The sequence below is a fragment of the Neofelis nebulosa genome, chromosome 1, assembly GCF_028018385.1.
Source record: "Neofelis nebulosa isolate mNeoNeb1 chromosome 1, mNeoNeb1.pri, whole genome shotgun sequence".
Taxonomy (NCBI): Eukaryota; Metazoa; Chordata; class Mammalia; order Carnivora; family Felidae; genus Neofelis; species Neofelis nebulosa.
This window is the reverse complement of record NC_080782.1, coordinates 239981304-240269661: the sequence shown is the minus strand read 5'-3', so window position 1 is coordinate 240269661 and position 288358 is coordinate 239981304. Positions and strand designations below refer to the sequence as shown.

At 43.2% G+C, this 288358-nt stretch overlaps 2 protein-coding genes across 11 annotated transcripts; one reads left to right on the top strand and one right to left on the bottom strand.

The window, feature by feature from the left end:
• The first annotated feature begins 57005 nt into the window (after positions 1 to 57005).
• On the top strand, positions 57006 to 190271 carry SGCG (sarcoglycan gamma). Of its 6 annotated transcripts, none has more exons than XM_058690072.1 (8): positions 57006 to 57140; positions 109900 to 110094; positions 139744 to 139845; positions 144745 to 144832; positions 153130 to 153249; positions 171757 to 171829; positions 186412 to 186535; positions 189497 to 190271. In XM_058690072.1, the coding sequence occupies exons 2-8, from the start codon at positions 109900 to 109902 to the stop codon at positions 189668 to 189670; spliced, it is 876 nt and encodes a 291-aa protein (XP_058546055.1). In that variant the 5' UTR covers positions 57006 to 57140; the 3' UTR covers positions 189671 to 190271. The 6 variants fall into 6 exon arrangements, with proteins under 6 accessions (XP_058546055.1, XP_058546033.1, XP_058546023.1 ...); XM_058690050.1 differs by lacking the exons at positions 57006 to 57140; positions 189497 to 190271 and adding exons at positions 57550 to 57818; positions 187917 to 188154; XM_058690033.1 differs by lacking the exon at positions 57006 to 57140 and adding an exon at positions 57559 to 57818.
• Positions 190272 to 194091: 3820 nt separating this feature from the next.
• On the bottom strand, positions 194092 to 279957 carry SACS (sacsin molecular chaperone). Of its 5 annotated transcripts, none has more exons than XM_058689987.1 (11): positions 279838 to 279957; positions 265285 to 265816; positions 235945 to 236095; positions 231009 to 231096; positions 230034 to 230119; positions 226370 to 226481; positions 221736 to 221882; positions 217635 to 219117; positions 216923 to 217014; positions 211278 to 211304; positions 194092 to 207006 (listed from the first exon to the last, which is right to left on the bottom strand). In XM_058689987.1, the coding sequence occupies exons 2-11, from the start codon at positions 265302 to 265304 to the stop codon at positions 195449 to 195451; spliced, it is 13764 nt and encodes a 4587-aa protein (XP_058545970.1). In that variant the 5' UTR covers positions 265305 to 265816; positions 279838 to 279957; the 3' UTR covers positions 194092 to 195448. The 5 variants fall into 5 exon arrangements, with proteins under 5 accessions (XP_058545970.1, XP_058545980.1, XP_058545995.1 ...); XM_058689997.1 differs by lacking the exon at positions 279838 to 279957 and adding an exon at positions 279615 to 279716; XM_058690012.1 differs by lacking the exon at positions 211278 to 211304.
• Positions 279958 to 288358: the final 8401 nt, after the last annotated feature.

The following is a 288358-nucleotide window of genomic DNA, read 5'->3' as shown; positions in this document are numbered from 1 at the left end:
CATAAAGGCACTCTGTGAGCTCAAGAAAATAATACATGAATAAAACAGAAAGATCAACAAAGAGATAGAAAATATAAAAAAAGAAACAAACAGAGATTCTGGAGCTGAGCAATACTATAATATCCTTCAAAATGAAGGATAATTAAAGGTTTTCCCAGATTGGGGGAAAAAAAAAAAAAAGAAAGGCTAAGAAAGCTCATCACCAGTAGACCTGCCTTACAAGAAATGACAAAAGGAGTTAAAGGTAAATATATAGACAAATATGGACCACCAAAATACTGTAACGGTGGTGCATGCATCCTTTTTTTTTTTATTCCGGTATGTAAGTTAAAAGATAAAAGTATAAAAAATAACTTTAACTATAAAAATATTCTAATGGATATGCAAAACAAAAAGATGTAATTTGTGACATCAGTTACAAAGTGTGGAGAGAAGGAGAAGCGACGTGTGGACTATTTGTACATGGTTGAAGTTAAGTTGTCATCAGCTTCGACTAGATTGTTTTACGTGCAAGATACATAAGGCCCCAGGTAACCACAAAGAAAATATCTGTAGAAGATACAAATAAAGGAAACAAGAGGTAATCAAAGCATGTCACTACGAAAAAAATCAAAGAATCACACGGGAAGACAGAAGGAGGGGAAAGGATGGACAAAAAAGCTATAAGATCAAAAAAAAGCAATGAAGAAAATGGTAATAGTAAGTTCTTCCTATCAGTTATTACTCTAAATGTAAATAGATTAAACTCCCAAATCAGAAGAGTAGATGAATGGATTAAAAAAATGATCCAACTATAAGCTAGCTGTAAAAGACAGATTTTAGATTCAAGGACACACCCAGCTTAACAGTGAAAGGATAGAAAATTATATTCCATGGGGCGCCTGGTGGCTCAGTCAGTTGAGCGTCTGACTTTGGCTCAGGTCATGATCTCACGGTTTGTGAGTTCAAGCCCTGCGTCGGGCTTGGACTCTGTACTGTGTGCTGACAGCTCGGGACCTGGAGCCTGCTTTGGATTCTGTGTCTCCCTCTCTCTCTGCTCCTCCCCTGCTCACACTCTGTCTCTCTCTCAAAAATAAATAAAGATTAAAAAAAAATTTTTTTAAAGAAAATTATATTCCATGCAAATGTTAATCAAAAGAAAATAGGGGTGTCCATACTTATCCAGGACAAAATAGAATTTAAGTTAAAAACTGTCACAGGACACAAAGAAGGAGAATATAAAATGGCCAAAAGGTCAGTACATTAAGAAGATAAAAACAATTATATACTAACCTAACATCAGAGCACACACACATGAAGCAGACTTTGACAGAACTGAAGGAAGAGACAGCAACACCATAATAGTGGGAAAGTTGAATATCCCATTTTCAATAATAGATACAAGGTCCAGACAGAATATCAATAAGAAAACAGAAGACTAAACACTATAGACCAAAGGAATCTAGCCTGGTAGAAATCTACACCCGGTAGAAATACCAGGACATTCTACCCAACTATACTAAAATGTACACTCCTCTCAAATGCACACAGTGCATTCTCCAAACTCGACCAAATAGGCCTCAAATCAAGTCTTACAAATTTAAGAAGGTTAAAATCATACTGAATATCCTTTCTGACTACAATGAAACTAGAAATCACTGGCTGAAAGAAAGCTGGAAAATTCACAGACATGTCGAAATTAAATAATACCTTCTTGAACAATGAATCGGTCAAAGAATAAACCAAAAGAGAAATTAGAAAACATCTTGAGACACATGAAAATAAAAACAAAGTGCACTAAAACTACAGGATGCATCAAAAATTATAGGAAGAGGGAAGTTTACAGCAATAAAGTACACATCCAAAAAATAAGATCTCAACTGAATAGCCCAACTATATATCCCAAAGAAGTAAGAACAGCAACAAAAGAAAGCCAAAGTTGGCAAAAAAGGGCATAACTTAGAGCAGAAATAAGTGAAATAAAAACAGAAAAACAATAGAAAAAAACAATAATAAATGAAGAGTTGGCTTTCTGCAAAGATCAACAAATTTGACAGACCTTAGGAAAAAAGAGGGTAGACTAAAAAAATCAGAAATTAAAGAGAAGACATTACAACTGATACCACAGAAATTCAAAGATTACAGTAGACTAATAGACTACTAATTGGCAATTACATGCCAATGAACTGGATAACCTAGAAGAAATGGACACGTTTCTGGAAAGCTACAATCTACCAAGACTGAATCATTAGAAATAAAAATGTAAATAGACCTGTAACTAATAAAGAGATTTAATTAATAATAAAAAAAAAATCTCTCAATGAGGAAAAGCTCAGGACCAGATCGCTTTACTGGTGAATACAGTCAAACATTTGAGGAAGAATTAACACTAGTCCTTGTCAAACTCTTCCAAAAAAATTGAAGAGAAGGGAATACTTCCAAATTCATTTTATGAGGCAAGCATTAATTTGATAGCAGAGATAGCAAAGGAAAACAAGAAAAGAAAACTACAGGCAAATATCCCTCAATGTAAATGCAAAAATTCCCGGAAAATACTGGCAAACCAAATTCAACAGCCCATTAAATGAATCATACACCATGACTGATGGGAATTATCTCTGGGATGCAAAGATGGTTCAAGTAAGTAAAAAAAAAAAAAAAAAATCTGTTTGCAGATGACATGATCTTATATGCAGAAAACCCTAAAGATTTCAGCAAGAAAATAAAAGGTTAGAACTAAAAACAAAAACAAAAAAAATTGTAAAGTTACAGAATACAAAATCAACCTGCAGAAATCAACTGTAATAGTATACACAAAATAACTAATAATCTAACAAGGAAATGAAGAGAGCAGTCCCATTTACAAAAGAAAATGAATAAAATGCTCAGGTCTGAGTTCAACACTGGAGATGAAGGACTTGTGCACTGAAACTACAACATTACTGAAAGAAATTAAATACAATACAAATAAATGAAAGATATCCTATGGTCATGGATTGGAATACTTTATATTTTTTAAATGGCCCAGGGTTCCTGGGTGGCTCAGTAGGTTGAGCGTCTGACTTCGACTCAGGTCATGATCTTGCAGTTCGTGGGTTTGAGCCCCGCGTTGGGCTCTGTGCTGACAGCTCGGAGCCTGGAGCCTGCTTCGGATTCTGTGTCTCCCTGTCTCTCTGCCCCTCCCCTGTTCATGCTCTGCTGTCTCTCTCTCTCTCTCTCTCTCAAGAATAAAAATAAAAATTAAAAAAACTAATAAAATAAAAATAAAATAAAATGTCCATACCATCTAAAGTAATCTACAGAGTCAATGCAATTTTTATCCAATTCACAATAGAAATTTTTACAGAAATAGAAAAATAATTCTACAAATTATATGGAAGTACAGAGGACTCTGAATATACCAAAACCAATATTGAATAAGAAAAAGCTGGAGGCTTCATACTTCCTGGTTTTAAAATATATTACAAAGCTACAGTACTCAAAACGTTATGATACTGACATAAAAACAGACATATAAAACAATTAAACAGAATAGAGAATGAAGAAAACTCACGCATGTATGGTCAAATTATCTTTGACAAGGATGCCAAGGCTACACAATGACAAAAACAAATGATGTTGGGAAAACTGGATACCCACATGCAAAAGAATAAAATTAAACATATTTCTTATACTGTACACGAAAATGAACTCAAAATGGATTAGAGACCTGAAAATATAAAACTCCCAGAAGAAATCATAGGGGAAAATCTTCATAATATTGGTCTGGTAGTGATTTCTTGGCTGTGATACCAAAAGCAAGGGCAATAAAAGCAACAATAGACAAATGGGACGACATCAAACTAAAAAGCTTCTGCACGGCAAAGAAAACAATCAACAATGTGAAAGGGCAACCTATGAAATGGGGAAATATCCGTAAACCACATATCTGAAAAGGGAATTCATGTCCTAATATGTATGATTGTACAACTCCTACAATTTAATAGCAAATTTTTGATTTGCATGTCCCTGATGATTGGTGATGTTGAGCATCTTTTCATATACTTGTGAGCCATTCATATGTCTTCTCTGGACAAATGTTTAATCAACTCATTTACCTATTTTATTTTATTTTATTTTTAAATTTTTATTTATTTTACAGAGAGAGAGGCAGAGAGAGAGGGAGACAGAGGATCTCAAGCAAGCTCTGCACTGACAGCTTTCTGCCTGATGCGGGGCTCAGTTGGCTAAGTGCCAGCTCAGGTCATGATCTCACAGTTCGTGAGTTCGAGCCCACCCCATGAGGGACTCCAAATCACAAACCGTGAGATCGTGACCTGAGCCAGAGCCAGATGCTTCACCGACTGAGCCACCCGGTCACCCATCACCTCAAACCTTTTAAGATGGCTATTATCAAAAAGACAAGAGATGGGGCGCCTGGGTGGCTCGGTCGGTTGAGCGTCTGACTTCGGCTCAGGTCATGATCTCACGGTCTGTGAGTTCGAGCCCCGCGTCGGGCTCTGTGCTGACAGCTCAGAGCCTGGAGCCTGTTTCAGATTCTGTGTCTCCCTCTCTCTCTGCCCCTCCCCTGTTCATGCTCTGTCTCTCTCTGTCTCAAAAATAAATAAACGTTAAAAAAAAAAAATTAAAAAAAAAAAAAAAAAGACAAGAGATAACAAGTTTTAGTGTGGATATGAAGAAATCGGAACACTTATATGCTGTTAGTGGGAATGTGAAATGGTATAGATAGTTTAGAAAACAGTATGGACGTTCCTCAAAAAAATTAAAACAGAACTACCACGTGATCCAGCAATTCCATTTCTGGGTATACACTCCGAAGAATTAAAAGTTTGATCTTGAAGAGCAATTTGCACTCCGGTGTTCACCTCTCTCCGCAGTCAAGAGGTGGAAAAAACCTAAATGTCCATTGATGGATGAATGGATAAAGAAAATGTGATATATGCTTGTGGTGGAATAGTATTGAGCCACAAAAGAAAACATGAGGAAATCCTGTCATATGCCACAACATGGATAAACCTTGAAGGCATTATGTTAAGTGAAATAAGACAATCACCAAAAGAGAAATGCTGTATGATTTCACCCATGTTTGGCCTCGAAAGTGGTCAAACTCATAGGAACAGAAAATAGAATGGCTGTTGCCAGGAGCTGGGAGGAGAGGGAGAAATAGGGAATTCGTGTTCAATGGGTAAAGAGTTTCCATTGCACAACATGAAAAAATTCTAGAGATCTGTTCAACACGGTGCTTGCAGTTAACAATACTGTACGTTTGAATTTTTGCTACGAGGGTAGATCTTGTGTGTCTTTTACCCCAATAAGAAAAACTTGAAAATATTAGGTGTACTTTACTGCTAAAAATATAAAATAATTAAACTATGTATATCGAATTGCCCTTATCAACGCCCTGTGCTGAGAAAGTAAAAATACAGCTGCTACAATTCCTTTCATTTTTATATATTAGTTTTCTACCTTTTACTAAAGGACTTTCCATCTTGCTTAAAAAACACAAGAAACTCTATTGGACATTTAGAAAAGATTTCACTAAGTTATATTTTAATAATATGGAAACTGAGACTTATATGAGTGACACAAATTTCCCAAGAATGTGCCACCCACTGGGGCGCCTGGGTGGCTCAGTCGGTTAAATGTCCGATTTTGGCTCAGGTCATGATCTTGTGGTTTGTGAGTTCGAGCCCCGCATTGGGCTCTGTGCTGACAGCTCAGAGCCTGGAGCCGGCTTCGGATTCTGTGTCTCCCTCTCTACCTCTGCCCCCCCCCCCCCCCCACTCATTCTCTCTCTCTCTCTCAATAATAAATAAACGTTAAAATAATTAAAAAAAAAAAAAAGAATGTGCAACCCATTATGGGCAGAGCACAGACTAAACCACAATCTTCTTGATTCCAAATCCTGAAAACTCATAATCAAAGCACAACATGTTGTGCATCCAGATCTTTAAAGAAATACACTTGTAAAAGAAGCTACCGTGTACAAATCATTCTTTAGCACGATAGAAGTTAAGGACAATTCTCCTCTTCAAGATAATATCTCCCCTGATTTAGTTTGATTGATGTTCTCTCAGAACAAATTCCTCTCCCCCTTCCATTGTGCTGTGATACATTACTCCAAGCCACCTTTGCGTAAACACATCAAGAGCCATTTTGGCTGGTGTGGGAAATTGTTAGGGCTGATAGGAACAGAAACACTTGCTGTGGTTCTCTCTAATGGGCCCTAAATTAAGACTGTTGGAATCTTGCGTCAGGTGAAATTAGACAGGAGAAAATGTTCCAACGAATCCAATCGGGAAGACTGTCAACTGGTAATAGGTGAAAATTGTACCTTACATCTGGACGAGTCGGACATCTTAATGAAGGTACTTTCCCAAATCTGCCGCGACGGCATCATCATGCCCCCTCAACATATGGTTGACATCCTATAGCTTCACAGGCCTGTGGTTAATGTAGTGAATAATGTAAATGTTTCTATCAAGAAAGGGTTCAATTTTATTCCAGATTTCGAGTATTGAAAGCTTCTCAAGTGAAATAAGTCAGTGACGCTGTTCTCCTGATTTTAAAAATAATATCAGCATTGCCAATTTAGTAAAGGAGATAACCAGATGGCGAATTATTTTCCTGAGCATTTTATTTCAAGAGGGTTAATACATCAGCGTAACTCTTCCGTGTGTTCTGCCCGTAGATTTGAATCCAAGAAACACACAAAAATTCTTTTTTAATGTATTAATCTAAATAATTGCCCGGTGATTTGATAGTTAGGGTGATCTTAAAAATATTTGTCAATAACCTAAAATTCAAGAAATACAGCCTTACAGGTGCTTAAAAGGTCACACTCTTAGAACCTTTTCGGGAAAGTTTCGTCAACATTCAGATGGACAGCGGACAAGGCGCAAGACCAACACCAAGTGGCTACGATGGTGTGAAAAGAGACAAGAATTAAATGACAGGAGAAATCCGAATCCACATCCACATAAGAACATCAAGGTAGATTTAAATTCAGGTAATCTCTTCTTCCCTTGGCACAGTCGTTTTACATAATAATTTTGTTTTCAATGCACGCTATGCTTGGATCCATATATAATGCCTAAGGTATTATAAAATGCAATGAAATCAAATTATTATCTTGCTAAATGTTAGGGACAATTAAACAAAACCTGTTATTCTAAGATTTAAGAGGAAAATTTTCATTTTTGTTGGGACTGTCTGGGAAAATGGGAACGTGGTACTCATTTGCTTTATCTTCCACCTGAACAAACCACTAAACCACTTTTTGATTCAAAAAGGAGTCGAGGGGCACCTGGGTGGCTGAGTCGGTTAAGCGTCTGACCTCAGCTCAGGTCATGATCTCGCGATCTGTGAGTTCGAGCCCCGTGTCAGGCTCTGTGCTGACGGCTCAGAGCCTGGAGTCTGCTTCAGATTCTGTGTCCTCCTCTCTCTCTGCCCCTCCCCTGCTCGCACTCTGTGGGTCTCTCTCTCTCTCTCTCTCTCTCTCAAAAATAATAAACATAAAAAAAATTACAAAGGAGTCAAAATGGGGAAGAAAACACCATCCAAACTGAAAATAGGATACGATCGTAACTCCACGGTGCAAAATCAGAGAACATTTGCCAAATTCTGCAGTTTGGATGAAAACAAAAGAGGAAATTTAGGGTCAACCTATATGTGAGCACAGAACAGTGGGCAGAAGACTGGAATGTTCTAAAACACTGTCAAATAGGGGCGCCTGGGTGGCTCAGTCGGTTGGGTGTCCGACTTCGGCTCAGGTCATGATCTCACGGTTCTTGAGTTCGAGCCCCGCATCGGGCTCTGTGCTGAACACTTGCCCAGAGCCTGGGGCCTGCTTCGGGTTCTGTGTCTCCTTCTCTCTCTGCCCCTTCTCTGCTAGTGCTCTGTCTCACTCTGTCTCTCAAAAATAAATAAATGTAAAAAAAAATTTTAAAGCACTGTCAAGTAGAACTAATTGGAAAGGTAAAAGAGAGAGAGGGAGATTTGTGGGGTTTTTTTCTTGTAGCCATTTCGATTTTATTTTGTTTTAATAAACTTTATTAACTATGATACATATATATATACATATATATATAACTGACCCATTTCAAGTGAACAGTTTGATGAGATTAGACAAATGTATGCATCTATGTAACCACGAACACACTCAAGATACAGAACATTTCCATCACCCCCAAAAGCTTCTTCAGACAAATTAGCATTAGTTTCCTCCCCCCCCTTATCCTTGGCCCCAGGAACCACTGATCTTTCTAGAATCTCATATGAATGAAATGCTGCGATATGCACCCTATTGTGCCCACTTTCGCTCAGTCTAATGTCGTTGTGATTCCTCCTTCACTCACTTTGCTCCTTTTATCACTGAGTTCTTTTTCTTTGCCCAGATGAACCACATTTTTCAAAATCCATTTACTATCTGATATACATTTTGACTTGTTTCTAGATTTTGACTGTTATGAATAAAGTTTCTACGAATATTCATATGCCAGCCTTTGTATGCCATCTATTTTTATTTTTATTTAGTAAATACCTAAGAGTGGAATTGTTGGGTCACATGGTAAGTGTATGTTTAACTTTATAAGAAACTTCTAATACATTTTCCAAATCAGTTATACCTTATACGTTTCTCAGCAATTTACAAGTATCCCAGTTGTCCCACGTGCAATTCAAAACGTGTTAGCGCCGGCATTTTAAATTGTACCCATCCTAGTAGATGTGTGGCAGCATTTTAGATATTTCATTGGTGACTAATGATGTTGAACATCTTTCATATGTCTCCTTCGTGTAAGGTCTGCTCAACTCTTTTGGCAATTTTTAAAGTAGCTTGTTTTCTTATAATTGAGCTGCGAAACTACTTTTTATATTCTGAATATAAGTGTTTGTCAGATAAAATATAATATTTTACAATTGCTGCTGTAACAAATTACCAAAAACCCAGAGGCAACACAAAGTACTGAAAGTCAGAATTCCGAAATTTCTTACAAGGCTGAAACCAAGGTGTTGGCAAGGCTCCGTTCCTTTCCGGAAGCTCTAGGAGGGACGCCATCTCCTTGCTTTCTTCCGTTATCTAAAGACCACCCGTACCTGCACCCCTGGCCGTGGACCCTCCTTCCATCTTCACAGCCAGCAGTGTAGCATCTTTAAATCTCTCCTAGCGTCTCATCACCTACCCTCACATGAGGACTTTTGCGTTCACATCAAGTTTACTCAGTCGGAGATAACTTCCCCATCTCAAGATCTTTAACTTAGTTACGTCACAAAGCCCTCTTAACCACTGAAGGGAACACAGGTTCTGGGGATTAGGACACGGACATCCTTTGGGGCCAAGATTCAGCCTACCATATTATATCACAAATATTTTCTCCCAGCAATGGCTTCCCTTTTCCTTGTAATTTTTAAAAAATGTTTATATTGCTTGCTTCGGCAGCACATATACTAAAAATTTTTATATCTACTTGTTTTTTGAGAAAGAGAGCATGAGCTCAAGTGGGGGAGGAGCAGAGAGAGAGGGAGAGAGAGAGAATCCCAAGCAGGCCCATCCTAGTCCCAGTGGTGTCAGTGCAGAGCCCAACATGGGGCTCGAACTCACGAACTAGGAGATCATGACATGAGCCAAAACAAGAGTTGGATGCTTAACCTACTGAGCTACCCAGGCGCCCCTTCCCTTTTTCTTTTCTTTTTTTTTTTAAATTTTTTTTCCAACGTTTTTTATTTATTTTTGGGACAGCGAGAGACAGAGCATGAACGGGGGAGGGGCAGAGAGAGAGGGAGACACAGAATCGGAAACAGGCTCCAGGCTCCGAGCCATCGGCCCGGAGCCTGACGCGCGGCTCGAACTCACGGACCGCGAGATCGAGACCTGGCTGAAGTCGGACGCTTAACCGACTGCACCACCCAGGCGCCCTGAAGCCATTTGATTTATTTTCTTAAGTGTGCATTTAGAAGAAGAAACATTTTGATTACTTTTGATAATTTTGATAAAGTCTGATTTATTACTTTTCCTTTATGGTTTGTGCATTAGGGAATATTGTAAAATATTCGCCTCCAAGTTTAAAGCTATAAATTGCTTTCTATGTAAAGCTTTACATGAATCACACAAATTGGAATTTGTTGTTCTCCCCAATTATCTTTTTTCATTATCATTCAGTTCAAAATATTTTATCATTTCCCTTTTGATATCTGCTTTGACCCACATGTTATTTTAAATTGTGCTGTTTAATTTTCAAACATTTGGACATTTTAGATATCCTGTACTTTTCTATTTTTAATATAATTCCATTGTGATCAGAGATTATACTCTATAATTTCAATTTCTTTTAACTATTGAGACTCGTTTCATGGCCTATTGTCTATAACCATGTGCATTTATAAAAAATGTATACTACGGTTCTCTTGAATACAGTCATCCATAAATGTCAATTTGATCAACTTGGTTGATAGCTTTGTTCAATTAATTTATGGTTTATTAATTATATGTGTTCTTGTTTTATTAATTTCTGAGATAGAAGTATTTATTCCTCTCTATAATTACATATGTTTGCTCTTCAAGTATTTTTTTACTTTCTATATTAGTTATATACACATTTTAAATAGTTATGTCTTCTTTTTGGATTGACCTTTTTGTCTTTTTCAAATGTTTTTCTTTATGCCTGGCAGTCTTCCTTGCTGTGAATGCTACTTTTTCAAATTTTAATATAGCCACTCCAGTTTTCTTATGATTTGTCTTTGCATGATATATATTAATCAGTGTTCTTGGCTTTCACCCATCTGTTTCTTTTTTTTTTTTTTAACGTTTATTTATTTTTGAGACAGAGAGAGACAAAGCATGAACGGGGGAGGGTCAGAGAGAGGGAGATACAGAATCCGAAACAGGCTCCAGGCTCCGAGCTGTCAGCACAGAGCCCGACGCGGGGCTCGAACTCACGGACCGCAAGATCATGACCTGAGCCGAAGTCGGCTGCTCAACCGACTGAGCCACCCAGGCGCCCCCCCCATCTGTTTCTTTAGAAAAACAAGGTTTTTAAAAACATAGATATGTTGGAATATTTAAATACACACACGCAAACACTTGGGTTTAAATCTGCCTTATTTTTTGTTTTCCATTTGCCTTATCTTTTTTGTTGTTGTTCCTTTTTTCTTGACTTATTTTACTAATTTTTTTTTAAGGTTTATTTGAGTGAAAGAGAGAGAGAGAGAGTTGGGGGAGGCGCAGAGAAAGGGGTGAGACACAGAATCTGAAACAGGCTCGTCTCTGAGTTGTCAGGACAGAGCCCGACGCGGGGTCGAACCCATGACCGGAGAGATTAGACCTGAGCCGAAGTTGGACACTTCAACGACTGGGCCACTCAGGTGCCCCTTTTCTTGCCCTTTTTTTTTTTTTTTTTGGATTGAATATTTTTATAATTTCACTTGATTTCTACTATTGGCTTAGTATACCTCTTATTTTTATTTTCCATTGGTTGCTGTAAAGATAACAGTATGGATCTCTAACTTATTGCCGTCTATCAATAGTATTGTATCACTGCGTAAGGTAAGAACCAGACCGCAGTATGCTTCTTCCCACATCCTGTCCTTTGTGCTGTTCTCACCCTTTTCATTTCCACACGTTATAAACTCCACTACGTAGTGTTATCATTTTTATTAACAATCAGCTACCTTGGGACTTGGGGGTGGCTCCGTCTGTTAAGTGTCAGACTCTCGGTTTCTGCTCAGGTCGTGATCTCACAGTTCGTGTGTTCGAGCCCCACATCAGGCTCTGGGGTGACAGTGCAGAGCCTGCGTAGGGTTCTCTCTCTCCCCATCTCTCTTTGCCCCGGCTCGTGCTAGCTCTCTCTCTCTCTCTCTCTCTCAAAACTAATAAATAAACTTAAAAAGAAATCAACTATGTTCTGAAGACATTTTTAATGAGAGAAAAATGTCTTTTACATTTCCCTACATACTTAGTCATTTCCTGTACTCTTCCATTTCTTTGTGTACATTCAGGTTACCGTACTGTATTATTTCCTTTAAAACGAAAGAAGTTTCTTTCACATTTCTTGCAATACAGATCGGCAGCTAATAATTCTGTTTTTGATTGAGAAAATCCTTATGTTTCCTTCATTCTTTTTGTGTTAAGTTTTTTTTTTTAATTCCAGTTAGTTAACATACAATGTAGTGTTAGTTTGAAGTTGTAGTTTGTTTGTAGTTTGTAGTTTGAAGTTGAAGTTAGTTTGTAGTGTTAGTATGTAGTTGAACACAGCGATTCAACACCTCCATACATCACCGGGTGCTCAGCAGAGCAAGGGACTCCTTAATCCCCATCACCTGTGTAACCCATCCCCCCACCCACCTCCCCTCTGGAAACCATCAGTTTGTTCCCCATAGTTCATCTGGTTCGTGGTTTGCCTCTTTCTATTTTTACCCCTTGTTCATTTGTTGTGTTTCTTAAATTCCACATACGAGTGAGATCATATGGCATTTGTCTTTCTCTCACTGCCACGTTTTGTTTACCTTAACACCCTCTAGCTCTATCCACGTTGCTGCAAGTGGCAAGATTTCCTTCTTTTGTATTGTTGCCTTCGTGCTTAGAAAAATACGTTCACGGGGTATAAAATCAGAATGGGGCTTTCTTCTTCCTTTCAGCACGTTACAGACACTGTATTATCTCCTGCCGGGCGTGGTGTCTGACTGGAGTTTCTCGTCACTCTTAGTTTCACGCCTCTGCGTGGGGTACGGTCTTTTTTTACTGTAACTCTGAAAATTTTTCCCTTCATGCCTATTTTACAACAACCTACTTGCGCCAATGACGGTGTGGCCTTCTTTTTGCTTGGTGCGTATTAAGGTTCCTGGATCTACAGACTTCTGGTATTTTACAAATTTGGAAAACACTTTGGCGATTATTTCTTCCGTCTCTTTCTTTGGCCACTCCTCTCTTGAGGTCTCTAAGTAAATGCATGTTAGATTGCTTTGCGTTGTCCCACAGGTCACTGGTCACTGGGGCTCTAGTTTTACTTGTTTATTTTGTTTCATTTTCCTGTCTCTTTTCATTGTTTCAGTTTGGACAGTTCCTACCATTTTTGAGTTTATGAGTTTTTCTTCCATAGCAATCTAGTCTGGCGTTTATATCATCCAGTGAATTTTTTTTATTTCAGATTGTTTCTTAGTTCTAGAATTTCCATTTGGTTCTTTTTATATATTTTATTTCTCTGGGTATTATATTCATGTTTTCATTTAATCTAAAGCATATTTTAAGAACTAATTTAAAGACCTTGTAGCCAACATTGTTACATGTTTTATTTCTGGATTTGTTTCTACTATTTCTTTCCTGTTTATAAGTGACATGTTCCTGTTCTTGCAATGTCTAAATCTTTTTGGAAAGTAGACATTTTGTCTATTGGTTAACAAATGCTAAATTCTTTATTTCTTTACAGAATGTTGGAGTTCATTGCGGCAAGCAATGCTATTATTTACACCAGTTAATCGCTTGACATTGATCAAGCTTTTAAAGGCAGGTTTAGAAGGCTCTTGGGTGGCTCCGTTGGTTGAGCGTCTAACTCTTGACTTCAGCTCAGGTCATGATCCCAGGGTAATGGAATCAAGCCCTGCATCAGATTCTGTGCTGAGCACAGAGCCTGCTTAAGATTCTGTCTCTCTCCACCCTTCTCCCCCACTCCTGCTTTCTCTCTTTATCTCTAAAATCAAAAAAACACAGGCGGGTGTAGAATATTACTCTAATATCTCCCCTGAGTATCCCAGGTGTTCACTCTGACCTTTTAGAAATTAAAGGTATTCCCACCTTATGTTAACTCTGATAATTATTCAGCTTACAACTCCCCAGTCGTTCTTGGAACTTCACCCTACACGTACACGGCTTAGTACTCAGTAACACGATGCAATATACAGGATACGTGGTTGAAGACTCCATTTTTGGTTTGTCAAGAAGAGAACTTATTTGTAGCTATAAGTGGCCCGTGGAGCTATCGAGAGGACTGTAGAAAAAGACTCTAGGGTGAGTTTCCAGGAACAAGTCCTTAAAATACCCTTTGGCCGCCCTCCCCGTCAGAAGGACAATTCCTCAAGGCTGACGTGCTCAATCTGAACGTGCATTTTTAATGGTGCGACATCATCTTCAAAGAGGCAAAAATCGGTTCTTGCGGGGATGGAGTAAAACAAACCTTAGACTTTATAATGTCTGTGGTTCTGCAAAGCTCAAACCTACCCAACAAATCTTATCCCTTAGTATTTCATTTGTCTTAGCTGAATTTTTCTCCATAAAAAGTCATAGAAAGGACTTAGAAAAACTGACTTAGCGTGAATGCTGTAAGTGCCATGGCGTTATGTAACGTCTCATTAGATGATGAGTCAGGGGTGGCCACAAGAAGGTGCACAGGAGAGGCACAGGGAAACAACAGTGTCCTATACATAAAGGTCCCAAGCAATATGATGTAATGTGTAGCTAAAGTAACACACTGTGTGCAAAACAAGAGGTATGGTGAGAAACATAGTATTCAGCAGATATAAACGTACATGAGTACAAACTCTAGGATTGGCTTTGGGAGTCACGGAATAAGAAATTAAATAGAACGACACATAAAAATAGGACAAAAGTCTGTCAAACACCTTAGACTTTAGATAGGCTTTCAAAATAATTTTTTTTAAGTTCATTTATTTGTTTTGAGAGAGACAGAGACAACCCAGGTGGGGGAGGGGCAGAGAGAGGGGAAGCCAGAGAATCCCAAGCAGCCTCCTCACTGTCAGTGCGGAACCCGACGTGGGGCTCAAACTCACGAAACCAGTGAGACTGTGACCTGAGCCAAAACCAAGAGTGGGACGTTTATCCGACTGAGCAATCCAGCGCCCCTGAATCGGTTTTAATAAGCTTTTTTGCTGTGTCTTTACTGAAAGAGGAAGGAATATGCTGCAAAAATGTTTAAGTCCAGCAACGAGCACATTCCCCAAGAGATGTTCTGGCAAGGGGAAGAAGGTCTCAATAACAAGCTTGGGGAGATAAGCAGGGGCCAGATTAGAAAGGATATTATAGGCCATGCTTAAAATGTTTATCTCTATCAGAAAAGCAACGGGAACATATTGAAGAGCTTTAAGCAGAGGAGTGGCGTATTATATTTGCATATTTTAAAAGTTCCTTCTGACTAATCTTGGAGAGTCGATCAGAGGGTGACAGGAATAAATGCCAGAGAATTCTTCCGAGGTTTTTTAAACAAAAAACGATAAAAACTTGGGTTAAGGTGGTTAACAGTGCAGGTGACAGAAATAAGCATTTAAATATTCAGCGAAAGGACTGTGTTTTGGAATGTAACCGTGAGCACCACTCACATGTCAGAGGTCACTAAAGCCACAGTAATAGATGAAACCGTCAAGATTGTGTGATGTGTAGAATGGGTTGGAGCTCAGGACAAGCCTCCACTATTCAGAATGGCAGAGGGGCATGGGAGGCACGGTGGGGACCCAGGCAGATAACCAGGTGAGTGCCATGTCCTGTTTACTAAGGAAAAGTTGTTTCTAGAACGTTCAGTAGTCAGAATGCTACTGATAAGACAGCAGGAGAAAACAAAAGCTAAATTCTTGCATTTTTTCCTTTTTCCTTTTTCTTACTAAATAGTGAAAACCGTTTAAGCCATACATTTTCCTTACGGTTTTTCATTTCTTCATTTTCAATTTTGCTCTATCCTATAAAATTTTACGTGCACTATTCTCCTTTGATCTTATAAATTACCAATGACTATAGTAACTTCCTCTCTACCGAATTGTTATTTTAGAGAATGTTATTTTCATTTTCAAGTGCTTATATTTTTGTTGCGGTAGCAATGTACAGAAGGAGGATTTGTGAAATTCACTTGCGGTCCCGTGATTACTTGGTTAGTTTCCCTTCCTATAGCATTGTTAATTGGGTTGCCTTTATTCCACGCTGACCCCACCCAGATCTTAAGTTGAAGAAACTTGATCAAATCCAACGTCCAGTTCCCCCTCTCTCTAGTTTCCAGCACTACTGTGGGGGTTTCTTTACTCTCCAAACTTCTTTCATCGCTTCAGTAGGAATCTGGAAATAATTAGGTGTGTGCCCAGACTGTAGAACCTGGCCCAGAAGCCAATCACAGATAATAGTTGAGTTGCTACAGCTCTCTTTCCTTCCACTGTAAACCACTGTATGATTTTTGTTCTCTCCAACACAATCAGTGTTTTTGTGACTAGAACAATGTCGATGTCGGCAACACTTTAAATTCCTTTTGAAGTCACTATCTGCTTAGAATTGAAGTTGAAAACCAACAGCAAATCTCCATTTGATTGAGCCATGATTTTTTTTTCTACACAACGTGATTACTGCACCCTCTGGCAACAATAACTCAACAGTAACTTGAGGATATATCTGTGTAATTGCTTTATACTCAAGAGTCACATAGCCGATAATAACACTGCAAGAGATGTGAGAGATCTTGTAATTAGTATACCCCCTTGCTTTGTAAATGAGGAAAATGAGTCATGGCTAAGACTTTGCACACCACGATTTAGTGCAAAATATGCCTTCACATTTACACAAAGAGCAATGTCTTACCTAATAGAAAACTAACAACTTAGGAAATAGAATTTTTAAAGGGGCTACACATAACCTCAGGTCCTTTCCAAACTAGGTAGAATAGAAATATCTTTTTGTCAGCCTTTAAAAACAGCTATTAATTTACTATTCTAAATGTCAGCAGGTAAGTTACTCAACAGAGGAGAGCATGAATTGCACCCAAAAGATATTAGAAGGTTTATGGCTGAGATTTTGCCTTTTAAGCTAATTGGAATTTCTTGACTATGAAGACATGTGATATTTGTAAAACATCCACTTATCATTTAAAGGCAGATATATCCTGACTTAGTATGTCTATTAATGCAGCCTCCACATGAATAATTGTCATTTACTGTGGCCTCACCCAGTTTTGCTGTAATTTCTGGTCTCTTCTTTCTTTCTTCATCTTCAAAATGTACACATGGGGTGTCACTGATGGGCTTAAAGGCAGCCCAGTGACAGTTCTAATACAAATTCTCATGCTATTTTTATCCTCATCCCAATTCTAGTTTTCTTATTTCATTTTATTTTTTAAAAATTTATTTATTTATGGGGCATCTGGGTGGAGCAGTTGGTTGGGCAGCCAACTTCCGCTCAGGTCATGATCTCGTGGTCCGTGGGTTTGAGCCCCGCGTCAGGCTCTGTGTTGACAGCTCAGAGTCTGGAGCCTGCTTCAGATTCTGTGACTACCCACCCCCCCTTGCTGCCCCTCCCCGACTCGTGCTCTGTCTCACCTTGTCTCTCAACAATAAACGTTAAAAAATTTTTTTAAACATTTATTTATTTATTTTGAGAGAGAGAGAGAGAGAGAGAGGAGTAGAGAGAGAGGGAGAGAGAAACTCCCAAGCAGACTCCACACTGTCAACACAGACCCCGACGCAGGGCTCGAACTCACAAACCGGCCATTCTTGACCTGAGCTGAAATCAAGAGTCGGAAGCTTGACTGACAGAGCCACCCAGGCTCCCCATCCAATTTTAATTCTGATACTAATATCAGCTAAAGCTTGTTGAGTGCTCACGAAATATCAAGCTCCTTCCTAAATGCTTTACATGGATTATCTCTTTTAACACAAATAATAACTATAACTATTTCCATTTTACAGATTAGGAAACTGAGGGACAGAGTGTTAAGTAACGTTTCCAAGGGGCAGAACTGTTCCATCCACCCAGGCAGTCTGGTTCCAGAGCCTGGAGTCTGGCTTTTAAACCCTTAAACGCTACTGCTCCATCCAGGGGCTCATGCAGATATTCAGGTCACGTCCAGGTTAAAAGGGGAATTTGGAGACCCTTCCCCAGCTACAAATGGACAGCGTCCATGGAACTTGTTCTTTTTTGCACAGACTGTAGGTAACCCGCCCGCACTTGACCATGCTTGGTGCAGCAGCCTGATGACAGTCACACACATGAGCAGAAGGCAGAAATGGGGTAAGTAAATCATACCCTTGGGAGAAGGAGAAAAGACCCAGAAGGAAAAGCAGACTGTTGAGATGTTGTACAAACATTTAAATAGTGCACATAACCCCAGAGATGACGGGCAGGACCAAACCCACACGTGTTTTTTGTAGATGGCCATTTCTCAGAGGAAAATGATGGATCTTACTTGGAAGTCCTTTCTTCTCGATCTCATAAGCTTCTCTTACCTTCAGGTCAGCAGTTTTTGATGGGGTTATTCCCACGGGTGTCAGAGAAAGACTGAAAAACTCATTGAATTCAACAGCTAGAAGAAGGTCATGAATGGGGATGGTTGCAGCGAATGAGCGAAGGTTGAAGCGGGTGTCGGTGGACTCGCGAAAAGAACACTCTCAGACTCCCATTTATAGGAGAGGGAGACAAATAGCTCTTAGCTAACTTTAAGAGCTAAGCGAGGAATTAGATTAGCAACAGATGTTTTTAAATTCTTGAATATAAATAGCATGACAAAGGCTGTAAAGAGGGAGAAGATGAAATAATAAAGAGGGCTGAAGCTCGAGGAATCAAGGGCACATGGATGGCCCAGGGAGAAGCCATTTCCCCCACTGACACTGACGAGAAGGGGTTGGCCAGGAATAACATGGGTAAGAGGCCGAGGTATTGTCCACCCACAGCTTTTATTTTCCCCGCGACGTCTGCAGGGCTCAGGCAGTACTCACTGATTTCAATGGTATTCATTGGAGGCTGAAATACTATTTTGAATTTCAAATGAGGTATCCTGAAATAAGTACGGGGGGAGACAAAGTTGGCCAAGACGTTGTCCAGGACAGGAAGGGACAGAAAAGACCAGTAAAATGGCGCCATTTAAGATCATTTATGTTCAATACTTTGTTAAGAGAAACACAATTTGAAAATCTCAACGTGGGGCGCCTGGGTGGCGCAGTCGGTTAAGCGTCCGACTTCAGCCAGGTCACGATCTCGCGGTCCGTGAGTTCGAGCCCCGCGTCAGGCTCTGGGCCGATGGCTCGGAGCCTGGAGCCTGCTTCCGATTCTGTGTCTCCCTCTCTCTCTGCCCCTCCCCCGTTCATACTCTGTCTCTCTCTGTCCCAAAAATAAATAAAAAACGTTGGGAAAAAAAAAATTAAAAGAAAAAAAAAAAAAGAAAATCTCAACGTTGCTTCACATTCTGCACCTATCTGAATAGCCATGTCAGATCATTGCTACCATCTATAAATTATTTTTGCCATTTAAATGATTTTGCCAAATTCAGATGAAAAAAGAGATATTCCTTCGGTTCCTACGTCCTGCAGTCTGGTGATCTGAGTTGAAAGGCATGCACAGATAAAAGAATATAAACATTTACAAAGAAACAAAAACGAAGGAAATAAGGAAGGGAGGGAGGGAGGGAGGGAGAAACTGAAAAGCAGCGTTCCTTAAAAAAATAAACATAGACATTTATAGGATGTTTGTGATGTTTGAGATCAATATATCAATGTCAATATATTTGATATTAATATTTTTGCCTCATTGTGGCATTCAAACCTTTTGACATCCATCTGACAGATGAAAATAACACTTTTGAAGGGCTGACTGTGTTTTTTTCAAACATCAGAAGCAACGGAATTTAATGGTGAAGCGCGAACTGATTGAGGCTATAAGACAGTTTTCGTTTTCAACCCTCACACTGAGCCTGTATCCAAAGCCAGAACAGCTGCTTTGATGAGAGTAACTGCAAACATCTTAGGTTGCAGGATCATCAAACAGGGAAATCTTAATCATGCGAACAAATCAATCGTAACTGCAGCTCTGACACGTTCATTTCAAAATACTCACAATGAAGTCCCTCTAAGTGAGAGGCAATAAATAAATCTCTGTTTGACTTGAACGAAGTCTTGCTCATGACACACGCTCCTTTTCTGCTGAGTAACTTTCCAGATTATAAAAAGGTTTCAAAGATGCCGACTCAACCAAAGCCGACATACATTCATAGCTTAAAATAGATGTTACATTTTTTACGCCTCTAAGTTAAAGCTTTAATGGATAATAAACACTGTCCCTTTTCAGTTGTTTTTTTGCAGTTTTTATGCACATGCTATTCCAAGAGTCCTTGAAATTATAGTGTCCTAATAACTATTAGCTTTATCAACCCTCGCACCATGTATGTTTGAACAGATCCGATTTCCGCCAAACCTCCCCGGTTACTCGCTTCACTACGATCAACACCGATGCTCATGCCCCTTCCTCAGGCCTGGTTTATACTGTGATGTGAAGTTACAGAGCTTCCTCCTCAATGATGGTGAAGATGAGGCTGCCTGTTTATAAGAGACAAAAATTATCAGCATTTGTTGCCTGATTCTGTGCTAAGAACTGAGCTAACTTTTTTACACAGATTAGCAGTCCTGACGACAACCATTAGTAGGATCTCCATTTCACAGATTAGGAAATTGAGACTTGGGTTAGTTACCTGCTTCTTGAGAGACACTCCTACAGAGGCTGTATCCTCTCTCATACCTGATGACCCCACTGAAGAAATGAAACCAACGAACCAACCAAACCGTAAGGTCTGTTCTCATTCCACCCGATATCTGCACACATATGCTCAGTCCTTCTCTGGATACAAAGAGAGACGTTTCTCTGATCCTTTTGAAACCCAGTCTTTCCACTTAAGCCCTGGATCCTTAGCCCTCTCGCTTTCTCAAGAAATATATGCAGCCATTAAATTCTCTTCTGCATTATTTTATTTTATTTTATTTTATTTTAGAGAGAGAGAACATGCAATGCACATGAGCAGGGGAGAGGGGCAGACTCAACTCGTTTTCAACTCTCACACTGAGCCTGTATCCAAAGCCGGAACAGCTGCTTTGATGAGAGTAACTCCAAAAATCTTAGGATCTCAGCACAGATCCCAATGCAGGGCTCGATCCCATGACCCTGGGATCATGACCTGATCTGAAGGCAAGAGTCAGACACTCAACTGACTGAGCCACCCAGGTGCCCCATCTTTTCTGCACCCGTGTTTACTGGATCATTCCCATCAGCATACAGACCTGCTCTCTTACCTCCCAACTTTGCAGAAATCTTCCTTGGCCTCTTATTCCCCTCTGGCGATACCATCCCAAACTTCTGTTCTTTCCTATATCAAATTCTCCAATGAGTTGTCTATATTGAACACCTCAGTTTCCCCTCTTTCATTCACTCTAGTCTGGCTTATCACCTTGCAGCTTCTCAGACTCACTTATCTATAGTCTCCATGTAGCCCAAGTGCAATGGGTCTCTCGTGATCTCAATCTACTTGGCCTCTGGACCTGCCTTAGAAGTTAGCCAACAGCAGGATTCTGGAGGATTCTATGTCCCCAGGAAAAGCCTCAGCATCACGTGTAGTGGCTATGAACATAAACACGAAATCTTTCCACATAGAATATATTTTATAACTCTGTCCAGTCATAGATCCTGATTTCCTTTTATGCCTTTGTGAAAAGCTCAATCTAAAATCTACTAACCCAAGAACCTATGCACCATAAGAGATTCTTGCTTTAAAACCTCTCTCAAAGACACTCAACATGTTGCATACATTCAATCTGAAAACCATGATCATGTTAAATTCTGCCAACCCTCTTCCCCCACAGAGGCCGTTGTGTTTTTACATCTGGAGACAGAGGAGGGTATATATACATTCTGCAATCGAATTGCACTTGGGTAACTACCCAGTCGTAGAATTGTTGGGTCACATGGCATTTCTTCTTTCAATTTTTTCGAGGAACCTCCACACCGTTTTCCACAGTGGCTGCACCAACTTACAGTTCCCAACAACAGTACATGAGAGTTTCTTTTTCTCCTCATTCTCAGCAACAATTGTTATTTCTTGCCTTTTAAGGTTTAGACATTCTGACAGGGGCAAAGTGATATCTCACAGGGGCAAAGTGATATCTCACTGTGGTTTGGATTTGCATTTCTTTGATGATTAGCGAGATTGAACATCTTCTCATGTGTCCGTTGGCCATCAGGATGTCCTCTTTGGAAAAATGTCTATTCAGGTCTTCTGCCCTGAATTTTAAAATCAGATCGTTTGTGTTTTGGTGTTGAGTGGTACAAGTTCTTTATATATTTTGGATACCAACCTCTTATCGGCATGAAGGAGTCCTGGGAATAAAAGTTACAGCATTAGGGAATATAGCCAATGATATTTTAATAATGTTGTATGGGAACAGATGGCAGCTAAACTTATGGTGAGCGTAACATAATGTGTAGAGAAGTTGAATCACTGTTACATACCTGAAACCAATGTCACACGTGCCAACTACGTTCACATTTAAAAACTGAAAAACAAAATCTCAGCTGGGACAAAAATTATACTACCCACCGGGAGCTTTGAAATACCCTATTTTACTTGTAAAAAGCAAGGCAAAAATATTTACCATTGGGGTCAAGATCTCCACGCAATGAACTCTTTTGGATTGTCTTGTATTCTGGTTGTGCCTAGACTGGCTTTTGCTTTTTGGTGCATTCCTCCCTTGCCAGCCACTCCTATTTGTGTAGTTATATGGTAAGGTCTCCAAGCAATTCAGCCCAGACACTGAGATTCTCTTGTGCTCACAAATTCTTAAAGGAATATTGTGTGTCCAGCTACTCTGTCCTTACACAATATGTCAATATGAGAATGTATGTTGTCTTTAAACATGGCTAATTTTTCCTCCAGTTTCCCCTGCAATTGGCACATGGAACAGAACATTGCCGCTAGAAAATAATCTTCATACTTTCTACCAGAAGAGTTGGGGGAAACTGTCTTCCTCCTTCCTGGAGTTGTTAATTAGGATAATGTAGATCCTGCCCAGAATAGGAAGACGCGTGTATTTTATCTTTCCTAACAGATAAAACCTATACAAGGAAACAAACCAAGCAGATGGAGACACCAGTAAAAATCCTTTCCCTTATGGAACTTCTAGGGAAGCTCCTAGTGAAACATAAAATAAAGACAAGTAAATCTCTATGGGCATATATAGCACTAAGTGGTAAAGAAAAAACACAAGCAGGGAAGAGTTGGGTGAGAGCAGCGTGCATATTTGATAGAATTCCCTGGGAAACTGCATTTGAGAAAGACCTCAGTGAAGTGAGGGATGACTTGCGTGGATATCCCTCACTTTTCAGGGAGAAGAAATGCAAGTGCAAAGGCCCTGGGAGGGAGGGAGCCTGGTATGATCAAGGAATAGCAAGCCGGCCAGTGTGGCCACGGCACAATAAACAAGGGAAGCAAGGCAGGCATGGGGTTGGAGAGGTCATATGACATAAGGTTGATGCAGGGCCTCATAGCCCGATTGGAATGACCCGGCTTCACTCTGAACACGGTGGGAAGCCAATGTCCTGATTTAAATACAAAGATGGCAGTGATGTGACTTACGATTTTCAAGGATCACACAGGCTACCATGTTACGAGCAGACCACAAGGAGACGAGAGCAGAACCGACTGGTGAGGAAGCAATTTTAATAATCCTGGCAAAGGAGGGAAAGGAACTTTACAGTAGCAGGAGGGAAGAAGGGAAGGGATGGAATTCTGCGATATATGCTGAGGGTAGAACCAATTCGATTTGCACCTAATAACCATTGGGTTGGATGTGAAGCATGAGCTAAAAACGAAGGCTCGGGATGACTCCAGCGTTTTGCTGGTGACACCGGCTTTTGGTCCGTTGACTTGCTTGTTTGTCCTGTTTGAATGGCTGGAGGGATGGCGTTATAATTCATTGAAAATGGCAAAGTATTCAGAAGGAAAAATACATTGCTAAATGTGTTGGTGTAGTCCTATTCCATTTCATTAACTCAACCAATAAAAATGTTACCAATTATCCTATGCTCTACAGGGAAAAACAAGAAATACATGCTGTCCTTTTCCTTGAGGAATTCATGATCTAATGGAAGACTGGACATGTAAGAGTGTGTTTCAAATAATTTATCCTCTATCAGCAGGAGGAAATTTGTTACCAAGAAGAGAAGTGAATTTATTACCCCACAGACTATGACTAAACAAAATCATCCCCCTGTCCCCACTTACTAGGACGAAGTAATGTAATGAGGTTCTATAATAGTAAGTGAAAAGTCTAAAATGTCATCATCCTGGGGCGCCTGGGTGGCGCAGTCGGTTAAGCGTCCGACTTCAGCCAGGTCACGATCTCGCGGTCCGTGAGTTCGAGCCCCGCGTCAGGCTCTGGGCCGATGGCTCGGAGCCTGGAGCCTGTTTCCGATTCTGTGTCTCCCTCTCTCTCTGCCCCTCCCCCGTTCATGCTCTGTCTCTCTCTGTCCCAAAAATAAATTAAAAACGTTGAAAAAAAAATTTTAAAAATAAAATAAAATAAAATAAAATAAAATAAAATAAAATGTCATCATCCTGAGCAGGTCCTGAAGTTAAATTCTAAGTTTGGGTCAGTGTGGTCACATCACCTCCACCCCAAAGCAGGTAAGCAGATGAACGTTCGTGAAGAGAGCTGGGTTGACAGAATAATTCTATCGTTATTTGTTCAAAATTCTCCTTTGTCTTGAAGCATCAACTCACTGCGAGAACCCAGGCAGGCAAAAGATCTAGCAGTAAATCAATTTAGAATAAATGGACATGTTCTCCTGAACACGGTGGTTCGGCAAACTGGAGGAAAAGTGTTGACCATAAAACTCAAATACCTTATCATCACTCTGCATGCACTGTTGGTTTTGGAATCTTTCCCTAAAATGTTAAGAATTTAGATTCAAGGAGAACATGAGAAGTATGATCACATACTGAATTTCGAATCATCTCTGTGTGGCATCTTTTTAAAGTGGTACATATAATGTCATACAGTGTAGACATTCTAAGCTTTACCCACAGTTTTCAGAAATATAAAACTTTTCTTTCCAGTGTATATAGACTTCAGTTTACTCATCTTCAATCCGAGCTGAGTGGTTTTGTGTGGATTATGCAAATACTTTGCATCTTTAATTTCCTCCTGTTGCTAAATTTGGTCGGTTCTAAAATTTGTGATATCTCTACATGCACACTATAGAGAACAGGATCAAATTCAACTTATAAATGTTCTCAGCAAAATGGCTTAGCAGGTGGAAAGCTGAAAGAATTGCGCAATTACAGATTTTTTAAACTACACGAGTTCCTGATGCAGTCCCCAGGCACACAGATCAAACTGGAATTTACCGAGTCCTGCCTACCTGTGGTAAAGGAAGAAAGCTTGATAGGGAAAAAAAGTGTTGAGGATGCTAGTGAAGTTCCGAGGGGCAAAGGTACCATGCGGGTGGCAGGAAGGATAGACAGATTGCAACGTGATCTGAGTTGTAATCCATTTGCATTATTACCTAGCAGTGTAAACTTAAGGAACTTCCGTAAGCTTTCTGAGCCTTAACCTTACAGATAATGAAATGGATTGCTGTATTGAAGGTAATGGTTATAAAGACCCTAGAAATACAGACACAGCAATCGGTAGTTATTGTCAACATTTTGGTATAAACGTTGGCACAATCATGGCAGCCTCTGGTCAAGAAAACTGTTAAGTGAGGAATGTGGTTTTGGGGGGCTAAGTAATTCTAGAGGAACGAGAGAGATTTCATGTTTGTCAAGGACTCTGCCTTTCTCCTTTCTATTTTCCAGATGCAAGCACTCTTTAAATCCAGACGCTTAAGAGCACAGTCAGTGGTTCACTAATTACTTCCGCCTACTACGTGATTTTTCTTTCACATACAAATGTGAGTAGAATAATAAATCTATGTTCTAAATGACAGGTGTCCCTGTCTGGAGGTGTCCCTGTCTGGAGGCCACCGTATTCATACTCACTCCGTTGCCTCACCTTAGGTCCGGAAATCTCAGTCTCTATCCAGAAGGCAGTGCTCTCAGCAGAAATCCAAGTTCACTCAATCCCTGCACTCCGTTTAGTTTTCATCCTAGCATTTGTCATGCTTTGAAATTACGGTCTCGCCCGTTCAGTTGTCTGTCTCCTACCCACTAGCATGTAACTCTAGGAGAACGGGGGCTTTACTGTCTAGCGAACTACCAGATTTCTAGAACCTGATGCAAGATGGGCATCATGCCACTATCAGTGCCATCACCTGCAGTGTGACACTTACAGACACTCCTCCCTTAGTGGTGATGAGAAACCACAGCAAAGACAGAGACCGATTGACCTGCAGATGCTCGGGATGTGCTATTGATTCATGATGCACGTCAGAATCACAGGCATTAGGTGAGATGATGTCTCAAGTTCAGCTCACAGGATTAACGCAGCCGAACCCTATCTTATTGAAACATCACTCACGGTTCTCTCTCATTTTTCTCTCTCACATCACTATAGTAACCATATCCCATAACAATGGCGGGGGGGGGGTGGGTAAACTAGGAGGGAAGGAGAAATGGGCGTTCCTAGTTGTCTCAGTGAGGGGTCTCCTCTCTTGATCTCTGGGTTTCTTGCGGTGTGGAGGTGTATAGGGTCAGAAAGTCAGCTCTGAAGGCCCAGATGGCGCATGGAGCACTAGACACATGGGCACAACTTATAGACCCTACACGGAGACATGAACACGGTGAAGAATTCCACGACGTCCCTTCCTTGATTGCTATTTATCTAAGTAGAGGCCAATTCATCCTGGCTTCAGCGCATGTGCTGGCTCAGGATTTCAGATATTGTCTGACCCCTCGCCCTCCTCCAGAAGTATTTCTGGGAATTACTGGGATGTTCCACCTTCTCTCAGAACTGGGCGGCCACCAAAACCATCTTCTGCTGTTCTGCCCGGCCAGGCGCCGCACCCGGCGCGGAGGGGGTGGTGGCCCCCATAGCAGCAGCCTGCCCCCCACACCCACCTGCCTTGGACCCTGACATTCTTTGCCAGAGGCCACTGTGGCTCTGACTGGCTCTGTGGCCACCGGATGTATAGATGACCACTAGATGTACGGGAGTGGGCGCAGACACCTCTTGGCGACCCGCCCTCGAACTTGTCCTTAGGATCCTCCTCCCGCTACTGCTCCGGGTGCTCCCCCGCCTGCACCTGCCTTGGCTGGAACCGTGGGATGGCCAGCGTGCAACTGCCAGACCGTAGCTAGTGCCCTGTCCCCTTCTCACTCATACATCCCAGAGCAGGAATCCTGTGCCTCCGAGCTCCTGAGGTCAGTACTTCAGTCCTTTCCATTTTTTAACAGCCCTCACCATCCCCCTAATCCCAGACCTGCATTCAGCTGGCGCGGGGACATGTTCAAGCAACCACCACCACTGTCAGACTTCTTACTCCTCCCACCAGTGAAGCTGGACAGCATCAGTCTCACAAGCCTGGGTCATTCTTGGCTGGGTTCTCTCCTGAAAGGTCCTACAGCCATACCCTCCCGGCCCACAAACAGATTCTTGGCAGGCAACCCCCCACAAACTCAATGACCCTCAGCAATGGACATGGCTTGAATTCTTTCTCAGGTGGCTCCGCGGGGCTTCCACAGAGTCTTCTCCCAGAGACGATTGTGCTGCCATTTTGGCAAAAATGTTCAAGAATTCCTGAACTCTAGTAGTGGGAGTCAAGAGGTTGCGTTCCAACCTGGGAAACTCACTAGGGAGACTGGAGGAAATCTGGCTGCACAGAGCGTGTGGGATCAGTGTCCCATACCACCGGACAGACAGCCTCCCAATAACTCGGACATATTTGAGAGTATGCTTCTGAAAGTCACCCTCTGTCTCTAAACAGCTTGATGGAAAATAACTTATAACTTGCAGGACATTAAAGGAAGAGAGACTCAGGGGAAAGGAATTCTGAGGTGTGTGTCTTACCAAGATATGGCAGACTAAAAGGGAAGGAGGCAGGGGAAGGGGGCCAGAGTCAAGGGGTTTTTGAGGACAAAGACAATAAGCTACATGCACGCCAAATGTTGCAATAGGATTAGTCTGGAAGTAACATTATATTTAAAACACCTCTGATAAATAAAAGAGCAGATAAAAGCAATAATTACAGGGCGCCTGGGTGGATCAGTTGGTTAAGCGTCCAACTCTTGGTTTGGGCTCAGGTCATGATCTCGCGGTGTTGTGAGTTCGGGCCCCAGGCTGGGCTCTGCTCTGGCCGCGTGGAGCCTGCTTGGGATTCTCTGTCTTCTCTCTCTCTGCCCCTCCCCTACTCACACTCTCTCTGTCTCTCTCAAAAATAAATAAATAAACTTAAAAATAATAATAATAATTAAACTTACTGTTGTCATTCTATAATATTACCTAGCATTAAATAATTATTCTATTTTGAAAAAATCTTTAGTTGTTCATGGTATAATTATCTTGAATCGGGTGTCCTAAAGCTTCCCTGGCTTGAGCTGACCATGTTTCATTTCTAGGGAATAATTAGAAACAAATTGTAAGAGCAAACCTGTGGTAAGAGCAAATTTACAAGCCGATAGCCCATTTCCGGTCCACTTCCTTTTTATGCTAACATTCCTCTTGCGCTCCTGAAAATGAGTGTGGCTAATTCCAGCTGATGCACAGTTTTTGGACTAAGAAAATCCAAGCCCCTCATTCTACTGAAAGTATAAGGAAAAGAGAGGAATTGATTCTACCGAAGAGTAGAGGGGGCTCTACTTTGAGGGGGGCTACTTGTATCCTAGAACAGATATTCTTTAACTGTACCTACCCCACCATGGTTTTGAAACGGATGTGGCTATATGTTTATGAAATGGTTTTAAATAAGCAAATAAAGAAAAAGCATCGAGGAACATGTGAAACAGTATAAATGCCCTCCCTCAACTTGACGTTTGCATCTGACCCTGCTAGAAACAGAAAGCATCACTCTCGGACGGAGGCAAAGCTTCAAGCAAAAATGTGTTCCTTTCTCTTGAATCTATTCAAAACCTAGAAGCTGCTCCCTGTCCTCAGGGGCAAAGTTCAAGAGGGCGAGAACCATAATGATTCATTTTTGTATCCTAGTGCATAATACATAGATCTGTAACAAATGTTTGCAGATGAATAAAGGCACTAGCCATGTCATTATTTTCAGTATGATAATTGAATAATCTATAGCGGAAAGGATTTTCAAACAAGTTAAAGAATGACCGCCTGATGTATGAATGAAGCGAGAGAGATCGAAGGCATAACAGTCTTGGGTAGAGGAAATTCTCAGAACTTCTGAGAAAGTTCTTTGGCCGATAATTACTCTCATACATACATATCAGAGAATAATGTGGTGAAATCTAAACTTCTCTGGCAGTGGAGTAAAATATTTTGAGATGCCATTTAAGAGAGATTCACAAAAGAACCTGTAATTATAAAATGGATAGAACTGTGTTACAGAAAATCAGAGTACCTCATGTCATATGGTGTTTTGAGAGTTGTAAAACCTTAAAATAGTCACTGAGTCCCAGTAGGTGTTTTGGATATGTTGAGTGATAGTAATAGTAAAGAGAATACTATAAGCACTTAAATTCAGCAAACCTTGAGAAGTACCCGTTTGAAACCGTAATGGATTAAAGAAACATTTACCAATCACCTGCGACGTGCCCACTCTGTATAAAATACTGGAAATCGAGAGATGAATGAAACATGGTTTCTGCCTCCAAATGTAGTGGTGAGGTAATTATAAATAATTAAATGGCAACACGGGAGGAGGCAGAGTGGAGGTGCTTTCAAAGCATGATGGGGACAGAGGAGGATGAACTACTTTACTACTGACTTCTAGGCTCTAACTCCCTCTAGAGAACATAAGGTTTTCCTAGAGCTTTGAAGAGCAGGGGAGGAGTGGTTTTGCAAGCAGAGAAAACAGATGATAAAAAAAAACCCTGGAAGCAGTGTGTATACAGTGGACTCATTGTATAAATTCCAGTTTAGAACACACAGGGCGATGGCCTCGGGTAAGATGAGGAAGATGACTGTGAACGGCCCCGTGCGTTAGAATTTTTCCTGTAGGTGATGTAGAACCATCAAAATTTTGAAGTATGCCATAGCCTAAAATATAAGATGCTTTATTTTATTTACTTATTCGTATTTTTTTAAGTTTCTTTATTTTGAGAGGGGGGCGGGCAGAGAGATGGAGAGAGAGAGAGAATTTCAGGCAGGCTCCGTGCCGTTAGCGCGGAACCCGACGCAGGGCTCCAACTCACCAAGTGCGAGATCATGACCTGAGCCAAAAACAGGAGTCAGACGCTCAACCGACAGAGTCACCGAGGCACCCTTATCTTATTTTATTTTATTTCTAGAGAGAGGGAGTGCGTGCTCACGTGCACGCAAGTGGGGGAAGGGCAGAGGAGAGAGAGAGAGAGAGAGAGAGAGAGAGAGAGAGAGTCTTAAGCAGGCTCTGCACTCAGCTTGGAGCCCCGTCCCACAACCCTGGGCTCATGACCTGAGCTGAAATCAAGAGTCGGACCAGGTGTCCCTGCAATATGATGTTTTAAAATAGCTTTTTATTAAACACTGTACTTTGGAAACCTTATGAGAACTGAACCGTTGAAAAAAATATAGAAGGTAGAGGTCTGAAATGTTTCAGCAGCCCTGCCTCTGTCACTCCCTGGGAGGCACTTGGAGAAGCTGTAATGTTATCAGTTGCACTCCGGCGAATTTTAAGAACTTAATTTAGTATCAGGGATTAATTAAGGCATTGGAAGGAATCTGGCTCACTGCCCCTGACCAAGGTCATCAAACAATGCTGTTTTTGCATGTGTTCTATACAAAGCTGAGATTAATCCCGATCTTCTTCTATTTTAATGTTTCATCCCATAATTGCACACGCAGAGGCAAGAGGAAAATGGAGCAAACTCCAAGGCAATTAACTAGAAATAGGAAAAATTCTCCTGATTTCTTTCTTTCAGTGCTCTCCGGAAGCTCTACTGACAAAATGTGTGATGGTGTTCATGTGTGAACCCTTCTCTTTAGAAATGAAAGGACCTATTAAAAGTTTAAAAGTATGGACTATTATGAATATAAATGGGATTTCAAATACTATGGGCTTCAAAATGATTCTATCCTATGTGTCCTATCCTCCGAGTCCAAAAATTATGTTTCAGAGGCAAGCATTTTACACTTTCTATATCCATTATTATATTTTATTATGGGAGGAAGTCTTCTTGGAATAATGCAACTCTATGTCCTACATTTGGGAAAGAGCTGTATCTAGATATTAATAGGGAGTTGTTTCAATAGATCTTTATTATTACAGATTTTCACGACACCTACTCTTGAGTTCATTCCAGATTCTCTCTATGACGTTCAAATTCGGGGACTCGGATGGTCGTGGCATTAAATGTGTCTCCCCTTTTCCTCAAGAAGATTTGCACACGTTTCGATGGACCCTTAGTGTCCTGCTGAAAAATAAATGGTCTTTATTTTTCCTCTCCAGCGTCAACAGTTGGGGATGATTATATCCCTTCTGAAATAGCTGTTGTGCTGTGGTTGTTTTCAAGGTCCACTTAAGTACCTAAATCTACTCACATTTTTACCCCTGGTATTGCAGTTTGGAAACACATAAAACATCACACAGCAAAATGAAGGCCATCTTTAAAGGAAGATGGCAATATTTACCTCCATTTAAAGGACAGTTATGGAGGTTTTATGCAGCCCAGAAGCCTAGAGAAGTTAAATAATTTATCCGAGGTCACATAACTCGCGAGTGGCAGTTCTTCCAGACTCCAAATCAGACTCTGCTGATGTCTCAGGGTCTGTCTTCATGCAAGTGTGAAGCAACTGATGTTTCAACGTGTGTTTCCTGAGCACCGGCACTCAGGCAGATGAGGAATTAAATACTGTACCTCTTTATGGTTATTCATTCAAAAACCTTTTTCAGGCACCTGGTGCCGGGCCTTCTGTTTGCAAAAATAACTGAAAAACTGTTCTCGGACAGAGAAATGCTTAGCCTAATTAGGGAGGAAATCTCATGCGTTGAAGAAAGAACAGGAAAAAACACCAGGAAGTCTCATGTGTTGAAGAAAGAAAGGAAAAAACACCACTATTATGTTAATTGCTGTGAAAAAGGAAGTGGGAGCAGGGTGCCTGGGTGGCTCTGGTTAAGTGACCGACTCTTGAATTCAGTTTAGGTGATCTCAAGGTCATGAGGTTGGGCCCTGAGTAGGGGCTTAAGATGCTCTCTCTCTGTCTCTCCTTCTCTCTCTGCCCCTCCCCCATGCGCTCTCTCTCTCTCTCTCTCTCTCTAATTAAAAAAATAATAAATGAATAAATAAGTAAAATAAAATTTTTAAAAAGGAAGGTGGAAAAAGAGAGTGGAAGGAAGGAAATCTGTGCCATGATAACAAGGTGTAGGGCAGAGGAGGGGGTCCGGGACCAGGCTGCTCCCAGAAGATTTATGGAGGAAGCAGGCAGACAGGGAAAGAAGTGTCCACTATGGTCAAGCGTGCGACAAAATTGAAACTTTTCTTTTCACCTCAAATCCTGGAGAGAGCTCAGTCCCCTGATCTTCATCTGACTACTCACATCCAATAAGGTACCCAGTGCTACCCACATTTCTCCAATCCCACCTTCTGTTTCAATTCTCATTTTCACCTTCCTAGCAAAGCCACCACGACCCTAATAACGGATTGCAAGGGAAGAAACTTACCTGGTCTCCTGGCTTCCCGTCTTAAACCCTACTCCTAACTAGTGGAGCTCTTTTTAGAATACCTACCTGGCCATGATATTCTCAAAACTTTTTGATGGCTTCCTGTGACCGAAATAATTGGTTTCCAAAATGGAACTTAGGTCACCCGACCGAAATCACTCCCCTTTATCTATTTCCCTTGCCATAGCAATCGCTCCAGCCCAGAAATATTTTCTAAACATTTATTCATAAATAGTAAGGAATCCGGAGTCCCTGATCCCTGAAAGCTTTCAATCTGGTCGGAAAGAAAACAAAAAGCAAATTAGCTGAATAACAGAACATAGAATACTCATTGTATGGGAGTGACACGGAGCTAAGGAGCTACACACGAGCTACGGGGTCTCAAGAGGCGAGATTTTTGCAATCCACCCCATTTTTTTTTTCAAGTAAAATCTTAACCTTAGAACCCCAGGAACTAAGGCAGATTAAAATGTAATTTATTTGCATAAGAATTACTCCCAACCCCAGGGCGCCTCAGGGATCTGGGAAACCTAGTTTAAGGACACTTAAAAGATCAAGAAGCAGGCATCCTGACTACTGATTAGAAATTGGAGTCTTGCCATGGACCACAGCATCCTATCACCCGGGAGCACGGGAGAAATGCTGAATTTCAGACCTACCCTGGAGCCGGAAGCAGTACTCTTGGTAGTAACTCATATGCACATTAAAGTTTGAGAAGCACCGTAGCCTTTTGCAGCTTTTGCCTGCTGATCCCGTCCTCTCCCTCATCTTACAGAGGTGGACATCTAACAACAGCGACTTCATGCCTCCCGTCCCCAGGTGTATCGGACCCCTTGTCACACCACGTTGTGTGTGCCCTTCTCACTCTGTTCCGTTGCCATCTGGGTTTAGCCGCTGGGCCTGTTTCCCACCTTCAACCTCCAATGGTCAGGCAACAGCCCATCCTTAAAGACGGGACCCTAGCCCACCCCCCACCCCAGACCCGCTGTGGCCTTTCCCACCCCGCAAACAGGACGTGGTCTACCCTCTTGAGAACGTGTAGCACTCAGTACCATTTCTATACAGTGAATATTCCACGCTTTGTTTTTCAGCTAACCTGATTGTTGTCTTCTCTAATAGCAGACTGCAAGCTATCGGGGATGGGGAATTCTGGGTTCCTTCACATTCACGTATACATGCTAACAAAATATGTCTGGGGCGGACTGATTGTTATGGTAAGGGGCACAGATAAAGGGGAGGTGAGTTCAGTCGAACGACCTAAGTTCCATTTTCACCCTGCTGGCAACCAATGTACCCTAGTCGAGTCACTTAGGCTCTGCAATTCAGATTTCCCTTCTGCTATCAGACAACTCCGGTCCAACTCTCGGATTCTATTGTCTGTGGGCGGTCGTGGTGGTCGTGTGTGAAACGTCTGCCGGGACTATAAATTTCAAATTATAGTCATTGGAATTACAAAACTGAAACCCATTATACACGTAGCCTTCTTTAATTCCTAGCATTCAACAAGTACATCCTATACTTGCCAAACAAATGCGGAAAATACAAATACAGGAAGTGAGCACTCCCCACAAAATTCCATGGAGTTATTAGATTTCAGAGGACAAAAATTTTTTTAAAGAAAGAAAATTTAGGGGCGCCTGGGTGGCGCAGTCGGTTAAACGTCCGACTTCAGCCAGGTCACGATCTCGCGGTCTGTGAGTTCGAGCCCCGCGTCAGGCTCTGGGCTGACGGCTCGGAGCCTGGAGCCTGTTTCCGATTCTGTGTCTTCCTCTCTCTCTGCCCCTCCCCGTTCATGCTCTGTCTCTCTCTGTCCCAAAAATAAATAAAAAACGTTGAAAAAAAAAATTAAAAAAAAAAAAAAAAAAAAAAAAAGAAAGAATTTAATCATGAGGTCGGGACTTAAATTACTTTATTTTATTTATTCTCTTAAAAATCTCATTGCAGATGGGTTATGAGGAGTTTACAATGAAAGGTTTAAAATACCACAAAATGATGAACCAAAGGAAAGAAAAATAAGCGTAGGAATGGGAAATGCAACAGAATGAGGCCCAAAGGTGGGGTAAACTTTGAAGACATTTGCTTAGCCTCTTTCCTAATACATAAGCAGACAATGGAGATCCGAAAGTTATACTGGGCTAAACTTTTAGCAGCCAACACAAAGAGGGACATTTTCCCAGTTGAAGACTCATATCTATCACATAAGATGGGCTGTATCATTTTTGCAATCAAGATTTGTTGAATATTAGAAATACAGTTAGAAAACATTCTTCCAAGGAGCGCCTGGGTGGCTCAGTCTATTGAGCGTCTGACTCTTGATTTCGGCTCAGGTCATGATGGGATCCAGCCCCTGAGTGTGGAGTTTGCTTGGGATTCTCTCTCTTCCTCTGCCCCTCTCTCCTGCTTGTGTGCTCTCTCTCTCTCTCCCTCTCAAAAATAAAATTTAAAATATTTTTTTAAAAAGAAAACAGTCTTCCAATAAATATTTGGAAGGTGCCTACTTTGTAGTTTTTTTTTTTCTTAAATTCAGCTTTGAGGTATAATTGACATAGAAAATTATACAATATTTAAAGTATACATAGTGGTGATTTTGATGTATAGCTACATTGTGAAAAGATTCCTTCAATCTATTTAATTAACACATCCATCACCTCACTTTTATGGGTGTGTGAGAGAGAACATTTGAGCTCTACTCTCTTAGCAAATTTCAATCACACAATTCCATTCAGTGTTGACAGTTGAATGAAGACACGTATGTCTTAAGAGACAACAGAACTGTGGTTGGGTTGGCCAACTTTTGTGAAAGGCAAAGATTCTATTAGGACACAGTAACTTGCACAAAGATCAAGCCAAAATTGTATGAAGACAATTACTTTGCATCTTTTCTAAGGCACAGACTATAGAGTGAGAACCTCAAAGTTATTATTCCCTGTGTGAGTCCAATAATTTTAACCTTGACAAGTGCAAAGGGAAATAACATACACAAGCACTGAGCACAAAGGGAAAAAGAAATGTCTCAAGACACGTGGGGAATAAAAGGATTTTACTGTACCTGGGTTTCACTTTAATACATGCTTTTTAACAGTCTCCACAATGACATTGGTCATTTGATTAGATGGAATGCTGAATGGAAAATTTTAAGAGAGATAATTTAATTTTTTTTAACATGTATTCGTTTTTGAGAGACAGAGAGAGACAGAGTGTGAGTCAGGGAGGGGCAGAGAAAGAGGGAGACACAGAATCCAAAGCAGGCTCCAGGCTGCGAGCTGTCAGCACAGAGTCCGACGCGGGGCCCAAACTCATGAACCACGAGATCACGACCTGAGCTGAAGTCAGATGCTCAACCAACTGAGCCACCCCGGGGGGCCCCATAAGTACATGAAAACGTTGGTGATGCTGAGGTTGTAGCTGATGTTAAGTTTTCTGTATACTGTGTTTTTCACAATTTTTAGAATGTATGTGAATTAGAATGACAGTCATAAATAATGATAGAAATACAAAGAAAGAGGCATGCTCTTCCGTGGCAAGGTGAATGAGGACTGCTTTCAAAAGAGTTTCCAGATGTACAATTCTGCAGTCGGCAGGGAGTCTGAATCTCCCAGCCAAAATATTCTGGCTATTTTCAAAGAAAAACATCACAAATTAATAAAGATAAATTGCCTAGAGATAGATTTTAATGAAACTGAACATACAACAGCAGCATATTTATTACCTTGAATTTGTGATTTAACAGAGGCACATCTGGGATACATAGTGTTTAAACCATCTCAGCACATCTGGGCTTATCCTATTAAACAAGTAATGCAAATCCAGGTATAATTTAGGACCTCCTCCTATTCGTGCGAATCATGATTTTAAAAAAGCTTTCCAAATAGCAAAACGTATGCAGGGAGCCGCAACAGCACCTACAGAAAAGCACGTGTTAATACTAGAGTTAAATCACGTATGGGTCAGACCACGGTTACATCTTGAAAATGGCACGCACGATTCAAGGCATACTTTGCTTCAGGAAAACGACCGAACTTTAAAATGAAAGAGAGAAAAATAAATGTCCAAGTACACTCTAAAAAGCAAATTATAAATTACGGGGCACGCCGGATCATACGTTGCATCCCATTCATTAGTTAAAATTCTGTACACACGTTAACGTGCCAGCTTCTGATGGGGCACTGGTGGGTGGTCCAGGCCTGACTCCGACAAGCACAGAGCTTTGAGTCAAATGGGTGGCAGACAGCACACATAAGCGGAAGAGAAGCCCCTAGAGGGAGAGAGAGAGAGAGAGAGAGAGAGAGATCAGGCTGTGAGTAATGTCTAATTTTAGACTTCACCTGCAACTGAGCCGCTAATAACCCAGAATGCAGCCCCCATCAATAAAATCACTCCATTGTGCACTCTCCGCTACATTAGCAATTAAGCAGAGGGGTGTTCGCGTAAGGTTTACTAAATGATTGAGTTGACATTGAGGCCTGAACCTTCTCCAGCCTGTTCGTCGCTCTATCTGGCCCACTTCAACATGCAATAAATAATTGCCAAGTGAAGGAATTAACCGTTCAGTAACTTAATTCACTGTTTCTCTTTAAGAGAGGCACGACAAAATTTCCGTATGCTCGGGGAGCGACAAAAAATGTCTAAAATTTGTCTTGGAAATGACCATGAATTGTGCAGTTTGGAATCACACAAAAATCATTACAAGATGTCATTGAACAATCTAAGTCATTGAAATTACAACTCCTGTAAACACCAACGGGCGTGCGGACCCAGACCCCACGACTCCAGCCACCACTCCATTTTGCCATGTCATCTTTCGTTTGACTCTGTAACCTATTTCCAGAATAAGAGGATACTCTAATTACTAGGAATGTTGTGCTCACGTTGGTCAGGACAGTTCTTCCTCTCTCAAGGGTAATTTTCTTTTGTAAAGCAACAAAACTTTTCCAGTAAAACACATCTCTAGTTTAATGTTTATCGTTTCTCTTTAAAAGATTGCTTCTGAAAAGTGCTGAAACAAATTATTCCTCAGAGCAAAGAATGATCTGTACGGTTTATTTTAGAGGTGTTTGTCTATTTCACGTAACCAAAATATCCAACCAAAGCTCTGACCATTTCTGGTCTCAATGTTTTTAAGAACAAAAAATAAGGGCATGGTTACTGCTCTCAGTGAATTCACAACATAGCCAGGTAAACACATCAAAAGAAACAATACACCAAAAGTGACGAACCCTTAGTGAAATATACATTAAGGTATATAATAACAAAATCATACGATGCAAATAATTAATAAGTAGCTCAGACAGAAGGCCCTCAGGAAGGGCTAGAGGAATCCAAAATGATGTCATAGAGGCGGTTAGATCTGAGAAGAGCTTGAAGGGGAGGGATTTTGTGTGGACAATCTTCAAAGTCATTTCAGCATAGTGGATGGAAATTTCTCAGGAAACTCTTATTGCCCCTTCCAGCTCTGTCTAATCAGACTAAACATTGGGAGCTATTCTATGCAAAAATGGAGTTCTAGGGAGACCTATATATAGATATACATACATACATATATATATATATATGCATATATAAAGTATATAAAGATATACAAAAATATTAGATGGCTATAATCATATCTGAGGAATATATATTGTAGCATATATAATATAGTGTATCATATCAAGGAGACCCAAGTCTTATCTATGAACAGAGACTGCCCTAAGACCTAAATTCCTGGGTTGCCTGGGTGGCTCAGTCAGTTAAGTGTCCTACTTCGGCACAGGTCATGACCTCACGGTCCGTGAGTTCGGGCCCCACATCAGGCTCTGTGCTGACCACTCAGAGCCTGGAGCCTGCTTCGGATTCTGTGTCTCCCTCTCTGTCTGTCCCTCCCCCACTTGTGCTCTGTCTCTCTCTCAAAAATAAATAAACATTAAGAAAAAAAAAAAAGACCTAAATTCCTGACCCTGACCCTCAAAGTTTGCTTTTCTGAAAAAGCTCTTCAAAGAAACTGGCATCTATCTTTCAGATCCACAGATTTCAATCCCAGTAAATAAAATCGTCCCACAACTAGCCAATCAGGAAACTCCAGGATATAGCTTCTTCCATGATGGGTTAATCTGACCCTTTAGGGCTCAAGCCACTGTCACCTCTCACCTGGACTATTTTCTTTTTTCACCTGGACTATCTGCCACATTGCCCCTGTTACTGCGATCTATTCAATGGGTGGAGGGAACAACAGAAATTTATTCTCACGGTCCTGGAGGCTGGAAGTCTAGGAACAAGTGGTCGGCACGTTTGGTATCTCCTGAGGCCTCCCTTGTTAGCTTGCAGATGGCTGCCTGCTCCCTGTGTCCTCACATGGCTTTTCTTCTTTTCCTCACATGCCTCATGGCTGTCATATGTCCTAATCTCTTCATTTTAGGAGGACACCCACTAGATTGGATTAGGGCTCCACCCTTAAGACAATTGCCTCCTTAAAGGCCAAATCTCCAAATACAGTCACCTTGGAGGTTAGGGTTTCAACATGCGAATGTGGTGGGGGGTGATGGGGGGAGACACAATTCAGTCCATCACAGTATCGCTCAATGGCTTTGTCATCACACATAGAGAACAAGCCAATGTCTTCTTGGTGGCCAGCAAATGGTACCTGATGTGGCCACCTTCATTTCCACACCCTCCCTAGATTTGCTCAAGTAAATTGGCCTCTTGGATCTTTCTAGAACTAACAGGCACCCTCTTGTTCTTGCTTGTCTTTCTCTTTACAATAATCTTTCCTGCAGGTCTTTACTAAAAGGCCGCTTCTCCAAGAGACCTCCCTACCGAATTTATGGTCTCGACCCTAGGCGCCCATCTGCATATCATAACCCCCTTTCCTGCTTTACATATCAAGGCACTTATCACCATCTCTCCCAGTATTGACGTGACATATATTTTATATATTTATGTGTTTATTGTCTGTCACTATGCTTCATGGTGGCTGAGGTCTTTGTTTTATTCAATGCTGTCCTCCATCATCTTGAACAGGAACAAGTATTCCCTGATCAAGGTGACAGAAATTCATGACCGTTTTCAAGGGTATACTACTGATGGGGAGTTATAAACTATTTCTAGACCAGACTTGGTCTCAGCCAACAAATGACCTCCGCTTTCCCCTACTTATTAATAAACTTTTACTGGCTCTTGGACATCTTTCTGGCTGCTGACTTTGCACAGCTACTCAAAATCCATTATTATTTCTTGTGTCTTTGCTTGTATACTTAGAACGCGCTGAAATCAGCACATACAAATTCATAAATTCAGACCTCAAGGGCTTTCCTATGAAAGCCCATGGTTTTATTGAGGTGTTAACATAAACAATAATACTGCGAACAGAGATTTTAGATTAAAGAAGAGAACATTTATTTATTGAGCGCCTCCCCATCATGCACCAGACCTTTAATAAATACACACTTTCACTGATTGTCTCCTTTCCAACACAATATCCTGTGCTATTCCTTTAACATAAGAACATCTCCATGTTTTCTTCCGAGTGTGCAAAATTTATTTACAAGCCTTGAAAATTTGATACGACAACTCTGTGTTTTCTCAAGCAAGCTAACGTTCTCCTGCCTGGACACCCCTCTATTCTCACACATGGACACCCGAAGACACCTGGATCTAGAGGCTCACCACCAGCCGGAGCTCACGAAGGGAAGGACAGGCACGTGCCCTCATCCACCCACCTCTGGGGGCAGATGTCTGCAAGTGGAGAATTCCTTGGGGGTCTTCAACAATTTTCAAAACGCAGCCTAAAGGAGTCGTTAAGAATATGGACTGCTGAGTTCAAATCTCCTCTCTCCCATTCACCAGCTGTACGTTTTGGGAAACGACTCCCCTTCTCTGGAAAACAGGAAGGATGGGGACGATGGGGACGGTTGTACTCACGGTGGTGTTGGGACGCCTGAAATGAAACGGTTCGTGGAAACACTTAGCACCGAACCCACGACCTATGAGAGCCTTTCACAAATAATAAGCTAGTATGCTGCAACTTGCTTTGCTCCTTCACACAAACTCATCACAAATTTTTCTTTCTCCTGACGGCAAGCATTTAGCTGATTTCCAATCTTTTGCTTTAATAAGCTTTTGCCAGGCTACACATTCTTACACGTTTCCACCGACTTACGTGGAAACTAGGCTAGAGTGTATACGTAGAACAGAGTCAGCTGTCTGGGAGATGTTCACATGCAACGCGTCTGGATGCTCCAGCAAGGGGTCTCTAATGTGTCTGTACCAAGCTTTATTGACCCCAACAGTGACACCTGCACCGTCGTCTGCTATTGTCAGGCTTTCTAAACATGCTTCTCTGGTGTGTGTGAAATGACATTGTCTTTTCATATCTGTGATTATAATAAGCAAGGTTAAACATGTCTCATTGTCTCGGATGTTCAGACTTCCTTTTCTCTCAATTGCTTATTCACCATGATTTCTTGCATCTTATTGGTCAAGGAAATTCATTGAACCAGCCTGGATTCAGGAAAAACCGAGAAAACATCTCTAAATGGGTAAAGAGCCACACACACACACACACACACACACACACACACACACAGAGGGAAGGACGGGATGGACGGCAGCCACCTTTGAAAACCATCTGTCACAGTCTGTATGGGCCTTTGTCAGTTTGTACTGTTTTGCCTCTTGTAAGTTTTTGAGCTCATTTCATAGGAGTCATCCCGTCTCTTGCAAATAACCATTCTCCGTAGGTTGTGCGTCACAAATATCACTTCCCTCTGTGTGGCTGTTCCCGCCACACTTTCCAGTGTCTTTTTGACTCAGAAGTTTTCAGCGTCACTGCCAGCGCACCATCTTTTAACTATCTTTCTTTTTTTTTTTTAATTTTTTTTTTAACGTTTTTATTTATTTTTGAGACAGAGAGAGACAGAGCATGAACGGGGGAGGGTCAGAGAGAGGGAGACACAGAATCTGAAACAGGCTCCAGGCTCTGAGCGGTCAGTACAGAGCCCGACGCGGGGCTCGAACTCACGGACCGCAAGATCGTGACCTGAGCCGAAGTCAGACGCTTAACCGACCGAGCCACCCAGGCACCCCTAACTATCTTTCTTAAAGAGAAAGTGAGCGCGTTCAAGTTCAGTCTCAAAACGCTTGTGCAATTCTCGCAGCGTCTTCTAGAGCAAGCTGAGTGACACCAAACCGTTTCAGGACCACGTCCCAGTGAACAACACGCATTTACCTCTAATCTGTGATCTGCTCCAAATCTGACCCATCCAGTAACTAAACCTAATCATACTCGATATGCTTCTTACTCTACTTTTTCTCAGCGCATAGAATCCCACCGATATTCTCTTAAAAACTCCTTGTAGGAAACCTGACACCACTTCTCTTTTCCTCATGCTCCAAAGTGAGCTGTTAAATTCGGTTTAAGAAGTCCCTTGGGCAGAATGTCTTTCTCTTTGTTTGTCTTCTCCCAGCTGGCACATTTCCTGACATAAAGTCGGCACAACTTGACTGTTGGCTTACCTGTACTTAATTAAAGGGACAAAACCAAGGTGAAAATGGTAACGAAAGTTTATGAAGGACTTTTTTCATCACTAAAGTTGAAGCCAATGAAGTGAGAGTGAAGACTATAAGACATCTATTTTATCCTGTCTAAAAACGTCCTAATTATTGTTACAGATTATTGCAAAGCATTTCGAATTATTTGAAAAACCAGCAAAGAGCACAAGGGTAAAATTTTTAAATATAGATAAGGGGTTTGAGCCAATTCAGATTTTATTTCTTCACTAAAGTTAATGAACCTTTCAGACTGTAGTTTCAATAGGAACTTATGACACTATTCTTGAAATCTGTTCATGACTATTCATGGTGAAGAAGTTTTAGGTTCACTGAATTTACATGTTGCAGAAAGTCACAGCTTGAAACCCCAGAGCTAAGAAACCTTGTGACTTCTAATTCAAGTTAATTTATGTCATGAATTTCGAGATATGTAAATTTGTAATAGGAGTGACAACTGTTTGTTTTCTACATGTTTGGTGCCATTTCTGGCTGAGAACATTCAATCACGTTTTTTATACATTCACAAGATAGTTTAGGGCCTCTTGTATGTTTGTCCCGGGGTACCAAGCCACGGCTTCTTAAATTTCTAGCACAGTCCACAGGCTCCAAAGACTTTAATATACTTTTTATAAGTGATTATTAGAATGATGTGTCTGAAACATAAGCTGACACCACAGATATGAAGTTACTGTAATCAAGGAAACTTTTTGAGAATCTTATAAAGGTTTAGACACTGTCCAAACAAATGCACACTTACACGAAATTTTCTTTATAAATTTAAGAATTTCAGAGAATACTGAGGTCTAATTCTTAGCATCCAGGTTAAGAACGTTAACTTCGTCCAACCCCCTTATTGGGAACCAAAGCCCAGAGAGGGACAGGACCCAACACTTTAGTGGTGGAGCTGGACTGAAATCCAGCTTCGCTGCCCAAAGTCAATACTCTTTTTTTCTGCACTGCACTCAGACTTAAAGGAGGTGACCAGAAGCAAGTCACAGGATTAGAATTTAAAGGTATCATTAGATATGAAACGAACTCTGAACAAGATAAGAAGTATAGGGGCACCTGAGAGTGTCTGACTCAATATCAGCTCAGGCCACGATCTCACAGTTCGTGAGATCGAGCCCTGTGTTAGGTAGGCTCTGTGCTGTCAGCAACCTGCTTGGGATTCTCTCTCTCTCTCTCTCTCTCTCTCTGACCTCCTCAAAATAAGTATATAAAATTAAAAAAAAACTATAGGTATAATAATTATAGCATATATTTAGAAACGGAAGATGACCAAAACAATCAAAAGTGATATCCTAACCATGAGTGGCCAAAACAAATCTCATCAACTGAGCAGGGGTCATCAGTATAGGGTGATGACTGATGGGAGGGAGGAAGGAAAAGGGTAGGTTAAGAAAGGGGAGGGAAGAGAAGAGAAGGAGAGGGGAGTGGGTGGGAAGGAAGAGGAGGGGAGAGAGAGGGAGGGCAGAAATAGAGAAAAAGAGGAAGAGTACATGGGGTGCCAGGGAGGTGGCATAAGGACTAGGCTTCTGGTAGTTCTTTCTTCCTCAGAACCTCCAAATCCGGAGATGGGTCTAAAACTCATAGAATGTTTAATGTGGCTGATTGATTTAGGGAAACCATTGAATGGACTAAATACCTTTTTTGGAATGATGTAGTCGTCAAAACAAAGCTGTTAGTTCTAAGGAAACCCTTTCTGACGACAGCACATCGTGTAGTCCCCCCTTATCCATGAGGATACACTCCAAGACATCCAATGGATGCCTGAAACCATGGAGAGTACCCAACCCTACATATACTATGTTTATTCCAGTACATGCCTACGATGAAGTTTAATTTTTAAATTGAGGATTGTAAAAGATTAATAGCAATAATAATAATACAATAGAGCAATTATAACAATATACTGTAGTAAAAGTAACATGGACCTGGTCTCTCTCTCTCTCTCCTTCTCAAAATGTCTTGTTGTACCATAGTCACTCTTCTTCTTGTGACGATGTGAGATGATAAAATGCCCGTGCGATGAGATGAAGTGAGGTGAATAATGTAGGCATCATGACACTACTATTGACCTTGTGATGATAAGTCAGAAGGAGGACTGTCTGCTCCCGGACCAAGTTTGACTGGGGGTAACTGAAACCGTGGAAAGCAAAACCACAGAGAAAGGGAGACAACTGGGTTTCCGAAGAAAGTTACGGAATCGTGTCTGGCAACGTTAAGATTAAATTAGCCATCCAAGAGATTGAAACGATGTAGGAATACAACCGACCGAAGCCATCAAAATCTGCTAAATATCTTCTTCAATATCTTTTTACCTGTGGTTCATAGGATTTTATTTGTTTTTTCTTCAATAGCCTTCATGTTTTAAAATAATAAACACCATTAGAAACAAGACTTTCAGGTACCGGATTTAAATATATCTGTGAAATTCACTCATGCACAAGGATTTCATTAAGTTCAGTGAAGCAAATAAAATCTGTTGTTATGAAAGGGACCTTTGACAGCTCATAATTACATAAAAATAAATGCATCACTTGAAGAGTAGAACAAAATTAAGATGTCAGCATTGACGGATCTCATAACTAAAATTTTCAAAAAGCACATTAAATCTCGGTAATTTCTTCCTGTTTTGTGTAGTTCTATTAAAATGGTAACAATTTTGCAGCAACTTGACAGTATTTAATTCTTAACACATCATGAAAGTTAATTTTTAGAAATGATAGACTAAAATATATTATATTGAAATCTACTCAGTTAATTAAACCATGAAAGACTAAGATGGCAATCGCAATAGGAAATCAACTTAAATCAAAACCTGGGCTAAATGTATAGAATATAAATAAATGATTGGCTGTAACACTTATAAGGAGAGATTACAACCTTAAAACTAAAAGCGTCATTATATAAGTTAAAATTTTGTAAAACAAAAAGGGGAAATTGGTATTTTCTAGTGAGCTGTTCAAGTGGGTCAGTCAAGTTTGGGCGGGAAACTCGACAAAGAACTTGAAGGCTTGGTGCTGTCATGTTAGTGCAATGTCTCAACAATTGTAATGCAACAGTTCAACTCCTACCACCAAAGAATATTGTTCCAGAATAGAGGTAGTGCTTGGGGTTGATTTAAAAAATCACTTGTTAGGGGCGCCTGGGTGGCTCGGTCGGTTGAGCATCCGACTTCGGCTCAGGTCATGATCTCACGGTCCGTGAGTTCGAGCCCTGCGTCAGGCTCTGTGCTGACAGCTCAGAGCCTGGAGCCTGTTTCAGATTCTGTGTCTCCCTCTCTCTCTGCCCCTCCCTTGCTCATGCTCTATCTCTCTCTGTCTCAAAAATAAATAAACGTTAAAAAAAAAAATTTAAAAAAAAAATCACTTGTTAGCCTTTTCTCCCGTCTCTCCCCTCCCTGTGCACCTTCCCCGCACCCACAGCTTTCCTGTTCAGAAGGCCCTCTTCCATTCTTCGGTGTCTAACTTGTCTGCCCTTGTCAATCAGCTGTCAGGAGGATTAACTGGGAGATAAATTAATTTCTGATCTATAAATAACTCTACCAAAACCCAGCACATTCCCCCCTGGCTCCCCACAGCTGTATCTCAGAATGTCACAGACCCCAGAACAGTCTGATGATGCTGGAACTTAATTGAAACCTCTGTGGAAATAATGATCTGAAAAACAATTCATTTTCACGGAATGAAACTTGCTGAAGTCACATTCTAAAAATGACTCCTATAACATTTCTAGATTTTCATTCTCAGAAACCAATACCCGATACCTATAAGGTGATGCTAAGCAACTTCACATTTCTGGTAAGGTTTTGTAAACATCGATTCTTTACATAGTTTGTTTAGCGTGATGCTGATTAGGTTAGATTGACTGCATATAAATTTGGAATGTATATTTTACTATCTAATCTTTACGACATCTTTACCAATATCTTCATTGGAAACACTGATTAGTGGTCTTTGTTGTTTTTGTTACAAGTCTTCTTTCATAATATGTCTTTTGGGTAGCTTGAAGTAGGATTTTCCCAGATCAAGAAGGTAGTGAAGGCCACCCTCAGTAGTGATCGTAGCAAGAGTGTTTTTGGTAAGTTATCAGTCGCCAGCAATAGTTAGGGCTGGTAAGTATCACAGACTTCATTTAAAACCTAAATCTCAGATCGAAATCTGTCACACATACATTCGTTACAAAATAGACACGGAACAGTTCTATGGCCAGTTCTGCAAGTTACCTCAAGTCCACAGCACCTTCCACAAAGTTCCACCCAAAACAAATGTGACAATATTCCCTTTGTAGAACTGTGCTCATCATATAGCTCATGGATTATCTTCCAAATCAGTGACTGAACATGAGACCACTTAGCCACCCCTTCCAGGCTACTTGACGCTCACCATTCTAGTGTCCTCATGTGCTTACGCAAGTGTGCTCAACACGTTCCTAGCCAATTTATAGATCTTAAACGTTGTGAAGTTCACTGGTCAACGCGATTTCCGTAACCATTCTGCTTACCAACAAGCCACACTCTTCATCAACGAAACCCATTTCTAACACCCATGATGCTCACTTACTGGCTGCATATGGAGACAGTGGAAGCCCTACGGTAGCTACTTCTCAAACGTGGTGCTTCAGGGAGGGAAGGAACACAGTGTAGGGGACCGGGGGAAAAAGCCAGACTTCTCTAATTACCCCTTGATTTATAGGCCTGACACTGAAATTGTGACACTGACTGACATATTCGGTAAAAAACACAAAAAAAGGACCTGCCAAGCAACCTTCACTTGTTCTCAGTAACCATGGTGCTGATAACACAATTGGTGTAGCACCCTGGAACTGCCATTATCCTGTGTGAGCCAACGATGCCAGTCTTCAGTACACATCCAACAGGAACGTTTGCACAGTGTACCACCAGTCGTGTACCAGACTACTCACGGAGTCGAAAGGGGGAAACAAGACAAAAGTCCATCAGCGGTAAAACAAACTGTGTTCTAACTCTTCAATTGTGACCCAAAGCAACAAAAATGAACTGCCGCTGAATGCAACAACAGAAATGAGGTTCATAAACAATAATGTTCAGGGGAAGCCACACACAAATCTGTGTATCTCTGTATCTATATCTCTAAGCAGCTATCTATCTATCCATCCACCTATCTATCTATCATTTGTCCATCACAGGATTTCATTTAAAGTCCCCAAGACAGGAGAACCTAAACTTTTTTTCTTGTTAGGAATCAAGACAGGGGTTGGCACCGAGTAAGAAGGAGGGAGCCAGACCGAGAGGGAGCACGAATGAGTTCACTTGAGTGCTGATAAATTTCTGTTTTTTTGGTCTGAATGTTGGGTATGTGGACATTCACAAAGTGACAACTCACTGAGTTTTTACATTTATGCCCTGTGCTCTTTTCTGTATTTTGTTTTATTTAAAATTCCTTTTAAGGAAATGGCTGCATTCATTTACACTTGAAAACGTTCAAGTTTGATTTAAAATTTTATTTAAAAGAGACGTTTGATTTTAAAACCAAATTATTCGAGATTTTAAGACAAAATCCACAATATTATCAATCCGTGCCCCAGCTTCACAATGCACTGTGTTACACTTCTGGATGTCTACTTAGATAATATGATTATTTAATTTAATAACTTGATAATAACAGTAATGTGCAAAATTTGCCATAGCTTACAGCCAATACAGAATAGAAAAATGAAAGAGATAGCAAACAATAAAATAGGAAGAATGAACTTTGGCTGAGTTTACTGTTGGAAAAGTAAGCTGTAGGAGTCTGGTTCACTTAAAGGGTGTTCTACCCTGGGCCTGTAACTCGTAGACGTATCTTGGCAATTTTACCCTTTATTCCTAGGAAAATAAACGAATAAAATACTAAGAATGTTAAGAGAAAGGACTTTCTTTTTTTTTTTTCCAACGTTTTTAATTTATTTTTGGGACAGCGAGAGACAGAGCGTGAACGGGGGAGGGGCAGAGAGAGAGGGAGACACAGAATTGGAAACAGGCTCCAGGCTCCGAGCCATCAGCCCAGAGCCTGACGCGGGGCTCGAACTCACGGACCGCGAGATCGTGACCTGGCTGAAGTCGGACGCTTAACCGACTGCGCCACCCAGGTGCCCCAGAGAAAGGACTTTCCAAGTGTCCATTAAACGGAGCAAAGACGCTGCTCAGAGACTCTGAGGCACCGGGTGTCCCATTTTTCCCTTGATGAAAATGCCACCTTTCTGACTTTAGGTTTGGTTCAAGAAGCGGAAAACTTTATTTACCCTAGAAGGTAAATGTCACGTAGACAGCGGCCATCAGTTCTTCCTGAATAGTGCAGAAAACCCACGTTGAAAGGATCACGGTACAGCTCAGAATGAAGTTTCGCCATTCCAGCAACATCCCACCTCTCCCAGATGTCCAGTCCCTCGCATCTGTGCTGCCACCTCTATTCCAAACATGGCTCCTGGCACCTGGGCAGTGACCGTCAGGAGAAGGTGTGCTGAGCCACAGTGCAGATGCCCCCAGTCAGCCATGACCACAACAAACCGAGCCTTGACCAAAACTCACACAGCAGAGAATGTGTATTGACAAGGCCTTATCATCTTGCTGTTGCTCTAAGGGACCCACGGAAACAAAACACGGTATTTGGCCAGTTGTTCATGACCTGGTTGACCACCAAGTATTTCTTACATGGGTTCATGTGGTAGCTCTTCTTCCATCATAGACGAACACGGTTCCTACTCACAGTGACAATTACCCAGGGAATCCCAAGTTGAGGGAGTAAGGTCAAGCTCATTGTCAGCTCAATGATGGACTACGAAACACACACCACCCCATATGCAGACAGTAGTGGGCACTTCAGCAATTGTTTTCTCTTTGCATTGTTAAGAAATGCTACTGATGAAATTACCTATAATTGTGATCTTTGTAGTTATGGAAATTTCAATGCAAATGAAGGGTGGAATTATTGCCTAAACCCTGCCAATGCATTTCTTTTTTTTCCTGGCTGATCCAAGGCTCTGGTACAATTGCTTTCTGAGATGAATGGTGGCACAGGATACCAAGGTGAAGGGTACTCACACCTTGACATAATACAGTGTTAATCAGTGTGGGAAAAGGAAAGACATTTCTTTGTTTTAAATTATCTTGAATGGTTGGAAAATTGGTTTCATAATAATAGACATGCACACTAACATTAGTACTCTGGAGAAGTCTATGCAGATGAACTGACTAGAATGAAACTCTGAAAATGCTAACAGTGGTTGTATTAGGTTAGTGGATATTGAAATTTGTTTCTATGTCTGTATTTTCCAAATGCGTTATAAGATTAACTTATTTTAATGATTTAAAAAGTAAATATGTTAGTAGGTATTATATATAAAAATATATTCTAAGAATAATGGAATCAAAATGACACGTATATCTATACACCCACATATGTAAATATAAAAATATATAGTTAGATAATTAGTAGGTTATGATCTTTTCACCTGAATGGTAGAAAAGTAGGCAACCTTTTATACATGAACAAATAGAATTAGTATCTTAATTTTAATGATATCTTTCTGAGAGTCATTTTAGTTTTTGTTTCAATTATTATTCAATTTTGTTCAATTATTTATATGAATATAATTGCTTCACATATCCATCTTCGAGGGATGGATATCTGCTAACATTATATTGGTGCTTCATGTTATGTCTGGTGAATTTTATTGAATTTAGTTGCATTTTTAAGTTTTACATTGTTTAAAAATATGTAGTAGAGTGATTTATTTCCCAATAATGTATAGATCGAATTCCAAAAATTCAAATTATATCTCACACAATGGTTTAATAGTAGGAAGTTGTTAACTAGTAATTTGCTTTTTCAAAAGTACTGGAAACCTATCCCCTTATTTAACATTCAGGAAGCAAAGCAGAGACTAAAAAAGAGAAATGCTTGACTTCACACACCCAAGGTAATATTTAGTCGCATATTCTTCAAACTTCCAACCTTTGCACTCACTGAGAGAGGCATACCTATTTTTTACGTAAAAGTTATTATTCTACAAGGCTGCTTAATATTTGTCTTTTTTTTTAAAAGTTTATTTATTTATTGAGAGAGAGAGAGAGAGAGAGAGGAAGAGAGAGAGAAAAGCAGGGGAGGGGCAGAGAGAGAGAGAATCCCAAGCAGATTCTGCACTGGCAGCACAGAGCCCAATGCAAGGCTCAAACTCACGAACCTTGGGATCATGTCCTGAGCCAAAACCAAGAGTTGGATGCTTAACCAACGGAGCCACCCTGGTACCCCTTTGTCTTTTTTATCAACAATACATCATGGACACATTTTTAAGTCAACATAAACTGACCTCATAGTTTTAATGACTGACTCATGTTCCACTGAACAGTTATAGAATAATTTATTTAACCAATGCCTTATTGATTAAAAATTACAGTCCTTTACTAATTTTCACTACAACTCACAACATTATGACAATCTCGAAGTTCATCTGTGCAACACTGTCTAAATGTTATTTTAAGAAAAATTTGTAGTAGCAGAATCATTGTTCCAAATGAGCCTATAGTGCTTAAAAGTTTCTGATGGATAGTTTAATTTGTCTTCCAAAAATCTTGTGCCAAAAGAAAACTCTCATTAGCAGTTTATGAGATTGTCATTTATCAAAAACCTTTATAACGTCGAATGCTATATGTTTTTTTAAATATTTGCCAACCTGAAGAATAGATATCTTGTTTTTATCATCACTTTGTTATTTATTAAATGATGGAATATTTTCCTTACAGCTGTCGACCATTTATGTTTCTCTGTGTATGTATTGCCTATTTGTGTCCTTTACTGTCATATGAATAGCTTACAATTTAATTTAATTTAATTTAATTTAATTTAATTTAATTTCCATTAGTAGCTTCCTTCTTTAAAAATCCCAAGTTCATAGGACAGTGTTTCTCAGTGAGGCACCACTGGCATTCAGAAAAAGACAAGTCTTCATTCAGAAGAATCATCTATATACTTCAGGATATTAATTGCACAAGGACCCTAAATGCCACCAGTGCTCCAGGCTGCCTAACAACCAAAACGTCCCCACTTATTTCCAGATACTCCCCCAAGAAAGCAACAGTACTGCCCCTTTGGTTGAAAATTATTTAACTGGATATCTCTGCTTTCCTTTTACTCCTAATTTCTAGTATCATCCCAGGTGTACTGACCATTGTAAACAGTATTCTTATCATTACCTTTTAGCTGCCTGTGAACATTTGGGTACATTATCAAATTTCACCTTATGGCTCAGTACAAAAATAAACTCAAATTACATTAAAGACCTAAATGTGAGACCTAAATCCATAAACCTCCTAGGAGACAGCACAGGCAGCAATTACTCTGACATTGGCCATAGTAACTGTTTCCAGATATGTCTCCTGAGAAACAAAAGCAAAAACTCAACTATTGGAATTGCATCAACATAAGGAGCTTTTGCACAGCAAAGGAAACCATCAACAAAACAAAATAGCAACCTACTGAAGGGGAGAAGATATTGGCAAATGATCTATCCAGTAAGGGGTTAAGATCCAAAATATATAAAGAGCTTTAAAAACACAACACCAAAAAACAAAAAAGAAATCAATCTGCTTAAAAAATGGGCAGTGGAACTGAACATTCTTCCAAAGACCAACAGACACACGAAAACATGCTCAACATCACTAATCATCAGGGAAACGCAAATCAAAATGGCAATGGGCTATCACTTTACACATGTTAGGATGGCTGAAATGAACAAGCCAAGAAATAGTAAATGTTGGCGAGGCCTTGGAGAAAGAGAAATCCTGGCGCACTGTTGATGGGAATGTAGACTGGTGCAACTACTGTGGAAAACGGTATAGAGTTTCCTCAAAAAATTAAAAATAGAAACGCCAGATGATCCAAAGACAAGAAGTACCATACGATCCGGTCATTCCAAATTTCCCCAAGAAAAGAAATCCCCCCCCTTTTTAGGATCCACGAGCACTCAAAAGCATGTGAGTATCATGGAATACCATCACGCATCACTTCACCATTACTCAGATCCCCCGTCATGATCCACGACGACAGAACAAGCAGCCTGAGTCCGGATTCCTTCCTCAAGTGGATGACTCAGCCCCACACCACGGATTCCATGGATGTCTGCACACACGTGATTAGAGCAACCTACTCACATTGAGACACCAGCCCCAGCACAGTTTGCAGCTTCCCGGAGTCTCTATGAGAGAAGAGGATGGGAAAATAATGTGAGTTTGCCAATCCAGGGTCCATCGTATCGTCATTATACTTTGTCTGTGTGGTTCTCTTAAATTTTCTTTCTCTTCTAAAATTCAAAACACGTCTCATGTTTTCTTTGTTCCTTTATTTCCTTCATTTTGTCCTTCAAACAGCCAAGACTGGGGCGCCTGGGTGGCGCAGTCGGTTACGCGTCCGACTTCAGCCAGGTCACAATCTCGCGGTCCGTGAGTTCGAGCCCCGCGTCAGGCTCTGGGCTGATGGCTCGGAGCCTGGAGCCTGTTTCCGATTCTGTGTCTCCCTCTCTCTCTGCCCCTCCCCCATTCATGCTCTGTCTCTCTCTGTCCCAAAAATAAATAAAAAACGTTGAAAAAAAAAATTTAAAAAAAAAAAAAAAAAAACAGCCAAGACTAATTTACTTTGGGCAATTTAGGATTTTGAAGTTATACAGCTAACTTTATTCTATAACTCTGTCACTATAAAATATTTAAAACTTACATTCTTCTGTCAACATAAGGACCAAGCTAGTCTTTGTAGGCTCTCCCATAAGAAACAGAACCTTATCATATTTTTATTCCTTTCACCACTCGCTCTCAATGTATAATAGGTTTCTTAAATATTCAATAATATTTCTAGAGATAATACATGGTGGTATAGTTTGGGAGTCTTCACGCATTTGAAAATATCCCTTTTGCTGTTTGGCATAAATGTTGTATTAGCTGAAGTCAAATCCTACTAAGTCATAAACTGAAAATGTGTTCATCATCTTCCAATATTTAATATTAACACAAAAATTCTAAAGTAAAGCTGATTCCATCTCCTTACTAACCATTTATTTTTTCTTTCTAGATACTGTCAGTAATTTTTTTTTTTTTTTAATGGGGCTCTTGGGTGGCTCGGTCCATTAAGCATTTGAGTCTTGATTTCTGAACAGGTCATTATCTCACAGTCATGAGATCGAACCCCAGTGGGTTTCATGCTGACAGCCGGGAGCCTGCTTGGGATTCTCTCTCTCTGCCCCCCGTTGGACTTGATCCCATAAACAGTGAGATCATGAGTCTGACACCCAACCAACTGAGCCACCCAGGAGCCCCAGTAAATTCTCTTTTTTATTGAAGTATAGTTGACATACAGTATTATATTAGTTTCAGGTGCAACAACACATTGATTTGTCATTTATATACATTATGAAATGCTCACCACAATAAACGTAGTTACCATCTGTTGCCAACCAGCATTATTACAATACTATTGACTGTATTCTGTATCCTATACTTCACACCCACGTGGCTTACTTAGTTTATAATCAGAAGCTTGTTTTTGCTATTCAAGTTTTTAAATTACCATCTCTTTAATTCTGCTTAAACATGGTGAAATTTTAAGTAAATATCCATATCTTTCTTCATTTTAAGAGAAATTTTCTCATTTTTTCCCCCACTGCCACATCTCCTCCTGCATTAGGTCCATTCTTCTTCTCCCTCTTAACTGCCATTATGTACTAATTGTATCTTCACAATCTATCACCCAGGTAGTTTGTCTTTTCTCCCCTAATTACCATTTGTTTCCTTTACTTGCACGTTAGGAGAAGAATTTTTCTCTTACTCAGTCTTACATAGATTTTTTTTTCTTTTTTTACTTAAGTGCTGGTAATACTTGGACTCGTCACCTTTCAAAGACTTTAGGCTCTCTTTTGGTCTGTTAAATCTTATTTTTATCAGAGAGGCATAATAGAGACCCGTTAATTTTCAAAAAATCCCTCATGCTAGGTGACACAACAGAGATTTTAATGAATCACTTTGTGGTATAATAGTGAATAATTAAGGAACGAGAAAAAAGAGAAGATAATTTTAGAAGTGAAAGCATCAAATAAAGAAAATCTGAAATGAAATAAGACACATTTGTCCGGTTTTTTCATTTGTTGCTTATGACTGCCCCACCCAAGGTTAGTTACAAGGATTGACTCTGATATTTTCTTCTAGGAGTCTTTTCTTTAAGCTCCTGCAGGAGGCCTGTGACCCATTTTAAGTTAACTTTTGTGCGTGGTTGAAGGAAGGGAACACATTTCCTTCTTTTGCATTTGTTTGCATATATCATGTAAATTACATAATTTGTCAGTACAGGGTTGTTCGCAGTATTCCTTGAAAATCCTTTTCTCTAAGGTTGATATTGATGGTCCCTCTTTCACTCCTGGCTTGAAGAATTTGAGTCTTTCCTCTTTTCTTTCTTGGTCAGTTTAGCCTCTGAGACTCCTGTCCCCAAAGTCCCTGTTGAGCTTCTGGCTGGTTTGCCTCTGTGCATATCACACTCAGTTCTGAGCCTCCACTAATTGCTGACTGGTTTCCCTGTTATTTTCAACAACACCTAGACATAAACTGTTCCTCAGTTGGATCCAATTACAGCCCAGTCCCTTTGCAGGAGTAATCTTTGAGGCCAGTCTCTGAGGTTTCCTCCACCCTGGTGGTGGGGCGGCGGGGGGAGCTCTTTTCTTTTTCTTGGGTTTCTCTGTTAAATTCCTAGCGGGTCCACCATTTAGCTTTTGGCTATCACGGAGCTTCCAACGTCCTCTTAAATACTCATTACCAAGATCTCCACTGGGTCCTTAGGTATGAGCTTCCCCAGACCCTCTTCGAAATAAAATCCGTCTTCTCAGGGAGAGCTGTGGGGCCATGTTACAGCCTGTGTTTCCCACTGCCCAGAACCTCTGCCCCACTGCCCCAGAGCTGGAGGCAGGCAGCAGCCTTTTCCTTCACAGTGACCCTTGTGCTCTATGGGCAGGGCACTGATTGGGGTCTGTAGCCCTTGCTATTTATTTTCAGTTTTCCTCTCCCAAGGAGGAACCTCCACCCTATGAGTAAGCTATGGTGGGGTCATTAGAAGCCCAATATTCTTACCCCGCTATACCTGGCGTAGAGCTTCCACACCTCCCCCCACCCCCCCGACCCCCAGTGGTGGCTGGATAGGTGGAAAGCCCCACACCCCTCGGCCACGTCTGCACACAGCTTGGGGACTGGGGCTGAGAAGGGTGGAGGCCTGCCCCTCCCAGGGAGAAGCCGATATCCTAGACCAGGAACTAGGGGAGAGAGGCCATCTTCTCCATCCACTTTCCTCCAGAGCAGAGTTTCCATGGCGTTGACCAGATGCCCACATTCTTGCTCTTCTTACCAAGATTTAGTAGATTTTCATGAACAAATGTTCCTTCATTGCCTGTATGCCCTTGGGACAATTTCCAGACACTTTAAATGATTGTTTTTAAAACTTTGCACCCCTATGGTTGTTCCATTGGGGAGCCGGTGTGCAGAGATCCTCCTTCATTCCGATACTTTTCTCCTGTGTACATCTATCTTTCCTTTTTAAATTTCTATTTGTTTTCCAATGTAGTATGTTAACTTCAGGCATGTAACATACTGTATCTTCACAAATGCATATAATTTACAAATAAATATACATGTACCGGGTCGCTCAAAATATTTTTTACTGATACGGTGCTCAAACTGGAGCCGTCATGCCCTTGTACACACGACTGGGGTTTTTCCATACACTGCTTTGGCCGTATTTAGCTTTCCTGCCAGGACAATTATGGCAAGTGCTCTGAATCCTCTGTGTTCTCACCCTCCACAGCATCAAACTGTTGCCAGTTATTTCTTTCTAAGGCAACAGAAAAGAAGTCCTGACTCTGAGATCGCATTAGTTTGGGCAGTGAAAATGAATTAATAACTTTTGAATTCTTTGACACAAACGTACACCCTGCAACCTTTGCTGGATAGTAAGGACATTTTTAGAGCAACAGTTCGCAATTCTTTTCACTATGCTACCTGCAAAACAGATAGAAAATGATTCATATGTCCTTAATAATACAGCGCAACCTATATCTTATTTATCCTTGTGAGAGTGAAGTTTTTGAAAGAAATGGTTGTCACTATCACCTATGAGGTGATACGAAACCTTTCGTTGGACTTCTCTTATTGGACACTGACTTATCCCTTCCATTTCTACTTTTGAAAAAGTTTGCTTTAATGTAATCTGAGCATTAGAAACATTTCCGCCTCGGGACTATTTATTTTGTTACATGAAAGACATGTTTAAATTCTCCAGGATCTTTATGTTTCCATCTGGTTCCCGATGCGGTAGCATAACTCCATTAAAAAAAATCAGAAACTAGGGGCAACCGGGGTGGCTCAGTTGGTTAAACCTGACTCTCGATTTCGGCTCAGGTCCTGATCTCCCAGTCCTGAGATCCAGCCTGGCTAAGGGCTCCGCGTTGGGCAAGGAGCCTGCTCGGGCTTCTCTTTCCTTCTCCCTCCACCCCTCTGCTGCTCACGCTTTCTCTCTAAATAAATAAACAGTAATAAATCAGAAAACACACCAAAATGATCCTTGCAGGAAGGAGAGAATTTACCTCCCGAGCACATTCACCAAACGTCTTCAGATACCCAAACCATTCTCCAGACACAAAAATGCTAAAACCAAGTTCACTCTCCTGTGCAGACAAAGGGGCGCAACTGTCTGTGTGGACGCAACCAGAAAATCCACGATTGAGGTACATCAGCACTCACAGGATACCTAGAGGCCATGGAAACACAGTGGGGCGCACCTCTCCAGGCCTGAGAAAACCAGAGTAAAAGCGGCTTCGTAAAAGTCATGGATCAGCGCTCGCTGCGAAGGAGCCCTACGCAGGGAGCTGGCGGTGCCCGGCGGCATTTCTGCCGGCACCAGGCTTCCGCCCTTCCCGCGGGGTGCCTCCTCGCGGCGGGGGCCGGCCCTTGCTTTGCAGGAGTGTCGACGAGGAAAGGGCGCCGCTTCCGGAGCCCCAGTGGTGGTCGGCAAGGCTCTCGAGCCCCCTGCAAGGGACCATGCCCCCGGCGGGGACGCCCTAAATTAGGAAATGCGCTGGCTGTTGCAGCGGGCGGCCCGGAGCCCAGGTGGGAAGAGGGGTGGTTGCGCGAGCCCCAGGCCCGGGATGCCCGAGGCGGGCGCCCGGGGGCCGGAGGGGAGCAGGAGGGCGCCCCCCGCGGGCAGCCTGGAGGAGCCGGCTGGGAGCGGGGGGGGGGGGGGGGGGTCTGCGAGCGCCCTGCTCAGCGACACGCGCGCGTGCGCGCCCGTGGGGGGCGAGCGGAGGGCGGGAGGGGGCGCCGGGGTGCTGTCGGGGCTCGCGGCGGCGGGACGGGCGGCACGCGGGGGGCGCGGTCGTGCGGGGCGCGCGGCGCTGGGGCCGGCAGGGGGCGCGGCGGAGGGAGCCGGGGGGCGCGTCCCGCCGGCGGCGCCCCCTGCTGGGTCCGGCGAGCGCGCGCGCGCGGGGCCGCCCCGGGGCGGTGCGGGGGGCCGGGCCGAGTCTCACCCCCCCCCCCCCGAGGGGAACGGCCCCCGCCTCCCCTCGCGCCCGGCCGGTGGCGCCGGGAGCCCGGGCGGGGATGGGGGCCCCCGCGGCTCGGGGGGAGCGGTGCCCCCGCCCAGGAGCAGAGCTGTCGCTGCGGTCGCCGAGGAAGGAGGACGGAGCCCAGGCCCGCGCGGTCCGGGGAGAAGCCGGGGGTCTCATCCCGTCGGGAATGAAGGGAAGTGCGGTGGCCGTTTGCTCGCCCGGACCGCCAGGAGGACCGCAGGTAGAGAGAATGGTCACGGACCACCACTCCGCTCTCCGTTGCCCGGATGTGCTTCCTTCCTTCTCTTGCAGCCCCTGAACGAACTCCTCCGAGGTTGGGGCCGCCTGGTTCCTCCGCAGCCCTTCCCCGAGACCCCGGAGCTACCTTCCCACCCCGCCCCCTCTCCCTCGCCACCCCCTGTGTCCCACGCAGCGTGGGACGTCCTCCGCCAGGCTCTGAGGGCTCTGGCACAGGTGGGAAACGTAGCTGGGACAGGTGGCCTTTCTTTGCGCGAGAAAACTTTGCTAACTGATGTGCGCTCTGCCACAGCCCTTAAGTAACTTTGTCGGGGCCGGGGTGGGGGAGGGGAAGAGTAGGGGGGAGGGAGAGGGAGGCCGGCGTGGGCGGGGGGGGGGGGGTGCGGGGATGAGACGGAATGGAGATGAGAGTGATTTGTTTGCTGCAGATTGATTTTGCCAAAAAACATTGCCCTGGATTGGCGACTAGCCCATCCACGGACACTGAGTAAGCAGAGTAAATGCACCGAGTACAGAGTTGCCCAGGGTTAGTTGGGGCGTTTTCGCGGAGACACAGAGATGCTTAAAATCACAGGTGGCTCACCCGCTCTTCGGTGGGATTATAACTTGATGATCCAACCCCCTTGTACCCATTATCCCTCGTTAAGTTCCCATGGTTGGCATTTATGTATTTGCATGTTCTCGTTTGCTTAAACCAGAGTTAGCGAGTTGATAATTTTTAAGTCGTTACTGGGTGGTCTGGGGTTTATAAATACTGACACAATCACACGCAGTTTTTTTGTGAAACAACTCATCGAGTGATGCCGAATGCTGTGCAGGTCGATTGTTAGCGACGGCGCTCTGTGTGTTAATGCCGCTGGGTGGGCTTTAAAACAGGTAGATCTGTGTTTGTAAAGCAATGGAATCGTGTTTAGTTTTCTTTTAAAGCAAATATTTTCCTATGGCTCTTCCTGTGCTTTTCTTTCTTGAATACGAGCAGGCTATTAACCCCCCCCCCCAAAAAATACAATAGATATCACAATATTTTTCAAAAATTTCCAGGAGCTGACCTCCTGGTTTTGGTGATGGAATGTTTCACTAAAAGGTTCAGTGTCTCTGGTAGGAGAACTTCCTCTCTAGAAAAGAGGTGTCTCCAAAGTGACATCTATTCCGCGTGTGTAAAAATATGCAGAGTAGACTTTTAAATTTATTGAGTTACCGTGTTTTCAAGTATTTCGTTTTGCTTAAGTCCTATGCTTTTTTGATGTTTAATGTATGTTATTACTGAACCAGACATTAAACACAATTTTTAGTAGATATTACACCTAAATCATTCATGTACAGTGTGGGCTTAAAAGTGTAGAAAACCTGGCCTGTAAAACAATTACATCTATAAGATAAATATCGGAAGAAATACAGTGATGAAAATCCATTTAGCAAGTGCAAATCATTAGATATACATAGCAGCCTATGAAAGAAATCAGGAAACTTTGATGTTTAACAAATAATGTATTTGCTTTTTTAAACTATCCTGATACCTCTTTCAGAGAGAATGAGGATCATATGACTCATTTCATTTGTAAAGAATCATTTTAATTGTGTCTAGAGGATATTTTAGATAGATTATATTAAATATATATGTACACTATTACATTTCAATCAGCATCATTGTATTATCTTGGGTATGACTTTTTAAAAGTTATTAGGCCCTCATTGAGATGTTCAGTTCTTTCGAGTGTGTCCTAAAAGAGCTTCTAATGCCCTTTGGGCAACATAGGCAACTATCTATGGACGTACAGTTAAGCAAAGAGTTAATGTGAATTTTACTTCTTTCTCTAGAATTGCACTCTTAGAAAGTGATTTATAGGGACATGCTTATTGTAATATAATAACCCTTCTAATTTCCTAACGGCTTAGGTGATGTTGCTTTGTGATTTTTCAAAAAGTGCCCATTTCGTTGTATCTTTGGTAGTTAAATTTATGTGAAGTCAACACAACTGGTTACATGGCGTGAGTGGTACAAATACAGGGTTATCTGTGTGAAGTATTCCTTGTTTGAAGTTGTATTTGCCTGTAACTTTCCCATCCTGACACCTTCTAAATTCGGAAACAAAATAGCTACCTATAACGGCCTGACTGTTTAGTGTATCATTTTGTTACACATGACGGAGATACTCGTGCTGGAATAGGAGACATCAGGAAAAGGAAGGATATAGTCAGTAAATTAATGCTTCCTAACTATTTTAAGGTCATGGATTCCTTTGAAAACCTGGCGATAGTTAGACGTCTTCTCTTCGGACTGGGTTTCAAAAGGTTAACTGTTCTTGTAGGCAGTTCTGGATCCCTGGCTGAGATCACTCAGATTAAGTTCTCAGCATGTAGGTGGGCTTGGTTGCGGCACCTGCAAACCCTTGAGTCAGTCCGTTATAATGAAGTGTAATTACATGAATACTTACGTTAATCATAAAACAATGAACACTTAATTGGATAAGTAACAGGAACCTGGTATTAATTTATAGAAATGTGCCTGGAATATTTTGTCTTAGTAGACTTTTCTGTTTGGTGCTAAACTCCTTTTTCAAAAATAACATACGGTAAATGACCTGAATGATAAAAGGGGAAGTTGAAAAACTAGGAAATCTTAACTACAGTCATATTGCATTGAAGACAGGGGCCTCAGTAGCAACCAGGTATAAAAAGACTAAGGCTGAGGCACCTGGGTGGCTCAGGAGGTTCAGCCTCTGACTCTGGATTTCGGCATCAAGGTGAGATGATTGTCACCGTCTCAGGGTTGGTGAGATCGAGCCCTGTGTCAGGCTCTGAGCTGACAGCACAGGGCCTACTTGGGAGTCTCTCTCTGCCTTTCCCCTATTCACACTCTGTGTCTTGAAATAAACAAACACTGAAAAAAAAAAAAGGCTAAGGCTGTATAAAAGTTGTTTTTATAAAAATGTCTTTAGGAGTCACCAGATTATTTACATGAAATTCTGTGGGTTGGATTATAACCGAGGTTGCTTTGCCTTTCAAAGGCTTGGTTCCCAGATGCTCCAATCCCCAGCCAGTCCACGCCTGCCACGCCTGCCCCATGGCTGCTCTTGGAAGCCATGGTTCCTCTTCCGTATCCTTGGTATCCTTCTCCCTTAAGATTCTTGACTCTGTTTGTTTATAATCGCTTATACTCTGAAATGATTTCAGGTAAATACCCAGTAAATCTTTCTCCAAAGACTTTGCCTCTAACATGTAGAGCTTGCTGCTGTCCCTCTGACTTCTAGCACTTGCTGTAAAAAGAAAAGCGCTGGGACGCCCGGGGGGCTCGGTCGATTGAGCGTCCGACTTCAGCTCAGGCCATGATTTCGAGGTTGGTGAGTTCGAGCCCCACGTCGGGCTCTGTGCTGACAGCTCAGAGCCTGGAGCCTGCTTCCGATTCGGTGTCTCCCTCTCTCTCTCTCTGCCCCTCCCTCACTCATGCTCTGTCTCAAAAATAAATAAACATCAAAAAAAATTTTTTAATTAAAAAAAAAAAGAAAAGTGCTGTGCTCCTCCCCTTGAGCAAGCTCCTCCTTTAGGCCTGGCACGGTGGGCATTCATTACATTCATCCGTCTTCACAAGCACCCTGTGAGGAGGGCCCCACTTAACACAGACAGAAACCAGGCCCAGAGAGGCTGTGGTTTGCCAAGGTGATTGCTCAGCAGGGTTGAGGAATAACACAGACCTTACACCCTGCTCGCCCCACACTCCCTCCCCACCCCCACTGCCCCGGCCCCAGCACAGAGACAAGAGGAAAGAAAACTTTCACAAGTTCTTCTTGTGAATGCCAGCTAGCTCAAATGTCTAGTCGACAAAACTATTGTTAGTAACGCTTTGAATCAAGGAAGAAGACTCATCTTTAAGGTGAACGTTCGCTAGCATAGAGAGTCAGCACCAGTAACCGCGGTGCCCTGACAGCCTCGGATTCTTCCTTCGAAACCCTGCAGAAGTTTAGAGGGGACTCCAGTGCCTTCATTTTCTAATTAAATAGTTTTCTCTGATTTTTTCAATAAATTAGGAAATACAGAAGGCCTGTACAGTACATAAGATAGCATCTCATTGGCACGGCGTTCCGTTAGCAAGTCTTGAGACGTGTCGAGCAGGGCGCGATGGTGTCCAGCCCGCTGTTCTCACCTTTTTTATGAAAGCTTTTCGTGTTAGTATACTTATCTGAAGCAACAGTTGTATCACCCTTCACATATCATCCTATTTTGCGGCCTAAGTTTGGCTTTCCGGCCTCTTTTCCCCTTTCCTTTCCATAATCCAAACTTTGGTGAGAATGACCCAGCTGGAATAACAAAAGAATGATATTCCAGTCCCTTCCTTTGACCCGTCTCACGCCCAGGCGGCTGTCCTGCGGTGTATGTTTCTTTAAGAAATACCACACGGTGCTTAGGGTTCCACTGAGAACCTTTCTACGAGTCTGGAAAGGTGGACATCACTATCTCTTTGAAAAATGCTTCTCTCTTGTATTTTTTTTTTTCCCACCTCCTTCTTGAATCCTCACTAGATGCATTTTGGCCCTTCTCGTTTCCGTCTTCCGTCTCTGCTCAGGCTGCTGATGCCCTCCTTCCACATCATGATGGTTTAATTGCTGCAGTGATTTGTAATTCTTTTGTGTGAGCTCATCTACACTGAGAGTTATTCTTAGATAGGAATCTCAACTGCAGCAGGTGTGAAAGTCTCCCTAGTGGTGTTTCTTCTCATGTATCTGCTGGGATGCAGAGGTTTTATGGGTCTCAGAGCAGCTCTTATGTAAATTCCATGGCTTGGGGTGATAGCAGCACATATCTTTTGTAAATTTGGACACATTCACACCTATAAATGGTACAGGCTCGTAGTTGGTACAAGCTTATGACTTTGCTTTCTTTCTACCCAGTGGTTCATCTTTCTATCACAAGCCTTAGAGAGGGAGGGATCTCTTCTTGTACTTTCTTTCATGGTGGGAGCTCCGGCCTTCTTCTGGACAGAGGCCAACTCTCCCATCTTTGTTGAGCGTTAGGATTCAGGCTCAGTATCTAGGCCCTAGATCCATAAGTGGATCTAATAACCTGCATCTCTGCCTCTGATTTCCATTCTTTTTTCTAGCCTTGAGAATGTTCCATTCTTTCCTATTTGACTATATATTTGTAAAGTATTACCTTTTGTGAAGAATTTCCGTGTCTTGGTGGTACAAATGGTGCTCTCTCTTGTCTTCTCAGTCCATTATATTGGAAGAACTCTGTAGGTGTAATAAATTTCATTATTTGGGGGGAATACTTCCTATGCAACCACTTCTGAAGATAATTATGATATTACGAAAAATAAGCTGTACTGGCTAGATTCTGAGCTAGATTCACAAAAGGGCTCCATGACATTCATTATCTAAATTTTATTTTTGGGGTACCTGGGTGGCTCAATCGGCTGAACATCCGACTTCGGCTCAGGTCGTGATCTCGCAGTTTGTGAGTTTGAGCCCCGCGTCGGGCTCTGTGCTGACAGCTCGGAGCCTGGAGCCTGCTTCGGATTCTGTGTCTCGCTCTCTCTCTGTCCCTCCCCTGCTCATGCTCTGTCTCTCTCTGTCTCAAAAATGAATAAAACATTAAAAAAATTAAATTTTATTTTTTTCAAAGTGTTTTTTTAAATGTATTTATTCTGAGAGAGAGAGAGAACAAGCAGAGGAATGGCAGAGAGAGAGGGAGACAGAGAATCCCAAGCAGGATCTGCTCTGGCAGCACAGAGCCCAATCTCGTGAATTGTGAGGTTGTGATCTGAACCCAAATCAAGAGTCAGATGCTTAACTGATGGAGCCAGCCAGGCGCCCCTAATTAAATCTTAAATAAACCAAATTTTAACTGACCTCTGGGATTTTCAAATTAGCAATAAAGTTAAATGGTATATTAAATGATATTGAATGATTAGATGTATAATAAGAGTAATTCTCATTTATGTTCACCTGTGGATTAAGTTGGTTGTCTAACCTGTTGTTTATTTTTGAGCTGTCTACACCTTTACTACGAAATTTTGTTTTTATTTATTAATATTTCTTCCAAATATTCATTGGAAAGTGAGGACAGACATCAGGACAGTTTTGTTACCGATTAGGGTTTGAGCATTCGGTTGCTTGGAACTAGTAAATTGAGGTTTGGGTATTTTATTTACCTTGCGACGTAAAACTGAGACCTGAAGTATGAATTTGTAGTCAGGACAGGTACTCAAGTAAGTACCGGTTGATTTTAGATTTTTACTTTGCAGGGAGAGTGAAGGGGACATAAGAATGTAATACAATCATCAGATTCACCTCTTGGATTAACCATGATAATGAGACAATAAATTTATTTTTAAAATAGTAAAACCCAACTAAAACATGACTTGTGTATCTACAATGAGAAGCATCAGAAGTAGGTAGGCAAGCTTTTTCTGTAAAGGGCCCGATAATAAATATTTTAGGCTCTGCGGGCCGTAAGATTTCTGTCACAAGTACACAACTCTGCAGTGGTAGGGTTGGAAATACATAAACAAGTAAGCATGGCTGTGGCCTGGGAAGACTGTCCTTAACAAAAACGGGTGGCCGGTCTTCTTTGACACACAGGCCATCATTGACCAAACCCTGATCTGTACTAATGAAAACACTCAATTCCAAAGGAATCAAAACTTCCGTCGTGAAATAGTTTTCAACATAGACTGATATTGTCAACGTTAAAAATTAAACAGCAAAGGCTGTCAAGCAGCAAATTGGTTTATTGGGGCACAGCAGAGAAGTTGCGAGTTAGGACGCACAAACTACGGGGAACCCCAGGCAAGTCCAGAGAACAAAAACATCCTTTTGTTTGTTTTTAAGTATAATTAATTGTCAAGTTGGCTAACATACAGTGGAGATACAGTGTGCTCTTGGTTTTGGGGGTAGATTCCCATGATTCATCACTTACGTACAACACCCAGAGCTTGTCCCAACAGGTGCCCTCCTCCATGCCCATCGCCCACTTTCCCCTCTCCCCCACCCCCCATCCACCCTCAGTTTGTTCTCAGTATTTAAGAGTCTCTTATGGTTGGCCTCCCTCCCTCTCTGTTTGTAACTATTTTTCCCTCCCCCATGGTCTTCTGTTAAGCTTCTCAAGATCCACATATGAGTGAAAACATATGGTATCCATCTTTCTCTGACTGACTTATTTCACTCAGCCTAATACCTTCCAGTTCCATCCACGTGGCTGCACGTGGCAGGATTTCATTCTTTCTCATGGCCAAGCAGTGTTCCATCGTGTATATAAACCACACCTTCTTTATCCATTCATCAGTTGATGGACATTCAGGCTCTTTCCAGAATTTAGCTGTTGTTCAAAGATCTGGAAGAGCAGCCTTTCGTACAGGGAAGAAGGAAGTTGGGAGGGGTCGTTCTGAACAGATGTTCAGTAGGGGAAAATAGGCTCCAAGTGGCGACTGCAGGTGACTGAGGTGGTGACAGCTTGTCTTTGGCCGCAGGCAAGGGCAGCGTGCGGTCGCCAGACTGAAAGGAAATCGTGCCTCTTCCTGCTGGACTGGGTAGGCCGCGAGGAGTGTCTCCTCCGCCATGACTCCCAACTCCGTTTTCAGGGAGGTTTCCTTTATTCCTTTTCACAGGAGATTCGTAAACGTGATTTTCTGAGGAGATCACTTCATACAAAATCCTAATACAGTCATACTCAAAAGGCTTAGGAAAGAAAGAATTGCCCCTGTTTATTTTTTCTTCACCTTGTTTTCTCACTTCTTGCTTCAGACAGTGAAATAATTCGCAAAATTTTAAAAAAGCCAAAAACCATATTGCTTTCCTCTCAGGAGGAAAGTTAGGAGCTGAAACTTCAAACTGTTTGTAAGTTCATGGTTGTAAACTACCTCTAATTTATAAATGATACCTTAATATATGATACCTTATGATGTGATATGATATATGATACCTTAATAATGATACCAAAAAAATGATACCTTAATATATGCATCACTATGAATTTGCTATACGTGTTACGTAACATTAAGGATCATCCTTGGGCGCCTGGGTGGCTCAGCTGGTTAAGCATCCGACTTCAGCTCAGGTCATGATCTCACAGTTCCTGGATTCGAGCCCTGTGTTGGGCTCTGTGCTGACAGCTCAGAGCCTGGAATCCGCTTCGGATTCTGTGTCTCCCTCTCTCTCTCTGCCCCTCCCCCGCTAGCGCACTCGCGCGCTCTCTCGCTCTCTGTCTAAAATGAACATTAAAAAACAAAAAAACAAACAAAAAGGATCATCCTTGAATTTCATCACTATATGAAACTGTTGCAACAGGCCAAAATATAAAAAACTAGAGAAATGTATTTATGTAATCCATATTTAAAAGTGGATATTGTATTGTACCTTTCAGTAAGCCATGATCATCTGCATATTTGGTTTATGACTTAGTTTCTACATATAGTAATCAAATGGAGGTGAGCCAGAAGAGTCATTTTCCTTTAAGAGATAAGAATTTATGTAAATTGGAAGCAAGGAGGAAAAAAACCCTAAAAATTATTTTATCATGTTTGCCTCTTTTGACATTTAAAAGATTTTACAGTTTCATTAAACTATTTAGTTTCATAAAGTCTTCTTAGATTCATAGTGGGAAGGGCTCCAGATTTTTCTGTGTTGCCCGATTTAAAAATATTAACTACTTACTGGCAAGTGATGTTAATCCTTTATTTGCTACACATTAAACACTTGGAAGACGTTTTTCCAACTCATAGATTTTGGTTATTTGTAGATTGTGTTTTCAAATAAAGTCAACAAAAGGTGGTAATCATTTTGCAGTACATAAATGTATCAAATCAACACATTGTACACCTTATGCCTTTAAAATGTTGTATGTCAAATATACCCAGTATAGCTGGAAAGAAAATAAATGAATGGAACCCTACTCCCCCATTTCAAAAAAGAAAATACTGTTATATTATATAGTGATGGTTATATATCATTATATATGTGTCCAAACCTATAGAGCATACACACCAAGAGTGAACTCTAGGGTAAAATATGGACTTTCAGTGATTATGATGTGTCAGTATAATTCAGCTTTGGTAAAAAATGTACCATTCCGGTGAGTGGTATTGAAAATGGAGGAGTCTGTGCACGTGTGGAGGCAGGAGGTATATGGCAAATCTCTGTACCTCCCTCTCAGTTCTGTTGTAAACCTGAAACTGCTCTGAAAAATAGTCTCTAAAAAATGAGCCGTGCATACATACACCACATTTTCTTTGTCCGTTCATGTGTTGATGGACACTTAGGTTGTTTCCATATCTTGGCTGTTGTGTGAATGAGGTCGCAGCGGACTCAGAAGTGAAGCTACGTCTTCAATATCGTGACTTACTTCCTTTGGATATATACCCACAAGTGGCATTGCTGGATCATGTGATAGTTCTATTTTTAACCTTTTGAGGAACCTCCACGCTGTTTTCCATAATGGCTGCGCCATTTTACGTTCTCGTCAACAGTGTGTAAGAGTTCCGGTTCCTGTACGTCCTCGCCAACACTTGTTATCTCCTGTCGTTTTTGATAATAACCGTTATAACATCTCATACTATACCGTACAGTGGAATTTGGTTAAGGTGATAGCGTTTAAGTGTTCTGACCAGGGAAGAAAGGCAGGAAGGAAGGAGAGAAGGGGAGGGGGAGGGAAGGAGAGCAGGAACCGGTAAGTACTTGAGGTGATAGGTGTGTTAATTAGCTTGATGGCGGGGATCATTTCACATCACGTTGTACACCTACAATTTTGAGGCGCTTGGGTGGCTCAGTCAGTTAAGCGTCCAACTTGGCCCGAGGTCCTGATCTCTGGTCCAGTCCATGAGTTTGAGTCCCATTGGGCTCTGTGCTCGCAGCTCAGAGCCTGGATCTTGCTTCGGATTCTATGTGTGTCTGCCTCTCCCCTGCTCATGTGCGTGCTCTCTCTCTCTCTCTCTCTTTCTCTCTCTCTCTCAAAAGTAGATAGCCATTAAAAAATTTTTTTAATATATGCAGTTTGTATTTGCCAATTATATCTCAGTCTGGGGGTGGAAATTTTCCACAGGATATGCTTTCGACGTGATTTCTATATTATATCCAAAGTGTGGCTGTCAACTCCTGCCCCAGTCAAACAAACAGATATCTAAAAGTTAATCTGCTGCATTCAGAAAAGGGAGGGGGAAGATTGAAAGGCCAGACTTCCATTAGCAATGGCTTGTGTTGTAGCGCCTCAGAGCTCCTCTGGCTCGCCTGCCCTGATCGCAGACCGCAGACTGTGTGTCTCCATCCAGCAATCCGCTCGTCCCGCATCTTTGTCCAAGATGGGATGCCTCATTATTCACTTCAAACCATTCCTGCTCTGCTGGTTAACCTTGCCTTTCGTTCCACTTACGCTCCCGCACAGCCACGTTAAAACCTTCCGCTTGCCCATCCAGCTGGGTGCTAAGTTCCATTAAAGCCTCGCTCTACACGGCCTCCCAGTTTCCTGCATTTGGGTCCAGTGGCCTCTGCTTCCATGATGCTTGGCAGCTTGGTACCTGCTACCATCTTGGATTGCTCGGCAAATTGTTGTGGAGTCGGGCTTAATGTTTTCCAGCCTCTCAAGTCTGAGCACGGAAACCTGCCCCGAACGTCCTTTGCACGTAGGAACTGTCATGAAGAAGCCGAGGCCCTGCCCCTGTCACCTTCTTGGACTGCTGTCCACCGGCCTCCTCGTCCTCCCCCCCGTCGCCATTTCCCTTCCCGTGTAGCCGGGCCCATGTTGGTTCCTGAGCTGCCTTGGCCTGGCCAGCACCGTCCGCTTCCACCTGTCCACGTGTATCTCCTCCATCCCCTGAGAAAAGTCCTGCCATAGGTTAGTCCCGTGCGGTGATTTTCCTGTTCTTCTCCCCCACATGTCTTTAAAATCCCATAAACGTTCAGCGGCCAGTGCTGGCCACTCACAGCCTCCGGCTGCAGCTGGAAGGACCCTTTAGCATCACGCTGCTGTCCTTCGCTTGTGCTTGACTCGTTCCCTCTCCATCCCGTCGGGAGTCATCCCAGACCTCCTCCCTGGTCCTCACCACCCTTCGCTGCTGACCTCCCTCCTCTCAGCTGGGACGATGCCCTGCCTCAACTTCCTGTTCTCCCCAACCGTAACCCTAACCATGCCTGCATCTGTCCTTTCCTCTTCAGAGCTGCTTCCCCGGGTCCTCCCCTCTTGCTTTTCCTTCACCTTCTTTAGGCCATTACACTTCTGTGACCCTCCCCTCCATGGTGCTTTCCCGTATTTATGAATTAGTGCAAGATTAGACATGTATTTGAGGTTTACATAAAAGACTTTAGCGAGAGAGAGAGTGGCTGCATGTATGACTGGTTTATTAAAGACAGAAAATAAATTATTATCAGCCTAGCTTTGAGCTGTGTAAAGCAATCTTATCCTGTGCCTATCTTGATATAGTTTGTATTTGAAAATTTTAGTCAACTTACTCCATTAAAAAAATTGGGGCAAAAAAATGATTTAAGACAGTTTTTTTTTTTTTTTAATTTTTTTTCAACGCTTTTTATTTATTTTTGGGACAGAGAGAGACAGAGCATGAACAGGGGAGGGGCAGAGAGAGAGGGAGACACAGAATCGGAAACAGGCTCCAGGCTCCGAGCCATCAGCCCAGAGCCTGACGCGGGGCTCGAACTCACGGACCGCGAGATCGTGACCTGGCTGAAGTCGGACGCTCAACCGACTGCGCCACCCAGGCACCCGACAGTTTTTGAACAATGAAAGGGATACATCGCATCATCCTCAAATCAGTAATTATGTGACATACTCAGTTCCACAAGTAAATGACCGGTATTTCTTGAACAAAATTTTGACGTACAATTGTTGTATTTAAAAAAGGAGCAAAACAATATGGGATGAAAGGTAAACAATTTTAAAGACTTTGGGGAGAGAGGAGAGTTGTAGGTCCACAGCAAAATTTAGAAGAAGGTACAACGATTTCCCATATTCCTCCTGCCCCTCCAGTCTCCCCAATATCAACATCTCATCCTACATTTGTTACAGTTGATGAGCCTACCGGTGGCAACTATTATCACCCAAAGCTCAGAGTTTGCAATTAGAGTTCACTCTTGGTGTTGTATATTCCATAGGTTTGGACAAGTGTATAATGACATGCATCCACCATTATAGCACCATAGAGAATAGTTTCACTGCCCTAGAAGTTCCCTGTGTTCTGTGTATTTAGCCCTTTCTCCCCACAGTTTTCTGGTGACCAGTGATTTTTTTTTTTTTAACTTTACTGTGTGTGTGTGTGTGTGTGTGTGTGTGTGTGTGTGTGTGTGAAAGAGAGAGAGAGGGAGGGAGAAGGACAGAGAGAGAGAGGGGAGCGGCAGAGTGAGAAGGAGAGAAAGAATCCCAAGCTGACAGTGCAGAGCCCGGCAGGGGGCTCGAACTCGCTAACTGTGAGATCACGACCTGAGCCAAGACCAAGAGGCGGACGCTTAACCAACTGAACCACCCAGGTGCCCCACCACTCATCTTCTTACTGTCTTCGTAGTTTTGCCTTTTGCAGGACGTCATATGCTAGGAGTCATACAGTAGGTAGCCTCGTCAGACTAGCTCTTTGTACCTAGTAGCATGCATTTAAGTTCCCGTACATCTTCTCAGGGCGTGAGAGCTCATTTCCTTACATTGCTGAATAATATTTCATCGCCTGTTTGCTCCACAGTTTGCTTATCCATTCACCTACTGAAGGACATCAGGTTTGTGTGAAATCTTTTTAAATGCAAAGCTTATTTGACTTTTCTTTCCTGAAAACATTCCTAAAACTATTTCTTTCAGTGTGAGTCCATTTAAAAAAAAACAGTTGTTTATACTGTGGGAAGAAAAAGGCCTGGGATGATCTTCCTCATAAGGTACACTACCATTTGTGTCCAGATAATTGGCTGCGTTCTAGATGTTTGTTGGTAAATCTAAATATATTTTCTCAGGGGCGCCTGGGTGGCTCAGTCAGTTAAGAGACTTCGGCTCAGGTCTTGATCTTCCGGTTCGGGAGTTCGAGCCCCGAGTCGGGTTGTGTGCTGACAGCTCGGAGCCTGGAGCCTGCTTTGGATTCTGTGTCTCCCTCTCTCTCTGCCCCTTCCCTGCTCATGCCCCCCCCCAAAATAAATAAACATTACAAAGAATTTAATATATATACATTTTTTTCTCAGGAATGTATTGTATATCTGTTATGTTGGAAGGACATTTTTGCAAATGCTTCTTCAAGTGTTAATGTTGTTAAATAATAATGTTTCCGTTGCACAAAGCCTAAGTATTATTCAGAGTATCACCTCTGTGTTTCAGTAATTAAAATCAAGAATATATCAGAATAGATGATGCTCACCATTGGCCTAAAGAATAAGGATTCAAATGGGATAAGTTTACAGTGACAGTTTGGTAGAAAGGGACTGAGTGTGGCCCAGGGAGAGAAGGAGGATTCTGCACACACAGTGGGGACAAGCTCACAGCCGCTTGGCGATACACAGCCGTGTGAACCTGAGCAGAGGGTTTTACCAGCCATATCGATAAACCAGTAGTGGGCTTAATGTCCACATAGTGTAGCCTAGAGGTGAAAAAAAGCTTAACTGCTTCTTTCAAATATACAGAAGGAAGGAAGGAAGGAAGGAAGGAAGGAAGGAAGGAAGGAAGGAAGGAAGGAAAAAGGAAAGAAAAAAAGAAGAAAGAGAAAGAACAAAAGAAAGAAAAAAAAGGAAAAGAAAAAAATCTCACTTTGGGAGCTAAAGTAATTACTTCATGCTATTGAGTTGAAATGAACTGTCAAAAATGACTAAGCTTTCAGTTATACTCCAAGGCATAAAGGTGAACTGAACAGAATCATGTTCCAAAAGGGAGCACGCACGTTGCCAGGGATCGAAAGTGGGATACGATCTACAGAGGAATCGGGAATCCTGAAAGTCTGGCTCGAACCAAAGCCACAAACTGTCCTCAAGTCTGGGCTCCGTTTAAGCTTTTACTGAAACTGAAGTATGCTATTTTCCTTTTGTCTGGTCATCTAGGGTTTTGTGAGAGACCAGAGTTCTTTCAGGAGTCAGATTCACGGAAGGGAACACCATGGTGGCCACCAACAGTTGTCACGCGTAGCTAAGGACCCTCGTAGCCCCATGATGAACACGTCGGTGACCGATTTCCATCTTGAAGATGACAGTGTGAGGTTAATAGTTACACAGTGCCCTCCCGAAAGCATTCAGGAGCAACAAGGAGAGAGAAACCCATTCACACTCTAGTTGAGGCAAAAGTAGGAGACAGCTAAAACCCAAACACAGAATTAGTAGAAAGTTGCCCCAAAGAGTGGGAATCGAACAGGGGTATGTCTGAAAGAATAGCGAGAGAGGCCACTGGAGCTGCAGACTCAGAAACCAGGGTGTGTCCTGCGTGGTGCAAAGTGTGCACGTCTCGCAGGGAGGACAGGAAGTGCACACGCGGACGGCAGGTGGGCAGACAGAGTCGCACAGGTCAGTCACACGTCCAGGAGGCAACCTGTTGAAGCTGAGCATAGACGGACCTTGTATTAGGGAAGGGAAGGGGAGGGGAGGGGAGGGAGGAGGAGGGAAGGAGGAGAAGGGAGGAGGGGAGTAAGGAAGGGAGGGAGGGAGGGAGGGAGGGAGGGCTGACTGGGAAGCGAACATCGGACAAGCACAAAAACTCCGGATCGTGAAGAAAATTGCGGTCAGACCAGAACATCTCCCATCCCGGCACAGACCTTCTGAATGTAGCCACTCAGAAGAAGGGAGAGAGGAGAGGGACGGCTGTGTGGAGCGGGCTTGTTGGCGGAAGCGAGCAGCATTGCGCTGACCGTGTCCGTCCCCCTCATGTATTTCTGAGTCTGGCATCTGGAATAGCGTCTCCTCTTACACTGGGCTATAGCTACGTTGTTGTGCGGCTGTGGCTCCATCCTTGGTGACCCACGAGACTGGCCTAGGCATCTGGACTGATAGTGGGGCCCCTGTTGTGCCAAACACGTCAGAAGTTCTGCAGAGGATCCTGGAGAATGGTAGGTATTATGTTATACATCCCCTGCTTGGTTCTGTTATGTTGCCACGGCTGAGAACCACTGTTCTTCATGCCTCAGTCTCTCTGGCTTTATCTGTGCTTTTCCACGCACCATATTCCCACCCCGGGGCCTTGCTTGTGCCACCCCTTGCCCGTATCACACTTTGCCCTAGTATTTTCACGATTAGTTCTTTCTCATTATTCAGATCATCCCACAAAGGCCGGCCCTATGTATTTAAAATATTCTCCCCATCACCCTATTTCTTTTTTTTTAATGAAAAAAAAAATTTAAGTGTTTATTTTTGAGAGAGAGGCAGAGTGTGAACAGGGAAGGGGCAGAGAGAGATGGAGACACAGAATCTGGGCTGTCAGCACAGAGCCCGACGCGGGGCTCGAACTCATGAACCGTGAGATCATGAGCTGAGCCACAGTCAGACGCTCAACCGACTGAGCCACCCAGGGGCCCCCTTATTTCTTTTCTTTTTTTTTTTTTAAGTTTATTTATTATGGAGAGATAGAGGTAGACAGAGCATGAGCAGGGGAGGGGTAGAGAGAGGGGGAGACACAGAATCCGAAGCAGGCTCCAGGCTCTGAACTGTCAGCAGAGAGCCCGACATGGGGCTCAAACCCACGAACCGTGAGATCACGACCTGAGCCAAAGTCAGACGCTCAACCGACTGAGCCACCCAGGGGCCCCCTTATTTATTTTCTTAGTAAACTTGCCACTGTAAGAAACCTTCTTGCTCATTGTTTTCACATTTATTGACTGTTTCCTCTCAACTAGAATATAAGCTCTAAGAAGGCAAGGCCTCCTTTGTCCTGTGCACTCTGGTGTCCTTAGCATCTAGAGCAGTGTTTGGGACCAACGTCGTGCTCATTGGATCAAAAACAGCAGACGTGGCCTCAGCAGGATCCTGGTGGCCTTTAAGTATAACTGGTTCGTATAAGACAAACCAAGTCAGCATCCCAGAAAAATGGTTTTAGAGACTCAGTGATGAATTCCATTTAACAACCACCATATACAATGGGAAGCATTTCCATACAGCTACCTAAAAAGGCTTTACTTTTCTTAGATAATTACTGAGATGAGAACTGAATTTCTCCTTTATTCTAGCAGACAGACATAAAAACAAATCAACAAAAGCAACTCTTGTATGACAGAGACAACCCTTGATGAATATTATTTAAATAAATCACCAAATGACAGACAACTGCTGTTATCATTCAGTCTGTTGTGCTGTTATCATATTTTACCAAATCTAAAATGTCCATTTCTTACATTTTGATAGCTCTTACTTGCGATGCATATTATAATTAGTGTTATAGTTTAATTTGCAGAGGTACTTCCTTAGTGCTGAAAAACACCCGTGGTCTTAAAATCATCAGTCTTGGCTTTGATGAAATAATAGTCTGTGAGAAAGTTCAGAACTTTTGCATGAGGGTTTCTTGAATCGTTACTATGCCTATGGTTTTCTTTTTTTTAATTTAGAACTACCACCTTAAATTTTCCCATTCTTCTCTTGCCAAATCACGTGATGTCTTTTGGTCCTCATCCTTGACCGACCCAGAGCACGTGGGAGCACAGAATAGTCCCATCGTTTGTGTATGCCACCACAGAGGACATGGAATTCTGCACCCCCCAAGTTCTGTTTCATGACTGATGGCAGGGAGTTGTTCACATTTGTGTTCATCACCTCTCTTCATTGTTTGAAGTTTTACTCTTGCTACCATCGTCCCCTCCTTCTCCCACACCAGGTTCTTTGTTGCACTGATTTCACTAAAACTTAAGTTAGATTTCTACGTTGCAAATTATCAAATACCAACTCTATAGTTTTCGATGAAAAAAGGCAACGTACCGACTGACGCAGCCGAAAAAGTACGAGACTGCAGCTGATTTAGGCATGCCGTGATTCGTGGACTTGAAATTACCATGCATTTTTCTCGTCGCCCAGCTCCAGCCCTCGTGCTGTCAGGTGGTCATGGCCGCTCACAAGCCAGGCTCGAATCGCTGTCAGCTTCAAGTCCAGCAGAAACCAAAGTGTGTCTTGTCAGTCACTGAAGCGAAAGTCGTGGGGCTGCTCTGACTGAGGCTGGTTGGCTTGGATGGACTCATCCTGAAAGCATCTCTGTGGCCAAGAGAGCGCCTTGCTCTGCGCAGCCCGGGCTGTCACATGACCTGCCACTCAACCTGGGAATGGCACTGATGTGACTTGACCGAACGTATAGACTAAAAGCAAGGTAGGGGTGGCTGCTCAAAAAGAAAACCCAGCGGTCGTTACCAGTGGTAGAGTTAATGGATGTTGAGAAATGAACAAAAAGCATGTATTTCTACGTTTTCTTGGAATGAACGTGTTCATTTTTGCCATTTTCAAGTTTTCAGTTTCTCATTTTTAAATGAGAAAAGTGTTTGTCTCCTTTTTGTATATTAGTGAACGAATGGGATTTTTGTCCCTTGCTGGAGAAACCAGCTTTTGTGCTCTAGTGGAGATGCCAGATTTTCTTGTTGCTGAAATTGTATACAATCTGGGGTGCCTGGGTGTCTCAGTCAGTTAAGTATCAGACTCTTGACTTTGGCTCAGGTCGTGATCTCATGGTTCGAGAGTTCAAGCCCTGCGTCGGGCTCTGTGCTGACAGCGCGGAGCCTGCTTGGGATTCTGTCTCCTTCTTCCTGTCTCTCTGCCCCTCCCCTGCTGCTGCTCTCTCTCTCTCAAAAGAAATCTTAAAAAACAAATAAACTTAAAAAAATTATGCTGAATCTCATGCTGGATATCAAACAGCTTTTTTTCTTTCATGGTGAACAACCAGACTGGGTCACGCATGGGATGTGCTTAGGCCAACATCCTTCATTTTTTCCCCTTTCATTGCAGTCTTCCTTCTCCAGTTAAAAATTAGCAAAAGAGCATTTGCTAACTGAGGAACAAATACACACAGTAGTTGAAATAATTTACATTAAGCTATGGATGATTTCCAGTGTGACCAACTGGCCAATGGCAATGCCATTAAGCTAAGGAGGAGAACAGAAGAGAAGGGTTGCAGAGAAGTGGGAGGGACGATTAAAATACGCTGAGTTGGGGGCGCCTGGGTGGCGCAGTCGGTTAAGCGTCCGACTTCAGCCAGGTCACGATCTCGCGGTCCGTGAGTTCGAGCCCCGCGTCAGGCTCTGGGCTGATGGCTCGGAGCCTGGAGCCTGTTTCCGATTCTGTGTCTCCCTCTCTCTCTGCCCCTCCCCCGTTCATGCTCTGTCTCTCTCTGTCCCAAAAATAAAAAATGTTGAAAAAAAATAAAATAAAATAAAATAAAATAAAATACGCTGAGTTTGCAACATGATGACTGAAATGTCCATGCCTATAGTAAGTCTTTAAACACAAAGGATCCAGGGCGCCTGGGTGGCCCAGTTGGTTAAGCGTCCAACTTCAGCTCAGGTCATGATCTCACGGTTCGTGGGTTCGAGCCCCATATCGGGCTCTGTGCCGACCACTCGGAGCCTGGAGCCTGCTTCGGATTCTGTGTCTCCCTCTCTCTCTGCCCCTCCCCTGCTCGCACTCTGTCTCTCTCTCTCTCTCTCTCAAGAATAAATAAACATTAAACACAAGGGATCCAAGCCAACTTCACCTCTCCATCTCATGTCTCGGTGTCATTCTCTTCACCACTGTCTTTTCTCCCGGGCCCCAGCAGCATAATCGTGCTGGCACTCCCATGACCTCACAACACAGCATTTCTGTTGTCAAGATCCCTCTAGTGTCCTGCTACACATTTTCAGTGGAAAAAGGGTTTTTGAAATAATAGGATCTTGAAGACTTTTCGGTAGATAGGATGAAGGTAGGAGGTCAGGAGCACAGGGCCCCTCAGCAGGAGCAAGTCGAGTGCAGCTGCGTGGGATTACCAGCATCTTTAGTTTTCAGACTATAAAGTATCCCTGTGTGTCTGCCAAGACTGTTCGACTATACGTATCGTATCAAGGCAAGTTGTTGACAAATGCTGTGGATTTGGATATCAGAAAGCTAAACGGTAAGGAAAAATAATTTGGTTTGATAAACTGTAAGAAAAAATAATTTGGTTTTCTGTTGTGTGGACTGCCTGTGAAGGTTCGTTACTAGCTGAGCTAATGAGTAGGCACAACATCAAGTCAAATCAAGTCTAAATGCTTTTTATCATGTTAGGTATACTATTAAGTAAGCCAAAATACCTTTGCTATAAAGGCTGAATTTGTCATAGTCTGCGATTCACATATTTTATTTCGTTTTGAAAAATTCGCTCACAGCATTGACAAAGAGTTGTAATAACATAGCTACCATTCATATGTGTTTTACTATGTCCCAAGAGCCTTTTGTGCATTGCCTCATTTAATTATTTTAAATAATTAAGTAGCTAATATTATCCCCAACATTAATGGCAGAAAACAAACCATTAAAGAAGGTAACTAAATTACCTAACACAAGCTATTACTTGTGAAAAAGCTGAATTTAAAACTCACTTGATCCGAAAGCCTGGAATTTGGGGCCATTGGTTTACATTATTTCTAGGGAAAGAATAAGTAAGGAAGATTTTTACATTAACGCTGTGTAGTGTGAATCATAATCAGACTACAGAATATAGGAGATCAGCCAAGCTGTCAAGCCATAGAGGCTATCAGGTATCTGAACCTGATTTTGGAGGGTTTAGGGGGTTCAACGAAAGTCATCGATACTGTAACAGTAACTTTTTGAAGGTTTTGGTTAGTGCTCTCCAAACCCACTCGTGAATCAATAGAAAACTTAGCACTTAGGTCAGCGACAGGCACATATGTCCATATGTGTTGACTCTCATGTTTTTACAAATTATGTTCACACGCTATCATGTCAACTTATCGAACGCGTCTGAAACATGCACAAGCATTAGAAATTTCAGCCGGCCGAGGTAATGATGATTTCTGCTGTTGGAGAACGCACTACCACTAGGTCTCTTCCAGAAAGAATTAACTTTTCGTTTATATGTCTCCGTAGCCTGTGCTACCTACCTAAACTGTTAGGCGAACCACACTATTGAGTGTTTAGCGGTCTGCCCTCTAAGCTGGAAAGAAAGCTGTATAAGCATAGGAATTGTGGTTCACTTACTAGAATGCATTCATTTAGCAGATACTTACTGAGTACGTAGAGGCTCAGGAAATACAGGGATCAAGACTCAGTCCCCGCCATGAAACTTAGGATCAAATAAAGGAATAACGGGATATAGGGAGGTAAATGAGCAGTGACGCATCGGTCTGCCGTGAATTCTGTGAGGACCACAGAGGTATCCAAGAGGGCACCGGCCTGGCAAAAAGAAGATGAAAGAGAAGAGTTAGATACAGAATAGCCCCCGCTATAAAAGTAGATCCTTAGCAGAGATGTGTGGTTGTTAGATGCTGATTTTGTTTGTTTGTTTGTTTGTTTTTAGTTTGAGAAGATTGAGAGAAATCCCTTCTGTGTTTACTGCCCGAGTTCTGAACCAATTGAGATGAGGCAAACGAAGGTCTAAATGTCATTTTTGTTGCAAAGAGAGCTGTCGGAGAACAGATTCTAGATGTGCAGCGACCATGGGCTCGCTAACGTTGCATTCCCAGCAAGGACTCACCCACCTCTTAGCTCTAGATGATCACAGGTCTCCCCCACCCTTTGCCCCCCGCCCCCGGGAAGGTTACAGTTGAAACTTACAGCCTGAAACTGTACTCCCTGCAGGCATGAAGGTCCCTGACGAGGGAGGGATTGCACCATACAGACCCCCTTTCTTATTGTAACTCATCAGGGAGAAGAATTAAACCACTTACCCTGGGAAGCAATGAGTGCAATTATAGAGAGAATCCAGAAGAACTATTACACTAGGAGAAACGTCCTCACAGAAGGAATAAGTGTTCTTTTTTGTAAGTGGCTATTCTCACAAATTTCAATGTCTGACATGCTTTCCATGGCCCTGGGAACAGATCTTAACTTTGCCTCCAAATGCAGATTTCCAATATTTTTTCAATTGTTCTTTTTTTCCCTCCAGTTTATTTTATATCACGTATTTCCTTTTCATAAATCCTACCATCATTTACTCTCTAGTTCTTGGTCAGAAATTTCTGATCAGAGCAGATTTTAAGAATATTCGTGAAATATAACTTGAGGGTCTTAATCATTACTTTTCAGTAAGAACAAATACACTTACATTTTATAAATGGACGCTACCTTCTCTTTGATGTATTCAGATATGTGAAATACCAGAGGAACATAACAGGACATAAACTAGGGAGAATATTAATTTTACCAACAAAAGATGCACACAGCTACCTTTAAATAGTAACGTACCTTACTCAAAATAAACTAGAAATGCCAATGACTAGAATTACATTTCTCTGCGGGAACTCTTTTTTTTTTTTTTTTCAACTTTTTTTTTTTAATTTATTTTTGGGACAGAGAGAGACAGAGCATGAACGGGGGAGGGGCAGAGAGAGAGGGAGACACAGAATCGGAAACAGGCTCCAGGCTCCGAGCCGTCAGCCCAGAGCCTGACGCGGGGCTCGAACTCACGGACCGCGAGATCGTGACCTGGCTGAAGTCGGACGCTTAACCGACTACGCCACCCAGGCGCCCCTCTCTGCGGGAACTCTTAAGGACAGATGTCAATGGAGCCAGGACTTCAAAGTTTAGTCTGAAATTATTTTAGTCCAGAATTTTATGCTAAATGAAAGTATTAACCAGTTTGGGAGCAGAATTGATACATTTCCCGACATAAAAGGACTCAGATAATCTACTTCCCCCAAACCCTTTCCGAATGCTCATTTGAGGGGACATCCCACCAAAGCAAGGGGGTAAATGAGGAGAGGACCTGAGAGCTGATTCAGGGAACTGTTCACGCAGCTTAGGAGCGCGGTGAGGAACACGACCACTGTGCGGGAGGCCAGCTCAGCCCCTTGGACTGGCACAGGACGAGGGAGAGTCTGGCATACAAGGATGCTGAGGAAAAATGCGATCGTATACAACGGGTTTTATTATCAGAAATTCGCCAGAAGTCGGACGATGGGGCAGAAGAAGAGAATAAAAGAAACACAAAGACCATCAAAAAGTGAGGAGGTGGCGGAGAGTCCTACAAGAAAACCATGGTACAAGCTACTTAAACTAGAAAGGAACATTTTTTTTCCTTCAAGAAGAAAAATGACATTGATTCCAAATAATAGGTTAAAGGAATAAAAAGTGAGAGACAAGTAGGAGATAAGCTGAGGGCGGCAAATTTAGCAAAACTTCTTGTACAACAATTAAGGTGGCATTCAGAAACCCCCGACCACAAAAGCTCTCTGGGAAAGGCACAGTGTCCGTACAAGGCAATTGAAATATTTGGAGAAATATTTCAAAAGTGGATCATTCGAACTGATGATAGAAGCTTTGAGGGGCACAGGTGCTTATCCCTGAAAGAAGCATGGTCGGATAGTCGGGTAGCTAGTCGTAAAATGTGAACACGGTGTATTGCATTAATTTTTAAATCAACTTGATCAAATCATAGGAGATGCAGAAGATTAGTTTCTTTTAAAAAAATTTTTTTCAATGTCTATTTTTGAGAGAGTGAGAGACAGAGTGCAAGCAGGGGAAGGGGCAGAGGGAGGGAGGGAGGGAGGGAGGGACGGAGGGAGACACAGAATCCGAAGCAGGTCCCAGGCTCTGAGCTGTCAGCACAGACCCCCACGCGGGACTTGAGCTCAAACCTTGAGATCATGACCTGAGCCGAAGTCGGACGCTCAACCGACTGAACCACCCGGGTGCCCCAGGAGATTAGTTTCAGTGTAGAAGGTGAATATGACCATTGTGAGCATGCACAAAAATAAAGGCAAGGACAGAAGTTTGGAGACAAGACTGGAAGGTACTGTGGGCAAGGGGCTGGGACATTCAGAATGCTAATGCCCTCCATCAGGCAGCAGGACCAATGGATACACGGTCATTATGGAACAGGAAGTGAATGTTTAAGTCGATTGTTTGAAATTGCAGAGGTGACCGCAGAAGAAAAGAACTGATGATCAAAGCACATAGGAAAAAGGAGACAAGGGCTCCCGGGTGATAATGTACATGAAGTTATAGACTAGGTCAAAAGTTCATAAACCCAGCTAGAGCCTTGTAAGGGTACTTGAAGGTCAGAGGTAGGTAGGAGAAGGAAGATCTAAGCGGTGACCTCTGACCGATGGAAGTGTGGATGGGGCGGGGGAAGCGGGAGACAGTGAGGTTTCCATTACAAGCCCTTCTGATAGATTTCCCCTTCGCGTGTGCAAGTTCGGCTTTGGTCATTACTCCTCGTGCATTTCCTGTGATTCTGCTATGTGCACGCCACATTTCCGTTTGCTGCCCGACCTGAGAGTCACCGCTCGAGTCTGCACCTAACGGAGTTGTGGAACCTGTTCCCTGTCAATTTAGGCAAAGTCCTGTGTCCATGGAATAAGACTTCAAACATACGATGACCCAGTGAAGTGATTACCAGCGGGTAACTTTTGAAATCTCAGGCCATGTTTCTCTCCTGAAATGTGAGTTTCCTTTTTTTTGTCTTTCTCACCTCTTATTTTTCCAGGATCCCACAGTTTTCTTTCCCATCATCCCTGACAACACTGAATTAGCTCTTTATACTAAAGAGTGACTCCCCAACTCTCCCAAAGTACCATAAGAAGCCACAAAATGCCTACATGCGGTAGTCTAGCGATCAATTTAATTTTTTATTGATACAGCAACTCCAAAAGAGAATGCGAATTATCTTTTTCAAATACGCACACATGGATGATCCCTATTTAAAAATAACCAGAGAATTTGGGTGAGAAGCATCCAGGTGATGATGTTAATTACATTCCAGATTTAAATTCATCGAGAGTTTTCATTTGTGTGCAGAATCATCTGCTCACTCCATTTTGCTAGTGCAAAAAGTCTGTGGCCATCTCTCCTGAGGAAGTGTGGCTTCGATTGGAGGGGCAGAGAACTGATGTGGTATTTTTTAATGCTTGAAAGTTTATCTCTTACAAAATAATTTAATTTGGTTTCACTGTCATTTGCCCTGAAAGCTAATATCTTTATTACTGTTATACTGACCTCTTCTGGAAAAGTCTTAGAATGTCATGCTGATCATATGTTAGCTCTTTTTTTTTTTTTTTTTTTTTTTTTTTTTTTTTTAATTACTGTGCACTGTGGAATTGGTATCGTAAAAAACACTGAAGTTTGGTGTCACTGTTCAGAGGCCAGTTGACTGAGGGCTCACTTTATGCAGGTGCTGAGCAAGGAGTTCATGGTCTAGTAGGGAGAACACGTATATAAGCCAATGATGGCAACGTGAATACAAAGAACTCTAAGTTTATAAACACATCTAGAAAGCCGATAGTGACGTGAACAGACTTTTAAAGGTTAGACAGTCATTCGTTTTCCCGCAGAAAAGGATGGGAGGTGACTCTAGTCAGAGGCTTGGCCAGGTACCCAAGGGCAGGGCAGGAGAGACAGACGCGCGGCCCAATCGTGAAGGTGTGTGTGCCCCGTGGAATACAGAATACTGCACCCTCAAGGCTCCCTGAAGGGCTTTGGGGTGGGGAGTGCTGTGGAGAGAATGACCTGTTCTTGGCGTCTCTCTGGCAGTTCCAGGAGAGTAAAGTGGAACATGGCAGGACCTGGAAGCAGGCAGCAGCACCCGGTGAGTCCTGATGTGACCCCCCGCCCCCCATCAGACGGGGATCTGGAGACGAGAGAGCAGGCAGAGCAGGCGATCCTGGGGCTTAGTGACCGACCGGCGGGCTGGTTGGGGAGGGATGTTCCTTTATGGGTCGTCCATGACTTTGGGGAGGATAGAGTCCTACACTGAGAAAGGACGGATGGACGAAAGAACGGGTTTGGGGAGATGGGTTTCGTTGCGGAGGCAAGCGTGTCTACAGTCAGTGTCCAAAGTCACAGGAAGTGTCAAAAATGGGACCGGTGGGTAGTGATCAACTCCGGCTGGGCCCTGAACACGATCTAGTATAGTTCACGAGTGAATTGACTTCCCTGCTCCTCACGACTGCCCTATTCTTTTCACACTTTGAATGATCCCATACCCCCGCACCCTGTGTCTTATCACAACTCACTTCATATCAAAACCAAAAATGAGTAGTCCAAAATGAACCATATCTCCACCAGAAACTCCTACTTTTCGCTAGATCTAAAAGTGGTCTCCCCAACCCAGTATCTTAAGCTACATGGCCAGCAGCAGGACTGTCTGCCCCCAGGCAGAAGCAAGGTAGGAGGGCAGGATTGCTAACTGACAACAGGAGGAAGGATGCGTTTAAAGCCCAGAAGGATCCTAGAGTTATGGAAGACCCTCTTAAGAATCCCAGAGAGATTCTAGAGTTATGGAAGACCCTCTTAAGAATCCCAAGAGATCCTAGACTTATGGAAGACCCTCTTAAGAATCCCAGAGAGATCCTAGACTTATGGAAGACCCTCTTAAGAATCCCAGAGAGGGGCACCTGGGTGGCTCAGTCGGTTGAGCGGCCGACTTCGGCTCAGGTCATGATCTCGTGGTCCGTGAGTTCAAGCCCCGCGTTGGGCTCTGTGCTGACAGCTCGGAGCCTGGAGCCTGCTTCTTGTTCTGTGTCTCCCTCTCTCTGCCCGTCCCCTGCTCATGCTTTGCCTGTCTCTCTCTCTCTCTCAAAAATAAATAAACATTTTAAAAAATTAAAAAAAAAAAAAAAAAAAGAATCCCAGAGAGATCCTAGAGTTATGTAAGACCCTCTTAACACGAGAGCCTAAGGACTTTCTTTTTTTTTTTTTTTTTAATTGAAGTGTAGTGGACACACAATGCTACGTTACTTTTTGGTGTGTAGTGATTCAACAATTCTGGACATTACACGGTGCCCACCAAGATGAGCGTAGTCACCATCTGGCAGCAAATGACATCATTGCAATATTACTGACTACATTCCCTATGCTGAACTTTCCATCTCCATGATTTATGTAGGACTGGCACTTTGTACTTCTTAATCCCCTGCACCCACCCCCCACCCTCTCCCCTCTGGCGACCACCGGTTTGTTCTCTCTGTAGGTAAGATTCCATCTCTGTGCCGGGCTACGGCCAAGCCAGCTCCGTAAGCCTGAGCTCCGTAACCTAACATCCGGTGGAATGTTAGACCTGGTTTCCTTTAAGGTCTCTTACAGCTTTAAAGTGTTAGGATTCCACTGAAAACATAGGAGATGTGTATTTGTGAGTTACAGAGTGAAGCCAGACCTGCATTAAAGACTTCGAAGGTGTTTTAATAATTTCAACTATTCTATAAAATGAAAGGTTTTTTTCCTCTAAGCCTTCCTACTGAAGGACCGAAAAGAGACGTTGGTAGTACTAAATGAATTTTTAGATGTGAATGCAGATCGAGTCCACAGCTTGGCTAACATTTGTACAAAGCAGTCCCCAAAACATTGAAAAGTTCATCGTTATAAAACCAATTTACTGATTGATGAAAAGGCCCCTCGATGCGTAACCTTTCGCCGTGTGACATTTCAACCAGAATACTGAGTTAGGAGTTGCCAATTTTGACTTTTTAGACACATACTGGTACAAAAATACATCTTATGTCATCATTGTTCAGTGTTCTATGTTTTTATTAAGAATTGATAGTTGTGCTATAATTTTATGTCCAACTAAATTGCCGTGATAGGGAAAACAGTAATGGGCAGAGAGTTCATGAAAGATTTTTTAAAGTCTTATGAATAAGTGTGTGATTAGTTGAAGCTGTATCAGCTCTTAATTTAAGGCCTGCAGCTGTTAGTATAAGAAGCATCAAATGTCAAAAGACGTTAGGGTTATGAATAAATAGAATAAGAGAAGAGGTCTCCTGAGAAGAAAAGAAAATAAATATTAAGCATATGGATTATAATTACACCACTTCTCCTTTTCAAGTTTTAGTGCTAAAATCCAAATTTCAAACAAACAATTTAGTCCATGTTAATTCAGGCGGCTCACCAGGCTATACAAAAATAGGACAAAATAAAAGATTATTAAAAAGCTCGATATTTATTTTCTTTACTTCTTATAAAAGTTTAATGATCTGACTTTTTCTTTTTCAATAAAGATAAAACATCAAGATTGCATTGTTACATTCGCATACTTTGTTAAACATTATAAGTTTAGTTTATTAGTAAAGAACGGTCATAATTTTAACATATAGAATGTATTTGCCTTCTCTTTATTACGATGGTAATTCCTCAAGGTTTTCTTCTCAAACATTAAAATTTTTCACTTAAAAAGAGACTTGAACGGATCTTTAAGGAGTGACTATTATAATATGCATTTCATTTGAATGAGGATAGTTTACACTTAATACTAATAAAGTCCTAAGTTCTAAATGCTGCCTGTTAATTTGAAATGATTTCTATGAGATTTTGTCAACATTAGCTTCTCCTGGAAACCAGTCTGCTTTTCTGCTATTCATTTAAGGTAAAGTTTATTTTAGAAAGTTATCATTACATAAGGCCATCGTGATTCAAGATTTAAATGTTGGTTTTATAAGAATTTTCTTTTCTTTTTTTTGGCCCACTTAGAGCTGTGTCCCAGAATTGGTGCCCAAACAATTTTAAGTGTGGTATGAGCTGTTTATGTCACTGAGTAAAATTAGACACGCCTGTTGCTAATACGAGGGAATGAAACATGACACAAGGCCAAAACACGTGAGAGCCTTCCCGGCACAGTGGGTGAAACCTCAACCCTTCACTCATTCTGCAGGGAAGGGGAAAGTTCGAAACATTTGAGTCCCCGCCTAACTCTGGACCTGGTACTACCCCCCCCCCCCCCCCCCCCCGCGCTTTCTGCAACGTCTAAGGTAAGGCCCAAGTTTTACCTTGGATTTTGTATCCTTGAACGTGGATTTTTTTAAAACCTCGCTACAATGTACAACTTAAAAACCCAGTAGGTACAAGATTTCTCCACTTGTTTTTCTTCATAGGTGACATAATAGTTGATAAGTTCCTTTTAAAGTGTTGAATAGCTCTCTCTGGAAATGATGATATGTAAGTATCAATAACATTTAGTATCATTTCTCATTTCAGCTCTTAAGTTACTCTGACTGCTAACACGCTACATGTTTTTTCACACGATCTGTGTTTCTAATATTTTTAATCTGTAGAACTCCATGGTAGCATTTCTGTATTTACCGGACATTAAGTTGTATACTGTAGCTAATCTAGATAAAATATGATCTTTAAGATTGCCTGATTCTAATTCTACCCTTCAGCTTTTGTGGTACAACTACGTTTGCCTTACCTTTTGTCCATAGCGCTGTTACAGACGTTAAAAAATAGAGTAAAGTTAATGAGAGCAAAATTTCAAGTCGTGAGATAAATCTGGGGAATAAGCAAAACAAGAGAAGAATACCAACCTCGGCTCCCCAAATATTCTTGGAGCAAAAACGGGGAAGAATAGTTCTCTCCTAAAACCTGGAAAACAACGTGTTGTTCAAAACACTTGTCAAAAAGTAAATATAAGTAAAGTAAGGTAACCATGTGCCAACGCTCGGGCCTCCTAAACTTGTCAGCTCTTTCTCTGTTTCCCGAGTTGATACAGGACAGATTGGAAAGCAAGTTGAAAGGAAGGCGTAGAGACAGAGGAGGGAAAATAGGACTCAGCCGGCAGAAAGACTGGCCAGCAGGATGGAGTAACTCACTAGCACGAAACGTCCTGTGTTTACTTTTTACTTATTTTCTTGGAAACATTTTGCTGAAATAGGTGCAAAGAGGCACACTCAGAGTTTCAAGACGAATGGTTCAAGTTGGTGTTAGTTTTATAGGTTCTAGAACTTAGACCTGAGATTTTCTTTCAAAGCCAAATGAAAAGTAAAATACTTCTGCATATGTAAATGTCCCATTCCTAAGACTGAAAAATCCAGGTTTCCAAAAGAGGCTGTAAGCTCGCGCTGGCAGGTGCCAAGGGCAGGCCACCCCAAAATGTAAAGGCCGGTTAAGAAACAGCCAGCGGAACACCCTGAGCCCCACCTCCCACACCTGTCTCCAGCCTCCCCTGTGAAAGGCGCCCTCCCTGTAGCAGGAGATAAAGAGACATCCTCATCACCTGAGGTGGAGAAGTTAGAGCCAAGAAGCCTATACAAGCAACCCTTGTTACTTTTTACTGATTTACGCCCCCAGCCAAAACTCCGCTTAGAATTCCTCACGAACGGGGGGTGCCTGGATGGCTCAGTCCGCTAAGGCGTCCGACTTTGGCTCAGGTCATGGTCTCGTGGCCCGTGAGCTCGAGCCCCGCACTGGGCTCTGTGCTGACGGCCTGGAGCCTGCTTGGGATCCTGTGTCTCCCCCTTTCTCGTGCTCTCCTCCACTCATGCTCTCTCTCTCCCTCTGTCTCAAAAATAAATAAATGTAAAAAAAAAAAAAATTCTTTACAAATGGGAGCTCCCAAAGCCAAGTTTTCTTTGTCAACTCCTCACCGACTTATGGCCGCTTTCTTCAAAAGGTATAAAAGCCACCCACCCCCGTCTTGTCCTCAAGCCTCAACCTCGTTACTGGGCCTCCACGTGCATGTGGTGAGCCTTTGGCTTGGTTTTGTTTGATTTGTTTTTTTTTAATTTTTTTTTTTTAATGTTTATTTTATTATTTTTGAGACAGAGAGAGACAGAGCATGAACGGGGGAGGGGCAGAGAGAGAGGGAGACACAGAATCGGAAGCAGGCTCCAGGCTCTGGGCCATTAGCCCAGAGCCCGATGCGGGGCTCAAACTCACGGACCGCGAGATCGTGACCTGAGCCGAAGTCGGACGCTTAACCGACCGAGCCACCCAGGCGCCCCTGTTTGATTTGTTTTTTTCCCCCTTTATTCTTACACCACCTAGAAGACCTTCAAGGGTGGAAGGAAAAATATTTCCTCCCCTACACAGTTAAAATGCTGAAAATAAAATGGTTCCATGTTGTCCTTCAAAATACTCACCTTCTAGTCGTATTGCTATCGAGTATGAAAATCCAGTAATAACTGTAAATGATGAACGGCCCTACTGTTGAACTTGGTGTATTTTGTAGGACCTCTGGTTCCCCCTTTGCTCCCCCTTTTACTTGGCTTCTTATAGACCCTTGTTTCTTCTCAAATGAGCCCAGCCCACCTGCTAAGCAACCCCGCCCCCCGCCAGGGGTTCCTAGTGGGAGGGGGAAAAACTCCAGTCAGAGCAGGATTCTGCTACTTTCCTACTCCTCAGAACCTGCCTCTACCCCTCCAGCCTTCCCTCCTCCTCTTCTTCTCAGCCTCAACAGCATCTGCCTAGCTCTGTGTGCTTCCGGACCCACTACGAGGCCAGATGTTTCCATGACGGCCCCACGAGTGTTGTTGAATTCCTCGCCCACGGGACCTGCCATTTTCAGGGCACAACCTCACTCAGTTTTATATGTGATTTTGCCCTAGAGAAACGTATGAAAAACTGACAACAGCAGTATCTGCAGAAGTCTCAAGACTTCTCTCAGGACCCCTCGAAATATTGAAGAGTGCTGGGCATGGGTCTGACTGGTGCACAGCCTTCCACCGATGAAAACCGAGCTGGGGTTGCAGGAGGGTTCGCTTGCCCCCAAAGGGGTCCACGCTTCCTCCGGAAGCAGTGGGGTGCCATTTAAGCATTTGCCACAGAAAAGCCACAGAGACCAGATTATTCCTTGGGATGCTCCCTCTGGTTGCCGTGCAGGATGGGTTGGGGGCAAGGGGGAGGGAGAAGAGAGGAGTTCTAGAAAGTCCAAGGCCGAGGACTGGGGAACGAAGGGAGAGCCAGCAGGAAGAGGTCATCGCTGTTGAGATGGATGCCGTGAAAGCTTGCCTCACCTTCGTGACTATTTCAGTTCTCTTCTGAACATTCTCAGTTAGTCTTATGTGTAGAACACCCCTGAAAAGCACACTATGCATGAAGAGGCAATCATTGCAAGTTCAGGCTGTGAAGTCAGGGGGCCACTCTCCCGCCGTGGGGCCTTGTTCGTGCGACTTGCTTAATTACCCTCAGCCTCAGTTTCCTCATTTGTAAAAATGGGAATAAAATCGCAGTATCTACCTCCTGAGGTTATAATGAGTGCCAAATGCAGTTGAGACAAAAGATTTAGACAGTGTCTGACTTCCTGGTGAAGAGTAGTCGTACTCCTCCCCCCTCCCGACCCCACCCCTCCTTGCCTTCACAGTCACTGTCAATAATGAGGAAACACATAACCTCTTAGTCTCAGTGACCAGGAGGTCAGGGAGGAGCCTCAGAATGGTGAGTGATCAGGATTTCTAACCTGCTTCTCCTGGATCCCCTAGGAAGGCACCGTGAGCCCCATATAGAAGGTGCTAGACTAAGGAATGCTCTCCACACGCAGTCTGGGCTGCTGAGGAGGAAATGCACATTCCAGAACACAAACAGAAAACCCTCTCTGGTATTCTCACTAACTTACTGGAAATCCCTATTGCCTTCAGGAAAAACAAAAACAAAAAACAAAACTCAAATGACTGGGTTTCCTATGAACATTTTCCCTTCATAAAACATTTTAGATCTTAATGAACATTTTTATATGAAACATTCTAGAATGTTAATCTTGGTGAAACATAGAGGTATGCTGTCCCCCTACCGGAATGCATTTGAATGTGTATTCTGTGCAACAGTTGAAAATCGCTTTAAATCCTCACATTTCAATCCTGAGGAAAAGGTGTCTATAAAGATAGAAGTGAATCGTGACCTTGAAGTTCCTGAAACTTCTTAATGAACTGTCAAAGCAATCACAAAATTGCATATACACTACATTTGATAAGAACCTTAATTATGCCTACCTCAAGAATTTCTTTTTGCCCTAAATCTTTCACATGGAGACTTGTAACTAAAAAGAAGCTCAGCTTGGTTGATACATTTAAATAACTTTTCTTTTCTTAAAGTTGGTCCTTAACTTTGTGTGGGTATTTCTCAGAGTTAGCATTTAGTTCAATGCTATTTTTAAGGACTAGGCAAATTGAGGTTTTGAGGGGAAGGGGTTATATAGTTGCTTTGCCTGAAAATTTCAGTTCGGTTAGAAAACTCCAAGGGCTTAATGACATAGATGACAGGCTTCTTTATTCCCTGGTTAAATGCAGTCTCCCTGTGTCACTCGAGGAACATTCTAAACTCTGTCTTCCTTTGTAAATAATGTCAAACGTCAGGGTCATGTCTATACAGGATGAATGGTACTAGGGCGGGCTCGGGTCCCCCTCACCAGGCTGGTACACGAACTGGCCACTGAACCGCCAGTAACGGTTAGGACAGTTCTCTAGGTACCCGTGTGTCACTAGACACATCTTTGTGTCTGGCTTCTCCTGCCCTGACCAGCTGTTCTCATTGCCTGACATATATGCCTCTTAGAGAACATTCCCTTCATGAATCATTTGTACGAGCGTCCTCACCTCACGTTCCGGAGAATCTGACCTGAGATAGACAAGGTGGAGCCGTGTGCTACTGAGAAATCCATCGATGTGTCTGACTGATCGCTTGTTAAAATCCCGATGTTTCCAACAGCCGTTGTTTAGACCAGTGTCCCCAGGAACCACCCTGAGCTGGAGATTTGCCTGCCGGTTTATTGGAGGGAAAACACCTGCACGTGACCGAAAGCAGCCCAGTTGGGCAGGAGGGTTGAATAGCAATGTAGACGTATCAGAGCCGGGATGGCCCTCCGAGTTGTCCTCAGATTGAGGGAGGGGCCTGGGCTTTTGCCCCCCTGCTGTGATCAAACAGTGGACCTGGGACATATGGTAGGTGGGGCGGCTCAGTGCCATCGAAGCCATTCCCATCCTCAGGTGTCACTCGTGGCAACTGGAAGAGTGAGGCCTGGGTTCTGAAGACTGACCAGGGTAATACGCCACTGCTGTTCACCCCTCGCGTCGTGCAGATTACTCCACGTACCTAATTTGGAGGTCGCCCCCTGCCCCCCACAAGGTTCTAATCAGTCTCTCCCTGAGGAAACCACTGAAGGAACATCAGTGGGATGAACTACAGGCCCTGTGGCTGCCGTCAGTCTCCAGAAGGCAACCGACACTCATCGTGTCTCCTTCCCACCCACCACCCCCGGCCACCCGTTCATTCCCACCTAATACCTTTGCTGGTCTAGGTGGCCAACCTGGGTGATGACCGTGACGTTCACCTCTGAGGGGTCTGAGCCGTTGGTCCCCGTGCCCTTATGTATCAGCCTTTGTGTGAACTCGTGTCCATTTGCCATCGCACGGTCAGAGGATACCGAGAAGTGCCCTTCCAGGCCTTCTGGGAGACAGACATTCTTCCCAGCCAGGAATGGCGCATCCTTTCCTTCCGACTGCTGTCTCGGTGCGAGGGCTCAACTGACTGGGTGGTGGCATGCACGTTAATGGGACTCACACTGCACTCCACAGACTTCTAGATCCACAGAGCCCATAGTCGTGGGGATGGGAGGCCCGGATTTCCCATCCAGGTCATTAAAAGCGATGGTAAGAATGACCACTCCTACTCTCACCCTTGGTTCCCAGGCCATGCGTTCTACCCATTGAGGACGGGATACGGTGCCACGTGGTGGTTCAGATGGCCGGTACGGACTGCATCCTGAGGCATCACCCATCCTCACAAGGAATCTCCACACTGGGGCCTCAACAGCAACCTCAAAAGGCTGTCCCATCCCGTTCTCAAGCCGGCAGCTCTGGGACATGCCATGGGCGTTGAGAACAGTAGGCCCATAGTCAAGTGCCACGGTGCCCTTTGTTATCAAGTGGATCGTTTGATTCACTGCAGTGTCGCAGGGAGTCCCACACCAGTGGATCCAACATCTGTAGGTCCTCAGAGAGTCATGGTGGCCAAGGCCATGCAGGCGAAAGAGAAAAGCCCATACCCGTCCCGTGTGTTCCAGTCAGAGTGATGCAGTTGTCTTGCCATTGAGTGGCTGCTTGGACGTGTTGGGCTGTGTCCAGCCTCAGCGTGGCTGTCTGTTGTTGGCAGTCTAGACATTCAGTAGTGGCAGTAGCTAGCTCAGCCTTGACGAGAGGGCACCCTCGTTGGGCCCACACGTGGCCTCCATCGCAGCCACTGTGGCCACTGTGCTGATGAACCCGCTGTGGGAGCACGGGGTGGGTGATGATGAGCTGGCTGCTGTCAACTGGCTGAGTCATTCTGGCCGTTTGGTGCCTCCTCCACAGTGGACACTCGGGAGGATGTTACTGTGTGAAGCAAAGGTCTTTGCCCTTGTGCCCCCGCAGGTCCACCCTCAGGCTCTTTCCCTCATCTCATTGTCGTCCCCCTTCCAGGTCCTGATGAAACAGCCAAGCCATTCACCCCTGTCAGTGAGACTGTCTGTATTCCAACCTCAGCTTGTCTCTGCTTCCACCAAAAGTGGATGTGCAGATGAACTGCCTGAAGCTTTGTGCTTTGGGAAGATTTCCTCTCAGCACCTTGACTGGGCCATGGTCCACAGCAAGACGTTTGTGGCTTGCACCAACATACTGAGCCAACCCAGCCTGAAGCCAGGTTTGGCCATTTTCTTCCTCTACAGGCTGGTCGTAAGGGACACCCCTCTGTGGCCAGAGGACTGAGATGAGGCTGAGGTGGTGGGTGACAGAACCATGAGTCACCTGTGCACGCAGCCTCTTGTGCCCTCTGCCTGCCCCGGGGCCTGGTATGCCACTTCTAACGTCCAGGAGATTACTGCTGGCCTCTGACCTCATGCCTCGGTGGAGGGCTAACAAAACTCAAGTTGTGATGGGAGATTCTGGCCGCGTGGCCAGATAGACGTCTCACGGTCGGGTGCCCTGTCTCCACAAAAGCCCGGGAGCGCTTAGGGAAATGTTTTACAAATGGCATGTACTTCCCTAGACGGCACCACCTTACTCCAGAATGCTAGAGGACTATACTGTGATTCTTCCACAGGGTTGCCCTTTGCTCGTTGTACCGCAGCCCAGTCACGCGGCCTCCGGTTCTGCCGGGCAGGGCTGGATGAGCCCTCGCACTGTGTGCTTGCTCCAGTGTCACAGGTGTTTCCTTCCGGGGACCTGGCTGGAAACTGAGCAGAGTTGTGATTTTTGAGGGGGCCAGGGGCCCTCAGCCCCCTGATCATCCGTCCTTGATGCGTCTTCTTGCACAAACGGAGAGAACTCCCTTGCTGGCTGCCCGTCTGTGTTTGTCCTCATCGACAACTAGCATGGAAGTTCCGGCCTTTGCCTTTCACCAGGTGTCATCCATTGCTTTCTCCAGGCCACCCGTTTCCCCGGGAAACAAACAAACAACAGGAGACTGAGATTTGCATGGAGGAGGTTCATTCGGAAGGGTTGCTAGGAGGAACAGCTCTGTGGGAGCGGAGGAAGCAGGAATGGGCAGAGGAAGAAGCTGGAGACAGAGGGCTCCATGATCCCACCGGACTGGCTGGGCAGAGAGGAGAGGTGGGGGGTGCTCTCTGGAGCCAGACTGACCCTTCAGAGAAGACATGAATGAAGACAACAAGGGCCAGGCCCTTGTGCCACCAGAGCGACCTGTCGTTAGCTGCCCTGGGAGGGGCGTCGCTTTGGATGGGGTGGGGGTGGGGGGGTGGGTAGCCCTCTTTGACCAACGACAGTTCCAGGACCTCAGGTGCACACTGTGAGCAACAGTATTCCTGGCGGCTGAGAGAATGAGCTCCTCGGTGACTCGGTGACGAGGGAAGAAGGTCTACCCGACACCACAGTATCTATGCAGTAGTCCTCAGGTTTGCTGCCTTTATGATTATTTGACCTTTGCGTGGATTTTTAGAAAATGATTTCTTTCGTGACTGTTTTACTTCTGTAAGTAGGACTCTTCGGTCATATAATCCAGTAGAACAGCAGTTTATAAAGAGCGTTTAATGGAGAATTGATCTCTGCATTATTTTCATCCATTTGTTCATCAAATATTGGCAGTGTTCTAGGGAGCGAGACTGGCCAAGAGCGTAACAGAAGAAAAAAATCCTGCCCTTGTGGGTATGGGGCAAACGATATGGGAACGTGGATGCAATATTTTTTGGATGTTGCGTAAGATAGGAAACTGGAGGCAGGAGAGAGAAATTAACGTTGCTTGGGTTCATAAGCAGGGGAGTAAGTTAAAGCTATCAACAGAAAGGCCAGCATAACTCCACCTTAAGTAGTGGTTAACTTCAACTAACTGATTATCCCTTTGCTCTCAGTATAGACAAATAGAGGTCATTATTATTTTGGTGATTACTTTGATTAAATCATATTCTGTTATCAAAGGGTTTTATTTTTTTAAAGTGTTTAAAGTTTATCTTAAGAGAGAGAGCACGTGCACATGCACACACGACTGAGGAAGGGGCAGAGAGAGAGAGAGAGAGAGAGAGAGGGAATCCCAAGCAGGCTCTGTGGTGTCAGCACAGAGCCTGTCACAGGGCCCGAAGCCATGAACCGTGAGATCACGGTCTGAGCTGAAATCACGAGTCAGATGCTCAATAGACTGAGCCACTCAGGTGCCCCTGTTATCAAAACATTTTAAAGGGACGAAAACAAAAAATAACTATTTAATTTTTTGATATGCTGAGAGGAATTGATCATGAAAATTTTTAACATAATGAGTCTATTTAAAATATGGAAAATATGTAAATATGTGAATCATTTATATAATTTAGTATATTGGCATTTGGGTTTTGATTGATTATATCAATGATATTGTAGAGCTTTTCTGATCTGGTATGAGTTGTATCTGTAATAATAGTTTCCAGAACTTTGTCAAGATGTCGCACCATCATCTTCTATAAATACGTATTCTTTGAAATACTAGTATGATCTAGCTTCAAAGTCAAAAGACCACAAATGTTGTACTTAGTATACAATAATAGCAAGTCTAACACTCTGTGCTAAACATTATTTTAGGAACAGTGCCCTTTCCCTTTGGAGCTAGGGTGGCATACTGGGGAAATACTGGCCTCCAAATATGTAAGACTTACGAATATACTTGGGCATATATCAGAGCATATGTTATAAGGTTAACTGGGTTGGTCGTGAATGTTTGGTGTCCGATGGTAATAAAAGGGCTTTGTTTGGAGTAATGAGAGTGATCAGAAGCATAATAACCTTTATGAAACTTATAATTCTCATGATGTGAAACACATGTAAGGCACCCATGAGTCTTCTATTCCACCTGGTGGGAGAAAGACACCAGCAGGTCAGGAGTTAGATGCACCCTCAGAACTCTGGGAATCCCAACTGTAAGCATTTGGGCACTTCGAAGAAAACGATTACATTACTCATGATAGTAGGAAAGCATTTATAAGTTATAATGCCAGTAAACAGCCCAGTGAAGGCTTCATGTGTTAAAAGAAATTCTTAAAAGACTGCATAATTAAACTCTATGTTTGGTGATCCTTTTTTTGTTGATAAAGCATTCAGGAAACACTATGCAATGAAATATTCCACATATTTGCAGATAGTTTCTGAGTAATTTGACAAAGCACAAAATCAACAACAAACACGTGGGGGAAAATGGTAACCATATACAGTTTCCTAAAAGACTCCATATTAAATCAGGAAATAAATAGTCTTGGTCATTTTGGACCATCGAAATCAGAGAAGTGGGTATTTTAAAGACAAGGCGAGAAGCCGAGACTGAATAACATCATATGCCTTCCGCCCCCACTTTCGTCTTCACTGTAAGAAACTGTGAGTCTCCAAGTAAATCTTGTGTACCGTTTGCCCAGAGCTTGAGTCGGATCACAGGTTGGAGTAGAATGTGAGAAAGGAATGACAGTCTGAAGAAGGAAAAGAAGATAAAACAGCAAGGGGGACCACATTCTCAAGGAAGCAGGTGCAGGGATCAGAAAGAAATGTGGCTCCGTGGGCCTTGTCTCGTGGACAGGGCCAGGTGGCAAAGCCACAAAGCCCTGCTGGAAAGCTCTTCAAACATATTCCACCAAAATTCAGGACGTGTCTTCGGACGAAGGAGTCTGCACTGTGAGGAGAAGGCTGTGGGGCTTTTTGACTTGATCGGTTGACAGAATCTATCACGGCATCACGAAGTTTTCATCATAGAGCTAAGTAAGGTTGTCTTTAGAAATCAGGCTGGTTTTATGTGAAAGCAACAGGGAAATACCTGAGATAAGACGGTTAAAAAGCAAAAGTAGGAACAGGGCTTTTCTGATGCTAATCTTCCTCCAAAATCAGACTCCTTTATCTTATCAGGGTAGAACTTTAAATGATCTTGACCCTTAAAATGTGCTCTTCGGACACAAAGAGAGCTCAGGATTCCCATTCATGCTAGAAAATGGAGTTGTGCGCAGGATGGCCGAGATGTGGAATGAGGGAAGTGTCAGCCTATGAATTATGACATACGCATCAATCATATCATTATGCCAATAAAAGGGTCTGGCAAACAATGATGTGTAAATCAATCATTTTCCCCTTTTGTTTGGTGTGTTCCCATTCTTTTCCGAGCTATTCATGGAGTTTCTATTGAAGGTGGTAGGCTCTCAGTTAAAGAATGGGTAGGAGAGATAATACGATCCTTGGGTGGAGATGGAATGACTTGCATTTTCACACGTAATGCCGTTTCGTAGACATGGAAATCTGTTCCACAAGTACATTTAATTTTTTCACGTTTGTTTTTGAGAGCCCACACGTGCGAGCGAGAGGGGGAGGGGCCGAGGGAGAGGGAGACCCAGAATCCGAAGCAGGCTCCCCGCTCCGAGCGGTCGGCACAGAGCCCGACGCGGGGCTCGAACCCACAAACTGTGAGATCATGGCCTGAGCCGAAGTCGGACGCTTAACCGACTGAGCCACCCAGGCGCCCTGTCCACAAGCACATTTGGATGCGAGTGTGTCTTCTGTGGCCTGCCTGCCTGTAACCAGTACATGTAATTGAGCCCCTACTCTGTTGGCAGGTCCTACTCTTGGTGCTGTGTGTGTGACAGTGAACAAAACATTCTTCCTGCCCTCGTGGAGATAAGAGTCTAAAGAGGAACAGACCAGAAAAAGTAAACAAATGAAGGCAGCATTATCCGTCCTGGAAAATGAGGGAAATAAGCAGGCCTCGGTTGTAAATGATGACGGGGCGGAAGGTACACGGAAGGGGTGCTGGTGGAAGTCCATCTAAGTCCCGGCTGAGGTGGCAGCCACGTGGCACAGACCACGTGATTCGGGCAGAAGGAACAACGTGTGAAGGCTACAAGATAGGAAAAGCTGGTTCTGTTTGAGGGATCGGAAGAAGTCAGCGCTGAGAAGGGCACAGTGGGACGGGATGGGATGGGACGGGATGGGATGGGGCTGGAGAGGCGGGATGCAGCCCCGGAGTGGAGCTTCGTCCCAGGGGCAAGGGAGGCCACTGAGTGACCTTCCCCAGGGCGACGCGGGGTTGCCTTAGGGCTTCTCGCGGCGCCTCAGTATACATTTTGTTAACTAACTTGGCTCTCACCGCAGCCAACCACTACTGGCCCTCTGCATTCGCTGTGCGCGCACAAAGTCACAGGTTAACGGTAGGTATGAGCCCCGCGAAGAAGCGGACCCTAGTTGGTACCAAGTAACACCTGGTTCTGGTTAAGAAGCTAGTTCTCCAGGGGCGCCCAGGGGGCTCAGTCGGTCGAGCGTCCGACTTCGGCTCAGGGAATGATCTTAACGTTCGTGGGCTCGAGCCCCGCGTCGGGCTCTGTGCCGACAGCTCAGAGTCTGGAGCCTGCTTGGGATTCTGTGTCTCTGCCCCTCCCCTGCTCACACTCTGCCTCTCTCTCTCTCTCTCTCTAAAAAATAAGTAAGAATTTTTTAAAAATTAAAGCAAAAAAAGCGAGGTGTCCAAATGTGGCAGCCTTTGTTATGACACTGTCACGGGCACACTTGTAACTGACGTCAGTGCTGTTGTTAATTACTCTGCCGTCTCTGAGCTCTGCCAGCTTTAGTTTCTGGCTGTTACTGTTACTCCTTAGATACTGTATCACGACACCTGAAAGCCTCGGGTTTCGGAGTTCATTTAATCAAAACAAGGACAAAATGCTAAGAAAAGTATATTTGAATTGCCCACCTTTATAAACCTAACGCTTTGAAAATAAGCCTCTATCTGAACCATGAAACGAAACATGACATTTAAAACCACAGTTTCTTGGGGTGCCTCAGTGGCTCAGTGGGTTAAGCATCCAATTTTGGCTCAGGTCATGATGTTGCGGTGACTTTGAGACCCGTGTTGGGCTCCGTGCTGATGGCTCGGCGCCTGGAGCCCACTTGGGATTCTGTGCCTCTTCGCCCTCTCTGCCCCTCCCCTGCTCATGCCCTGTCTCCCTCCCTCCCTCCTCCCTCCCTCTCTCTCTCTCTCTCTCTCTCTCTCTCTCTTTGTCTCTCTCACAAAAATAAACATTTAAAAAAACAGGGTTTTTTAGCTAACATTTGTATGACAGTGAGTTTGATGTTTTCTTTTTCCTTGTAGTCACTCGTTCATTTAAATAAAGGTTTCTTCCCATTTAGCTTTCTTAGCTACTTACAGGGCAGTTAATTCTCTTGGTTTGGTGTATTTTGTAAAGAGCTTTTTTTAAATGGCAATGTTTGCCGTTTTATTTTAAGAGTCAATCGTGGTGTAAGGACGAGAGGATAATTTGATGACCTTTTAATCTGAGTGTGCACTTGTGTATGTATGTAGAATATTGGGCATGTGTGATTGTAACTTTGGATGAAATTGATAATTACAATCCGCGTACTTTGCTCTATTTAGGTTTACAATGCTGAGCAATTTGATGAAAAGATAAAGCAGATCTATTCTTGAAATTGGTCATCCTAACTAGTGATAAAGTTGAAATGAGTATGGTAAATTAATTAGTAACTTTAGTATTATCAAAGGAATATATATGTATGCACACACACACATATCTCAAAAGATAGATTTGTATAAATTCTATAAATCTGACAACATTTGGGGGAGGCATTTAAAAATTTTATTTACATGTTTATTTATTTATTTTTTAATTTTTTTAAATGTTTTTATTTATTTTTGAGACAGAGAGAGGCAGAGCATGAGCAGGGGAGGGGCAGAGAGAGAGGGAGACACAGAATGTGAAGCAGGCTCCAGGCTCTGAGCTGTAGGCACAGAGCCCGATGCGGGGCTCGAACTCACAGACTGTGAGATCATGACCTGAGCCGAAGCTGGATGCTTAACTGACTGAGCCACCCAGGCGCCCCTACATGTTTATTTTTGAGAGAGACAGATACAGAGCTCTAGCAGGGGAGCCGCAGAGAGGGAGGGGGGATACAGAATCCCAAGCAGGCTCCAAGCTGTCAGCGCAGAGCCCGACGTGGGACTCAAACTCACCAACTGTGAGACCATGACCTGAGCCAAAGTGGATTGCTTAACCAACTGAGCCATCCAGGTGCCCCTAGGGAATGCAATTTTAAATGAAAAAAAAAAGAGTCTGAGGAAATTGTCTTAACAATTTTTAAATTTCATCATGTTTTTTTCTGTGGGTATACATTTTAATATGTTTTTCAAAATTCTATCTTTTCCACTTAACACACGGTCATTAGCATTTTCCTGGGACGTTTTTTTTTCATTTCAAGTCGTTAATTCTGTCATAGTGCGAGAATCCAGTGAACTCGTTAGTCTTCATTATTTATTTAGTGTCCGTTTTTCACCACCCTAGATAATGCTGCCGTAGATATCCTGAGACACAAATCTTTATTTTCATTCCTAATTGGTCCTTTGGACTAAGTTCCTAGAATTGAAATGCCTGTGCGTGTTTGAGGCTCTTGGTACTTGGTGCCAAGTATCTTTCTAGAAGGGTTATGTTCCCCCTCCCGCTCACCAGCAGAGGAGTACCGTGGTGATTTTTCAAACACTTTGCCGATGCTGGCTATTGTCAGTTTGTCAATCTCTCTCAGTCTTTGCAGACGGCTCTGGGGCTCGTGGTTATTTGAACTCCTTGGACTCACAGCGAAGCTGAATTTTTTTACCGCGTGTATTACTGGTCAGTTAAGTTTCTCTGATGTGCGTGCGTGGCCTTGCACGAGTGTTGCTGGATTACTTGTGGTTTTTAAGGGCATCAACCTTGCCTTTAAGGCACATGTTTCCCCCAGTTTACTACCAGCTCTTGAGTGTTTCTTGTTCTGACGTGCTTTCTGTCACACATCGGTGAGGGTGGGCTCGTCCCCGTACTCCTTGTTCTCCTAAACCGTGGCTCCCGTTCCGAGTGATGAGTTATATAATGCAAGCAGGGAGGCAGGAAGTTAGCTAATTACTGTGGGAAGCAGCTGTCTTTGAGAAGTCTGAAAGCAAACGGAGGTGCAACTCGGCCTGCGGCTCTCAGTGCTGTCACGACCTAGTCCGCTTTAACCGATAAGCGCACTATCTTCCTCCTTCCCCGGAAGAGTGGCCCACGCGTCCTGGATGCCTCTTGTTTCTCGCCTTCCATTTACTTATCGCTTCCATTTACTTATCCCTAAAGCGGGCTTGCTTTAGACGCTTCTAATCGTCTTTCCTGTCTCTGTCTGCCCTTTGTCATGATCTCATGTTTCATACTGAAGCACAAAACTATGCTTTGCCTCCTGTAAGTCCTACTGTCTATGCATTCATTTGTCCACCGCATACTCACCGATTGCCTGTCACGGGCGCATCACTCCTACTGGCCTCGGTGACACAGTCGCGCAGTTGACCCCCCCCCCCCCCGCCACGGTTACATAATCGTGCGATTGACCACTCACCTCAGTCCATGCCTTATCGTTTTAACAGATGATGTAACATGATAGCACAAGATGTGTAGTAAGAAATTACAAGGCGAGGGTGGCTCAGTCGGTTAGGTGTTCAACTCTTGGTTTCGGCTCAGGTCGCGATCTCACCACTCATGGGTTCGAGCCCCACGTCAGGCGCCAAGCTGATGGTGCGGAGTCTGCTTGGGATTCTCTCTCTCTCCCCCTCTCCCTCCGCCCCCTCCCCTCCTTGCTGTCTCACTCCGTCAGATAAATAAATTTAAAAAGTTACGCCACCTGGATATTAGAGCTGTGTTACATGGTATGAAAGGCAGTTTTTGAGAGTGTCAAAAATGACTTTCCTACAGTTTTTGGGTTGACGTGACGGGTGCTATTAGACGTGTGGTCCATCCCCGGTCAGCATGCCCTGTGGCCTGGCAGGACCTTACTCAAAGCGGTCAGAATTCCAACCCTAACACGTAGGTGACTCTCCCTTGGAGAGATGAGGTGGCTGAGGAGCTGGTGCCCACTGGACATCCTCCCCCCGCCTTGCCTTGTGGTTATGGCGGGAAAACACAGTCTGAATCATGTGTGTGTGTCTGAGTAAGCATGATCTCAAGCCTCAACCCCGTCCTCTTATCATATTTCAAAGACTTTGGTTTCTGTTTTATCCGTTAGTGTGCAGTGCAGTTCTGATTGTACTGTATTATCACCAGAGCAGAGAATTTGTCTGAAGCCGATGCACTGGCCCTTCTTCATACTTTCTTGTTGAACTAGCATGTTATCGGATTTTGCAAACGTTACCCGTATGCTTGAGGAAGATAAGCATTTCCCAGTCTCGGGGATAGGGCTCTATACGTGTCCATTTGAACACGTTTCAGTTGCGTCGTCTAGGTTTCGTGTAGTGCCACTCATTTTAGAGGGCTTGATCTATCCGTAGAGGTATGCTAAGATCACTGTGATGAGGGCTTCCTTCCCTGTTTCCTGAAGTTCTCCCATTTTTATTACATGTGCACAGATGAATAGATGTTTGTTAGACACATACAAGTCCAGCATTTCTACAGCTGCCCAGTATGTATTTTATATCTATAGTATTACAGCAATACCCCCCCCCCCCCCCAACGTGCCCTGTCATTATGGGCGTTCATGTATAACATAAATGACAGATGGCTCCTGTCCTCTGCTCCTGCCCCGTTGTCAAAGGAGGGGTGGCTGAAGTTTTCCTCTCCTTTTGGGGGCAAAGGATGTGTGGTGACATGTGCAGGCTGCAAATAAGCAGCACCAGTAAAGGGCGCCCCATTCACCAATAATCCAGATTACTCATCCCAGAACAGGTGAGCTGGGAGATTCTTGGAGTCACTGCTGCGTCCTCCTTCCCTTCCTTCTGGGGATCACTGTGCAGGCCAGAGTCTCAGCATCGCTCCCAGCAGTTGCCCTACCGAGAAGTGCTAGCTGGAAGGATGGATTTGAATTCTCTGCCGCCCTCTGGACTCTTAGCCCACAGCCTATAGACCGGCCCTCACTGGCGTGAGTTCATTAATTCTGCCGCAAGGCTACGTTTGCAAAGTCGAACGCTGTCGTGTTTTCTGAGATTTATCTTCTATACTGATTTTCTTTTCGGCTGGATGTGATCTGTTAGATACAGAGAAGACATATATTTTGTATGTCTTATAGCTTTAAGCTATATAACTCCTTTTCGAATTTTAAAATATAACTGAGTTTCTCGTTTCTAAAGGGTCTGTTTAGTTCTTTTCAAACCCATCTTTTTAAAAATCGCATCATAGCAGCTTCTTTTCAGCATCTTCCAGGGGTTTATGATCTCTGTGTCTCAAACTCCTGGCAACAGCCTGTCCAAATTAGGCGTGTCAATAAATGATGTTTGAAATTAAGAATGCCACTTAACAACATTTATTTAGTAGACACAATGCTCAGTTCACTACGTTATGTCCCATGACAAGAATCAAAGAATACAGAAGACAGAATTCCTGTCCATGATGTGGTTTTATTTTCAATAATAAATAGGGAACCATTAATGCAAAGCAGATAAAAACTGATACTTATGAAAAAATGTATTCTAATGCTTCATATTTGATTCTCTATCTATTAAAATGTTGATAACTGGGGCGCCTGGGTAGCTCAGTAGGTTAAGCATCTGACTTCAGCCCAGGTCATGATCTTGCAGTTCCTGAGTTCGAGCCCCGTGTGGGGCTCTGTGCTGACAGCTCAGAGCCTGCCTACTTCAGATTCTGTCTCCCTCTCTCTCTGCCCCTCCCCCACTTTCTCTCCTTTAAAAATAAATAAACATTAAAAAAAGTTTTAATAAAAACTAAAATGTTGATAACCACATTTGAGAGAAGCACTTAAAACCCATCAAAATTAAGTATACCACCATCAACATACTTTGAGGATTAGGTTAACAGGAAAAGAGGTGTAATTAAAAAAAAATTTTTTTTAATGTTTATTTACTTTTTTGAGAGACAGAGACAGAGTGCGAATGGGGGAGGGGCAGAGAGAGAGAGGGAGACACAGAATCCACAGTAGGCTCCGGGCTCTGAGCTTTCAGCACAGAGCCCGACGCGGGGCTCGAACCCACGGACCGCGAGATCATGACCCGAGCCGGAGTCAGACGCTTAACAGACTGAGCCACCCAGGCACCCCAGGGAATTCATTTTTGAATGATAACATAAGTTATTTAAAAAACTAAAGCGGTCTATGAAGGTAATTTTTATTCAAGATGTAGTAAAACTCAAAATTCCTTATCTTGGATTATAAATTTTAAGTTCTAAGATAAAGCATCATTTCATTAATGTTTTTGTGCAAGGCTTATAAATAGATCACAAAGTGCTCTGCCTTGTTGCAGTGCACTTTCCCGCCAACATGAATGCTACCTTGCTGTTGTCTGACTTCAGAGTCCTGAAGAATTGGTATCCTTCCCAATGCTGATTATAATAAATATCTGAAGGAAGCTAGCCAAAGCAGATAGCCTCTGAGAGTCTCTTCTGGCAAAAATTTAATACACGGTGTCAAATAAAAAATGAAAACCACTATGAGCTATGAGGACTGTAAGCTAATAATTTATTAAATAACAAAATCGACTCTTTAGAAGAAAATTTAAGTTGAGTGTTCCGCCTGGCCACTTACATCATGCCTGTCTAGAGTAAAGTCCTCGTTTTCTGCGTCATAGTCAGCACTGAGAAATAGCGATACCCGCTTGGCCAAAATACGTAAAGTGGGCAACGGCAAAACGCGATAGAGTAAGAACGACAACCGGGAAAACAAACAGATTCGAAAGGAGAAGTCGTGGCTTTGGTAAATACAGCTCGAGTCTGGAAGGACCAGAAAGCAGGTCACTGGCTTCTGAGAGTCAGCCTGGAGTCGGTATGGTCTGCTGAGGAAACGGGGTCCGGCCTCTTCCTTGGGCCGTCAGCAAAGCAGGGGTGCAAACGTGGGGTGACTCCTAGACTAAACAGAGCACTTTCCCCAGTTTCCTCTCTCCTGGGAGACCCTCCAGAGATTGTAGGGTAGAGCCCGCCTTCTCTCTCGCAGCAAACAGCTGGTCACACTAACCTAGTCCGTTGTGAGTGGGTTTCCACTTACTAAATATAAACAGTTAAGGGAACTCTGAAGTAACTCTCAACGTATTTTTGTTGTTGTTGTACATTTAAATTATCTGGGTATCTGTGCATTCAACGTTTATACTCAATTTATTGAGCAAATGTTTATCGAGGGCATACTACGTGCCAGGCACCGCTCTAGGCACCCAGGGATACAAGAAAATAACGAAACAATCGAGAGCCCTACCTTCTGGGGGCTTCTATGCGCTGAGGTGAGCCTTTACAGTAAAGTAAGTCAGTAAGGTATGTAGTATGTCATGTAGAGTTAAGTGCTATGGTAAAAAAAATAAAAATAAAGCAAGAAGGAGCGGAGAGAAATATGCAGTGGTGAGAGCGGAGGGTTATTTAAATCAGGTGACCAGGGAAGGCTGGTTGATAAATGCTCTTTGAGCAGGGAGTTGAGTGATGTGAGGGAGACGCCAGCCATTATCTGGGAAAAGACCTTCCCGGCTTCCAGGTAGAGGGCATCGCAACTCCAGAGTTCACGCTTGGAAGGCACGCGGGTGAGTAAGACCGGTGTGACTGAGCCAGGAGTTAAGGAGGAGAGCAGTAGAGGACGAGGTCAGGATGGGCCCTGCCAGTCAGGCTGAGGATGTTGGGGTTTACTCTGAGTGGAATGGAAAGCCGCAGGAGGATTTTATGGAGAGTTGGTCAGTGACCCAGTTGATGCTTTCATAGGACCTCTCTGGCCCCCACGTTGGAAATGGCCTGTGGGAGATTTGGGATAGAAGCAGAGAACTGTGAGGTGGCAGCTGCAGTCGGCCAGGTGACCGATGGTGAGACGCAGTCAGATCCGGATTATTGGCAGCACTTTGATTCACTGAGTCGTTGATGGATTGCATGTGGTATGGAGAAAGAAAGGGATTAAGAACAACTTAAAGATTTTTGACTTGAGCATCTTTTTTCTCAATTTGTTAAAGTTTATTTGTTTTGAGAGAGCGAGAAAGAGCACAAGCAGGGGGAGGGGCAGAGAGAGAGAGCGGGAGAGAGGATCCCAAGGAGGCTCTGCGCTGTCAGTGTAGAGCCCCACGCGAGGCTAGATCCCACGACTGGGAGATCATGACCTGAGTCAAAATCAAGAGTCAGATGCTTAACCAACTGAGCCACCCAGGTGCCCCTTGACTTGAGCACCTTGAAGAATGAATGAAGTTGCCACTCAGCGAGATGGGGACAGTTTTACAAGGAGCAGGTTGGGGAGATGAGGTCAGGACATGTGCAACTTGAGATTCCCAGTTGGGGAATCTTGAGTTCAAGGTGAGCCATAGCTAGGAACTAGGAGTCCTCAGCTTAAAGACGCATCCACAACTGGGGGTAAATTCAAATGAAGAGGGGAAGTAATCTCGGGGCTGAGCCTGTGGCTCAGAGATGACGAGGACACGGCAAATGAGAATGAGCGGCCATCGCCATTGCAAGTGGGGTTTCCAGAACCCTAGCGGAAGAGGAGGCAATGACTATTTGGCATGTGCTAACCCTGGGTCGTGTGAGCCCACTTTGCTTAGCAACATGGAGACCCTTGATGAGCTTACCAGAGCAAGTTCAACGGGTGGCCGGTGTGAAAGCCTGTCTGGAAGCGAGTTCTGGAGAGAAGGCAGGCACAGAATTAGAAAAACAGTGGGTATGGTCAACCCACTCAAGGAGTTTTGCCGGAGGGAGGAGTGGAGAAATGGAGCTGGGGCTGTAGATATTTGTGAAGCACCTGCCGTTGGCCAGAGCACACGGTGGTAAGACATCATCACTGTCCTCAGGAGCCCCAGGCTGGTGGCTCGCCCCTTCTGATAAGACCGTTTTTCCAGTCTTTCTGTTGTTTATCCTTGTTAGTATTCTTTCAGTAATAAAATCCTAGAGACCTCATATTAGAAGTCCTCTTTCCAACAGGTCTTTTCTGAAAATGCTTTAGCAGAGACTGCATGTTTTATTTTTACCTACTTAGCCTGGGTCCCCTTTGGAATTAGCTCCTCATCAACAATCGTTATTTTAGAAGAGTGTTAGACCGCAAGTGCCAACTCTTTTCTTAATGGATTCAGTGCGTGCATAAATCATAGAATGTTTTGTTTAGGATGTAATTCGGAGAAAACACTCCATCTATCTAGCCCCATTTACCAGCATCATCTCTGGCAGGTAGGTAGCCCAATTAGTGTTTGTCAGATTCAGTACTTCTATTTTTTTTAAATGTTTTGTTTTTAATTTTTTTTTAACATTTATTTATTTTTGAGACAGAGAGAGACAGAGCATGAACAGGGGAGGGGCAGAGAGAGAGGGAGACACAGAATCGGAAGCAGGCTCCAGGCTCTGAGCCATCAGCCCAGAGCCCGACGCAGGGCTCGAACTCACGGACCGTGAGATCGTGACCTGAGCCGAAGTCGGCCGCTTAACCGACTGAGCCACCCAGGTGCCCCTTTTTTAAATGTTTTAACGTTTATGTATTTTTGAGAGAGAGACAGAGCATGAGCAGGGAGGGACAGAGAGAGAGGGAGACTCAGAATCCAAAGCAGGCTCCAGGCTCTGAGCTGTCAGCACAGAGAGCCCGACTGAGGGCTCGAACCCACAAACCGTGATATCATGACCTGAGCCGAAGTCGGACGTTTAACCGACAGAGCCACCCGGGCGCCGTTCTTTCTTTCTATTTTTTCATCCATTCACTCATTCCCTTAAGGCTTCTATTGTGTCACTATTATTTGTCAGTTACCCTGTTTTAGGGGCACAGCAATGAAAAGGCTCACATAGAGTTTACGTTCTGAGGAGGGGGGAGTCAGTAAACAAGTGAATAATCAAATAAAACAGATTCCCAGGACGAGTAAGAGGGATTTAAGGGCTACCCTCGTAACAGAATTGCTATTGTCTGTCCCGTAAGCCACAGCAAAATTGTCTTAAATGGATATTAAAGTCTTCCCCATCTTATGTAAGTGGGAACAAAAGCTTCCTATGAGAGGCAGAATAATGACCCCCACATATGGCCATGTCCTAATCTCTGGAACCTTGCATGGTAAAAGGAATGGTTCAGTTGTGATTATGTTAAGGCCTTTGAGATGGGGAGATTATCTTGGATTACCGAGGTGGGCCCGCTGTAATCACAAAGGTCCTTAGGACGGAGAAGCAGAAGGGTCAGAGTCAGGAGCCACGGCAACATAAATAGAGGTTGTAGCCAAGGAGTGTGGGCAGCCCTGGAAGCTGGAAGGAGGAAGGAGCAGATTTTGCCTGGCTCCTCCGGAAGGATTACAGACCTCCCCACACTTGGATTTTTAGCCCCCACAGACCCATTTTCAGACTTCTGACCTCCCAAACCGTAAGATACTGAAATTGTGTTGGGTTAAGCCTCTAGGCTTGTGATAATGTGTTGCAGCAGCAATAGGAAACTATATATAGGAATAGAAACGTGTAGCAGTTGGAAACTCTGTGTGCGTACACACGTTCTTGGAAAGCTGCTCTTTTCACGGATCTGGAGCGATGGCGTAAAGTGGTACACTGGCTATAAATTCAGACACTCTGGCCACCCTTCCCGATCCACTTGCGGTCTGTTAGCCCACGCTTCACAGAAATTGTGGAGTTGCCACCATTATTTCGCATGATGGCAAACACTCCGAAAGAAGCGTAAGAGGGTAAGGCAATGGCAGGGGACTGCGTGCCCGGAGAAGGCTTCTTTGAGGAAATGACATGCGATCAAATGACTGAAGGCTCAGAAGGAGCCCGCACGCAGCGTGTTTCAGGTGGACGCGACGCCCGGGACGGAGGTCCTGGGGTGAGATGACCCAGTCTATTAAGGAGTAGCCGGAGAGGAGAAGGTAAAATGGTGGTGGATGATGTCGAAGAAGTACGCAGAGACCCTCACGCAGGGTCTGCCCGGTGATCGAGGAGTTCAGATGTTCTCAGTGCGGGGGGAAGGCCGTCTGAAGGTCTGGAACGACACAGCTTGCTTACATCTTGCACATTTGGCTTCTGGGTGGAGAATGGCTTCTGGAGGGAAACAGTGGTATAGACGAGAGAGTTTGTGGTGGCCCGACTAGGGTGGCCACCAGCCAGAGGGGTGGACGGATTCAGGATGGGGGTTAAGGCGGAGCTGAGGCAATGTGAGGTTTGGAGGGAAAAGAGAAGAAGCAAGCGTCGCTCCTGGGACTGGGGAGCAACGGCAGGGGTGGGGTGGGGTGGGCCCTGAGTCAGGAAGGCCCAGGAGCTCAAGCCAAGGAGCAGGGAAGTTACACCAGTGTGGAACCAGTAAGCCCTGAGGTTTCGAATAACGTAGACGGTCCGTCCTGCGGATCTGCAAATCCCGTGCGCTGAATAGCATAGTTTTATATAATCACAACACAGGAAAATGCCAGTTGTTGAGCGAGAAGGAGATTTAAAGAGTTATTTCAGACTGTGACTTACTTGAATAAGGACACCTCCAAACCATCCCTAAAAATAAACGTAAGACCGTTGCATGAAGAAAAAACAAAATCCCAGAGGAGAAGATTTTCTGTTCTGATTCGTCGTTTTACCGCATGTACAGTCAGGAAGGTCTTCATTATCTGTCCTCTTCCCTTCATGAATTAAAACCAAAAGTGGAAAGTGTGGAAAGTGGAATAATGGCTATTTTCCTAAATCTCCTCACGGAGTTGAAATGGTTATGAAAACTCTTGCGCGAACGTACGTAAAACAGCGGGTACTTGTAACCATTTGCATGCACGTGTACATGCTGATCGTTCTTGGAAGTAGGTGAATACCAGGGAAATTTATTATAGGCAAAAAATTACTGTGGTGGGTATCTTGACAAGAGCCTTTTTAATTCTGAGTAATTTAGCGACTGTAGAAAGACGTGGCTTAATAATTTGACTTAACAACTAAGTAATTGGATTTTAAAAAGACATACAGGTATCAGCTTGATTTTCCACCCACTGAGTCCTTTAAAAACTTGATTACTTGATTACTTTAGGTTAATGCTTCCATTCTAAGTTTAACTGTGCAGAATTTTGAAAGTTGTCTATATATCTATATCTATATCTATATCTATATAATTTATTGATTAAAATCTGAAAATATGGCCACTGGATTTCAGATGGATTTGCCATATCTAAACTATTTTGCATGCTTGAAACAGTGACATGCTTCAAAGTAATGTTCAGTTCTTTTTAAAAATCATTTTCATTTTAGAAATTTATTATTGGGGTAGAAGGTGTTATTTTGTTGGACTTTTAGTAAATCAGTATTGACAAACAAGTTCTCTGTTTCTGTCTGTCTCTCTCCCTCTCTCCCCCTCCTTCGTCTCCTCCCTCTCTCACTCCTTCTCTCCCCCTCCTTCCTCTCCTTCCTCTCTCTCCCTCTCTCCCCCTCCTTCCTCTCCTTCCTCTCTCACTCCTTCTCTCCCTTTCTCTCTCTCCTTCTCTGTCTCTCTCCCTCTCTCCCCCTCCTTCCTCTCCTTCCTCTCTCTCCCTCTCTCCCCCTCCTTCCTCTCCTTCCTCTCTCACTCCTTCTCTCCCTTTCTCTCTCTCCTTCTCTGTCTCTCTCCCTCTCTCCTCCTCCTTCCTCTCCTTCTGCTCTCTCCCTCTGTCCCCCTCCTTCGTCTCCTCCCTCTCTCACTCCTTCTCTCCCTTTCTCTCCTTCTCTCTCTCCCTCTCTCCCCCTCCTTTGTCTCCTCCCTCTCTCACTCCTTCTCTCCCTTTCTCTCCTTCCTCTCTCTCCCTCTCTCCCCCTCCTCCGTCTCCTCCCTCTCTCACTCCTTCTCTCCCTTTCTCTCCTTCTCTCTCTCCCTCTCTCCCCCTCCTTTGTCTCCTTCCTCTCTCTCCCTCTCTCCCCCTCCTTCGTCTCCTCCCTCTCTCACTCCTTCTCTCCCTTTCTCTCTCTCCTTCTCTGTCTGTCTCCCTCTCCCCCCGCCCCGTCCCGTCTCCCGCCTTCCCCCTACGGCATGGCAGATGGTCCGTGAACAGTACACTACAGCCACAGAAGGCACCCACGTGCAGAGGCCAGAGAACCCGTGTGTCTACAAAATTGGCATTTATGGCTGGAGAAAACGCTGCCTCTACTTGTTTGTTCTCCTTTTACTCATCATCCTCCTTGTGAATTTTGCTCTCACGATTTGGATTCTGAAAGTGATGTGGTTTTCCCCAGTAAGTATCGTCTTCCTTTCCTGGCGAGCATGTTCTTCTTCTGTTTGTCGGATCACTTTATCCGTTTTGTATTGGTAGAAGCCTCCTTTAGTGTCTTTGATGTTTGTTTCCGTCTGGATCAGGATGGTCTCGCGGCAAAATACTCGTCCTGTTTCTTTCTTTAATGTTCATGTTTGAGAGAGCGCAAGTGGGGGAGGGACAGAGAAGGGGGGGGCACAGGATTCGAAGTGGGCTCGGCGCTGACAGCAGCCAGCCCCGTTTGGGGCACCGGCTCACGAACCATGAGATCGCGACCTGAGCCGAAGTGAGATGCTGAACCCACTGAGCCGCCCGGGCGCCCCCATACTCTACGTTTTCTTAATTTCACTATGAACTATAGTGTGTTGGGTTTTTTGTTTTTCTGTTGCAATTTTTTTTTTTTTAATTTTTTTTCAACGTTTTTTATTTATTTTTGGGACAGAGAGAGACAGAGCATGAACGGGGGAGGGGCAGAGAGAGAGGGAGACACAGAATCGGAAACAGGCTCCAGGCTCCGAGCCATCAGCCCGGAGCCTGACACGGGGCTCGAACTCACGGACCGCGAGATCGTGACCTGGCTGAAGTCGGACGCTTAACCGACTGCGCCACCCAGGCGCCCCTGCAATTTTTTTTTTTATTAGTCATAATGTCTACACGTGAGAAAATTGTGCCGATCTTGGGTTTGAGTCAAAATTGCGTAATGATTATTCAATAATTTGTAAAATTTTATGAATCCTGTTTTCCTAATCTCATTAATCCATAAATAATAACCATCCAGATGCTACCTTCTCATTTGTTTAAAAAAACTTTACTTTAAAATACAATAAATTAATAAATTCATGCACAGCTTCATGCTTCAACACTTAGCAACACATTTAGTAGATGAAATACCAGCAGTCCTAAGGAATTCATATTCTAGTTTACACATCCTGATGTTTTCTAGATTGTTGGGTAATGTTGTATGCTCTGATGATATTTCTGTGTACTTTTTGAAAAAATATCCATTTAATATAGAATATCCAATTTTTGCTAGATAGTCATGGTGACAAAAATACTGCGATGACCGTCACCTGTAGGTGAATCTGTTCCTCGCATGCATCTTGAAGGTGTGATCCAGGCAAGGACTCTCTCCAAGAACAGTCGTTGTAGCTTGCAGTGTGAAATGCCTTCCACTGACGACTCTCTTTCTCTTTCTAGGCAAGTATTTCCTTCCTGCCACTGCTCTGTGGCCAGTAGGCACATTATTTATTTCGTTGACTTAAATAAATATTTACATTTTCATGTATTCAAAGAAGTAATATACCAACCCAATCAAACTATGCCTTAAGGGGCGCCTGGCTGGCTCAGTCGGTTGAGCGTCTGACTTCAGCTCAGGTCATGATCTCACGGTCCGTGAGTTCGAGCCCCGTGTCGGGCTCTGTGCCGACCGCTCAGAGCCTGGAGCCCGTTTTGGATTCTGTGTCTCCCTCTCTCTGACCCTCCCCCGTTCATGCTCTGTCTCTCTCTGTCTCAAAAATAAATAAACATTAAAAAAAATTTTTTTAAATGCCTTAAAATATGTTATTTAATATAAACATTATACATTGTTATTATAAATTATATTTAACTATTAAAAATGCCTAAATATATTTAAATTAGCCAAACAGAAGTAGTCATTTCTTCTTTAAAATTTACAAAAACAATATTTTTACGCTATCACAATAGTATTTGGTTCCATTGGACACCTTTATTAATGTGTCGTACATCATCTTCATTTTATCTATAAATTAAATTTTTTAATGTTTGTTTTTGAGAGAGAAAGAGAGAGACAGAGCACGAGTGGGGGGAGAGGCAGAGAGAGAGGGAGACACAGAATCCGAAGCAGGCTCCAGGCTCCAAGCTGTCAGCCCAGAGCCCGACGCGGGGCTCCAACTCACGAACCATGAGATCAAGACCTGAGCCGAAGTCAGATGCTTAACCGACTGAGCCAGCCAGGACCCCCTCTAAATTTAAATTTTTTATTTTAATATTTTGGGGACAGTTAGCTGAGGTTGGAGTCCTCAGATGATAAACTGTGGGATCTCTCGGATGCCTCCTGACTAGAGGGCCCTCCACTCACATGCAGTGCGCCCTTCAGTTATGCGGAATGTGGAGAGAAAATTTACTAGGGAGGCCAGATTTTAATAGTCCCTTGGCATCAGGGACCGTGAGTTCTGTCAATCATCTTGGCACATGCTTAACACTCAGTAAATATATCCTGAATGAATAAAGGTGTGCATTATATTAGAAATGTGTGTGAATTAATTTTATAGACTGTATGTGAATGTAAAGTGACAGTGTATCTACTTTGTGCTCTTGCCTTATATTGTAGCAATGAAAACAAGTTTTGGGCGTTATAGATTTTGATTACATTAACCCAAATTGTGCCAGCAGCTGAGGCCACTTCGAGTTAGGATGGCTAACCCCAGAGACCAGCAAATGTTTCCTTGCCATTGCTGCCCCTGTTCCTAGCCTGCACTTTCTCGCGAGATACGGTCAGCACGCATGGCATTTTCTTTGACATTCAGGAACCTGTTGCTAATTCAGGGTGCTTCAGTGCTGCCTTTCAACAAAATAAGGTGAACAAACACACGTTCATGGATCAAAAGGCAAGATGCACAAAAAGATTATTCTGCAGAAAGTGCCAGGGTTTGACCGAAAGACGATGGGTAGACTTTAGGTCATTCTCCTCAAAGTGAGATGCTGTAAATGATATAGTTCTCATCTGTGGGTGAGCTTAATCCCTTGCTTTGGAAATACTCCCTACATACTATAAGTTAATTTATCCTTTCATTTTTTTCCTAGTTTGAAAGATTTCTCTGTATAGAAGATTGCAGTTTTGTTTTTATTTTATTCATCTGTAAACTAATATCCTTCCTTGAATACATACATGCCAAGGAAGTAACAGGACTATAAAAGAACCCTTTCATGAGCTTTGGCACCAGAATGATAAAATCAGCTAGAGCTCTCAACATTTGCAGAAAGCTATAGAATTTTTAACATGCAACAGCTAGTTTCTAATTCTCTACCTGAATGCAGTCACCTACACAGTCATTAGTCTCAATAAACTGAAAACCATAACTTCCCAAATTAGCAAAGTTTGGAAGACTTTCTCTGCTTAGATCCCCAGTGGGTAGCAATGGAAGGTTTATTATCTTACACATACGATCATTCCAGTCCCCTTGTCCACTCTTCATACTTTAATATTTCTCTATAGAAAACAGTAAAATCAACTATGGGTAATATATTTAAGAATGCCAAGATCAAATTATGGGGGAAGACAAGTGAAACATTACAAAATGAAAACACAAGGATGTCAAAGAATATCGAGACATTAAACAGAAGTTAAGTGTTGACAAGGGAACTAATCTGAACTCCGTGAAACCAAGCCTTTAACAGCCTTTATGTGCCCGACACGCATCACAAAGACCCCAGATGGTGAGTATCTCACCAATGAGTTCCACTCTTAGCACTGTAACTTGGTGTAGGAGAATTTTACGTAATTGCCACGTATGACATCTGTTGAATATAAAGTAACATTAGGACATTGTAGCAACTGATGCTAACCATAAAGGTTCTAGAATATCTTGTGTTGGCCACGATCATAACTAAATCAGTTAGGAATGTGGACATTAAAAGAAATCAGTGCAATAAAGTGGCTAATTCCGTTTTTCCTTTTTATACTTTCTTTCCATAAAACTAATATACAATATTAGTTTTAGTTCTAGTGTGCATGGTTATAAAATGACATCCATGAGTCTTATCAGTAAGTATGTCAAAACAAGGCATCTTTAATTTTTAATGACCCGCATGGATTTTTTTAAACCTTTATGGTTATTTATTTATTTGTGTAGAAAATATTTTAGTGCATTCAATGAATGTAATTTTAACAAGATAAGATGAAAGAATCCAAGCTTAAAAAGAAAAAAAAAAACCACACTAACCCTGAAAGTTAAATTTCTTTAGGTACTTTTTATTTGGGGGTAAAAAAGGATATAAACAATCAGAGCAGAACTGTAGTATTGAATATCAGAATTAAGCTTAAAGTTCTATATTGGTTCTTGACCCTCTCAGGACGTCCCCGGGTGAATCTGAAATTGCCCCCAAACACGAAGGCAGGGGGAGACCAAAGAAAGAGGCAGGCTTCTCCAGGTTGGTAGGTGACAGTTTTTTGTGTTTTTTAAAAATTATTATTTAATTATTATTTTTTTAATTCCAGTATAAGTAACATACTGTGTTATATTAGTTTCAGATTACAATATAGTAACCTGTAAGTAACCTGTAAGGCCCTTTGCAGACTCAACAGTTATGCACATTACGCAGTGCTCATCACGTTGAGTGTATTCTGTCCCCTTCCTCCATTACACCCATCCCCCTGCCCACCTCCCCTCCGGTAACCGTCTGTTTGTTCTCTGTAGTTAAGAGCCTAGTTTTCGGTTAGTTTCTGTTTCTCTTTGTTCGTTTGTTTTGTTTCTTAAATTGCACGTATGCGTGATACTGTATGGTATTTGTCTTTCTCTGACTGACTTATTTCACTTAGCGTGGTACCCTCTGGATTCATCCATGTTGTTGCAAATGACAAGGTCCCGTTCTTTTTTATGCTGAATAATATTCCCTTGTATGTACCACATCTTCTTTGCTCTTTCATCCATCAGTGGACCCTTGGGCTGCTTCCATATCTTGACTATGATAAATAATGCTGCAATGAATGTAGGGGCACATATACCTTTTCAAATTAGCGTTTTCCTTTTCTTTGGGTGAACACCCAGTACTGGAATTGCTAGATCGTATGGTGGTTCTGTTTCCAATTTTTTGAGGAAACTCCATACTGTTTTCCACAGGGGCTGCACGATTTTGCATTCCCACCAACAGCGCAAGAGGGTTCCCCTTTTTCCACACCCTTGCCAACATCTGCTGTTTCCTGAGTTGTTAATTTTAGCCACTCTGATAGGTGTGAGGTAGTGTCTCACTGTGGTTTTGATTTGTATTTCCCTGCTGAGGAGTGACGTTGAGCATCTTTTCATGTGTCTGTCGGCCATCTGGATGTCTTCTTTAGAAAAACGTCTGCTCGTCTCTTCTGCCCATTTTGTGATCGGATTGTTTGTTTTTCAGTGTTGAGTTGCATAAGTTATTTACATACCTTGGATATTAACCCCTTATTTTGATGAAGTCCCAATAGTTTTGCTTTTGTTTCCCTTGCTTTGGGAGTCATGTCTAAAAGAACTTTTTCTTTAAAAAAAATTTTTAAGGTTGATTTTTGAGAGACAGAGACAGAGAGTGAGCAGGGGAGGGACAGAGAGAGAGGGGGAGACACAGAATCCAAAGCAGGCTCCAGGCTCCGAGCTGTCAACACAGAGCCCGACGCGGGGCTCGAACTCACAAACCGTTACATCATGACCTGAACCGAAGTCTGGATGCTTAACTGAGCCACTCAGGCATCCCTTTAGTGATATTTTCTAACGCCTCCATTTGTTAACTATGGCATTTTATAAACTCTTAAAATCTGAAGAAAATTTACCGGCACTCACTGCATATGAAAACTTGAATACGTTGTTCTCTCAATGACTTGTTTTCTTCATCTCTAAAATACTTGATGAATACTGGATGATACCTAAGTCCTTCCTGATGTAAACTTTGATGATGCTTTCTCAGGTGCTTTCCTCGTGGATTTTCAATAAGTACTATTGTCTCATTTTGGCGGATCAAGACTCGTGCTCTTGCTTTCCTTGCTTTGGATGGGTAGTGAATGTTGAATATGGCACACCGGCTCCATGGCAATCTAGACTGTGTTCGATTATGTATGAAAAGCTAATGAAGACAATCCCTACCATGGCTTTATATGGTTAAATATCTTTTTTTTTTTTTTTCAAACTACCTGGTTTATGCTTGTGGTGGGCAGAATTGTAAGAAGGCTCCCATGACCTCCAGCCCTGGTGTCGTGTTCTGTATAATCCCCTCCCCTTGACTGTGGGCAGGACCTGTGATTTGCTTCTAGGACCTGTGATTTCAATTGAATATGGCAGAAGTGGTGGAATTAAGTCACATTATGTAGCAAAGGTGAAGGCACTTTGCAGATACGATTAATGGCCCAAATCAGTGATTTTGAGTTAGTGAGGAGAGACATTATCCTGGGGAGGCCTGACTCAATCAGGTAAATGGCCTTAAAAGAAAGCCCTCTCGTGAGAGATTCTCCCGCTGGCCTTGAAGGCCTGAGCTGGCATGTTGAGAGGGTCTGTGAGGGGCCCCGTGGCGAGGAGGAGGGGCAGCCACTAGGGGCTGAGAGTGGCCCCTGGCAGCATGGAGACCTTGTTCCCTCTCCTGCAAGGAACTGAATGCTACCAACAACCCCACAGCTTGGAGGGGAACCCCAAGTCCAGAAAGGAACCCCGCCTAGCTGATCCCTCAGCCGCGATTGTGCGAGACCCTGAGCAGCGCCCAGAATCCTGACCCAGGGAAACTGAGACAGAAGAAACACACAGTGTTTTAAGCTGCTACATTCCCGATAGTTTGTTACATAGCAGTAGACAGTGAATACAGTGTTATCCACGATTCAGAGTGTTTCATTTCTCTTTTGCTAGATATTGACAACCAGAAAGAAAACCGAGAGAAAACTCTAAAAGTACCTAAATGAATTTTCCTGATGATTTGTATTCGTAACCACTTATTATTGAAGACATATTTAATTTTTGACTCTTTGTCTTGCTGAACATTGATATATCTTAAGTAACTGAGGACATAAGAAAAAGATAATAATATTTGAGCCTAATCTAATACTGTGCCTTTTAACCATTTACTACCTGAGAAATTCTTTATTCAGCAAGTAAATTTATTTCTTTTTGAAAATATTTTATTATGTATCCTCAGTTTTTCACTTTAATAACAAAAATGTTCTTATATGCATTATTAGGATAGATTGATTATTTCATTATAATCGAGGAAATTACTGAATCTATGTATTGGTATATTATTATCGTGAAAAGAGCTTATATTTAAGAGTCTCTTTTTTATTTTAATAACTCCTAGCTGATGCACACAGATTGCACAGTCCATTTATTCCCATTAACTCAGTTCATCCTCACAATTACCCTATGAATATGACTTTGACTGACTACACCATTATATATTTTATTTTGGTGATTTCAACGATAGGCGTACTTAACAAATACCAGTTTCCATGAAAATCAGGAACACCTAAGCCAGGTCGTCAGAGGTCTTCTGCACCCAGTTAGAAGGTAATAAGTACTATGAAGACGGTGTCCTCGGATTTGGGGTCCTCACACCGTGTCCCAAGGAGCCCTAGTGGGATCTTAGGGGACCCAGTAAATACCACTTTTTCCCCAGCCAAGTTCAGAACCAGTGAAAAGGAGAAAAAGGAGTCAGGTAGGGACAGCTCAAAATAACATCTGTATTCCTGATAAAAGCCAAGTGGAGGGTACAGTTTGGACCTGCCCAAACATCTTGTCCCTCAGAATTAGAGGAGTTACCCAGCAAGTCACAGATAGCATGGGAAACTTCAGACACCCCTCCAAGGGCAGGGACCTGACCACTGTGCCACACTTCCGATCTGCCTTACTGTACGGACAGCAAACTGGAAGTCTCAGGGCAGGTACATCCTCAGGGACGGAGGAGCAGAGCCAGTGGACTGCTTCTTCTCCCAACTCACCAGCCCTGCAGGGCGCTCCTCCTGGCCTGGGGTGCAGAGAGGGGCCAAACTGTTTCTCTGATGGCAGGGCCCTCCTGTGTACCCCACTTCAGTGGCCCAGTGTTGACTTTTCAGACTGCCAGAGAGGGGAAATCAGTCAGGATGTAAGTTAGAAATTGGGGGACCAGAAATGTGCAGGAAAGGGGAGCCCATCCAGCCACCTTGGAGACCTGGTGATCCCTGACCCTGGTTACCCCAGCCTGCCTCTTCAGCTGTTTTAAAAGCTCTGTCTGGAGCCGTCTGAGATGAGGAGATGACTCCATTGTGTACATCCAGTCCTGTTATGGAAAATCAATGAGTGGATTCCCTTCCCATTGGGCCCAAAACCACATTAGCTCTTAAAATTCTGCGGATAGTTCTCTTTCGACTCAGTGTTTCTGCACACGTTATTCCCTCTACCTAGAACAGTGACACGTGCACACACACACACACACACACACACACACAGAGTCTCAGCTCAAAGGGATGTTGACTGGGACTCAGCTCAAAGGGATGTTCCTTGACCATCCCCATCCACAGGCTAAGACAGGGTCCTCCTATCCTTCTATTTTCTAGGACTCCGATTTGTTTCCCCCGTCATAGCACACATCGTAATTTGAATTTGTATACCTTTCTATGGTTTAATGTCTTCTCACCCACTAGGATCGTGTCCGTTAAGCCCAGTAGACTCAACATCTAGCCCCTAGCATAAAATCAACACTCCCTAAATAGTCCTTGAATACATAACTGATTGAATGACTGAATGAGAGTATTTTCCTTATTTCGTTCAATTAAATTGTCGTTCTGTATTTTTAGCAAGGGAATAGAGAAGGAGCCAAGGCAACCCAGAATAGGCAAAGGCGATCGAAGAGCAGGATAATCCGGTTGCTAAAGTGCAGATTAGGGAGGAGGCTGGAGGGTAACATCACACGGGAATGAGGGCTGTCCCGCTCAGTGTGCATGACAGTTCCTGGAAAGGTTATTAGAAATAGATCTTGTGGGGGCGCCTGGGTGGCGCAGTCGGTTAAGCGTCCGACTTCAGCCAGGTCACAATCTCGCGGTCCGTGAGTTCGAGCCCCGCGTCAGGCTCTGGGCTGATGGCTCGGAGCCTGGAGCCTGTTTCCGATTCTGTGTCTCCCTCTCTCTCTCTGCCCGTCCCCCGTTCATGCTCTGTCTCTCTCTGTCCCAAAAATAAATAAATAAATAAATAAAAAAAAAAACGTTGAAAAAAAAATTAAAAAAATAAAAAAAAATAAAAAAAAAAAAAGAAATAGATCTTGTGAAGCCACTTCCCAAAAGATGCTGGTTAATGGCGTCTAGAGTGGGGCCCAGGGTTCTTCCAGGGACCCGAGTCCAGGTTGTAGACCAGGTTTGGGAACACATTACCTTACGGTCATCTAGAGTTCAGATTACTTTCAGGTAATACAGTGTTACTTACGTGGTGTCATTTGTCCAGATTTCATGTTGTTTCCTATATCCTGTCATTCTTAATGGTTGATGCTGAGATGTGTCGTAATGTAGAAGCATTCTGTTCCTTAACTGATGGAATGAAAACAAAAGGGGGAATACGCCTGAATGAGATCATGCAGAGCAAGACATCGCACTTTGTCTAAAGAGCAGTTGACTCATTACCCGTATCTCAGCCCTGGTCTTACTAGCAAATACGTCGAATAGCGTTTATCAAATAGAATTCATTCAAAAAGAAAAGATGACGCATAAGCTGTTGAGATGGAAAGAATTCTTATCTGTGTCAGGCCTTGCTCATTTATTGAAGAGATCAAGTTCAGTCAAAACAAAAGTTGCTTGTCCGAAAATACTTTCTGCTAGAGTATTTCAATATTTGACAAATGTTTCATTAGAATTGGGCAGAGATTTTATTTAAAAATATCTTACTGGGCACCTGGGTGGCTCAGTCAGTTCAGCGTCTGACCCTTGGTTTTGGCTCAGGTCACGATCCCAAGGTTATAAGATCAAGCCCCATGTCGGGCTCTGTGCAGGCAGCGTTAGGATTCTCTCTCCCTCTCTCTCTCTCTGCCCCTGCCCTGTGCATGCTTGCTTTCTCTCTCTCTCTAAACATAAATAAGTGTTTAAAATATATATCTTACTTACTGCAGTCTGAGTGGAAAAAAGAATTTCTATCATATGTTCAGTTACTGATACGACAGTATACATATTTTTTAATTAATTTATTTTTATTTTCATTTTTTTTAATATATGAAATTTATTGTCACGACAGTATATTTTAAGATGCCTCTGTTCAGTGACAAGACTTTGCCCACGGAAATCACGGGGGGGTTGGGGGCAGGCACCCACAGGTCCCCCGGGGCCTACCAGGTCTGCAGGTGACGTTGTGCTCAGCCTGGCCCTTTGTTTGCCAAAAGCAGTGTGGTCTCTGCCCACAGGAAGACAGCAGGTGTAAGGGTGAAGGCAGTGACGTCTCATCTGGCCCGTAGATCGTGGAAGAGATTTCCACTTCTTCGCTGTACCTGTCTACCATGCTGGACATCTCCCTCCACCTCACAGAGTTTTACCCTCTGACTCCCACCTGCCTTTACAGAGACCCGTGCTCGTGGGGCGAGAGCAGGTGGCCTCCTGTTCCCATCCCTGCCTTCCGGAGCCTGGCCTCCTGGTCATTCCATCGTCAGGGAGCCCATATTGGCTCCTTACACCGCCTCCCTCTTTCCCACTCATTTTTCACACCAACGGAAATTCGGATTAAAAGAAAACCATGACGCGGTGGCATTTTCAAGCAGCACCTTGACATTTTCTCAAATTATTTATAGCTCTCTAAGAAGAATTACACGACATCAGTGCTTACCAGTCTAAAAAGCAAATTGAAATGTTTGATTTGTGTCTTAGTCATAATCCCGTGGGATTGATCCAGAGGTCACAGGCAGTAAGAACGCGTACTAACTTAATGGCATTTTCTTTCCAAGAAGACAAGCTATTAGTGAGCCGGGGTGGAGGGGAGGGAGATACACCTAGAGCTGGTCCAACTACACAGGAATTTCACTGATACCACAGTGACACAAATCCCATTGTCACCGGTGTCTAGAGATATGCATAACACTGTAGTTTTCATTTTTATCTCAAGGATATTCCTTCAGTTTTTCTTTTTATTCTAATTTTTCCATGAGTGACTCAAGCATATTTTAACGATTGGGAAATAAAGAAAGCAAAAGCACCCAGTCTCACAAGCCTTAGGTTCTTGCCACGCTCAGTCATCCGCTTACCCCGGGCACCAGATCCACGTTCCCGTCATGGGGAGTATTCCAGCACAGTGAATGTGCTCTAGATGCAAATGTATCCACATGCTTCCCTTTTCCACTAATGATGTAAGACTGATCATGCCTTTGGGCAAATAGTTTGTTTTTTCTCATGAATGCTAATGAAGAGAATATCTTGTAATTAATAGACCAACCTAGTCTCACTCACTTCTTGAAGTGATACTTGTTTAAAAAAGAACAAACGCCCAATTTTTACCAGTACTGGAAGATGGAAAGAACATTAGCTTAGGAGCCAGACTGGATAAGAATCTTGGTTTTAATTAGGATTATGTTCATCTGTGATTTTCTGATGGTGCACACACACACAGTACTGTTTGCAAGTGTGTGTGTGTGTGTGTGTGTGTGTGTGTGTGTTTCAATATAATTTATTGTCAAGTCAGCTGACATACAATGTATACGGTGTGCTCTTGGCTTTGGGAGTAGATTCCCATGATTCATCGCTTACAAACAGCGCCCAGTGCTCATCCCAACAAGTGCCCTCCTCACCCACTTTTCCCCTCTCCCCCACCCCCCATCAAACCTTAGTTTGTTTTTTGTATTTAAGGGTCTCCTGTGGTTTGCCTCCCTCTCCATTTGAAACTATTTTTCCCCTCCCCCTCCCCCATGGTCTTCATTAAGTTTCTCAAATTCCGCATATGAGTGAAAACATATGATCTCTGTCTTTTTTGCCTGCCTAATTTCACTTAGCATAATACCCTCCAGTTCCATCCACGTTGTTACAAATGGCGAGATTTCATGCTTTCTCATTGCCAGATAGTATTCCATTGTATATATAAATCTCTTTTTTTAATTTTAATATTTATTATTTTTGAGAGAGAGACAGAGAGCAAGCAGGGGAGGGGCAGAGAGAGAATAGACACAGAATCCGAAGCAGGCTCCAGGCTCTGAGCCATCAGCACAGAGCCTGACACGGGGCTCAAGCTCACAAACCATGAGATCATGACCTGAGCCAAAGTTGGACGCTCAACCGACTGAGCCACCCAGGGACCCCTAAACCACATCCTCTTTATCCATTCATCAGTTGGTGGACATTTGGGCTCTTTCCATAATTTGGCTATTGTTGATAGTGCTGCTGTAAACACTGGGGTGCATGTGCCCCTACGGATCAACACTGCTGTGTCCTTTGGATAAATTCCTAGTAGTGCAATTGCTGGGTCGTAGGGTAGTTCTATTTTCAGTTGTTTGCTATTTATTATACTTAAATGCTTGGTTTAAATGTGGCACAAAATTATGAAATCCTTTGGCCAAAGTGTTTTTTACTTTATTCTGTGTTGAGCACAAAATAAATGTCATCCCGTTAAACTTCTTGCTGTAAAAATATGGGGAAAGTCACACTCAGACAATATTATCATTCCATTGGTCAAATATGGGTCTGAGCATGGATGATGTGGTTGATATTAGTACAAAGAGCAGGGGGTTAAAACCATCACTGAAACAAAGGTCTGTGTGGTCAGTAGTCACCATTGCGATAGAGCCATAATGCTTGAACTGTATGTGACTGTCAAATGTGAAAGTCCGACCAATTTCAGATATTCTGTCTACGGAGTTTGAGATAACAGAATTTCAAGGATGACCATACTCAAAAAAAAAAAAAAATGAGACACAGGGAGGGGGACCATTTATCTACTGTGTCTTAAGAATTAATAGGAGACTTTTCAGCATCCTCCTCCATAGCAATCTTTCTATGACAAAGTTCATTATTGCCATTCCATTAAGAACCCTTTAAAAGTGAACTTGAGTCTTTCTTATCTTTCTGTCTTGGCCCAGATTGAGTCCCACACGCTCCGAGAAATAGTCTCCAGTTTCTCTATTAATCATGCTTCGTTCTGAACTCTCAAAGTTGTCTGTACTACTGGTATATTTTTTCACGTCAGAGAAACTTTCTGAGGGGCCAGTAGAGGTTTTTGTTCTGTTTTATTTTAATCCCCAGTATCACAGTGCCTTGTACAGAATTTAGGTACCCAGTAAGTACTTGACGCTCCTAAAAAACGAGAAGAAATGAAAGATAATTTTCGCACATGTGTATGAAATTAGCAACGACCAAGAAAAAAACGGCACAAATTCAGTACTAGGTTGATTACACAAAATTACTATACGATTTGCAGATGGGTGGATGGATGCAAAACTACGAATCAAAAATTTGCTCATCTATTATGTATTTTGTTCATAGACTCTGATACTGAGTGGACCATGACATTCGCTCACAAATTCTCAATTTCTTTGCAAACGCACTTGGATAAATAATGTGTGTCCTTAAAGTTGTTTCCCCAAATTTTCTGAGATGTCAGCGTGGTGGTATAACATTGACTTCTCTTCGTTTCCAAATGTCCAGGTGAGTGGTAGCAAAAGCATCTGATCTCTAGGACACTTCCCAGCTGTGAGTTGTATAAAACAATATGGACTGATTGATTTAATGTAGACTCCTCCTGTTAGCAGCCTGGTACTCTGACTTTAATCCCCAAATCTATACTGCTTGAATCACCTGGTCTGAGTATTCCCACACTACCGGTAATATATGGAGAAGCACATTCAGATATTCTGGAAATCTGGTTTTAATGCCAGGATAGTAGAAAACGATGATGATTAGGATGCTAAATAACTTTGTGTAGTGCTTTAGAACGTATAAAGCACTTTCAAGTGTATACAGCATTATAAACATATCTGTATATAACGTCTCTGTATAATGCCACCTTTTCCAAGTAGCAAATTAAGGAACTACCATTCAGAGTATTCCTGATATGAGCAGTTTTAACTGGATTTCTCTCCCCAAACACCCGGTTTTATGAACACCATTTATAGAATGATCTGTTTTTTGCTTTTGACAACTTTTATTACTTTTAATGTTTGTGAATTTTGTATGCAGTTTTGAAAGAAAGAAGACTTGAGAAAGAAACAAGAAATTACTCCTAACAGAACTATCTAAAAAAAATTTTTAACATTTATTTATTTTTGAGAGACAGAGAGAGACAAAGCATGAGCGGGGCAAGGGCAGAGAGAGAGGGAGACACAGAATCCGAAGCAGGCTCCAGGCCCCGAGCCGTCAGCCCAGAGCCCGACGCGGGGCTCGAACTCATGAACCGGGAGGTCGTGACCTGAGCCAATGTCGGATGCTCAATCAAATGAGCCACCTAGGTGCCTCCGATTTTTAAAAAACCTTTTAACATTTATTTATTTTTGAGATAGACAAAGCATGAGGGGAGAGAAGCAGAGAGAGAGAGGGACCCTAACGGAACTATCTAGATATAGCTTGGTATATTTGCATAATGCTTCCTTTATCATATAATAGGCAGCTATGAAGAGAATCTGCTTTAGAGCTATATGCTTCCTCTACCTGTTTATTGCTTCTTTTGACAATGTTTTAGGACCCAATTTTCATTATGATAAACTTATTGTTTTCACATATAGATAAGAGGGCGAAGGCATTCCTCCTTCCTTTTAACTTTCCAGGTGTCCTTAGCACTATGACCTGATTATTTTTGTCTTTGCAGTATATGGTGAATAATTTCAAACATAGAGCCTGCAAATACAAAGTTCTCCATGAAGTTGTGTGTCGTCTTTACAAAGTACCACGCTGATCTTTTCTCATGTTTACAGTAGTGTTATCTATGCTACTCAGTGAACACACCATCCAATCATTCTTGGCTCTTTGATGTTCCTTCATTTTCTTCTCATCTCTCAAACTGCTCTGCTCTTACGGTGGCTTCTCTCCTGTTTCCTTCCCTGGGTCGCTTTATTAACTCTACGAGGTAGAAAAGAAGCCAGTCTATGTATTCTGTTCCTAATACCTTGTCTACTGCCACCACATGCGAGGCACCGCTCCGTAAACATAGGTGTTCCTTAACTTGAAGTGTCAGAAATTTAAAAATTGTCTGAGATCACCGGGTGAAGAAAATAAGAATTAGAATTTGCATCCATTTCATTTCATTTGAAATCCGCCCTTTTTTCACTGCACCACACACATGGGCTATCATAGATGGCGGCAATAAAAAGAAATAGTTGACCAGCATACTTCCCCTAACATGATAGCGAATATTTACTCGAACCAGCAGCCAGAAACATACTTGATACTGAAACCCTAGAGGCATTTCTGTTGAAGCCAAAAACGAGAGAAGTGTATTACTGTATGCTACCCTTTTATTTTTTTGAAATATTGTCAGTACAGCAAGGTGATCTGTTAAATAAGGCATTGAAATAGTTAAGCAGCAGATGATTTGAGGGAAAAGAATTATTGGAAATAATTACCATGTTGTCTTATAAAATCCAGAAGAATTAAATGCAAAACCCCCCAAACAAATACGAAAGTTTGATATGTTGAGTAATAAAATGAGGTACAAAATGTAGTGTCTAACACCCACTCATATTTTAGTCCAAACTAGTTAGAAAACAAACTAGAAGAATCACACTTCATATTGCAATAATTACGCAAATCCACAAGACTCTCAATTTGCGGGAATATACTTTCCCGACAGTCCCAAAAGGAACCCTGAGTAAAAGGGTCTGCACAGCTGGATGAAAAGACTTCATATTAGCTTTATTCATGACAAAGAATAACAAGGGAAAGCTTGCTCTAGCAAATACCAAAACATTCCATGAAACTAGAATGATCTGGCGCCTGGGTGGCTCTGTCGGTTAAGCGTCCGACTTCCGCTCAGGTGATGATCTCGCAGCTCTGTGAGTTCGAGCCCCACATCAGGCTCTCTGCTGTCAGCACGGAACCCGCTTCAGATCCTGTCTCTGCCCTTCGCCTGCTCGCGCTCTCGTTCTGTCTCAAAAGTCAATAAACATTAAAAAAAAAAAAAACCATCCAAATCATGTGGCTCATAAACACCAAAAAGACCCATGGAACATAAAGAGATTTTAGAGACAGAATATAAATTCGTAAATTCAGTACAATTATAATCTCACTTTTCTAAAACTTATACTTAATTAAAATGTTTCTGAAATACAAGTAAGCTCCATAATTTTAATGTAATAATGTAAATAATGTAATAAATTAAAACATTAAAAATTATGTAACTTCTTTGTGACGTTAATAATTATAAATTGATAAACTGATAAGCTGATAAATATAAAAACTGATAACTGATAAGTATAAACTGATAAATATATAAACTGATAAAAAATTAAAACTTGTTTGATGGGAAAGGGTGGTAAACGCAAATACATCCTACTAACTTCAAAATCATTGTCAGGCAGTAACCAATATTTTGTCATACACTGGGATAACTTTGCTGCTTAAACAAAGGTAGAGCATATCATACCTATTTGTCTTTATTTCCTTGTGAAAGATTCTGTGCTGCCTCTATTGTACAAATATGCCAATACATTTGAATAATGTAAGTTGATGGGGGGAAGGTGCATTGCTTCGTGAGTCTATGGAAAACTTAGGGAAACTACCCTGCATTTAAGTTTTGCAGTGATATAGTGGGAAAATTATGAGCCAAAAGAATATGTATGTTGTACTGCCAGAGTATTTGTATATTGTATATTTTCCTTTATAGGTTTTTATTAGGTGGCATTTTGTAGTTTGGATCATTCCTTGGATTGCTTTTAATGTCAAAATGAAATTATCCATTTTTCATCAGAAGACAACTTTACTAGCAAATAAGTTTTTTTCCAGGGGGTTTTTGCTTTTGTATAACTGTAATAATATTAAAGGGATTTTTCTTCTAGGAGAGGATATATTTTTAACTTGTTTTGGAAGTCAATAGAAGGTATAATTCAGTTGAAATTAAATTTGCTTCTATAGCAAGTTGCTGGGAAACATCAATTTCATTAAATGAAGTATACCCAGAACTGGTTTCTATATATATTTCTAGAGACTCTCAAAGTTTTACTGTTGACGAGTCAGCTGATCAACTTGACCAAACTTTATCCTTTCTTATGCTGAGCCAAAATGAAAATTCATTATCCAGTCTTCTGCATGGTTTAGAAGAAATAAACATCAAAACTTCCTAAGATATAAAGCATTGAGAAATGAGTCTCTTTATGGGTATTTGAAAATAGACAAGACAATCACTGATTATTCTGAGACTATTCCCCAAGGCCATCTTTACACAAAATATGCTCACTTTAATTTCTCATTAAATTCTAGGAACCCCTTGCCCACAATATGAAAAATCAGGATCACGATAAAATTGAGAGAAAATTGTATACAAATCATACCACTGAAGAATAAATTTATGTCTGTCCTTGATCTGTTGCAGTGCTTTAGAATATAGTCAGATAAAAAAAAACTGTAAACATTCATTCGTGAAATAATTCTTCCTGTTTCTAAGGGAAAAAAATCCTTATGAACTAGAAAAACTTACGTTTATTTGATGCCTAAAGTTTTTACTAGCGGCCTAGCAAGGAAGAAAAGTTGCGTAGAGAACTCCCAGAAGTGATTGAAAAAAACCCAAAAACCTGAGGTAAACAAATAATAGTTATGAGAATAATTAAAGGAGCCTCAGTTTGATTTTATGTCACCTCTCAACTGTCGGCATGAAGTTTATGAAAGCACAAGGTTAAAAACTTTAAAATCGCTACAACATCCCCCCAAATGCCAAATTCCTTGCTACACACCATGGGTCATCCTAAAGGTGCGAATTCTGAAGTAATACCAATTATCAACCTGTTCGTTTTTTAAATGTATGCTGAGCAGCTAACGTAAGGTATCATGGATCTCGCGGTTGCAAAGGCCAATCAGTGAACCCATTGTTGGGTCCTGCTGTGTGTAGGGTGCTAGCCCCCACAATACAGGCCGGGTTTACAAAAGTCTCAGTGCAGTAGAGGTCTAGATACATGTAACATAATGGGATAAGGTTTCTATGAGAGATGTGATCAAACTTTTGTAGAAATCTAGAAGAAGGAGTTATGGTGGCCTGAGGAGATCAGAAAAGCTTCAACAGGACTTCGATAGTTTGGGGATGCAATACAAGGATGAAGAAAGATTGTTGAGTGAGAAGTGTATTGTCATGAAGATGTAAGGTTCGAAGGAGAAGGGCAGGAGATAAACCTGTAGAAATAGGGACCATGTATAAGAGCCTTGTATGCCCGTAGGTCACTTGTGTGGTATTGTGTACCCCAGTTTTTAAAGAGGGAGAGTAAACGTTAGGTTAGTGTTTTAAGAAATTATCTGGAGAACACTTAGGAGGGGTACTCACGTGTAAGACGATGTGTGTGAGGGTTTAACATATATTCAGTATTTACATGGTGCCAAGGATGCAACTCCAAGAAACGCGGGCATTTCACAAAAAAGCCTAGGAGGACATTGTTGAGAAAAAGTGCCAAAGGAACAGTCGAAGCCAAAAGATAAACCAAACTGCCCGAAGCCTCAAGGGAAGGTAGAGTGCGAAGAATTATGGATTGGCCAACAGTCCCAAATGCTACAGAATTTTCCAGTAGAATGAGAATTGAGAAGGGGCGTTGGATTTTTTAATAACAAGGTTATTGGGGAGAGCAATTTCAGTAGAACGGTGATGGTGGAAGCCACATTGTCATGGGCCAAAGACCGAGTGGGACTTAAGGCAGTGTGAATTGAATGTGGACTCTGACAGAATGTGACTCATGCATTGTGGGTACATTCAGCTTTAATGGAAGCTGCCAGTGTTTAGGACAGATTGCGCCAACTCCCACCAGGACGTGAGAGTTCCAGAGCCTCCACATCCACTGCTTGCCACTGCCTCTTGACATTTTCTATAATTTTTTCAGCTTTATTGAAGTAGAGTTGACAAAATTGAAAGAGATTTGAAGCGTACCACATGATGATATGATAGACACACACATTGTGAAAGGACTTCCCTCAGGGAGTTCACACATCCATCACCTCCCATATTTACCTTTTGTGTGTGAGGGAGAATAAGTTCTACTCTATTAGCAAATTTAAACTACCCAAAACAGTGGTATCAGCTATAGTCACCATGTTGTTACACAATAGATCCTGAGACTCCATTCAGGTCTTTTAACTGAATGTTTGTACCTTTTTACCAACCTTTTCCTACTTCTCCCCACCCCACCCCACCCCACCCCCAGCCCCTGGCAACCACTTTTCTATCTGTTTCCATGAATTTGATTCCCCCCCTCTTTAGATTTCACATAAAGTTATACTATGCAGTATTTGTCTTTCTCTGTATGACCATTTCACCTGGCATAAGACCCTCCGTGTTCATCCAGGTTGTCACAAAAGACAGGATTTCCCTCTTTTTTTAAGGCTAAATAATATTCCATTGTCATTGTATACCACATGAGAATAATGTATAATCTGCTGCTGTTGGGCTGAATGTTTATCTGGTCTAACGTACAGTTTAACCACCTTGTTTCCTTAGTGATTTTCTGTCTGAGTGATGTATCCATTGTTGAAAGTGGAATATTGAAGTTTCCTGCTATTACTGTATTACTCTCTATTTCTCCCTTCAGTTCTTATACTCAAATGTTGGGTGCATATTTTCTGGTGTTACATTCTCTTGATGAATTGACCCTCTTAGCATTCTATAATGACCTTCTTCATCTCTTGCTATAGTCCTTGGTTTATAGTCTGTTTTTTCTGATATAAGAATAGCTACCCTTGATTCCTGTTGGTTTCCATTTTCATGGAATATCTTTTTCCATCACTTTCAGTCTATATGTGTCCGTAGAGATGAAATCAGTCTCTTATAGGCAGCATGTAGTTGACTCTTGTTTGGTTTTATTGTGTTATCTAGCCACCCTGTGTCTTTTGAGTGGAAAATTTAGTCCATTTACATTTCAAGTAATTTTTGGTAGGTATGAACTTATGACTGTCATTTTGTTGATTGTTTTCTGGTTGTTTTGTAATTCCTTGGTTCCCTTCTTCAAGTCTTGTTTCCTTCTTTTGTGATTTGATGATTTTTACATAGTGTTCTGCTTATGTTCTTTTCCCTTTATCTTTTGTGAATCTATAGGTTTTGGCTTTGGTTACCATAAGGCTTATATAAAACGCTCATAGTTATAACAGTCTATTTTTTTTAAGAAATAAAAGAGTTTTATTACAGCCCAAGTTAAAGAAAGCTGCCTGGGATGCACAATCTTTACAAAGAAGAGAGTGCTCTAGGGAAGGAACATTGGGTGCAGAGTTACAAATGTTTTTTACATCAAGAGTTACAAATCAACTTGATAAAGGACATCCAGAAAGTTACAGGTTTTATCTTATTTTTTAAAATTTTAATTCCAATACAGTTAACACACAGTGTTGTATTAGTTTCAGGTGTACAATATGGTGATTCAAAAATTCCATACATCCCCCAGCGTTTATCACAGAAGTGCACTCCTTAATCCCTATCATCTATTTCACCCATCTCAGAACCCACCTTCCTTCTAGTAACCATCAGTTTGTTCTCCATAGTCAAGAGAATGTTTCTTGGTTTGTGTGTGTGTGTCTCCCTCTGTTTTTACACTGGCTCATTGTTTTAGTTTTGAAATTCCACATATGAATGAAATCATATGGTATTTGTCTTTATCTGACTTATTTCACTTAGCATCATACTCTCTCACTCCATTTGTATTATTGCAAGTGGCAAGATTTCTCTATTTTTGTGGCTGAATAATATTCCATTGTATATACATACCACATCTCTTTTATCCATTCATCTATCGATGGACACTTGGGCTGCTTCCATAATTTGGCTATTGTAAATAATGCTGCTGTAAACATAGGGGTTCATGAATCACTTTGAATTAGTGCTTTTGCATTTTGGGGGTAAATACCCAGTAGTATGATTACTAGATCCTAGGGTAGTTCTATTTTTAATGTTTTAAGGAATCTCCATACCATTTTCCACAGTGGCTGCCCCAGTTTGCATTCAGCAAACTATCAGCAGTGAAAGTTCCTTTTTATCCACATCCTTACCAACACTTGTTGTTTCTTGTGTTTTTTATTTTAGCCACTCTGACAAGTGTAAGGGGGTATCTCATTATAGTTTTGATTTGTATTTCCTTCAAGGTGAGTGCTGTTGAGCATCCTTTCATGTGTCTGTTGACCATCTGGACGTCTTCTTTGGAGAAATGTCTGTCCATATCTTCTGCCCTTTTTTAAGTTGGGTTATTTGTTTTTTGGGTGTTGAGTTGTATCAGTTCTTTATATATTGTGGATACTAACTCTTTATTGGATATGTCATTTGAAAATATCTTCTCCCATTCAGCAGGTTGCCTTTTAGTCTTGTTGATTGTTTCCCTCTCCATGCAGAAGTGTTTTTTTTTTATTATTTAGGTGCAGTCTCAGTAGTTTATTTTTTACTTTATTTTCCTTGCCTTAGGAGACATATCTAGAAATGTTGCCATGGCCAATGTCAGAGACATTACTGCTTGTGCTCTCTTCTAGGATTTTTGTGGTTTCAGATCTCACATTTAGGTTGCTAATCCATTTCAAATTTATTTTTGTGTATGGTGGAAGAAGGTAGTCCAGTTTCATTGGAGTTTTCAGCCTTACACCCCATTCTCCAAAGAAAGGAGAGAGGCTGGAAATGATTGATCATGCCTACCTAAGGAAGCCCTCCATAAATCCCAGTCATAAGGGATAAGGGGAGCTTCTAGATTAGCAAACATATCCACACCAGGAGAGTGATATACCCCAACTCCATGGAGACAAATCCAAAGGTCCCTGCACGTGGGATTTTCCCAGACCATGCCCTATATAGCTCTTCGTCTGGCTGTATATCTGTGTCCTATACCATATTTTTTAATATACTGGTAATTATAAGTGTTTCCTTGAGTTTTGTGACCTGTTTTAGCAATTTAATCAGACCCAAGGAGGGGACCATTGGAACCTCCAATAAAGAGCTGGTTGGTCAGAAGCACAGGTGATAATCTTGGCTTATGACTGGCATCTAAAAGCGGTTGGGTGGGACTGAGCCCTTAGTCTGTGGAATTTGGTGATGTCTCTGGGAAGATATGTCTGAATTGAATTGAATTCTTGGACACTCTGCTGGGATCTGAGGATTTATAGTTGCGGGGAAAACTTCCACACATTTATTTGGTGACCAGAAATGTCAGAAATGAAGTGTCTATGTGAGGAACAGGATCCTCAACAGGAAGGAAAGACATAGTAGGGGAGAACTGAGTTTTTCCTACAGAGGAAGGAAAAAAACCCCAAGTGTTTCCTTACCATACCCAGCTGGCCTTTAGAAAATGTTGAATGGGGCAGTGCTGATCGGAGAAGGAAAGCGGAGGGTAATCTATTTCCTACAAGAAGGGAAAGTTATCAAAGGTAGTTATGTGAAACCAAATTGATGTAGTAAATTCAAAAGGATATGTAGGTTCATTTAACTTTAAGAGATGAGAGGAAATCCGAGAAGCCTGCAGAACTATCAAATATTTTGCAGTTTTTGACCTCCAGAATGAAGAAAGCCAACAACAATAGGAAATTGACCAGATGAATTTAGGGTTCCAGGGAAAGTTAACTAGATTGTGTTCTACTTGAGTTTGAGCTGTGAATGCTAAGCTTGCAACTAAGAAAATGATGATTAAGGGCCAGAGCAGCACCCCATCTGTGAGCTCCAGCTTTGGGAAGATGAAAAGTGGGGAAGGGTTTGTGCCACAGGTAAAGGTTAAAGTCATGGATGGGAAGAATTTGAGTCATGACACTGTTCTTGTTACATGGAAGGGGCTTTGCACTAAGAGTTCATTCACCCTTCTGGCGTTCTGTGTAAATTGCCTAAGGATTTAACCAAGGCATCATCCTGCAGGGACTGCTCTCCCTGCCCCCTGCTATTGCCCAGAAGTGTTGAGCCCACTCTGAACGAGTGGTGGGAGCAGGACAGAGTCAAAATCTGGCACTTGGTTGATTTTTGCCAAAACAATGAATGAGTCATGGTACAGTCACATTATGATTGACAGCAGCTGATGCACCAAAGGAAGGAAAGCCAGAGATGAGATGTCCCATACACGTGAAACTGACAGTGTGGTGCAATGTAGGATCTAAGTGACATCAAGCTTTATCAGCTTAACTGATGTTTTTCTGGACACGGATCGTTTAACAGCTCAACAACCACGTGCTGAGCACTTTTGTGCATCAGATATTAAACGAAGAGTTGAGAATAGATGTGGTTCATCCCTGCTCACAAGAAGTATCCTGGCTAATCTATTGCTACAAAACATGTTAGTCTAAAAACAAATGGGTTAAAACAAAAGCTATTTTATCATAACTCTTGATTTTGTAAGTCAGAAAATGGGGCAGGGCTCAGCGAGGCAATTCTGCCCGCCACCACCCCCCATGTCAATTGAGGTCACTCAGATATAATTAGCTGGTATTAGGGCTGGTTTGGAGGGTTTGGGATGACTTCATTCACATATCTGGTGCCAGTGCAGGGATGGCTGGAAAGCTGGGCTCAGCTGAAACTGACAACTGGAGAGTCTGCCCTTGGTCTCCCCAGCATGTGATCTCAAGGTCCCTGGACTTCTTACATGGTAAGACTAGTCAGGACTTCTAAAGTATTCCAGTAGGCCTGAGCAGAAGCCTCAAGACTTCTTTTGATGTCATAACTGCTGGTAGCCCAGATTCATGGGCAGAAGATTATACTCTACCTCTCGGAGGAATAACCAATATTTTGTGCAGAAACAAACAGGCTCTTATATTAGTAATGATATAAGTGCTACTACAGAGCTATGCACAGGGTGTTGTGGACAGGGAGAACTGAAACGTAGGATTAGTAAGAATTAGCTGTATAAATTAAAATAAGAAAGTTATTCGTCAACTCCATGAGCAAACACACGGATGCCGAAAGAGCGTGCTGCCACTCCTATGATACAAGGGAGTAGAAGTGAGGGAACCACAACGCCATCAGCAAGAGTCAGGAGAGACTGAGGGATCCAGAGCAAGTCTGTTCCACCTCAAGGGTCAAGAACGGACCTGGTGCCCAGAGCCTATGGCCACACGGCTCCAGACCCTCTCCTCATAAACAGGAGTCAGTGGGGAGCAGCAGGCACTCACCTCTTAATGCCCCTCCCCTTCCCGGATTTCCCTCCGCCATCGGCCTCCAGTGCGCTGCAGATGAGGCCCAACTCCCTTTCATCCCCATCGATGTTGGTCACCATAGGAAACCCTCGCCTCCCCACTGCTCATCTCTTGCACTCAAAGGCTCTGAGGTTCTGCTCACGCACTATCCTCTCCTACCCTCATCCTTCCCCAACTCTGGGAACCCTCTGTTCAACCCTCTGGAATTCAGGACTTCCATCAGCACGACGAATGTTTTACTTGGCCCATCACTTTAAGCACTTGATTAAAGGGCCAGGCTTCTTCCCTGTAAAATTACTGTTTTCCCATTTGCAAGTATAACTATTTGGTAAGGAGATAGGTTTAAACTATGTAAAGATACTGTTTTCGTCAACCCTTCCATTCATTTGTTTATTTTTACATGTCTGTATGGACTCATGATTTCTAATTCTATTCAGTGGGTTCTCATAATCCATTGCTGCCATTTCTTTCAGTGCTTATATTCAGTCTGATTTGGCCTCTGGGAGCCCCGTTTAGCCGGCTCTTCTGCCTTTTGGTCTATCCTCAGTATTCTCTGTATCCTTTCTTGTCTACCCACACAGGATCTTCCAGGCTCATCATGCTCTTTGCTTACTCTGGCCCTGAAATTAGCTGTCTCTCCAAGGAGCTGTAATCCCTCTTAGTGCGGAATGGTATTTAGAACCTGAGATTCAAGTGTCAGATGCACTCATTGCTGTCAGTGTGCTGCTAGCCCAGACCCACTCAGAGGACATGTAACTAACACCCCCGTACACGCATGCAGATGCGCGCGCACACACACACACACACACACACACCTTTATATGAACATTTATTTCTCTACCTATCCATCTACATGTGGAACACCATGGGTTCATACAAATGTTTAACTTCAGTGCAACAATATGGGGATTAACCCGATTTTCTCTCTTTTTGTATTTGTACCTCCCTTCCGTGACAACGAGGAACTTAGCTCCCTTGCTCTTTCTTCTACTTATAAACTCAATCCCTTGCATGTTTCCACCCTCCTACCTCTGCCACCACCCTCTCCCCGTTGCACTTGAGCTGGACACCCTTCCCCGGGGGAGCTTCGCCACTGAGGGGTTCCATTCACCCTTCTGGGACCTGACATCCAATGCTCGGTCATGCCTCTTCGTAGAAGCCCTCTTCACCCAGCTGGGGCATTTTATGTAACAAGAACACTTGGCCTTAATGGAATCGTACACCTTTTGTGTTCTTAAAACCACAGTGTTCTTACAGGGCTTTGCTATGGGGGTCAGAGCTCAAGGGGCCCGATGATTGTCAGGTCATGGGAGATAGTACTCAATAACCAGAGTGACTTTTCTTAGAGAAAAATAAGATAGTATAAATCCATCAGAATATTTCATTAATTTAAATGACTATGAACATTAAACTCTACTATTAATAAAGATTTTCAAGTTGTTTTTTAAAAGATCATCTATAATGTCCTTACAAGAGACATAAAAGAAAAAAATGAGAGAGTTTGAAAATAAAAGAAGGAAAAAGGATAAGCCAGAACAGTACTGACTAAATAGAAGCTGGTGTGAGATAAAAATAATATCCTTTATAATGGCACCAAGACACATGAAGTATTTATGTAAAAATCAAGCAAAATATGAATAAGATTTATATGCTGAGAACTACAAAACAATGATGAAAGAAATTTTTATGATTCAATGGGGAATTAGTGTTTGAACATTGGAAGACTCAATATTTTTAAGATGTTAGTTCTTCCCAAATTCATTCTTATATTCAATACATTTCTAGTCAAAAACCCAGCAGAAATTTTTGTAGAATAGATAAGCTGATTCTAAAACTTATATTTAAAGGCAAAATGCTAGGATAAAGTTAGAAAGAAAGACAAAAAATGTATATGATTCCACTTACTTTAGGCACATAGAATAATCAGATTTATAGAATCAAGAAGTAGAATAGGAGTTACCAGGGGCTGGGGGGGTGGGGAATAGGGAGCTGGGTTTAATGGGTACAGAGTTTCAGTTGGAAAAGATGAAAAAATTATGGAGAAGGATGGTGGTGATTGTGCAATGATATGAAGGTACTTAATACCACTGTACTATGCAATTAAAGATGGCTAAAATGGTGAATGTTATTAAGTATACTTTATCATAATAAAGATTTTTTTTAATTATTTGAATTGCCAAAATAATTTTGAACTCCCACTGGGTGATTTCAAACCTGACAGTAGGGTTAGAGTAATCAATACAGTATAGTAAGTACAGACACATAGGTCAACAGAACAGAATAGACAATCCAGAAATACAACCACATGTGGTTAATTTTTGACAAAAGTACAAAAGTAATTCAGTAGAGAAGGGATACAATTATCACCGTATGGTGCTGGAATAATTGAATATCCACCCATACGCAAAATAATCTTCATGTACGCCCCACACCATACACAAAAGTTAACTAAAAACTGGTCAGAGACCTAAATGTGTAATCTAAAACTATAAAAATTCTAGAAGAAAACATAGGAGAAAATATGTCCTTGGTTTAGGGAAAGTTGTCGCATAAAATATCAAAAGCATAATCATAAGAGAAAAGTGATAAATTAAACTTCTTGAAAATTGAAAACTTTTGCTCTGCAAAAGACACTAGTCAAGGAATAAAAAACCACAAACTTGGTAAGAATATTTGCAAATTACATATCGACAAAGATGTGGATAGTAAAAAGCTCACTGAAAAACACTTACTATCATTAGTCATTAGGAAAATACAAATTAAAACCACAATATGATACCATCACGCTCCTATTAGAATGAAAAAAAGTACTGACAGTACTAAGTGCTGACAAGAATACAGTGCAATCAGAATACTCATATATTGCTTATGGGAATGCAAAATGGTACAACCGTCTTGGAAAACTGAACAGTTTGGCGGTTTCTTGTTTCTTATAAGGTTAACCATAAACCTACCATACAACGCAGCAAATCCCCAGGCGTTTGCTCATCAGAAATGACCACTATGTGCGCACAGAAGCCCTTTATTCGTAATCATCAGAGCAAGCTAAATGTCTTTCAACTGACACATGTATAAACAAACCGTGGAATATTCTCCAGTGGAATAGTCTGCCTCTCTAAAAAGAAACAAACTCCTGACACACACAAAAGCATGGATGACTGCCAGACGCTTTATCCTAGGGAAAGAAGGCAGTCTGAAAAGGCTACATACTGTATGATTCCATTTAGATGACATTCTGGAAAGGGCAAGACTATTGCAACAGAAAGAAGTGGCTGCCAAGGAATGGGGGTTGGCTGTGACTGCGGGGGGTAGGGGGGGGCATTGTTTATTGTCTCCAGAACTGTTGTGTACCTTCACGGTGTTGGTGTGTTGTACTTTGATTGTGAAACCTGGCAAAAATATTCACTAAAAAAGGTGAATTTTATTATTTGTGAGTTGTAGCTCAACATGCCTGAGTTAAAAAAAAAAAAAACGAAAATAGGCATATTGTTTTGTTTTCAGACATTGAGTAGTGATGGATTGTTTGTAGAGGTTTGTAATTCATTTTGTTAAAACCATAGAATATGGGCTGAGGTCATCTCATGTCAATTTCCTCATTTTTCAATGAATGAAAAAGCCAGAGGAGGAAATGACACATGACAAAGAACAATCACCTTTTATGATGTGATTATATAAATAAGCTTCTTCAGAGGCTGGGATGTGCATTACTTTTTTGTTGTTTTCTGCCGATGTAGCGAAACAGAGTCCAGAAAAACTCCTGGCATCTGTTCGGTTGAACCCAGAAATCCACAGCAGATTTTCAGATTTGAATGTACAATGTTGGAACCTCACTTTGGCCAATTCTAGGACCAAAAGTTCCTGATGCAGTTGTCTGCTAAAAATTGGTTTATTATACACACATGATGGATCTTACAACATTGCTCATGTTGGCTTCATTTCATAAACTGTGTCTTACAACTGCACGGTTACATTTTGTGAGAAGTTGTACCATAGTGGCTGTCAACTTTTTAGATTTGGAGCCCCGCCTCCAAAGCTACACACTCAGTCACAAATGTAAGAGTGACTCGGGAAAGCTTCTCTGCGTGTGGTGTCGATTGACCCAAGCCCAGCAGCACTGAGGGACTTCCATTAATCACAGTGCAAAATCCACTGCTCCCACACCCACGTTTGGGAAGAGGGCCATAATGGTGGCTCACAGACAGCTAGCCAGGCCGAATGATTCCAGACTGAATCTGGTTCTTGTTAACAGGGCTTATCAGTCAGTGGAGTTCTTAAGAAGAGAAGTCTGTGGCATCAGTTCAGAGTAACAGATCTCTGTCCCAGAAGTCACCTCTCACTGTATAAAATTGTGCTTAATGTCATTGTTCCATTTTATCTGACCATTCTACTCTCCCTTTTTAAAATCTAACTCTAGACTCAGAAGAGAGGGGAGATCAGAATTCAGTTTGTTTTATTTAGGTGTTACCAAACTTTCGAAAGGGAAGGAGAGATGGAGAATTGTATATATGGGTCTGGAGCTCAGGAGAGAAAATGTAAACTGCAGATAAAAACAGGTGACAATTTCCACACTGAGATGGTACTGAGAGCTGAGGGTGTGGTCAGAGAAGGACAGGACGGGGCCTTCCTGTGGACAGGAAGGGGCCGGACTGCTGAGGAAGCCAGCAGTCCAGGGCTGGGCAGAGGAGGATGAATGTATATGGAGGCCAAGGAGAGAAGCTAAGAGAGCCTGGTGTCCTGGAAATCGAGTGAGGATAGGGTACCAATGAGAAAGAGGTCCAGTGTTAAATGCTGCTGAGAAAGCAAAGGGAATGAAGTTTAAAAATGTCCATGAGATTTAATAGCATGATGGTCACTAGTGATCTCCACAATTAAGTCTTTTATCCTTTGTGGTCATTCTTCATGATGAAAAATTCTTTGAGAACAGACCCTTTGAATAGAGCTTCACGTCCTCCTGTATGGTTTTGTGCTTAAGAAATGGCCACCGAACAGTTGCTATATTGTAAACTTACCTGATACACATGAAACCTCAAGAAGGTGTCATGGTGGCGGGGGTGGGGGGGCACCTGGGTGGTTCAGTCAGTTGAGTGTCCGACTTCAGCTCGGGTCATGATCTCACAGCTGATGAGTTCAAGCCCTGCGTCAGGCTCTGTGCTGACGGCTCAGAGCCTGGACCCTGCTTTAGATTCTCTCTCTCTCTCTCTCTCTCTCTCTCTCTCTCTCTCTCTCTGAAAAATTAAAAAATAATAAAAACATTAAACAAATTTTTTTTCAATGGTACCATGGGGGTGGGGGTGATGGAACTGTTATGTACCCTGGTTGTATCAGTGGCTACACGTGTTAAAACTCATAGAACGGTACACCTCAAAACAGCCCATTTTATTACATTTTAATTTTAAAAAAACAGTTTTAAATAGTAATGGTAAGAGTCTTTTTCTTACATGGTGGCGACTCTCGGGTGTTTATTGTGAAGTGACTCTTCCAATCTCATACGTATTTCCTAAATAGTCCTTTGTATTACGCAAGGGTTAATGAAATATTGACAATTTAATAAAAACAACTAACGTTTTAAGCAAAGTAAGAGAAATCCAGAAAAGTGCCAATAGAAGATTTATGAAAATGCATCTATAATTTTAGCTGATACTAAAAGAAGTGAAAAGGAAAGCAAAAACAAAATCTCTGTTGTCTCGTCTTTTTAACAGACAGGAATGGGTCACTTGCGTGTTACAAAGGATGGTCTTCGCCTGGAAGGGGAGTCAGAATTTTTATTCCCGTTGTACGCCAAGGAAATACACTCCAGAGTGGTAAGAAAATGATGAAACGTGTAAATATGTTGTGTTGTATGAAAAATTAATAATCGTTAAGCATAGAAATTCAGCTGTTTCGGAAGAGAGTTCTGAGAATGTATATATGTACACGCATTCATGTTACACGCTTTATAAAAGCTTGGTAGAAGATTGTAAAACTTATTTCTGATATTACATTATAAAAAGATGCCATTTTCATGTGCTTTAGCTCTGAACTCGGTGGCCTCAGAAATTTAAACCATAATTAAAAACGTTTGGTGATTAAAACCTTTATCAAAGGCAATCTAAACCTCTTTCCATTAGTGCAGGTAATTTAAAGACACTTTTCTCAAGGCAGTTAAAATTATCTGAGAAGTTTAGAAAGAAATTAGTTTCATTGTAGCATGTTCTGTACTAATTACGTTAATTATAGATTATGGTCCTGTGGGATTCTCCACAAGTAGATTAAACATATCTGTTAAATATTGTGTGACTTTAAAAATAAATCTGCCTCCGTATTATCTTCATTTACCTCCATGAAGTTTGTAACAAATAGAGCCAAGCGTGAAACACAGTCAAATAGCTTTTGTAATATGTTCTATTTTTCTTCATGTGATGCTATGGACTTCGTAGTAAAGGTAAACCTTTTGCTTAATTATTGGTTGGGTGTCATCTCAATGACATGTTGAGACTTCACCCAACTGTAACCTGCCGGTTGGATGAAGAGTGTACTCTTCGTTTTCCTCCCGTGTTTACACATGTGAAAGGAGGTGTCAGTACCTCCTACATGCTGAGGCTCTTCGAGTGACTCTAGGGCAGTCGGAAAGGATACAAAAGGCCAACCGCTGAGAAGCATGTGGTCTTATAGGAGGGGTAAAGCACACCCCCACACAGCCATCAGAACGGTCACCAAGCCCTACTACCAACCATAATGGAATGCCGTGTAAGACTTGCACATAAATACACTGCCAAGGAGTCTCAAGAGTGCAAGGCACATTAGTAGCTCTTAGGCACTATTGTATTACTTCTGATAGTGTCTCAGTTGACAGGAGGAACCCACAAATGACCTGGAATAGGACAAGCTGATACATGCGTGAGCCAGATGCCGTGAGCTTAGCTGAAGAGCTAAGACACGTGAATCGTGATGGCATTTCAGTGTATTAAATAGCCGTGTCATATGGAAACATGAGGAATAAACCCAAACTTATGTAAAGGGGGAAGTCAGATGTGAGCAAAGAATTTAAATATTAGAACCATTTCCCCCCCCAGAGTTATGTTGGCTAATTCCCTACCTATAGTTTTGAGGAGAGAAGACTGGTAAAATAGCCTGATGGCTGAAATCAGGTGATTAGTTCTAGCAAATTTAATATTCTGGAATTAATAGTACTTTTAGTTATATCTTATCAGATTTTTCATATCTCCATATACTTAAAAAAAATCAGGGAGCAAAATTATGTCAGTTATTTTAGATAATCATATATTAAACTCTTACAATGATGCATTGATGCAGTATGTCGATCGATACATAAAATTATAGAAACATTTGGAATGATATTATGTGATCACAGAGCTATAAAGTATCTGGTAACTAATATGGCTTTCCAATAATTGGATTAACTGAACAAAATTAGGTCTTATATATTCTGTGTGCACTGATGTATTAGTTATGTTTCCTTTTCAAAGATGAGTCTAGGAGGTAATTTTCCGTAAAATTACAGAAATGGATTTACAAAATTTGGCACATATTAATTTATGTATAATGCTGAGGTGAGAGAATTTCCTTATTCTAAATATAATTCAACATGGTACTCTGGCTTCTAACATGTGATTACTTGGTAACTCTTCAAAGCTAATACATGAGGTCCTGTGAAGATTGTGTCTGGAACTCATGATTTATAACCATCTACCCTGCCCATTATTAACCTAAGCACATAGCAATTATAACTGATAAAACAAAAAAGTTGTAGTTAGCAACATACAGACATCGTCAAAGATGAAATGAAACCAAAACACGCAATGGTAAAGCTTTACTTGGAATGATTGTCTTTGAAGTTCGCAGTCCTGGAAAGAGGCAGGGACAGCTACGGTCAAAGCCCACAGAGGCACAGGGACCAGAATGTTGCCTGATGGGACTGCTTGGGACTCTAGCCAGACCCACTGCATGAGACAGCAATGAAAGGCAGAAAATAGTTGCACCTACTGCCCAGACTTGAATAAAGATGCCAGACCAAGACCCAAATGTCATCCGAGGACACGAGCCCTGAGCCACCATGACAAGGCTGAGAAACCCAGGGGTCTCAATGAAAACAATGGGAAAGCCCTTAGGCAGGCTCGGTAAATCCAGAAATCAAAATACATCCACAGAGGGAAGCTTGAGACTGAGACTGGAAACCACATAAGGAAGCCTTCATCTAAGAAAAGGATTCCAACTAAACTCCCCAAAAAGAGAATTAACTTCCAACTAAGTAGAAATAATCATTCTGAAAATGACTGGAAAAGCACACGTAAGCATCTCACAGAGATAAAGCTGTTTTTGAGGAGCTTCTATGAAAAAGACAAGAAATGTAAAAATCAAAACAGGTAATACGAGACAAATAACAGGGAACGGACTCAACTGCTTTATTAAGCAACTAAAAAACTTGAAAATGTATCAGAAACCATGGTTTTTGCTGTGGCCTGGAAGTTCACATGTTGAAACCCTAACCCCCAGGGTGATGGTATTAGGAGGTGGGATTTTGGCGACTTCCTCATGAGGCAATCAGTGCCCTGATCAGGGAGGCCCCAGAGAGCTCCCTCACCCCTTCCACCAGGTGAGCTGGAGGCCGGGAGGCCCCTTCTATGAACCCGAAAGTGAGTCTCACTGGACACACCAAATCTGCCAGCACCATGACCTTGGACTTCCCAGTCTCCAGAACTGTGAGAAAGAAACCTTTGTTGTTTATAAGCCACCGAGTCTCTGGTATTCTGTTAGAGCACCAAAATGGAGTAGGACAGTTTTCAGACGTTGGACAGTGGCAGTCAGGACAGTTCTCTCTGAGAGGCAGAAACAAGAGGCGAGCCCCAGGACCGCCCCAGTTTGCTACTTGCAGAGAGTTTCGAAGGCCACGGTGAGGGAGGGGGGCCAACGAAGAGGCAGGGGTCCTCCCCGAGTTGAGAAGATATGGCTGGGAGTCCAAGGAAGAGCAGCCAACCTAAAGCTCACAGGCTAAAGCTCACCATTGAGGAGGCCACCACACAGGGAGAGCCCAGAGGCGGCGGGAGGTGAGCCCCTCCTCACACCCCTGCACGCCAAGGCTCTACATAAGAAACCGGTAAACCGTTAACTCTTACCGTGCTACTTATTTTTGAGCAATGTGAAGACAAGTATCAAGGTCACATCAGTGGATGAAACACGAGATGCCGATAGGTCATCTGCTTCCACAAAGCGATGGGGAGAATTTCGGACCTGCCAGAGTTCCAGAGCGTTCCTGAAACTTCTTTCCTTCTGAAAAATCACAGTACTCACTACAACTTTGGAAGACATTCGGTTCCCTCTGAATGGATCATAAACCCGCCTGAATCCAACAGCCAAATGGTTGCGTTCTTTTTTGAAGAAAATTGCTTATATAAAAGCAAACAATCTTCTGTAATGCAAAACCAGCCATTCGGAACTATGATGCCACAGGAGGCGCTTATGACATAAAGCCACCTTATCTTCCAACAAAAGTTTAAAAAATACAGATATCTGATAAATTTTAAAAAGCTCTTGTGAAGTTGTGAAAAGGCTTTACATTTTGAAAATAAGTAATGTGGTGTTTCTTACAGAAGAACTAACCATGCTCTGATTTATCTTCTAAAAATATGTCATGTCCTGGACATAGATATTAAAAAAATTTTAATATTTTAATATTTTATTAAGAAATTTTTATTCCTTGGAACAGGAAAAAACACTGATTAAAACTCGATTATTTTAGATCTTCACCCAGAGAGCTGACGTGGTACACTCTAGCCATTGCATGCGAGCAGTGCGAATCCATAAAAATATTATAATTTATGAAAAAAGGAGTTAGGACACCCTGTAGCAGCAAGGAAATGGATTTTGCCACCAACCACATGAGCTTAGAAGAAGCTCTTGAGTCTGGAATGAATCCTCAGCCCTTCAGTTCCCTTGAGACCCTGAACAGGGGACCAAGGTAGCCTGTGCCTAGACTCCTGACCCACAAAAGCAATAATATAATAAATACGTATTGTTTGAAACTGTTGGAGTAAAAAATTTTCATGTACTCTTTTAACATAGTATAATCCAAGATTTTAAAATACTGTGTAGGGCCACAGGATCTCTGACTATGGAAAAAGTATCTTATATAAATCCTAAATTTATATATGAATATAAATATACAGTCATTTTATTTTTTATTTAAAATTGTTAATGTTTGTTTATTTTGGAGAGAGAGAGAGAGACAGAGCGTGATTAGGAGGGGCAGAGAGAGGGAGACACAGAATCCCAAGCAGGCTCCAGACCCTGAGCTGTCAGCACACAGCCCGACGTGGGGCTCGAACCCACGAACCGCGAGATCGTGACCTGAGCTAAAATCGGACGCTTAACCGACCGAGCCACCCGGGTGCCCCACAGTCATTTTGAATACTATATATTCATTGGGGTGCCCGGGTGGCTCAGTCACTTGAGTGTTTGACTCTTGACTTTGGCTCAGGTCATGATCCCAGGATCGTGAGATCAAGCCCTGCGTTGGGCTCTACACCGATGCGCTGAGTGCGGAGCCTGCTGAAGATTCTCCCTCTCCATCCCTTTGGTTGTTCCTGCCCACGGGAACGCACATGTACACGCTAAAAATAAGTCGAAAAATATGTCTCTCTAAAAATAAGTGAGTAAATGAGTGCATAGCATGTATTTGTCACATTTTGTAAATGCCCTTCTAGGATTCATCTCTGCTTCTTCAGTCAACTCAGAATGTGACCGTCAACGCACGCAACTCTGAAGGGGAGGTCACAGGCAGGTTAAAAGTGGGTGAGTCTAACCTCTTCACAGTGCTTTGCATGTGAGTGGTCCGTGGATAGTTGTGCTGAATGGATACACGTCTCTCTTTTGAAGAATTCACAGTTACTCATGAACAATTACAGTACGAGTTTTCTAAATATCATGCTGTGTTGACTGCAGAGAATAGTTGGCATCACGAGGGAGACAGTCTGAGATATTTTAATTAAAGTTATTGCGATTCCAAGAAATAGAGGACCATTCAAGGTAGTAAAAGACACATGATTAGTACAGAACGCAAAGGAATCTCAGAGACCAAAGGAAAGGAGCCAAAGTATCTGGCCTCAAAAGAACAGAGACCAGGGGCTAAGAGCCAAAAGATTCTCTCTCTCTCTCTTCCTCTCCCCACCCCCTCCTTCACCTTCCCTTTCTCCTCGCCCATGTACCCCTCCTTTCTACAGCATCTCTGCCCATTATTTTCACTTGGCCACATCGGTTCTAACTCTGTAGGACGTACAGGACCTCTCTGGTTCTTCATCTGATAGGCTGTGCTTCTCAACACCAGCCAGCGTGGTCTTTAGTTTCATGAATTCTAAATTCACAAGAAAGTACTCTAATTGGCCCAAGTAATGTGTGTAACCAACTGCCCGGGGGCAGCTATGTATCCTATCCAACCAGCTAAGACCAGAGGGTAAGCTCACCCAGCAGTGAGATCACATGAACTCTTATACAGTGAGAAAAAAAGGATTACCGAGAAAGATCATAGGTGGAAGAAATGAAAGGAAGAAATTGCTTTCACCTAGTGAAAGGAATGTGTATCCTTTCTCTATACTATCAGCAGTCTATACATGTGCCAAATCTAAGAAACTGAGTGGCCTTCTGGGTTATGGGAGAACAGATGAAAAGTGTCCCGCCAGCACAAACTGGTAACTTTCAACGTCTCTTTTTTACGAAACAGAATAATGTTACATTGGAAACTGCAGCCGTATATTAGCCTGATGATTCCTTTTTATCATGTTGATACACAAGTTCCATATTATATGTTCTGCTTTAATCTTCATAACTTACTTCTCTTTTGCTTAGAAGTTTGTTTGGTCACTAAGTCCAGTGAGATTCTCAGTGGTTCCAGACATGAACCTGAGTTTATTCAGCGTACATGTTCTTGAAACGTGTCTAAGATCAAATCATATTTTCTTGAAAGATTATGTAGGATTATGATTTATCTTTACCATTATCTCACAGACTTCTTTGGCTCTAGCTTTTATATGTTTGAGGGATTTTTGCTCATCTTTTGTCATTCATTTGCCATTTGTTCGATGCCTACATGCAACTTTCTATATGCTGTCACATGTAAATAATATGTACGTACCCCTTAGGAGTTCCACAAGTAAAAGACTCCCTTTATATTCTTATAAAAATGATTTACTACAAATACTTATTTCCTCATTTAATTTTTTGTTGAATGTAGATTTTCATATATCGTACAAGAGAGTTAGGGGCACCCGGGTGGCTCAATCTGTTAAGTTTCCGACTTCGGTCATGATCTCACAGTTCGTGGGTCCAAACCCTGCATCAGGCTCTGTGCTGACAGCTCAGAGCCTGGAGCCTGCTTCCAATTCTGTGTCTCCCTCTCTCTCTGCCCCTCCCCCACTGATGCTCTCCCCCCCAAAAAAAATTAAACACTTTTTAAAATTTTTTAAAAATTTTAAAAAAAGAGAGTTATATGTGAAAAAAATCTGCCTCCAATTCCATGAATGAAAAAAAACTGAAGCAGTGAAAAGCGAATTTGCTCAAGAACACAGCTATTTAGCAGAACAAGCCAAACCAGGAGTCAGCAGGAATTAGTAGTTTAGCAGGAAAAGCAAACCCCAGGACTTCTCTCCCTCAGCCCGGAATGTACCACTCCCTCTCTCCAATCAGATTTCCTTAAATTATGGCACACCAGTTTCCTTAAATTATGGCCCTATTTCCTGCAAATATGGTTACCATTTTTGTCACCAAGGAACTTACTTAAAAAAAGTTAAAAAAAAAATTTTCCCATCAGAATTACATTGGTTTAAATTGTTCACCTTAAATCTTGAGTTTTAACCTGGGTGTTTCGTGCTTGATATAATGTTAAAGCTGGTGATTTTTCTTAAACCCTTGGTTGAAAAGCCTCTGCTACGTGGCGGACCCAGCTCACCGAGGGTATTTTCAACTAAACGACTTCCGCAATCACAGCCGTTCCGGCCTCACGTTTCCGGGAAGAAGTTAAATGTAGCCAACCTGGATATTAAAATGTAATTTATGTGAACTAGGCAAATTCATCCCATGTAATGAAATGAATACTTGGTCATTACTAAACCACTGAAAATAATGACAACCAGTACAGTCAAAACCAAAAGTCTTAAATCCCCAAAGAAGTCAAACACTGACATGAACAATAGCTAACACTTCAAATCTTTGAGCTGAAAGATACCAACTCATAGCAAAATAACGGGAAACTTACTGTGAGTACAGCTCTGGTTGCCTACCAGTCTTTTTCTTTTGATTTCAAATAACAGAGACAAATTCTGGTTAGCTTTAAAAAGTTTACACAGGAGGGCTGGTCGGGTTCAGCAGTACGGGTTTTCTGAGGACCGAGCCGGGCTGCAGCCAGTGGTTCCTGGGGAACCGCCAGCTTTCCGGCAACTGGCAGTCGGTATAGAGTTTGATCAAGCAGGGCCACTGGCCTCTCTGCCCTGCGATTTCTCTAGAGTTATGGTCACTACCAATCCAACTGGGGATTTTCAGCTAACAACCAAATAAACCCACTGGGGAGGCTGGTAATGTTTATGGCTCAATTTGGTCACCATCATGCAGACACCCAAATCATTTTCCTGGGTGCTGAAAGATGTCCTCTGTCACAATCACACTGTCTTAGATCCAGGTGTTCGAATAGCAAAGCTGAGAAGTAAGAATCTCATTAACCCATTAAGTTGGTTAGGGTTCTTGGAACTTATGCATAGCCATGGTAAGCTTCTGCAAAAGCCTTTGTATACCCAGAGCGTGACTAATATCAAGAATAGAAATGTAAAACAGAAGGATAAAGTGAATGTAGTATTGCAGAGTTGCATGAACCCTCTATTAAGGAACAGCAGTGCACCTGCAGCCAAGATATCTTTAGGTGTAATGATTGAACTCAGCAGAAGAAACATCAGAGATGAGGCCAAAAACACCAGTGTTATCCCAGCTGCATGTTTCTCTGAAGTTACCTAGATATTGCTGCTTTGCAATCCTTCCCAGGGAAAAGGAGACAGAGGACAGTGACTGCAAACCTGAAGACAGGGGACCTTCCTGTGCAGCACGCCCCAGGGAAGAGACGCTCCAAACACAGCACAGGGTTGCAACAGGCTGTGGATGTAAGAATATCCTCGAGAGACCAAAGCAGGACAGTGACAGACATGTTTGACATTTCAGCCACTTGATTAGTGACCCCTCCCCCCCCAGGTTAGCAAATAAATTACTAAAGCACACAGCAAGTTCTGACAAGAGATTTGAAGTAAAGGTGATGCTCAGGGACCTTTTCTCCAGACTGGTGGGAATTCATGCACTTTTTCTCTTTAGCTTCAATCCTTTGGGCAGGGGTTTCTGCAGCCCCGTCGAAGAGAAATAACCAAGAGCCTTCTGTTTGCTGCCCAAGCGTGCCATCATTGCTCAAAGCAGAGGCCAAGTTTGTAATTGACCAAAGGTCTAGGAAAGTCATGATAGTAGTAATCAACACTATTCCAAGACAGCAACTTGTCCTCTGTCTATGACCGAGACCCCTCCAAGATCTGGCCTTGTGTAAAACACACAAAAAGAAAACTGTGATGACATCGTCTGGAACTTTGGTTCAGCTCTCCTGAGCACCATATCCGCAGATGTTGCAGAAGAAATCCTGGAGTGAACCTATGGAGGCCTCGAAAGAAGCACGAGTGCAAGAATACGGAGAATTCGATGCTAGATTGCATCTCAGAAGCAGACATTCTAGAATTCAAAAGAAGAGGAAGAGAATGACAGATGGGTGGGGAAGTGCCAGTCTCAAGGAGGGGAGGATGTCAATGGTGAATGGGTTGACACGGACCACTCTTCCCTGTAGAACAGCAAGCATTTGCCAAGAATCTGACCGGCACGCTCTCAGAGGGGAAATCCAAAACTTGTGCCTTCAGCAGATTCTAACCCGGAAAGACTTCCAGAAACTCCACCTGGATTTTTCTCCAACTGAGGAACAAATAGTACTTCCCCCAGGAAACCCCAAAATTAAGTGTATTGAAATACCACCAGTGGGCCCAGAGACAAGTGATGCCCACTTAAGGATATCGAACGTTTTCATAAGAACCCAAGTCTAAAGAGGAGACAAAACCGGCAACTACAGTGGCTGAAAAGACAAACCAGAAACAGTAGATTCAGAAGAAAACCTAAATGAATCCACTTTCTGGTTCCACAAAAAAAGACAAAGGGGCAGGGGCGCCCGGGTGGCTCAACCTGACTTCGGCTCAGGTCACGATCTCCTGGCTCATGGGTTTGAGCCCCGCACTGGGCTCTGTGCTGACAGCCCAGAGCCCGCTTTGGATCCTCTGTCTTCCTCTCTCTCTGCCCCTCCCCGAATAGCATGCGCTCGCTCGCCCTCTCTCCCAAAAATAAACATTTTGAAAGAAACTTCAAAAACTACTTAAATATCCAGATGTACTGGTGAACTGTTGAATAACCAAAGTGCATCCACGTGAATACCATGCATCTGTTAAAAAGAATAAGGAAGACGTCTATGAATTGATTCGGAGTAACTCCCGGGGCATATTTGTAAGCGATAAAAGTAAAGTGCAGAAGCTTACCTATTGTAGGCTACCCTTCATGGAAGTAGGAAAGGGCTAGAAGGAAAGATACATGTGTTTGCTCATTTGTGGCCAAAAGAAATAGAGGAAGCATAAGGCCGAAATAGACTGGCTCCCTGCCCGGCTGCCTGGGAAGAGGCTGGGGGGCCGGGACTGAGGCAGAGGGGTGAGGAGGGAATCACACATGCAATCAAAGCTGTCAGGGATTCTGTATGTCAGGAAAAACTTGGTTGTATTTTCACCGGAGAAAACCCTTCGGCCAGTTTCACAAACTTAGTCAGGTCCTAAAACCGTCTTTTATTTATTTCTTTCATTTTTAATTTCCTTCTTTGTACCAAAGCCACTTGTTAAAAATTTTCCTTTACCAGATAGCTCTTGTTTTTTTTACCACCAAGGTAGAGTTTGAATTTCATCTCTTAGCTCCACTGCAGAAGAAGATTATTTGCTTGGCTCTAATCAGTGTTCAGTGAGGTTCATAAAAACAAGTAGAATATTAATAAAATTTAAAAGATTAATTAGAAACTCAGTTATTTTAAGAGATGATTATCCCTGTGGTTATGGGCTAGGGAATGATGTTTTCTGAAGTGGAAACGTGTTTAAAGTTAACATTCGATGCCTCCTTGTTTTTAATAAAATGAAGACGGAACTCTATTCACTTCTGAGCCTTTCCTCTAGTATTTCCCTCTACCTGGCATGCCTCATTCTCCCTTCATCAGGGAAATGGAAAGTCTTTCTTCAAGGTCAGCTCAGACATCATTTCCCCAGGGTGCCATTCCTGACCCATAAGGACAGACCATGGATTCCGGGTTCTCATTAAACACTGCCCATGCTTGTATCATAGCGCTTACCAATTTGTCCTGAAACTAGGTTTATATGCTTCGCTTTTCAGTGCACTAAGTTGTGAGCTATATCCCACTTGTTTATATATCCAGGGTTCTTAGCACAAAACCTTGAACATAAAAAAACATGCCATAAATATGTGCTGAGTGGTACACTCAGTTTTTTACATTTTTTAAAGTTTATTATTATTATTATTATTATTATTATTATTTTTAGTAATCTCTACACCCAACGTGGGGCTCAAACTCATGACCCTATGATCAAGAGTCATATTTTTGCATTTTCTTTTTCTTAAGTTTGTATCTTTATTTTTGAGAGAGAGAGAGAGAGAGAGAGAGAGAGAGAGAGAGAAGAGAATTCCAAATAGGCTCCACACTGTCAGTTCAGAGTCCGATGCGGGGCTTAAACTCAGAAACCATGGGATCATGACCTGAGCCAAAGTCAGACGCTTAACTGACTGAGCCACCCAGGCGCCCCTGCATTTACTTTGACTTGAGTAAGGGTTTATATGGTTTCCCTACTCATGAAAATTATGCAACTAAACTCGTTGAACATTTCGTCACCGTATATGAAACAATGGTTACAGAAAAAAAAATCATGTCGTTTAACCCTTTTTACTTAATCAAGCCCCCTAGAACTGTGATATGAGTCTCCAGTAAGCTAAACAGTGAAGTCTTACTGGAGAAATTATTCCAGGTTTTTTTCCCCCTCTCAATTTTAAATTCAGATAACTCAATATTCATCATTTAATGCAAATCAGTACTTATATGGCAAATGTCTAAGGCATATCCGTGATCCAGAAGAGATAAATGGTGCCACTGAACCCCTGAGTGACTGAGTCTGGGTGAAAGTGCAGATGAGCAAAAATACAGGCCACTATCCAAAAAATAAAGTCAGGTTTCCTTAAGAGAAAGAAGATTAAGACATAGAGGAAAGATAGAGAAATGTGGTCCACTTTATAACTGTCCTACACATACACACAGACATAGGTAAATGAAGGCTTTTGCAGTATTGATTAATGAAATAACGTAAGAATATGTTGGTGACCATACCCAAAACTGTTTAATGTATTCACTGAAGAGTTTCTATTTAATTTCTAGTTAGGTATCCCTCACCTTTAATGACTAGTGGGAGTGATACAGGAACACACACTCAAAGACTGTAAGATATCCATTTTCTCAGTACATTTACTCTCCCAGATAAGAATATAAAGCAAACCTACAAAAGGATTAGGGAATGCATGTAGTTCTTTAAGCGAATGCTCGGAGCTGTGTCCTGGAGAGATTAATCCGTTATGCTCCAGGGTTAGAAAGATTGGAAACACAAAGAATTAAGAGACATAAAATGGTGAATGCCTGAGTGTGGGCAATGGAAATGGAACAAGGTCGCATATGCTCTTGAGGGCACAGCATCCCCGGTCCCCGGGCACGTGGGAACACTCACCAAACCTTGTGAGTCTAAAGGGAGTCTAAAGCAGTGAGTCCACAGCTCACCTAAGGAGATGAAACTGGGACAGGAAAGTGTTGCTGTTGTCACTGAAATACAAAGAAGGAGGGAGTGAAGAGAATGACAAAAATGCCATAAGGGAATCTGAGTAGGATTCATCTTCTGGGCTGGCTTTGGCCATTAAAGTCAGCCATTCTTTTTTTTTTTTTTTTTTTCTTTTTTAGATCTCAAATTTATTTATTTTATTTTATTTTATTTTTATTTTATTTTTATTTTTATTTTATTTTATTTTATTTTATTTTATTTTATTTTATTTTATTTTAAATATGAAATTTATTGTCATATTGGTTTCCATACAACACCCAGGGCTCATCCCAAAAGGTGCCCTCCTCAATACCCTTCACCCACCCTCCCCTCCCTCCCACCCCCCATCAGCCCTCAGTTTGTTCTCTGTTTTTAAGAGTCTCTTATGCTTTGAAAGTGAGCCACTCTTAAAATGGTCATTCATGGGGCGCCTGGGTGGCTCAGTCGGTTGAGCGTCCAACTTTGGCTCAGGTCATGATCTTGCGGTTCCTGAGTTTGAGCCCCGCGTTGGGCTGGCTGCTGTCAGTGCAGAGCCCGCTTTGGATCCTCTGTCCCCCTCTCTCTGCCCTTCCCCCACTCACGCTCTCTAGAGCGTGAGTAAACATTAGATAAAAATGGTCTTTCGCAAACCTCACGTTTCAGAATACAAAATCCTTAGTTGGCTAATACTCAAAAGATTACAAATTTACATAAGCTGAGTAGACAAATTATGTTATTTTTGGCTAGTTTTAACTTGAAAAACTTCACTTTTAAATGACTTATTCTTTTATGTGACATAGATTAATGCTTTCTTGTTCTTTTTAATTTTTTTTTTTTTAATTTGAGTATAGTTGACAAACAGGGCTACCTTTGGGTCAGGTGTACAACCTAGTGAGTGATTCAGCACCTCCATACATTTGTGCTTTGTAGATTAGCATGTATTCGACATAAATTAATTTTAATAATATCATAGATTTAGGCTCAGAACGTAAAAAGTTTAATCACAAAATTTTTAAAAAATACTGTTGGTAACGGATTTTATATATTTAGTAATTTGGTATTGCTGGGTGATGTGGCCTGTGTAAAAAGAGATTTTGACACTACGTATAGTAAACACTTCTTAATAAACTGTTTTAATGACTCGTGCAGGTCCCAAAATGGTAGAGGTCCAGAGTCAACACTTCCAGATCAACTCCAAGGATGGCAAGCCACTCTTTACTGTCGATGAAAAGGAAGTTGTGGTTGGTACAGATAAACTTCGAGTAACAGGTGTGTGATAACTTTTTCCTTAATTGAGATATAATTCATAGATAACATTAGTTTCAGGTGAACAACATAATGATTTGATATCTGTATATATTGTGAAATGATCCCCTGGTAAGTCTAGTTAATGTCGATCACCACATGGAAGTTTTTTCTAGTGACAAGAACTTTTATTTTTTTATTTTAATTGCAGTGTAGTTAACATACAATGTTTCTGTGTGTGTGTGTGTGTGTGTGTGTGTGTGTGTATAGGTTCTTTAATGTAGTGCTCTTTATCTGTTTATTTTTTAAAAACGTTTAGTCAGTCACCATGTAGTGCAATAAATATTGGTAGTAAAATTCAGTGATTCGTGTTATGTTAGATTCAAGATCTATTCTCTTAGCAACTTTCAAATATCCAATATGGCATTGTTAACTCTAGTCACCATGCTGTACATCATATCCCTAGGACTTAGGGATATTTTATAACTAGAAGTTTGTCCCTTTTGATGCCCTTCACCCATCTTGCCCAACCCCATCTCCTGCCTCTGACAACCATCGGTATGTTCTCTGTATCTATGAGTTTGGTTTCTTTTTTAGATTCTACATGTACGTAAGATCACACAGTATTTGTCTTTCTCTGACTGACTTCACTTAGCATAATTCCCTCATGGTCCATCCATATTGTTGCAAATGGCAAGATTTCCTTCTTTTTATGGCTGAGTTATATTCCATTGCATATATAAATATCACATTTTCTTTATCCATTTATACGTAGGAACTCTTGAGAAAAACAAAATCCCGTAGAATACACTTCCACAAAAGCATATTTTACTTTTGGCAAGTTTACTCTGGAAATTGTCAGGCAGGTAAGAAAAAGTAGTTGAATTTGTTGACTCTTCTTCATAATGTTTGTTTTTTTAATTCTTGATACTCTCCTGGAAGAATGAAATCCTCCTCATAAATCTTTGCTTACTCTTTTCTTCCACCATATTGTTACCCTTTATCTCTTTCCAATTAGGGTAACCCAAAGACTTATAAATTCCTCTGTCGTCTGTATGATATTCAAGTATCTCTTTTCCATCTGGTTTTGCAAAAGAACCTTCTCCAGAGTTTCTTTTATTGTCATTGTATCAAGCACTTGGAGTCCTTCTATTGCTACAAAAAATTGTCTCTCTTGGAAAAAAAGATTGGGTGAGATTCTTATAAGAATCACTTTTAGGACTGAAAAAAAGCAATTTTGTGAAAAAAAAATGTCCAGAACGTGTGTGAAATTTACCTGCTGAGCTTCTATAAAAATGTAATGAGAAAGACGGTAGTTAAATTCATCCCAGCACTTTTCTGTACTATTCTGAAAAACAATGGCAACCTTATTCTCTCACACATTATTACCAATACTCATAAATGAAAACTGCCTTAAGAAGCAGACTCAGGAGGCACCCAAGATGGCAGAACAGCATGGAAGTTTTTTGTGTGTCTTGCGTCCATGAAACACAGCCAGACCAACACTAAACCATCCTGCACACCTAGAAAACTGATCTGAAGATTAACACAACAATATGTACAACCTAAACCAAGAATTCAGCAGGTATGCGGCGCGGAGAGGAGAACGTGGGGAGAGAGAAGCCACGGAGGGCAGAGAGCTGCTTTTGCATGTGGAGAGAGGACGGAGACAGTGGGGAGAATACGGTAAAAGCACTCCCTGCCAAAAACAGCTGGAGAGAAAGTGGAAAATTGGAAACAGCCACAGGGACTAAACTAAAAAGGGAGAAAGGAGAGGGTTTAAATTCCATTAAGACTGTAAACAAGGGGAACGCAAAGGCTGCACCTCCGCAGCTCCATACCTGGCGGTGCTTTGGTGGGAAGGACGAATCCCCAGGAGCAGAGTGGGATCCGAGAGTTTCTCAGGCCACATGGGGAAAAGCGGTTCCACTGCTGGAAGGACATTTGGTAGAGGCTGTGAGGCAACCTGGGCCCAGCAGACCCCAGAGAATGGCCACATTCACTGGTGCTGGAACAAGGTCGTTAAGGGTGAAGCCTGGTGCCAGGTGTGTGTTGTGATTGTCGGTAATCCCTGAAACACCTCTCGAACATTTTCTGGGGCGGGCTGGCACACAGCCGCAGTCTCTGGGCATCGGCAGCAGCAGGGTCCCGCAAACGTTCCTACCATTGCTCGGTGAGACCCTCCCACAGAGGGGCGGAATGGGTCAAAGCTGCAGTCCTTCGGAAGTAAGAGGCCAGGGAAAACAACCGCATCTGAGATAAAACTCGGAATAGAGGTACTGCCTGGGGCCTGGTCACAGACAGTGGAAAACCGGGGAGTGGACGAGAGCTGAAGACAGAGGATGGGTGTGTGACTGCTGATTGGGAAGAACAGACTTCCGATACTAGAGACTGGGTAGCTGGGTGATGCTATTTTCACCGCTTCTGTGCGTGTGCGTATGCACCTACAAGCGCCACAACAATCCACCCCAGTAGGCTAGCAGCGCCATCTAGTGGAGAACGGAGCCATTACACTAAGCCCTGCCCAACTGGGCCATCCTTGCTCTTCAAGACTAGAAGTCTCACTGCCTCCTTGGTTTATGGATTATAAAGTGCTTCATAGTCTGACTTCTAGGGGAAAACAAAGTAATTCCAGTCGTATTTCAGTCTGTTAGATCCATCTCTTCACTTTTCTTTATTTTTCTTTTTTTCTCTTTTTCATTTGTTTTCTTTTTATTGAATACAGAAAGAGAAAAAATTCATTTTTATTTTCAATTTTCATTTAAAATACTTTTCTTTGTTTTTACTATATTTTTTACTTTTGTGTAAATTTTTTCAAATTCTATTTTACTTCCATCATTTCATTTTAGTCTACTTCAGTGTATTCATTTTTTCAAATTTTCACGATTTCCTTTTTTTTTTCTTCTTTACCCCTTTTTCTCTAATATTTCAAGCCCCTTTCAACACCCAGACCAAAACACACCCAGTATGTAAAATCATTTATTCAGTTTGTGTGTGTGTGTGTGTGTTTAATTTTTTAATTTTAATTTTTTCTACCTCATTAATTCCTTTTCTGCCTTCAAAATGACAAAATGAAAGAATTCACCCCAAAAGAAAGAGCAGGAAGAAACAACAGCCAGGGACTTAACCAACGCAGATACAAGCAAGATGTCTGAACCAGAATTTAGAATCATGATAATAAGAATACTAGGTGGAGTCAAAAATAGATTATAATCCCTTTCTGTGGAGATAAAAGAAGTAAAAACTGGTCAGGATGAAATAAAAAATGCTATGACTGAGCTGCAATCACGAATGGATGCCACGGTGGCAAGGATGGATGAGGCAGAACAGAGAATCAGTGATATAGAGGACAAAGTTACGGAGAATAACGGAGCAGAAAAAAAGAGGGAGATTAAGACAAAAGAGCATGATTTAAGAATTAAAGAAATCAGTGACTCATTAAAAAGGAACATCAGAATCATAGGGGTCCCAGAAGAGGAAGAGAGAGAGATAGGTATAGAAGGGTTATGTGAGCAAATCATAGTGGAAAACTTTCCTAACCTGGGGAAAGACAGTCATCAAAATCCAGGAAGCACAGAGGACCCCCATTAGACTCAACAAAACCGACCATCAACAAGGCATATCATAGTCAAATTCACAAAATACTCAGGCAAAGAGAGAATCATGAAAGCAGCAAGGGGAAAAAAGTCCTTAATCTACAAGGGAAGACAGATCAGATTTGCAGCAGACCTAGCCACCGAAACTTGGCAGGTGAGAAAGGAGTGGCAGGATATATTCAATGTGCTGAATCAGAAAAATATGCAGCCAAGAGTTCTTTATCCAGCAAGGCTGTCATTCAAAACAGAAGGAGAGATAAAAACTTTCCCAGACAAACAAAAATTAAAGGAGTTTGTGACCACTAAACCAGCCCTGCAAGAAATTTTAAGGGGAATTCTCTGAGGGGAGAAAAGATGAAAAAATAAATGCATAAATAAATAAAGACCAAAAGAAATGAAGATTAGAAAGGACCAAAGAACACCACCAGAAACTCCAACTCTACAAGCAACATAATGGCAATAAATTCATACCTTTCAGTACTCACTCTAAACGTCAATGGACTCAGGGCTCCAATCAAAAGACATAGGGTAACAGAAAGGATAAAAAAACAAGATCCATCTATATGCTGTTTACAAGAGACCCACTTTAGACCTAAAGACACCTTCAGATTGAAAGTAAGGGGATGGAGAACCATCTATCATGCTAATGGTCAACAAAAGAAAACTGGAGTAGCCATACTTATATCAGACAATCTAGACTTTAAAATAAAGACTGTATCAAGAAATGCAGAAGAGCATTATATCAAAATCAAGGGGTCTATCCACCAAGAAGACCTAACAATTGTAAACATTTATGCGCCAAATGTGGCAGCACCCAAATATATAAATCACTTTATCACAAACATAAAGAAACTCGTTGATAGTAATACCATAATAGTAGGAGACTTCAACACCCCATTCATAGCAATAGACAGATCATCTAATCAAAATATCAAGAAGGAAACAATGGCTTGAATGACACACTGGACCAGATGGACTTAACAGATATATTCAGAACATTTAATCCTAAAGGAGCAGAATATACATTCTTCTCCAGTGCACATGGAACGTTCTCCAGAATAGACCATATACTGGGACACAAATCACCCTAAGTAAGTAAAAAATGATTGAGATCATATCGTGCAAATTTTCAGACCACAACGCTATGAAACTCAAAATCAACCACAAGAAAAAATTTGGAAAGGTAACAAATACTTGGAATCTGAAGAACATCCTACTAAAGAATGAATGGGCTAATCAAGATGTTAAAGAGGAAAGTAAAAAGTATATGGAAGCCAATGAAAATGATAACACCACAACACAAAACCTCTGGGATGCAGCAAAGACGGTCCTAAGAGGAAAGTATATAGCAATCCAGGCCTTCCTAAAGGAGGAAGAAAGATCTCAGATACACAACCTAACCTTATGCCTTAAGGAGCTAGAAAAAGAACAGCAAATAAAACCCAAAACCAGCAGAAGAGAGGAAATAATAAAGATTGGAACAGAAATTAATGCTATTGAAACCAAAAACCAGTAGAACAGATCAATGAAACCAGAAGCTGGTTCTTTGAAAGAATTAACAAAATTGATAAACCACTAGCCAGTTTGATCAAGAAGAAAAAGACCCAAATAAATAAAATCAAGAATGAAAGAGGAGAGATCACAACCAACACAGCAGAAATAAAAACATTAATAAGAGAATATTATGAGCAATTATATGCCAATAAAATGGGCAATCTGGAAGAAATGGACAAATTCCTAGAAACATATACACTACCAGAACTGAAAAAGGAAGAAATAGAAAATTTGAACAGACCCATAACCAGTAAGAAAATTGAATTAGTAATCAAAAATCTCCCAAAAAACAAGAGTCCAGGGCCAGATGGCTTTCCAGGGGAATTCTACCAAACATTTAAGTAAGAGTTAACACCTATTCTCTTGAAGCTGTTCCAAAAAATAGAAATGGAAGGAAAACTACCAAACTCATTCTATGAAGCCAACATTACCTTGATTCCAAAACCAGACAGAGACCCAACTAAAAAGGAGAACTATAGACCAATTTCCTGATGACCATGGATGCAAAAATCCTCAACAAGATAGTAGCCAACTGGCTCCAACAATACATTAAAAAAATTATTCACCACGACCAAGTAGGGTTTATACCTGGGATGCAGGGCTGGTTCAGTATCCACAAAACAATTAACATGATTCATCACATCAATAAAAGAAAGGACAAGAACCACATGATCCTCTCAATAGATGCAGAGAAAACATTTGACCAAATACAGTATCCTTTCTGGAAAAAAAAAAACCCTCAAGAAAGTAGGGATAGAACAATCATACTTAAAGATCATAAAAGCCATATATGAACAACCCAACTCTAATATCATCCTCAATGGGGAAAAACTGAGAGCTTTCCCTCTAAGGTCAGGAACAAGACAGGGATGTCCACTCTCCCCACTGTTATTCAACATAGTATTGGAAGTCTTAGCCTCTGCAATCAGACAACACAAAGAAACAAAAGGCATCCAGATCGGCCAGGAAGAGGTCAAACTTACACTCTTTGCAGATGACATGATATTCTATATGGAAAACCCTAAAGATTCCACCAAAAAAACTGCTAGAACTGATTCATGAATTCAGCAAAGTTGCAGGATATAAAATCAATGCACAGAAATCCATTGCATTCCTATACACCAACAGTGAAGCAACAGAAAGAGAAATCAAGGAATCGATCCCATTTACAGTTGCACAAAAAACTATAAAATACCTGGGAATAAATCTAACCAAAGAGGTGAAAAATCTATACACTGAAAACTGTAGAAAGCTTATGAAAGAAATTGAAGAAGACACACAAAAAAATGGGAAAAGATTCCATGCTCCTAGATAGGAAGAACAAATATTGTTAAAATGTTGATACTACCCAAATTAATCTACATATTCAATGCAATCCCTATCGAAATAACACCATCATTCTTCACAGAGCTAGAACACATAATCCTAAAATTTGTATGGAACCAGAAAAGACCCCGAATAGCCAAAGCGATCTTGACAAAGAAAACCAAAGCAGGAGGCATCACAATCCCAGACTTCAAGCTATACAATAAAGCTGTAATCATCAAGATAGTATGGTACTGGCACAAGAACAGACACTCAGATCAGTGGGACAGAATAGAGAACCCAGAAATGGACCCACAAACGTATGGCCAACTAATCTTTGACAAAGCAGGAAAGGGTATCCAATGGAAAAAAGATAGTCTCTTCAGCAAGTGGTGCCGAGAATACTGCACAGCGACATGCAGAAGTATGAACCTAGACCACTTTCTCACACCATACACAAAAATAAACTCAAAATGGATGAAATACTTAAATGTAAGACAGGAAGCCATCAAAATCCTCGAGTTGAAAGCAGGCAAAAACCTCTTTGATCTTGGCCGTAGCAACTTCTTACTCAACACGTCTCTGGAGGCAAGGGAAACAAAAGCAAAAAATGAACTATAGGGACCTCATCAAAATAAAAAGCTTCTGCACAGGGAAGGAAACAATCAGGAAACTAAAAGGCAACCAACAGAATGGGAGAAGATATTTGCAAACAACATATCAGATAAAGGGTTAGTATCCAAAATCTATAAAGAACTTATCAAGCTCAACACCCAAAAAACAATCCAGTGAAGAAATGGGCAAAACACATGAATAGACACTTCTCCAAAGAAGAAATCCAGATGGCCAACCGACACATGAAAAATGCTCAACATCACTCAGCATCAGGGAAATACAAATCAAAACCACAATAAGATATCACCTCACACCTGTCAGAATGGCTAACATTAACAACTCGGGCAACAACAGATGTTGGCGAGGATGTGGAGAAAGAGGATCTCTTTTGCATTGTTGGTGGGAACGCAAGCTGGTGCAGCCACTCTGGAAAACAGTATGGAAGTTCCTCAAAAAATTAAAAATAGAACTACTCTGTGACCCAGCAACTGCACTACTAGGTATTCATCCAAGGGGTACAAGTGTACTGTTTCGAAGGGACACATGAACCCCCATGTTTATAGCAACACTATCAACAATAGCCAAAGTATGGAAAGAACCCAAATGTCCATCGATAAATGAACGGATAAAGAAAGTGTGGTATATACATACATTCAATGGAGTATTACTCGGCAATCAAAAAGAATGAAATCTTGCCATTTGCAACCATGTGGATAGAACTGGAGGGTATTATGCTAAGCGAAATTAGTCAGAGAAAGACAAATATCTATAACTTAACTCATATGAGGACTTTAAGAGACAAAACGGAGGAACATAAGGGAAGGGAAACAAAAATAATATAAAAACAGGGAGGGGGACAAAGCATAAGAGACTCATAAATATGGAGAACAAACAGAGGGTTACTGGAGGGGTTGTGGGAGGAGGGGTGGGCTAAATGGGTAAGGGGCACTAAGGAATCTACTCCTGAAATAATTGTTGCACTCTATGCTAACTAATTTGGATATAAATTTAAAAAAATTAATTTTAAAAACTAACAAAGAAAACATAGAAGCAGACTCAACCCTAGTATAAAGTCTTGTGTAGTGTGTAACTCCTAACAAAACAAACTACAAGAATCATACCTATGTTGCAGCATATACTAAAGCAATAGGGTCTGTGGTTTTCTTACTAAAATAAAGGACGTTAGGAAATCTATTTAAAGGACATTGATTGTTTCCTAATAAAGAAATGGCTAGAAAGTCCAAGTGCCTCAGTCATCAGAAATCTATCTCAGGGGTGCTGGGTGGCTCAATCAGTTAAGTGTCTGACTCTTGATTTTGACTCAGGTCATGATCTCTTAGTTCATGAGTTCAAGCCCTGTGTCAGGCTCCAGGCTGACAGTGGGAAGCCTGCTTGAGATTCCCGCCCCTCCTCTGCCCTACCCTCAAAATACCCTCCCCTACCCTCAAAAATAAATAAATAAACTTCAAAAAAAAAAGAAAAAGAACTCTACTATTGCTAGTACAAAGCATATTGGCTTTTTAGATCTAGATTCTGTTCCTGTCTCAACAATTACTAGCCACATAACCTCAGGCAAGTTGATCTCTTTTGGCTGTTTCCTCATTTTTCAAAGTGGATTGATGATCCCTACCATACTAACATTGCTAAATTAAGTGGATCAGTATATACAGAGGACAGCAGAGGTCTTGATAAAGTATTATGGCACTGCAGGGCAATGAAATCTGTAGGGAAAACAGCCTAAAAAACAGGAGAGATTGCTACAACCCCAAGCCATCCTACACAGGGAATCCCTTAAGTGAAATTTTTCTTAGCGTAGGACTCCTTCCAGGCTTTGATGTTAATTTTAGTGGAAGAGGTGAAAAAAATTGATAAGCACCTATATTATTTATTACCTGCATACATGTATCAATCACCTGGAGGGCTTATTAAAATATATATTGTTGGGCTTCATTCCCCAAGTTTCTGATTCAGCAGGTGTGGAATGGGACATGAAAATCTGCATTTCCTATGAGTTTTCAGGTAATGCTGCTGTTCCAGGGACCACAGGCTGAGAACCACTCCCTACACTAATCTGACCGGAGTCAGTGGGAAAAACCTGTTGGTACCAGATAGATGCTCTCTCTGGCACACACATTTAAGTTAGCCTTTGTATTTATTTTTTAATTTCTTTAATTTCTTTTTATTATTTGGGGGTGGGGGGGGGAGTTCGCACACACAGGAGGGGCAGAGAGAGAGAATCCCAAGCAGGCTCCACGCTGCCCGCACAGACCCTGATGTGGGATTCGATCTCACAGACTGTGAGATCATGACCTGAGCTGAAACCAGGAGTCAGACACTTAACCCACTGACCCACTCAGGTGCCTTTAAGTTAGCCTTTTTAAAGATAAGTTATGTTCTTCTTCTTTTTCATAATTATTTTTGTCTTGTATGGTTTTCTTCTAAGCCCCTCTGCTCCCCAGTGAAACTAACTGGGGCAAATATACTGTACCTGTAATTTCTGAATACTTTCCTTGTCATTATGCCTTTAAAACAATATGGAGTTCTCCTCACCAGGGCAGCCAGGAGTGGTGACTGCATGAACAGTGACATTTCGACCCAGACCTTGACTCTTCTCAGCTTTTCAGTATGTTCTTAGCTTCCCTAAATTTGCAGTTAAAGCAATGCAAGGAGTCGTACAATTCTGACTTCTCTCCTTGTTTTTTTCTAAGGTCTGATTCCCTCTCTGTGTCATATAACTTAAACTTTCTCAGCCTCCACACTACTGACGTTTTGGGCTGGATAATATCTTTGGTATATGTGTGGGGGTATCTGTGCAGTGCAGCGTATTCAGCAGCGTCCCTGACCTTCAGCCATCAATCCAGCAGCATTCTTTCCCTGGGAGTTATGATAACCAAAATGTCTCCAAACATCGCCAAAACTTTTCGGAAGGATGACGGCGTTGCAAAATCACCTCTGGTTGAGGACCACCTGTCTAACTTAACCCTACGCCGTTTCTCTGGACTTACATTCACATTGCCTTCCTGTGTATTGCCAGCTAGAAATGAAGCTAAATGCCTGTAGTACAAAATAATTAAGACACACTTCCTTTCACATGATGTTTATATTTTAACTGGAGAGCCGTTACCACAAATTAATTGGTTGGACACAGTCTGCTAAGGATTGTAATAGATGTTTGGGCCAAGGGCTACAGAAGCAGCCTGGACAAGGACGTCAGTTGTGCCAGAGTGTGATGGGAAGAGACACAGAGTAGGTCAGACAGGGTTTCTCAAGGAAAGAGGGATTTGAGGTGGTCCTAGAGAAATCTCTAGAGGTTGTCCGGACGAAAAAGTAAGATTCATCGTTCTGAATAGAGTGTAGAGCGTGAAGGGCTATTAATAGACGATTGTTAAAAATAAGAGTGGATGACGCTCTGAGAGCCAGACCGAGCTGCAGTCCCGGCTGCTCACGGAACAGCCATGTGACCTGGCTCATGTCTCACCTGTCCGCACTTCACGATACATACAGCCGCACACATCTCTACCCCGGGTCTTCCGCTGACTGGAGGACAGTGGACAGAGCGCAACCAGGCAGAGACAGATTGGTCGTGAAATTCGATTGTGACTCTTGCAAAAGATGCAGGGCTCCAGAAGTCAAAAGTGGTACAGAAATACTGGAACCACTGACAAAACCAGTAGCAAAAGAAGACCTGGGAAGTCAGACTTGCCAGCCGCTGAAGAAGTGAAAGTGAACCAAGAAGGTGACCTGGCGGGTACTCCAAAGATCAATAATGTTACTAATGGTCAAAAGATGACATTATTCACCTTTGGGAAGCGTGGCAGTGCCATCGGTTTGACTGTCACGATGGTTTTACTGCCTCTGTAAACCTTGTGAACAATGTCATGTTGTGTCGCTGTGGTAGGCAAAATTCTAAGAATGAGACCCCCAGCGACCTTGCCCTTGTAAAATTCCCTCACCTCTGAGCGTGGGAGGAAGCTGTGAATATGATAAGATATCACTCCCGTAATTATGTTATTTCTGTGGCAAATGGGAGTGCGTCTATCTGAGGATCCATTCTCGACGGCCTACTCTAATCACATGGGTTCTTTATAAGCAGAGAGTTTTCTCTGACTGGTGGTAAACGGGGAAACCAGAGAATTTGAAGTGCTAAAAGGGTTCTCTGTTGCTATTATGAAGACGGAGAGGGCCATGTGACAGGAAATGTGGTGGCTTCTAGAATCTTAGGTGCTAGGCTGACAGTGGGAAAATAGGGCCTCACCCCTAAAACCACGTGGAACTCTCTTCTGCCAACAGCCTGACTGGGCTTGGAACAAGATTCTTACCCAGAGACTCCAGAAAAGAGCACTGCGTGGCTGACTCCTTGACTTTGCCCTCGTGATGCCTTGAGCATAAAATCCAACCAAGCCCACTGGGTAGGACTTCTGACCAAAGGACTGTAAGCTAACAAGTGGTTACTGTTCTAAGCAGTGAAGTCTGTCACAATTTGTGACACAGAAATAGAAAATTAATACAGCCATCATATAATTCCAACTGTGTTGGAAAAAGTGCACCGCAGGACAAAACTTGAGTTATTCTTTGTTTATTTTCTGTGAATTCGTAGTTATAGTTAGAACTAAGTTTTGTTAAATATAAAATACAATAAGCATATTTTTATAAACATTAATTTTTAAAGATCAGTTTCCATTAAAGCTTCCTTCCACTACTTACTATAAAAGTTTGGTCTTGTTTTAAATGGATCCACTCCAGGTAGCCTTTGGAGTTTCCTGGAGCAGAAGCAGCAGCGGCTGAGAGCCAAGGAAAGAGGACTGATAGGAGAGACAGAGCCAATTTCACTCTGGGGACTGGGAAAGAAAATTAAATGCTTTGCTTCACTTTTCTCTCTCCTGGTCACTTGCATGACTGCCCAAAGCATAGGATTAAAGAGGAGAGATCAAGTGGTTCTTTATTTAATGTAGTACACTCCAAATATCTGACTGGTGCTAAATCCTGATCTTGACTCTTGCATAAAGAAATGGTTTCTTTCCATTACCTTTGTCTTCAGTACTCCAAGAATAAAATGAAACCTCTTTAATTCTTAAGCAGATTCCATTTGCAGAAGATAAGACTTTTTATGTAGAAAATCTTCTAAGGATTCAACCAAAAAAGCTGCTGGAACTAAGCAGCAATTTCAGTAAAGTTTCAAGATGTAAAATCAACATACAGAAATCAGTTGCATCTCTATACACTTGACGATGAAACATCTGAAAAAGACGTAGAGAAAACCATCCCATTCACAATAGCATCAAAAACAGTAAAATATTTTGTTATGAATAAATTTATCCAAGGAAGTAAACGATCTGTACAATGCAAGTTACATGACTTTGTTGAAGACTGAAGAAGACACAAACCAATGGAAAGACATCCCATATTCATGAATCAAAAGAATCAATAATGTGGAGAAGTCTGTACTATCCAAATCCATCTGTAGATTCAACAGCATGCCCACCAATATGCCAATGACATTCTTCACAGAAATACAAAAAACAGTCCTAAAACTTGGAACCACAAAAGACCCCTAATAGCCAAAGCAATCCTGAGGGGGGGCAGAGTGACTAGAGGTATCACATTTCCTGATTAAAAACTGTACTGCAAAGCTATAGTAATAAAAACAGTATGGTACTGGCATAAAAATAGACCTGTAGACCAATGGAATAGATTGAGAGCCCAGAATTAACCCCCCACATATGCCCTCAATTAATATTCAGCAAGGGAGCCAAGAACACCCAATGGGGAAAGGATAGTCCCCTCAACAAATGGTGTTGGGAAAACTGGATAAACATGTACAAAACAATGAATTTGATCTCTGTCTTACACCGCTCACAAAATCTAACTCAAAATGGACCCAAGACTTGAACATCAGACCTGGTGCCCTAAACCTCCTTGGAGAAAACTTAGAGAAGATGCTCCTCGACATTGGTCTTGGCAAAGATTGTTTGGATGTGACACCAAAAGCACAAACAGACAAAAGAAAAACTCAACAGGAGGGACTGTACAAAGCTGAAAGCTTCTGTACAGCAAAATAAAAAATTAACAAAATGAAAATCAACATACAGAATGGGAGAAATTTTTGCAAACCGTATATCAGAGGAGGGGTTCATATCTGAAATATATAAAAACTCAACGATAAAATGTTCAAGTGCATAACTCCTACAAATCAATAAGAGCAAGAACAACAAAAAACTCACACAACTCAAAAACAAACAAACAAAAAAAGATTTTAAAATGGGCAAAGAAACTCAATAGACATTTTTCCAAGAAGACATTCAAATGTCCAACAGGTACATGAAAAAATGTTCAACGTAAATACTCATCCGGGAAATGCAAATCAAAACCATAATGCAATATCACGTCATACCTGTTAGAATGGCTTTCATCAAGAAAATAAGAGATAACACGTATCGGTGAGGATGTGGAGGAAAGGGAGTACGCTGTGGGTGGGAATGGAAATTGTCTCAACCACTGTCGAAAACAGTATGGAGGGTCCTGAAAAAACTCAACATGTATCTATATGATGCAGCAATCCTCCTTCTGGGTATACACCCAAAGGAAACGAAAGCAGGATATTGAAGACACGAAGGCACTCCCATATTTACTGCAGCAGTATTCACAGTAGCCAAGATACGGAAACAACTTAAGTGCCCGTCAACAGATGAATGGATAAAGAGGATGCTGTGTATACATACAATAGGGTATTATTATTCAGTCATGAGAAAGGACATCCTACCGTTTGCAACAACACAGACCTTGAACACATTATGCTAAGTGAGATAAGACAGAGGAAAACAACTGTCTGATGTCCTATGTGGAGTCTAAAAAAAGCAAAACTCATAAAAACCAAGAATAAAACCATAGTTGCCAGGGGACGGGGGAGAGGACAGATGTTGTGTAAGTGTACCAACTTGCAACAAGTAGTAAATAGAGTCTCATGCAGACTGGAATGAGCATAGAAAACATTATTGTGTTTAATCATCAAAACTGCTAAGAGACTAGAACTTGGTTATCACAGTCACTAAAAAGAAAGGACGACTAGGTAACATGACAGAGATGCTAATTATCGCTACAATGACAGTCATCTTACAATATATAAATGTATCAAATTAAGATGTTTTACCATTACATTTACACAACGTTTTGTGTTAAGCAATTTCCATTTAGGCTATAGTCAGCTGCGGAACTGAAGAATTGTTTTTAAATCAGATTTATGGAGGAGATTAAATAATTTCATGAACTCGGTTTGAAATTGATCACGGCCTTTAAACAGTCTTATTTTTCCCCCTAAGAATAGAATTGGTCACCAAGTGACCAAAGTTAGCATGCCCTTTTGTTAACCCAGTTATAGAACATATTACTGGAGCAGCATCAGAAGTTCATCTCAAAAAAATGTTTTATTAGGCTATTGCCAGAACTGACTTCTGGCAAAAAATCTACTTTGATTCCTTGGCAGCGATGTGCTTGGCTGGGCCCATTCCCCAACATTTAGTAAGAAAAACAAGGTCCTATAATGGTATCCAATTTCTCTTGAGGACAGCAAGATTCAGTGATAAGCCAGTTCCGTTTCTTTGCACCTGTTGTGGCTAAGCAGGATTACATGAAGTCAGAAGTGATGGTAGAGAAATACTGCGGTCACTCACAAAGCCACTGAGGATCTGGAGAATAAGATTTCAACAACTGAAAAAGTGGACGTAAACAAAGGTGATAAGTCCAGGTCCCTTAAAAAGACATGAAGACAGATTATCTACAAGATGCTAATAGATCACCATATCCTTTAAGAACATAACCAAGATCTCCAAACACTTGGTAATGAAGCTCTGTGGACATCGGATAACCTGGCCCATCAGTTGACGATCTTTCAGCTGAAAAGAACAAAAGACCCAATTAAATCTGGGTTAAGTGATAAGGACATGTATCATCTTACATGAGAAGTCTGCAGGTTGATTAATTCAGTGGTCCAATAATTTCTGCTCCCGCTTTGCTTTTCTTAGATGTGTTGATATTCCCCTTTTAATCACAGAATGATTCCATCAGTGCTAAACATCACTTCCCAGTACAATGACTTCTCTAAACTCCTGTAGGAAGTTGATGACCTCTTTAAATTACCCTTCCAACCTAAATCCTCATATTAAATGACTTACATTTCTCTTGAAAGTGGCATTTAGCTGAAATTTATTTTTTTAACCCATTCGAATAGACCTTGTGGGTTTTTTTTTGGGGGGGGGGGGAAGGGGGGTTGTTTGTTTTTATTTTTGCTTTAGAGAGAGAGAGAGAGAGCGAGCACCTAAGCAGGGGAGGGGGCAGAGGGATAGAGAAAGAGAATCCCAAGCAGGCTTCATGCTCAGTGCGGAGCCCGACTCAGGGCTCAGTCATGACCCTGGGATCAAAAACTCAGCCAAAATCAAGAGTTGGACACTCAACCAACTGAGCCACCCAGAAGACCCTAGACTTTGGTCTTTAATGAGGAGTTTTAAACATTTACATTTTGCGGCACCTGCGTGGCTCAGTCAGTTGGGCGTCCGACTTCGGCTCGGGTCATGATCTCGCGGTTTGTGAGTTCGAGCCCCATGTCGGACTCTGTGCTGACAGCTCGGAGCCTGGAGCCTGCTTCAGATTCTGTGTCTCCCTTTCTCTCTGCCCCTCCTCACTCATACTCTGTCTCTTAATAATAAACAACATTAAAAATTTTAAAAAAATAAAACATTTACATTTGTTTTGATAACTGTTCTATTTGGGGTTATCTGTGTGATATTATTTCATGATTTTTATATTTTGATCAACATTTGTTTGGATAACTGTTCTATTTGGGCGTATCTGTGTGATATTATTTCATGATTTTTATATTTTAGTCAACATTTGTTTGGATAACTGTTCTATTTGGGTGTATCTGTGTGATATTATTTCATGATTTTTATATTGTAATCATATGGAATTTCAGTCTGAAACAAGCCTGGTATAAGGCGAGATGCAGAGAAACCAGTTCATGCAAGTACTTTTTGGCCATTATAAAGACTTCGGATTTGTTTTTAATGCAGTGGAAAGACATTGAATTGTTTCAAACGGTGCTTTTTGATCTACACATTTTAAGATCAATATAACCTATTACAAGGGAAAATAGATTATTTGGAGGAAAGAGAGGAAATAGTAAGACCATTTAGGAGGATGTCAACTGAACAGGCAGTAGATGCTGGTGACCTGGCTGGGTGGCAGCATTGGCCACTGAAGGACACTAATGACTCCAAATTAGGAACTGACATACAAAGACGTGCCAATGGATCAAACGGGTGGCAGATATTAAGAGAGGGAATCAAAGACCAAAAGATTATATTTGTTTCTGGACGATGGCATTATTCTCTAGATACTGGAGAAGACTGAGGAGGAAAATACATTTTCAAAACAAAGACTAGACAATTAATGTTTTAGATGCATAAATGTATGGTATGTCTGAAACAGCCAAATGGATATGCCAAGTCAGCTCTTGGATATGTGAGCTATTTAGTGCTCAGAGTTCAAGTCTTGTCCAGAGATAGAAATGAGGGCATCATCGGCCAAGTGAGTTCTGAGAGATACCAACATTAGGGCCTGCCAGATAAAGGAAGCATAGCCAGCAAAGGACAGTGTGAAAAGGCAGAGAGTGTGGTGGGAGAAACGTCACAGGAGCCATTTTCTCGATGCCAAGAGAGGCTGTGTTCCCAGAATTTGCGTCGAGGAAAGATGACGATGGGAAACTGTCATTGAATATGTCATCATGGAGGTCATTATTATCTTACCAAGCATTTTCTTTGGAGTATTAAGGCAAAAGGCCGTTCACACTGGTGGCAGGATAGAATGGACCGGAGGCAGTAGAGACACCATGTGGGAGTCTGGCTGTGAAGCCAGTGGAAATCTTTCTTGTTTCTGCACCACTTGTAAAGCTCATTTCAGTCCATAAATACTCAGTGCACATGTGGAATCAATCTTAATAAATAGTTATCAGGGTAGACATAAAAACCTAACTGGTGTCTAGGCATATATCATCCACTGTTTGGGCAGTAGCATTCTTACTGAAATACGTCTGTATTTCTGAACCGAAGGAACCTACAGTAGCCACGGGTAGGGAAGGATGGGGCAGCCTAGAGCAATTTCCCCGTCAGTGTTGGGTTATGTCCATGAACTCTAGAGTTCATGGGTTCTGTGAACTCTTCACCACCATTCCAACTCCTTTTATACCACAGTCTTACTACAGATCTTCATATGAATATCCATTCATCATAAATTATTCTGTGTTCCAGGAGAGAAAGATGGAGTCATCCAAACTATTGACATTTTATAGTGGAAATGACCAGACCATTTACTACATCTAATCTTAGTGATACATTCTTTCTAAAAAAAAAAAAAAAAAAAAAAAAAGCGTTGTAAGACTAGGCTTTTTTTAATAAAAATTTTTTTTAATGTTTATTCATTTTTGAGACAGAGAGAGACAGAGCATGAATGGGGGAAGGTCAGAGAGCGAGGGAGACACAGAATCTGAAACAGGCTCCAGGCTCTGAGCTGTCAGCACAGAGCCCGACGCGGGCCTCGAACTCACGGACCGCGAGATCGTGACCTGAGCCGAAGTCGGACGCCAACCGACTGGGCCACCCAGGTGCCCCAAGACTAGGCTTTTTAAATTACTATGCTTCCCTTACACAAATGGTTATACAGGATCATACTATACAGAGTTATTTAAATGCATTATTTATATAATGATATTTTATAGTCGAACTTTTTTTCCCAGTTTAAATTAGATTATATGACCCTAAATAATATGTCCTATCTTCCACAAGAAACAGATGTTACACACCAGTGATATATTTTTATATCATCTTGGTTGGGAATACTTCATATGAATGCATACATAAGGGAAACATAGTTACACTGAAAATTAACAGAGATTTACTGAGAGTTATTTTATGAAACCATTTACAAAACATCTAGTGTAATGTACGCAAATAGGTCCTGAGGAATATTACTTTGAGGCCAAATAGTAATAACAGAAGTAAGGTCATACAATTTGTGCATCGACAATTTCAATGATGGAGAAATTAAAGATAATACATATCAGTTGATAAGCTTTATGCCTGCCTTGTACTTATGTCCATTACGATACCCACATATCATTGTAACATGACTAATTGGTTATATTAGAAAGTAACTGTTATATCCTTAAAGACTAATTGCCGAGTTGTAGTTCCTTGTAAAAGAGTGCCCTCTGAGAATAATTTCAGCTCACTGGAAAAGTTAACAGTCTATACATTAGTTCCTGTATATTAGTTGCAGTTTCTTGCTTCCATCTGCACAGATTCAGCAACAAGGTCAAAGTCCACTTGTGCTTTAGTATATGAACTAAATGTTTCATTTCCTTGATGCTGTTTATCTGACTTCTGTACAAAGTTGCATCTCTGGTTTTGTTTAGGGCCTGAAGGCGCCCTTTTTGAACATTCAGTGGAGACCCCACTCGTCAGAGCCGACCCATTTCAGGACCTGAGGTAAGAATTCTGTTCACATTTAAACTCTTTTATGGAAAGTACCTGGATATGTGCTGGAATGATATTTTAGCCGTTATCACCAGCATCTGCCTTATTCCGTTCACCGTCTTTATTCTCATCATGTTCCACTTACCAGCTAGTGGCAACTTGCTAAAAGCCAAGGACACTAAAAAGTGCTACAGATTCCCTACGCTTAATCCGCCCCCAACAGAACACTTACCGCCTTAACCACTTTTAAGTGTGCAGTTCGAAAGTATTAAGTACATTCGCACTGTTGTACCACCATCACCACCACCCATCTCCAGAATTCTTTTCATTTCGCAAAACTGATACTCTGTGGCGGGTAAACTCCTCCCTATTCTCACCCGCCACCAACCCTGGAAACCACCATCCCGCTTTCTGTCTCCATGAATTTTATGACTCTAGGCACCTCATGCAAGCGGAATCATACAGTATTTGTACTTTGTGACTGGCCCTTTCACTTAGGATAACCTCCTCAACAATGTGTATCTTTACCTAATGTCAGAAGATATACGGTCACCCAGTTCCAGATGCAAAGGGATTCTTCATACAGGGTCTCCGTGTGCCTATGTGTATTTCGCTTTATCACTGCACTACCAGATGACATTTATTCAAATATTATATTTGTATTTTATAACAAAATCAAAACCCTTTTTTGTTGAGTTATTTTTAAAGTTTATTTATTTTGAGAGAGAGAGAGAGAGAGAGAGCGTGCGCGCACGAGCAGGGGAGGGGCAGAGAGAGGGAAAAGACAAAATCCCAAGCAGGCTCCATGATGCCAGCGTAGAGCCCAATGCGGGGCTTGAACTCATGAATAGGAGATCATGACCTGAGCCGAGGTCAAGATTCAGATGTTTAACCTACTGAGCCACCCAGGCACCCCCAAATACTATTTTTTTTAAACATTTTTTATTTATTTTTGAGACAGGGAAAGACAGCATGAACAGGGGAGGGTCAGAGAGAGGGAGACACAGAATCTGAAACAGGCTCCAGGCTCCGAGCTGTCAGCACAGAGCCCGACGCGGGGCTCGAACTCACGGAGTGCGAGATCATGACCTGAGCCGAAGTCGGCTGCTTAACCGACTGAGCCACTCAGGTGCCCCCCAAATACTATTTTTTAAAACAAATGTCTAAAGTCTAAGGCATCGCTCAAAATTATATTCAAATATATCTCTGAAATATACATGTGTAAATATCACAAATTTAAATTTTGATATTTGCTCAAATGATAGTCATAGAAGGGTGACAATTACTATTTAAGAAAAAAGATAATTAGTTTGTATTTAAACTAGATTTGCATTCCTTATAGCCAAATCATTTGAACTTGAAATAAAGGCAGAACAATTAACATCCTAATATATTATGTATCACAGAAGAAATAAAGTACAGTAGGAGTCCCGGCTTTACACCGAGAAGCCTTGTGACCTTGGCCAAACCTTTTGAAACTATTTTTTCTCATTTATAAAATGCTGGTAGTAATACATATCTCAAAGGATTCTGGGAAAGATTTAATAAGCTGTTAGGTTAAGAGTATTTTGTAAACTGGAAGTTGAAGACACATAATCATTTTTATTATCAGTATTATACCAAGTGAATAATCACACTAAATGGAATAAAAGGAAATTAAGCATTTCTCTTATCTTTAATGCCTAATTAAATATTAGTCAAAAGCAAGTGAGAGTTTAATTTATCTTACCCACTTAGAGAACATTTGCAGCATGAAAATAAATTGTGACTCTAATTACGTGAGAACAATTTCATTAATTTTGATAAAGGGTCATAAGATCAATATTACAGAATTATTATAGTTAGGAAAGAAGAACATTTTACTTTTCTAGGATACAAAAGTGATGCAATATCTTTAAAACATAATCCCATTAAAGCCATTTTGAAATTATAAAATCATACAAATTGCAGAGATACCAAACTCCTTTTTGAACTAAATGTCACTGTTTTAAAAGATACAGCGCTTGAAATTAAACCATTCATCTTATGTTGTCCATCAGGATATAAATCTGCCTGTTCTACAGCAGACCCTTGCTAAAAAAGAAATGGCAGACAAGTATCCTCTTGCTTTCTGAAACGTGACATACTGCGGGACGTCACATAACCCAGGCATTATAACCAAATTGACTGAGGAAATAACGAACTTGTAAGAATTCCTGGAGGAATGGGGTGAAGCTAGAAGGTATCAGCTAACATGCCCTGAATGTCACGCATCTGTGCTCCATGCTGTCTCAAAGTTTATCTCATTTAATCATCAACTCGACCCTAAAAATTATCAGTTTCATCCCCATTTTATAAAACAGAAAGACTGAGATCCAGATAGCAGCGTGTTCTAAGCAAAGATTAAAGAGTGTCCAAAAGATCATCCAAATTCAGCTCTGACCCCAAAGCCCACGTACGTTGACTAGATTGTCTCCACCAGCTGAGTGGACCCCTGAGTGGTTTATCCTTTGATTTACAGCCAGACTCCACTAATCGATTAGATGATAGTCATATTTTCTTCTGTAAATCCTTACTATAAACCTCCCACTTTTTCTTTCTGAGTCCAGTACCATTACTATTCTTGGCCCCAATACAGTGAAAATGATTCTAGAATATCCTGAAAGGAAAGAATGTGGATTTTGTAGGGCTGAGATCATAATGCATTTGCAAATATATCTCTGAAATATACATGTGTAAATATCACAAACTTAAATTTTGATATTTGCTCAAATGATAGTCATAGAAGGGTGACAATTACTATTTAAGAAAAAAGATAATTAATTTGTATTTAAACTAGATTTGCATCTCTTATAGCAAAATCAGTCACAAGGACAATATGAACTCTGACATGCTGCCTTCACTTTGACTTGCTGTTCATTCATATGTTATGTAATTCATTGTTTTTTTTTAAATTTTTTTAACGTTTATTTATTTTTGAGACAGAGAGAGACAGAGCATGAACGGGGGAGGGTCAGAGAGAGGGAGACACAGAATCTGAAACAGGCTCCAGGCTCTGAGCGGTCAGCACAGAGCCCGACGCGGGGCTCAAAGTCACGGACCGCAAGATCATGACCTGAGCCGAAGTCGGACGCTCAACCGACCCAGCCACCCAGGCGCCCCAGAATTCATTGTGTTTTTAAAAAATTGAGCAAAAATGTACTAGACGTGGTTTTGTGCCAGATGATGCTAGTTCTGCACTGATAAAAGGCATGGTTCCTGCTCTTCATGATTTTAAAGTTGTTGGGAAGTGAAATAGGCAAACAAGTTAGAACAGTATAGTTCCTTGCTCTGATGAAAGTCCAAAATATAGTGAGGGCGTAGGAGAAAAAGCTCAAAACCTTCCCGGGGCTAGCTGAGATGATGTCACAGGGAAGGAAGCATTTGAACTGAAACTTAAGGAATCGGGAAACATTAACATCACAGGGTAAACTCTGCAACCCAATAGGGATGTGATGGCAATTGACTAAGTGACTATTTGTAAATTGCTGGAAACAATGCCTAGCACCTGGCCAGTAATACAGGTGTGTCTTCATTAGGTAAAGTAAAAGGAGAGGACGTGGAAACATTTGCTCCTGTTTCAAACACTTGTAAATACGAGTTTACTTCTAAATAAATAAATAAATAGGAAGGAAGGCAAGGAAGGCAAGGAAGGGGAGAGGGAGGGAGGAAGGAAATAAATACTTACAAATCTATATTGTAGACTTATAAACATTGTTCAGCTAGAAAGCGAGACAAGCTCATCCTTAGGTCTCAGTAACAAAGAGGAAATTCATTGTCAGAGCTGAGCTAATGTACTGCTAGAGAATCAGGATCCCATCGAGATGGGGGGCCGGGACCTTAATGTATTATGGGACGGGATGCCAAGCCACAGCCTAGTGTGTGTGAAATGCTCAGGCTGAGACGCCCTGTACACCCTGGTCTCCCATAGAAGTTATTGTAGAAAATGTGCCTGGTAGTCTAAAGATGCTGCGACTTGGGCCCTGGGTTGGGTGACCCAAAAGAAATCAGGAACTACAGGCCTTTGCTTGGCCAAGACAGGGGGACTATATCCACACTGCCTCATAAGATCTCAGAGCTGGAAAATTAATGTTAAAAACTGCACTGAAGTCCAACTACTTTGAAGAAAGTATCCCATTACCCATGACATAAAAACACCTATGGAAGACAGTCATTGCCGGAGATGCGTTTACTACAATAATAATAATAATGCAAAGACATAGAATTAGCAGCCTCTACAAGTTACCCCCTGAAACTCTAAGTAAGAGAGCAAAGTGAGAGATTTTTAAAAGATATGAATAAAGGGCTCAAAGAGAAAAAAATGTATTCTTTAAAAAAAAATTTTTTTAATGTTTATTTTTAGTTTTTGAGAGAACAGACGGGGGAGGTCAGAGAGAGAGGGAGACAGGATCTGAAGGGGGCTCTGTGCTGAGAGCGGAGAGCCCATCAGGGGAATTCCCAAACCACAAGATCATGACCTGAGCCGAAGTCGGATGCCACACCGACTGAGCCACCCAGGTGCCCTCAAAGAGAACAAAATTCTGAATACAAGGTTAGGCAATGTCACAGTCGTATGAAAATGGCAGATTTGAAAAATAACAATAGAAATTCTAGAAGTGAGAGATCAGGTGATGAAATTCCGTGTCACCCAGCAGTTGGTTCCTTATCTCATTCTGCAACAAAAGAAATCAGGATTCTTTGAAGAAATGGCTCATTCTAGGACGGGGGCAGCGAACGCAGAAGATGAATTTGGAACATTTTGCAGTGCCAGCGAATAAGCTATGCTCAAAAATCAAAACAGCGAGGGCACATCAAGAAGACCCAGGAGCCAAATGAACGAGCTCCCGATCGAAGGACTCCCAGTCACAGCTGGACAATTTAAGCAAAAAAGAAAAAAATCTTAGCATATTGAATTGTAACCCAAAGGAGGTCGATATCGAATCTCCGTGATTTTTCGTTTCCATCAAATACACTGTAAAGTGATGAGTTGTATTTCAAAATGATGGTGTGTATAATATGCAGAAATGGTATCTTTTGTAAATACTTAAACTTATGAAAAACACAACGTTAACTTAAAACTGTGTAACGGGTGCGTAGTTTTTCAGCTATCTTTTAGGACGGAGAGCCCTGCTCTGAGTTGTCTATTCTACCAAGTCTTACAAAGCGTGGGTTTGGGATGTGAACATACTGAACTTCGCCAAACCTGGCCAGTGTGCCTCTCAACGTGCCTGATCTGATTTATTGCTCCGCGAGCAGTGTAAGGGTCTGTCTTTCCTCACCTTTTTACCTGTATTTTGCACTGTCAGACTTGATGATCTGTTTCATGTTATCTTGTGTTATTTTACTTTTCATTTCCCTAGGGACTAGTGTGGTTCAGCATCTTTCACATTTTTATTTTGTTATTTAAATACTCAGCCTTCTCTTCAGATCTTATAAATCGTTCCCTTTTTATTTAAGGCTGCTTCTCCTGGAACGGCCTTCCATCTCCTTTGCTTCTTTAATGACTCTTTAAAATGGATTTGTAGAGGGGCGCCCGGGTGTCTCAGTCAGTTAAGCGTCCAACTTCGGCTCAGGCCATGATCTCATAGTTCATGGGTTTGAGCCCCGCGTCGGGCTTTGTGCTGACAGCTCAGAGTCTGGAGCCTGCTTGGGATTCTGTGTCTCCCTCCCTCCCTCTCTCTCTCTCTGCCCCTCCCCTGCTCGTGCTCCATCTCTCTCTCTCTCTCTCTCTCTCTCTCTCTCTCTCTCAAAATAAACACTAAAACAAAATTTTAGTGGATTTGTAGGGATTAAAGTATAATATAAAATATTCTGAATATTAACATTTTTCCTGTTAACATTCTACTTTTAATGTTTATACACTCAAATTTATTTATAATTTCATTCATTACATCTGGATTTTAAGACATAATTTGAAACTTTCCTTACAGAAAGAGGAAGTCAGGCATGTTGCTTGTCTGGTTTTGCCTTTTACATTACGATACATTTTAGATCCCTGATGCCTTTAGAGTTTATTCCTGTATCAGGTATCAGGTGTGAAGTGTGGGTCTAATTTTATCTTTTCCAGTCATCCAGCCACCGGAGCCAGCAACTAGATTATCTATTAGAAATTCCACCTTTGTCGCTACGATTTGAAATAAAACCTTTATCATCTATTAAATGTCCCTATGCACGTGGGTCTGTTTGTGTATTTTCTGTTCTGTTCCCCTAGTCTTCCTGTTCAGGTCCTAGTCCCAACCTTGTTAAATAGGGTATAAAGTTTATTTTATTTTATTTTATTTTATTAAGTTTATTTATTTATTTTGAGTTGGGGAGAAGCAGAGAGAAGGAGAGAGAGAATCCCAAGTAGGATCCATACGGGCAGCACGGAGCCTGATATGGGGCTCGAACCCGCAAACCATGAGATCATGACCTGAGCCAAAAGCAAGACTTGGACGCTTAACCAGCTGAGCCATGCACGTGCCCCTATAAAATATAGTTTAATGTCTGGTAGGACTAGTCTCTCTCTCTCTCTCTCTGTCACACACATGCACACATACCCTTGTAGCTTTCAATATTTCTCTGCCAGTTCTTGCTTATTTTTCCGAACTTGAGCATTAACTTATCTAGTTCAAGAAAAGCATGTTCTTTTATTAGGATTATCTTAAATTCATAAATTAACTTGGGGAAAACTGACATCTTTATGTCATTATTTACCCAAAAAACATGGGATGTCTTTCCATTTGTTGAAATCCATTTTTGCCTTTTCAGGAATACTTAAAAGTTTTCCTTATGTATGTTTTTCACATTTCTTGGAAGTTTACCGCTAAGCTCGGCACCCGGGTGGCTCAGTTGAGTATCCAACTTCGGCTCGGGTCATGACCTCAGTTCGTGAGTTCAAGCCCCACATCTGGCTCTCTGCTGTCAGCACAAAGCCAGCTTCAGCCCCTCTGTCTCCCTCTCTCTGCCCCTCCCCTGCTCGCTCACTCTCTCTCTCCCTCTCTCTCAGAAATAAAGATTTTCTTTTAAAAAGTTTACCCCTAAGCTCACCTTTGTCGCGATCATATCCCCTAACAAGTTACCACTGTGGATATGAAAGCTACTGATTGCCGTGTGATAATTTTATATAAACAACCTTACCAAACTTTTTATTCTTTGAGTCAGTTTTATGTTGGCTCTTTAGGGTTTTCAGGTACGTGTCCTATCATCTGCAGATAAATATACTATTACGCCTTCTTTTCCAACTCTGTGTCTCCGATTGGTTTCTGATGTCTTATCCCGTGTCCCAGCACTGTTAGCGCCACGTGAGAAAGAAGGGGACGTAGCGTAATCCTTGCCTTTTCCCAGTCTGAATGCAGATGCCCCCGGTGTTCCCCCATGAAGACGATGTGGATACGTATTTTATAAAGCAAATAAATACCAGTTTCTATTTTGTGTTGAATGGCCGTTAGACTTTGTCAAAGACTCTTTAGCCCTTGTGGAGATGGCCATGTGTATGTGTTCTTTAGATGTGTTAATACAGTGTATCATGTTCATGGGTTTTCTCGTACCACACCAATCTTGCATTCATGGAATCAATTCTACTTGGTCACGGTATATTCTTTTCTTAAATTGGTGTTCAATTCCACCTGCCAATATTCTATCTAGAACCTTCGCGCTCATATACGCTTAGTGATGTCAGTCTGTAACTTTCTTGTTTGTGTGCTATTTTCGTAAGGTTTAGGTAACAGTGTTATCCATGCTTTTCAAGAATGGGGAAGATCTCCCTTATTTTCAGTGTTCTGGAATGATTTGTTAACAATTGGGGTGCTCTGATCTCTGAAGGTTTTTGGTGGAATTCTCCCTGGAACCATATATTTTTTAAATATAATTCCTTAAGAGTGCAATTCTTCTTGAGGCGCCTGGGTGGCTCAGTCAGGTAAGCGTCTGACTTCAGCTCAGGTCATGTCACCGGTTGTGAGTTCGAGTCCCGTGTCGGGCTCTGTGCTGACAGCTCGGAGCCTGCAGCCCGCTTCGGATTCTGTGTCTCCCTCTCTCTCTGCCCCTTCCTCGCTCCTGCTCTGTCTGTCTGTCTGTCTCTCTCTCTCTCTCTCTCAAAGATAAATGAATATTAAAAATTTAAAAAAAAAAAAAAGCTTCCAGCTTCAGCTCAGGTCATGATCTCACAGTTTGTGGGTTCGAGCCCTGTGTCGGGCTCTGTGCTGACAGCTCAGATCCTAGAGCCTGCTTTCAATTCTTTGTCTCTGTCTCTCTGCCCCTCCCTCACTCCTTCTCTGTCTCTCTCTGTCAAGAGTAAATAAACATTAAAAAAAATAGTGCAATCCTTCTTTAACTGATTTTTTTTAAAATTTTTAACACGTATTTATTTTTTGAGAGACAGAGAGGGAGTGCGAGCGGGGTAGGGGCAGAGAGAGAGGGAGACACAGAATCTAAAGCAGGTTCCAGGCTCTGAGCTGTCAACACCGAGCCTGATGTGGGGCTTGAACTCATGAACCATGAGATAGTTACCTGAGCCAAAGTCGAATGCTTAACCGACTGAGCCACCCAGGCACCCCCAATTCTTCTTCTTGGAGAAATTTGTCTGTTTAAACCTTTACCTTTATAAGGGTCAGTTTTGATCAACTGTTTTTGCCTAGATAATTATTAATGTATTCTTGGTTTTCACATATATTTGCATATGGTCTGAAAGTGTTATCTTGGGAATATTTTAATTCCTTCTCTTTCAGTGTTTTTTGAAACAACTCATTGATAACAAATCAGTGTCTACAAATACATGATTAACAAATGAAGCATTGAATTGATCTCACACAGCTTGCATAATTGCATTCCTCATCCCAAATATTTATTTTTCATTTATCACAGGTTACTATTCCAAGTCTACTTAAATACTGAAAGTAATTTGTGCCTCATGGTAACTGGCAGTTTATGGTGTGGCTCTTTTTCCTTAATTCTAGAAATTCCAAGAAAAAAGAAAAAGTCATAAAATATCAAAACAAAACATAGTACATTTAGTCAACTCAACAAGTGGAAACAGTTTAAAGAATTGAAAGTTTCATCCAATAACAGGGGGTCTGCCTGGCTGGCTCAGTCAGTGAAGCCTATGACTCTGCACCTTGGAGGTGGGGGTTCCAGCAGTACATTGGGTGTAGAGATTACTTAAAAAATAAAATCTTAAAAAAAAAAAAAAAAAAAGAAGAAGTTTCATCCAGGAACAGAATAGTGAAAATAAACCCTTAGGAACTGGAGTGTATTGGAAAACACCGTTTGGGCATTAGGAAGGGAACGAATTCTTTCACAACCATGTTTGCTTTTCAGATTTAGGTCTTTGATCCAACCAGATTTGTTTTTCGTGTGGGGTATATCTTATGTTTCAGTTTCTCAAATTTCTGGATTTGAGATTTAACCCCCTACCTACGGTAAAGTTCCTAACTTTTAATAGGGGAATTAACCATTTATAGATTGTTATCACTGACATACTTGACATATTTCTGTGCTCTTATGTCGTATTTACTGTGCTTGTTCATTTCATTTTTTCTTCTTACTGACCTTTGGTTAGATCAAGAAGCTTTTCCTTATTTTCCCTCTGGTATTTTCCTCTACTGGTTCCGTTTTTATTCTTTTAATGATTACCCTTTATATTTTACATGCATGGAGATAAATTAATACTTTCTGATGAAGTTTAAGTGATTATCATTCTCTTCCCAAATTATAAAAAAAAAAAAATTTAAGTTATTCCCATCTTGTTTCCACTTTGCTTTTACTCATATCTCCGTTTTCTGTTTTTCAAGCAATACCTATTCAGCTTTACCCACACAGTGTGTTGATTATTCTAATGTCCACCATTAGATGGTGCTTGCAAAATACTCTTTTTGCAAAATACTGCTTCTTGCAAAATACTCTTTTCCTCTGGTTTTAGTTCCTAGAAGTACTGTATAGATAGTAAACGTTTCCCTCTGGGCCTGAAATGTCTAGTCCCTTCATAGTGGAATGGTAGTTAAGCTGGGATAGATTTTTAGGCTGATGGTAAATTTTCATCAGCATTCTCGAGATATTATTCATTACTTTTGGGTCTTTGGTGAGCAATTTCATTCTGAATATTTCTCATTAATCTCACAGTTTTGCAGTTTTACCGCCAAGTGTCTGGGTGCCGGGTATGTCTTAATTCATACTTGGGTATTAGGTTGCCACTTCAATGTTAGGAACTCTTGTTATTTGTGAATTCTGGAAAGTGATTAACCGTGACCTCGTCATTTCTGTGTCTTCTCATTCTCCAGAGTACAGGCGTTCTTAACTTGTGGTCTGTGGATCCCCTGGGTATCCAAGAATAGAATTTAGCGGGCTAATGATTTTGAACGTGAAAAAGAAATCCTTCATTTTCGCTGACCTCCAATTCACATTTTGCATTCCTTCAGCTATAAATGGGAGGCAACAAACCACAATAGTATCAGCAGTTTCTTTGACTTTTTCATCTGTAGAAGCCAGAGGTACCTCAGTATCACGTAAAGGTTATAGCTAGTATCACAGAATACGTTACACACTCTTCCCTGCTTTGAAATTACACTAGTTGTAAGACCTCCGACCAGATCTTATTTAATACATTACTAAACAAGCTCATAAATTGCTGTATCACCCATTGAAAGATATTTTTACATTTGTATTTAAAAGTCATTAATTCCCTTTGAAGTTCTATGTGCTTTATTTTATGCATTGAAAAACATTAAACTTCTATTTCAGATTTTACATTTCTCGTTTTTCCACTGAATTACCAAAGCCACATTACAACATCCTATTCTCTTTTCATATGTGGCACGCCTCCCATTTAGCCTGCCAGAAGACTTCAATTTTTTTATTTCATGAATTTCTACTTACTTGCTTTTCATTTTTTTTTAAGTTTCACTTATTAAGTTTTGTGTGTGTGAGCAAGAGAGGCAGAGGAAGTGACAGAGAATCCTAAGCAGGCTCCGTGCTGGGAGCGTGGAGCCTGACTGGGGGCTCGATCTCACAAACCGTGAGATCATACACAAAACCAAAATCAAGAGTCGTTCGCCCAGCCAGCTAAGCCGCCCAGGCGCACCTGCTTACCTGGTTTTTAAGTCTTTCTTTTTCTACTCTGGTCTTGTTCTGTGAGCATTGATTTATCTCTTTGGATGCCCTGAACTTAGTTACGTGTTAGTCCCTTTCTGACTGATCTGTTATCTCTAGTTCCTCATGTTGAGAGATTCGCCCATGTGGTTTGGCAATTCTGGGCGTTCATGCCCTTTGGCTCTTCATCTGGGAGAAGCGGTCCGGGAGACCCTTCCATTTGCCTTTCATGTCTGTTTCACTTTCACTTCTGCCAGGGCCCTGCAGGGGGCACTGTTCTGAAGCCAGGGTTTATAAGTCTTTCTCAGGTTGGGCTCCTGCAAGGCCTGAACAGTGTGTGCGTTTGGGTTCTACACTAATGCATGATTGAAGACTCTCTGCTCACATCCCCGAAGGAGCAGCCTGCTTTAGGGTTGTTACCATGCTGCGTTTCACCTCCCATCTGTGTGCCCAGAGCCCGTTTCCAAACACCTCTGTCCTGCCCCCCCTACCCCCTTCCCGTAGTTGGCCACATCTCCTTCCTTGTAGAGATTTAAAATACCAGTCCACATGGCATTAGTCTGCCCAGTACCTCCGGGGCTCCGGCATTTCAACTCCCACTCATCACTCTAGGAGTTTCTTGTGTTTCTGGCACAATGAAAATGCCCTTTGTTTATTGTTTTTTATGCCTAGTACATGTTTTAATGTATTGTGTTTTCCCATTGTATTTTAGCCAGCATTTATGTGTAAGTGGGCACTGAGAGGAGAGCTCTGAGCTGCTTATCAGTCTTGAGCAGACTTAATAGATTTGTCTGTAAAACACAGCTGGAATCGGGTCATTCCTCTGCTTACAGCCTTCCATCTGCTTGAATGTTAGACTCCTAAAGGCAGGAAGCTTGTCTGCCTTGTTTGCTACTGTTTTTCTACAAACCTAGAACAGCACATAATAGCACTTCATAAATAAGGGTGAAATGAATTAAATGCATTTTCCGCCACCACGTTTAGGTTAAAGACGAACACAGTGAACAGGGCCTAGTGGTCGGCATGGTCTGCCAGGGGACACGATCTAGCCCTTGCATGATTTGGCCAGCGCTGCCTCAAGGCCAGCTTTTCTTGTCAGTTTGCGTTTATGCTCCCTGCTCCCTCATCCTCTTTGCAAAATTTGGACTTAATGGGAGCCTGAAAGGGCTTGAAATCAAAACATTATCCATACATTTCAATAACTTTTCCCCTTTGTTTGGTACTAACATGACATGAGCAAGAAATATTATAATCAGATGTGGTTGACCAGTTACATGCCCTAAACTCAAAAATGAATACGGGCCAACGTTTGGGAAGTTACTGAATTCTGTGTGTCTTTACTTAAAAAGGAACACAGCTTAAAACTCACCTGCTTTAACAATCACATTATCTTAATTAATTGTATTTTTATAACCCGAATTGTGTGTGAGCATGTTTGTGTATTTACACACACAGCTTATTTACTTAGTGTATTTCTGGAGCAGTGTTCAAAACTTTTTGTTCCTCATGTAAGTCACGAGTAAATATGTTTTTTGAATGTTTATTTATTTGAGAGAGTGGGGGAGGGGCAGAGAGAGAGGGAGAGAGAGAATCCCAAGCAGGCTCTGGGCTGTCAGTGCAAAGCCCAGCACGGGGCTCGATCCCACAAACTATGAGATTATGACCTGAGCTGAAATCAAGAGCCAGACGCTCAACTGACAGCCACCCAGGCACCCTCGGCCATGAGTAAGTATTTATATGTTCATATTTGAAGAAAGGGCTCGATATCTAACCGGCAAACTAAAATATAACAAAAGACAAAAAAGTAAGTTCTTTTATATCTGACTGTTGCTCAGTGTGTTCTTGGAAATGTGTGCTTCAGAGCTGTCTAATCACAGCCTTTTTTGGTAAAATGTGTCTTAACTTGTGCTGAACTGATACATTTCATCTGCAAGGTTAGAAGTGATGCAAAGGGGAAGAAATTTGCTATTCCAGAAACACCGTATTATAACCTGGCTAAGAACTAGTGATTGGTCCTGCTGGAGTCATTTTGTGGTTTGATGACTGATCTTGAAACACACTTGCCTTCACTAGGGTCTTCAAGATCACCAGTGGTTTGCCTGAAAGGGACCAGACCTCTGCAAGTTGCTTCCATGCTTTTCTCCCTTCCTTTCCTTCCCCATCCCCCCTCCCTTTCTTTCTATCAATCCAGGCAGGAAAAATGTAGATAATTAGCAGATGGCAAAGTGGCAAAATGGGCAGGCGATCCACAGACCAAATCATCTGGATATATCTAAGTGTTACCCCATAACCCAAGCTTAACATAATTTGACCAATACATTCCATACATCTCTCTTAAGTGTTTTCTTGTACTCAATGTAAATATAAATTTCAAAATACATAACATCAAATTTTTCATATTGAGATGTACATAAAAAAAACGAACCTTTGTTTTCTGTAACAAAGAGTGGTAGACAAAAAACTTGCCAACTGAAGGTAGCAGTTCCTCCGAGTCAAAGGTCTATGGGGTAAATATTCAATCAGTTCAAATGAGAATTAACAATCTAGATACTTCTGTCCTCTGGAGCTGCTCCCTTTGTCTCCCCTGCCCATGCCTACCCTAATCTTACCCTGCCGTGGGTGGATGACAGACCTGTACCCTGTATCCTGTTCCACTTCTTACTGATCTTTAAACATTTCAGTCAAATCAGCCTTCCAGACTTTGGGGTTGGGTTGCCTTAGGTTGGGTTGGGCGTTGCCTTGGGTTGAACCTTTCAAGTGATCATGGTGTGCCATCTGGTGGAAATTTAGTGTTTTATCGGGCAGAGGCAAATGGAATTTCTCTGATCCGTATATTCCCGGCTCTGTATCTATGTTTGACTTAGTCCCAAGGAGATTCTGATAGATTTTACAAAAACAAAGCCAGCTGAGGCCAGCCTCCATCCTGCCAGTATATCAACTCTACCAGTTCATTTCTTTCCCAAAAGAAATCTTTGCATTTGTAACCCTCCTAAGCTTTAAAAAAAAAAAAAAAAAAAAAAAAGCAAACAAAACCTCAAGGCTAAACATGCATTCTATTTTGTGAACAGGTGGCAAATGAACATGTTATCCTTCCTTAAATCTGTCTTTTTCCCCAAACAAGTTTGAGTTTTCACTAAAAAGAAAGCTTTACAGAGTTTTCACAAGTAGCATTTTCTTTTGGTGTGTAATATGCAGGGTGCTTAACCCTGCCATCTGAAACTACTACGTAGGGGTAGGGCTGACTAATGTTTTATCCGTTTTTAGAGGATACTGATTTCGTAGACTCTCACTGATGGGAAGTTAATTTCCTTACTGAAACTAACACATTATTTCTGGATTGGTCAATAAGGCATATACACTCTAATGGCATTCAAGCACGACACGATGGTGCTTTATACTTTATTAGTTATATTTTCATGCAACGCCATTCAGTCAGTGAGGGATTCCTGGGGAATTATTTTTAATACTGTTTTTTTTTTGTTTGTGTGTTTGTTTGTTTCTTTACCTCATTTCAGATTAGAGTCTCCCACACGGAGTCTAAGCATGGATGCCCCAAAGGGTGTTCATATTAAAGCTCATGCTGGGAAAATCGAGGCCCTTTCTCAAATGGATATCGTTTTCCAAAGTAGTGATGGAATGGTGAGTTCAGTGCGCCAGCTCCTGTTGTGTATTTCCTGGTGATCCTCACATCCATTAAGGTATCGTTAAATTTATGGCCGTCTGTAAACCGACTGAAAAGAAGGCAAGAGACAATCGTGCATTTCAAGAAAAGCCAAGAACGGTTAGAGTTATTCTGTACTGGATGCAGACAGTATTCTTTGCCTGGTATCTGTGCTGTCCAGTCTCTTGTTATTTTCATCTGGGAAAGAATACTGCAGGTTTTCCGAGCCACTTCCTGTGGGTGCAGCTTCTCTCAATATGGCGGTCACTGGGAGCTCCCCATAAATGACAGCCACCAGCGCGTATTGCCTAGAGCGCTAGGCTTTCTCGCACCAAATTAAGTTTGCGTGCAAGTTAAATGTGAAAAATTAGAGCTTTAAAAGCCACAAGAAGGATGACATCTGGAACTTCAAGTCTGGGAATAAAACGTCACCGACACAAGCCAAAGTTCATAACAAAGCAGTAGAGCGCTTGCTACTCAATATTGACCGTCCTAGTACCAGATCAGTTCGCAGGTTACCTGTTTGAGTTCGGGGAAGTTAACAGGCCTCTCCGGACCGGGACCTGTCTTCTCATTTGTCAAGTAGGGAAAATAATACTTGCTTAACTAAGTCACAGATGATACCAACGTGATAATATGGGTGACAACATTTTTAAATTATGTTAATTTAATATTAACAGGAAGGGACACTAGTAGCAAACGTAGACCATGAGAGGTGGCCCATGTGTGTGGACAGGACCTGTCCGACGGCAGCCTGCCAGGAGAATAGAACAGTCATCTGGTGAAGCCCCTTCAAGTTGTAACTTAAAACGTTATGATGTCAGGAGCAGATAGATGCAAACATGAGAAGTCAAGAATTCTCGTATCTCATTACCACATCGTAATGTGACCACATACTTCAACTGTATGACCTTGACAAAATACATACCGATTTTAATTTTGAAATAATGTCACTTGTTTCCACCAATGAGGTCATGTTTATAATTGCATACAGCCTGACTCATAATTGAAGTTGCTATCCCTTCTTACTGGGAGCTAGCTCCAAGTGAGGAGATGTCTGGCCTCCCACAAGATATATTCCCGTAAAGACCAACGAAGATGAGCAAGGAACTGGTATGCGGACTACTAAATGACTAGAGTTTGCTAGAAGAGCAGGAAAAAAATAACTAGAAAAGAAACATCACCAAGTAACCATAAGAAAGGAGAGCAGACAGAACCCAAAGCACTGGACAACAGCATGAGTAGGTTCCATGTTTAAAAACAATACAGTACACATTTCCCTTCTTTTCCTCTGACCGTGTCCCAGACCACAAGGCAAAGCTTTGCTTCTAATACTGTTCCACCCACTACTTCACACAGGAGTGGCCAACTTCCCGAGAGTACAGACTGCACGCATCAGTTTATGTATATATATGATCAGAGTCCATGAGGGCACCCGGATGGCTCAGTCGGTTGAGCGTCCGACTCTTGGTTTCAGCTCAGGTCATGATCTCACGGTTATGAGTTCGAGCCCAGCACTGGGCCCTGCCCTGCCAGTGCGGAGCCTGCTTGCGATTCTGTCTCCCTCCCTTTATGCTCCTCCCGCGCTCGCACGCTCTCTCTCTCTCTCACAAATTAAATAAACTTAAAATTTTTTTAAAGTTAAAAAAATAAGGGGCACCTGGGTGGCTCAGTCGGTTGAGCATCCGACTTGAGCTCAGGTCACGATCTCGCGGTCCGTGAGTTCGAGCCCCGCGTCGGGCTCTGGGCTGAGGGCTCAGAGCCTGGAGCCTGCTTTCGATTCTGTGTCTCCCTCTCTCTCTGCCCCTCCCCCGTTCATGCTCTGTCTCTCTCTGTCTCAAAAATAAATAAAACGTTAAAAAAAAAATTAAAAAAGTTAAAAAAATAAGATTGGAGTTTGTAGATAAGAGTATGTAAATAAAGAAGAGTCCAGCCTTGTTTGCAAGGAAGAACATTCAGCCTGCCTGCGACACACCTTAATTCCTGCTAACAAGCGAGCGCCCTGGAGTGGGTGAGATTTGGCTACTCGGTGAGAGGGTTCTTCTTTCTTCGTTCCCAGAATTTCAAACGTCAACTAATGACCATTTGTTTACATTTCAGTTTCAACTAGAATAGGAGCAAAAACCCCAATAGCTTTTACTCACTTTCAGTTGGCGTTAATCTGTGTGTCTGCTGTTCCTCCACGCCTACGAGAAGGCAGCAGCGTTTCAAATATTTTAGAAACTAGGGACATGGTTGGTGGCTAATTGGATGAATGTAATTGCCTCTTCTAGGAAAACAAAATCAACAGAAATCCCAACATTCACAGGTAAAAATTGTGAAGGGACGCCCGGGTGGCTCAGTGGGTTAAGCATCCGACTTCGGCTCAGGTCATGATCTCATGGTTTGTGAGTTCAAGCCCCATGTTGGGCTCTGTGCTGACAGCTCAGAGCCTGGAGCCTGCTTCAGATTCTCTCTCTCTCTCTTTCTCTCTCTCTCTCTCTCTCTCTCTCTCAATCTCTCTCTGTCTCTCTGTGTCTCTCTCTCTCTCCCTCTCAACAAAAAATAAATATTAGGGGCGCCTGGGTGGCTCAGTTGGTTCAGCGTCTGACTTTGGTTCAGGTCATGATCTCCCAGTTTGTGGGTTCGAGCCCCACGTCAGGCTCCATGCTGACCGCTCAGAGCCTTGGAGCCTGCTTCGGATTCTGTGTCTCCCTCTCTTTCCGCCCCTCCCCTTCTCGTGCTTTGTCTCTCTTTCTCTCTCAAAAATAAACATTAAAAATTTTTTTAAAGAAAGAAAATCTGATCATATAATGATCATATAAGACTTAAGTCCCGTGCCTCATTTCATTTTCTATGCAGAGAAAAAACTAACCTGTTTGGAGCATTTGGAGATACGAGTTTCATGCTGTCCCGCTCATCCCACTGGACCACTTCACCTCTTGTTTTCTCCCAAACAGCTCGTGCTTGACGCTGAAACCGTGTGTTTACCCAAGTTGGTTCAGGGGACTCAGGGCTCTGCCGGCAGCTCACAAGAACTCTATGAAATCTGTGTGTGTCCAGATGGGAAGCTTTACCTGTCCGTGGCTGGCGCGGGTACGACGTGCCACGAAAGCAGTCACGTCTGCCTCTAAACCACCTGCATCTTCCACCGAACGCCTGCCTCATGTCCGTGAGCTTTACGGTACTGACCTCAGGCCCTCACACTAAGCAACTTAACATCCTATAAAACCGAGATGGTGGATGGGAAGTCGGAGGATGGAAAAACGTGCCAACGGAAGTAGGATGCAACTACGCGCTCTCAGCACAGTGTGTACTTATGAGACACAGACGTCTAGCAACAGCAAACAAGGAAATGTTTATCCCACTACATTTATTTTCATCAGAACCGCTGTGACTTTTCCTTTTCTTTCTTGTAGATAATCTACAGTGAAAGATTGAATTGCTGTGTGGAATTAACTTAGGCTGTTCAGTTGTGAATATCTAATTCCCCACGGAAACAGCATTGGTCTAAATGCCCCCAAAGTTCAATGTGGTCCCGTTATATCACTCAAACCCACACACTCATGTTAACGCACAGCGTGTCAGGTCTCACGAGAAAATCTTCAGGTTTTAAGGGGACTTAGGTGGATCTGATTTTCAACATGTAGTCGAGGGAATAAATTCTACAAAATCAATCATGTTTTCTTTATGCATAGTCAACAAGCAATAAAAATCAACCTACATTTTCACAAACTTCAGTTTGTCTTTTATGTCCTCTAATCCTCTCTCCAGCATTCTGAGGTAGGTATCATTTTCCTCCAAGTTCCTGGTGATTAAAAAAAGGTTCAGCTTGGGGCGCCTGGGTGGCTCAGTCGGTTAAGCGTCCGACTTCGGCTCGGGTCACGATCTCGCGGTCCGTGAGTTCGAGCCCCGCGTCGGGCTCTGGGCTGACGGCTCAGAGCCTGGAGCCTGCTTCCGATTCTGTGTCTCCCTCTCTCTGACCCTCCCCCGTTCATGCTCTCTCTCTGTCTCAAAAATAAATAAACGTTAAAAAAAAAAATGGAAAGTACAGAGTGAAAATTACATGTGTCCTGGTTAAGAGCAAACTTGACTAGGGCCGCCTGGGTAGCTCAGTCGGTTGAGCATCCAACTGTTGATTTTGGCTTAGGTCATGATCCCAGAGTCATGGGATCCAGCCCGGAGTCAGGCTCCACACTGAGCTGGATTCTCCTTCTCTTTCTGCCCCTTTCCCCCATTTGCTCGCCGTCTCTAAAAAACAAAACAAAACAAAACAAAACAAAACAAAAACAAAAAACACAATCTCCAGTTTCATAGAGGATGGGTGTTTTTAGATTTTAAATTGGCATTTCACCTTTTTCCATTTAGTTAAGTCCTGATTTTTTTAAGTTAATGTCTGCTTTCTTGTGACGACATTCCTACTGTCACGGTAAATAGTGTTGCCTTTGTTTTGTTTTGTCATATGCTCTCCTGCTCCCTGTTTGTGCAAAACAAATGTCTTCAAGCTCAGTTGACGCAAGGTCAAGAAAAAGAATCAAGGAGAAAGTATGGGGGATAGAACCCTTTGAATAAAAGACATAAATTAGGTGTTTTTTCACTCTTTTGCTATCTGGAATCATCATGAAAGAAATTGTTATGGGTGGCTGCATTCTCCAGAGTGGTAAGGAATTTATCCTTGCTTAGAATCAAAGCTTTTAGATAGGCAGTATTCTCAGATGTATTACATACACCTTTTTGAACACGTCAATGCAGTGTAATTTAAATTTTCATTAAAGGTGTAAGATCATGACGATGACCATCCCTAACGGACATACCTGATGAGTTATGTGCACTGATACTCCTGTATACCAAGTGGTTGTATGTAGACCATTGTTGATATGTGACCTCAAAAATAGCCCCTCTTTTTCCATTTCCAAGCCAGCTGAGTGGACACGAGTCAGAGAGGTGAAGAGCAACATGTTAGCTTTCATAGTAGAAACAATTTGATTTGCAGCAAGGTGGACTGGCCTCCCTAAGCCTTGACAGCTGCGTATCACAGGAAGCTCTCCCAAGCCCGGCAGGACTGTGGGCCCCTGCCTTCGGTAGCTCGCCATGCCCAGGCCATCACAGGAAGCTCTCCCAAGCCCGGCAGGACTGTGGGCCCCTGCCTTCGGTAGCTCGCCATGCCCAGGCCAGACGGAGGCACCTGTTCTGAAGGCAGCCACATTCCAGGTAAGAGGAAGGGGTGAGCTACACGTGCACGAGTCCTTCCGGCCCATCCACCCACCAGGTTCATCTCGGCTTTGGGGGTCAGCGAAAGAGCAGAAGCTGCTCAAGGCAGAGCCAGCCCCTCACACTAAGGCCGTTAGGCGGTGTGAGCTTTAGTGTTTTGCCCCTTCCTTCCCCAGAACGCTTCCTACTCAGTGGTAGCAGTTTGCCCTACGTTAGGTTCCACTTCAGACTTGCTGTGGTTTCAAAACCAAACAAACGCTTATTATCAGGTAGAACAGGTGGCTCAGAGGGCGGCGCTAAGTAAAAATCCATTTTTTACCGTGGAGACAGTGCAACTTCGATTTTGTCCTCTTAGATCCCAGCTTTGTGGTCAGAGTATATGAGGGTATTTCCCGAGCCGCTTACCAACCATGAGAGAAAGAATATGCATTTTAAACACATAATTCTTATTTTTAAATAAAATCTTATGCTGGCTTTAGCATAGAGTAGACTGGGCTCTCAGTGCAAACAGACAATTCTCACCGGTCTGTGCAAACCGACAGCCAGGATGGAACGCGGGCCTTCACGCCTCCAACACCTGCCCTAACGCCTGCGCACAATGCTGAGGGGCTGTTGAATGAGTGAATGAATGAATGGCACTACTTTCAGCCATATCTGCTCAATGGAAAAAGCTTTGGAAGCCGAAGGGTGAGGACGGTCCACGGCAGACTGTCTCGGCTTGAGCCCCGCCTGGGGGAGTTGGCCGCCTGTGGTGTCCCCCTGCCCTCTGGATTGCACGCTCGCCAGCCCCCACAATCACGGTCACTTCCCGGAAATAGAGGTCTTCACGTATGTGTATCCGTGCACCTTCTGGTCCTGGGTTCTCAGGTAGAACCCTGCTTAACGCATGACTGATTAAAACCTGTAATTGGTCTTTTCTCCCAGCACTACAAATTTTAACCTTGAGATCTGCAGAACGTCTTTAGTAGGGAAGATGCCCATGGGCACTGACGGGAGAGAATCCCACACACCTGCCTATCAGACCCGTGAACCCCTCTTTATGAAAACGATTTGTACATTTTGCCAGCATCATCCTTGGGCTCTCGGCGTCACCCCCCCCCCCCCCCCCACTCTCCCCGCTGCCTTTGAAACTATCTGGTCTGCAGGGGGTCTCCCTGAGTTCCCCGTGGACGCTGTGAACAGCTCAGCCTGCAGGGGGCGCTTCCCTCCCCACCCCCACCCCCCACCCCCCTTTGGCAGCGAAGAACCAGCCGGCTCCTTCCCGGACTGCAGCTGCTGCACACGCAGGCCCAGTTTCCATTTTCCAAAAGGAGGAAAAGCAAAATAGGGGGAAAGCATAAAATAAGAAAATACAAAAATTAGTTCACGTCAAAAATTCCCTAACCCTGAATTTCAAAGTCCAAAAAGCTCCAAAAATCTGAACACTTTGCAAATGCGTCTGCTGCAAACTACTGGTGGCAAGATCTGACCTAACTTAAGGTGAGGTTATTTATCACGTCTGCGCATTCAGCTTAGTGTGAGTGTCCATCGGTTTCCCGGCAGGAATTTAATGTGTTTAAGAGCGCTACCCAACCCTGATGGGAATGCTCGTATTAACTTTCTAAAATCTGATTTCTGAAATAGATTTGGATCCAAGGGTTTTATATAAGGGATTATGAACCTGGTTTTTTAAAAAAAAAATAAGTATAGAAAAAGAACCCCAACTAACCTCAACTAGCATAATGGCCAGACAAGGTTTTCTGTGTAAATTTCAGTATCAAAAAACAGTAAAATATGTTCCAAGTGCTAAGTGTGAGTTTCAAAGGAGCAAGCTCTTCTCAAGACAGTTCCAGACAGCTAGCGATCCAGAATTTGCTAAACCCCAGAACAGTAAACTCTTAGCTCTGGTCTACCTAGCCTTGAAGACCTGTGCCTCAGATATTAATGATGAACATTTTCTGTTAGGGCTCAAGTGTAAATTAGCCCCAGACATGCGGCCCTCTGCTGGGGCAAGGTAAATATCAATTCGGCCTCCACCTATGGAAGAACTGTATTTACTGGGTCTACTTCCGAAGATACATATGTATATATGTATATACACCCATACTGTATATGTCAGCTAATCATATTCCCTAAAAAGGGAAAATGAAGTCTTAACAAAACCAATGAGCACCTAATAAACTCAGTATATACTATCAAGTACTTTATATTCAATCATAAAAAAGAGCCTACTAAAATGCTAATATAAAATGTAATAAAAAATTCTATCCTAAACATTTCCAACAAACATACATATATGCACATATCAAAAACTTTATATAGGAAGGTACTAAGTTTGCTTTTCAGGAAATACCAGTTACAATAATTTCATATGTACATTTGCTTTATTAAAAGTATGGCACTTAATATAATAGCAGAAGTAATTACATAGCTTCACATCCAGAAGCAATACAATAGTGGAGGCACAAACATTCCTTATTCCCAATAAAAGTAAAAAAGTTTGAATATGTTCCATAAGCCCTTAATTGCATAAAATATTATATTTAGCATCATCTACAGCCAGCACACTTGTATAAACTAATAATTATCATTACCTCTCTTTTACATTCTGCCAAAGAAATATGCCAAAGTGAATACAATATAGGAGGACACTCAAGCATGAGAAAAATCAAATGTCAGTTCTGAATCATTCATGGGGAAAATGCAATAAACTGTCACAAGCTACTGGACATTGTCACAAGGATTTCCCACTGATTTTTTAACGTCTTCAAAAGTAAAATCCAAGAAACTCCACTAAGTGCCATGTGGAAAGAAAAGCTTTGTTTTAACTGCAGCACCTTTAGACAACAAAAGATTGCATCCTGTTCAGTCACGCTATATAAATTATGATATTTGTGGAAAATATGTACAAACAGAAAGCGAATGTTCTAACAGTTGACAAATGTCGTTTTGGTACGCAGTTCTTGGACGCGATATTAACATCTGGTGATAAGAACTGCCACCATTTTGAGTTTTCCAAACATCATCTTCATGAGATAAGGAGCCTGTAAACAGAAGGTGTAAAAAACCACTTAAAAGAAAGATGTAAAGTGCACTCAGTGCACCCTAAGGAGTACTATGTGCATACTCTTAATCAAGTAATATTCAGGATTAAAATACTGTACCATTTTTTAAATGTACTATTTACGATGTAAAATTGCAACAAATTCATAATCAGATCCAGCTGATAATGATGCATCCAAAAGAGGATCTAATTAAAGAAACGATCAGCTCCAAAGACTTGATTCCCCTTATTTGTTTAAACCAGTGATATGTCCAGTGTTTCATAAGCTCCTTCAAAAATACCGCGTTAAAAACATAAAAGATACCTCCATCCTGATCACGGACACACACAGACTCGCATCGAACAAACCGCTAAGCTTTGGTTACATAAAGTGCAGTTCAATAATGTGCCATCCTAGCCATTCAAATACATCTAGCAATTCTGCAGCTTACCACCTTCAAAATAATTTTCTTTTAAGGTCGGCTAAGGTCCTCTGTTGATATGCACGTCAACAACAACTCCAAAGTTCTTCCCAAACAACCTGCAATGTGCTTTACCATTCTTAAATAACTAACTGGCAATGAAGCCTAAGGACGTACAGCATTCATATTTGTGCTACAACACAGTCAAGGTCTGGCTCTGCTTTTTTTTTTTTTTTTTTTTTTTTCCTTTAAATACCTCACACCTTCTGTTGTATAAAATTTTCAAGTTTTATGATGATACAGGCGGTACATTCCATCACCCTCATAGCAACCTCAGAAGTGAACCTGTCGTTTGGGATCTGCGGGAAAGGAAGCAGATCAGGGTATCTTGTTTTTAAACTGTCTACGCCATAGGCCTCCAGCGTGTGGACATCATTCGTCAGCCCTTCAAGCTGCTGACTGTACTCCTCTATTTTCTGTGCGAGTGCGGTGGGCTTTACATCTTTATCGGACTTCCCTCTCACAGCGTAGTCAGCGGCGATCAAAGCTAACTTGGTAGAGAGGTGACATTTGAAGCACACCCATTCATTGGCGTTTTTATGAAGGTCATTCCTGGCAGCTGAAAAATTTGCTCTGGCCTGTCTTAACCATCTACGCGCTTCAACCGGATTGCCAACTGACTTGAAAGTGGGAGGGACAAAGAACCTCTGAGAGTAAGTCTGTCCAGCTGAAGGTGTGCTTTTTTCTTTATTTTGTTGTTGCCTTTCAGATTTATGGCTCGTTGCTTCTTGATTCCATGAAGTATAAAATCTTTGAAACGAGTACTTCTCTGACTGAAATCGGGATGCTGAGGTTGAAAATGTTCGCCTTGAGGCTCTGTCTGCATTTTGATCTAGAAAAGCCTGCTTCTCTAGCCTGTTGATTTCGTTCTGCAAATGTTTAAAAACTTCATTAGCAATGTCATGATTCTCTGGATTTTTGTCAGGGTGCCATTTCAAATACAACCGCCTAATAATCTTTTTCCTTTCCGATTCTGGAAGCTTCCAAGCTTGCTCCACCACTGATGTCACTTCTTTTAAAATTTCTGGTAAAGAATTCACCTTGAGCTTTTTGGGGGATGGATGCTTCGAGGATGAGGTCTTTTGGCTCTCTCTGCCGGAGAAAAGAGGAGGAATGGTTCGTAGACCAGGGGCTAGGAACTCGGTAGGGCTGGTCGGTGTAGAAGGGGCACTGTCTCTGCTTTGAGAGCTTTCTTCGGGCCTTGAAAACTTATAGAGATCGAGAGAGCTAACTATTTTATATTCACTGTAACCAATATCAATCTGATAGATCTTTCCCAGAAAACTAGAATTATCAGCATCTTCTCTTTCAACCTCTTGTACAATAATTGCATACGTATACGTTGGCTGGTACGATCCATAGATATCACCACCTTCAGCATCAACAAGGTACCCAACGTATTCTCCCGGGTAAAAAACATTCATTGGATCCATAAGCAGAGTATAATGGATTTCAGCAGGTATTGGAGTGCCAGGCATCGGAAGTTCAAGTTTCGATGGTTCAGAAGAGTCGTATTTTACTCCTAAACTGTCAAGTTTCTCACTGATCCTGTAAATATCATTGCAACCTAGCATAGCAATTAAATACGAAGTGTCAGAGATCAGATTGTCCGTCGCAGACTTCAGCGTCATTGCCAATGCTAACAGGAAGTTAATGTCCTTGCTGTCTGAATGCTGTATGTATAGCAGAATGACCGCGTTGCCAAATCTCTTCAAAAAAGCGAAAGTTTCACTTCTGCTGTGGGGAATAGGGTTAAAACCTTTAACTCTGAGTGTGGTTTGAAGCTTTTCAAAACAGGACACTTTCAATCCTTCTCTTAGGGCTTTGCAAAGTCTTATGGCTTTTTCTTCATTGGCCAGGAAAGCATTATCATTTTCATGCTTCATAATTCTAATCAGTCCTGTGATGAACTGTTCCGAAGACAAGAGTAGCTGCAATCTTCCTTGAAGAGAACACAATGCTCCAAACTGACAAACTTTGGGAGTCTCCTCGTCTAGCTGTTCTTCAAGTATACTGCTCAGTAAACGAGGTCTAAGTTTTTGAGGAAAGAGCATTATCAATTTAGTGTGAAAGCCATGGTCCTTCCCTAGGTAGCACTGGCTAAGGTCAACCAACATCTGCACGCCGATATTCCCCTGGATTCTACTTTTGTAATGTGGCGCGTCATCAAACACTAAGATGCTCGACTTCACCAGTCTGCCATCCTGACTTGGAAGGTACAGCGCGAGGTCTCGGACGTTCTCGAGGTCACCCCTCACCTTGACCGAATCATTTTGCAGACTCTTGAACAAGCCGGACACTACTCTCTTAACCGTGCGCATTTCATTAGGATCTAACTGTTTTCCTTCAGAATTTTTGAATATGCGGCTCAACACTTCAACATATTGCTTGGTTGAAATAATATCTTCAGTACCTAGGTGTTTGAACAACTGGTGAAACGTGCCAAGTTCTAAAGGCAGCTTGTACAAGTAAGGTTTAAAATCGGATTCGTATTCTAGATTTATCACTACCTCCTCAGGCTTCAGGAGTTTCCAACCATCTTCCACCATTACAAAAGCAACACCCCGCAGCTGAAACCGAAACTCCCTTTTTTCTGCACTGAGAAATTCATATATGCTCCTTAAGACCTTTGCTCTAGTTTTTACCATCTCTTCATCCAATGTTGTTATGTTGCATATGTTTCTGCAGTTATTAATGACCTTATCAAGAGGAGGATCCAGGTTAACATTAAGCATACTTAAAACTTGTTCGAGCTGTTCCTGCGGACCAAGGTCACTACCTTCTTGTTCTCTGATGCTCAAGGGTGTGGCCTTCTCTGGAAGAATAGGGCAGGATGTCCATAAGAGCTGGAGCACATCACACTGCTTGAATTTGGGGTTTACTTGTGCTCCATTGAACTTTATGAGAGGAAGCGTTCCATTGACCTCTTGATATTGAGGATGAAACCTAATGAACTCTGCAGGGGCCCGCTCAGGACACAAGAACGGTATTAGAGAAAGTTCTTTCAGAAAATTGCCAGATAACAAATCCATTCGTTCTTGGAATATGTGATGGAGAAGGATATCAACTGTATTTTGCAGTGTTTCCTTAGACCAGTTTTCTGTATTAGCTCTCACGCTGATTTCCTTAGCAAACTGCAGCAACTGTTGCTGAGATAGGATGTACTTTAGTCCAATGTTTCTCAAGAATTCCACCCAGGAGGTCATAAACGTGGCTTGATTTTTGGGCTTTATAAGCTGCTCCAATTTTTTAAAGAAGTCCTTAGGAATAAACAATTTTTCGGGAAGCATAACTTCAAAAACTCGCACCGTTCTATCATAAAAATGTTTCGCTTGCTTTAGTCGACTGTTCGCATCGTGGATTATCAGTAAACTTTCCAGTTTTTCAAAAAGTTGTTCCTTGATCTCTGACAGTTCCTCAATACTTGACAGCCTATTCTTCAGATAGATCAGGTGCTCCAATTTTGCATCGTAAGAGAGATTTTCAATTTTGGGTAAGAGGTGCTTCAAATATACCTCAAGATCATCTACAGGTACACAGCCAAGCAACTCATAGAGTTCTTTTAGGTGTATTTTTTCTTCAAGAAATGCAGATGACGACGACTGTGTCCATTTTTCCACTTCAGCTGAAGGAATACTTTTTGTGAGTACATAGCATGTTCCGAATTTTGCGATGCTCATGTAGCGACCACTGATGGATTTGTAGCATGGAAGTGACTTTAAAATTTTTATGTCGTCTTGGGACATCAAGTGACTGAGATTGCAGTTGAAATACATCAGAAGTGCTTCAAAGTCATTTTCTACTAATTTTTCGGTTCTAAAGGTTGATGTTTGAACCATATAATGTACGGCCTTTAAAATGCTTGTGGGGCTCTCTATGTTTGCAGTGTGACGGGACAACAGAGGAACAAATGCACTGTCTTTGGAGCAGATTTTGTTCAAAGCAAGCTGGATACAGCCAGCTTTCATGAGCGCATGAAAGACTTTATCGCTCTGGGCATTTGGAAAAACTGCAATGTGCATGAGACTCAGAGGAAGCAGAACATCACCTTCAGGGACTACAAGCTGGTTGGCTGAAACGGTGAACTTTGTTCCTGGAAGCAACGCCCAGTCTTTTAGGGTATCGACAACAATGTCAAAGGTTGGTTGTGTTTCTTCTTGATCTTCTTTCACGTTTACAGCCTCGCTGATAAAATGCCACGCGTTCTTAAGCCAAGACTCACTTGCAAAATTGTCCTTCCACTTGGTACAATTTTTGGTCTTATACTCACGAGGCAACACAGAGGATAACAAATCAGCGAAGCTGGAGATGTCAAACACTTTTGCAACCTTACAGTTCAATAAAATATTACTGTATTTCAAATATAACGTATTCATGAACAAGTCTTTGCGGGATGGAATCAACTCATGGTACGTTGTTAGAAACTTGGGTCGTTTTGCATCAAAAGTCTGCAAAACACTGTCCAGTGTAATGAGAAGGGGCAGTCCCTCCACTTCAATCTCATTTTCTTCTGCGTCCTTGAAACAATAATCCACTAAAAGTTTCAAACTATGAAAAAGCTTTAGGTTAGTCTGCTGGAGACGACAAGGCAGCTTCCCAATGTGGCAATTAGTGTCAGGAGAAGAAAAGGTCATTAAAAAAGATCTAACATCAGCAGGGGTGACGTAACTAACAGGGATATCCGCATCTATAAGGCAGTGGTACAGATTGGCAGTTTCATCACAGTTATAAACCAAGTTGAAACCGATTTCTAAAAGGAGGTGTTTCAGTCTATAGACGTTCTCTGCCACCGTCTTGCGGGTCGTGATGTTATAATCTGCATTCTTCAGGTGTTGCAATTCATCCTGCAGTAAGTTGTCAAAAAACGGTCTGGTTTTATTTGAAGTAGACATATTAATCCAAGTAATTATAACCGCAGAGTGTAAATCCGAGCCATCGATATTTGGAGCCCGTACAACAGGTAAAAGGCGTTTCATGTCTTCGTGAATGCAGCTGTAAAGTGCTTTCACTAGACAATATAAATCTGGTTGTAGGTCAAGCCTGTTAACTGGGAAAAACGATAAAAACTTCTTTAAAGTATCCTTCACCACATGAATTGGTGTGTTCTGCAAAACCGACAGTGTTGGGTCAGAACCAGGGAAATAGCGCTTTTTTAGCTGGATTAGCAATTCAACATATGCAGGAGCTATTAATGCTGTCATTAAACTGTTATTCCAGTCACTGCGAACGCCAACTCCATTATCGTCCCGCCACAGATTTCTTCTGGCTGAATCTAGAGCAAAATGGCCGTTCACGTGGAACGGCAATCCCGTCTCTAAAGAGAGGGGCAAGAAACAGAAGGCCCTGTGGGGTTTTTTGTAGTTGTGAGTAATGCAGGCAGCTACTCCGCCACGTGGAAAGAGAGTAATATCTTGGTTCTTGTGAGCCGATATAACGCTCTTAGACACTTTTTCCATACTTGAAAAACCCGATCTATTACAAATTAGCCACGTAGTAAGATTTCCTTCGGAGTCTTCAGTATCCATAGTATAGGTTATCTGTTGGACTGGTATGTCTTTGAGCTGTCTCTTTTTCGTAACACTATCGATTACAGATGCGTGAAACTGTTTCCTTTTCAGTCTGTCCCCGTCGGTGATTTTGCCCTTTACAGAATACAGCACATTCAGGGCTCCAGTACCTTTGTCTATTTCACAAATAGAAATCTTTTCCATGTGATTAAGAAACATTAAAAGTTCTGCCCCATCTGACCGCAATTTGTCCAAAAGGTTCTGGACCATTCTGTCTGACGACGGAACTGAAGAAATTTCCGAAACTTTTGCCATTTCTGCGTTACGAAGAGGAAATCTAAACATTGTGCAATTATCCAATTTAAAGTGGGTTCCCAAGTAAAGATCCAGGACATCTGAGAACTGTGTCCTAAAATCTGCATCCAAATCTCTAAACATGCGTCCAGGACTAACGGATGTGGCTCCTGGTGCGTATCTGGCATGAGGATCAAAGATACACAGGATGTCATTGCCAGAAATGAAAGAAGGGCAGTCGGTAATATGATACACAGAATTGAACCCTATTCCGTACTGCCCAGTTTTACAGGGATTTCCTTCTTTGGTGCCTTTTCCAAGGTTCTGAATTCCCCTGACGTCATCCTCCGTGAAAGGTTGGTTGTTGTACACACAGAGCGCTGGCCCTTGCAGGGGGGCCCACTTATCATCAAATATTCTGTCAACTGGATGCTGTCTAGGATCAAACACAAAACAGATTTCTGTGGCCTTTGCATCATCGGCATTCTGAAGAAGTTCTTTCAACATTTCCTTTTCTGAAGGATAGGCGTTAAGGATACTCTTGATTCTGCTGGTCAGCTTCTCTTTCTGCCCAAATTCCGTGCCAAGTGTCGTGAAACAGATGTTGGAGGCGTACCTCTCCAAGGCTTTGTGTCGCTTTGGGATGGCTCCTAGTTTCACAGCTACTTCCCTGGGTATATCAGCATGACAGTATTTCACGGTGGTGTCCTTAACTTTTATCCAGGGACAATCGTTGTAGCATAAAGATTTAGCAGGGAGAAGCTTAAGATTAGTATCTGGCAGTAATATTTTGCCATAATTTTTCTCACAAAATTCTTGTTTCTTTTCTCTAATGAGACTCCATATTCCTTCACTAATTATTCGCCGGCAAAGCTGAAAATTCTCTTCTGTTATTTGCTTTGTTCCTTTCTCCTGATCAATAGATTCCAAAACAAGGGCAAAGTCCTCAACAGTAAATGACTGCCGCACGCCCACACTTTCGAAAAGCTCACGGAAATTGTTTTTGTATTTATTAGGCAGCTGATAAAGGTAGGGTGCTGCCTCGAAATTCAAGTGAAAAGACACTTTTTCTGAGTCCACATATGCATTCTCAACTAGAATGAAGCTAAAGGGCTTTAACTTTTCAACGATTGACATCTTAGTGGCCTCATTTTGCATCATTGCATCATGAAGGTATTTGTAGCAAGCATTGGTGATGTTCTCCTGGTACAATGTTATCCCGTCGTCAACTGACTTTGCAACTTCTTTCAGCTGGTTCACAACCAGATCAACTGTCGGCTTCCTCAGTAATCCCAAAAACTCCTTAACAGCCAGTGACACCGAACCACACCCCCTGAAGGAATGTGAGTTTTCATTTAGAATTGGTTGCAGGAGACAAACTATATCTTGGTGCTCAGCCGTGTAAAGATCAGTCGCTGCGAACATGGTTTCGGGCTTAAAACTGTTACCTTTCCAGTCCAAAGAAAATCCTGCCGGCTTTGTCAGAAACGGAAGGAAGGGGATTGTCTGATATTTTGCAGCAAAATCCTTTGCCCTGGGATCCCTGATTTTCAGCTTTTCATCAATGAGACTTAACAGGATGCTGCTTCTCAGACAAGCGGCAGCGTGATCGCTTTTATTGATTTCAGCCACTGACCGTGCACGTTCTAGCATGTCGTCCCACAGAATGTCGTCTTTGGCCATGCCCAACTGAACCAGCTTAATCAGAATAATAGGATTAAGATAATCCTGAGTGGAGCCATAAGGAAAGCGTCCATCTTTAATATCAAACAGCTTGGCGACGCGTCCTTCAGGGTGGATTAGCCTTGATGGCAACACCAGAGGATGCCCCTGCAAAGAGCAAGGGATACATGGGGTAACGCGAAGAATTCCTGAGAACTCATCAATTTTCTCATTTAGAACAAAGTTCATTAAGGGATCTCGGAGCTCTGCTTCGATTTCCTGGATATTTGGGAAAAACACTTCAGAAAAAAACTGCTTCTCTGAAAAGGTATTTTCAAGCAGTATCTGTTTGCAGCCAGCTTCTTCAAATCCTGCTTTTACTGAAGAAGGAAGTTCAACAGCACAGAGGTTCTTTGACCCGGTCTTCTTGAGGTATTTCAAAAATATCTTGAAGGCTGCTGGGCCCACATCTTTTCTTTTAAGTATAGAGTCATCCAGAAATCTCACGTTCTTCATGGAAACCCACGTAGATCCGTCAGAGAAGACTTTGGTCAGCTCTTTCCCTTTTCCATGAGCTATATCTTCATAAAATCCTTGGCAAATGACAGAAAAATCATCATGGACTAATTCAGGATCAGGCCACACCGAGTAGTAAGTATAATCCATTAGCTCCCCATTAGTAGCCAGGTCGCGTAGGACGCTGAGGGCCTCCAAGTAAGCCCGCACAATAACGTGTCTCATGAAGGTGGCATTCCATCGTCCTTTTGTGTCTGTCTTCCAGATTTCTTTTCTGTTTGAAGTAACTGCAAAACACCCATTGATGTGAACCGGCAATCCTGTTTTTATTCGTAAGGGTAAATAGCAAAACACTTCTCCCATGTGTGGCTTCACAGCCCACTTCTGGTCCTGGATTTCGGACAGCAGAACCCCCACGGCCCCACAGGGAACCAGCCCTAGTCTTCGCCCACTTTCATTCAGGGAAAACTTTAGAGCCTCTCCTGTGTCCATGCAGGTGCATATCAGCCATGTGGTACACTCTACTGTTTTTTGAGGCAACTCATCTGACGGCTTTTTCGACTGGCCAGACTTAGCCATCTCGAAGAGAGCCGTTAGGTCATCCTCTGGACCTCTGAAAAGCGGTGACTGCAAATCAGCAATCCTCCTGAACACATGGTGAAATTCTTCAACTGTGACCTGAAGAATGCAAGACGACTTGGGGGCATCGGCAGGAAGCTTTTTATTACTGCTGCTGCAACTCTTCATGAGCCTAGAAGCTTCTTTTAAAACACTTAAGACAGGGGCACTCACTGCTTTGGAAGAGCAGGGGCTTTTCTTAATGATCACCGTATCCTGCGCCAAGCTGGGATTGCTCTCCTCGATTTTCAAGTACTTCAAATACATGGAGTTCACACTCTGAGTGAAAATGATAAGCCTGTGACCACAGAGACTAAATTCATCCACAAGAGAGTAAATATCTGCCGTATTGTAGCAGGTACTACTAACTTCACTCACTTTGGCTTCCTGTTGCGTTCTAAAGGACAGTCGGAAAAGAGTTCCATCGTAGCTGTAAGGGGCTTCTACGGTCAGAGGTAACCGACAGCCAAATACGTCTATAAACGGTTTGAACTGATTGGGAAATTTCCGAAGTCTTTTCTGCTGTTTACTCCAATTAATCTTGATCCCAGGATTAGATTTGTCTTTAATGTGCTTACTGATGTGGTTTATGTTCGGATCGAACATTATCATGAATTCTCGACTCATAATGATGGGAATGTCGGTGATATGGTACACGGAATTAAATCCCAGACCAAATTTTCCAACTTTGTCAACCTCTTCCCTCTTCAAAGATTCTCCTAACCTAGTTATGTTCACAAAATCTGAATCGGAGAATTGAGAATTATTGAATGACCACAGAGCAGGTCCATGGCAAGCCGCCATCCCCGGGTCTAGAAGATTCTCTCGAATGTCCATATTTCTTCGCATATCAATCATGAAACTGCATTCTGTTGCATTTGCGTCATCGGCGTTTTGGAGCAGTTCTTTAAAAATATCTGACACTGATGGGTATTCTTCCAGAATATTTTTAATTCTTACAGTAAGCGGTTCTCTCTGACCTGACTGCTCAAATCCCATGTTCTCAGGATTGATCAGTCTTGTGCTGAGGCATGGAACTTTCAACCATTCTGCAGTCTTCATGGGTATGTCCTCGTGTACCAGAATGATTGGCTCCACCGAATCTTCCAGTAGATCATTGAGGTCATCAACTTTGATGTCACAGTAACAGCATTCATGAATTGGCTTCATGACAAGTTTAGAAGGGTTTTTGCTGTGATGTATAGGAACTGGTGTGTTGGGACTGGCTGGAATCTGATTGCTATACAGCCACCTGATGATATTCAACATAAGATGGAGATTTTGCTTGCTTTCCTGATCGCTGAGATCTTGGTCACTTTTGAGATACACCTTCTGAATGACTACGGAAATATGATCCGACGTCAACTCCTCTATCGAACCACATTCCTTAAACAGTTGGTGGAATTTTGCCATGGTTTTAGGCACACCGTGCAAATAGGGCTGAAGATCAAGATCATGGAATGGTTTTATCACAGCCTGGGCGAGGGGACAAAATTTCTTGCCGGTCCAAACCCACGGAAATTGTAAGGCCCTGAAAGCATCCTTCCCTTCATTTAAATGATCATGCATGAAGCCGTAAATTTCCAGCAAAATATGTTGAAACTGATAGTAGTCCTCATCACTAAAGGTTTTCGAAGTATACCAATCAACAACAATTTTAAAGTGTTTTAAGACCGCACTGATGCTAGGTTCTGTGAAGATGCCCAAAGCTTTTTCCAAGTTCACATGGACGCTCTCAACAAGAGGAAGTGACGAGCCAACCAGGATTGCATGGGCTACATCGCACATATCTGGTGGGGCACAGAGGTCGCAGACATCTCCCTTCCAGACTAACGAGCCTGGATAGTTTGGTGGCCTTTCCTTGCAAGCCGGGACCCATTTTATTTTCTTCAGGGTCATCTTTCCTTCGGATGACTGCAACAGCGTATGATTCTTGTTTAAAACAAGTAAGAGTGTTTTGGCTTTCTTTACAAGAACCTCCTGATTTGGACAAGAACTGACCTGTAAGGCTTCGATTTTTTTTGCCACTTGCACAACATCAGCTTCTTCGAGGCTGGCTTCGTTTTTTAAACCAATCTGTCTCAAAGAGTGCAGGATATCTGGTGAGGTAAAAGCTGCGGGTGGGAAACAGGTTTCTTCTTCACTATAAAAGAGATCCTTTAGTACTTCTAGATCAGGATCAAAGAGTTCGCCGGCTGACACCATCCGATCCTGCGAAATCTGAATGAATTTTAATGGCCTTAACCAATCAAGCACATTCGGATTCTCGTTTTTAAGGGAGGACAGATTCTCAAGGGTCCATAACATAAGGTGTGTCAACTCATCGTGTGAATAAAATTCATTTTCAATATCTTTTAAGATGAGCTTGAAGCAACTGGTGGTCTTTAACTTCTCTATCTTCAACATGTTTGCCAAGCGAATGGTAGCTTCGTCACTACTGTCTATGACTGAGAGAGAGAGTCGCAGATCCGGCGGAAGCTTGGCGGTATGGTGCAAGACCTTACAGCCTTTTAGTTTTGTATACGAGGAAATGCCCTGACCAGATAAGTGGTTAATCCGCCTGAATATTGGCAACTCCTGAATTATTCTTTTCTCCTTTTCACTGCTATCAGTTAAGGTAGCTAAAAACTTCCTCAGGGCATCTTTGTGCGTGGGAAGTAGCGAAGCTATCTGATTACACAATTTCTGCAGCGGCACCTTCTCCATTATCTGCAGCACAGCACTTGGTAACGGCGAGTGAATGTATTTCTTAACAAGCGGATGCTGTAGGGAGGCATCTAATGTCTTAAGGACAATCCCTCCAAGTTTCTGTACGATATCTGCTAAAAATTCAGGAAGCTGTGCTTCGGAGTCATCATCTAAAATGACTACCGATGGAGTCCTGAGTCTAATGAGCTCCACGCACGCCTGACCATCTTCTAGTGCAGTTCTGGGAATAAGTGGCATCTCATCAAATAGAGTCAAATCCTCTGAAAAATGTATATAGAGATTCTTCCAAACCATTTTAAGCCAAGAAACAGATGGGTGATTTTTGTCTTCATCAGATGGATACCACTGAACAATCAACTCTCGGCCAGGCCAGAATGTATTCATTACTTCTTTGATAAGACGTGCAAATCGTTCTGGATTTAGAAGCTGCAGCTGGGTACACGGTCTTCCTGTAAATCATACACAGAGATGTTATAAATACATACAACCCTACTCTAACTTGTCTAGCCTTCTAGTCTTACAGATTATGTAGTACTACGAAGCCATTTTTGGAAGGTTTAAGGACACTGTAAAAATGCGAACATTCAGCATAACTGGGCTAAAATAGGTTTTAAGTAACGACAGAGAATCTGCATATGCACTTGTATTTATGGGAGAAGTGATTCTCTTTGGAGAGTGCTTATTTTAAATCAATCCATAGAATGCATTTACATGCATTTTTAAAATGATCCTGTAAGTTTCTACAAATAGAATCAACACAGAAAATAACTTTCAGTGGTTATCTGCCCACCAAAAAAAGCATCAAAGAAAATGTGGGAAAAGCTTAAACAGGTACCATTCTACTTAAGGCTAAGTAATTTTTTTTTTTTTTTAATTTTTTTTTTCAACGTTTTTTATTTATTTTTTTTGGGACAGAGAGAGACAGAGCATGAACGGGGGAGGGGCAGAGAGAGAGGGAGGCACAGAAGCGGAAACAGGCTCCAGGCTCTGAGCCATCAGCCCAGAGCCTGACGCGGGGCTCGAACTCACGGACCGCGAGATCGTGACCTGGCTGAAGTCGGACGCTTAACCGACTGCGCCACCCAGGCGCCCCAAGGCTAAGTAATTTATAAGGATACGCATACAAATTTCCTTTCTTCGTGTTTCCAGGAGCTGCGTAGGATGAAGGGAGGGGCGTGATAATGGGGTCCCAGATGCAAGTGACCAGCACTCTCTGAAGCTGAGGCCGTGAGGAGTCTTCCACAGTTTCCTTCCACGTACTAACTGGATGCCTGAGGTAGGTGTCACTCAATCTTGTGGGGCCCTGAATCCTCTCATCTGGAGAGAGGATGTGGGTGAGGTTCTAGGTCCCAAGACTGCTCCGTTCACATGCCCGAGTATAGACCGCATTCACAACTTTTCCCAGCAGCTTTTACCTCTCTACTTCTCACTGACTACGGTGGGCTCTTTGGAGCCCTGGGATTTTGTGGAAATGCTTCGGGGAAAAACAAGCGGGGCAGCCAGGTGCTGCTGGGCAGGTGGGGCTGTCCCCAGCCAAGCGGCTCTACTTCAGGTGGTTCATAAATAAGACTCTAAGATTTGTGTCTCGGGGAAAAGACTGTTGCTGATTTTTTAACCACCGGTCCAGAAAATAACATTCGGGCTCGCCACGGCTTGTGTACTTAGTGCACAAGCATTTGCACAGAGTGCATTTAGTGCCTCAGAGTAGTTATAACACCAATGGGAAAAAAATGTTTAAATAATACTGTGTACCTATAGGTATGTGTCAGCAAATAAATAAATAAATGGCATTTCAAATTCAATCTTCTGGAAACCTAACAATTTTCTTCCAATGTACATACAATTTCTAGACTCTAAAGGGGTAATTTTGGGGGAAAAAAATGATTAAAAAAAAGGCACACCTCAAGCCCCTTGAAACTCTGGTTTATCACTATTTTTTAACTGAGAAAGGACACCCTTACCTCACAGTCTTACACCTCAGGAAGATGACTTTACCTTCTACCAAGAAAAGGATCCCTCGTGTTACTAGGAGACATTTTAAAATGACTGCCACAGAAATTGAAGCCAGGGCACAGTTTTGCAACCTTTGGGAGATGTCAATACCCAAACGCTGAACACTCTCAGTTTCTACATTGTGTCATTTGGGTAAGTCTCGTAGCTACACTTAAGAAATCCTAAGAGCTCGTCAGCAATTTGACTAGTATAGCCTCCTTGACCTATGTGCCCCATTAAAATAGACTTTGTATAATTAAGTTTTAACAACAATGTTCTTTAAAAAAATGTTTACTGAATTGAGTTAATAGACTACCCAAGGCAAGGATATGATTTTGCAAGGATACAAAAAAGAGTTAGAAATTAAAATTCAGAGCACTTTGAAAACGAAACATTAAATATGCACCACATTGTTCTATGTTAATAGGGGCCACATGACGTGCATTTTGTAGATACTCCCATCTAGTATCCTTGCGCGCAACCGGCAACTTATAAACATACACCCACCTTCAGGAAAATAATCTAATATTAACATATAAGTAAAATGCCAATAAAGCACCCACACCACATATAACATGCAACTAACACACCAGTCATGCTCAACTGAAAAAACGTACGAGAAAATAAAGGAGAGAGAAAATGAAGTTAAGACACAATTCTAAGTGCTTCAGATGGATTCAATCTGAAGTCCCGATTTCTATTTCGTTTGTATTTAAGCTTTTCACCCTGAAGTATGAATGTTAACGCAGAAAAACATCTTCACGCCCCGGGTCAGAAAGCCACTGAAAGGCTGAAGCGCCTCCAGCGGTATCAGCCAAGTAAGTCTTGTGCCATTTTGATAAACGACTTGGCTTTTCTCGCCTCGGCCTTTCAAATCATCAGCACTGTCAAAAGAGGTCACCTGTTCAGGACTCAAGGAGTCCCTGCAGACAGAAACGTTTCACCTAACCTGTCATCAGACAGGACTGTCTAACTCCGAAGTGACTCTTTTAAAGAGCGGTTTTTGCTTTACTGTCCATCTTTCCAAACTAGTAACATCAACCCGCTCAGTCACTCTCCAAAGACTGCACTGATTTGTGTTCATATTTGTTCACTTGTTCCCGTTCACTACTAACTTCGGGACACGTTTGTGACACGGACAAAAGGATACTATAGAGACTACTTCAACGTTTACTTTCCAAGAGACCCCAGTCCTGAACGCTGTCCTTAACTGGGGGCTCACTACACTTGCGCTGACTGGTCAGAGGCACAGCTGGCCGGCCACTCTGTGCATCGCCGCCGCGGGCACGGCGACAGCTTTCCGTGCTTCGTTTGCACAGAAGGCGGCAACGGCAGCTCTGACGGCTGATGGGTTCTAGCCATGCTCCACTGCGAAGGGACACCCAAATCTCCCTGTAAATACACGTGCGAGTGAAAGTCCAATGAAACGGTAAGCTGGAGGGGGGTCACACCTTCCGAGAAACAAAAAGGAAGGAGGCGAAGGAAGCACCAAGTCAAGAAGGGAAAGGGAAGCGCCACGTCTGCCCGCCATCACTCCATCTGGCACCGGGCACATCTAAGTGGCAGCACCGCGGGTGCCACGGGGGTCTGGGGAGGGGGGGGGCGCTACTCTAACACGGGCCACGCCAAGGTGGCTCAAAACTCGCACTGGTGACCAAATTTCTTCCCGGGAAGTCCACGCTGACACTCTGCGGCTGCCTTCCTGGAGTTCGTCTAGAAGAGGAGAGTGACCGACTGGAGCGGTCACTCGCCGGCATCACCCAGAGCGCCCCCACAGCAGGCGGAAGCCACGCCACCTACTCCTACCGCCGTCGCGCTTTCCTCTTTGATTACACCTCAAAACTACAGGCCCCGTGAAGGCTTCAAAATATCTAGCAATAGTAGCTGTGGATGACACGTCACTTACGAGCCAGAAACCAAATTTCGTATTTATGGGAATCGTCAATATAACCTATGACTTGGGTTTCCCAATCAGTTTGAGCATGGGTATACGTTACTTCAAAGAACTGAGCCACTCCACAAATAGTATTTACCATAAAAACAATTTCCATAAAGCAAATCTTGCAACCTCTAATTTTCCAGGTGAAACGTGAACTGGGGGAAAATAATACCAGTTGGTCAAAATATTTTTATTTAAAAAAAAAAAAAAAAAAAGACGGTCCGTAAAATGACACACTAGGCTCCGTAAGAACAATCGCCGACTGCTCCTAAGGAGCACGGTGTCAGCCACTTTGCTTTCCTCGGGGGGGGGGCCGAGGAGGGGGTGCTCTCTGCCATTCCCGGCTGCAGCACAGCGAGCCAGGCTCCACCAGGGGCGCCGTAGGGCTCCTCCCCACGGTCCCTAGTCCCAGGACTGGCTCCCCTCTAGCCTTTTTAATCACAGACATTTGTGTGTATCATTAAGAAAGGGGTGTTCACTCTCCTACTCCCCCACTAGAAACCACAGCTTAAAATACAAATTTCAGCAGAATTCTTTCATTTGAGACTAAGTGTTCTGTGAAATGGATGTTTTCAAGTCATTTAGGTATGGTTTTACTGTGGTGTGTCCAACCCCCATCTATACACCTATATTGGTACAGTTTCCTCTCTCCTTTAATATTTATTGGCATCAGAAAAAAAAAAGTTAACATAATTTCTAGCTACTTAGGTAAATGAAAAAACAAGATTCAAAGAATCAAATGAACAAAAACATCAGGCTACAAATAAACACAACATTCAGTTATCATACCTGAATATCCCCAGAGTAGTTGTTGTGCTAGAATACAATTAAATCCGATCTTAGAAAATGCCAGAATTGTCACAATTTCACATGATGGCTACAGAAATTATTCTATATCTTAAGATAACACTGTCTATGGAATCTTACACAACATATGTAAAAGAAAAGCCATACACACAAGTCCAAATATAGCAAAATATACATTTAAGATTTAAAAACGTATTTCAATGCAAACTAAATCCAAACTACACAAAGGTGCGGAATCTTAGTTTAGAAAGAGAGCAAAGACAAGAGCGGTAGGAACTCTGTCTGTATAAATTACATTTCAACCACATAAGTAAAGTCATTTGATAAGCTCCCAATGTGCTTTTGTACAGATGACCCTCATGTGACATTCAGATATACTAGGTAAGAATTAAGAAAGGGAAGACATGTGATTTGTGGAGCAAATCACTCCATAAATTGTGGTGTCTCTACAAAGTAGGTGCACGAGTTTTGGAGTATCTCTATGAAGTAAATAGAATTCTGACTCCACAATAAAGTAAGGGAGGCTTTATCATACATTTTCACCGCTTGCCTATGGTAACCATAAATAATTTCAAACTTCAGAGAGCTGCTCCATGGCCATCTAAGCCATGATCAAGTACGACTCCACAGCTCTGTAGATGTGTGCAGATTTGGGTACCTTAGGCTACACTTGGCGGCTAACACAGAGAACACGCTCTTACCAACGGAAGTTAAGCTCTCCTAATCTGAATACCCTTCCAATTACATGAGACGCAATACTGACTGTTAGAGATGGAGAAAAAAACAAGACCTCGCGCCACGTCTCACAGTCTAATGGGGAAGGCGGGCCTTAGACATGATTATAAACGATTAAGCAGGTACACGGGTATGGGTACGAATGACACGAGGAGCTCCGTGCTCCATGGGGACACGCGGGCCATGAGACAGATGAACACAAGGGAGCCAGATGGGGGGGCAGAGGAAACCAGGTGCGCACCTAAGGGAGGACAAGGACAGGCTGTCTCCCGAATGTGAGAAAGACCAAGGGAGACAATCAAGGAGACTATTAGTAATCATCACAGTGCCAGCCAAGACTGATATACCCTTTCCATGTACCAGGAATCTTTAGAACACCCAGAAAATGGAACCACATAATGCAGGGCCTCATCAGAAACATTAAGAATTTTGGCCTTTGTTCAAAGGAAAAAGGCAGAAGCCTTTGAAAGATTTTCAGATAAGAAGTGGGAAAAACTTCAGAAAGATCATCGTAGCCATACTGTTGCTGTATTAACTAGAGAGGCAAGGACGGACGTGGGGAGACTTTGAGGTTATGCCGTATTCCAGGTGAAACATAACGGTGGCCAGAAGGAGGGTGACGGTGGGGTTGGGAGGCGTCCTAAGACAGGGCCCTTCTGTCCAAAAGGCAGCCATCAAAGTAGGAACCTAGAACATCCTCACGGCACAAATCCTGCACCAAAATCTTTGGAATACTGCTGATCTATGTGTGTCTGAGGTTGGCACCTGAAATTGCTTCTTCTGAAAAGTTCTGCATATATATATACGTGTATACATATGTATATATTTGTGTGTGTGTATGTACACACATATATGTATATGCATATACATACATACATACAGGACTGTCTCCACAATGAACTGTAAATCATTGCAAACTAGTGTCAACGTGGACCAGGGGAATACACAGCCCCTGCAGACACAACGTCTGCAGTCTGTCCCCTGAATGTCTGAGATGGAACACGGGGCCAGCTCCTCCGTGAGGTCCCCCACCCACCCCGACCTGCCACGCCCTCCTTGCACCGACTCTGCTCTCAGTGTTTGACACATGACCCGTCACGCTAACTGGCAGGGTTATTTGCACTGCTGTCCCCACTGGGTTGTGAGCTCCTTCACTTCTACTCTTCTTTCTGTTGCTTCCATTCAGCATGACGCCTGGTACCCAGGGGGAAATTCAGACAAATGGTTACTGGGAGTCTTTGGTCATGGAATGGAGCAAGGCAGGAGGCCATATGTAATAACTATGAAAGTATTTTAAATAATAAATAGGATCCTGCTGCTAACCTAACAGGCTTTCCTACCATTTGTCTGATTTAACTGCTTTTTTCCTCCTGATGTCCTCCAAAATCCATCTATCCGCTCTTCTAACTACTCTCTAAATTCTGACAGTGAAGCGTTTACTCGAGCAACGTTAACACTCAAACGACTCCAATGAACACGACAATATACGGAGAGCAAGTGAGAGGACAGAAGATGCTCGTTTGAGGAGGAAGTACTGAACCACGGGCACGACGCCAGGGATTCCTCTGCCGCTTCATCTTCGCGCTCCTGCCTGCTGCAACACCATCCCCAGCCCCGCGTACGGAAGCGTGAACGTGTCCAAGCAGGCTTGTCAAACGGGCGCTGTGAGTCAGAAACAAAATAAGGGATCGTCCCCGCTCTCAGGGATCTTCTAGCCCAGCATGGCAAAGTTAGGACCGTGAGAAGGCCAGGGGGACTAAAGGGACCACGTCCTGAGCTCCCCGAGCAGAGGAGGGGCATCTAGCCCTGCTGAGCAGGGCAGGGCATGCGAGGGGCGGCCCACGCGAGGGGCGGCCTGTTGGAGACACGTGTGGGCTGAAGGGTAGGCGAAGAACACAAGCCAGCGGGGCAGGTACAGGACGGGGAGGGTGTTCCAGGCAGAGGGAACGCGGTGCACAAAACCACAGACACGACAACACTTTCACTGGGGTAAAAGCAATTACCGAGCGGCCGCCTGACGCGGCTCTACGTGCTATGCGGCGGTGGCAAGTGTCGCAGGGCACAGGGCCCTGCGCTCGCCGATCCTCTCAACCTATGAGTGCTTGTGACGGCGAGAACAGAAGGGGGACGCTGCGGGAACCAAGGCAGGAGATGGCGAGGTCCCCACCACAGAAAGCCGTGTCGCCGGCACGAACCACACCAGGTCTGCCCGGGAGGAAGCGGCGTCCACTGGGGATCCCAAGCAGGGGAGGGGTGCGTTCGGTGAAGAGCAAGCCCGGGAGCGAGGGGCTCTGTGAAAAAGCCGCCTCGGCTACCACGGTGGCAGCGCAGGAGGAGGAAGCCCGACGGACAGAACCGGGAAGCAGGGGCAACGGATCTGGGGGAGGAGGACTCGAGTCGTGAAAATGTTGATTTCGAGACACTTGCAGACCTCCGAGTCCAACGCGGCAACGGCGGCCGTTCCGTCGGTACTCACGACGTGCCCGGGATGGTGCTGAACCGTGTGCACCGCGGACACGTCACACCGCGGTCACAGTCATGACTCCTGCGAGTGAACAGCACGGCAGAGCTCTTCTCAGATGAGCCCTTCTCAAATGAGCACCGCAAACGGGATAAAGTCCAGGTAGTACGTTGTGACTGCCTGCCTTCCCTGACCCACCCCGTGTTCGCCTGCCATTAACCTCGAAATAAAGCGATCTTGCATTGGGTATCACTGAATCTTGAGGGCCTCAGCTACGCCCTCGTGGAAGGATGTTACTGTATTACCAGGTTACTGATCAGGAAACACAGGCTAACTTGTTCAAAGTCACACAACGGAGGAGGCAGGAGTGAGCCCAGATCTGCGTGACTCCCAAATCCCGGCGCATAACCGCTATGCCACACTGTCCCTCCTGGGACTGGGATGGTAACTGGAGATCAGCGGCTCTCACACACACCTGGCAGTGGGGGCCCGGGGCCGCCTCACTCAAGGACAGAGAGGCGCAAAACAGAAGAGCGGAGAGGCGCCCGGGTGGGTCAGCTGGCTAACTGTCTGACTCTCGATCTCGGTTTAGGTCATGATCTTTCAGGTCGTGAGCTCGAGCCCCGCCTCTGGCTCTGCGCTGATAGCTCAGAGTCTGCTTGCGCTCGCTCTCTCTCTCCCTCTCAAAATAAGTAAACTCAAACAAAAAAAGTCAGCGCTGGGAAGAGCTCCTGAGCTAGCCCATATGCGGTGGATAAACTCAGGTACAGAATTCACAAAGAATTCTCGGAAGCAGGCATAAGAACAAGGACACAGAAAGAGAATGGTGTCATAAAAGCCAAGGAGTTCAAAGAGGGTGTGAGCAACAGCATCAAAGCTTCAGTGAGATGAGGGAAAAGTGACAAAAAAGTCCACCGGATTTAACAAAAAAAAGTCATTAACGGGTGACCTCGGCCCGGCAATTTTATCAGAATGCTAGCAGAAGCAAATGTTCATCTGCAGTGATAATGGATGATAAGGAGGTACAGACGATAAGCACGCCCCACTCGCTCTAGAAACTGGACCGGGACAGACTGCAAGAAAGGAAATCAAAGTCAGGCTTTGTTCTGTTTTCCCCAAGAAGGAAGAGACTAGAACACGTCCACAGCTAACAGTAAAGGGGCAGTCGCAGCAAAGAGTGAAAACACAAGCAGTAACTTAACGTTTAGCTCCGGATTCTAGATGTGATACAAGTAAAACTATCAACTAATGAGACAGATTTTACTTGAGCTATGAAACCAGAGAAGTACCCACGCAGAGAAAAAACCCTCATGTTTTAATTCTATGCCCAGAACTTTCAAAAACGGGCAACGGATGGTTACTGAGAGTCCAGTTCCTGGTTCACAGCTTTAGATCCTGATGGTAACAGCACTGCACACTCATGGAACTTGACTCCTGGAACTTGGACTCATCTTTAGATGCCACCCTCATCCCAATTCCCTTCCCTTGTATTTAAATAAATACGTGTATGATCGGTAGCAACTTGTCCTTTACTCATTATCCTCGAAAACACCATATACTGTAAAAGACACATCACAAAGAATATGCTTTATAACCTTAACCAATGGGACGAATCCAGAATTTTTCAGGCCAATATCCAACTTCGAAAAAGTTCAGGCAACAGTTCCCTAATGGAAAAGATGCTGGCGGAAGTTGAAAGTTGACATTAAACTGAGAACCATGGTGATTTTGCCCCCCAAACCCTTCTTTCTTTTCCTAAAAAGAATTCTCAATATAAAGCACACCCATCCTTTGCCAAGACCTCAGGAGCCCCCTTTCCTGACCCTTCCATCTGTCTGCAGTCCCCGGAGCTGACAACGCACGGTTGCACACAACTCGGGAGGGCAGGGCGGTATGGGTGACATAAGGCTGGCGGGTGCGAGACCTGAGCTCTGGGCACACGGGAGCTCCTGACCTTGAACTGAACCTCTCCTTCCTCTGTGCAATCCAACCGACCACGGCTGTGCCCACTACTACACAGGCTAGGAGATAGGAGACTGGGGGAGGGGGGTGGGGGGGAGCGGGGGGAGGGGTCACGTGACAAAGGAACTGGGAAAGCATTAAAAAGTTGTGTAAGAAATTACCATAAACGTACACCAGCCGACCGTGACAGGAGAGGTTCTGAAATACGATACCTGCCACCTTTCGATTCTTTTAGATGTCAGAGTGTAGCACTGAAACACCTTAAAATATAACAATTACAACAGGCTGATCCATCTGAAATCGTGACTTACAGATCTAGAGTGGAGAACTCCGGGCAATTTCATATTGGTTCAACTTCATAGAGAACTTTTAAAAACTTCGTATTTTTAAAAATTGGTTTATGTAAAAAAAACTTTATATTTTTAAAAAACAGGCTTATATATAAAAAAAGAAACTAAACAATTAATACCTCGGGTTTGGGCAGCTTCCTTTAAAGCAGCTATAAGATGAGGCTTCAGGGTATCCAAAATGAACCTTCCTTCAAGACCTGGGAAAAGGGACCTAAAACGTGAAAGGAACACAGCAGTGATAACCTTCTAACAACTACAACATATTCATTTATTATGTCATTTCAAGGCAGTTAAACGTGCTAGCTTGCATAAATCACACTGCCCGCGGTGTGATCACACGGCAATACCTTTTGAGCAAATCTTAGCCAGGCTTCACTAACTTAAAATGTCGGCAGGCACCAAACCCAAGTCCAGAGGGGTCTAAACATCTCAGAATTCATTTTGTTTTCTGAAATGTCACGCACATGCTCAGGTACGTTGATTTCATGTACTGTTCCCAAGCAATCGAATTGCCTCAAAACAATTCATCGCGGACTCCCCTTACTTCTAGCACTTTAGGACCATGGCTTTCAATGGCCCGCGCCGCGCCTGCCACTCTGGAGAGCAGCAGCAGCTCGGGACACCCTCCGGCAGGCCCAGCCCCCAACGCTTTTGCACTTCAGCGGGTGCAAAGGGACCCTCCGGTGGGTGCAAAGGGACCCTCCCGCACGTTAACAAATGCTTCCGCCAGCGGGCCCCCGACTGCCGCCTCCCCGCCCCCCACGCGGCCGACAGGTGGATTTCCCACTAAAGGGGTCTGGCAGTCGAGGCGGGCAGGGGCGGGGGCCGTACCTGGGATAGTCCTCTGAGGTAATGTAAATAACGTCTTGATCTGATACAGATGACGAGAAGGGCACAAAGTTCCCGTTCTGCACGGGCAGCAGCTCCAGCCCCAGCAGCTCGCTGTAGGCCTGGTCGGAGAGCACGAACTCCAGGAGGTGGAGCTTCTCCCGGGCCCCGCCCGCGGGCGCGCCCTTCCGCAGCACCTGCCGCACCCACGCGGGCGTCACCTTGCGCACCGGCTTCGCGGGGGAGGCGGCCAGCTGCACGGCGGCCGCCAGGTTGGCCGGGACCTTGACGATGTGCTTCCCTGAGCTCTGGAGGTAGTTGAGCACGGCGGCGGTGCACTCCGCACTCTCGTCCAGCTCTGAGAAGTACGCCTGCTCCAGCCGGACCCACTGGTTGCTCGCGGAGTACAGGACCGCATTCTGGAACAGCTCGTTGAACAGAGGCTCTAACACGGGCTGCCAGTGCACCTTGACCTTGCCGGCGTCGGGCCAAAGCCTGTATATGAGGTCCGCCGACAGGGGGAAATCGGCGCTCCTCTCCGTCTCCAGACGCTTGATGGAATCCAGGATGAGAGTCGCATAGGCTTTGGGGACGACGTTCACGACCAGAAACTCGTTCCACAAGGCCGCCGGGTCTCTCCACTGGTCCAGCTCCCGCCACTTGATGCTTCGGCGATTGTCGGTCAGGCCAAAGAACCCGCTGATGTGAACGGGGAGGCCCGTTTTGCTCTCCTCACCCGGCGGTAAAGGAAGAAAACAGAAGGCTTTTCCTGAGAGATCAGCTGTGGCTCCTTCTTCGTCACCATCTCTCGATAAAGACATGGCTATTCCAATGATGGGGACAAACTTCAATTCGTCAGCTAAAGAATCAAGCTTCCCGCTGATCCCTCGCCCGCCCACACTGTTACACACCAGCCACGACGTTTTCTGGGCGTCCTTCCTATCCTCATCTTCTACAACTATATTTATATGATACGTGACACAGGTGATGCTGTTGCTTGGGACCTTCTTACAATAGTTGCTTATGGCAGTCTCCAGGATCTTTACAGAATTTGGCCGCTCGTGTCTCAGGGCCTGATTCTCGCTCGCAGTCACTCTGAACACCAGTTTCTCGGTTCCGTCGGCCTCTCGGACTTGTAAGGAGACGTCCTGCACGCTTTTCAGGAAGAGCAGCACCGTGTCTGCGTCTGCCCTGAAAGAGTCGAACAGCTCGAGAACCTTCTGCTTATTGTACAGGTTACTGCTAAGCTGTGAAGGCTGGAGGCGAAGGGGGAAACGGAAAAATGTTCCCGGAAAATTGGCATTTACAAACGTTTCCTTGGTGCTTCCAAAAATGCCGATAAATGGCGCAAACTGGTCTGAAAGTTCACTCATTTCTTTGCTGTCGTCTTTGAGATTCCAACACTGGCCTGATTCGTGGGGACCAAAAAGCGTTTGATGAGGATCTAACATCCCAATCTGGTCACCACTAAAGATACAGGGAACATCTGTAAAGAAAAATTCGACACTCATGAACAACTCTGAAATGTGATAGACAATTAAAATTACAGTGCAGACTATCAAAGCATTACGTGTGGAAGAGCACAAACCATAAAGAGACTCTAATGCGGATTTATCTAAAAACCAACTAAATTTAGCTTCAGAAATTTAATTTCTCTGGGCATGAAACATAATGGTTTCTCTTTTGATTCCGTAAATATCAGGCAGGGAAACTTCTAATGATTGCTGAGAAAATGTAAGATGTATCTTCAGACACCCGTTAAACGAGATACGCAACAGCTACCTGGGTATTTATGCTCAATCTCCGCAGCCGCGTGAACCCAATTATGCAAAACACAACTTCATCCCAGGCTCAAAATAAAAATTTCAACTGCAGATTCTCTGAAAAGTGGGGGAGAGGAAGCACAGCACAGCGACTGCCCGCCATGCTCCTCAGTGAGCAAAGGCCCCCGAGTGAGTCTGCAGTGAGCCCCGGGTTCGCCTCCACCCCCGGCCGCTCACACCGAGCACATCTCACCACGCAGAACCCAAGTGCGGTGCTGCAGGAGGCGCCCTGCGTGCACAGCGTGGCTCATAAAACTGGTACCAGCTGCTTCGCCTATTTCTCAACCAAAGACGGGATGACACTTAGACACCGGCAAAACGACTAGAATGTCAGATGCTCCGTACCTAGAGAAATTCTTCACCACGGTGCCCCTGTAAGGACTCCGTGAGAGTGATTTCGACACGTTTTTCCCCACATGCTGACATTAGCACCTAACCTTCAGGCAAGACACACGTATCAACGGTCACCAACAGCAGGCTGAGCCGTCACAAACACTGACTCCTAAGCTCTCAGCTATTTTAAGTATGAAATGTGACGTCCCCCAACCCAGCCACTAAATCGATCAACAACGTGGTCGGATGGCACTCTTGTCTGTGCTCCCTTTACACCGTGTCTACACTCCCGTTACTTAAATTATGTCAGTGACACTCCTGACAGTTATAAAGCATGATGTCGGACCTTTGCAAATCCTGTGATTAGAGAATAACACTCCAGTTAACACTGTCCCACATAAACGTGCTCATTCTCAAACAGGGAACAAATCCACAGCATTTGCTGGCAGTCAGCTAGACTCTCTGACTAAACAACTCATTCCTGTACAAGAGTCTCCACACTCATGCAATTCACGTCGGTGCCCCCATAAAATTTTAAAACTTCCGTATGTCAGGGACCTACGGGGTACCGTGCAAATGGCTGAACACGTGAATCTTAGCATTCGTGTATAATGGTTATATAATGCTGTGATATATGATTTAATGTATTATTTACTTACAATACTATATAATAATATAAACGCAATTTAAAAAACAGGCTTAGTAAAATTGGGCTATATAGTGAGTGTGACCCTATGTCCCCCCACCTGCCAAGGTAGTCCCAACTCAGGCCAGCTGGCCAGCTGTTTGGGAACAATACCACCCTCTTGCACTCTGACCAGTGTCCCAATGTGAACAATGAATTATATGGTCACCCTAGCTATAGCTATAGCCCTGCCAGCTCAATCCTTCCTTCTCTTTCAAGTTCAAAACGCAAACAGAGTTTTGAAACTAAGGTGCCAATTACATTAAAAACAAAAACCTTTTACCACAAACTACAGTAAAACCGAGAGCTTTGACTCTGGAAACATAGTCATCCATTCTTAGAGATGTCTACACCACAAGTTCCAAGTATTTCCTGCTCTAACTATGAACCAGAACCCTCATATTCTTTCTAGACTTAACACATGATTTCAAAGTAATCTTTAAAATACTTCGAAGCTGGGGGCGCCTGAGTGGCTCAGTCGGTTAAGCGTCCGACTTCGGCTCGGGTCATGATCTTGCGGGTTCTTGGGTTCGAGCTGGTTCGAACCGAGTTCTTGCGGTTCATCGGGCTCTGTGCTGACGGCTCGGAGCCAGGCTGCTTCAGATTCTGGGTCTCCCTCTCTCCCCGCCCCTCCCCCACTCACACTCCATCTCTCTCAAAAATAAATATTTAAACAAGTGCTTTAAAAAAATAAATAGAACAAAGTAAAATACTCAGAAGTTTGAGAAGAGCAAAAGTTTTATGAGGAAAATGTAGAGAAGCCAGAATCAAAGATCTTCACTTTGGCCATCATTCAATACTGCTGGGCATTACACTTTCGTCTTTAGTCGCTTGATATTTAAAAACGTGTACAAGAAAATCTATGAACATCAGTTGGTCTGACTCAAAAGAGGTTCAGTGTAAAAATTCTGAGAGTAACAATTTGTGCAGGCATTTCAAGGGCTACATTTCAAACCTCACGTAAAGTGACTTAATAGATACTATCACACCGGTCCCACTGGACCGTGAGGACATTAACTTTCGGCACCACATGGTGACGCTTCGGTGTGGCTACCGTGGCAACTTCAGAAAACCCAAGACACGCTGATAGTTCACTGGCATATTTCTCGCCGCTGCCAGAGAATTCGGGAGATGCCTCTGAAACCGCTTTCATCTGGAAACGATGCCTTTAAAACAGTATCATCTCCAAAGTGAACCAAATAAATTACAAAACACAGGTGAAGATACCTGGCACTGGTGTGACAGAAAAGGCGAATACTCTACCTGTTATATGGTAGACAGAATTAAACCCGATCCCGAATCTTCCCACCTTCAGGGGGTCGTCCTTCTTCCTGCTCCTTGCGATCTCCTGAATGCCATGCCAGTCCTCGGGGGTGAAGACTGCATTGTTGTACACGTAGAGAGCCGGCCCTGCGGGGGAAATGCACGTGCAGGCGTTCAGAGAGAAGTAAGCCAGAGCGTTCGGCCCTCTCCCAGGAGCTTCCTCTACATAAAACCGCTTACTTGATGGCAAAAATGGAAAAAAGTGAAGGGAATGACTGAATTCTGCACCGTGATTCCAACGTTCATGGTAAAAACAAAAACATAAGCTAACAGCAAAAATTATTAGCAGAACAAAACATTATGGCTGGTCAAAAACCCAAAAGGAAAAATTAAGGATGTTATGATACTTAGACATCCAAACCACAGGGCACACAAGGAAATTAGTCAGAGTATACTATTACTGTGCAACATTCCTTCCTAAATAGCACGTTTAAATTTTTGTTTTGTAAATGCGATAACCTGTACGTGTACGGGAGGCCTTGCTATCTACGACAACCTTGTTAATATATTATTTCATAAGGAGGAAAATAATCCTTCAGTCATGTTAATAATCACCTTATTTGTTTTTGTTTCCATCAGCCTTTGGATTTTTCTACTCAAGGCATTACTTGTCTAACTACTGTAATCATTAATGTGACACATTTTAAAATCAGCACCTCAGAATAATGCCACCCTGTCTCTAAAGTAGTTCCTTTAAAAAGTTCTCAAAATACTTCAATTTATAATGTGGATTTATAATTCAACATATTTTGGGGGCATCACTTTTTGAAACTTCTCTTCAGAATCTCTAACATTGTTTGAGTATGTTCAACTATAGTAATTCATCATATTTAAAAATAATTAACATTTTTCTTTTAAAAAGCTACTGAAGTAAACACACACACAGTAAAGTACAAAGACCTTACATGTGTGGCCTGGATGAACTCCGACAAAGTGAATAAGCCTGTGAAGCCTCCAACTAAATACAGAGAACATTCCAGCACCCCCCAGAAGCCTCTTCGCGCGCACCTATAAATTCCAGCTCCGATACGGGGATGTTGGCCATTGTTCGCTTTACAAAAACGGCCCGACGGCTGTGTGTAAACAAGTCCAAGAAGGGAGATGAGAGTTCCCAGGCTTGTCTGAGGAGGAGAAGCCCACAGCGGGTGAAGGGGACTCTGGGGCCAGGGGAGCTGGATGTCAGACCCGGATCCACCACTGCCAACTGAATCACTTCAGGCAAACTAAAGCCACTCAGGCTCAGTTTCCTCGTCAGTAAAATAAGGATGAGAACAGCCCCGCACTCGCAGATGAGATCATACAAATGAAGGCCCCCGCCCAACGCCCAGCACAGAGGAATCACCTACACAGTCAGATGTTGTTACCGGTACGTGTAAGTATTGGCGACTAACCAAATAACTGTTACAGGGATCTATAAAATAAGTATCGTACCACCCAAGAGCTAACGACAGCTGGTTTAGAATGGCATCCAGTGGGCAATGTCTGGTTCTGCCTCCTCCAAATCTCCGTTAGACATACCTCTGGCGACACAGAAACGGGGACCACAAACACGGACCACACAGAACATGAGGACTGGGAGCGAGGCTCTTGCCAGAATCTAGAAAGAACCTGCGTAACTAGCAGGTCTATGGAGGGGAATTAGGAACCCAGCGGGAACACATCAGGTCACGGCGCCAGGAAGGAGGCACGGCGGGCCAGCCTGAAGGAAGACCCGCCTTCCTCCGCGCCAGCAGCCAGAAAATCCCTTGCTGCCCAGCTGCTTTTACAAAACATTTGTCAAGTTACCAAATAACAGATGCACGTTCTTACGAATTCAAGCAGAGTGCTTCACGGGAAAAGGAATTTCCTCCTCACATCCTCGATCTTCAGGGTTTACTGACACATCAGAACTGTTGCGATGCTATACATCCACAGGTGACAGACCCCCTGCACGTGGAGCCGCCCTTACTCACTGACTTCTGGAACATTCCTTCCACGAGGGCCAGTCGGTGTCTGAACGGGGTGGTGCACAGAGGAGCCCCCCCCACCCCACCCCGCACAGGCAGCAGAGAACTGGGTGAGTCAGCTAGACGCAGGCCCCTCACGGGCCTCCACACCCAGCACGTATCACCCAGTTCTTTTTTCATGGTTTCGATCGAGGTGTTATCTGATCATACGCCTCCGGGACTCAGGAGGAAGCTGTATGTATTCCACCTCTGTGTTCATCTTGAATCTCACCGAATCTCCGCCTCCATCATGCAGATCAATTTTAAAATACCCCAATCTACCCTGATCAAAAGAACATCTCCTGGTTCTGAGAGTGAGATAACAAAACAATAAACCTCTTGAGAGAATTTTCTCTAACAAAAGTTGCAGTTATCTGGGAAGGAAAGGTTAGCAGCAGGCCTGCAATCTACTTTCTCCTTTTAAAAGGGAATATGGAGAGAGAAGGGGGGGGAGGGGGAGAGACAGAGAGAGAGAGAGAGAGAGAGAGAGAGAGAGAGAGAGAGAGAGAACCCAGCCCAATCTCCTTGCAAACACGCTGACGACAGACCTCTGGGCAAACACACTCATGCTGTTTGCTAGCCGAGGAGTCTACTGGAGGCTTCAGAACTTGATTATAAATAAACCTGGAATTTACAGATTTATGAGACACAATGTCCTGAAAAACTCACAAGCTACTGAACTATCGGAGAAAAACATGTACGTGTTTTATGACCGTGTAGGTGCTGGCCTTCGTGCATCATTCCGAGGCCACCTCCGCTAACTCTAGGCCCAGGTGTGCCCTAACACAGCACGAACAGACCCAGCAGGAAGAGCGGGGAGTCCGACCCTTCTCCAGCCTTCCTTCACCGTGTCTCTTAATTAACCACATCCTTGAAATCCTTACTGGTGGGACACTGGGTGAGATCTCCTCATTCTTATGCACCTGATTTGACAGACTGAGTCTTTTGTCATCTGGCTATATAAAAATATAAGAACAAGAATAAGGTGGACTGAAAAGTTCTCATTTGCAAAACTAAGTATCAATAAAGGGGAACAAAACTAAGATCCAAGATGACACCACCTAAGACAATATTCACATCTGAACATAAAAGACAAGCTCAAATATGCAAGAACATGTAGGGCGCTCAACAAATATTTGTTAAATAAAGGGATCAGAGATCACTCCTACCTACTTTTATGTGGCCAAGTTTATTTTAAATCGGCCAATCTGATAATGCTTTCAAGAGCCCATCTACGTATACAGCTGACCCTCGAACAACACGGGTTTGAACTACACAGATACATGGATTTTTTTTATAAGTTCTAAAAATGTATTTTACTTATCATTTTCCTTACGTTTTCTTTCCTCTAGTTTACTGTAAGAATACAGTATAGAATATATATAGCATACAAAATATGTGCTAACCGACTGTTTATGTTACAGATAAGATGCTCTGGTCAACACTAGGCTATCAGTGGTTAAGTCTGGGGGGAGTCAGAAGTCAGAAGTCAGAAGTCATACAGGGATTTTTGACCGCACGGGGTCAATAGCCCTAACCCCCATGTCCCCCCCAGCGTCCACTGTACTTGATTCGGTTAAATAATTTTTATTTCAAATACTTTTTCAAATGAGGTAAAGTCAAGGCTGGAAGCAAAAATCCTAGATGCTGGGTCGGAGTTTGAAGCAAACTACTTCTAGGATCTCCTCACCCTGTCCCCTTCGTGGCTCTAAGGTACACACATAATGATTAATATCAGTGTGACACCAGCCGTAAAACGTTATCACACAGAGGAGCTCTCTTCACCCACAAAATCACTGGGAGGCAGGTTTTGTTCCTATTACCATTTACAGGAGAGCAGACTGAAGTGAAGTGGGGCCAGGCTGTCCGCTCGGTCACGGTGAGTAAGTAGGTGGATCGGAGCGGCCACCAGGCGAACCGATGCCCAGGGGAGATGTGCCAGGGGGTGGGCCCGTGCGGGACCAGGACCTGAACCACAGACCCTCCCTCCGATCCACGCCCGGTATCTTCCAACCACGGCTACAGGATCAGGGATGAAACCGGACGACGGCAGAGGGGCCGCCTGCCCCCATCACCGAGGCAGGAGCAGCCCGGTCCACACGGGCAGCCGCCAGGCATGGCAGGTCTCCTCGCGCCTCGTCACACGACACACACGTGCAACCTGCCTGTCCCAGGTCTGACCAGAGAACGGTATATATCAGCTCTAATAAGTGTTAACTATATAACGTTTACGTAGTTAACCACAGTTTTGATCACCCTCCTAAATCCTAAAACATGTTTTCAAAAATAGAGGGCCTGCACCTCTTTAAAATATATTCAGGGATGTCAGAATCAATCCTTGTTATTTTCAATAACTTTCTACCATATATAGTCATACACAGTCATATATATCCTCCATCTGACTTGTAAGTTGCACTCAAAGTTATGAACGTTCTCTTGAACACAGCACGTCCCAGAGTAGGACCGAGGTATCTGGAGTCTATTGGTCACGGTTATCTTCCTGTCTTACCTTTCGTTGTCCTTATTCCCTTGTCTCCTTCAAGCCCTCTTCCCACCCACATCAATCAATAACCGATTATCGATCCTTACCCTGATATTGTGCCATATCTTTTGACCAAAGAGTCTCCGTTCCATACTGAGTTTCATCGTATAAAAATTTAACTTCTGTGGCCCCTGCATCTTCTGCGTTCTGAATTAATTCCTAATCAAGAAAATACACCAAAAAATAATATTTAATAACACAGCAATCTATTGCCCATCTTTGAACTTCCTCTACTATTTAAAAAGTAATTACATTTCAGTCACAGAAACCAACGACCGGCATCACTACCTTTAAATCCGGTGGGGATATGACTGCAAGTAACTGCCACACGCATAGGAGAGCACGGTTGAGAGCTCGTGAGTCCCTCTCCAATGACACACTTAACATGCAACCTTTAGCTTGCCATCTCCTGTCCCCCAGTACAAATCCTGATACTGTTTACAACGCTGACTTACAATCTATACAAGCCTTCATTCAAAAGAAATGACTCCACCTCTGAAAGGTGCACAGGTGGTTCTGGTTCTGGTTCTGGTTCTGGGACGGGCAGCTTGTGCTCAAGCAGCTACCAAAGACAGACCTTTATTTACCAGCCCCTTACCAAACTCACCTCTTCTGAGGAAAAATGTATCGGTTTATATGTACCGCTTAGTAGTCTGCATGCTTGAGAAATTGCAATCTGACCCTGACCCTGTCTTTCTCCTGCACTAAAGCTAAAAGCTTCTCCACAGTCAGGACGGACTCATTCCTTTCCCGTAAAGAAGGCAGCAATGTTATTTGTTTGGCGGATCTGTTTGGTGATCACACCTCTGCAGTGTAGAAAGGAAAGAGCAAACTACAAGGCTTACACACCCATCGGTAGTCCCCCCAAAATCCTTTTTCTCGACAGCCCCAATCACTCTGGCGGGCCCACCAAAAACATGTGGGGCTCTGGTCCATCTGAAGGGAGCTTTGCCAGACTCTGAAAGAGGAGTCCAACTCTTAAAGCCAACACCGGCATCATGCATCTAAAGTAAGGAAAAGGCAACAGATGACAACTCCTGGATGAGCTCTGACACAGACTAAACCAAATCAACTGGCTTCATTTTTGACGGATGGGTCTTTAAAACACAGTAATTCAGTCTGTAACATTCACCCTGAAGGAGAGGAGGGAGCAGTCAAGGATGGACGAGAAGTGAAGAGAGCTTATGCTGATCCCATGGCAATGCCAACAGCAAAGGCTTTATCACGTAGGGAAGAGATACGGTGCCCACGGGACACGACACCGCCATGGCCGTGTGAGGGGACACAGCAGAACTGGAGAGCTAATTCTGAGACCAGGGATGGTGTCAGGGTTCACCCAATGCACACCGAAAGGTGGGGGGATCTTAATCCCACCTGCTGTTCAACCCCAAACACGAACATTTGAACCATGCCCTCAGCTACCTCCTTATCATCTACAAATTCCTCCTATTTACGCAACTGTCTATTTCTAAAAAGATTTTTAAGACCTATCCCTACCCTATTCAGTCTAAAAGAATCCCTAAAACATAGCAATGTTATTTACATTAGGAAATTATAAAAGACAGAAATAAGAATTATCGGTAGCAAAATACAACGTTCACCTACAAAACGAATAGCACTTTAGAAGCTGGATCTTGTTTCCATTTGGATACCTGTGAGTGATTTCTGTGTATTTTAGGGAGCAGAGAGGAGGAACACTGGAGATAAAACCTGTTAAGTCCCAGGCCCCAACTAACAGTCTCAAGTTGAACAAAAAATAGGATGGGATGCTTTTTGTCAGGGGATCTCTTCCAAACTAATTCTGAGAAGAGGCAATAAATGTGCCAATTTGCATATGATCTTGGGCAAGTCACTACACTACGTCCAGACTTGTTCCAGCAAACATCACAGAGGACAGTGACCTGAGTGTAGGTAATTTCTATGATTCCTATTAATTAAATCTGTAAGTGCCAAATTCGACCACAACATCCAAAGAACAGAGATGATATTGAGCCGGCTTGCACACAAATGCACGCAGTAAGAAGAGCGAAGGACCGCGGGCTGCTTGCCAACTTTAAGGTGTACAAAGACCTCGCCCAAGCACCTGCCCTGTGTCCCCTCAGTCCCCAGTCACTTGCTTCTGAACTGACGAGCCCCTACTCCCATTACCACCAACTAAATCTTCACTTAAAGTCGCTTAGCTTTGGGGCACGTGGGTGGCCCAGTGGGTTACATGTCCGACTCTTGGTTTCGGCTCAGGTCATGATCTCACAGTTCGTGAGTTTGAGCCCCACATCGGGCTCTGTGCTGACAGCACGGGGCCTGCCTGTGGTTCTCTCTCTCCCTCCCTCTCTCTGCCCCTCCCCTGCTCACTCACTCTCTCTCTCTCTCTAAAAATAAATAAACTTGAAAAAAATTTTAAATGGATTCTATTCACCTCTGTCTACCCCCTGACAATCCACACTTTTCCCATACTGTCCTAGCATCTTGAAATAAAATCGTTTCCAAGCTCACTTTCTGTGAACCACTGAAGGTTCTGTGAACCTTCTGTGAACCTATGCTGAAAGATGACCTTAATTTGCTCCAACATACCATCATTAAAATCACTAACGATGGGAGCAATCTGCAGCCAGCACCTTTCCAAGAACAACTACTTAAGTTCAATTAAATACACCTAATCTTTACTTTCTAGAAACTTACCATCCAAACTAAAACATATAATGAAGACCAGGATATGAAAGGCAATAAACATTAAAATAAATTAGGGGGGAGAAAAATGCATAATAGTTGATCTACTTTTACAGTTAATTGAGGAGGTTTCTTATGAAGCTTAAACACCAAATAATTTTTGCAGGTTCTTCTATTAGTGGTTTCTTTTATGGTTGTTTGGTTTTTTGGTTTTTGGTTTTCAGTGAGCGTATTCAAACTAAAAGAATACACTGTAAATAGAAATAAACAACTAAAATCATTTTGTCGCAACATGGATGGAAGTGGAGAGTGTTATGCTAAGTGAAATAAGTCCTACAGAAAAAGACAGATACCATATATTCTCACTCTTATGTGAATCCTGAGAAACTTAACAGAAGACCATGGGGGAGGGGAAGGAAAAAAGAAAAAAAAAGGTTAGAGAGGGAGGGAGCCAAATCATAAGAGACTCTTAAAAACCAAGAACAAACTGAGGGTTGATGGGGGGTGGGAGGGAGGGGAGGGTGGGTGATGGGCATTGAAGAGGGCATCTTTGGGGATGAGCACTGGGTGTTGTATGGAAACCAATCTGACAATCAATTGCATATTTAAAAAAAAAAAAAAAGAAGAAGAATTAAACCTCTTTCTAAACCCAGGGGTCAAATGTGCTCATGGCCCCTGAATGTGGGTTTGAATTATTTTGTCCATTCGGTCAACCGGTTGGTTTGCAGTGGCCCCACATGATGTTCCACAAAAGTTATAAAATTACATTATGTATTTACATAAGATTATTGAAAAAAGCGTTCCTAGAGCCACACTGTGCTTGACTACAGCACCCAGCAACTGAGCGGGCTCCTTTGCCTCTGAACCCTCGCGTACTTACGACGGCCGCACTCACAGCCGGGCCGAGCCAGCAGGTGCGGAGGGAAGGAAGTGCAGCTGTTCAAATCTAGACAACGTGTTTCAAAAGTTAAACGCCACCGGGACTCCCAACTCTTTTTTTTTTACCAAAGTAAATTCACACACGTATACAACACACACCCCTACCTTAAGGATCTGTCCTCCTTCCGGGTATCTTCTTAAAATGTCCTTGAGAAAATCAACAAGCGGTGGGGTTGTTTGACCAAACCGACCTAAAGCACAGAATGCACTTAAAAACTGATTTTAGAAGAAAACTCCCCCAGCTGTTGCCCACGTGCTGTTTGGTTCCAAGACCTAAGGAAACTTGGACAAGTTATGACTTCACATGAGTTGTCGCAGCTCTCAGCTCTGAACATCTACCTGGCTAGACACAGTACAGAGCAGAGCGGACTCATTTATCAAATCTCCACCTTTTTAATCAAAGTACAAAATTCGGTTTTTAAAAAAGGCTCACAAACAGACCATATATCACAAAAGATTATTCATTCAAAGACGGAGAGCATGGGGCGGGCTGTCGCCGGGTTCCAGAGCAAGCGAAGTCAATGGCAGTCTTTTGTGGGTGCTCTTGCCGCTAAGAAATAAGCCAGAGATAGTGGTGGCTACTGGGCCATTGTTGATATTCTCAAACTCAACTGACGTTCTGATTACGCTGAAATCGGCCCAGTCACTGTCCCAATAGCTGTCCAGTTCAAATACCCTTAAGCATTTCCTCACCGAGAGATGCTTAGAATTGACTGACCCGGTGACCTTCGGAGAGCTGACAGGGAAGTATAGAGAGGACGGGGAAAGGGAAGTAACTTCTCAGACGCACAGAAAAACACACAAACAAAACTGGGCGTAAAATAACGAAATCATCACTACAAATTTATCTGCATCGTCGGGGTACAGCACCCAGCAGGCCCAAGCCCGGGCAGGACTCTGCTTCGCAGGGCACTACACCCCACACGTTCTCGTAGAAAATTCGCTAGCTCCGCCCACCCTGGTTTTGCAGCCTGATACAGCCTCATCACATCCCGTGGAATATACCTTCATTGCGCGTTTAAAACATAACCGTCATGCAACTAAAACCGGCACAGGCTCCTGGTAAAAGCAATGCAATACCTCCCCCTTTTAAGCCTTTTGATTGAAGGTTTACAAAAAGATGGCAGTTTCTGAAAGTCAGATCTCCAATCTTGATCCAGTCAGATAACTGAAAGAAAAGAAAAGAAAAGAAAAGAAAACAGTATGTATGAAGAGCAACGTTGTTCACTCAAAACTACCTCCATCGGTTTTCTCACTTAAGAAGTAATGCCTGTTGACCTTTCTTATTAGGAAATCAGTTACTGTGGACAAGTGAACATTTCAAAGGACAGAAATCTAGTCAAAAAGTTTCCTTAAAACCTGACAGGACTTTTCCTTAACTCATTACAAAACAGATAAAGATACATATCTGCTTTGAAACAACGGAAACTTTTTTTTTTTTTAATTTTTTTTTTTCAACGTTTTTTATTTATTTTTGGGACAGAGAGAGACTGAGCATGAACGGGGGAGGGGCAGAGAGAGAGGGAGACACAGAATCGGAAACAGGCTCCAGGCTCCGAGCCATCAGCCCAGAGCCTGACGCGGGGCTCGAACTCACAGATCGCGAGATCGTGACCTGGCTGAAGTCGGACGCTTAACCGACTGCGCCACCCAGGCGCCCCAAAACAACGGAAACTTTTAATGATAAATCCGGATCGTCGACATAAACAAAATCTTCCTTTTTACATTTCCAAAATGTACCGCTCAGAAGCCAAGGCCGGATCAACCTGTTCCCCAGCACTCCTCAAGTGCTAAGATGGGATGACCTCTCACAGGTCAACAGCCTGCAAAAAGTCACCCAAAAGCTCACCTGCAAGAATCTTCGTAACTTAACGCTCCCCGACAGGGTGCGAATGACATCATTCACCGTATCAAAAAGTCGGTGTTTCCAACTGTCTACCATCATCCCACACAGAGATCCTCCAAGGTTCCTAAAGCTCAACCCGTCAAAAGTGACCTCACTGGGTTGCCTTCCAAACCCTCCTCTGCCATCTTTTATCGTATATCTCTATTAACAGGGGCGCCTTCTACCTCTGCACCTCAGAGGGAACGCGGGAGAAGCTCGCGCTCGCTCTCGCTCTCTCTCTCTCTCTTGCTCTCTCTCGCTCTCTCTCTCTCTCTCTCTTGTTCTCTCTCGCTCTCTCTGCAAACCACGTGGCCAATTAACCTTCCAGGTGCTACCAGGCCCATCCCCAGCTTCCCTCACTCGCTCTTCTCCGTTTCCAAGTGCTCATGCTCAGACTCAGAATTTCTTGGATTTTTATGACAATCTCTCATCTGGCCTCCTTACTTTCTGTGTATCATCATTCTAGTCCCCATTTCTAAAACACAAATACATATCATTTACATGTATTACATATTATATGGTATATATATAGTAGTATATACTATTATAGTATAGTATATATAGTATTATATACATATAATATATACAATATATAATACTATATGTATGGTATTATATATAATAATTATATATAATTTATATTATATATAGTATTTTGTGTGTATATATATATATATATATGTATATGTATATATATATATATATATATACACACACACTCCCACTGAATCTTAAAGCAAGCCTGTAAAAACTAAAAACTCCCTGCACAGGAAATATGAATAAGAATCATCCTAGCAGTACCGTTGCTAACCACAATTATTTTAGAAACAACCCCAATTCTATAACATATTGACAGAGCGGAACATCATCCAGCAATGAAAAAATGGGTTAACTAAGCTGCACATAACTCTGGGTGAATATTCATAACATAATACTGACTTTAAAAAGATAACTCCAAGTTACCACATATAGAATAATAAGCTTATAAAGTTCACAAAGAGCTAAAAGTAAACAGTGTATCACACAGGTTATAGACTTAGGTTACAGACCCACACATACACATACATGGATATATGTGTTCCTAGGTATACAAATGTACACACATAAATATACACACTTATGATAAAACGACTGAAACAACCAGAAAAAAGGCAACAGAATAATAAATGCCAAGGGGTAAGGGAAAAGAGGCACACGGGCTGGGGCGGAGAGGAGCACACAGGTAAATACAAGCTACCAACAGTGTTCTTCTCCAGTTGGACGATGTCATCAAAGTTGTTCATTCCATAGTTAGTTAATTAACTACTTAATTACTAAGTGAGAGCCATGCATAAACCAAGGATTACTAGTCCAATTTAGCACAGCTGAGGTTTATCTGAAGGAAGAAAGGCAGGAAGGGAGGAAGGGAGGCAATTTTTAATGCAGGAAGAAGTTTGCAGGTCTTAAAGAGGCCTTGAACAGGAAGAAGACAGGGTAGAATCGCGTTCGTAAACACAGATGTAACTGGCTGCGGGAGTCTGACAGCGAATGCTTTTGGTGCAGTGTCATCAGTGACCTGTCTACAGGGAAGGGATTCTCCCAAAGAGAAATCGAGCAGCACAGATAACTGACCTCAGCAGGGCTCTCAGCTTTCCCCTCCGGAGTCTGCCGAGATTAAGGAATCTGGCTTGGGCCCCTCTCCTTCCTAGACCCTACACCGCTCCAACCGAGCAAAGTAATATTGGTCCTACTCCTCTCCAGAGGCAATGCAATCTTAAAAGTTGCCCAGTTAAGTCTTTAGTATTCAGACTTAGTATATAGACTAGTATACAGACTCCCTCAAAAACTTCAGAGATGATCATTTTCATGGACTATGAAACAACTCTTTCCAAATTATTAAGCAAACAATACGATATTAATTACAACCTGGATCTCCCGACCCTTCTGCCTTTGTTCAGTTGTCAAGGACACAAGGAGGTTCTAAGACTCAAGAGGTGACAGAAAGGACATTTTTGATCAATTAAAAGACAGGAAAGTCAAGTCATGCTTCACACCTCCTAGTTTGAGGCTCGACCACATTCGGTGCAGAGGAAACAGCTATAATGAGACAGTCTCTTCATCAGACCGGAGGCAAAGTGAAGAACTTACAAATTCCACTTCCAGGCCAGGGAAGGCAAAAGAGGGACAAGGACAATGAAGGTGGCGGATGGCCCGGAAAGACTGAGGACTGAGAAAGTGCCTGATGCCAACTATGTCCCAAACGGACCCAAACCCGTGAGTGACAAGGAGTCCTCAACAGCTTTTGCTTCCTGCTTACCCTGACATATTTAGGATTCCATTATCTCTGGGTCTGACTCAAGGCTTGTGAACATCCCTGGCGAGAGCTTCTGCCTCTCCACATCTACCCCTCTACCCTGCGCACATGCACACACGCACATCCATTTGTACCAACTGCCGTAATCACATCTTTCCAAAGCCTCCTGTATATCCTTTCCTTCTAGTTTCACTGTGACAGTCGGTCACGATCTAGAACCTCACTAGCTCAGGACAGCACAAGCTTCCTAACCAGACCCCCCCTCACCCAGCCACTCAGTCTGAAACTCTCTATGCACCACGGCCACATTCACTATCCCATACCAATGCTTTGCACAGACACCTCCAAAAGCACTTCTAGAGGCAAGACTGAGCCACGACTGAGCCTCAGGGTTTGACCTCATGTAGGGGACGAGATGGCAAAGCAGGCCCAGAGGAATAACCAAAGAAGTGAGTACAGAACTAGGAGACTATAGACAGGAAAGCTAAGAGACAGAGGTGGGCCCAGAGAAAGAGGTAAGAATGACAAACATTTATAGAAGAATAAGCTTCTTAAAAAGTTCATAATTTGCTCCTCAATTCTGTCCAAAGTCCTCTAACGACTCACATGTCTATGTGCTACCAAATACGTAAGAAGGGCTGAGCTGTGGAGGAACATAAGACCAGTTTAACTGTGAACCCGTGTCTAAGTGGTCAAGAGACCATGGTGTGGACCCAGGTACACAGACGGTCAAGATTACACTGAGGGATTGAAAAATACCAATGTTTGTACCGGATACAAATCCGAGACTTGTAAGGTCATTCTGTGTGGCTCAGTATTCCTTGTATATCTGTTTAACATTTTTTTTTTGCCTCTTCTAAATCCTGGAAAGGCTCTTTTATCTTCTAAAAAGTGAAGGTATTTATTAGGATAAAAGAATGGGTTAATTTTCAGTAAAATGTTTCCATTTAACTCCTTTAAGGAAATTTAGTTTTTTTCACAACTTAAAGAATATATAGATCACAATATGAAATAGTCCCATCTTTCAAAGTTTTGATTGAAGCCATTCATTTGCACCCCAGAAATTTTAATGTGAAAGAACAGTTTCTATAATATAGTCTGAAGATCCTTTGCCTAAATTTCTGTGATTCAAAACTGGGGGGGGGGGGTGTGAAGGTGAGGATTATTCCAGTTAAGTATACAACACAATTAGAAAAATCTGGGGGCACCTGGATGGCTCAGTCGGTTAAGCCGCGGACTTCAGTTCAAGTCATGATCTCACCGTTCATGAGTTCGAGCCCCTCGGCGGGCTCTGTGCTGACAGCTCAGAGCCTGGAGCCTGCTTGGGATTCTGTGTCTCCCTCTCTCTCTGCCCCTCCCCCACTCGTTCTCTCGTTCTCTCTCTCTCTCTCTCCCTCCCAAAAATAAAAGATTAAAAAAATTTTTAACACACACAAAAAAAGAAAAATCTGCGTAATGGTTAAGTCACTTCAAAACAAGTAAACCAGCACAAAAACCCTCTGGCTACAATGCCCATCGAAAAAGTACCTTAATTTCAGGAAGTGAAGATGCAGACAAAACGGCGGGCAGGGGGCAGGGTGACACAAACGCTGAACCGGCAAATCCATTAAAATTGCCACTCGCGAGGGGAAACCCCGTGCGCTTCTTGATCGTGTTACTCACAAAGCATCACGTCCCGGGTGATCGCTAAAGCCACCTCTGCCCTCCACGACGCGAGAATGAAACCCGCCCAGTTTCTGTCTCAGCGAGCCCACTGACTTAGCAAGTGGATGCGCTACAACCCCGAGCACAGACGCGGGCCCACCGTCCTACAGGGAGCGGGGACCGGCGCGCCGTACCTCCCTGTCGCCGAGCCACAGCCGCTGCTCCGACACCGGGAAGCCCGTCTCCGCCAAGATGCGCTCCTTGATGTCGCGCACGGTCCAGGACGCCCGGACGGCCACGGTCCTGCAGCCCACGCAGCCGGGGAGGACGGTCACCCGGAGCCACCTGTGCAAAAGGCAAAGGGACCTTCAGTGGGAGCCACGTGGGGGCCCTCCCGCGCGGGGTCTCGTGGGGGGGGGGGGGGGCGGGGAGCCTCGCGGCCCTGGGCTCGGCCCGGCCCGGGCGGGGTTACCTGTCCCCCATCGCGAGCGTCCCGGCCGAGCGCGGGCCCGCGTCCGCCCCAGCGCGCCGCGCCCGCTCACGGCCGCCCCCGCCGCCCCGAGAGGCCCGGGGCGGGCACCGAGCGCGGGATCCTCATGGCGCAGGCGGGCGCCGCCCCGGCCCGGCTCAGCCGCAGCCCCGGGAGCGGCGGCACGAGCCGAGCTGGAAACGCGAGAGGAAGCGGCGGCCGCGGAGGCGGGGCGGGGCGGGGCGAGGCCGGCGGCGGCGGCGGCGGCGGCGCGCTCCCGGCCGGCGGGGCCCCAGGAGGCGCCGCCCGCGGGCACGCGCCCGCCCGCCTGGACCGTTAGCCGCGTGGGCGCCCCGCCCTGCCCGCAGGCCCCGCCCCGCCGCCCGCGTCCGCCGAGGCGCCAAGGCCCGAGGACTTGAAACACTTAGTAGTCCGCGCGGCGCCCTCGCGGAGAAGGCGCGTGCGTTTTCCCCGGCGGGGTTCAACAGGACCGTGAGGGGCGCAACTAGACATTCCTGGGGCCTACGCCTCCGTCGCCTTTAATGACTTTTCATCTCTGGCAGCGTCTCCAAATAAGACTTCTGGTGGCCTCGCAGGCACAAGCTACCGCCGTGGTGGCTGCAGAAAGAAGAGCCTTTCGCGGTTTCGTGATTGTTTTTAAGGCACAAAAGTAGGATCAATGATTCGGTCTGCTGGAGGAAGGAGCAGTAAGAAAGTAATAGAAAGTAATAGATGACGATATACATAAACATATTCTATGCCGTGTTGAAATATACGTAACTTATTTTGGCCATATTTCATGGTCGGTAGCCTGTTTTCCCATGACGCCTGCAAGCTCCTTGATATCAGAAACAGGCCTTAAGAGTTGATGGAGGGGCCCCTGGGTGGCTCAGTCGGCTAAGCGTCCGACTTCAGCTCAGGTCAGGATCTCACAGCCTGTGGGTTCGAGCCCCGCAGCGGGCTCTGTGCGGACAGCTCGGAGCCTGGAGCCTGCTTCGGATTCTGGGTCTCCCTCTCTCTCTTCCGTCCCCCCACCCACGCTCTGTCTTTCTCTGTGTCAAAAATAAATAAACATTAAAAAAAAAATTTTTTTTTTAAAGAGTTGATGGAATCACCCAAGAGGAACTAATGTTGCCTTGTAATTTGAAAGCGTGCTAGCTTGACGAAGCTTCAGAACGTACCATTATTTTCCTCTGGCTTATTTCTCAGAGGTAAGGATGAGACCCATCAGGGGCGGGGTGGGGGGGGGGCGGGGAGGCAACATCTATTACGACAATTCAAAGGCTATGTCCTGAGGAAGTAAACTTCTGTGCTTCTTGTTTAATACCAGGAATAGAATTAAATTTTAGTGTTGGCGCAAAAAAAAAAAAAATGATATTAATGACTTTTTCAGTTATCACTTTTCCCCCTCTTGCACAAAAAAATATTACTCAGAACTAGTTATCAGCAATAATAGAGTACCCATACAGAATATTCCATCCCTTCCTTCTAACCACATTTAAAAAGGAAAGGCTGGGGTGCCTGGTAGCTCAGCCGGTTAAGGCTGGGACTCTTGATATTGGCTCTGGTCATGATCTCACCATTGGTGGGGCAGAGCCCCGCATCAGGCTCTCTGTTGAGAGTGCACAGCCTGCTTGGGATTCTCTCTCTGCCTCTCATGCTCCCTCCCTCTCCCTCTCTCTCTCTCTCCCCACTCTGACCTCTACCGCTCGCGTGCGCACTCTCTCAAAATAAATAAACATTTTAAAAAGGAAAGTCTGTAAATCATGCAGCTCTTCCCCTACTTGGAACGAGTACGCACAGTCAATCAGAGAAGAGGCCAGAAAACCCTAATGGATGAATATTTGCTTTCTCAATCAGACAACACTGTACATGCAAATGCATTAGAATATCACCAAGGAGAAAATCTCACTGAGCTGCTGAGCACGATCCCCCAGGATAAATCCTCCACACATAAATCCTTTGATAACCCCCAGGTCTACCTGCTTTCCTTATGCTCTCTCCTAGGGAGACAGGCAAACGTGATGTGGTACAGAATTAAAGCCTTGAGGAAAAGAAAGGCCCCTAATGGAGGGGATTTCACAAGAAGTGAAGCAGATCTGGCTGGGAAAGGGGGCTGATCGTAAGTATCTTCGAACATCTGGAGTTCGAAGTATATTCAGGATACACTCTAAAGCGTTAGTCTGCATGGGAAATATAAATCTGGAACTCAAACAAGATGTCAAAGCTAAGGATATAGATTTAGAAATCATTTGTTTAATCATTCAGATAATATTTGTTAAATCCCTCCTCTGTGCTAGATGGACACATTTCTAAATGACGGGAATAAACAATGAACAAAACAAAGTCAACATCTCATGCTTGCATTCTAGGGAAGGAAGCCGATTAATAAATAGACAAAGGATATATGAATTCCTCCTATGGTGGCAGCCAAGTAGGGATAAGTACTATTTAAAGGTGGGGGGAGGGAGTTGGGGCAGGACAAGATAAGAGAGGAAAAGAGCTAAGATGGCCGTAGAACTTTCTAAATGACATGTGAGAAGAGGCCTGAATGAAACACAGGAGAAGGAAATTATCCAGAAGGAGGTTATATGAGAAGGAAGGGGGGCAGAGCAACACTTGTAGCCCATGCATTCATCATCTCTGACCTGGATTTGGGGTCATCCCTTCCTACTTGTTGCCTCCCCTCTACTTCTCTTCTCTCCAACCCATGCCCCAACTGGCCACAAAACCAAAGTTGGAACTGACGTCTGTTCTGTTTGCTGATAGCTTCCCAGAGCCTAAAAGAGGTCCTCACACAGAATAGGTGTGCAGTAAATATGAAGAAAGGAAGGAAGTATTGAGGGAGGGAGGGAGGGAGGGAGGGAGGGAGGGAGGGAGGGAAGGAAGGAAGGAAGGAAGGAAGGAAGGAAGGAAGGAAGGAAAAACAGAGGAAGAAAGGACGGAAGGAAGGAAGGAAGGAAGGAAGGAAGGAAGGAAGGAAGGAAGGAAGGAAGGAAAAACAGAAGAAGGAAGGAAGGAAGGGAGAAAGGAAGGAAGGGAGGAAAGAAGGAATTACATAAAGGAAATGAGGGGAGAAAGAAAGGGAGGAAAAGGAATAAATAAATATCTGGAAAATACAGAAAAGTAGATAAAAGCTCAAACATTATACATAATTCTAACACCCCAATACAAACAACATTTTTATGGCCATTAATTTAAGGGCTTTTTATATGATTACAGTAATACTATGGGTACGCAGTGTTTTTCCAATTTTTATCACTGTAATAATTGTATTTCTAATAATTGCCAAATTTTCCATTGAGAAAAAATATCTTAGGCTACTCAACCCTACTGATAAATACAAGGGCATTTTACTTTTTCAGAAGTGCACAGACCAATAAATATCTTTGTTCATGAACTTTCACCACTATTTAAGATGAGAAAGAAATTTGTAAAAATGATACATTCCAGTAAATGTCTAGCTGAGCCCTAACTCATTCTGTAGGAGTATATTATAAAATTCAGAACAGCAAAAGCCAAAACCATAGTCTCTTCTTTTAGAATGAGTCCAGACACGGGGCACCTGGGTGGCGCAGTCGGTTAAGCGTCCGACTTCAGCCAGGTCACGATCTCGCAGTCCGTGAGTTCGAGCCCCGCGTCAGGCTCTGGGCCGATGGCTCGGAGCCTGGAGCCTGTTTCCGATTCTGTGTCTCCCTCTCTCTCTGCCCCTCCCCCGTTCATGCTCTGTCTCTCTCTGTCCCAAAAATAAATTAAAAAAAAAAAACGTTGAAAAAAAAAAAAAAGAATGAGTCCAGACACAATAAAAAAAGGGGGGGGGGGAGTCCTGGGACCATCCTTTCAGCCTATTTCAGTTGTAGAGACAAACAAATAAAATTATTTTATTGCACAAGCCAGATTCAGCAGGACAGAAGCAGAAAACAATGTTGTTCTCTCTCACGAGCCCTGTTTTAATTTGTCCTGGTACTTCTTTCTTTCCCTTTCCCTGGATGACAGAGGACAGCAAGGCTTGGACCCTAGATTCCCCATCACTCCTGGATGATAAAAATTCTCCAGTTCCTTCCAGTCCCTAAAATGACTCATCTTAGTAATTGAAAACCCTCTCCAGGGTAACAACCAAACCACCAGTCCAATCCAATGTAAAAAATTCTGAAATAGTAACCGGGCTTTATTCCGTCTCACCAAGTCAACTGCAGTGTGGAAACGTAGCTCTAGGCTGAGCTAATTTCCCCTGAAACAACACTTTGTGGTTTTATGAAATGGAATGTGCCTGATAGCATGCCTTTGATCAGAGGGAAACAAGAAATTAGTCCCTTCTGGGGAATGTGCACCAGTTATGTAAAGACCGAAGAGTGACAAATCATTGTTCCTTTGTTTAATGAGTCAGCGTAAGGCTGTTTGGCTTGAAAATAAAAAGATGAGAATATTGTGGATATGTGAAGTCCTAGAAAAATGAGTAAAACCTTAAGCCAAACAGAAAAAGGAAAAAATCTCTCAGGGAGAAAAAATAGGACCTCTAAAATCATGGAGTCAAAAAAATAGCAATAAAGCTGAGGCAGCCCAAGTGGCTTCCTATGATGGAATCCGAGGGGAGGATTCACGCAAAGGCACAGAAATGTGATCCGAGAGCACCTGCAGGGATATCATGAAATCCTTACACTACATCTGCAGTTACATGAGGGGAATGGGAGCCACTTTCGGATTTGAATCAGGTTAGGTGATATAATTTGCATTCTAGAAAGGCTGAGGATGACTTGGAAGGAGGCAAACTTAAAATAGGAACAAAACCAAGAAAAAAATGCTATCTGTGAGATGAAAACCTTCAAGAACAGTATCAATCACGTGGATAAAGTGGATAAAGTGCCCGTAGGATTTGACAACGAGGAGGCCATTGTTGGTTGACCTCTATGCTCCAGAACCTGCAAGAATTTCCTGATGACTGTAGGATCAAGTTCAAGTTATCCTGCATGGACAAGGCCCATCACAACGGAGCCCTGGTCAACCTTCTCAAATTCCTCTGAGGCCACCCCACTGTCTGTCTCCATGACCAGCTGATAGTAACACGTAAACGTTATGGAATACTTACTATGTGCCAAACACCTACTAAAATCCTTATGTGACTTAGCTCATTGGATCTTCCCCCCAAACCCTACAAAGTACATAAACCCTTAATTTCCAGGCAAGGAAAATGGAACCACACGCCTTACTTGTAGCTGCACAGCTGTTAGTGGGCGAGCCAACTCCATGAGCCCGAGCCCTATCACTATTAAACTATAATATTCACAGAATACAATCACTTCACATGGCCTCGCTGCCCCCTGCCTGCACTGTCCTCACCTACTTGCAGTCCCCTTCCCATCACTTTCCATCTGATAAATCTCTAAGTCGTCCTCCAAGATTGACTACTTGTCCCAGCTTCCCCCGTCTCTTCCAGGCTCCTTCTTTCTGCATAATGTGTACACTGCATATTCACTGTTGGTATTATAGCACATATCATGTTTTTTAGTAACTATGACTCATTTTTATTCATTGCAATGGGAGCCCCATTGCACTCCTCTTGGTACCCCAAGGGCCTAGTACAGAATACTAGTCCATGACTATTGCTGAGATGTTTGAGATGAATGAACGGGCTGCATATAGGGAAATAGCAACTTCACTCCTAACATCAATCAGGCTTTGTTTTGTTTTGCTTTGGGGTCTGTTCAAAATGCTTTGGGCTGCAAGTAACTGATTCCCCGACTAGCAGTAGCTAAACTGATAATGGTTTGTTTTTCTCACGGGTCAGGAAGTCTAGAGGAATGCCATTGTTCACCAGTCTCAAGACCAGCATTCCAGTGATGTTTTGGGACTTTCCTTCCTCGTCATAGAATGGCTCATCCAGTTCTAATACTTCCATATTCAATGTAGGAGGAAGGGAGAAAGGGAAGAAAACAGTTTTACCTCTTTTATCAGAAAAACAAGAATGTTCCCACAGACTCCTGCTTCTCATTGGCCACCCCTAGCTGCAAGGAAGGCGGGGAAAACCAAGCCTCTACAATACAAGGTTCTAGAAGGAGAATAGGGATTTGCAAGTGACTGTTGGATCAGCCTACAACATTATCTACAACATTGCTCTAATATACATGGCAAATGTATTTCTTCTAATGTTTATTTATCTTGAGAGAGACAGAGACAGAGAGCAAGCAAGGGAGGGGCAGAAAGAGAGGGAGACACAGAATCCGAAGCAGGCTCCAGGCTCTGAGCTGTCAGCACAGAGCCCCATGTGGGACTCGAGATCACAGAGTGTGCAAGATCATGACCTGAGCTGAAATCAGACGCCCAACTGAGTCACCCAGATGCCCCGGCAAATTTATTTCCAAAGTGTCTACAGAAATATTGGAAAACGATGTAACGGGTAAGTTTTTCATAGCCTGATTAGTGACATACCAAGGCACATCTTTTGAAAGGATAGTAGGAGAAGTGTTTCATGCAACTAATCTTTCACTGCCTTGGGATGGGGATTTGGGTAAATCCTATGATTTTTCTGTTCACTTTTCTATAATGACAGTCCCTAAAGTCATTTTAAGTTACAAAACAGAATTTCAATTCTCTGATTGGGATAAGTTCCAGGCAAAATCATTAGATAAAATTCCAACCTTCCGTCTTCATTCGAAGGTCACCTTCCTCTTTCTGTTGCCATCACCACCCCACGCTAAGTAAGACCCGTTGTCAGATGCCGCCCACCTTCCAGGAGGCGAAAGCTGTGGAGCCGGGAGAAGGCAGGAGGACGGGCTGTTCGTTGGCTGTGTGGATCTGAGCCCTACGGGTCTGGCAGGTGATTAAGCTCACCATTTCTCCCGTGGGACTCTCGGGGAAGTCCTGTCACTGGGGACCCCAGCGGGAGTGGGGGGCGGGCAATGCCTCTCTCCACTGAGTGATCACTCACGACTGCTTCCACAACCTTCTGGAGTCCACGCCACCTCCCACCCCTTGCTGTTCTGGCCCTACCTCAAGCACACCGCATCGAAGGGGCCCCGACCTGATGCTGTCCCACATAGTTCAGGTGTGTTCTATGGAAAATTCTCTCCTGTCCCTTGCCCAGCAAGCTTGGGCAGTGCAGGCCAGAGACCACGATGGCCGCCTGCTGCCTCAGAGTGCTTGGTCCCCAGGCCTGAACTGGCCTTGAACCCAGTCCCAAGTTCTTCCTGTGGTTCACCAGGCTTGATGTAAAGGAGATAAACCCCTCTAATCCTGTCCACTTGGCAACATCTTTCTCCAAAGAAATCGGTAGCAAACTTCTCTTCCCTCCCTATACTCTCACTAAAGGGGATCACACAACAGGTCCTGAGGCTCTTTGTAATTGTATATGAGGGAACGTCTGTCCCCCAAACACTTTCCAAACTGAGGTAGGAAGCACTTACTTTTAGCACTTTTTTACCTTCAATGCGCATCAGCCATCGGAATAATTCAAACTGCGTTCACGGAGACCAAGAGAAAAAAATACACAAATAGCATGTAAATCAAAAGAATATATACGCGAGACGTGCATCATTATATGTTCATCAATGCAAAATTCAAACACCACAGTATACCAGAACCATGGCAGTTCAACAAAACACCAGCTCCTAGGAGGCTCCCATTCATAATGGGGAGGCAGAAAATAAACACATGCACAGATATATAATATGCAAAGCAGAAATAAGGCCTATGATGAAACATGGTGGGCAAGGGATGGAACGTGGCATGGGCTGGGGTGCTGTCATCTGAGAACGGAACCGAATATGCAAAGTGGAAAAGCATAGAGAAGGAAGCCTCGGGATGAAGCTGCTGGCTGAGAATGCAACCCTCACCCAAAGGCAAAGGGTACGATCGCTTCCCCATAGGAAACAAAGTTTGCTATTCTAGTTCACTGTTTAACTCACCGCACCTTATGCCCGTAACTCTGCTTCAAATATTTTAAATTAAGAACGCACTCAGCAGAATCCTGAGCATTTCACCCACTACAAATTTCTAAATGGAGTATCTCTTCTAAAGCCAATGAAACTATTGAAATGAGGTATTCATCCAAATGATGAATATTTTCTTTCATATTGGTTTTCTCAAGCTTATTTATTAATTTTGAGAGAGAGAAAGACAGCATGCGTGCGAGTAGGGCACAGGGAGAGAGATTGGGAATCCCAAGCGAACAGCACGGAGCCCGACGCGGGGCTCGAACTCACAAACCACGGGCTTGACCGCATGAACCATGAAATCATGACCTGAGCCCACATCAAGAGCTCAACCAACTGAGCCACCCAGGCGCCCTTATTTAATATTGGGTTTTTGTTTCATGTTTATTTATCTTTGAGAGAGAGACAGAGAGACAGAGACAGAGACAGAGTGTGAATAGGGGAGGGGCAAAGAGACAGGGAGACACAGAATCCGAAGCAGGCTCCAGGCTCTGAGCTGTCAGCACAGAGCCTGACGCGGGGCTCGAACTCACAAATCACGAGATCATGACCTGAGCTAACGTAGGACGCTCAACCGACTGAGCCACCCAGGCGCCCCTTAACATTGGTTTTAAATTCACTCAGTGAGACTTCAAAGCGAAGCACTTCGTCTTTGTCAATATTCGTACAAGCGGCCAGTGGGTGCACCACGTTGTGTGTGCAGTGGTGAGTGTGTATGTTTGGGCGTGTGGAAGACAGCTGCTCCTGCTGTTTAACACGCCGTGAGTCTCTGTGCAACTGAATCCTAATGCACGGTCATCACTGATGGAAGCAGGACTCCCCACTGTCTGTGCCCAGAGACACTGTGCACAAGTGAAGGGAGGAAACTTACCTCCCCGCTCAACTCCCGCACGACCTAAGACGCCCAGTGCAGTTATGGCAGGATGTCCCAGCAATCAGGGGAAAGGTGGCAGGTGGCACCCAGACCCATGACATCCGGGCTAGACAGCATCATTGATAACACTGTTACCTCCGCTGGCAGAGAGCCGCACGTCTGCAGGCTCCTCTCTGGAGCCTTCTTCCCTCTGGAGCCTTCCTTCCTTCTTCTCTTCCTTACCCCTGTTGTTACCGACCCGGCTCGGTGTGATAAGCCCCTTCCAGCGCAGCCTTCTGTCCGATTTTGTCAGGCTGACCTTTCAAGGTCACGGTAAGACCTGGGCCCAGGTCAGGCTTGTGGGCGTCCCCCCCCCCCGCCTTTCTGCTTTCTTAGGGCACCCCCACCCTTCCCCTGCTACCGCCCCCGGCCCTCCCGCCACCCGGCTGCTCTGGTAGCACTGTCAGCCTCCTCCTCTTCCCGCTCCTACGCCTTTCTAGAAACACCCACTCACGTACAAATTCTGTTTTGACAATTTTGCGCTCAGCACGTGACGGTGCGGGAAATGACGACCCAAAGTCCGAATACAAACGTGACAGAGGACCGCAGGCGGCGGTCAGGGTCTTGGGGAAGGTGTAGCTACCGAACACAGGGGCAAAATCCAGATAAAATGGTGGGCTGAAGACGGAAATTCCTGTACCAATGGCTTCCCACGTCACTTAAAGGTAAAGTGAGGGTCCTCGGCGAGCAAGGCCTTAGTGGTCAAGCCCCCTGTCCCCGGGCTCGTCTCCTCCTCGCTCCTTGTCCCCCTAGCCCCTGCCTCCTCTCCCTCTTGCTCATTCCACCGCAGCCCTCAGCACCCTTCAGTCCTGAACACGGAGCCACACTCCCTGCCCCAGGGTCTTTGCACTTGCTGTCCCCCCGGTTCGGCATGATCTTCGTGCAGATGTCATTTCTTACTCCCTCACCCCCTTTCTGTCTGCACTCAAACGTCCTCTTTCTCAGGATGCCTTCCCAAACACCCTGCACAAAATAGCAACACGCCCCATGCCCCCCCCCTTGAGTTGCCTGATCCCTCTCTACAGCACCCATGACCATCTGCTACATACTTAGTTGTTTATCCGTTTGGTATCTATCTCAGCCCAATGTGTTGTCCACTCCGTGAGAGCAAAGCCATCGTCGGTTGGATTCACTGCTCTCTTCCCAGCGTGAGAGGGGTTCAGCCACGCCACAGGCACTCAGGAAATATCGTTGAACATACGAATGGACGAACGCTCACTCTACTGGCATCCTGGACCCCGGGCATCGGCAGACCCCGGGTGTCTGTTCCCCGACACCCCCCACCCTCGTTCCGAGCTTGGCTTCCAGCCCTGCCTCCAGGGCTCCGGCACTGCCAGGCTCACTGCAGCCACAGCTGGGGCGTGGCTCTGACCGTGTCCTGCCTCACGCGGTGGCTGTGCCCCGGCCTCACCCCTCTGGCCAGCAGCTCTCCACGGTGCCCCAGGGAGCCCGGGACCTGCTGTCCCACACTCACTCTGCAGGTGCCAGCTGACCCCAACTCACAGGTCACTTAGCAGGACAGGTCCTGCCACTTTGGCTTCCTTCCCAGGACGCGTAACCACCAGCGGATGGGGAGGAAAAGGTCACCTTCACGTTTTACTCCCTTGATGGAGATTCTCACGTCTGTGTGAGAACCCACAGCGGAAGCATTCAGGAAACCTGTGCCTGGGGTTTAAGGTGGAGAACGTACATCCTGATGACTCTCGCTGACAGACGTTCCTAAGAGACGCATCTCTGTAGGAGAGACAGGTTTTGTCACACCAGACACTGCCGGCTCTTGCATCGTGCCCTCCCTAGATCCTCCTAGGGGCCCCAGAGTCCCTTCCCGTCTGCAGACCCATCCTGCGCCTGCCCCCGTGCCAGTCCCACCGGAAGGGAGGGAGTCCCAAAGCCCCGGGCACGTTAACAACCCCCTGCAGTGGGTGTATCACTAAACGACACTCTTCGCTCCCCAATACCGCAACGTGTGCTGTCGCAGCCTCAGCTAGGGCGAACCCTCCACCACCAGTTTGCACCCCCCCCCCCCACAGCTCCCATCTGGTGCTGTCCACGCCTGGAACACAGCATCCTCAGCGAAATGAGCCGAGCACTCAGGACCACACGTTACAGGCTTCCGTTCGTATGAAACGTCCAGAGGCAGCAAACCCACAGACACAGCAGGTTGTCGGGAGCTGGGGACGGGGGCGGTCAGGAGTCACGGCTAACGGGCTTCTCCGGGGGATGTTGAAAATGGTCTGGAATAGCGACACATCCTGGTGAGCATCCTAGAAGCCACTGAATTGGACCCTTTCAAGTGGTGAACTGTCCGGTAGGTGAATTTCAGCTTCCAAAGAAAACTAATACGAGCATTGCAGTTGACGGGAATACATCGCTGTACCGCCACGTGTAGAATCCCTCTGGGCGCAAAAATTCTTTAATGCGGCTACCTTGACCTTCCCGGTGGTTTATCGAACTGTCTTCTCGAGATGGTCTCCGTCGCTTTCCAGAACGGTCAGAACGGACGGCTCTGTCCCGAAGACACACACAAACAAGACATGATGCAAACTCCCTATCGGCTCATCCAAGTTCTCCTTCTCGCCCTCATCTCTCACTGGCTCCGGGTGACTTTCCCTACCTCCCACCTACCTTGCCACGCCACGCTCCAGCCTCCTCAAATTAACCCTCTGGGCCTTTCGTGTAGCCTCCTTCCCTCCTCAATGTCCACTCCACCTTCAGACCCAACCTTCTTCGGGGAGCCCGGTGCTTCACAAGGCAGCACAGCCACGAGCCTGTCTTCTACCTTCTCCATCACTCACACCATTTGCGTCTCCTCCCCGAGCTCGCGAGGTCAGGGCACCGGGGTCCTGAGCTCCACTTTCAAAGCCTTATGCAGAGTAACCTCTCTAAGGGAAAAGGAGGTCTTCAGCCGGCACTGCAGGTGGCTCAGGCAGAATTTATCCAACAGGCCCCACGTAAGACCCAACAAGCCAGACAAATGACAGAACTTCCCTTCTCTTTGTGCTACGGTAGACACAATTGCTTCACTTCTATTTTTAGTTACATTGGACATGCTCTGGGAAATGAGGTCATGCTTCTGAATTAACATTCCTGCCTGTTCTGCTTCCAACGAGGGTACCACGAATTCCCCAAAGTGCAGTCAGAACGATGAGAAAATCGGCTTGTCCAGACTTTCTTTCCCTGGTGCTTTTGCATCTATATCGCTAATGGGAATAAGGGCTAGTTGCTGGGTTGCCAAAAATCCTAGGTGATTCAAAACCAGCTTTGCCAAAGCAAAATTAACCAGTAGGGGCCTTATGTGTAGTCATGCGTACATATACCCATTGACTGATCCAAACGGACGGTGCATTACAAAGGAAAAATAAAATAAAATGACTCGCCCCCTGGATGTCAGAGATGACACATCTTGAGCTACATTCGCCATTTTGAGGACGACTAGAACCACGTGTGAATTCCTCTGGATTCTGAATTGCTCTTCCTTTCATGGTGACCTCTGGTTAAACATCCTCTCCTGGAACATTTTGTAGAAAGCACGGAGACAGCGTGAGCCGACTAGAGCAGTATGCACGTTAATATAAATGTGCCGCTTGTTAATAATTAGAAAGTTTGAATGGAGTCTCAGCCCCAGACACGATAGCAGGAAATTCATGATACAAACCTATCCCCTTATAAAACTAGACAAGTTGAACACAGAAAAGGAAATGGTAAGGGCAACAAACACCACAGTTCATTTCTTCCTTTTTTCTGCCTCTCCCGCCTACGGTTCTTCTTCCAGTCAGTTGGCTTCCCTTCTTCTACTTGTCCTTTGTTTTCCCACATTGTTGTCCTTCACTTTCTGCCCTTCTCCATCCTCTGCCCCTTGTGTGGTAGTGAATCGAGGGTGAGCCTCCCCCACCCCCAAACCTCACACCTGCCAGCCGGGGGGATCCACACACGTCTGAGCTCACTTTCCCACCTGCCCACTGGACTGATTGTCAGGTTACTGTCAGGTGAAATGGGGCACCTGGGAGGTGCTCATTTATTCATCTAAAAAGAAGCGTAGCATCCACGGTGCCCCGAGCACTGGTATCAGGCTGAAAGAGCACGTTCCTGCCTAGGGGGCTTGTCACCTCCCGGGAACAGCAATCAGGCAGAAATTGCAAGATGGCGGCCTTCCACCCCCTTTTCTTTTTCTCACCCCCAGTCTTTCCCTTCACGCTTCTCTCTTGCTTGGGCCTCTGAATGGCCAAAATCAACATTGATGGGGCTTTCCTGGACCAGCACCATGGTTCATGAGCCAGTCAGGAAAGAGACTGCCCTCCTGGTGGATTTTATATCTGGAATGAAACCTGTTTCGTTTTGTTCTTTCTTCCCCCATTATCTTTGTGCCCACGCACACCGCAGAGTTCAGTTTCCAGGCAGATCTATCTAAGACACCGGTGGTGGCTTACGGCCCAGTTAGGGCACACTTCAGGTCCTCTACATCTTTCCTGCGCGTGAGCAAAGTCCCAGTCGAAGGTGGTCCTGGCATTCCCTTCCCCCGCATCCTCATTGGTCTGTGCGTGTTTGTAGAAATGATTTCTTTGTCTTTCCACCTCTTCAGACCTTCCTGAGGACGGACAGTGCAGACAGAATAACTGTCACCGGCACGCTCCCACCATTCTCGGGGGCCAGGGAGCTGTCCTTCGATCGCTCTTTGCTTCTTCACACAGGAGAGCGATGACAGGCTATTCCCATAGCTAACACCTCCCTCCCAAGTATATTTGTATTCTAACAGGGGATTCTTCATTTCTGCTGCTGGGTGGGAACTGGATTCATATTTGGGGAAGTTTAGTCACCCGATTCCCCCTGAAGTCGTATCTCGAGGATAGTTGTTCATTTTCAGTAGCAATGAGGACGGTGAGAAACTCAAAACAAGGTCTAATAATAATCCCTGCCATTAATTAAGTACTTACCAGCCACCAAATGCTTATTTAAATCTTCACTAAAACTCTATGAGGCATTTTTATTACTATTTTATTCCAAAGGATGATGAAAGATTCAAAAAGGTCATAACTGCCCAAGACCACACACAGGGCCAACATCTAACCGCACTCAAAGTGAACCCCAAACCTGGGTTTTTAATCACTGTCCACATCCCCATACGGGGTTGTTACTGACAGAACTAGAGATGTTTATCCTGGGGGAAAAAAAAAAAAAAAAAGACTCCCAGGGACGTCTTATGCTATCTAAATAGAGGAACGTTTTTCATGCATAAATATTTCTGTGGCTCCAGAGACAGACAAATTTGGGGTTCACTCTGATGAAACATATCCCAACAACTCGAACAATTCTCATTTTTATTCATTTACCACCAACCGCCTGTCAAATCCACATCCATCATTATATTCACTCCCCCCACATACCTACAAAGAAGACATCATCCACACTTAGAAGTCAGAGAAGATAAATAATCTGCCTCAGGTTTCCTCGCAAATGCAAGTGTCACCATTGGAATTCAGGTCTCTGCTCAATTTCCCTTATTCTGTGCTGCTCTCCAGAATTGAGTGAGGAGAAAAGGCTTTGCTTGAGATTTTAAAAACCGTGCATGATCAGCATGCCCTAGAGAGAGCAAGGTATTAGGTTCTCTTCTTGAAAAAAAAAAAAAAAAAAAGTTTATTTTTTTTTTGAGAGCGAGAGAAAGCACAGGGGAGGGGCAAAGAGAGGGAGACAGAGGATCCAAAGTGGAATCCATGCTGACAGCAGAGAGCCCAATGCCAGGCTCGAACTCACAGGCTGAGCTGTGAGATCATGACCTGAGCTGAAGTTGGTCGTTCAACCAACTGAGCCGCCCGGGGGCCCCTAGGTTCTCTTCTAAGAGCTGATCACGGTCCTGTATTTCAAACAGATGGCAATTTTACAGGCTGGCCAGATGTAGGCACGTGTTAGCTCTCACACATACACACGGGGGAACAATTCTAAACATAAATTTACAAGCATGAATTACACAATGAAGATATAGACATTCGGCCAAAAAGGGGAAATTTTACAAATTAACTACGTCCTTTCAGTTAGTCGTTTAAAACACACTCCACTTTATTGAATGGTATCTCAAATAGAATCCCGAACATAATTCGATGAAACTAACATCCTGTAGGCATAAGTACGTGAGAAACAGTTGATTTATGAAACAGAAATGGAAATCTTATTGATTTTTGGCCTATTTTATTTTGACTACTTCCTGTTTATATTCACTAAAGATTTTGAAAAACAAAAAAAACACGTTCTTATGAATCCCATTCCTAAACATCTGGGCTCAGAGTGGTATGGCTAATGAGGAGTTCAAAGGGTGAATTATTTTATCTCTGTGCAAAGCCAATGGCATAACTTGGAAACCACACATCTGTGAATTTGTGAGAAGGAAGGCTGTATTTTTTTTCCTTTGCTTTATAGTAAAAGAGGAGAGCCTGGACAGTCTTCCTCACCCAGAGGGTTTACAAATGGCCGCCCACACATGCTGTCTTAGGGAACAATTATAGCATCTGGCAGGAAGCCTCTACTGGAGGGGACACAAAGAAAATGCTAGTTAGAAATAGGTCAAGGGAGTTGTTTAAGGACAGTGACAGTGAATCCATTAAAAAACAAAACAACTGAATTTTACACGAGCGCTACAATCCAATAGAAGCTTCATCTATTAAAATTCTACATTTTGCTCATTTCCCAAACCATTTCAAATTTTCTCTTGATAGGATCTCGTTGGATGAATTAAATTGTTAGACGCTGGAAAAATGAAGATGTCTGCTTACTCACTGCTTATAAAAGTGAATATTTCTTAAGTACCAAGGACAAAATTTTTAAATAAGGAAAGCATAAATAATATTCAAATGTACATTTTTTTCAGAAGCCACCCAAATCAGAACTTAAGTTCATCCAAAACAAACCAAATGATTGCTCACTATTTATATCCTCTTTATAAATATAATGGCTAAGTAGCTGACATATAAAACTCATCAATTAGAAAACTATTTAGGGCAATTGAATATGGTTCAGAAAATGTATTTTTTTTAAATTTTTTAATGTTTATTTATTTTTCAGAGAAAGGGTAGACAGAGCGTGAGTGGGGGAGAGGCAGAGGGAGAGGGAGACACAGAATCTGAAGCAGGCTCCAGGCTCTGAGTTGTCAGCACAGAGCCCAACGCAGGGCTCAAACCCACGAACTGTGAGATCTTTACCTGAGCTGAAGTCGGAAGCTTAACCGGCGGAGCCACCCAGGCGCCCCAGGAAACGTATTTTTAATTGCATTGGTAATTAAAATTTTATGTGTGTTTGTCTTTTAAGTCTTTGGTCACCTTCTTGTTTTCTAAACATTTTCCTTCTTTTGAGTAAATAACCTGCAGATATCGTAAATATAAGACAAATATTCCAAAAAGGAAATATTGTTTATTCTCTGCAAACCCTTCACCTACGCGTCCAATCAGCTGCCATGTCTGAGTGCCCCATCACACTAGCTATCTTTGAATCCGTTCCTTCCTGGTGTTCATATTACTTTGGGCTTTCCTCTCTCTTGCTCAGACCATGAGGTCAGGGCCCTAACTTTCCTCACTGCCCCAAATCCTTTCCCTTCAGTCAATCCTTCACAGAGCCATTGAGTTATTCTAGAATGGAGCCTCTCCCCTTCATAACGATGTTCAGTACTTCAAGTTACCCGCATGATCAAGGTCAAATGCTTCAAAGACAGGCTCACTTTCTCGCCTTGTCCCCTCCCCTCCTTCCTGAACATCCCCCCCCCAGCCCCGCCACCAAGAACGCTGCAGGCACGTTCACGTCTTTGTACTTGTTTTTGCACATTTCTTGCACATTCTGTTTCCTCCCGCAGCATCTGCCTCCTCCCTACCTGTTAAACTCAGTACCCATCCTTGGTGGCCCAGCTCAAATGCCCCTCCAGTTGTGAAACTTTTCCCTCTCGACCCAACACTGCCTAAGGAAAAACAGGAATGGGGCCATGACAAATAAGGCTTTCGGGCCCTTTCTTATTCTCTTATAATACTTATAATACCGGGTACTTACATGGCTGCATCCCACTCTGGAGACCGGGAACCTTTTAAGAACAGAAAGCTGGTGTCGGTATCCCTCATCCACCCCCCCAGAGACTGGCACACAATCCAGCCAGTGCTTATGGAGCGAGTGAGGACCGACGAAGGTAAGCTGGGCAATTGCAAGATCTTTCTTTGAACGGCTGATGAAAAGCCAGAACCTTAGACTCGGACCGTGCATCGGGGAAGCACTGATCTTATATTGAAGCTGTTAAGTGGGTGAACGGGGGACGTTGGAAACACTCCTTAGCATTTTAGGAGACAGCTATAAAACACTTGAGAGATGGGAAAAACCTGATAATCACGACTACCCAGACCCTACCCGTCCATCGGTGCCCAGCCAGCAGAGCAGAAGGCTTCCTCTATCGGAGTCAATGAGAAGAAACCTCTGTCTTCTTGAACATCGTTAGCACTTAACTTTCACGTATGGGTGACTGAAGAAGGAATGGATTGTCTTTATTCATAAACTATGGAAACGCCTCTCGCTCACAACCTCTCCCGTGTCGTTCCATGTCCCGCAACATTCACGGCTGAAAACGGGGAGCCCAAGTTTTCATATACTTGGTTGCTCATGACCATTCCCTAGAGGCACTTCCCCACCTCCATACAAAGTAAGAACTAGAAGAAAAGTGGGTTGTTCTTATCTTTTTTTTTTCTTTTCTGTAATACTCCTCTTAATGGACAGATATTAATACGTGGCACCAGAAAAAAACTGGGAGCTGGTCTAACCTTTCATTGCAAACTCCAAAACAGTTTCTCACAGCTTGGGGAGAGGTACGCTCCTTCACGACACAGAAGTTGGGGAAAAGCAATGATTCAAAAAGAGAAAAGAAAAGCAACAGGGCCCAAGGGAAGTTGGGACTCAGCCTATGGAAGATCAGACAGTAAGGAGTTATTGGCATTTGTGCGGAGTCTAAAAAATGTGGTCAGTGCTGTGAGCATTTACTGGTCACTTCCTGTACTAAGGGCTTCCTTCAGGAGCTAGAAGTCCTGGTACACATCAACTGATCGCTCTGCTTGCCCCATACACTTTTAAGCACACTCTATGCCCAATGTGGACCTTGAACTCATGACCCCAAGATCAAGAGTCTCATGCTCTACCAACTGAGCCAGCCAGGCACCACTAAACATTTCTTTTTTGTCTTAATATATAGGTGATACCAGTCCATTTACACGTGAAAGTACCACCTGCTCGTGTAGGATGATGATCTGAGATCTGGTGATGAAGCCACTGGGGAGGATCTCTGGAGCAGAAGACCCTCGGTGGGCTGTGAAGTTCAAGTACGTAATTCCTTACTAAGTCCTTGCAACTGAATTTGTTCCTAAAACCTAAACTTCCTCAAGCTTAAAAAGTCTTTTCAAGTGTGAGAATAATGAGTTTTAAAACTTCCATTTTGTAATAGATGACTACCCACGAGAAAGATATTAAATTAAACAATGTTAGTGATTCTGCTTTAATGACCTTACGGTAGAAATCAGCCACCAACACTAGGCTTCAACAGTCGACCGACTGGATGCAGGAGGTTCAGAAGACAACTTAATTCATGGAGAATCCACTTTACCTATGACAGGCATGAACTAAAGAACCTTAACCCTTGGAGCAGACGTCGCTAAATAACTTTAGGTAAACTGATAACGTAACTCGGAAAGCCCTTACTTCCAAAAAGCAAACTAACAATTGCCTGTTTCAGAATTGGAAATAAGGGTTTGTAATAAGCTCTTACTGTGACATGACCTATGGATCCACAGAGTATGACGATAGGCACCGCTATGCAGCAAAATGTAGATATGTTTGCCTTTTACGGTGACTGGTCAGTGGGCAGAGAGAAACGATCATTTGCCTCTGCACTTAATACGATGTCTGCAAAGCACATGTTGTCCTTGAAAACCTGTCCTCTCCTATAACTCAACCGGAGTTTTAAGCTAAGCCTTCCCTCATTAGAAAAAAAAAAAAAAAAAGGAAAACAGGACAGTAGACATGTACAAGGGGTCTGGAATGCATCCTTCTCTTCGAAGAACACGTTTGCTTTGTTCTTCTGCATGCAGGTGGAAAGAAGGGACAAATTACAGTGTCTGAACTCTGTTCCTTGGATTCTGCATTTAGTCACCATTTCCTTGCAACATGGCAAGGGGAAGTTCCTTTAATTCTTTTGGGGAGAAGGGAGCAATTTACTTTTATGTCAGAATGTCATGGGGCGCCTGGGGGGCTCAGTCGGTAAAGGGTCTGACTCTTGATTTCAGCTCAGGTCATGATCTCACCATTCATGAGTTCGAGCCTCACATCGTGCTCTGTGCCGACGGGGCAGAGCTTGCTTGGGATTCTCTCTCTTGCCTCTACCTTACTTGCTCTCTCACCATAAATAAATGAACTTTAAACAAATTTTTTTAAATGTCAAGTTGTTTGGCCATGCCTACCTATGCTGGAGGTCCCAATAATACAGAACCACTTTTATACAGCCTTTCGGTTTTTCATATTTTAGAAGATCTTTCAAGGGATTTTTTTTCCTATTCATTCTATGAGAGATTTTATATAGAACCTGTTTACTTGGTCTAGAAGCTGCTGTAGGCTTCCGATTGTGTCTGGCTCTGAAAAGAATTAATGTTTCTGTCTGCCCTGTTTTTCTTATGGCTGTGGCTTTCAATCATAATAAATTAGAAAAACCAGAATAATGTATGTCAAGAATTCATATATAGAGCATTTTTCCTACTGTTTAATTAAAATTTAAGATATATATACATATATCTTCAATTTGACTCTAAGTTATCATTTCCGAATGACATTTTTGTCTCCTTAAGAGAGTCAGTAAATGAGATTATTTAAAACCCTAGTGTCTTGGGGCGCCTGGGTGGCTCAGTTGGTTAAGCGTCTGACTTTGGCTCAGGCCATGATCTCCCAGTTCATGGGTTCGAGCCCCATGGCCGGCTCTGTGCTGACAGCTCAGAGCCTGGAGCCTGCTTTGGATTCTGTGTCTCCTTCTCCCTCTGCCCCTCCCCCACTTGTCTCTCGCTCTCTCAAAAATAAATAACCATTAAAAAAAAATCTTTTAAAAATAAAGAAATAAATAAAACCCTAGTGTCTTATGCCGGGTAATAAATTAACTCTATATTCTTCTCAAGAAAGAGCTACCAGTTGATTTTTCAGCGAAGAGTACCTTCTTAAGTAGTGTTTAAAGGGTGATGATTCCGGGGCACCTGGGTGGCTCAGTTGGTTGAGCATCTGACTTCGGCTCAGGTCACGATCTTGCGGTCCGTGAGTTCGAGCCCCGCGTCGGGCTCTGTGCCGACGGCTCAGAGCCTGGATCCTGCTTCGGGTTCTGTGTCTCCCTCTCTCTCTGCCCTTCCCCCACTTGTGCTCTTGTGCTCTGTCTCTCTCTGCCTCTCAAAAATAAAATAAATGTAAAAAAAATTAAAAAAATAAATAAAAGGTGACGATTCCAATGCCTACAAATGTTAAATAACGAACGTATTTCCATCTCTGTTAATGCCCCCCCCCCCGCCTTCCCAATCCCTCTGGGGGATCGCAGGGAACTTCCTCTGGCACCACCCACAGAACTCCCTCCTTCCAAACACACCTGCCTGGAGTGGAGAAGCCTCGAGGGCTCTTTCGGGGTGACCCCTGCAGTTTGAGAAGGGCCACCACACAGCTGCACCCGCCGGGGCCTTGCCGTGGGGACCGGCACAAAACAGAGGGCAGGACTGGCTCTAAAGTGCCGAAGTAAAGAGAAAGAGGGGAAGGAACAAATTCAGCAGAACCTCAGTAAGTATTCAATCCGCGTAATGAGCATGTGGGTGCTCATCGCAATGCTGTCTTCTGCCTCTACGGATGCCGAAGAGTTTTCGGGATAATATATTTTGAAAGGGGGCTCGGGGGTCCTAGGGCCAGGCACACGATTTCTGCCAATCATGGGGAAAGAGGGTGAAGGCCCAGGCTCCATTCCACCTACACCAAATGGCCTCTGCCTCTCACGTCCACTCTCCACTTGGCTCACCTGGTGGGGACCACATCCACAGAGCCTCAGGGCACTTTCGCCGCAGGCTGAGTCCACCAACAGGAGGGTCAACGCGAGAGTGACGTCAGAGAACCCATTCCCCCAACACCCATCCCACATCCTCACCCCACAGCCTGACGGTGTCTTTCAACCAAAGGTCCCCTCTCAAGGGACGTTGTTCCTTGTCCTTCAAGGTTCAGGCAACCGTTTCCACCCTGGTCCCCCTGGCCTTGGGAGGTAACGGTGCCTCGGCTGTCAGGTTCCTCGGCAATTGCCCGTTCCTTTTCACCACTGCATGTAAACCCTTGGCTTATCTTAAGCTGACTTTGGGGACCCCATCTGATAGAACGCTCACCAGAGCGTGATTGCCTATTCCATCCACGAAGGAGAAGGTGAATCCGACTTACTATTCTGAGAAGCAGCAGCGTGCCTCGTTGGCAGGGAGCCACTGCAGACCATTCCTGAGTATGTCTGTCCCTCCTTCCCTCCCCAGACTCCTCCCCTTGCTCACTGGCGATGGATTTCTTTTTTTTTTTTTTTTTTTTTAACGTTTATTTACTTTTGAGACAGAGAGGGACAGAGCATGAACAGGGGAGGGGCAGAGAGAGAGGGAGACACAGAATCGGAAGCAGGCTCCAGGTTCTGAGCCATCAGCCCAGAGCCTGATGCAGGGCTCGAACTCACGAACCGTGAGATCGTGACCTGAGCTGAAGTCGGACACTCAACCGACTGAGCCACCCAGGCGCCCCTGGCGATGGATTTCTTACTGCTCTGAAGGTGACAGCTCCGGATCAGCCGCAGATCAGACACCAGGCTGCCAGTACCCCACGGAAGGGCTTAGAGCCACACATGCAGGCTGAGGTCGCCCTCCCCCGGGAGCCAGAAGAATGGAAACTGCAGGGAAACCATGCTGGCCGTTTCGTCACCACTCGGTGAGGGCCGCCACCTGTCTCGTCCTCCGCGGCCTCCTGATGATGATGCTTTCCCTAAAGATATCGTGTGGTCTCCACCAGGATTCTGCCCCCCGCCCCCGCCTCTTTGCGTCTTGTGTTTTCCATTGGATGGCCAAAGACACTGGAGAAGCCCCTCCCCAGGCAGACCCTGGGGACACACAAGGACACACCGAGGGGATGATAGTGGCAAGAAGGAAAATCCCTGCAACCGACCTAGGGGGTAAGACAGACCGGCTTCTGACGGTTTCTGACGGCTCCTTGGGTCAGGAGGGCGGGAGGTAGCACAACTCCTGTGACAGCTGTGTGATGGCAGAAGCCGTCGCGGAGGGCTAGATGTCATGCGACTTTCTGGACAACAGAGAGTTAGAAAGAAAACCCCGGGCCCAAACGGGGTCACTTATGTTAAGAGCGTCACATCAACAAACCAAGACTTAATACCTAACCCAACTGCAGTCTCACCTGCCTCCAAAATGTAACCTTTAACCAGTCAACAGGGAATTTCCACTCAGCACTAGCAAATATGCTGATAGACCCCTTCCACTCTCCTTAGGAGGGTGACCTTGCCTACACCAATGCATTCTTCGCTAATAATTTCCCTTTTTCCACTCCATCCCTGCCTTCAAAAACCTTTCCTTTTCTAGACCTCCTTTCTATTTCCTACATGGGATGATGCCTGGTTCGTGAATTTGATCTTTTAAATTACTCCGTTGAATTTTTGTTGCTTAACAGAAGTAATCGTAACAAGTGTTACCTTTTCTTGGGCATTCTGGGTCCCATGCTTCGCTAAGTGTCTTACGCTCGTGACTTCTAACATTGTAGGCACTATGATCACCATACTAAGAAAAAGTAACGTACTCAAGGCCATGTAACTGTAAATATCAAAGCTGAGACTCAAACCAAGTATGTCTGGCTCAAGAGTTAATACTCTTTCCATTACACAATTTGTTTTCTCTGAAAGGAGGTGGAAGGATATCTGTTCCGAGTTTGTTTTGTTTGGGTGCAGAGGTATCTAAGGAGAAGAGAAGAGAGAGAGAGAGAAAGAGAGAGAGAGAGGATACAGAAGAGGCAGGACAGGCCCCATCGTCCTCTCTCTGCTCATACATAAGGGACTGGTTTTGAGCCTCTGAGGACAGAAACTCAGGCACAGTGCTGATGAAAAGTTGGACTGGATTAAGTCCACACAGCACTGCTTTCTCCCTTAGAGAACAAAATCAGCCCAGGCTTGAGGAGAAGCTACTCCTCTCCCCTCACTGCCCTGTTCCCATGTTTCAGAGTCGTTTGGGGCTCAAGGTGTCCACAGGGGATAATGTCTTACAGAAGCACCTGCTGCAGAGACCTCGACAAGTCCCCTTGACCGAGAGGCTCAAGAGGAAAGAAAGGGAGAAAATACATTCCTGAGCCCATATAAGATGTCACCACCCTGAGGAGGCCCCGACACGGCCAGGGAAGAATTTACACTGAACAAGAGGAGCATGGGCAGGGTTAAGGTCTGATCAGACAGGTGAAGGCTTGGAGCCATGGAGATACGGATGTAAATATTAACTGACCTTATTTATACTCATGAACTACTGGACCCAAGGAGGTGTGGAATAGTGACTAAGCCACATGTTCTTTCTTTGGACTCCTAAAACCCTGGCTCTTTGTTGGGGTCACTGCCATTAGACCCATGGCTTCAAGCCTGCGTCTGCTCCTGCCCCCTCGTGAGAACGCCAAGGTCTGGCTTGTTTTCCTGGCCCTCTGCCGCCCGCCTGCTCTTTCCTTTCTCGGCTTCGTTTCATACACTAGGTCTCAGCTTCCTTGTCTGTTCTCCTGAAGACTGGACTCCACTCTCCCATCTGAATTTTCCTTACTCCTAGTGTGTTCCAGGGAAAAAAACCAAAACATGCATTTGGTTTTTGTCTTCTTGGGCCTGGGACAGAGCTTGGAAATTTCCTGAGCCACAGGGCTCGTTTGTGTATGCTAATGAGATCACTTGTGGCGGAACTGTTACGTAGATTCAGGACCAGCGGCTGGACACAGAGGGACCAATCGTGTGATTCGCGGTTTAGAACTTTCCGCTGCCCCCCCCCCGACCTCCAGGGAGGGGAGAGGGGCTGCAAATTGACTTCGGCCACGGATGACTTGACCAATTTTGCCTACCAAGTCAAACTTCAGTAAAACCCCTGAAACAACGAGGCTCAGGGAGCTTCCAGGTGGGTGAACACACTAAGGTGACGGGAGGGCCCGGAAACTCAGCACACCCCTTCCCCCCCAAGTCTTGTCCACTGCTTCTCTTCCAATTGGCTGTGACTGAGTCACTTGCGAGTGAAGTGCCGAGTTCTGAGTCGTTCTACTGAGACGCTGAACCTGAGGGAGAGCATCATGGGAATCCCTGAATTTGTACTTGGGCAGCCTGGAGATCCCACTTGTGTCTGGCCCCTGAAGTGGGGGCCAGACCTGTAGGGTCTGTGCTAACTCTTGGTAGTGTCGGTTGGAGAATTAGGAGACTGACTGCTTTGGGGAAAAATGGCGCAACATCCACCCTAAGTAGGTTGCTGTCGATATTCGTCTTGATTGTATTTAACGTGGTAAGGATATTCTCGCAGCCTTGGCGAGGACACTGACAAACACGTGCACGAACCACCATGGAGCCATCAGGCAAGAGCCTCCAACACCTTTCTGTCCCGCCGAGAGCCGTCATCATCTCTCGCCTGGATTGTTACAGCAACCCATAAGGGGTCTCCCCACTTCTATACTGGCCCTCTACGCAGCAGCTAGAGGGATCCTCTAAACACGTAAATCAGAGCACATCACTCCTTAAAACGCTGCAGTGGACTCCCAGTTCCTTCACAGTGACCTGGTGCCCAGCTACCCGTTCAACCGCATCGTCAACTGGCCATCATTCACCCCACTCAATGCCTGTCACCTCCTTATTCTTGGAACATTCCAGGCAGCTCCCACCTAGAGGCTTCGCACGGGTTCCCCTATCTGGAACCTTCTTCCCTTAAATAGCTTGTGATTATTGCCTCCCCTCCTTCAAGTGTTTGCCCAGACTTCACCCTTCTCCACGAGGTCTGTCCCGACCTTCCTATTTAAAATTGTGACACATCTTCTCATACAACCCCTTCAGACTCCCACCTCCTTGTCCCGGCCTAGCGTTCCTTTTGTCCCGTCATATAAGATAGCATATAATTTAATCATGCATTGCATTTGTTGTTTCTTTTCCCTCTCTCCTTGCTTGAATGTAAGAGTCACAAAGCTCAGTATCAAATCAATCTCTTTCCCTGATGTATTCCAACTGCCCGGCACATGATAAATGCACAATACACGTTAGGTGAGTGGATGCTTTTAAGAACAGAGGTTTGTTTGAAGGACCCTGATGGACAGTGCTGCCCTGTAATCCCCAGGTTGGTTGTGGAAGCGGCTGCATTTGGTAGACCCTGGGAGACGCTGGGAGAGGCAGGTCTAGTCACACTGGTCCGGAGCTTGCTTGAACCTGGGCTTTCTCCTTGACCAACCTTTTAAAAAGCTCCTCTGAGGGGCGCCTGGGTGGCTCAGTCGGTTAAGCGTCCGACTTCAGCCAGGTCACGATCTCGCGGTCTGTGAGTTCGAGCCCTGCGTCGGGCTCTGGGCTGATGGCTCAGAGCCTGGAGCCTGCTTCCGATTCTGTGTCTCCCTCTCTCTCTGCCCCTCCCCCGTTCATGCTCTGTCTCTCTCTGTCTCAAAAATAAATAAACGTTAAAAAAAAAAATTTTTAAATAAATAAATAAATAAATAAATAAAAATAATAAAAAAAAATAAAAATAAAAAGCTCCTCTGAGCCCTCTGTTCAATGAGGCCTTGCCTTTGGGCTGTGACCTTGACTTGTCTAGCCCAGTTTTAATAAGAATCCACTAAGTCAGTTTAGCAAAAATCGCTCTCCCCTTAATATGCGATTTCCCTCAATATTTAACCAAGTTCCTTAACCCCTACCCCTGATACCCGATCACCATGGCCTGCCTTCAGCAAGAATTCTGTCAAGTTGGTTTAGCAAGAATCCCCCCTACACTGGATATCTTCTCTTATTAATTTTCCATACCCTGGTCCCCTCACTCTGCTCATTGGCTATAAGTCCCCAGTTGCCATTGCCGTATTTGGATTTGAGCCCAATCTCCCTCCCCTGTTGCAATGGTCTTGACATCTCTTTCAATAGTCCTAAATAAAGTCTTCCTTACCATTTTAACAAGTGTCAGAATAAATTTTTCTTTAACCAACCCTATGAGTTTGAGCAAGTCACATAATTTCTGTGTCTCATCTGTCAAACCCATAAGAGAGGATCTCAGACATCGCCACTAGCCTGAATCAACACAAAAGATGCCAAGCTCCTTAGCACGCTGTAACTAGAATTCTTTCCTAGGCATCATAGGGGGCAATTTCCCCAAATGTGGCCCACCCTTCCGTATCCTGGAGTCTGCTTCTACTCTGTCACACACTGAAGCTCCAGAAGCTTCCTGACGGCAATAGAGAGAGAACCAATCCCAAAGTAGCCTTCAACAAGTGAGATCAAGTCTCAACTTTTAGTTCAAATATTCATATGGCACATTCAACGATACATCTGCCTTAATTTTAGCATAACACTTGATATTGCTTATTAGATAGACAGTCTAACTAACTTCTTTTCCCAAAACATTTACATAAATCTAGTACCTTAGGAAGGGCCTGATTTGTTGACGCTGTGACCGCATGACTCCCCCACCACACACCCCACCCCGGGGATTCGCGATACAACCCCCCCAGAGCTCAAGAAGCCCAGACTAGATCTTTTTCAGCTTTAAAAATTATCTGGCCCCAGGAACAAGGAGACCAGGCAATCAAGTTTTATAGATTGATGGTCTTAATAAGACAGGTTTTAAATGCCTTAATAAAAGCGTGTACTTATAAAAATGACCTTAAGATAGATACGTGGACCCTCAACTCATATACTCCACTCTATGTATTCATACATGTTGCTATATCCAGTCACTGACATTTTGGCTTTTAAAAAAATTTTTTTTAATGTTTATTTTTGAGAGAGAGAGACAGAGTGTGAGTGGGGAAAGAGCAGAGAGAGACAGAGAGGGACACAGAATCTGAAGGAGGCTCCAGGCTCTGAGCTGTCAGCACAGAGCCCGACGTGGGGCTCGAACCCACGAACCACGAGATCATGACCTGAGCTGAAGTCAGATGACTTCAGTCGGATGACTGAGCCACCCAGGCACCCCCAACATTTTGGCTTTAAGTAAATAAGTAAATAAGCTTCAAGTAAATAAATACATCAGTTGTGAGGAAATTCTAAAGCACCCAAAGCCTACATAATCTGCAAAGATATACCCAAAGTTAATATACTTTTTGCTGGCTATAAATAGAATTTATCAGCCAATGACTACAAAGACAATTGAACATGTTGTTTTCTCAACATCTGTCAGATGCTTTCAAGTCAATCCTGACTGTTGAAAAGTTGGACTTCAGTATAACTATACAGCATTAATGCTTTATTTTAAAATAAATTTATAAGGGAGCATGCGGGGCTCAGACAGTTAAGCGTCCAACTTCAGCTCAGGTCACGATCTCCTGGTTTGTGAGTTCGAGTCCCACATCGGGCTCTGTGCTGACAGCTCAGAGCCTGGAGCCTGCCTTGGATTCTGCGTCTCCCTCTCTCTCTGCCCCTCTCCCATGCAAACTCTGTCTCTCTCTCTCTCTTTCAAAAATAAATACACATTAAAAAAATAAAATAAATTTACAAATGAAATTATTTTTAACCGATCAGTCAACTGGTAAGTTGAATGAATTCACCTTTAGTTTGAAAGGCAATGACTTTCATAACTAAGAAGACATTATACAGAAGCACTTTAAAAGGTAAAAAAAGAGGGGCACTTGGGTGGTTCAGTCAGTTAAGCACCCACTCTTGATTCCCACTCAGGTCATGATCACAGGGTGATAAGATCGAGCCCTGCATCAGGCTCTGCATTGAGCATGGAGACTGGTTAAGATTCTCTCTCTGGCCCTCCCCCACTGGCATACGTGTGCAGGCACGTGTGTGAGTGCACCTGCACACACGCGTGCTCTCTCTCTCTACTAAAAGAAAGATAAAAAAAAAAAAGAAAAAAGTCAGAACTACTGTGAGAAAACATGTACAGTGATACATAAGTATATTTCTCTCACGTCTAAGCAATTTAGTATCAGTAAGGGTACGAAAATCCATCTTAGATGGCTTCTTATTATACTAAAAAATTCAGAAAATAGTCAGATATTCCAATTGGGCAATAAAAATCAAAACCATGATGTAGTCTCAATTCGTGTGTGCATTCACATATTTAGGTAACAAGCAGTCACAAAATTAATCCTGATTTGCTAGAAGGCAAGTACTATTGAAAAAGTTACACTTACCTCCACGGCCTAATGAATAAAACACTTAAGAATTTTTATTTTGGAAAAATTTGAAAGAGAAAAACAAATACTGGGCTTTTTCAAGGGTAAGCCAAGTTTGAAAGCCAACTTGGAAAAGCCTTCCATCCACTGATAGCATTAGGTTATAAGATGTGAAGCCTTACGTGGTCCCTGTGGCACGAAAATTTTATTTATTGAACATAACTGTTTGAATACAGCATTCAAAATCAATGAAAGAATGTTTTGCTATATGCTTAAGAAAAAAAAGAATACATGGAAATTTAAGGGGTAATTATAAATATTATATTTTTGCATAAATCCTCAAGCCTGCAAAAGAAGCATATGTTCTCATAAAATAGCAATTAAATTTCAGGAAAGGAGTGAACTTTGTTGTTATCATAGTTCCCAAAGTCAATGCAGACTGTGCTCCCTCTCTCTCTCTCTTTCTCTCTCCCCCACCCTTTCCTGGGTTATCTGATACAATTTCAGGTACTTCACAGTTTTTTATTTAACATTTTCTGAATAATCATATGGCCAGTAAGAGGCACTAACATATACACTTGAAGAAGGAGAGAACTGGGTAGATCCAATCAACTGTCCCTTACAGCAGCCACACCAGAAGACAGAAAATCAAAAACCATCTGGACGAAGGTAAGGAATGATTTTCAACCCTTGGCTTGAACTTTTACACAGGTAATTCCAGTTAGAACTAAAGTACCTAGAGTTGATTCACTTTCATCTCTAGAAAGCTTTCACCTGTTTTTGCCTACCTGTGTTTCACTTGGGAAAACCCAATAAACCTTGAAATATCAGTGCAAATTGTCGTAATTGAAAACATGAGCTCATTTACCTATTATCCTTGGCCTCCATTATCACTTCCGGAATATGTGTCTGTGAAAATCATGAAACTCTTTTCCTGTCTTCTAAGTCTTTCGTTTGTGTTTCCTTTGAATGTGTACTCCAAGCTCAGCTCTGCCTGGCCGGTAAAAAGCCCATGTTCCCCTCAGTGTCCATTCATCATCTGACGCCCGGAAGCATGGCTGCGTTTTGTGGTGTTCCCTCACGTGTGACTCTCCAGACTGAAAGTTGAAAGTGGTTGCCTCGTTGGGTTATGCGCCTGATCGAGCAACCCACAGAAGTTCTTCAGGTAAAATAGTACTGGTTGGGCAATGGTTTTTGGCTATTCCCCACAGCACAAATGAGCTGTTTTCATCTGAGAATCTTCTGCATTTTCTTCACGCAGGTGGTGAGGAAAAATGTCACAGAAGCTTTGGGGCTCGGTGTCCCTCCCCCTCATCTCAGCAGATGTGAAATGCTCACGGGCGAGAGCCTTTCTTCTTGCTCTGGTGATGATACCTGCTTTTCCACGTCACTTTTGGACCCTGAGAGAAAAATCAACGAAGGTTAAAGGAAGGAGTAAGGAAAAGTACGTGGAGTAAATGCACTGAAAATGTAATTCCTCATGGAAGACAGCCACGGTTCTTATTTCCAGCGACTTGCTAATTATAAACTGCTGGTTGCACTGTGGCCCTGCCAAACAGCGTGGCATTTATCCCTCCCTCACAACCAACGGATGCACATGGCAGCCTCGGTAAATTTAAAAAAAAAAAAAAATCTACTTAATTTAGTTTCCTGTTCTCACTCCCTATGCATTTCTTCTCATTTCTCTATTTCTCTGGCTAATACCTGCCAGCAGTCTAACATCTTAAGAAACAAACTAGGGGCGCCTGGGTGGCACAGTCGGTTAGGCGTCCGACTTCAGCCAGGTCACAATCTCGCAGTCCGTGAGTTAGAGCCCCGCGTCAGGCTCTGGGCTGATGGCTCGGAGCCTGGAGCCTGTTTCCGATTCTGTGTCTCCCTCTCTCTCTGCCCCTCCCCCGTTCATGCTCTGTCTCTCTCTGTCCCAAAAATAAATAAAAAACGTTGAAAAAAAAATTAAAAAAAAAAAAAAAAGAAACAAACTAGAAAAAAAAAAATGACTGACTTTGACAACGGTGATAAGCCAGAGGGACACATGAGACTGAATTTTCTACCCGTTCATACAACTCTCTTGAGTATAAACGCTTGATGATTTTAGACAGTACCACACTTCAACAGTTCTTTGGAGCAGACAGAAGAGAGGTAGAATTGCTAAGATGTTTAATATGTTAACGAAACTTGAATGCAGAAAGGTAAGTAACTGTGTTCAAGCTCACTCAACCAGGAACTGATAAACCAGAAACTGGAAAACCAGCTCCTGGACTCCTATTCTACTTTTTGTTAGCCGATAGTATTTGATTGTGGACAAAAGTCATTTAGAGGGGCGCCTGGGTGGCTCAGTCGGTTAAGCGGCCGACTTCGGCTCAGGTCACGATCTCGCGGTTCGTGAGTTCGAGCCCCGCGTCGGGCTCTGTGCTGACAGCTTGGAGCCTGGAGCCTGTTTCAGATTCTGTGTCTCCCTCTCTCTGACCCTCCCTCATTCATGCTCTGTCTCTCTCTGTCTCAAAAATAAATAAACGTTAAGAAAAATTAAAAAAAAAAGTCATTTAGAGAGAGTAATCTAAGCTATGCTTATAATACTATAGATTCTTGACTTCATGAAAACCAAAGAACTCAAAACTCACTGTAAACTATTTCCCGAAAACACTTCCCCAGTAACTTGTTATAATAAAAATATTACCAGGCATCATGAGTGAGATTAATTGAAACAAACCAAACCAAATCTTAATTATGCTTTCATATAAAAATGTGTACAATGAAATTTGAATGCCATGTGTCAAGAATTAGAGAAACTTTGCATTTAAATTTTTAATTAAAGAATTAAAATTAAATTAAGAATTTATAGGGCGCCTGGGTGACTCAGTCGGTTGAGTGTCCGACTCCTAATTTCGGCTCAGGTCGTGATCTCAGGGTCGTGAGATTGAGCCCTGCATCAGACTCCGCACTGGGCATGGAACCTGCTTGGGATTCTCTCCCTCTCTCTCTCTGCCCCTCACCCCTGTGCATTCTCTCTCTCTCTCTTCCTCTTTCTCTCTCTGTCCGAAAAAAAAAAGAAGGAAATTACATAACAAGAAGATGAAACGCTTTTGTATGACAATGGGTTTCAGAAATTAGACTCTTCAATTTGAAATGTTCAGTTTAAGAGAAGTTCTGTGCAATAAAGTGGAAGATTAGAATCAGTTTCTTTACCTGTAAAACAAGGAGCTGGAGTAAGTGTTGTAACTCATTAACACCTGTGAAATTCTACGATCCGTTCTATGATTTAACTTATAACAATTCTGAGCATAGGAATTAATCCAGATATGTCTCCTGACCAAAAAAGATTTTGTCAATTAAAATGTCATGTTAAATATAAACATAAAATATAAATGTACTGTAGAACGGACACAGGTTTTATATAAATGTTTATGATAAAATATGAAATTCCAAGGGAAATCTGGCATCAGTTATACTCAAATAGAGGCCTTAGGCTGCACGTGTTCTGCCTCTGTGGGAGCGTTAGAGAAAAACAGAAGTATTGACTTAAGTGTAACACTGCAAGTTCGTGCTTACTAGCCTCACTGAAGGAGTTTCCAGCTCTAATTCCAGTTTGTCAATATCTTTTGAAAAACATATTCTGAGATCTGCAATTTTAATTAGCTTTATATCACCTGGAACGTTTTGTAAAATTGCAATACAACGTAGGAGAACGCTGTGGCAAATTATTAGAACTTTCCTCCAGAGGGACAATGATACGTTGATGACAAAAAAAAAAAAAAAGATCTCTGAATAGTTTTTACTACACAACTCTGAGCCCTAATGAAAGTCCCATCATCGAGCACATCAAGCTATCAATATTAGCAAGATACAACAGGTTTGCCCAGTGTATCACCAAGGCCAAGGTACAGTCTTTCTGCTGACCCCTCCACGGTGCTGCCAGTCTAAAAATGTTGTCAAAGGGGACATCGACATGACGTGTTCTTGATGAACCCATGCTGGGTCCCAGGGATAACCGTGCCCTTGTCTAACAGCCCCTTAATTCTCTTTCAATGAAATCAATTTTAATATGACTTCTATAATTAACATCTAGCCTACAAGTTAGAATTCTAACACCTATTGTTCCTTTTTGGACACTGGAACATTGGTACGTGTGCATCTCCCCAGGACTTGTCTTTTTTCTCCAATTGTTCAGAACTTACCCCCTGTGAAAAGGCACAGCCTAGGCAATACGGTCAATGATACTGTAATAGTATTGTATGATGATGGGGGGAGCTACTTTTTGGTGGACAGAGCAGAATGTATAAACTTGTGGAATCGCTATGCTCTACACCCAAAACTAATGTAACATTGTATGTCAACTACACTCAAATTTTAAATTTTTTTTAAAAAATTTAGAAAGAAATTACCCCCTGATGATATAACAATTTTATATGCATATTGATGGGAGAAGACAGCGTGTTACCTGGAAACACCAGTTGCCCGAACGGTAGTCACTGATGAGTCACCCTTATGGTTTTTTTCATATCTGAGGATCTGTGGCCTAATTGGGTACCATCTATTTGTCACTTACTTAAGAATTTTTAAACTTACTCCGTGCTTACATAAATGTATTATGAAAGGAAACTCTCTATTCACAACATACATGGAAACCCAGTCCTACGTGCCACAAATAGAGGGCAACTCTAAAGATAAATAAGATGAATACAAAACAAAAGGAATCTTTCTAAATTCTGGTCTCTCTTCATTAAAAAGGGGGTTAGTAAATGGATGGGGACATTTAGAGCCTTTAATGATTTCATTTAGAAAGAAGAAAGACTGAAAATTAAGTATCCACTTCAAGAACTTAGAAAAAGGTAATGGGACAAACCCAAAGAAAACAGGAAATACTGATGAGAGCAGAACTAATGAAGTGGAAAACAAAGACACAGAAGAAAATATCAGCAAAGACAAAAGTGAGTTTGTTTAAAAGACACACTGGCAAACTTGGGGCAAGTCTGATCAAGATAAAGCAAAGTCACTCACACTTCAAAAGATACACTGGCAAACTTGGGGCAAGTCTGATCAAGATAAAAGCAAAGTCACTCACACAAAGATAGTGCTGGGAATGAAACATTAGATGCGTCAGAGATTAAAAAGATAAGAGATGATACAACCTTTCGGGTAATGAATTTTTAAATTTTGAAAATGGACAAATTCCTGGAAGAATATAAAGCACCAAAACAAATTCAAGAACTAAGTCAATCCAGGAAATAGATTCGATCACTGATATTTAAAATCTTTTCACAGAGAACACATGAGGTTGGACAGTTTCACTGGTGAGCCGTACCAAATGTTCGATAAACAGATGAACTCTAATATCTTATAGATTCTACCAGAGAACATGAAAACAGTATGTCCAAGTAATTTCATGAGGCTGATAATATTCCCAAATTAAATGATCTACACCAAACCGGGACAATTATGAAAAAGAAAATGTAATGGCCAATCTCACTCATGCAAAAATTTGAAATACCTATTAGCAAGTTGAGTCCAGCAGTGTGTAATAAGCATAATATCTTATGATTAAGCTGATCAGAGAATAAAATACAGTATCCATTAATAACCAAAAAAAAAAAAATTAAAAGGAAAGAAAACAAAAAACTTCAGGTCAATGAGAAGTAGGTGAGAACTTCATTAAAGGGCAAACATACCCTCCTGTCTTAATTTCTATTCCCCATTTTACGGGAGGTGCCAGCCAGTGAAAGACAGAAAAGGGGGGAGAAGAATGAGAAACGAGGGGAGCAAGAGAGGAAGCAAAGCTGTCACTATTCACAGATGGAATATTAAAAAAAAGAAATTTAGGCAAATTACCAAAATTAATAGTAGAGTGAATCAAGATTATTGATAAGTTCAACTGCCTTTCTACATACCAACAAGAGTTTGTGGATTTTTTTAAGGTGTTCTTTTAAACGATAGCCATTTATAATAGCCCGTGGGGGGTGGGGGGGGGGAAGGAGTTACCTTGGAATAGTTATAACAAAAGAACTTGTATAAAACTTCTAGGAAGAAAATCTGTCAACTTGAACAAAAAAACATTAAAGAGGCCCTTTTAAAAATGGAGATAATGCATGTAATGCCATGTCAGCTCTCCTCAAATTGATCTTTTCATTCAGAGGAATTCCCACTAAAATCCCAGTAAGTTTTTAAAATAAAACTTGACAAGCTGATTCTCAGAGTTTTAGGGAAGAACAAAGGGACAAGAATTTTTTTAAAAAGACTCCTTCAGAAAGCTTTTCTAGATGTTGAATCTTAATGTAAAACTATTATAACTAAGTTGGTATGGCATTCACACAGGAACAATCAGAATAAAAAGCTTAGCCACAGGGCCCTGCATTCATGGAAACTTGATACATGACAGAGGTGTTTGTAGAATTCGGTGGAGAAAGCGGACCATTCGGAAAATGTTACTGGGACAAGCGGTTATCTACGTGGAAACAAAATGTATCTGTACCTCCCACTGTGCACAAATACCAACACAAACTCTCATGAGCGAGAAGATCAAACCTTAAGCTTTTTAGAAAGAAATATAACACAATATCTTAATGACCTCAGAGTAAAGAAGAATTCTCCAAAGAACAAATAGAAGCCACTGATCGTAAGACAAAAGATTGTTACAGTCAAACCATATTAAAACTAAGAACTTCTGTTCACCTAAGGTAAGCTACAAAAATCAGGAGAACGCATTTGCCACACAGATAATTGACAGTTTTGTGTCCAGAATACAGAACTCTTGAAAATAAAAAAGAAACAGCCCCCCAAAAAGTATGCAAAATTCTCTAATTTATACTCTTTCGTATGCATAGTATTTTCATTTTAAAAATAATAAAAATTATGGGGCGCCTGGGGTGGCTCAGTCGGTTGGGCGTATGACTTCTGCTCATGTCATGATCTCGTGGTTCATGGGTTCGAGCCCTGCATCAGGCTCTGTGCTGACAGCTTGGACCCTGGAGCCTGCTTCGGATTCTGTGTCTCCTTCTCTCTATCTCTGCCCCTCCCCTGCTTGCTCTCTCTCTCTTTCTCAAAAGTAAACATTAATTTAAAATAAATAAATAAATAAATAAATAAATAAATAAATAAATAAATAAAAATAATAAAAATTAAACGTGTACTATAAATTGTGTCTTGTGCAGGGGATAATATTAAAAATAGGTTTATAACATGACGGAGGGCATATAATGACATCTTTGCTTAAGACAGTCTTTAATATCTTCCATTTATTGCTAGAACAGCTGTTAATTAAGAATGAGTTTCTGATGGAAAAATAGAGTCTACGTAATAAGGTTTTTACAGGAAGAAGGAAGGAGAGGAAGAAAAGAAGAGGGAGGGGAGGCAAGGAGAGAAGGAACTTGCAGAAGGGGTCATATCCTCACTGAATAATCTCATTTTTTTTGATGCCTATTTGAGTCACATCACATCTCCTCATTTCCCCAACACCGACCATTCCCTCCGTGATCAGGGCATGTGGCCTCCACGTTGTGAAACGCTCTGTGAGAACCTGCTCCCCCGGCATTCCAAAGTTTTCCTCAGAGTTGTGAAGATCCAGGTGGTGCCCATGAGCCCTTCTGAATTAATATGAAATTCTGCAGGTGGCGTTTAAACGACAGCACCTTACCCGTGTAGTCCCATACAATTGCATCCGTGGTTTCACGCAATCCTCAAGCCTACTTGAGGAAAGAGGGAGACCAGCTGGTTTCCCCATTTTACAGGTTAAGGGACCGAAGCTCAAAACACGTTAAGGCATGTGCCCACGCCACAGGGGGATATAGAAGGGAACGAGGTGACACACGTCCCCAGGGCCAGTCTATGGCAGATGTTGTCCATGTGAGTTTATAAATATGAAAACGTTCGTTTGCAAAGGCGTTAATCTTCGCGAAATGTAGCTCTGCAGGGGCAGGGTTAGAAGGGGAGACACTGCGCCTGCCATCACAGGGTCCCGTGGGCCACGAGGGCACTACAAAGGTCACACCGAGGAGGTGACAGAGCCCCAACACCAGCTCTACGCCCTTCGTTCAAGAGCTTCTCCAATAAACCCAACTGCTTCCCATATAATGATATCGAAATGTCTGCAGCACACCAACATTCACAAAGGACTTATTGTATATTCTTCTCTTTATTCTCATGATTATTTTGTACTAATCCAAGATCAAAATATATAGGCGAAGGAAACATTAAAATGTCTTTTTTATTCCCAACTCATGATGGCGCACACACACACACACACACACACACACGCCTTTACTCAATTCAACAAACATCTATTTCTTGGTGTGTGATAATTTCACATTGTAAAAAAAATTTTTTTTAACGTGTATTTGTTTTTGAGAGAGAGAGACAGAGCGTGAGCAGGGGAGGGGCAGAGAGAGAGGGAGACCCAGAATCTGAAGCAGGCTCCGGGCTCCGAGCTGTCCACACGGAGCCTGATGTGGGGCTCGAACTCACGAACCGTGAGATCATGACCTAAGCTGTAGTCCGGCTGCTCAACCAACTGAGCCACCCAGGCGCCCCGATAATTTCACATTTTAAATAAGCCTATATAGGAACACATCTCTGTTTGTGATTATGTATTTAGTTCTATTTCACGTTCATTATTTTAAACTCAGAAATGCTTTTTGTGCCTTCCTGATGGTAACATTAACATTACGTGGGAGTTTTATACTTCTATGTTTAACGCTTCCCTTGCATATAAATCTTCACCTGATAATGCATCCATTTTTGAGTGCTCCATTTACTTCTACAAATCCTTAACAATGACATCACACAGAAGACAGAAGCCTTTTTTATGGCATCAGCCGTGAATGAACAGCAGTCCAATGCAATTTAAGACAGCTTTTCAGGACGACCAAATTAACCATGAAGTGTTAACTCTGGTGTTTTTTACTGCTTTCATAATGTTGTGTTAACGTAGCTCATTAGCATAGCCAAGAAAATCAGTATATCCTACATTTTGTGTGCAGTTGAAATGTTATTGATAGTAAAATTATAATGCAGTATAGTAGGAGTGTCTTGCAAAGACAAAGTATCTTTTTTTTAATTTTTTTATGTTTATTTACTTTTCAGAGAGAGACAGAGACAGAGTGTGAGCAGGGGAGGGACAGAGAGAGAGGGAGACACAGAATCCGAAGCAGAGTCCAGGCTCCGAGCTGTCTGCACGGAGCCCGACGCAGGGCTCGAACCCACAGACCGCGAGATCATGACCTGAGCCGAAGTCAGGGGCTTAACTGACTGAGCCACCCAGACGCCCCAAGATAAAGTATCTTTAATTCATTGAAGTGACTCCATAGATATTATCTTTTTGCAGTTTCATAACAGCCTGGTAATTCGGTAGAAAATTGTTAATTCTGTTTCACACGTAAGGAAATTGGTGCACAGAAAGTCAAGCGACATCCGACCCTGGGACTCAAACACGGGGTCTTCGACTTCTAGCTCTTACCTTATTCACCGAACACAACATCCGTACTCAAATATGATTTCCTTCTCTCCCATTGCTTCTTCCCCCAAAGGAAAGAAAGCCACTTCCATCACATCAAGTCCGGGGTGGGGGGTTGGTGGGGGGGGGGGGGCGGTTAGGAGCGCAGGAGGAAGGCCAAGGCTGGAGAATCATGTCATCTCTCTGCGCCTCATCTGGCCTGCCCCCTCCCTGTGCAGGTTCATCAGAAAGACCACCCGGAACTATGTCTAAAAGTACTCAGCAGACTGCAGATGACGTTTGCCAATCTTGGATGTCCCTCTTCATGTTCGTGTAATATTCTCCAACACGTGCGGGGCCAGGAAATGCACGCGTGATACCCTCTGCCGCCTGACTCAGGCCCTCGTCCCGGGCGTCGGGCCCGAACAGTTGGCTCTCTGAACTTGCTACTTGGGAACGGGGATTTGGATATCCATCCCGCCAGCTGTGGAATCCGTTCGTCTGGCTCTGAAAGCTGAGGCCGCTGCCCACGGCTAAGAGAGGCACGGCGTGCCGTTCAGTGACCTCTCCGCCTTCCCGGCAAAAATACCCTGTTCTGGCAATCAGGGTTTTCCCCACAGCGGGTGAATTTGGCACCATCTACGGTCTCCTTTAAGGAGGAGGAAAGACACGTGCCGGCCCCACTAACTCACGGAGGTGAAGCTCCCTTCGTGTTGCTCTGCACGAAGCAGAAACGGCCCCGAGACTCGGGGTGGAAATCATGGCCCCGGTGGAGACAAGTGGTGACGTCCCCTCGGCCCAAAGCCGTCCTTTGGTGGGTAGGCGGGGAGGAGCGAGGGAAGACGAGGGGATTTCTAAGGTAGACTTCGCCAGAAAGCAAGAGGACAGAACAGACTTCCCAGGAGCTAGAACACAGACACCCAGCTGCCACCCGTGGGAATGAAAGGAAAGGTCTTTCCTGCAGGGAACGAGATAGAAATATCCACAGGACCTACCCCTTGAACTTCATCCCCAGGATGATGTCCCTTCTCTTTGGCTTAGCGTGTCCGTTAAATACAGAACCACATGGGCTCGGAACTAGTAAAAGCCCGTCTTCATGGAGGGAGAGGAAGTGGCCTGTGGCCCCGAGGAAGCGAGGACATCCCGGGTGACCTCTCCCCCTTTCCACCATTGGCCGTGCTGCCATATTCACAGGCATCGCGCTCTGCAGCTTTACTTATCAGAATAACGTTGGTTTGCCCAGAAACGGTCCTTCAACCCACCTACAGCAAACAACAGGGTCAGGGCTGCCCATGGTGACCTCCTGAGAAGGGCATCCACATTCATCTAAAACTGGGAACTAACAACCCACATTACTGTGTATCGCGTCTGACCGAAGCCACTGGTAGCGAAATCCTCCGGCATGCGGTGAAAATTCACCCTTGAAAGTCCCTCACGTCACGAGAACGGGGAGCCAGCCACAGACAGACTTCCGGCCCGCAGAAAGCCTCAACTGGCACTGCCCTCGGAATAATTGCCTGGCCCTCCCTAATGTCAGAACAAAACCGGAGTCAGCAGAGACTTTCAAATGGCATCTTTGCAAAATGGAGAAATCAGATTCATTCGCCCTGTACGTGAATGGAGCAAAATTAAGATTTTAAGACGTAACAACTATTTTGAGTGTCGCTAATGACAGAACTGTATCGGCACGATCTGTTGCAGAAAAGGCCACGGTCACTAGTCATCATCTGACCTCAAACGCACATCCCTGTGATTGAAGGTGTCCGTAAATGCACTTTGTGGGCGATAAGTAACTGGTTGGTTGTGTGCATGTGTGCGTAATTGAAGATGTCCGTGTACAACGCATAACAGAAAAGATACCGTATTTCAAATGGAATAAGAAAAACCTATGAGCTACTCCCTCAGATTCCGAAGCTCCTCTGTGTTACACAAATCTTCCTCCCCTACTTTGCTGAACACGCCTCAAGAGTGTTTTCTTCGTCGTTGACTCTCTCACTCAGTGAGATCTGGGGCCATGGATACGTAAGGCATTCAACAGAGATTGAATAATTTAGTCACTTTGGCCAATTTCCAGATAATAAAAATACACGTACTTTTATAGCGTATCTTGGATCGAATTGAGGAGCCTCTGTTTTCAGTCTTGTCAACTAATGGAGCAAATTGTCTGAGGCAGGAGTCTGGGGAGGGCTGATACTGGAAGGGGACCTCCTCAGAGTCTTGGGTTTATCTTGGGATCAATGTTATCAAAGATAACGTTTCACCCCAAAATAAGAGACCATATAGATGAATTAGATGGCATGGGAATTCGATCTCCATAAAGCTCTTAAAAAATAATGCATGAAAAATAGACTATTTGATTAAAATACATCTCATTTCATATTATCTGACTAATATTATCATCCGGGTTTTTTGCAGGGAAAAAGAATATTCATTCATTCCCTTAAAAAAACAAAGGGAGCTTGCCATGGAAATCCACGCCAGAGGCTTTACTCACCTGTCATCTGACCTCTGAGGTGGTGATTGTTAGCCTATTATCAGTGCCACTTAAGGAGGAGGAAACTGAGGCACACCCGAGTAGCTCAGGTCATGATCTCACGGTCTGTGGGTTCGAGTCCCGCATGGGGCTCTGTGCTGACAGCTCGGAGCCTTATGCCTGCTTCGGATTCTGTGTCTCCCTCTCTCTCTGCCCCCCACCCATTCATGCTCTGTCTCTCTCTGTCTCAAAAATAAATAAACGTTTAAAAAAAATATATCTTTATGCTCAAAGTAAATGACTCTCTAATTTATCAGTTAAGGTTCTGTTTACCTAGGGTTCCTAGATTTAGCAAATAGAAATGTGCCTAGTTGAGTTTGAATTGCAAATAAACAACAAGCAATTTTTTAGTGCATGTTTACCTTAGGCCATATTTCCTGTAATGGATCTGGTGACCCTATCAGTCATTTATTAACGGCCCTAAGAATTAATAATGACCCTAATCATTTCTTAATGATTAAATTGATCACTGCATTAAAAACAAGGAGAAAGAGCTAAGCCTTCACTGCTAGAAGTAAAGTAGTGCACAAATTCTAGATCCCTGAAAAATGGAAATACATGCAGCTCTCTAGCACTCAGTACTTAGATGAAACAAGGAGATCTATGAAGCGTAAGTGATCATCCATAACATTATTTGTGTCTTTGACTTATTTTAATATGTTGTAGTTTCAGGACACATGAAAAGGAAAATGGGGATTACATTGCCCTCATCTTCTAATTTTCTAACCCAGAGCAGAATATTTAAATCAAATCTTTGGACACGATGTCACTGTAACCAGACCATCGATGCCCCCTTACAAAAGCGAGAACCGGTGTGCATTGGATTTCAGGCCACTGTAAGCTCTAAGTGCTGTGAGAGGGGACACGGGGGTACAGGGGCCAGAGCTCAGCGTTTGCAGGCTAAGGACTCACTGACGTCTAGCGAGAAAAGTCAACTTGGATACCACCTGGTCGACCTCCCCTTTTTACAAATGGGAAATCGTTGGGGCTCTCTTCTCCCTTGGTCTTACGTTTTATCATCGGCAAAACAGGCCGGCTCTTCCTCGAGGCTATTGTGTCGAGGACAACGGACAATGGAGGTGAAAGCACGTTACTTGATCAAGTAACTGTTATACACCAAGAGTACCCCAAAGACAGGGTGTATTAATTGTGCACGCAGGACTTGAAGGAAACTTAAAGGGTATCTGCGTCGTACCTCTGATCGCAGAGGTGAAGTCAAATGACTTTCCGGTTTGTGCAAAGAGAAACCAAGGCCTCAGAGCTAGCACCACACCCCTCGATTCCCGCCCAGTACTTCCCAGCTCACCACCACGGTGGCTCCGTCCTGGGCTCTAACGTCAGACGCGATGCGCGACGCGTAGAGTTCCAGGAAAGAAAAGGTGGCAAGGGGGAAGGAGAAAAGCACATACGAACAGAAACTAAACTAGCGACAGGCTGGCAATACAAAAAGCAAACTGCTGCCCGGGTTGTCCAAGGTCAGAAGAGCAACGAGAACTGTTCTGGTTTCCAATTTGGCACTGTTCGCGTCAGTCCCATCTAGCGGTCCTCACTTGGACAGTCGATATCATCATCACCTCTGCCATCGTCAAGGCTTTAACAGGAGCTGTACAAAGACACTTGGCCTCCCCTCCTCCAGTGAACACTCCTGTGGCAGCGTGGAAACGTCACCATTACGCTTACAGGCAAGAGATCCCAAGCGAGTACCGGGTATGTTTCTTAATATCTACTTAGAGCTGATTAAGATGCACTTGATCGAAAGATCATTTCAGAGTCCCTTCCTTTAAGGAAATGCTCTGAGAAACCATGGTGGCCTGCCTCCCCCACGGATCGGGGAATAGGAAGGTGGGTAGACTTCCTATGGGAAGTGGGAAGGTGGGTGGGAACGGGAAAAGTCAGAACTCCCGCTAAACAACGACACGGGGCACGTGCGGTGCTGATGCCCTCACGTGCATGACCTCATTCGAACCCGGGGACAGTTGTGTGAAAAACAACGGCCCCCATCTCTAATATAGGAAGGTACTGAGACCCACAGAAGTTAAGTGAGTTTTCGGCGATCAGAGCTACAACGAAGCGTGGCTGAGATAAATACCTGAAGCTCCTGAGAACCAGTCCAGCATCAATAGCGATAGAGCAGATGCTTCCGATGGAAGGGAACCTCGCTCTTTCAAAGAGCGTGACTGGGCTTTTCCTCTTATCATGGGAATCATGGGAAGCATAGAAAATACCACCTTCATCAAGGAAAGAATCTCAGAAACCAAGCAAGGCACGAGGGAAAGACGGGGACGTGGAACATGTGGCTTGGCGTGTTTGACAGGGAGACTGAAGGAGCCTCGAATGCCAGAGACAAGACGGGGGGAAATCGGCCAGCCGAACAGCCAGAGAAGGTACGGAAAGGACGAGTAAGACTTTGCGGCAGGGTTAGGGAAAGGAGGCTGGCTAGTCATGAGCAAAACCACCAGGGCACCGTGGCCACACACTGACCTGGTGCGTACCTGGTTATCAATGGGCAGCTTTAAAAAAGACCGATATAGGAGATTTACTTCCCACGTGACAAATACAATGGGATTACGCGTCGATTACTTTTCTCTGCTTTGGAGGAGAAATAAAGAGCTGCCCTTGCATGGAACTCGAGGGCGGTTCATGCTGGGGAAACGCATGGAACGAACCTGCTTTTGCCTTCCACTTACACAGAGCAGGATGAAACGAAAGCCCGGACCGGTGGCATGTTAGAAACCGATCCGGCGGTCTGTCCTGAGGTTATTAACCTTGTTTCAAGAGAAAGAACAAGACGGAGAGGTTTCCTCCTTGTTAAAACCGAGATACTCTTTCTAAGAATGTGACGATCACTCGCTGGAAGAAAATGGAATGACTTGGTAAAATGCTGCTCACTAAAAGCAGGATTTTCAAAACCCGTTACGTAAGGTAAGGATAATATGTGGAATCACGCAAGGGCGTGCTGTTTAAAATGAGGACAGCCGGTGTAAATTCCGCCAGAAGCCGCTCTGAGAATCCCACTTGGTATTCAACAGGGCTCTTGACCCCCACACTCCGTTTTACAGCAAAGGACCCATTGTGACCAAACACTGCAAGCCCAGGGTGGAAATTAAAATGACAAAGCCGGGTGGTCTGAGCACGGGGACCACCGTGGATCTCTCTAGGAAGCAGACGGCTGGCGTCTCCCCGCCCCCCAAACCCGCAGGCTGCCAGCCCCAACGGCACATTTTAAAAAGAGCCCATTACTCACAGGTGCACGACCCATGAAAGAAGATTCTCTGCCTTCCACGGAAGGCAGTGTCTTAGGAGAGTGGTCAGTGCTGTCCGAAAACAACTGCAGTGACTGACCGACCTGCTTCCAGCCCAGCTCTCGGAGGACCCAAGAACCAATCACACCGTGGGCTCGCCGATTTCTACAAGCTTCTTCCTTTTCCCTTCCCGTTCCTTATCTAACCGGATCCTCAGCCACTTACCGGTGGCCGTCAGCGTCCATCTCAGCGCCTTTGTTTTCCTTTTGTCACATCAGCAGGCTCCAGCGTGACTGCCACCGCAGCCGCACTGGGTCCAGGGGACTGGATGCCGCAGTCAGCGGGCCCCCCGCCCCCACCCAGCAGACTTTTTTTTTCTTTTTAAAGAGATAGGACCATCATCAACCTTAGGCTTTAATAATGCTGCAGAACGCAGCGTGGGTGCTCACGCTGGTCGTGCAAAATAACAAGGGCAGTTTCTATTCTCACCAAATTGCCCAGATTAATTTTAGGACATAGACACAGCTGACAAAAGCCCGCTCTGTTAAACGGGAGCCGAGTGGCCTTAGACAAGTCATTCGTGGGTCTCATTTAGCTCGGGGAAAATGAGGAGTTGCGACCAGGCGATAGTCTGGAAATGCTATCATTTACTAACATCAAATACAAAACAGCAGCCACATACTCACATATAAAAGACAATAACACGCTACGTTGGCCTTGCAGGTTATAGCTTACAAAGCGCTTTTCTTATTTTATTTGGATTTGGCTGTGAAGTTCCAAGGGTTAAAAAAAAGAGCATTTACCCAAAATGCTTTGTAAATTAGGAAATGTTACCCAGCTATAAAATGGTCTAAGTTTTCACTGGTAATGTCAGTTTAGTAATAAAAATATGGTAAGAATAAATTTAAAAAGAGCTCTATCTTCTTGCTTCCTAAAATGGGGGTTGAAATACCGAGAGAGCCTGTTTTTGTAAATAGCTCTCCCCCGCCACCCTTGGGTGCACCATATTCCTCATTATAGCCTCCTCGTACAACTGCCTACATCAGTAGAAATCTAGAATAGAGGCTTACCTAGAACCACTTGAGCTTTGAAAGTCTGGGTTGCTTGACGTCTGAGCAAAATACCTGACTCCACTCAGCAACTCCAGACCTGAAAAGGCTAAACTCTTACCTCTCCTGCGAAGACCAACTGAGGCCCAAAACAGCATCCACTCCAGAAGCAGCGTCACTGTCTGCAGCAGGGGCCTCCGCAGGGCCGCCACTGAAGACACCAAATCTAATTTCCTTTGTGTCCTAGACTCACAGATTCAGGTATAGAGCTTGCCCAGGAAATAGCAGGGCAATGTCTTATTCCAATAAAATCACTGTGTGCCAACAAGGGAGAAATAGTGTCCTGACGGCCTTTTGTCTGACCCTCACCGTAGCGCTTTGTGGGCTGCCAACAGTCTGGTCCTCAGGGGTATTACCCCCGTGGGGGTGAGCTTCTCCCCTCCCAGGGTGCCTCAGTTCTAGCACCGCCATCTTGGATGTCATCAAATTAACTCAGGGCACATCTGTGGACCACTGCCACATAGTTAGGTACAGGGGGCTGCAAGACGAATCTTCAAGTTTCTTGTTCATGTAATGTGGTCATCTACATACTCCCATCGTTGAGCTCCTGGAGCCCCGTGGGCGCCAAAGTTATAAATTATCAGGATTTATAATTCCCGGTTCCTCCACCTTCCAAGGAAAACGGGTCCCTAAGGAGATCATTTTGTTTGGTTCAGTTGCAACGCTGCTGGTATGTAACAGAAACAAAGCGATAAGGACTGTTACTGTTGTATGCTAATTAGAAAGACCGCGTGTGATTCTCTTAGAAAATAGGAGAAATGGAGCCCATAATCCTACCATCTGAAGCAACCACTTTTTATCTTTTGGTATTTGATATATACACATTATATACATATTTTATACATATATATATACATATATCTGACTTTCCCACTTAACATTGTATTGAAAACATTTTCCTCTTTCACTCTTTGAGGACATACTTTCTAACGCCTGCATAACACTTCTTACAGTTATACCGTAGTGTGTTCAACCGATTCCCTATTGTTGGTCTTTCAGGTTGATATGTGCTTCTCTCAGAAAGGTTATGCCGTTTTGCCCACCTACTCAACACTGAATGAAGTGCCCAGTGACACACTGGTTATGCAGAAATGACCAAGTGACGCAGAGGTTGGAACTTCAGGACCCCCACGTGCACTGCACCTGACATGCCTTTCGCTGTCGCGAGGATGTGCCCGTGGGGGGGGGGGGGGAGGGGGGGTGGTTCCACATCCACTCTGAAGGTGGTTTCACGTGAAGCACAGCCCTTGACCTCGCCCCAGTCCAGACACACTAGCGCACTCAGGAAACCATACGAGTCACTTAAAGTTGTGGTACGATTTATGGTCTTGAACACTGTGGTCAAAAGATTGAGGCTTTGTCCTAAACATGGTAAGGAGCCAAAGGTTTGTAGATAATCCGTGAATCGCAAATCCCGCATGCTCTGGTCAAAGATTGACTGTTGACACACGCTGTGCTGAGAGAGGTCAGCACATCTTTCATCACCTTAAGCTCACTCTGGCAAGCGGCGTATGAAAACATCGTCTAGTACCTCCCTTGCCCAGAACCACGAAGACTTAGCCAGAGGGAGAAGTCTTTGCCACTTTTCTAGGGCTTTTAAAGAGCTGGCACCAAGTCCCTGGCCTCTTCTCCTGGACGACTCCCAGCCGTGGCTCTCGCCATGGCCCACTCTTCCTTTCTAGCCACATCATGTGGCCTGCAGTCCACGGGGCCTTTGTGGCCCTCTTCCATAAAGCCGTATGGGTGTCAGATGTTTATCAGCTCAGAAACAGCCATTGTTCCACCTGAGAGATGTTAGCTCAACCCCGACATCTACTCCTAATTCTAGAGTCTTAGCCTTAGTATCTTTGTCACAGATTCTGTCAACTCGTGCGTGTATGATGCCAGTACTCTCTCCATCTCAGTAACTGCATTTAGCAGCTCAGTAGGCCAACCATGGATTCGATCCCTATAAACCAGTACATGTCCACGCAAAAAGCACGTATGCTTTTTGACCTTCTGTTTCTCCTTCTGTGAAATGGCAATATTAACTCTCCAATATGGGGATACACAGTTCTTGGCAGGTAATAGGGATCCAAATTAAAGAAGCTATCAGTTAGTTTTTTATCTTATTTTTTCTGCTTTAAGTCACTCTCCCCAATCGAGAAGTATAATTTTGGAACTGAGAGCCAGACACTTGCCCTTAAAAGATATCTATGTAACCTCAGCTCAAGACTTTTCGAAAATTCCCAGCTACATTTCTAATCCCAGCAGCAATGTGATCCCATGACATGTTCTAAGAAAGACACACAGACTCTAAGCTATGAAAATATGGAGGGCATCAGATGACAGAAATATGACCTCATAAGCATCATGGCTCCCAAGTACAACCACGCGGCCACGGTAAAGGCACCCGCCATTTTGTACGTTTCTTAAAAATCCCCACAGCTTCTAGTCCAGGGTAGGCATGTAGTAGACGTGTGGCCAATGTTAGCTGAGCAGAGAACTTGGGGGCAGAGCCCGCTTCTTCCTTGGGCCAATTTTATTCTCATGTCTCACTATCAAATTTAGGGGACCAGAATATGCCACCCTAAAATACTCCACTTTGTCACAAGGATTATTTTGCACTGAAAACAACTGAGAAGCAGCAGACGCAGAAAAAAAACTCTTTATCCCTGTGTTAATCACCAGGGAGGAGCCCAGAGGAACATACATATCTTGCTACAACCCCCCTTACCAGCCATTAGTTTTCCCACAATTTGCCACCCCTAAAAGCCTGAGTCCCTTCTCCTTTGCCTTGTCTCATCTCTACAAACTTACCGTTCTTTGCGAAGACCCTAGATGGAGCCCCAAGTTCTAACCACCCCTTTGAGTCACTGCTCAGCGTTGAGTTCCTCCAGTGTTACTGCACATCGCACACACTGTTAAACTTTGTGTGCTTTTCTCTTGTTCGCCTGTCTTGTGTCGGTTTAATTTCCCAGCCCCACTTGTAGAACACGGAAGGAGGGAGGAAAGGGGTGTCTACTTCCCTGCCTATAGTTACAGACTCGCGACTGGCTCCCTGAACCAGTTTCCAAGAAGTCAGTCCCTAGAGCTTAGCCCTGACAACATTCCCTGCAGTTTTCTAGTCCTGTGATGTTCCAGGAAAACACAGGCCACTTGAGGCGCGGCCACACAGACAGGTAGAGCAAGACCACAGTGCACAGCTTCCTTACAAGTAGCTTTCTGTACACAGCCACAGTGGTGTTCCTTTGTCCCTTCTTCACCCCTTACAACATTGCAATGAAACCTTGCAGACTCCGTGCTTCTTAATTACAGCGTGCCCCGTTCTGCCACAGGATGCGGTGGAGGCAAAATCACAATCAATTTTTAAGGTTGATGATTAAAGTCATCCTGGCCACCTACAAAAAAAAAAAAAAAGAAAGAAAGAAACTGCACACCAATTTACAGGATCATCAACTCACTGGAAAAGGATACTATCGTCAACAACCCAAACCTCGCTGAGACCACAGAACAGAGTCTCAGCAAGCAGAAGTTGTCTCAGCTGAGCCCCCCCCCCCGCTCCCACATTTAAAAAAGAAAACTTCAGGGGCCCCTGGGTGGCTCAGGCGGTGGAGCGCCCGACTTCGGCTCAGGTCACGATCTCAGGGTCGTGGGTTCGAGCCCCGCGTCGGGCTCCGTGCTGACAGCTCGGAGCCTGGAGCCTGTTTCAGATTCTGTGTCTCCCTCTCTCTCTGCCCCTCCCCCTGCTCATGATATCTCTCTCTCTCTCTTTCTCTTAAAAATAAACATTAAAATTTTTTTTAATTAAAAAAAAAGAAAACTTCATTTAAATATGCAAAAATTAACCATCCTACCACTCAGAAAAAAACACTCCTGGTACTTTAGTGGGTGTAACTCATTCCACGTTATTTCCCAGGCATGTGTGTGCACCGCCACCGAGTTATTCAGGCACCGTGTGGCTTCCAGGTGCAAGGCCCTTTTCCACCTGCTGCTACAGTCAACAAATGGCGGAAAACCGAATAGGCAAGGGCCCTCCCATGGGGAGCTTGTACTGCAGTGGAGAGAGACCAAATAAAAGAAACATGCGTATGCCAAGTGGTAAAAAAATAAATTAATGAATAAATAAATAAAAAGGAAATTAAGCACCATGAGAAGGTGTTGTACAGGTGCTATTTTAGATGGAGAAGGAACTCAGTCAAGTTATCTACCTCAGGGGCGCCTGTGCGGCTCAGTCGGTTAAGCTTCCAATTCTTGATCTCGGCTCAGGTCATGATCTCCAGTCGGGGGACTGAGCCCTGCACTGAACTCCACACTGACAGCGTGAAGCCTGCTTGGGATTCTCTCTCTCTCTCTCTCTCTCTCTCTCTCTTCATCTCTCTCTCTCTCTCTCTCAAAAATACAGAAACATTTATTTTTTTATATTAAATATAATTTATGGTCAAATTGGTTTCCATACAACACCCAGTGCTCATCCCAACAGGTGCCCTCCTCCACGCCCATCACCATAAGAGACTCTTAAACAAATTTAATACTTAATTTAGTACATTTAATACTTAAAATGTTAGTTTATTTTTAATTGCACAAGTCACATATAATTGGGTTTTTCTTGGACATGATCGGAACCCTGCAGCTAAAACGAACTTTCTATTATAAAGCCCATCCTCTGTTTCTCATCTCAGAATAAGTAACCAGCGTCATACGTCTCCTTTCAGAGTAAATCGTCTCAATAATGCATATGCTCATGCAGACATTCTGACAGCATGTTGCAGTGAATCTTCCAAAGGACTTAAATTCTACTTTCCTTTCTGCAACTTGCTTTTCTCACCTAACAATCTGCCAGTAAATATTCTTATATTTCCATGCCAGTGCCCCATTCTTTCTTTCCCTTTAAGTAGGCTTCACTCCCATTGTGGAGCCCAATGTGGGGCTTAAACTCACAGCCTTGAGTTCATGACCTGAGCTGAGATCAAAAGACAGACGCTCACCCGACTGAGCCACCCAGGGGCCCCAGCACCCCATTCTTTCTAGCTATTGCGTGGTATTCCGTGGTTAGGACACATCATATTGTATTTAACTCTTCCATTTTGATAGATACTAAGGTGACTTCCAATTTGCATCATCAAAAAATAAAACCGTAGGGGCGCCTGGGTGGCTCAGTTGGTTAAGTGTCCCACTCTTGGTTTCGGCTCAGGTCATGATCTCACGATTCAAGATCGAGCCCCAAGTCGGGCTCTGGAGTGACAGCTGGGAGCCTGCTTGGGATCCTCTCTCTCTTCTCTCTCCACCTCTCCCCCACTCACACTCCCTTGTGCCCTCTCTTTCTCTCAAAATAAATAAACATTAAAAAAAGAAGAAGAAAATGAAACCTGCCTGTTTATGTCCATGTGACTCAGGCAGGTAATATGGAGTGGAATGGCTGGATCATAAGATTTGAGTTTTAATACTATACTGCCTGATGACTCTATCCGTTTAAAGTGCTTGTGTTGGTTTAAAATTCCACCAGAGGTGTACCCTTTGCAAAATTAGAGCCACAATACACCTACTGTTTAAGACTGTATTTTCTCCCATGTAACGAAATACCATGAACATCTTTGTATGTATTTAAGTGTCTTTTATTTTAATTTTTTTTAATGTTCATTTATTTTTGACAGAGAGGGAGAGAGACAGAGCATGAGCGGGGGAGGGGCAGAGAGAGAGAGGGAGACACCGAAGCCGAAGCAGGCTCCAGGCTCCGAGCCGTCAGCACAGAGCCCGACATGGGGCTCGAACTCACAGACCGCAAGATCATGACCTGAGCCGAAGTCGGACGCTCAACTGACTGAGCCACCCAGGCGCCCCTCAAGTGTCTTTTTAAAAGACAATTTTTAGTGGAGGCACATTATTCTATCTCGGTTGTATTAAACTGCTTGTTTTAAATCAGTTTCCTTACTGTTGAATATTTCAGATATGTCCCATTGCAGCTATAATCTTTGTATGCATTTGGGATCGTTTCTTTATGGGACGTTCTTTGACGTTAACCCTGGACCAAAGACGACGCACATGTTTAAATCATCTTACCCAGGAGTGGCCAAATTACCCTCCAGGAAGACTTCACCAGTCGACATTCCCACCGGCAGGCGGTCAGAGTTAACACATTTATGTTCAGATGCACATTCCAGGTGTTGCTCGGGATTTACAGGGCCTGAGGAAGTCCCGAAGGACTTTACGAAAGTGCTGAACTGCCCACGATGGACGGGCCCCGCACCGCAATGTGGGGCAACATGGCAGAATGGGCGAGCGAACGTGCCAACTGTATCCAAGCCCCGGCTTCCCACTTCCCACCGTGGGCCCTGGAAACACAACCTGATGTCTTCATGCCTCAGCTTCCTCACACGTGAAACAGGAATGTTAATAACACCCCAGTGGGTGTTTGTGTGCAATAAACGAGTCCACGGATATAAAGCTTTTCACACAGCACCTGGTTTGGCTCTCTCATCAATACCCGCAGGAAGTCACCAGAACTTTGCTGTTTTCCACGGTGTTCGATGTCAGCAGCGTTAACATCCGATATTCATTCGTTCAACATGTTTATTGAGTCCCCCCCCTGTGAACCAGACACTGTGATAAACAAGTATCTTTGACCATGTGACAAATCTATTTGAAAATTTATGAGGAAGACTGTCTGCTGGCAGGAGCACTGTCTCTTGTGAGCGGTGCAATTATATATGCACATGCGTTTGCCTTTTTACCTTCGTTCTTGGGAAGTTGAGAGGGAATTTTAATGCTCTGTTATAATAATACTGACCCCATTTGTCTCTTTATTTAGTATGTTAATGCTTTCTCGTTCTGACACTTTTCTTTTCACTTTCCATTTTCCACAGTCATCGGCCTTGCTTTGAGTAGCTTTTATATAGACATATAACCATATACTTTTACTTAAACACCTGTACGTTCTGGGGCACCTGGGTGGCTCAATCGGTTAAGCATCCGACTCCACCTCAGGTCATGATCTCACAGCACGAGTTCGAGCCCCGTGTCGGGCTCTGTGCTGACAGCTCGGAGCCTGGAGCCTGCTTTGGATTCTGTGTCTCCCTCTCTCTCTGCCCCTCGCCTGCTCACACATTCTCTCAAAAATAAATAAAACATTACAAAAATAAAAACCATTCTAAGTTATGAGTATGGAAGCTTTTCATTTAAACAGATATAGAGGTTCCCCAAAAAAGGCCAAAGTGTACCAAGGTACAAACTACAAAAAATACTAAATAAAAGAACAGATCTTTGTGATGTGTATCTATTTGGAAAAGTTCAGAAAAGACAAAAAACAAAAATGGGATAAGGGGCCTTGAAACTCATGACCTTTGGTTTCCTGGGTACTCAGGTCACTCCAGTGGGGCCCAAGGTCACGTGAAGAGACCGCCTGTGCCTGCCATTCCGCATATGACTGCCAGAATGGTCCGGAGCCGTCTTGGCTGGTCATCGGGAGCCTACCTGGCCCAGGTTCCTATCTGATGCTACCTGAAGGGCGGCACTCAGGGCCAGTGAGACAACAACCAAAAATAAAAAAATAAAAAAAAATGGCAGAGAATGGTTAGGCGCAAAGTATCACATCAACTAAGCTGGTTTATAAGATACAAACTCGATGCCTCCAGAAAACATCTCGGTCCTGGTCCTTACCT

What these genes read in the sequence shown, in the direction of transcription:
- SACS (XM_058689987.1), bottom strand. Translation starts at nt 265,304, where the DNA reads ATGGAGGCCAAGGATAATAG. An exon ending in AAGGAGGACAGATCCTTAAG is followed by an intron (nt 226,482 to 230,033) that starts GTAGGGGTGTGT and finishes TTTCTTGATTAG; the next exon opens with GAATTAATTCAGAACGCAGA. An exon ending in ACTACTCTGGGGATATTCAG is followed by an intron (nt 207,007 to 211,277) that starts GTATGATAACTG and finishes TATGATTTACAG; the next exon opens with GAAGACCGTGTACCCAGCTG.
- SGCG (XM_058690033.1), top strand. Translation starts at nt 57,630, where the DNA reads ATGGGGGCCCCCGCGGCTCGGGGGGAGCGGTGCCCCCGCCCAGGAGCA. An exon ending in CACAGGCAGGTTAAAAGTGG is followed by an intron (nt 144,833 to 153,129) that starts GTGAGTCTAACC and finishes TGACTCGTGCAG; the next exon opens with GTCCCAAAATGGTAGAGGTC. An exon ending in GACCCATTTCAGGACCTGAG is followed by an intron (nt 171,830 to 186,411) that starts GTAAGAATTCTG and finishes ACCTCATTTCAG; the next exon opens with ATTAGAGTCTCCCACACGGA.